The sequence below is a fragment of the Myotis nattereri genome, assembly GCF_964212035.1.
Source record: "Myotis nattereri genome assembly, chromosome: 4".
NCBI lineage: Eukaryota > Metazoa > Chordata > Mammalia > Chiroptera > Vespertilionidae > Myotis > Myotis nattereri.
In genome coordinates, this window is record NC_138079.1 from 20,727,733 (window position 1) to 21,016,090 (window position 288,358).

The window sequence follows — 288,358 nt, forward strand, 5'->3', positions numbered from 1 at the left end:
CCATGTAATCCTTCAAAGAGGGAGAAATGATTGTTTTAAATATAATTATTATTGATATCACATTAAATTAAGTAATAAAGATCACACAAGTTTCTTGAAAGTTATCTCCTATTTAAGAAAATATAGATATAATATATTCTTATAGGAAAATTTAAATAACATCAAGACAAATGAAAGAAAACAGGAGCAGAGAGTATGGACATATTTTCCATTTATTCTTTGGAGGCTACTGAGTTTAGTTAGATTTAAGGACACTGTCTCAGAAGTAAAATGTAGAAATGAGCTCTGGTTCTTGTCTCAGCTATGTCATTGATCACTTATGTGACCATGGGCAGGCAACTTATTCTTCTGAATCCTTGTGTTTCATCCATTACAATGGAGAATATCAATTATATAAATATATATCAATTTTAGTTCTACTTATGTCATTACTTATTTTATTCTTCTTATAGGAAGTAATTGAAATACCTAATTTTATTTTGCTTGAAAAATTTATACTATTTCATCACTATATAAAAATGTTCTCTGAAATGAGTTAATATTTGTATGCATGCATGCATCATCAGGGCTTTCATTGGTGTTTGTAGCCAGTGATTTAGGTATGAAAATCTACCTAGTGTCTATGTCCTAAACATGCAATGGCTCTCTATATTGTGGCAGGCATAAACATTTGTTAGAATCCCAAGGATGCCCATGTCTTAAACCCAGGAATTTGTGAACAGGCTACCTTATAGGTCAAAAGAGATTTTGCAGATGTGACTAGCTTAAGGATCAATATATACGTATAAAATATATTGATTTCAGAGAGGGAAGGAGAGGGAAAGAGATTGAAACATTAATGATGAAAGATAATTATCAATTGGCTGCTTCCTGCAAGTCCCAAACTGGGGACCAAGCCTACAATCCAGGCATGTGCCTTGACCTGGAATTGAACCATGACCTCCTGGTCCATAGGTCAATGCTCAACCACTGACCCCCGCAGCAGGCTGGGTGGATTAACTTAAGGATCTTGAGATGGGATATATCCTGAATTATCCAGGTGGAACCAATAGAAGCACAAGGGTTCTTATAAGAGAAAGGGGGAAGCCAGATGATCAAAGAGAAATATGGGACAATGAATGGAGAGTTCAAAATGAAGTGGTTGTTGGCTTCCAAGATAAGATGGAGCCACTGGTCAAAGATTATGAACAACTTCTAGAAACTTAAAAATTCAAGAGGATGGATCCTTCCTTTAAGCTTCCAGAAGAAACCTGGAGGGTCAAATACCAATTGACACACTGACTTTAGCCACTTGAGATCCATTTGAGCTTCTTACTCTCCAGAACCTAAGACATTTCATTTGTACAGCTGTCAGCCTGTACTATGGTTATGGTAATTCTATGTAGTAACAGGAATTGGAGGTTAACAGATATATTTTGATCTCCACATCTTTTTCTTTTTTTCTTTCCTCACTGGGAAGCAATAAAATAAAAGCTATTCTGAAACTTGTATCAAGTTTCACCATGTGATTGCCTAGTTTTCAAAAACAGTGCTTAATTGTTTCAAGGCCCCCATAATTCATATGTCCCTTCATGAGTGCTCAAGGTCAAGTCTGTGAAATTTTCTGGTTTAAATTGTGAAAAATCAAACATCAATCTGAGTTTTGTTTTTGTTTTTTGGCCTTATCTATTGTAATAAAAAAATTATCGGGTTTGATGGCATTAAAAGAAGAGAATATTTAGAGGGAAAAGTCCTGAGTTCAGTTATGTGAATTGTAAGTCTAAAATGTTGAGTAGACACCCACATGAAAATGTTTTTTAAGTGGTTAGATTTCAGAGGACGAACACACAAACCGGGAGTCATAAGGATACAGGTAGGATTTGAAGCTATGATCACCAAGGGAGCAATTGCAGTATGACAGGCAGAAAAGAGTTTTCTTGGGCATACCAAGGTTGTTAGCCTGGGAATATGAAGAAGAAATGGAAAGAGAGTTTGAGAATAAGTAGATGGTGAAGCAGGGGATATACTTAGTGTGGACTAAAGGGGCCATATACTAACCTGACAAGCCCAGGGAAGGCTTTCATGGCAGTCTTCCAAACTCAAAGACCTAAAGTAACCACAAAGGACGGTCTGAAATTAAAACTTTAACTACAAGCAGTTATGGTGGGTAGTCATGTTCTAAGCCAGTATCTTCCCTGACAAGGTCCATCTATACCTTAACTGAGCCTATGGTCTTTTTTGCAGCTAAGATAACATACCTATGAAATGTCTGGGTAACTTGTAATTTCCCTTTTTCTGGCCCCCTGGGTCACAACCAAATGCACCAGGACAGAGACCAAAAATTTCTTCATTGTTATTGTTATCTTTTTAATTGTTGACTGTTAACTATCCTGCACTCACTTAAGTAAAAGAAGTATGTGTCAGAGAAACTAAGATGGCAGCATAGGGAAACACCGAAATTGCTGCTTCCTACAACAACTTCAAAACACAATAAAAAGATAAAACGGACATCATCCAGAACTTACAGGAAGGCTGGCGGAGTGGAAATTCTACAACTAGAAGGAAAGAGAAAAGCACATTGAGGGTCAGGAGCTGCGGAAGTAAAGTGCAAAGGTACGGAGGCTCGAGAGTGCGCGGAAAGGGGCTGGTACCTGAGGACGCAGCTGTCTTTTTGAATTGGGAGGGAGTCACAAGCTCCCAATTGCTCTGAACTCCGGTTCTGGGAAGTCTCTGGGGACCCAGGACTCATACGGGGAAAAACTGGACTGTCTGGCAGTGGGCAGAACTCGGAACTCGAAGGCGGCTTTCCCTCAGAGGTGCTTGCAGCAATTAAATTATCAGGACACTGAGACACACGCGGCCCCTTAGGGCAGGGCTGAGAATCCGCCATAGTTCCTTGCTCTGCCCTTTGATTCCCTGAGACCCCGCCCCACCCAAGCTGCAGCAGAGGCTTTTGCATATGAATGCCCTGGCCCTTTGCGACCTGAAAATTACCTAACAAACTGCAGCTGGGCCACAGACCCAGAACTTCCAAGAGAAGGCCCAAGGCCCCACAGCAGCTTGCATTGCTACACAGCTGGGCCTCATCAGGGCACCTCCAAACTCCAAAAAAGGAAGGGGAATCTGCAGTTCTCTTCATAGCTCCTGCTGGGTAACCTCCAAGAGCCAGTGTACCCAGTGGTCAGAGGGGGACCATCTGGATTACAACTCCTCAGATCCATAAGGGACACACCCAGGGGGCAGACTCAGGGAGCACCAAAGCCCCACTGAAGCAAGTCTTGCCCCAGAAGGGTGTCTTCAGCACAGAAGTTCTCCCACTGCAGACACAGCCGATTCCCACTGCCAATTGGCCTGGAGGTCAATTCCTCCCAGTGATCCTACAACAATCAAGGCATAACTACAACAAGACTGTGCACAAAGCCCACAAGGGGGTGCACCAAGAGTGTCCACCTCAGGTAATGGGGGAGGCTGAGCCACTGGGACCTACAGGACACCTAGCACACAAAACCACTCTTCCAACACTGGGAAGCACAAAAAAATGCGGAGACAAAGAAACAGTTCACAAATGACAGAAATGGAGGAAAGCAAACGACTGGATATAGAGTTTAAAACCACGTTCATAAGGTTTTTCAAGAATTTTATGGAAACCGCCAATAAATTTAGTGAGACCCTCAAGAAATCTAGTGAGACCCTCGAGGATATGAAAAAGGACCAACTAGAAATAAAGCATACACTGACTGAAATAAAGAATAATATACAGAGATCCAACAGCAGACAAGAGGACCCCAAGAATCAAGTCAAAGATTTGAAATACAAAGAAAAAAAAATACCCAACAGAAAGAAAAAAGAAAAAAGATTCCAAAAATATGAAGATAGTGTAAGGAGCCTCTGGGACAACTTCAAGCGTACCAACATCAGAATTATAGGGATACCAGAAGAAGAGAGAGGGCAAGATATTGAAAACCTATTTGAAGAAATAATGACAGAAAACTTCCCCTACCTGGTGAAAGAAATAGACTTACAAGTCCAGGAAGCACAGAGAACCCCAAACAAAAGGAACCCAAAGAGGACCACACCAAAACACATCATAATTAAAATGCCAAGAGCAAAAGACAAAGAGAGAATCTTAAAAGCAGCAAGAGAAAGAAACTCAGTTACCTACAAGGGAGTACCCATACGACTGTCAGCTGATTTCTCAACAGAAACCATGCAGGCCAGAAGAGAGTGGCAAGAAATATTCAAAGTGATGAATAGCAAGAACCTACAACCAAGATTACTTTATCCAGCAAAGCTATCATTCAGAATAGAAGGTCAGATAAAGAGCTTCACAGATAAGAAAAAGCTAAAGGAGTTCATTACCACCAAACCAGCATTATATGAAATGCTGAAAGGTATTCTTTAAGAAGAGGAAGAAGAAAAAGGAACTCTTACCATTTGCCACAGCATGGATGGAACTGGAGAGCGAATAAATACCACATGATCTCACTCATTTGTGGAATATAATGAACAACATAAACTGATGAACAAGGACTGATCCAGAGACGGAGAGGCATTGATTGGACTGTCGGGCCTTGGAGGGAAGGTAGGGGAGGGTGGGGATAAGGGGGAAAGATCAACCAAAGGACTTATATGCAAGCATATAGGCCTAACCAATGGACACGGACAATGGGGGGGAGGGGGGGGAGGTCATGAGCGGGGGCGGGGGGGGGTAGGGGGTAATGTGGGGATAAGGACACATATGTAATATCTTAATCAATAAAAAATATATTTAAAAATTTAAAAAAAAGAAGTATGTGTCTATCATTTTGCTTTTTAACCAATCCCAGAGGTTTCCCAGCTTTGCTTTCTCCCACTTCCCTAATCTATCATCAATGGATTTCATGTGACCCACTTATGTTTTCTCTTTTGATTGTAATGTATAAAACAAGGTGAAAAAACCCCCATTCTCCGGACCATTATCTCAATCCTTTGAGATTCTGCTTCCTGGCAAATGTCCATAGTTTGGCTCAAATAAACTCACAAAAATTCTTTACAGGTTTGAATATTTTTACTTTAATATTAGTGAATGAACTCTTTGAAAGATAATGTAGTAATTAACTGTGCCAAATGTTGATGAGCTAGATGAGAACTAAAACTTGATCATTTAATTTAGAAATGTGAAAATTATTGGTTACCTTGGCAACAATGGCACTGGGGACAAAACCAATGTTTGTTTTTTTTCTTTTAGAATATGGGGTTTTATTTATTATTATATTTTAAATATATTTTTATTGATTTCAGATAGGAAGAGAGAGGGAGAGAAAGAGAGAAACATCACTGATGAGAGAGAATCATTGATTAGCTGACTCCTATGTGCCCCCTACTGTGGATCAAGTCCACAACCTGGGCATGTGCCCTGACTGGGAATCGAACTATGACTCCTAGTCCATAGGTGGACACTCAACCACCAAGCCATACTAGCCTGGCTTTTGTTGTATTTTTTTTATGTAAAACATTATTTAAAACAAAGTTGATCTAAGAAATGAATTAATCAACTTTATTTAACTGAGAATATTTATATTTATGTGACTTAGCTTATCACATATTTTATTCTATTCATATGACCATGAAAAATATGGTGTAAATAGAATTAGTGAAGTGATGCATATATATATATATATATATATATATATATATATATATATATATATAAAAGTTGAAAGTCTTCATTTAATCAAAATTACAAAATTAAAATATAAATAGATTTATCTGATGTCATACACTTCAGTGACTTTACTGGGGACTGAAAATAGTGCCTGAAGCAGAATAACAGACTGTCTTACATCTGTGAATTTTCATGTTTTGACCAATATCTCTGTGGCTTGAGGCTGTTGGGCATCTGGTAAGTTTCACTCCTGTATTTTGGCATATATTTCTTTGCTATGTTTGAGAAAAAAAATAAGTGCTTGCAAAATGTGATTGAAATATTTGTGAGAAATTTTTATTTGCACATTTTATTTTAGCTCTTTTTATAATTTACTAATTCTCATTTTTCTTTTTACATTGACGAAAATACAGGTAAAATTAAATTATTGAATTATTGTAACCAATACTCAAATATCAATAAAGAAATTTTGTAAACAGGCAATTCAGAGATTTTTACAAATAATTAGCAAACTATGTGATTTAAGCTGGTATTTTTTTTTTTTCTGTAGTTTTGACATTTTACTCTTACACCATGCTTCCTTTTTTATGACCACAAGATGGAAAAGTAAAAGAAAGATTTAAGATTTAACTTCAACTTCAAAATTGAGTAATCTTTGTTTCCCCTTGTTCTGATTTTACCTTTAATATATGGATTTCTATGTCATATATACAGCACTAAGCACAATCTCTTCTCACAAGAAATTCATAATCTTCTTAAAGCGAAGACCTATGGAGATGAAAGTAGGAAGACAATTCAGTATGATTGAATACTGGGGAAGCAGCTATCCCCCACAGCTTTGGCAGTGCTCAAGGTCCAAATGACTCAGAACTCTGGTCTTAATTGAAAAGATTACCTGTGCCCTCCCATGTCACGGAACTTTCCAGCTGATACATGCAAAAATTTCCCTAATAATAGTGTGCCCAAACATCCCAATTTACACCCACTGTCCAATTATTAATAGCATCTCTCTTCACTCCCAAAATAACTAGTTTAAAGGAGTTGGTCGTCTTATTTAATATTCTCATGAATTCAAGGGCAAAAGTAGGTTGAATTCCTCTTGCGTCCTCCCTTTTGCACCACTCCATGGAATGCACACAATTATTCTCCTCTCCAACTCCTTTTGCTACCACACCTAGCTTAACTCAAGGTTCCAACTGTCATAGAATGACTTCTCTTCATTTCAGGAATTTACTCTCTATGCATTGAGGGAAGCCTTCCCTTACAGAAGATCAGGACCCAACCTTGCAACTTAAAAAATATACATATTTTAATTTATTTTTACAGAGAAAGAGAAACATCAATATCAGCTACCTCCTGCATGCCCCCTGCCTAGAATTGAGCCTGCAACCTGGGCATATGCCCTGACTGGGAATCGAGCCGGCAACCATTTGCTGGATGGGGTGACACCCAACCAACTGAGCCACACTGGCCAGGGCAAACCTTGAAATTTGATCTTTTATATAAATCTTACCTTTGAAAGCAATTTTTAATGCTATATTACAGAGCCCGAAATGATTCCTTTGAGCTAAAACTCTGGGCATCCTGGTGACACATGCAATTGAAACCCCAGCACAATCATTATCTTTATGCCTGGCCTTGTTGGACATCCTTGTGATGACTCCTGATCTTTCTGATACATGCCACCTTCTAAACTCAGTTCCTGTGTGTGAGTGCTGTGAGCCATGTCCTAACACATCATACATGCTTCTGCTTCTCAACTACGACCATAGCTCTTCTAAAAGAACTTTGGCTCTCTCCACCGTTGTCTGGCTTTAAATGTAAGTAGTTCAACCAGCCGCTGGGAACTCCTACCGTCCTATTCTATCTAGTTTTCTCTGAAGTGCTGAGTACAAATCAGATGCACTAACAAGTTCTTCTTTGACTGAGCAGAAGTTTCTCAAATGTATTGCCCCTTCTCTTTCCCCCCCAAATAAAAAAAAAACAAAAAACTAATGAGTTAGGGAAAATCTAAAACTCCTTTAAAATTAAAGGGTCGGGAGATACAGGACCAGAGATGTTGTTCACAAAACTTTTGGATCCATCCCCAAATATCTAAATGCAAATATCCATTACCAGTCTGTTTAACTATCAAATTAAATATTTATCTATCTAAATATGTGGCTTCATCGTGGTTTCCATGACAATTAATCTATGTTTCTGGGCATCATGGAGGACAGGAGGAAGGACTCGGATGCCGGCATTTTGAAAAGAAGTGTTGAGGAGCTGGGCACTGCCTACATCAGCACTAAGCAACAACCACAGACGCTGCAAGAAGAGTTGCCACTTTTGTATGGCCCCCGGGCAAAAGCTAGTTCATTCTATGTGATTTCCATTAAAAACCCTCATCTAGCCTGTCTTCATGGCCTCTACCATGGACCAAACTCCTTTGCTCCATTGCTCGATAATCTCCCTGTTAGCCTTTTCTATGCTGAAGAGTGATTTTTCTCAGGAAGCCATCATAACTACAAATTCCACTGGAGCAGCCCAGCTTCTCAGGTGTCCTGAGGCTCCACTGATGGTCACCAACTTGTAACTCACACTCACAATTCGCAAAGGCTCCTGCTCCATCCAAAGATTTCCTTTCAAACAAAACCTATGTCCCTAACTCTTATTTCCCTTCTCTTATCTCTTTTCCAGTTCTATCTAGGTGCCCACATATGTGTATGTGTACCAAAACAAAGGGGTCACATGCTGAAAAATAAGGTTGTGTCTGGTTAATAGTGTTATAATGGACTTTTCAAGTTTATTTACATTTTTAATTTAATTACAATCAAAAATCTAAATTTTTCATAAGTGAATTTGAGTCCAATTAAAAAATAAATGTTTTCACTCATTTACTTATTTTCTTTCTTCCCTCTTTCATCTGCCTTGAATGAAGAGAACCTTTATCTATATAGCATTACTTGATTGGTAATATATGTTCAATATATGTTTTTTTTTTCCTTTATTGATATTGACTTGTAATTACAAAAGTGTCACAAACTTGTAATAAGACCCAGGCTAAGAAACAGAATCTGACCTTCCCTTCCATAAGGGTAACCAATTTTCTGACTTTTAACCATAGATTCACTTAGAATATTCCCATTTTACAAATATAGGCATTGCAAAACTAGCTCTTCTGACCACATCTCCATGTCTGGGTGGAATCTCATCTCTTTTTACAGTATAGCAAGACTAAATGAATAGTTATTGTCTTAGGCCTGTGACATCATCAGGAGGAAATAGGCAGGGGGCAGAAAGATAAATATTTTTTATTTCATCATATTATTGTGAAATAGCTAAATTGGGAGGGTGTTATGCCGGGAGCCGGTCCATGCTTGCTGTTTCAAGGGACCTGGCATATATGGCATACTGTTCTTAATATGTTTGCTCACCTTCTAGGCACTATGTGTTTTAAGCAAGGTCTCTGAGAAAGGTTGTTTCCCCAGGTAGGGATTTTCCCCTGAAGTTAGGGAGGGAATAAAACCTCTTAACTAAGTGCCAGGTGGGTAATTAATCACTTATAACTACGAACAATCATGCTTAAGCTACATAATCTTTAATCCCTGGAATGGAGATTAGAAACGCCCTCACCTTTGTAATAGAGATTGATAGGATTGAATCAACTGGTATAAATACAGATGTAACAAGACAGCAAGAGACACGAAGAGAGACAGAACCTAGGCACAGAACCTACACAGAACGTTCTCTAGGGACAGAAGAACTTCGCTGGAGAGAACATGGCAAAAGATCCTGGACAGAAACTGGCCTCAGAACCTAGAGACAGAACCTAGCGAGAGAACATGGCAAAAGATCCTGGACTGAACCTGACTGCAGAAATTGGCAAGAGAACCTGACTAGAACCTGGTGACTGAACCTGGCTGGAGAACCTGGACAGAACCTGGCTGGAGAACCTAGCGAGGGAATATGGCTACAGAACCTGGCTGGAGAACCTGGAGAACCTGGAGAACCTAGCAAGAGAACATGGACACAGAACCTGGCTGGAGATCCTAAGCAGAACCTCTCTGGAGATCGAGACCAGAACTTGGCTGGAGATCCTGGCTAGGCTGCTGATCAACTGAACACTGTCTCCGTGTCACTCCTTCTTTGCCGACTCCATCTACGCCTTTGGGAACCCCTGGACCTGCTGGGGCAGGACCCCGGCAGTGTTAGACTCAGATACAAAGATCCTTGCATTGTTTTCAGATTTCACAGAGACCTTTTATCTATCCTGCCAATTGGGCTGCCCTAATTTCACTGTAATTCTCCAAATCTCATTGGCCCTAACCCTTACCTTTGTCCAAGCCAAAGCTCTAAAAGTTTGATACCATATCCTGTTAATATTGGGATGTTTGGAAAGGTACATTCCAGAAAGAGAGTGAAGCATCTTAAAAATGTCTCTAGTGCTTGTGTGCAATTTTGATCTTCTAAAAAGTCAAGCTAGCTCATAATTCATATGTAAAAATTTCCAGTACATAGATTCCTAGTTACCCCATATTAAATCACAGTCTTATTTTTCTATGCGATTCATGCTTTTAAAGCAAAAATATAAATAAGTAAACTTTTCATGATAAAGCATGAGTTAAAATCTGTTTGTTTAAATTAAGTAAATAACTATCCAAAATAAAATAACATCATCATCAATCCATTGCCCTTAGCTACTTTTTCTCGTTTGAAATCCAGGTCTTGGACCCGAGGCAAAGACGGAGGCTGGAGCAGCTGTTTAGGCAAGTTGTTGTCCAGCTGGGAGAAAATTGAAACTGTTTAGCCTCAATACTATCCATGAAGTTGTTTATATCACAAGAGTTAGATAGTAACCTGGAAGCTATTACAGCAGTCAATTTTAATGTTAAGGAAATGCAAATATCTTCTACTAGTCTACATTTTTAAATGTTAACAGGATTATACACACAATCCTAAAATTTAAGAAAATATGTAGTTATTCTTTGCAGTAGAAGCATGCTAATTTGTAAAAATTTCAGGTAAATACTATTTATTTTATTTTATTATATTTATTTATTTATTTTGTATTTATTGGGGTGGCATTGGTTCACAAAACCATGCAGGTTTCAAGTGCACAACGCAATGCAACATCAACTGCCCGTGGCATTGTGTACTCATTGCCCCAAGCAAAGTCTTTCCATCCCCAACTCCCCAAATCTTAACAACCCTCCCCCACTTTGCCCACCTTTACCTACCCTTCCCTTTCTCTCTGACGCCACTCTGTTTGTGTCAGTGTGATAGGTATAGATGGCTAATCTCTTCACCTTCTTTCATCATGTTCCCCAAACCCCTCCCCACTGACAACTGTCTGTTTGTTCCAAGTATCCATGCTTCTTTTTCTATTTTGTTGTTTTAAAGATATGACATTTGATTTTTCTATCAGACTCAACCGGATTTAGAAAACAGCAAAAAGACTGAAGTGCATTTTCAGTCATGAAAAATAAAATGTTTAACATTTTCTCCTAAATTAGAGTTTAGATAAGCAATTTTAAGTTTGCCTTCTCTCTGAGATAGACTGCATTTCTTTGCCTTCCAAAGGTCATTTAGAAATCTACTTAATATATGTAATATATGTATTACATATTGGTTTAATATGATTGAAATCCATTTGCTTATGTCTTAAGTAAATTGTTTTAATCCCGTTGTTTACAACAAAGACAAAAACAATGTGCTTTGATATAAGAATGAAGTCAAGTGTGCCTGGATGTCATCAGTCCACATCTATTGTCCTTGACAAGAAGTCAGCGGCCCAGCTGCTGAGGGGCCCTGCTGGGGGCTTATCCAGACATGTGGAGAAGCAACTGGGACAAGGAGGACATTGAGACTATAAATACTGACAGTCTGTGGACTATTTGAGAGATTCGGTTTGGGAAAGAAGATTCTTCGCTAACTAAAAGCTCTATGAAAGACTTTTGGGGCATTTAGCTCCTGCATGGCCAAGGTGACTGTGGTTGGCATTGGCAAAAAGCTGCAGAGTGCCGTGTGAGGAGATCGCCCTGCCCACCAACACCAGCATCTTCATTCCCTAGCAACGATGTTCTAGCAACCAGGGACGTTTTGCTGGCAGCTGGGAATCATTCCTCAAATTTGGGCTTCATTCCTCTATCTCCCCTTGCCTGGAACAATGATGTGATTAATCTGTCACTTGTTTAGAGTGATTTCTTTACTTAGTTTATTAAGATATTACTATGCTAAATGCTATTGGCCTGTGAAATAAGTATAATTCCCATAGGGAATCTGTGCTAAATAAATCGGCAGCAAATACAAACTCAGTTGCTGAGGAAATTTTGCTTCCTTCCCAAAACAAAACCAATATCTTAACTAAAATTTATTTTAAAATTTTACCTACTATTTTAAAATGCAATACCTGTAAAAAAATTGTAAAGCACAAAAAACATAAGGGTTCTTTTAAGTAGATATTCAACTTGCCCCTCAATTACTCTTCACTGGGAATTAATCTACCAAAAAAAACAAAACAAAACAAAAACTATTGAAAGTTTTCAAAATAATATAGTGACCAAAATATTTGAGATTCTTATATTACCTGTAGTATATAAGAGTAAAAGTCACCTTTTCTCTTCAAACATAATTCTTTCATAAAATTCTTCACAGACACTCCTTATGAAAATATCTGTTGATAATATATGTATATTTTCTGATATATATTATTTATATATGTACTAATTTTTAATGGATCTCATAAAATATTTCTTTCCCCAAACTAACAAAGTATTAGTTAGCATTTTGGGTATTTTTTAGAATAATATATATTCTGTTGGAGAACAATATACAAATACATGCATTTCCAAAAATAAGTACTATGATATATTTATTCTAGAATGCCTGGTAATTTAAAAGTCATCCTGGCAAACATTGCACATTATTCATTTCAAACATAATTGGAAAGACTGTTCAGTAGCTCTGTGTAGTTTATAGCAGCAGTTCTCAAGGTGGCACCAGACTTGTAGGATTTGATTCTTATCCACAAGAAAAAAAAAAAAAGAAAAAAAAAAAAACATTGAATGGAGCACCCTATAGTTTAGTTCAATATCACATATTTACCAAAATCAAAAGACTGAAATGACAGGTAGTTTGGCATTAATAAAATTATAGACAAGTTAATTGTGATTTAAAGAAAAAATAAATTCTACAATTGATAGGGAGTGTGGACTCTAATGATAGGATTCATGAGCAATAATTATAAATTGGAATTAAAAAATCCAGTGCCTTTCAGAAACATTTCAGCCAGAGGCCCAAATCAATAATTAAATTTATAATTAGTAGCAATCAGTGTCTTCCCATAGGCATTTGTCACATGATCAGATGGTACCAAGGTTCCTGTTCAGTAATTGCTGTAGAAAGTACAATTTAGAATTATGTGTTTGTAGGGCTGATGTGTGTGTGAGAGCTGATGATGGAGAACAAAGCCAAGCACAGTGTTAGAACAAAGCCAAGCCAATGTTAGCACTCTTTAATTTTTCTTTAAAATGTGCTAGTTTACTCAACTATGGCAAACTGACCTACAACCTGGCATTAAAGCATTTGAGATTAGTTTTATTGACTGAAATTTCAAGTCATAAATAAAAGTATTGCTGGTACAGTAGTTATATATATATACTCCCAGCTTCTTATTAAATTTTTCCTTGAACACATATAAACATGTATCTAGAATTAACATAGTTAGCCTTAATATTTAGGGTATTCTGTGGATAACTAAATTGATTGTTTATTAGAATAATGAACATGGGCTTGATTTGTCAAAAATATAAACTATTTTTTATAGCTGGTGAAATTATTTCTTGTAATTCTTATTCATATACAAGAAAAATTATAGTTATGTAACCTTAAAATTAAAATTTTCCTTTTTTATGTTTTAATATAGAAACTAGGTAGAACTTTATTCCTATTATTGAAGAAAGATATAATAACAAGAAACTAAAAAATCTAATAGGGCCATTCAATTTTTTATCCCGAGTTGCTTCTTCTCTTCTGACATCGATTCTTCTTTTATATACAAATTGGCTGATAATTTTTAAAGTACATGTTCCATTAAAGAAATGTAGATTAATAGCCCAGTAACCAGTAAACTTTTAAAATATGCAAGTTGCACCAACAGTAAATAAATGTTATAAGCAATACTCCAAGAAAAAACATGCCTTGCTCAAAAACAGGTTTTTATTAATTGTAAGGAAGTGATTATTTTTTTAATGTGACAAGGTTACATCTTCCATAATCATCAAAAAAGAGAATGTTTACTGTTTTATTTATATATTTTATGATTTGTAAAATAATTATATTTTCACCAATATCTTCAATGATCATATGTTTTGAAATGCCAGAAAGAGCAACATCCACGAGATGTTCCTGTTTTTACAGAAATAGATAATGCAGGTTTACTTACTTTAATTAGAGGCACAGTGTTAGAAGCAATTTTTTGATCATTATGCCTTTCCTAAAATTACTTCAGTGTTTTTTTCACCTTATTGAAAGATTACCCCAAATTAATTATTTCTCTTTTGTTGTTATAAAAGTGTTGCAATGGTTTATCAGATACCAGAAAGGAACCTCCACTAACCCATTCAAAAAACCCATTGAAGATCCCTCAATTCCACAAGACAGAGAATAAAATCCTCTCAGAGGCTCCTCTCTGCTTCCCCTGAACTGGGTGTCTTCCCTCCTCAAACAGATGGTGTCACTCAGGACCATGGGGTGAGTGGCAGAGACTGAGAAAACTCTGCTGGCAGGAAAAAGCTTGCGTGGAAGCCTGCTCTCCATTCATATTTTATGCTTTATGTTCTGACAAGAGTTCTAATATGAAGTACCTTCCTGTCACTCCATTTTGCAGGCTAGTTATTATGCAAGTCAGGTTCCAGTGAGTTTCAAAGCCTCAGAAAAAGTCTAAAAGATTATATTGGCTGGGCAAAATATGACTTTAGTGTAGCACTGCGAACTAACCCTTGTCTTCCCTGAGGAACAGGTCACCAGGTATCGACTTCACCAGAGTATTATCTGTAAATAGTTTATAGGATAAGGAGTGAATGGCTTAGAAGGAAGTTATTGATAAGTCATGAGGCCAGGTTTGTGCTCTGGGGCACGGCAATGAGGTTCAGATGGGGAAACCTCTGAGAATGCAATTTTCTCCGGATTCTCCCAAAGGCCAGATTTGGCTGCAGCTTTGAGTTTCTGGACACTTTTATGTATGTAGCCTCAGTCCAGCTAATTTTTAAGGCATGAATAAAATATTTCAAATTTCAACTTTTGTGGATTATCAGAATCAATCTTAGAACGGATTTGCCATTACTTAGGGGTAACATAAAGTTTAATTTTGTGCTATTTAATATGTTTAATAACTCAGGAGAAGAAGGGAGAGACTCAGTCAAGAAAAAAGGTATTAAACATTTATAACACAGGAGAAATTTATAGGTTTTCACTGAAGAGTCATTTCATGCCTTAATGTGGCCTAAGTACCTTCCTTGTATATTTCTTCTAATGAAAGAAAGTATATTTCTCAAGAAATTAATATTGTTCACATTATGCCTATTTCTTATTTTTATTATAAAACTTTTCATCCATACAAGAGAAAGTGTGAAATCTAAATGTAAGTTATGCTAGAATTATGTGTAAAAAGTAAATATACTGACCTAATAACATAAATTTGAATATAAAACATTCTATTTCTCACCTAATGTAGTCACTACTCTTATTTTTTACCCTTTCCTTGATTTTTATAATTGTTTCACATATTCATTTGTCCCTATACGATATATTATCATGGTTGTTGTACGTCTTGTTAAAATGCTTTTGGCAGAATTTCTACCCCTTACAATTAAATAAGCGTAACTGCACATTCAGATAAGGAATTTGAATTCTAAAAAGGTTCAAACAGTATCACATGTTTGCTGTTAGTTCAGCTGCGTACAGATTGCCAGTCTTCAGATACCCCGATAACTGCTCTTTCATCCATAGAAAGACAAGATGAAAAATATCAGCCTATCACAAATGCCAGAGAACTTGCTTTTGTAAGATGTTAGAGTGATCCTTATGTTTTCTAATATTGCTGTTTCACCAAAACAGAAATCAGATAACTTAAAAGTAAAATTTGGCATCAGCATTGGAGAAAAGAGGCAAGTTGAAGAGTGGTTGATTTAAAAAACAAAATTATCTATGGGGAAGCCTTCAGTGTTCAGTAAAGTGATACAGACTCTATTATTTCTAAAACTCTTATGTTTGAAATAAATGTGAGTTCACAGAAGAGTTATTAAGAATTGGCAGAGTTCATGTGCATGCTTCATCCTGCTTCCCCTATACTTAGCTTTTTGCTGCTCCGTGGCACACTTGTCAAAACTAAGGAATTAACTTTGATAGGGTAGGATTTACTAAACTAGAAAGTTTGTTCATATTTCACCAGTTTTAAACTAATGTCCTTTTCTTCTGTTGCAGGATGAGGTCCAGAATATCATGGTACATATCTCCTTAGAAACCTTATATCTGTAGCATTCCTCTATCTTTCCCCCTTTTTTTTTCTTTCATCCTTTTGAAACTTTTTAAAGTATCATCAGGTATTTCCTAGAATGTCTTTCAATTTGGATGTGTCTTATATTTTCTCATGATGAGACTGATGCTATGGATTTCAGAGACCATGGCATTTAGGTGTAGTTCACTTCTCATTGCATCCTGTCAGGAGGCAGATGATATTCACATTTTTATCACTGGTGTTATTAACTTGGTCACTTGGTTACAGTGGTGTCTGCCAGATTCATCTACTGTAAAATTACATTTAAAAGTGTTTCCCTACTCTGTTCATTAGAAGGGATTTACTAAATCCAATTTTCACTCAAAGGGGGGACACTTAAGCCTACTTCCTGGAGGAAAGAGTAGCAAAGAATTTTTGAAAATATGTTAAAACCACCACTGTAATTAAGAAATGTTTTTGGTGGAATATTTTAGGGCACCTTTTATTGGCATCTTGTACTCTTCACCTTGAAATATATTTCTGTGACTGAAACCTTTGTAGCCCAATTTTTCTAATGGCAAGTGATGATTGTAATTGTTGAAATTATTTTTGTTTCTTCAAGTTTTCATTGTTAATAAATAGGCAAAAATAAAGTAATAAATAAAATACCCACACATTTTCAGGATAAAATTTGTTCCAAAACCTGTGAGAAAACTTGGAATTCTGTGGATACATTGAAAGGGCTAGGGCTACGCCCTCCATCTTGCCCGAGGGTAAGGGCTATGCCCTCCATCTTACCCTGGATCCTCCATTTTTGAGCAGCCATGTGCTCAGCAAGGAGCTTCTTCCTGGAAGCCCAAGCCTCTGCTAGCCACACCCAGGATTTCTTTAAACTAACCAATGACAATCAAGGGAAGTGCACGCCATAGATATGACCACATCCTGTGTAACAAGACACCGACTTACGCCTGGCCAATCGGCAGGACCCACAGTCCTTTCTCCTCCCCTTACTCCAACCCCCCTATAAAACCCCTCTCCCCACAGAGCTCAGCCTCTCTCTGCCTCCTGCCGCTGCATCGGTGAGTTTGGTCGGGGAGCTGAGCTAGCTTGAATAAAGACTCTTTGCTTTTGCATCGGACTTGGCTGGCTCCCTGGTGGTCTTTCGGGGATCTTGAAATCTGGGCATAACAATATGAAAAGTTTTGTGTTTGTTTTTTAATGTCTTTAGACAAACCACTTACATTCTCTGTTTCTCAGATTCTTGGTCTATAAAGTGATCATTAAAATGGAGGCACATTTTTCTGATGATTGGAATTTTCAGAGCACCTCAGGTTAAGCCATTGTAGTCTCTCTGCCTAGATAATCAAGCCATCCCTTTTCAGAAAACATTGATAGTTAAAGAATAAGCCTTCTATTAACATTCTTGGATTCTTGGCGAAACAAACCTTAATCTAGAATACCAGAAGCTAAATTTAAAACAAGTAATTTTTTTCTAATTTATTATTTACTAGAATTTAAACCTGGAAATAACTGAAACAATGATTCTCAAAACAGATTAGGATGAAGGTGTACTCCTAAAACTCTATACACCTTTGAGAGTTTTGCTACAGGCAGCCACATGTGTGTAGTAACTACCTAATATGAGACAATATAAACAAGTGGGCCATGGCAAGACCATATGTGACAATAGAACTTTGACCCACAACCTCTGCCCTGAACAGCCCAGGAAGCCAAACCACACCTCTAAAGCACTCAGTCCATCCAGAATCGTCAGTACACATTCAGACTGCCAGCTCCTCCCCCCACTTTCTCATGCTTGATTCATTCTCAAGTCATGATCAATAAGAGAAATTCAAACTTGTTATGAAGGATGCCCTGCTTCTAGTTAATCCTTGTGACAACATCTTTCACTCAGTACATGGTAGAACTCTTCCCCTTTTTCCCTGTAAAGTTTTCCCATGCCCCTGCCTGCCTTTGAATCTCTCCCAAACTCAAACGCGGCTCTAGCAAGCTCTGTCAGTAGCTCTGCTCTCATTGAGGTGGACTTCATTTCTTTCAACACGAAGGTGTACTGGAGTAGAATAAAAAAAACAAAAAAAATTATAGATTAAGGGAAATATAATAGAACATTGTAGTGAGGCCATTTTCAACTTATTTTAACTTGGTTTGAAAAATTGATCATGAATGATATGGTTCGATTGACTCGCCTATTATTTGTACACACTGCTCAAGCATAAAGATTAGACTTAGAACATCACTTGTATAAGCATAAGTAGAGATTATATTTAGAACGATGGCTCTTGCACAGCTCCCACAGCAGTTTTCAGCCAAGCAGGCAAGTGACCGAGGGAAATAGCCCTGTCCTCTAATGTGAAGCCTTCTAATTCAGTTAGCCAAAGGCTGCCTCTATCTATTTCTAACAAGAAAAAGTATATACTGCAAGTGCCCCCACAAGACTGCTTTACCACCAGAAGAAAAATTAGAAGTTAATCAGAAACTCGTGTTTTAAGAGAAAACTTATAAAAATAAAATATTAAAAAAGATTTTAAAATGTGAAAAATTATTTGTGTGTACGTGTGTGGAGTAGGTAATGCTATGGTGATGATATTAAAGTGTCCGATAGCATCAAATGCCTGTACACTTGAGATTATATTACTTGGGAAACTTTGTAATACTACCTGTGCCCTCATCTCCATAAAATAGCAATGAGCATTTGGGAAACACAGTAAAAGCTGATGTTCCATATTGTTCTCCCTATGCTCAAGTCCTCCCCTGGGGGCTAAATAGATTTGCTAAACCACATGTTGTTTACCTAATTTTTGTGCCAAAGCATTAATGAGACTCCTATGGGTAATGATGCTTTGCCAAAATATTGGTTCTTCATTTCAATATCACCTTTATTCTTGGCAATACATTTATTTTTTTTTCAACCCATGTTTAAAAAAACAGGATATAATTTGGCATAAGACAAAATACTCAGGTCTTGTTGAACTGCATTACTTTACATAAAATTTAAGTACAAATTTGTTTCAGATACACTATACTGTAAAAGAAAACAATAAACAATAGTAAAATTTGACTTATTACAATCAGTGAGGATGAGTAAAATAACCTGACACCTTTGTCTAGATTCTAATTTTTTAATGTATAACACAAAAGTATAAAGGAATTTAAATTGGCTATATAATTGGATTACGAAGAATGCTTGTTTGATTAACCAAATACCATTTTAAATAATAAGAAAAGAGGGAATTTAATAAAGCTTATATCTTCTTTTTAATAATACATTTCTCAAAATCATAATAGCAATTCCAAAACCCTAAAAGCTTTAAAAACCAAGAGGTTTTTATCGATGTTGTTGCTGTTACTATTTTTTTAAACATATTTTAATTGATTTCAGAGAATAAGGGAGAGGGAGAGATATAGAAACATCAATGATGAGAAAAAATCTGTTACCTCCTACACAACCCCCACTGGGGATGAGCCTGCAACCCAGGCATGTGCCCTGACCGGGAATCAAACCATGACCTCCTGGTTCATAGTTCAATGCTCAACCACTGAGCCAAACTGGCCAAGCAGTTGCTATGACTATTGTTGAACATTTTGTTCAAGTTCATTTGGAAGCAAAACAATTCCTACATGAACAGGAAACTCCTTCTAGTTATTATTTAGCCCACATGGTATAATTATTTATATGTTATAAGCAATAAAATAAATTTGATTTCAGAGTGCAGCCATTCCTGGATCTTAACATGCTTATGGTGTATAAGATACTTATTAATATGTTAAAATCCAAAAGCAATCTGTGTTCTGATACATTTGTGGCCCCAAGAGTTTGCACAAGGGACTGTTAAGGAATTCTTAAAATGGGCTAGTGAAGTAATTAGAAAAAGAAATTAAACAAACAAAAACAAAAACAAGCATTCAAAAAGTAGTTATCTCCAAGGACTTTCTTAGAGCTACATAAAATTAATTTTAAAATGTTACCTTTGAATGAAGAGACATCAAGAGGAAAGTAGTCTTGCCTAAGAATATCATCTTGTTGACTGTGTTGGGCCATCCCGTAAACTCCTTTAATAACTGTCAAACCCTCTTCATTTGAAAGCTAGCCTTACTGGAGGTGATTTAGAAAATATATATCTATAAATTATCAGGGATAGTAGAAGAATATTATTATCTATATATATATAAAAGGCTAATATGCAAAGTGTCCCTGGGGAGTTCAACCTGGAGACCAGGAGTTGATCACTTCCAATGACGTGCACTGACCACCAGGGGGTGATGCAGAACAAAGGAAGGCCCCAGCCAGCAGCCGGCAGCCAGGGAAGGAAGGCCCTGGCTGGCAGCTGGAAGGCCCCAATCCGCCCTGATCGCCAGCCAGGCCTAGGGACCCTAACCATGCACGAACTTTGTGCACCGAGCCTCTAGCCCAGGGGTGGGCAAACTTTTTGACTTGAGGGCCACAATGGGTTCTTAAACTGGACCGGGGGGCCGGAACAAAAGCATGGATGGAGTGTTTGTGTGAACTAATATAAATTCAAAGTAAACATCATTACATAAAAGGGTACGGTCTTTTTTTTTTTTTTTTTTTAGTTTTATTCATTTCAAACGGGCCGGATCCGGCCCGCGGGCCGTAGTTTGCCCACGGCTGCTCTAGTATCTATATAACAAAGCAAAGAAAAAAACATATAAGGAGCCTCCCCCCAAATATTTCAAATGTTGCTTTAGCTTTGACAGAGAAAGGGAGTCACTTAACAAGACATTTATTCTTTAAAAGAGGTGGGGGGAACCTTGAAACTCACAGTGATAAGTAGAATTGATCTAATCTTGATTAATTAAGAGGGCTGTGTAGAATAGTACAGGGACTATTCTGATGTCATATTCAGACTCAACAGAAAGGAAAGTGTCTGTTAGAACAGAGTGGAGTGTGATGGTGCCTACAGATGTATTTACTGACATACTTATTGTGTGACTACATTTTTTTTCTAATTCTTTTCACTTTCTTTATGGATTTTTCTTTTTAATCACTGGTTCCCTTACTAGGTAGAAAGTAGAATGCAGCAGAAGAGCAAAGACGTCACCATGCCTTTGTTAACTATTTTTACAAAGGCAAGCTTTTGTGGTATCCCAGCGCATACATCTAAAGGCTACTCAATGTTGACCTACTCCACCGCCCCTAGAAAGTGAGCTTTATCTCTTCAGGATTTTTAAGACTACCCAGAATTGTTTCCTTTGTCTACAAATTCTTCAGAAAGTTTTAAACAGTAGTTCTATTTGACATACTTGATATGCATACACAGAAGGCCAAATATCAATTCTGTGTCTCTTTGATTGCTTACATAATAAATAAAATGCATTATCTTTTGTTTTCTGTATCCTGCAAATATGAAAAATTGATATGTGATTCTATCCATGTCACTAAAAATAATATTGTTCTTCCCTTTAGTTCTATCACAGAAAAAAACATTCAAAAAGTGTAGAGTTAAAAAGACATTGTATTTCTTTTAGATAGCGAAACATGTTGTAACAATATAAAATTGGTTTATATGATTCTGATGCAAAACTAGAGCCAGAATTTTGCTGTTTCTAAGAAATGATTACAAGTTACTGTATATATATATATGCATTTTAAGAACTATTTATTGAGATCACTAAGATACTATGAATGGAATTAGCATACCCTAGTGCTTGAGAGCCCTGCCATAGATGTTGCACAGACCAGTTTCTACTGTTCAGAGTCTTACATTGTTCATTCTCTGGGTTTTCTCTGTGACATTATTCTTTTTTTAATTTTTTTTATTGATTTCTGAGAGGAAGGAAGAGGGAGAGAGAGAGATAGAAACATCAATGATGACAGAAAATCATAATCAGCTGCCTCCTGCATGCCCCTATTGGGGACCAAGCCCATAACCCAGTCATGTGCCCTTGACCAGAATCAACCTAGGACCCTTTAGTCCACACGCCAACGCTCTACTCAGTGAGCCAAACCACTAAGGGCTGTGACATTATTCTTGACAATTAGCAAATCTAATAATAAAGGTTAACATCATGAATTGTATTTGAGTTACTATTCTTGGAATATTTTATTTGGCAGCTAACCCAGAGACTTCATAGACAACTAGATTTATAAATGAAAATCTGTGAAAAATGGTTTACTATTTTCTAAGAATAAATCCTATCTAATAAAAGAGTAATATGCAAATTGACCGTCATTCCAACACAAAAGATGGCCACCCCCATGTGAACACAAGATGGCCGCCACAAGATGGCAAGCAGGGGAGGGCAGTTGGGGGCGACCAGGACTGCAGAGGAGGGGAGTTAGGGGTGAGTGGGCCAGCAGGGGTGGGCAGCTCAGGGAGACCAGGCTGGCAGGGGAAGGCAGTTGGGGTGGACAAGTTCTACAGGGGAGGGCAGTTGGGGGTGAATAGGCCGGCAGGGGAGTGCAGTTAAGGGCAATCAGGCCAGCAGGGGAGCAGTTAGGTGTCAATTAGGCTGGCAGGGGAGTGGTTAGGGGCAATCAGGCAGGCAGGCAAGTGGTTGGGAGCCAGAAGTCCTGGATTGTGAGAGGGATGTCCTACTTCCCAGTGGGATCAGGCCTAAACGGGCAGTCGGACATCCCTCGAGGGGTCCTAGATTGGAGAGGGTGCAGGCTGGGCCGAGGGACAACCCCCCTGCCCCCCGCCCCATGCAAGAATTTCGTGCATCGGGCCTCTAGTATTTTATAAAAGCCCTTAAATATCAAAGATGTAAAAGGAAAAGCTTACAATATTCAAGCAAATAACATCAATGTGTGATTTGGGTCAGGTGCACAATAATATATGACTGATTCTTCACTTAATTGAAAGATGCATGATTTTCTAAGGACATTCACTCAAATGACATCTTTGAAAAAATTATGCTGCTCAAATAACAATAAACAAAATTATTGTAAACGTCCGTATCAGTTACCTACTAGTACAATCAATCTATGTAGAAATGATCTCAAGAATCTCAGTGACATGTATCTTTAAACATGTATTTAACTCACAAATCTGGGGAATCTCATTAATTCAATTGGACTAACACATGTATCTTTGGCATGCTGATTTGAGTAGGGTAACTCACATGTTTATGGATTAGATGGCTTGCTCTAGGAGGCAAGTGTGTATCTTTATGTCATTTAAAGAGAAACAAGAGAGAAGATGAAAGCACATGAGCACTTTTTATTTTTTTTTGATTCTCTGCATGTATCTCATATCCATCCCATTGGCCTTAGTGAGTTACATGACTGAACTCAGAATTCAAGACTAAGGAAATAGACTCAGCCTCTTCATGAGATAAACTGCAAAGTCATGTGGAAGGAAACACGGATATGAGAAGGCCCTGATCCCAATACATCTCCTTTACCTTGCATGATATTGCTAATAATAAAGGGCGTCCATCCCTGGCCTCTATTGCAGACTATAATTTCATACATTGAATAATCATCTCTATCTGTGATCAGTGCTGTGTAGTCAAGGCCACTTGAAAAGCTACTACTACCACATAAGCTGTTGCTGATCAAATTATAAAGATTGTAAAGACATGAGTTACACTGGAGTCTGTTCCCTTTACTTATGACCCATATTCTATATATAATGATTCATGTTCCCAATTTTTTAAATCTTTGGCATTAGTACATAGAGTTCTCATGAGGCATTTTATCCTTAAAAATAAATCTCATTTCATCTTAGGGCTGGGAGAAAACAGGAAAATTAGCCAAATTTTTTTCTTTTTCATAGGTGAATGATTATGAATACCTAGCTCTGCTGCTGATAAAAGTAAACCAGCAAACAAACAATCAAAAATTGTGAAGGTAGTTTGACCATCTAATCTTAATTTTTAGAGCACCCACAATGGATTTCTAGATAAGATGTCTCACTGCCTTACCTTCCGTGAACAAGAATTGCATTTTTATACTTCTATGCTCCTTAACACAGAGCAGAATCCATTAGTTTTTCAATGTGTTTGCTGAACTGAATTGGATGAAATTATGAGAACATAGTCAGTAATTTTCTGGTGCTTTATAATTTTCTAAAGCATTAGCTGAGGGGAGAGGACAGCATGCCTAATCCTTTTCATTTATTCTGCTATGATTCAATTGGGCAAATTTCTTCCCAGATTTTATCAAAGATGATAGTGAAGATAAAATAGGATTAAGAGACAAAATTAAGATGATAATTTCTTTCTGGCTTCCAATGAGAAAGATAATTGACTAGGTCTGGGTTTCAGGGGTTCAAGTGCACGATCCTACAGGCAGGCTGGCTATTGCTCGTGTGGGTGTGTACAATTTTTTAAAATCAGAATTTTGACTGCCATCTGAGGGTTCTGTGTAAATCTGAGGGTAGGCAATTCTACTCTCAGGCTAGTCTAGCCTTCTCTTAAATATACCAGGTATATTCAACCCCAAAGATATATTTCCTCTTATTCAGAATGACTATTAAGATTATATTATTTTTATGAATTTAATATTCTATTTACCATAATATTGTCATCTGTAAGAAATATGTAGGATAAATTTTAAATAGATAATGTGACAAAATGTGCAACACTAATAAGGTATTTGTCATTTGAAAGATATTCAGATGTGTCCTGGACGGTTTGGCTCAGTGGATAGAGCGTCGGCCTGCGGACTGAAGGGTCCCAGGTTCGATTCCAGTCAGGGGCATGTACCTTGGGTTGCAGGCGCGTCCCCAGTGGGGAGTGTGCAAGAGGCAGCTGATCGATGTTTCTCTCTCATTGATGTTTCTAACTCTCTATCCCTCTCCCTTCCTCTCTGTAAAAATTCAATAAAATATATTTAAAAAAATATTCAGACATTAAAATTCCTTAAGATCCATCATAAAAATTCTATGTTAATAAGGCATAATAAACTAAGCAAGTCTATGTTCCAAATGTCATATGTGTTGTTAAATGCCTGTCAAGATGAACCACTATTATCCTATTTTTAATAAAAATATTATTATCACATTAAGATTTGAAATATGACATTCACAAAAGAAAAAAAAAACACAAAAATATATCTTTGTACTAATTGTATATTTAAGAATAATATTCTTATTAATAATTCAGTACATAAAATTATTTGGTTGGTTTTAAAATATGTTTAAATGCTGAGTAATTTTTCATTTTATATAGGGTTCCAGATCCAGCAAGCTCAAATCTATAACCATCTCTACATATGAAAAAAATGCTTTGCTTAAATAAATAATTTATACTGGGGAGAAAAGGATTAAGAGCGTGGCTAAATTCACTCTCTGCTGAGATACTTGACTTGTTACTATTACTAATTCTGATCACCCATTGCACACTTGACCTTCAACACATTGACACTTTGTCACTGAGAGTGCTGATATCTATACAACAGGTGAATGCAGGTGTTAGTTTATTGAATCATATTTTCTTGTTATATTTATGTTCTTGCAAAATGATAGATGCAGGATAAGTAATTTTACCTGTTTCTGAAAACACTGCAAAATTTAAACAAATCACCAACCAGATAATGCACTAGCATTACATCCCCACTAGATTGTACAAGTGGAATCCCTGACCTCCTGATGGACTTTCTCCCAGCATACCCACTGGCGAGTCATCTTTCCAAAATATGTGACTAAACTTAAAAAGTTTTTCAAGGACCTGTCTGCTTGCTGACCCTGACTGTTTTTATACTTAAGACGGTTTGCTTTTGTGATGACCACAAGTAACATTGAGATATTGGGGTTGGTTAAGTTTTTCAAAAGAAAGGTGTCTCTGTGGCATCCATTCAAATTCATTGTTTCACAGGGGATGTATTTTGAGAAAGGGCAGATGGTAGCATTTCCCAGAACATCTGTTACCCATCATTCTTTCACAGAGCAACCCAGATGCTGTTGACAACTTGTATGTAAATCATGCTGACAATTTGTTCAGTGTCTTTCCTGCTGAGACTGAGGTTGCCCTGGTCATACCATTTATCAGATATGGGAGATACTATGATCCCACATGAACAGCTCCAACTGTGTTTTGGCCAGGGAATAGTAACAGTCATTAAATCAATGGAACGATTTATCTACCTTGTAGTTATCTTCATATTACAGCCAGGATTCCCTACCTTACCTTTTCCTGCTCTTATCTAAACGTGTACATTAGACATTAAATGCTCTACAGAATAGGAACATGCCGAATTGCTTTCTCATACCTGTCCCTAACTTCTCTTATTATTTGTGTGAGGTAATCATTTCTTTGACCTTGCATTTTAAAATTACCTTCATCTCAGAGAAATGACATAGAGGAAAATTATGCATGCATTTCCACATAAATGTCAGATTTTTAGTTTGTAAATGCCTGCTATAAAATATTCACAGTACAGAAGTTACAGAAGTTGATTTACAATCCATTTCAGCCTGAAATCTATTTTATTCTAATTATGTACCTTGCATTAGAATACATTTTTCACATTGTTAGAAAGAAAACAAAAGGAAAAAGAACCACTTCTTTAATTAACCTACCTATGCAAAGGATAAACTGAAGTCATTGGCATTTAGCCTGGCCAGTGCTGCTCAGTGGTTGAGCATGGAACTTTGAACCAGAAAGTCAAGGTTCGATGCCTCTTGGGTTTGTGGGCTCCCCAGTGTGGGGCTTACAGGAGGCAGCCTATCAATGATTTTCTGTCATCATTGATGCTTCTATATCTCTTTCCATCTCCCTTCCTTTCTGAAATCAATAAAAATATATTTAAAACAATTGGCACTTATTAAATGAGTATAGATTTTATAAATAGACTTAATTAGACCATAATAGGAGGGTAAATAGGGAAAATGCTTAATTAAATTTTGAAATACCTAACTTTCTAAAGGCATGATAACATACGTCTTCCTGTTAAAATAATGAAGATAAAAATTGAACATGTGGTGAAGTAATTTTAATACAAACTTACACATCAAAAAACCCACATAGCCTTGGTTGGTTTGGCTCAGTGGATAGAGTGTCGGCCTGTGGCCTGAAGGGTCTTGGGTTTGATTCCGGTCAAGGGCATGTACCTTAGTTGCAGGCACATCCCCAGTGGGGGGGGTGCAGGAAGCAGTTGATCGATGTTTCTCTCTCATCGATGTTTCTAGCTCTCTATCCCTCTCCCTTCCTCTCTGTAAAAAATAAAAAAACAAACAAACACATAATTTGTAAAGTAAAATGTTAGCTTGCAATGTCGGTTAATTTGCATCTGATAGTAATTTATCTCATCTCAGGCATTTTTGTTACATAATTATAGGTTAACTGAGGTAACTGAAAAAATATGTTGGGTTAAAAATATTGTAAATACTTTATATATTTACCTTTTAAAATAATAATATGTATAATATATAATATAATACATATATATTTACAAAATAAAACAGTAACTGTTAGCTTCCCCCTCTACCTTATTAAAATAGGCTCTGAACAAGAACAGTAATTTTTGCACTATAAAAGGAAATAAAGATGATTTCATGTGGGTTATTTTTCAGCCAGCCAGCCTATTAAATTATAATTGCTTTAGACTAAAAGCAATGTTAGATCTTAATTGTACCTAAAATCAAGCCTCCTGGCTCCATAATTCAGGGATACCTATTCTATGTAAAATGTCATACAATTTTAACCAACTTCTTGGGTGGGACAATTTTTTCTTTTAATAAAAGCTTTTAATAATGTGTCGTAGGAGTAAAAGATTTATCTATAACTTACATTTAATATTGTTCTACAAAACATCACAAATCACTGAGGTTGTTCATAAACTAATGTAAGCTTATATTCTCAAAATTTTGGATACATTTTCTAATGAAATAAAGATCAACATGATCTAACATTCATAGTTCCCTCAAAATGTGTTGAATCATTTCAGTTGCCTGACGTGACATTGGAAATCTGTCAATATCTGTAGGACCTATATACCCAACCACTGACAAATTAGCAACAGAACCTTAGATGTACCTGGCTTTTCCAGAGCTCCATTCATATATAACCCAAATTAACACGATCATACCACTATGGGCACTACTTTAATACTTCTGGGAAAACTATTTATGATCATACTTATAGATCAAACTTAGAGATAAATTTCCTTACATTTCCAATCTAAAGATGATGCTATCATTGACTTAACATTTGGTGTGTCCCAGCCTGTAAGCATTCTTGACATGAAAACACTAGAATGATTTAATGATAAGCACTGTTTGTCTCTCCTAGCATATTTGTTTGTATAAATGCATGGCAAAATCAGAGGCAAGCCAAAATTATCTATACATTCTGATCAATAATCTTTCACCAAAAAGCCTTTTATGTGAATCTTTCCCTTCTGTACTTTATAAAAGCAAACCTATTGAGCAGAATTTCATTATGACTTATTATTGTTATTCTTTGTTTTACCCCTATTCATATTTTAATTAAGTCTTATATTAAACACAAATTTAACAAAGGCCTAATTGCTAACACAATTTTATTTTAAAAAAATCAAGAAATAAACTACATTGAACTAATACTGGTCATTGATAACAGAGATAACTTATAGGTAGACAGACCATTTCAGATATGACAAATTCATCTGCTCTTTGTATCGGTCTAAGATTAGGTGTAGGAGAAACAGCTTTTTGACAAAGTAAGTAACAATCTAAAATATTTTAAAGAGGGTTGTGTTTTGTTTTTGTTTTTGTAATTTCATGTAAGACCATGAATTTGGGCATTTAAAATACTGTTTAAACATAAAACATCATAGAAAAAGGGAGACAGGCATCCTATATTCTACATATGTGAGTTTATTATGAAACAGAAGCCAATAACAAAAACATTTTTTCTAGGAATGTAACTCATAAAATAATGTAGTTTGATATTGATTTCAATGAAGTGAAACTTTGCCTAGCCAGGTATATTAGTTTCCTAAGGATTCCATAACAAAGCACCTCAAACTTAGTGGCTTAAAACAAGCAAATTTATTGCCTCACATTTTTGGAGGCTGGAAGCCTGAAATGAAGAGTGGGCAGGGCCATGCTGCTTCTGAAATCTTTCAGCTACTTCTTTGCCGCTCTGGGCTCCTTGTGGTTTGTTAGTACTAATATCTGGTGATCCTTGGCTTGATGCTTTGTAACTCCTGTCTCTGTGTTTATCATCACAAGGCATCCTCCCAGCGTTTGTCTGTCTTCACATGGCCAACATTTTATAAGATGCTGGGCATATTTATTAAGAGACCATTCGACTCTAGTATGACCTCATCTTAACCAAGTACATCAGTAACTACAACATTTCAAAATAAGACCATGTTCTAAGAAGTACTTGAGTTTAGGACTTCAATATTTCTTTTTTGAGGAAATAAAGTCCAACCCATAACACCTGATATTTTTATTATTTCCAAAGCCGACATAACCCCACTCAGTTTATCAAGGAAATTTGGATGTGTTTGCCTGCATACTTTTTTTTTGCCGGGGAATCGACTGAGCATCTCTGCCACCCATGGATATTACTGAATTGTTATAAGGGCAGAGAGATGAATGCTTTGAACATTTTGTAAATTAAAACATGTTGCCATGGGCAATGACTTGCAATTGTGGTATCTCAATCAAAAGTTATCCCAACTTTTAAGGTACGCATAAGCTACAGTTTGGAAACACACACACACACACACACACACACACACACACAACAAACAAACAAACAAAAAACACAGGTGAGCTCTATTAGTGCTAGGACTTTTCTTTGGAGGTTCAACTGGAAGAAAGTACTGCTTTCTCATTCTAAACTTCAAAATAGACAGCTTTTACTCATTTCTTCTTGTAAACATGAGATAAACAGTGGCTTCCATGTATTTTCTAGGTTTGTATTTATACACCACTGCTGTGCTGAAGTGTTTAGCTCTATTCTAGAGGAACTGGGAGCATTACAGACTTCCTAAACCGTGCCACACAATGGTGTGTCCTCAACGTTTAGACATGGTCAGTACATGCATTTCTACTTTAATCCACTGCAGCAGGGAAGACAAATGTGATTTATGTAAATATTTAGAGGATAAAGAGTTACTGAATAATCCCTATGGGAGTGTTTGGCCATGTTTCTGCTCTGGTTGCTGCTGGTACTGCTTTTACTCCCAATTTAGGCCCTTTAAAATGAGCTGTAGCCAGGTCACAGGGGGTGCTTGGGTCTTTCTGCTCAAGGTTAGACATCCTAGCTCCTATCTTCCTTCCTTTATCTCTGAGAGAGTCATGACAATAGAGATAGATTTACAAGAGAGCATGAGATATGTTTCTATATGATTTTATAAAAATATGTTGGCATATGTTAATGTGTTTAAAAACTTCCTGGCTAATACAAATTGATTCCTCTAAATATTTTTTGGGTTTTTTTTTTTTTTTTTGGTTTGTTTGTTTTTCGATTCATCAGACCAATCACTTAAGTTGTTTGTTCAAAAACAAAATAAAACAACTTTTAAAGGCCATGAGGAATATTCTTTTGTTTACAAAAGACAACTCAATGTATTTTTAGCATGTTGTTTCAAGGTGATAATTAGCAGGATTGATATTTCACTTAAGGCAATTATTAATTCCTCAATGACTTAAGAAGCTCAGCACTTACCGCCCCCAGGAACTTGCCCCGGGGGGTCCCAATGTCATCAAAGTGCTAAGACTGACATTATTTTAGAAAAAAATTCCCTCTGCCTCTCTGCCACCTGCCTTCATGTCTTGTTATCCACTTTACCATTCTACCATCTGTCACACCACTGAAGTGACCTACAATTAAGAATTTTGAAGAAAATTCAATCTAAATTATGATTGGACACAGTTTTTAGTGTTTTTTTTTTTTTTATGGCTCTCAAAATCATTCCCTTGCATGGTGGTCTGGAGAGGACTGGCCTGTGCATGGAATAACCTTCCTGTCTTAATGACCATTAATTATGCATTTGATTTTCAAAAGGGACAGTTAGATGACAACCACACAGTTGCTTTTCCAAAAAAAGAAGAAAAAAATTTTCTAATTATCTTTATATTTTCTTCCTGGACATATAATACTTTTTCTTTTAATTTTCATCAAATAATTTCCATATACCATGAAGTTACTTTTCATTTTCTTTATAAGCACATAATATAGTAACTATCTTGTTAGTATGTTTTTAATACAATATAAAATGTATTGGTCATATAAAATATGTGTTTTAAAGGGAAAACAAGAATGGCTAATTTGAAGAAAAAACTGCTAAAAAGATCAATCATACATTCTGAATAGTAATGTAAAATGGCATGAATTTTATTCTAATATCTGTATTCCAAATGCCAGATGGTCCCACAATGATAAATCCTATGAGAGGAGGAACACTTCTCACTTTATTTTTAATGATTTCAAAATTTATTCAACTCACAGATTTGTTAAACACACTGCAGATATCTTCTTGATTTCCATATTTTCTAATTCTTAAAGACAACACATTGCCATTTGGATTAAGTTTTAGGGCAAATTAAGCTGTATCATTTGGAAGTATATTGCCAAACATCACTAAGTAAAAGGGAGATGGAAATAAAGTGGTTAGGTTATTAAAAGAAAATTAAGTGTGAACTCTCACTCATAAAATCTTCTCCTCTTTAGGAACAACATACTAACTTGTTTTTAATAGATTGTCATCTAAACACTTTCAGCCACTTGGCTGCTGCTTAAAGCTGCAACACAACCACCAGCCCTGCCCGTGAGTATCTCTAGAGCCTATGTCCCAAAACCTCCAATCTGTTTTTGATAAGTTATCTTTGCTAGAATGATCTGACTTGATAGTGAATCAAGAGGTCTTACCCAACTCCCATTCTCTATTTTGAAGTGATAACCTCTTGAGGGACACATCCCAAAGCAAGCCCTCCTTCACCTCCCTGGCATGTGCCCTTGACCAGAATTGAACCCGGGAGCCTTCAATCCGTAGGCAGATGCTCTATCCACTGAGCCAAACTGGCTAGGACATGACAAGAAAGTTTTAAACTCTTTAACATTCTGGTGATTGTTACTTTTTATTTTAATATGTTGAATAATTGTCACACTGTATGAAATAAATAGATCTTTACCCACTACAAGCCATTTCTGCTGACCATCTGAGTGAATGAAGAATCTTATAATGAATAAGGCATACAGGGTATGGAGAAATAACCCTAATGGAAGCATTTAATTCTTCAGGACCTTTCAAAAAAACACATAGGGTATTAAAACCACATTGACAGCCAGCTATCATAGTTATATATCAGCATCTGAGCATTTAGTTAAACTATATGCTCTTCATATATATTCAAAAGGGGCTGTAAGTTATGCATTTAATACTATATCTCTAATTTCCACACTAATTATAAATATATATATATAAATATATAAATATATAAATATAAATATATATATATATAAATATATATATAAATTTACTTACATTTCCAAACTAAAGATGATGCTATCATCTTTACATGTAGCCTGTTTTCTGAGAACATTTCTGAGATATGGTTCAAAATATTCACTATCATGTTTAAGCTGATCCTTCAATGACAAAAACAATTAAATTTGTTGACTCCACTACTGTGAAAACAACATAAAGATACTTGTGTCCTCTTTTTCTTATTATTTACTCTTCTCACTCATTTTAGATAAGTCAATGAGCAGAAATGAAATGAGCATGTGAGACTTTTAAAGGCCAGCTGCTGCTGTTGGCATGCAGTTGAAACTAATGGCTAATCTTCAAACACAGTGCCAGTTTTGCTAAAACCCGAATCCTCTTTCATCCTGACAGTCTATGTTTCTGAGCCAAAATCAGGGGACAGTTCTTGGATTCCTGAATCTTTTATTTGAGACAAATGTAGGGTAAACAGATGCTGTGTAAAAGAGAAGAAAAATGTTGTTTATCCTCATTTAATTCTGAATGATGCTCTCTTTAGTTTGTGTTATTATTTTGAAAGAAAAATATGGAAAACATTTTCTATAAATTATCAAAGATATGCTCTATACTTATATACTATATGTTTTTACTTTCATTATTTTATACATGAACCAGAAATATTTAAAATTAAATATATTGACATCACTCTAAACCATTTCACTGATACATATACAGTTTTCACTTGTTGATATGATTTAGCATTCTTGTAATTTGATTCTTAGTGTTGTGTTATTTTTTTAATAATTTCCAGCCCTGGCCAGTTTGGCTCAATGGATAGAGTGTAGGCCTGCAGACTGAAGGGTCCCAGGTTCAATTATGGTCAAGGGTACATGCTTGGGTTGAGGGCTCTATCCCTAATATGGGGCTTGCAGGAGGCAGCCAATCAATGATCCTTTCTCATCATTGATGTTTCTATCTTTCTCTCCCTTCCTCTCAGAAATCAATAAACATATTTTTAAAATAATAATTTACAAATGGAATAATTTAGAATTTATAATATAGTGCCTTATTTTAGGATAGTGCAAAAAATATTTGTCTAGTTACAAAACTAATGTCTTATAGTAGTGATGGCGAACCTATGACACGCGTGTCAGAGGTGACATGCGAACTCATTTTTTTGGTTGATTTTTCTTTGTTAAATGGCATTTAAATATATAAAATAAATATCAAAAATATAAATATTTGTTTTACTATGGTTTCAAATATCAAAAAATTTCTATATGTGACATGGCACCAGAGTTAAGTTAGGGTTTTTCAAAATGCTGACACGCCGAGCTCAAAAGGTTCGCCATCACTGTCTTATAGTTATCATAATGGTAATTCAACCTTGGCTTCTAATTTTTCTGTATTTTAGAAAACATTCATCTAGCTATTCAAGTGAGCACATTGAATAAACAAATTAGACAATTTAGTGAAATAAAGTGCTCAAAGTATGGCTCTTTTAATTGAGCAGCAATCAATTTGGTGAATTTTGATATTATGTTAGAGACTGTTTCATAACTGACCTGTCATCTTACTTGAGAATTAACATTAGTTGCCAAAACAGATTAAGAAACATAGGTTTGTATTAATTATCCTATATAATAAAGAGCTAATATGCTAATTAGACTGAACAGCAGTATGACCATCCGGACGACCTTCCAGATGAAGCTGGGGCTGTGAGGGCCGAGGCAGCTGGGTCTACAAGGGCCGAGCCTGCATCATTATATATATATTTATATATATAATGTATCTCACATATGTGTACATATGCATATTTATGTCCTCAAGTGTTTATATATGTACTTATAAACATATATATTAATATAATTTTGCCATAAATAACACAAACAAGCAGAACAGAAACAGACTCATAGTTACAGAGAATATTTTGACAGGTGCCAGATGGGAGGAGTATTGGGGTGATGCGTGGAAAAGGTAAAGAGATTAAGAAGTAAAAAAAATAGTAGTTACAGAATAATCATGGGGATGTAAAGTACTTCCTAGGGGACATAGTCAATAATAATATTCTAATAACTATTTATGGTGTCAGATGGTTTCAAGATTTATTGGCATGATCACCTAATAAGTTATATATAAGGTCTAATCACTGGGGTGTACACCTGAAACTAATCTAATATTGTATTAAAACTGTAATTGAAATATAAAAATCATTTAAAAAAATAAAGTGCTAGTGATATATTAGGAACAGAGAGAGGCAGTTTGAGGAAAGTAGGATCATGGGAAGTGAAGAGATGTTCACTTGTATGGTTGGCAACCTTTTTCTTAAAGGACTATGTAGTAAATATTTTAGCTTTGCCAGCTATAAAGCCTTTGTTTTCTTGAATCTACTGTTATAGTGGAAAAGTAATCATAGAAAACAAATAATGAATGGAGAAGGTGTTCCAATAAAACTTTATTTACAAAAAAAAGAACATTGGAGTAGAGGAGGACCTAATGAATAGGTTAGAATAGAAGTATTTTTATTAAGAACTCCAACTATATAATTATGATAATGACGATGATGATTTTTCAATACAATTAGCCCTAAGAAATACAGATTTTATGTAAATAGAATGATGCAGAAATATAATAAGATTTAATTTGATGTCTGTGAAACAGACATATTTTGAGAATGATTAGAAACTTCCCATGAAACAGCCTTCTTCTCTGCCCCCAACCCTGCTATCATGCTTAGTAACTTCTCCATCCAAAGGGATGAATCTACCAAACTCCTAGACAATCAGTTCCCTAACCAAAGAGCCCCATCATATATTGATTATAAGAAAGCCATTTGTATTCCTATATCTAAGCAATACACACTTACAATGTGTGTTGAAAAAATACTACTTCACATACTATATAGAAATACTTCTAACATATGCATATTCATGAGATAACCTGGGAACTAGGTGTTAACAAGTTGTATAATCTGATTAAAAGCAGGGAGGACTTTTTTTTATGTATAAGGCAGACAAGGCCAATTTAGTAGAAGAGATAATATGTAACTAGGGTTTGTGTAGAGAGAGTAAATCAAATTTATTCAAAAAGGGAAAAAATACAGGGTTGGAAAGTGGAAACTTAGATGAGAGTCAGGTCATGAATGGCTTATTGTATCAGATTACAGAACTTGCTCTTTATTCTCCTGTCAATGCTGAAGGAAATGGAACTAATGAAACTGGGAAAACTGATTTAATACAATCAAAGATGTATTTGAGAAAACAGAGGATTCTAGTATATGGACGAAAGCAGGGAGAGTCTGAAGACAAGGACATCATTTAAGCATATCATCTCTTTAAGCATATCATTTTAACTTTACATTTAACAAACATTAAAACTTTCCAGTGAAATTACTTTTGTAATACATAACCATTCAAGCAGTGCTACTCTTAGAATATGCATTATGACAGTGTTTTCCTTCAGCGTATTTTTTTTGGAGCCAATAAACCTCTTCATACATCTTCTTAAAGTGGCAATCACCACTACATAATTCTCTTCATGTCTTATTAATATTGCAATAACCATTAAGACTATACAACATATATCATAGTAATATAGCAATAACCATTAGTTTATTTTAATGCTAATAACATATGTAAACATGTCACTGTAATACATACTGCTAAGTTCATACTCATTCATTGGTTGTTGACTTTAATAGTATAATGGAAAAGGAGATAAGTCCTAGAGAGGGAAGGCATGGCCTTTGGAGTCAGATAGGCCTGAACTTCATTCTTGGCTCAACAATTTTCTCATTAGGAACCTGAAGGAGTTTTTTTTTTTCCTCAGATTAAATTTTTAATCTCTTTACAAACATGGATGGTAATGCCAATCACACAGTGTGTTGAGAATATTAAATGATATATGTGAGATTTCTAGCCCAGTTACAAGCATATTATAGCCCCAAATAATATGAGTTTCTTTCAAGATTCCCTTAACTCTACATAATACAATAAGAGGAAAAAGAAAGTATAATAGAAATGGCTCTGCTGCTGTGTGTGTGTGTGTGGGGGGGGGGGGGGGGCGGGTGGAGATGGAGAACTTCTGCAGGCTGAATAATGAAAAATATTAAAATGAGAACTGAAAATTAATTTTTTATGCCCCATATATTCAAATAATTGAAAGTGTGCCAATGATTGACTAAAAATTTTAGCAATTATTATAAGTCATCATTAATATCATGGTGGGTTAAATGAAGTTCCTAAAAATAAAGTCTGCAAAATGATACAAATGGTGAGAGAAGTTATCATTTGTCATGCCTATATTACTCACATGGTAACATATAATCAATAAAGTACATATCCAATCTTTCCTAACATCTGCTTTTTATGGTAAATAACATTTATCTTTAGACTCACCTTCATTTAAATACCACAAAAATGTTAAGGGAATTCACACTGTGATTCTTAAATGAGGATGTCTGAGTCCATTTGTGTATGTGTTTGTGTGTGTGTGAGTGTATTTGTGTGGTGTGTGTGTGTGCATGCACATGCACATGTTTCCATTCAGAAGATAAGAAGAATAAAGCTGGAAGACAAGAAGACCACTATAATTGACAAAGAAAGATAGAAGTATGGAACAGTGGCAATAAGGATAACAATAGCCAAAACTGACTTTTGTTCGAGCCGGGATCCAAGATGGGTGGCCCGTGGGAACTGAATCCAGTACCCTGTGTTCACCAAGCTCATAACTTGCTCAGAACAGTAACTGCATCAATCAGGATCGAGTTTTTATTTGAGCAAGGTATTTATGTGCCAACAAGCTCGCCGATACTTTCAGGTACTGCATGGCAAACCACATCTTAAGTGAACTATGTGGTTTATTCGTAAAGTAGATGCCTATAATATTGTGTTGTGTTAGTTTTTGTCCTCTGAGAAGAAGAGAAAATGAAGAGGAAGAGAGATGTACATGCAAGGTATTTGCTGATGGGGAGAAGGTAAGGCGTGGAGCAATGAAGGGGAGAAGGGTCCTGGGAGGTGACCAGGGTAGCCTAAACATTAGACAGTTTACTTCCTGCCTTTATCTCTGATGAATCCTGGCCTTTACTGAATCCAAATGGCCTAACCTTAGAGGCCCCTCCCTTCCTGTTTCTTAGAGCATTCACTTTAGAAAACATGGCATTCTGATGTCTTTGCTTTTTTGAGGTGTCAATCTTTTAAATAAGTTTTTTTTTTTTTTGCCAATTTTACAAACCAGGACTGTTTTTCTTAAGGGCTGAGGAGGCCCCCCTTTGAAATGTAGTCACAAAAGAAGGTAGTGCCTCTATTTTCTCAGGCTCTGGGGGAGGATAGGACCTCACTCCCATGGGCACCTTGCCCCAAGTTGTAAAACTCCCTGCTCTCATGGAGATAGAAGAACGTTTACTGTCTTTGGGTAAGACCAACTGGCAAATGCAGATGGACTTCTAATTCCCCAACCAAGGTTGCCATGAGAGGTATCCTGCTTCTTTTCATAATAGACTGATCCCAGTGCCCTTGCCATTCATGGTCATGGCAGTTAACAGGGTGTGGCAATTGCACAAACATAGTTGTGGAGACAGGAAGTCAGCAGTCATTTAGGATCCCACAGCAGGAGAGCTAAAAAGTGCATTTCCATGTCCTCTCTTGTCCAAATTGCATTCTTTTCTCTACAGGTTCAGGGAGCAGCTCCTTCATAGTTCCGGTGGGCCTTTCTTCAGGGAGGGGTGTTTGGAATGCGAGGGAACTTCCTATAGTTGGCCTCAGTACTGTAACCAATTCTTACCCTTACCTCTTCTACTATTCATTCAAATCCCCATGTCTGCAGCTAACACCTCCTCTGGTTTTAATGGCTTACCTGATGGAATAACCCAAGTTTCCACTCCTGACGGACATGAACCCTCAGCAATCATACCCTCGTCAGGCCAGGGCTGCTGCACAAGTCCCTTCCTGATTACAGCAGGACAAAGAGCTACTGGAGGCTCCACTGGATTCTAAACATATTGTCTCAAGAATCTTCATTTCTTTAGGGCTGTTGCAAGTACGGTAACTGAAGGTGAAGAAGCAGAGTACCCCCCCTCCCCCCGCCAATGTTTTTATTGATTTCTGAGAGGAATAGAGAGGGAGAGAGAGAGAGAGAAACATCAATGATGACAGAGAATCATTGATTGCTGACTCCTGCAGGCCCCACATTGGATGTTCCCCTGACTGGGAACTGAAGTGTGACTTCCTGGTTCATAAGTGTATGCTCAACCACTGAGCAACATCATCTGGAAGAAGCAGAGTCTTCACACAACAACTGACAGAATAACTTCTCTGCATTTTGCTGATGAAAACACTGTATAGTTGGAAGAAAGAAGCAGAGAAGCAAGTTCACTGCTATGAATGAAGCTGCCCCATACAACTCTGAGGGGTGCTTGCGGCTCCACCATAACCCCAAATGCAGCTAAAGACTTGTACATGATGGGCCTTTCCCAAACTCAAGGAGCTGGGTGCAGGACAGGCGACAAGGTGCTCCCTCAGAAAGGGAGGTTTCTTGACCTTTCCTGGGAGCACAAGGCAGAATAGCTCCTAAGCCCACAGAGGCCTGCCCCGGTCTCACTGCAGGTGGGTCTTGATCTCCTTACCTTGAGGGTAAGAAATGTTATTTTACCTAAGACACCGGTGCCAGGATATGGCTTAATGGTAGTGTGTTAATAGATGATGTTTGGAAATAGTTCAACATGTAACATCACAGTAAATGCCACCTTACTTGGAACTGATTTACAGGAAGACTTAGTGACATCTGTTTACACCTAAGTAACTCATAAAAATAATTTTCAAGGATAAAACTTATGAGAAATTAATTAGTATTTGGTTTGCCGTAAAAATATTAAGCTAATCCAATTCTTATTAAAAACAACAAATAATGATATTCTATAAGCACAACAACATTTTGGATAGTCTTTACAGACTTTTGGGAAACCTTTTCATAGCAGAGTACTGGAATGTATTGAAAAAAAAATAGACAATTTGAAAAGTAATTCATTTCACTTCTATCTATTTTGAACCAGAATCTATGATTATTTCACAGACCACTGAGAGAGTGTTACATGGTGAAAGAGCCTGTGCCTAGGGAGGAATTTGACATATTTAAATTTGCTATGATTACCTTGTCAAAAACATGACCAGACTACTGTGACAATATCAACCCATAATATTGTTAAGGTAAAAACTATTGTTGACATTCATATTTACATTTCATATATATACATTGATTCATTATTCTAGGAGAATTTTGATCATTACTTATTTTGTTCATTCTCTGTCTTATATTCTCATATATAAAAATTAACCATATAAATTATCTTGGGTCAGCTGCACTTGACCAGGAAAGTTGATTAGTGGACAAGAAAAACATTTTGGTACTTAAGGGAATAAAGTCTACTCAAGCATCTTTTCTTCAGAAGTATGTATTAGCTTTCATTTGTATAACAAATACTCAGTATGTCATTATTCTTTTCCCAACTCTTCAATTTTTGACACTTGACTGTAATTTCTTTATTCAATCTTGTGAGGGAAAGGCAGCAGGGTTAGGTTAATACAGTAATTCAAGACAAATGCCAAGAGTATGTCTTATGAGACTTATATTCTCCATAGAGAAAATCGCAGAGGCAGGGAGCAAGGTGATATATATGAGTGTGGCACCAAAGTTCTACAGATGGATGTAGATATATTGAGTTAGGCACTTAAAGCAATTGCTTTCAGTCATCTCAATGATAAGCAGCCACCGATGAGATGTGTGCATTTGAGATGAAAGAGCTTGGTGTAAATTTAAATCGAATCCAAAGTCTGACATTTACCTCATTTTGGTTGGAGAGGAAAGGAATATATTTAAAGTTGAGAAACAAATTTAAATGCTCAGGATGAGTTAAAGAGAGTTGGAAATTCTGTAATAGAATCTTCACTTAGATTCACTGCAGAAAAATTAGTTGAAGACTACCTCATATATTTGTATTTACATAAATAGAAGACTTCTTTGATTATGTACTGAAATAAGATTAATGTGTGATGACAAATTAGAGGGCAATCATTTGATTGTTTAATTATAAGAGAAAATCAAGAAAAAAGACCAGGATCATTAAAAATATATGTAATATTCTAGGTTCATTCAATGAATTATATCACACACAGAGCAGACAGAATGCTGTGATCCATAAAATAGTCACAGAAGCCCACTGACTATATTAAACAACAAAATATAAGCTGCTTTTCATCATAAATCACTGTGAGTTTATATTTTCAAAAGAATTTATATTTTTTAATTATGGTATGGCCCTTTCAGTATAAAATGTCCCCAATGTATTTTAATAGGTAAATCAGAAAAACATAGGTCGACGAGACAGAAGAAATCAGAAATATTGGTGAAATGTTTTTAGTTGGCCATTGAATAATCCTGAGGACTCTCATCAACCCCCATTTTTGGGCACATGAATATGTGCAGTGACTAAGGAAGGAATTACAGGTGACAACCAACTAACTGGTCAACAGGTTCTTAGGAAGCTCTCACAATCTGAACATTCACCTTCATGATGAATGTAGCTGGGGACACAAGAGATGACAATGACCAATACTCAGATAGTGGTTTTTTTTTAATGTTATTATTGACTTTTAAAGATAGAGGAAGGGAGAGGGATAGAGAGATAGAAATATCGATGAGATGAGAAACATCATCAATTGGCTGCCTCCAACTGGGATCGAGCCCGCAACCTGGACATGTGTCCTGACCAGGAATTGAACCTGGGATCTCTTGGTTCCTGGGTCGACATTCAACCACTGAGCTACACCGGCTGGGCTATTCAGATAGTTTTGACCAAGAAAGGGAATCCTTCCTAGTTGTTTGTTCAAAATGTGGAAATAATGGAAATTTTTAATTTTATTTTAATGTTATCTAAAAAAAAAACAAGTTCTACAGGATGATCACAGTTTAATCTTAGCTTAGGTTTCCTAAGAACACCCCTCACCTTCTTACAAAAATAGAGGACTATTCATCTTTGTCCATTGACACTCATTGTCCCAGCACAAAGTAGATACATTTACTAACTTGTATATCCAAAATAACTACTATTTTTCATTTTTTTGGATATTATCAAAATATTATTTTTTAATTTTATCTTTATTGTTGAAAGTATCTCAAATGTCCTCTTTTGTGTGTGTTTTTTTAAACAAAGACTTTTCTTACTCAAAGAGGACTTTCTTGATATATTTAAAATAAACCTATTCTTTTAATTACATTCAAAAGGCTATTACTTCTGCTATTTATCATCAGGTTTTCAGGACATACATATATTCCATATGTGTTCTCCTTGTGTCATTCCTCAAAATAGAAGAATTTGCCATTACAAATGTGTAAAGAACTATAATCTGCCACAGTTGCAGATTCTGGCAGAGGACATGAGATTCCTGGACCACAAATAAGGGAGTTTATTATTCACTGAATGGTAGGCAGCATGAATTTATATTTACATTGGCTTCCACTTGGCCCTCCAAGCTCTACTGTGGGACAATCTGGAAGTAAGCTCGACTACAGAGTGCACTGACAGGGGATCTGTGCAACAGGTGAGGAGCTCTAAGTCTATAAAAAACAACATTTTATGAGATGGTTACTAACAAACCTGATCAACTTTTCCCCAGATGGAGACATTATCCTTCTCAGACTCATCATCTGTCCTCTGTCCCCAAAGGGGAACACTATTTCTATCCTCTAAGGATCTTTGCTATACAAACATCCTTGAAAATAGAATTGGGAACAAAAGTTATCACAAGACATGTAAAAACACTGTAGAGGGTTACTTTAAAAAAACATAAAACAAACTATTTGAGAGTCAGGTAGGAGAAAGAAAGCAGAACGGTACATTTCAAAGAAAAACACGGAATCAAATGAAATAGGAAAACGAATCCCACTTTAGCATTACGTGATCCAATTAAAACATAATGGTAATCAATATCTTCTCTGAGGTAGATTTCTTCCTGTTACATGCCTTTAAAAAATGTGCTCTTGCTTTTTCTCTATTGCTGAAATATCTGGGGAAGTTTCTTCTGCCCAGTTGACCTTCTGTTTACTTTATTAATAATATTTTTTAACAGACACTATTACAATTGAAATATTTTGTGACTCCTACATGCAAGGATATGATGTAGATGTTGTAAGCCAAGGGAATACCAAGCTCAATCACTTTTTAAGAACTTTATTAAAAAAAAAACACACAGTTACAGGTAGTTATACATAAGCATAAAAACACACACAGAATAAAACACATTCAGATACAATAAATGCCACAGAAAGTAAGTTCTCATTAAGTCACAGACTTAATCACTTTTTAAAAAGATTTTATCATCTGCAATAATCCTAAACAGGCTTTTTTTTCATTCCCTTTCAATCAGAGACATAGCTTGTTTTTATTGGCTTGAACTTGCTATAGATTTGTAGTGTCATCTAAAAGATATGGTCTGTTTAACCTTCATCAGCCTTATTGTAACTTTCCCCATGGTGCCCCAGAATAGATTTTTTTCTGAAATTTACAGCCGCTCTGCTCTTGGTGAATTGGAATTGGCACAGAGTACATATCTCAAATAGTAATTTCCCATTTCTAACAGTACAGACCTAAAGTGAAACAAATCCATTGTCCCAATCAAGCAAAACCTCTCAGGCAACTCATGACTAATTGAATGTTTCTCTTGCTTCAATGTTTCTCCCCACCATAATCAACAAACTTTTTCTAACTGACTATACAATCAGAAAAAAATAAAATAGTTGTTTTGCATTTCTTAATAGGTTCTCAGGGAAAATTTATGGTACTTCATTTATTTTAACATTTGGCACAATTATTTTTGCCCTTACATAACAATCTATCACATTCACTGACTTCCACTCACCACTCATTACTCTAAGTGTGCTCACTTGGTGTGTATTTTTCTATTAGTAGTTCATTGATCCTCTTGTTTCTTATTTGGAGAGCTGAATAATGCCTAACTGGTGTGGCTCAGTGGTTGAATGTGAATCTATGAAACAGGAAGTCATGGTTCCATTCTATTTCAGGCACATGCCTGTGCTGTGGGCTCAATCCCTAGTGTGGGTTGTATAGGAGGCAGCCCATCAGTGATTCTCTCTTATTATTGACTAGAGGCCCAGTGCATGAAATTTGTGCACTGAGGGGGTGGAGGGTGTCCCTCAGCCCAGCCTGCACCCTCTCCAACCTGGGACCCCTCAGGGGATGTCTGACAGCCAGTATAGGCCCGATTACCACCCCCCAACACGCCAGCCTGGTAGCCCCCAACTGCCCTCACCTGAAGGTCTGGTTACCCCCCACTGTCCTCCCCTGCCAGCCATCCTGTGGTGGTCATCTTGTGATCACATGGAGGTGGCCATCTTGTGCAAGGGTGTGACAGTCAATTTGCATATTGCCTCTTTATTAAATAGGATATTATCAACCATCTTGATTTTTTTCTTTTTCTCTTATCCCCCAGCCTAACCCACTCCACTTTTGCTTGATTGCTCATTCTTCCTCAGTAATTAATTTTAAAATCTTGATTAATTACTTCCAGTGTGTCAGACCATGTGTTGCATCATGAGCATGCAACCTGGGCCATCAAGAAGGAGCATTTGCTTCATCCAGCTAAAACTGCAATGGGGAAAATAGGAAATGAAAGAAATGAATACAGTGCAGTGAAACATGTGCTAGTGGGTATATAGTAGCATGTACCAAATGTGTAAAAGATCAGGGAAGAGAAGTCTAGGCTGAGTCCTGAAGACTGGAGTTCACTTTCATCCTCATCCCCTTTTTCTTCTTTATCATCATACTAGAAGCCCGTTGCACGAAGATTCGTGCAATAGGCCTTCCTTCCCATGGCTGCCGGCACCGGTTTTCCTCTGGCACCTGGGACCCAGGCTTTTGGTCCGACCACAGCGGAGAAGCCAAGCCTCTTCAATCTTTAATCTTCACTCCTGCCAGAGCCTTTAGCTTTCACTCTATGCCTCTGTATGCAAATTAACCTCCATCTTTGTTGGGTTAATTTGCATAGTTGCTCTGATTGGCTGATGGGCATAGTGGAGTGACACCAATTTGCATGTTTCTCTTTTATTAGTGTAGATAATCTTCTCTTCTTAATATTTATTACTATTAACATAATGTGTACATCTGAGCCTCTATAATACAGTTCAGAGCTTAGTCTTATTTTGAATTATATTTAAATCCTATATCTGTTCATGTATCACTTTATAATCATTAAACTCCTGAGATTTTTGGCAAAATATATATTATAAAATTATTAAAATAATTTTTCATTGAATTTATTAGGTTGACACTGGTTAACAAAATTATACAGTGCACAATTTTACAACACATTATCAGTACACCTTATAATGTATTCACCACCCCAAGTAAGTCTCCATCTATCACCATTTATTTCCCTATACCTTCCTTCATATCACCCAACCTCTCTATCCCCTCAAACATCACACTACTATAAAATTCTTAAATGTGATTTGTTTTAAAATTAGTAATAAAAATAACTTAATTTTTACTATAGGGACATTTGTTAAGAATACTACAACATAATTTCATCTAAATGCATATACTAAATACATATAACTACATACGAGCAATGTATAGTGTTTCAAAATTTATGTAATGGAGAAATTCTTTGCCATAAACATCGAGAGAAACTGGCTTTCCTTTTGATAATACCTCATTGTCATATAGTGCCTCTCTCCACATAAATTCAATTATAAGAATAACTTTTTAATTAGGCAAGTGCTAGTGCTTATTGCAAAGATATTGAAATCAGAGGGAGTTTGCCCTAGTTGGTCTGGCTTAGTGATAGAGGGTTAGCCTGTGGACTGAAGGGTCCTGGATTTGTTTCCTGTCAAGGGCATATGCTCAGGTTGTGGGCTCGATCCCCTATGTGGGACATGCAGGAGGCAGCCGATCAATGATTCTCTCATCATTGATACCTCTCTCTCTCTCTCTCTCTCTCTCTCTCTCTCTCTCTCTCTCTCTCTCTCCTTCTCCCTCTCCCTTCTTTTCTGAAATTAATTAAAATACTAGAGGACCAGTGCATGGGGGCGTGGGTCCCTCAGCCCAACCTGCACCCTCTCCAATCTGGGAGCCCTCAGGGGTTGTCCTACTGATGGCTTAGGCCCGCTCCTCGTGGTCCTCTGCTCTCTGTGGACCTGCCTGTTTGATGCCACCACAGGCCCTGGTATCTGCTTTCTGGAGGGGCCTGCTTGTCCCTCACTGTTGTGGCCAGGGGCAAGCAGGGCCCTGCTGTCTGATCTTTGCAGGGGCCTGCCTGCCCCTCGGCACCATGAAAAGGTGCAAGCAGCGCCCTGCTATCTGTTTGCCTCAGGGGACTGGGTTTCTGCTTGACCCTTGCCCCTGCAGTGAGGGCTTAAAAGACTGGGGGACTTTGGTGGTGCTGAGGGGACTGGGTGCCGCCATCTTGTGGCTATGGGCACTGCCATCTTTGTTGAAAAGTAATGGTCAATTTGCTTATTACATCTTTATTAGATAGGATATTCTAGCCCTAGCCAGTTTGGCTCAGTGGATAGAGTGTCGGCCCATGGACTGAAGGGCCCCAGATTAGATTCCAGTCAAGGACACATACTTTGGTTGCAGGTTTCCCGGCCCCGGTCAAGGTGTGTGTAGGAGGCAACCAATCGATGTGTCTCCCTCACATCAATGTTTCTCTCTATCTCTCCCTCTCTCTTTCACTCTCTCTTTAAAAAAACAATCAATAGAAAAATATTATTGAGTGAGGATTAACAAAAAAAACTAAAAAAATTTATATATATATATATATATATATATATATATATATATATATATATACTGGAGGCCCAGTGCATGAAATTCATGCACAAGGATGGGGGTCCCTCAGCCCGGCCTGCACCCTCTTACAATCTGGGACCCCTCAGGGGATGTCTGACTGCCAGGGGGATCGGGCCTAAACCGGCAGCTGGACATCCCTCTTGCAATCCAGGACTGCTGTTTCCTAACTGCTTTCCTGCCGGCCTAATTGCCCCTAACCAATCTGCCTGCCTGCCTGATCTACCCTAACCTCTCGCCTGCCTGTTTCATTGCCCCTAACCACTCGCCTGCCTGCCTGATCACCCCTAACCACCTCTGTCTCACCCCCACCACCACAGCTTAGTCCAGAAGAACATCCAAACTGATGTCTGGAAGGTCGTTTAGCTGTCTGATCTAATTAACATATTATGAGATATATATATATATATATATATATATATATATATATATATATATAATTTTTTAAATAATCAAGTCTCTACTTTAAGAGCCAGAATGAAAAGATTCCCTCTTCAGCTCTATTCAAGAATCATCTGAGACAACTTAACTCAATGCCACCTCTTGTCTCTGAAGTTGATAGAAAGACTCCGTTGAGACCTTGTCTTTCTCCAACACAAATGGTTTGCACACTCTGAGTCTTGTTACTTGATCAGGACTCCTTTAAAATGTACTGCTTCAGCCTCAGCCTTCTGCCAAGTCTTCGATATTTGGATTGAAGCAGCCAATTTGAGGAATGTATAACTTGTCTCCTTCCAAAAAAGTCTTTCCTCGAAGCATGTATTTCACACTACTGTTCTAAAAATCTAGCATAGTATGAACTTCTAAACCAGAGTTTAAAAAAAAGCAACCCACATTTCCCAGAAACATTCGAACATTCATTAAATGTTTTTTCTTCATGATTTTTCCATTCTTATCCTTCACTTTGTGTTCTGAAGTAATCTTCCATTTTTGTCAAAAAAATTATAGAATTAATAATATTATATTAGCAATATAAATGTAATGTTTTATTATTTTTAAAACTCATAAGGATTATTATATTTGACATTTCTGTCAACCTTGTGCGATTTGAAAAAAATAAATTATTCTCATCCTCATATTACCTATTTTAAAACAGGGGTATATTAAGGACGTAGTGTGTCTTTAAGCCCAGAAATACTAAAAAAAGGTCAGAGACTAACCCTGGGATTTTTAAAATTACAACTTTTTTAAAAAGCATATTATTGATAATGCCCCATAGGACTTTCTTTTATTGTTAGCTGTTCTATGGACTTGTGCTTTGACTAATGAATTGGAGTTAAAAGGAAATTTAAATTTATTTGTCTGCAGAATCTCAAATTACTATGCACATTCATAATAAAAAAGAAATCCTGTTTTTCACATGCAAGATTGTTTTAATTTGTATCACATGAAGAAATAAGCAAAATCATCATACTTTATAGTCTGATGTTCTATTTGATAACCTGTGTTTCACACTTTCTTTTATAACTTCTCACGAGTCCTTGCATTTGCATAAAGCCATTTACATTTTTTACAATAATTAGGCATACATAAAGTAGTTCATTAGTAGCAGAATTTTATGCTTATATAATATAAATGACTCCTAGCAATTAGTGGGATGCTTAGTTTTGCCTGAAGTTAGAAAGTTTTATTTTTCTTTCTTTTTGACACTTGGGTCAGAGATATAAAGCTATATCTCTGAAATTTGTATAATTATCTTCTGGATTTCAAAAGTTCTAGAGTGTCTAATCAATTTAAGTCATGAGTTAGCTAGCTTCTTTCTCTTTTTTTTCAAAATCTGTAAATTCAAGAAATACGTAATTTAATCAAGAGCATATATTTTATCTCACTTTAACCTAGTTCTTATTATCAACATTCTTAGCCAATATGCTAAAAATCAATTAATAATTTATAAATCACTATATTGCTGGAATTTTAAAAACAAAAACTTTTTTTTAAAAGATTTTGTACCCAAACTCACTTCATTCATGCATTCATTTCTCAAATATTCATTCCATGTGTCAGCTAGATAACTGAATAGAAAGAAAAATAGGGCATGCCCTTCTTTTGACTTTATATATTATAGATTCCTAAGAAGCAGGCAAAATAGCCAAGGCAGAATATAACAACTGCTATAATAGAGGTGAGTGTGTGTGTGTGCGCGTGTTGCTTCCCTGACACAGGAGCAGGAAGCACGCTGTCTCCAGGTCGATTGGTTGGCAGGGGAGCTTTCCAGAGAAAGCTGCTTTTACAGGATCCTAAAGTGTTTGAAACAGTTTGCCAGATGTACCAGGTAGGAAATAGGGGAAAGATACAAACAATCTTAAAGTGCACGGATTTTTCAGGCAGAATGAACAAAGTGTTACTGAGGAAAAGGAAGGTGAAAGATGTGAGCCAGATGCCTTAGCTGGAGAAAAACTTTTAAATGTTAACCTTGTGACAAAAGAACTTGGCTTGAATCCACCTTCTACAGTAATGACTGTTTCACCTTGGACAAATTACTTGACCTCTATAAATCTTGATTTTCATATTTGAAATATAGGGATACATAAATATATTTTTGATGGGTTTGTCAAGTTTAAGTAAAATAATAAAAATTAGGTAGTAAACAAAGTGCCTCATTCTAATCAAATTTCAGTTATCAATGTTTTTACTGTTATTATTATTATTATTATTATTATTAGGGCTTTATTCCATTGGAAGATCATTCCAAAATCTGGGTGGAGGACTCATTGGCAGAGGAAGACACTGCTGGCTGGGGAATCTTTCCCTAGCATATTACATCTATTCAGTGTATAGAACATAAAAACAAGAACATTATCTAAATTTATTTAGTGCCTCAGAAAGAGAGAGAAAGCGATTTTAAGGAATTGGCTCCCATGATTGTGGGGGCTAGGATGTCTGAAATCTGTAGGGTAGCTGGCAGGCAAGAAACACAGGCAGAATTTCTACATTAGTCTTCTGGAAGAATTCCTTTTCCCTCAGGAAATTATATATATATATACACACTAGAGGCCCAGTACATGAAATTCATGCACGGAGTGGGAGGTTCCCTCAGCCCAGCCTGCACCCACTCCAACACTCCAATCAGAGACCCCTCAGGGGATATCTGACTGCCTGTTTAGGCCTGATCCTATAGGGATCGGGCCTAAACTGGCGGTCGGAACCCCTTTCACAATCTGGGACCTCTGGCTCCTAACCACTCACCTGCCTGCCTGCCTGATTGCCCCTAACCCAGGAGTGGGCGAACTTTTTGACTTGAGGGCCACAATGGGTTCTTAAACTGGACCGGAGGGCCAGAACAAAAGCATGGATGGAGTGTTTGAGTGAACTAATACATGTTAACACTGCTGCTGGTGAAGGAGCGGAGGGGAGAGCAAGAGAACCCTCCGCTCTTTTGGCTCCACAGGCCGGATAGAACAGCCGAATGGGCCGGCCCATGGGCCGTAGTTTGCCCACAGCTGCCCTAACCCCTCAGCCTGCCTGCCTGATCTCCCCTAACTGCCCTCCCCTGCTGGCCTGATTGATCACCCCTAACTGCCTCTGCCTGCCTCATGGCCCCTAACTGCCCTCCCCTGCTGGCCTGATTGATCACCCCTAACTGCCTCTGCCTGCCTCATGTCCCCAACTGCCCTCCTCTGCTGGCCAATTTGGTTCTGATTGGTCAGTATCTATGCCAGTCAGCATCAAAAGCTCCGCCTCCTAGGCAGCCATTGGCTCCTCACAATTGACCCAGATTTGGTTCTGATTGGTCAGTTTCCATGCCTATCAGCGGGGCCTGATCAGAAAGGTGAGGCTGATCAGCAGCACCAGTGGAGGCCTGGAGAGAAATGGAGGTGTGGCAGGCTGGGAGAGAAAGAGAGGCAAGTTCTGATCAACGGCTGCCACAGAGGCTACAGATCAGCCCCTGCCTCTCTCTCTGCAGGCATCTCTCCAGGCCTGATCAGCAGCCCCCTAGGCAGGCAGGCAGTGCTGGGTTGGGGCTCCGCAGTGGCCCCAGTCAGTGCTGGGTCTCCATGGTAACCCAGCACTGACTTCCGGTCTGGTCTAGACTTTGGTCCTTATGACCCTGGCTTATACACACACACACACACACACACACACACAGATACTAGAGGCCCGGTGCATGAAAATTCGTGCACTTGGGGTGGCGGGGGTCTCTCAGCTCGGCCTGTGCCCTCTCGCAGTCAGGGAGACTTCGGGGGATGTCCGACTGATAGCTTAGGCAGGGAGCGGGCTTAAGCCACAGTCTGGCCTCTGTGTATGGGAGGCGACTGGCAGGCCGATTGGGGGCCAGTTCCACCAGGGAGCGACCAGCCCCACCCTCCATTGCCCCACCGCCACCACTGCCAGTTGCCACTGCCCCTTCTGATCTCCGTCCCCTCCCTCTGCTTGCTGGCACCTGCCTTGGCTGGCCTGGTGCCGCCTGCTCTCCAGCCCTGTCCCCTGCCAACCAGTTGTTCTGCCATTTAGTCAATTTGCATATTAAGCTTTTATTATATAGGAGAATATGAATATATATATATATATATATATATATATATATATATATATATTCCTATCTAATAAAAGAGAAACATGGTAATTAGCCATACATCTGCTACCCTTCCCATTGGCTAATCAGGTCGATATGCAAATTAACTGCCAGCCAAGATGGCAGCCGGCAGCTAAGCAGCTGAGAACAGGAGGCTTGGTTGCCCCAGCTATGGAGGAAGCCAAGGTTCCCAGCCTGGGGCTGCGAGGCTCTGAGCTCCTGAAGCAACAGCTCCAAAAGATACAATGTTTCAATTATAGAAGCTATAAGATGGTGGTTAATTTGCATACTCAGGCTCCAAGCGGTAGAGCGAAGTCAAACAGCCCTGAGGCCACAGAGTAGAGAGGCCCCGGTCCCGGGATCAGCGGAGCCCAGAGGCCTCCCGGCCCCGGGATCAGCAGTGCCTGATGGAAGCCCTGTGTGTTTATGCACCCTGGGACTGCAGAGGTCCTGTCCTAGGCAGAGGCCAATGGCGAAACTTCCGACTCTGAGAAGCGTCCTGGGGGCTGGAAGGCGGCTCCTCTGACTTCAGTGCTGGAGTCCCACCGCTCCACCAGGAGAGGAGCAGAGAAAGGCCAGGGCCTCCCTCAAGGTGACCCAAAATCCCCACCCACACCAAGCAGGCTGCTGGGACTTTTCGTGGAGAACTCACTTGCAAGCCCAGCCGGTGGCCCTGCCGCAGCCCCCGCACGCCTGGGTGCAGGCCCCAGCGGGACACGGGGTGGCGGCGGGGGCTCCTTGAGTCCTGGGCTCCTTGCCTGCCTTCCAAGGCTTCCTTCTGCTTTAGGGCCTTGCCCTCCGCCAGCCTCCTCCTCCCCAGCTCCCAGACCCACCCAGGGCGCTCCCTCCTGGACGAGGGGGTGAATGGAGTGGTGGGTACTCTCGGGTGAAGGGTCACCCTGGGGAGGAGTCCGGACACCTCCATGCCCCGCTACTGTTCAGCAACATCCCCAAGATCGGGCGTCTGCACCGTGGGCTGTGGGGCAGCGTGATGGCGCCGATGGTGGAGAAGGCGCTGGGCACGCGGGGGCTGCTGCAGCCCGGGACCTCCTCAAAGGCTTCAAGATGTTCGGCTCCCTCTTCAAGCCCTACATCCGGTACTGCATGGAGGAGGAGGGCTGCATGGAGTACATGCGCAGCCTGCTGCGGGACAACCTCTTCCCGGCCTAGGTGACGTGGGCCGAGAAGCACCAGCAGTGCCAGCGGCTGAAGCTGAGCGACATGCTCGCCAAGCCCCATGGCGGCTTACCAAGTACCGCTGCTGCTCAAGGCGGTGCTGAGGAAGAGGGTCGAGCCGCGTGCCCAGGAGGCCGTCATCACCATGATCAGCTCCGTGGAGCGCTTCATCCACCACGTGACCGCGTGCATGCGGCGGCGACAGGAGCGGCAGCAGCTGGCCGCCGTGGTGAGCCGCATGGACGCCTAGGAGGTGGTGGAGGGTAGCAACGACGAGGTGGACAAGCTCCTGAAGGAATTTCTGCACCTGGACCTGACCGCGCCCATCCCAGGTGCCTCCCCAGAGGAGACGCGTCAGCTGCTGTTGGAGGGCAGCCTGAGGATGAAGGAGGGAAAGGACAGCAAGATGGATGCGTACTGCTTCCTCTTCATGGACCTGCTCTTGGTGACCAAGGCAGTGAAGAAGGCTGAGGGGACCAGGGTCTCAGGCCACCACTGCTGGTGGACAAGATCGTGTGCCGGGAGCTGCGGGACCCTGGCTCCTTCCTCCTCATCTACCTGAACGAGTTCCACAGCGCGTGGGGTCCTACACGTTCCAGGCCAGCGGGCAGGCTCTGTGCCAGGGCTGGGGGGACTCCATTTACAATGCCCAGAACCAGTTGCAGCAGCTGCATGCGTAGGAGCACGCGGGCAGCCAGCAGCACCTACAGAGTCTGGAGGAGGAGGAGGAGCAGCAGCAGGAGGATGAGGAGGAAGATGAGGAGGAAGAGGCGGGTGGGGAGAGTAGTACTTCCGCCTCCAGCTTCCCCACCATCCTGCGCCAAAGCAGCAACAGCCTGGACTCCCAGCACTGCGCCTCTGACAGCTCCATGGAGACCCCGGCCGTGGTGGTGCTGGAGTCCAGGGAGACGCTCTTTACCGAGTTCCAGGGCGGCCCCTTCAGCTCCCAATCGGACAAGATGTCCCTCGGTACCACCGCCTCATCTGTCACACTGACCAGCGAGCTGCTGGCCCTGGGCCCCGGGGAGGGCAGCTCCTGCTCCATGGACTCCGCCTACGGCACCCTCTCCTCCACCTCCTTGCAAGACTTTGCGACCCCAGCCCCTGTGGTGGAGCCAGCGCCCCCGCCGGCCCCTAGATTTACCACAGGCCCCTTCACCCCCGCCCTTGCCCCTCCTCCGCCGCCGCCCCCCTGTCCAGCTGCTGCCCTCCTGCCCCACCTGCTCAAGTCCAAATCTGAGGCCAGCCTCCTGCAGCTGCTGGCAGGGGCCGCCACCCAGGGGGCGTCCCAGCCCCCAGCCGCAGCCTGTCGGAGCTCTGCTTGGCTGCCACAGCCACAGGCGCATCAGGACCACCCTGCTGCTTAACTCCCAGGCCCTGAGCGCAGTGTGGAGCCGCCATGCCTGGATGGCGCGGTCCGGGGCGGGCGCACGTGTGCCTGGTGCAGCGGGACTTGCTGGGGAGCCTCAGGCCCGGCGCCCAACGTGGAAGGGCCGCAGTGCGGCTACCAGGCCCTGAAGGCTGCCCTGAAAGTCACACAAAGACAACCTTCTACTGGAGGGCAGGCATGTGGTGCTCCGGGAAGATTCCGGAGGTAGGGAAGGAAGGTCATGGAAGGGAACAATTGCAAGAGGAGATCCCGAAGGTTCTGAAAGCAGAAGACCAGCTCCTTGCAGACCTGAACTCTGTGGGGGCCTCTTTATCGGCGCTGGCGGTGGGAGACACAGGAGGTGATGGACCGGGGCTGCGACCAAGGAAGACTCGGAGGAAGCAACCTGTGGCCAGGGCCAGGTGGAGCAGGCAGGCCCGTGCGGAGCCCGCTGGAGCGCAGCCAGACCCCAAGGCAACCACCAAGCCAGGCCCCAGGGAGAAGCGAGCAGATGCCACTCCACTCTCTGGAGAAGACCATTAAGCAGAAAACTAAAGAAACCGATTTTACATCATTTCCCAGGTGGAGAACAGTTGGCATGTAAGCCCCTGACCAGTGCCCAGCCGCTCCTCTGTCTATCTCACTCTTAGGTACTATGTTCTTTGTTCTCTCTTAACTGCAACTCATTTTTAAACTAGATTGCTTTTAAAAGAAGACTAAATAAAGTTTCCCTTAAGTTATTTAGGCGGTGCTGGGGCTGCTGGGGCTGCTGGGCGCCTGATAGAAGACACAAACATGCAGCGGGGCCCTGTACCCAGAAGCCCCAAGGCCCACCACCTTGGTGCTGGGGCTGCTGGGGCCCTGATCAAAGACCCGCAGCCCCAAGCCCCGCCATCAAGGTGTTGGGGCTGCTGGGGGTATCAGAGACACAAACCCGCAGGCCTGGCACCCAGCAGACCCAAGGCCTTCGCGGCTGCGCTAAGGAGCAGCAAGCCGAGCGGTAGGAAGCAGCAAGCAGGTGGGCAGTAAGGAGGGAGGGGGTCTCGGACTGCGAGAGGGCACATGCTGGGCCAAGGGACCCCCCACCCATCCCCAGTGCACGAATTTCGTGCACCGGGCCTCTAGTGTATATATATATATATTTTTTTTTTTTCAGAGAGGAAGGGAAAAACATCAATGATAAGAAAGAATCATTGATTGGCTGCCTCTTGCATGCTCCCACACTGGGGGATGGAGCCTGCAACCTGGGCATGTGCCCCGATGGGGAATCAAACCTTGACCCCCTGGTTCATAGGTCAAAGCTCAATCACTGAACCACCCAGGCTCAGTTTCTCCTCTTAAAGCCTTTAACTGATTGGCCTTCACATGAAAGAGGATAGTCTGCTTTACTCAAACTTTACTGATTGTAAATGTTAATCACATTTAGAACAAAAGGGCTTTGCAGCCACATCTAGACTGGTATTTGAGCAAGCAGCTGGGCACCATAGCCTAGGCAAGTTGACACTATAATTACCATCACAATAGGGCCCATGCAATCTAGATTTAGTTTGGGTCAATGATAATCTGTGAAATGTCCTAGAGCCAGTAGAAGGTGAGGTTGGCATTCTAGCCCCTGGATATCTGACTCCATACTCACCCATACGCCACACCATCTCCTAATAGAAGTAGATATGGAGAAGAGAGGGCCCCTGTGAGAGCTATGTCTATTGGTGGTGAATGAGAAAGAAGAGTGTAAGTGAACATGTTCCCTATAGTCTATTTTGAAAGAATGAGTGGCTGGTAGAGAAATTCTAAAAAAGAATGATTATGGAGGATGAATAAACGGTATATTTTGGATCAGGTAAGTTTAATCCTGCAAGACATTAAGCAAAGATCAACATGCTACCTACCCCCTGAGTGAAAATCTTTGATGAAATAATAATCATTGTTTCCTGCCTCCTTCCTTTTCAAATGTCACCCCTGCAGTGTGAAAAGTCTGTCCACATTTATCCACTCATAACACTCAACTTCTCCCTCAAGTTGAGATGGTATTGTGCAGGGGTGGGCAAACTTTTTGACTCAAGGGCCACAATGGGTTCTTAAACTGGACTGGAGGGCCGGAACAAAAGCATGGATGGAGTGTTTGTGTGAACTAATATAAATTCAAAGTAAACATCATTACATAAAAGGGTAGGGTCTTTTTTTTCAATAGTTGTATTCATTTCAAACAGGCCGGATCCGGCCCGCGGGCCATAGTTTGCCCATGGCTGGTATAGTGTCTTGCTTTTGAAGCCTCTGTGAGTTTCCAGGACACACTTTTTTAAAGCTGTCACACTCCACAATGATCTCCTTGAGATGAGGGCATAGCTAACCAAGTGCCTGGTTCCCAGCACTGGGCAGTATATTTTTGCTGAGTAAATGAAGATCAGTCTCCCTCATTTTATTAATGTAAATATACACATGGGTGGTCAGGAGTATAAATTATTATGAAAGATTTATGGATCTTTTTAACTAGCCAGCTTAAGTATGAAACGATAGGTGGACTACTTTGTAAAACAGAGCTGACTTTGTAAAATGTTGTCCCTGGACTCATCGACTCCAAATTACATAGCATTCTTAAGCCTATATATTCATATGGTTAGATAGGCTAGAAAAATGCTATTAATACATGCCAATGCTGATTATTATGTAACTTGAACTAAGTCTAAAAATAATTAAAGGGGGGAAAGAATCAGTATGTATTACATTACTAAATTACCTTATATTGAAATAGAAAAACAAATTAGCCTTTGGTATTTTCCTTTATGGGGGACATCTAACCCATGTGTGTTTTTTTTCATTTGATTTATTTAATTCGGAAAAATCAGGTGACTCTAATATTTTCATATAGTTATATAATATTGTTTTATAATTCAAAATTTTATGATCAAACTAGAGGCTCGGTGCATGAAATTTGTGCAGGGGGGGGGGGGGACATGCCTCTCAGCCCAGGCTGCACCCTCTCACAATCCAGGATCCCTTGGGTCCTGGATAAACCAGCAGTTGGACATCCCTCTCCTAATCCTGGACTGCTGGCTCCTAACTGCTCACCTGCCTGCTTTCCTGATCGCCCCTAACCAGTTGTCTACCTGAATCATCACCCCTAACCACTCTGCCTGCCTGCCGGATGCCCCTAACTGCTCCCCTACCAGCCTGATTGCCCCTAACTGATCCCCTGCTGGCCTGATTGCCTCTAACTGTCTCTGCCTCGCCCCACACCCAGGACCCAGGATTCCCTCCTCTGGCCAGTTGCAGGGACCTGGGCTTCCTTCCCTCTGGCCAGCTGCAGGCACTCAGGACCTGGTGCGGCTTCGCCTGGGCCGCAACCACTGGCGCCTGGGACCGTGGGGTGTGTGGCTTGTCTCTCTTCTGGGCTGCAGCCTGACTGGTCCCCATTCCTCTCTCATGAGCTCATTTGTGCCTGACTGGTCCCCATTCCTCTCTCCCCAGTGTTGGGTGTCTGAGCCATTACAGCATGATGGCATGAGGGCATGACGGCTATTTGCATATTAGCTCTTTATTATATAGGATATGGTTTCAGGCCAAAAATGAATGGATAAGCAGTGCTTTTGAGCAATGAAGATACATTGGATAGGATTATCCTGTGCATAGGATTATCTCCTATGGAGGCCTTAAATTTGAACAATGTTGGCATATAAAAATGCAAAAGAGAGCCCAACCAGGTGTGGCTCAGCAGTTGAGCTTTGACCCAAGAACAAAGAGTCAATGGTTTGATTCCCCATCCGGGAACATGCCCAGGTTGTGGGCTCAATCCCCGGTAGGGGGTGTGCAGGAGGCAGTGGATCAATGATTCTCTCTCATCATTGATGTTTCTATCTCTCTCTCCATCTCCCTTATTCTCTCTGAAATTAATAAAAACATACTTTAAAAAATAAAAAAAATCTAAGAAAGAGTAATAGAATGCTCACTAACTTTCATAAAAAATTGAATTGTAAATAATAACAATGCACAGACATGCATTTCTTAAACTAGTTACATTTGACCTAATCTGTTGTTCTAGGTAAAATGTTTCGTTATTCTCCTATTCTTTCACTGATCCATTGTGTAGCATGAGTATTATTGATTTTAAGCCTTTAAGTAAGCACAGAATTGCTAATCCAATAACAGTCTGTGAAATACCAATTATAATCTATTCAGACCACAACTCACATTTTCTCTATTACAGCAAGTTGCCTGGATAAATTACAATTTAAAATTTATTTTACCCACTTAATCCTAAACATGTTTCTTTTATTAATTTATCTTATTTTTTTAATATGCATGTGGGTATTTGGATTAGCATGACATATTCTGAATCCCCTGTTAGTTTTAAAACATCAGGAGATTAGTATGAGCATCTAGGTAGGAGAATGATCTCAAAAAGTGTTTCCCAGGAGTGTCCCAGATGCAGCCCCTTCTCCCTATCTCAGCTCCAGTCTTGGGCATTTTAACATGCTTTACATACTTTGTTGACAATGCTTTCTTTCTCTCTTGTATTTGCGTAACATCATTCAACAAGCATTTAGTGAGTGCCCACTAGATGTCAGACAATCTCCTAATAATTTCAAAAGAACATTCTTCCCTGATAATGTCATATATGTGGAAGAACTGAGGCAAGAAAGAACACAGGGACAAAAAAAAGAAGTAATTTTCTCTTTGCTCTTTGAAAATCATGTTGAAATAGTCTACTTCTTGAACACTTCCCAATTGAAGCAGATTTTATAATTGATTTTATTTTAACACTTTTTTTCCCTAGTAGTTTGAGAAACAAATTAGCACAGTAAGGTAATTGCTCTCTTTAAAGATTCCTTTTTCAAAGTTGCATTGTTCCCACAGAATAAACTATTTTAAAGAAGTTTGTAAATAATATTTTTTATTCACTTATTCATAAAACATTGTTGAAATATATACTACATGGTGGATCTCATGCACAATTTCTGTGAAGAAAACACAAATGAAAATCGTGCCTATCTTCAAGGAATCTACACTTAGCAAGAGGTAAATTAATATCAAAATCATATTCAGAAATGCAAGTTGGGATATGAATTCCACATACTCAATAGGCACAGACAGAATTTAGGTGACAATATAAAACTTAATACTCTATTGTACTTTGGGTTAATTTTCACATAAAAAATCAATGGCATGAACAAGATTTTATTAATTTTAATTAAGCATATGTGGTCTTAAAATGAAAGCTCAGTTTCAAGAAAATTTTGTTGAGTGAGTTAATATTGTATTGCAAAGAAAGTCCATTTCTTTCTCTTATTCAATCAGAATTATTTTGACACTATTTAGGCATGCTCCTAACTGAAAAGACGCCTCAAGAAACTAAAAGGTGCCTGGCTGATGTGGGTAAATGGTTGAACATCCTCCTATGAATCAGGAGGTTGCGGTTTGATTCCAGGTCAGGAAACATGCGTGGGTTGCGCCAATATCAAATGTGAAGAAACCACTTCTGGAACACAGACAGCAGATAATTGCTGCAAAAGCGGGCAGGAGAGTGAGCCTGCCAGGTCGAGTCCATGCACGCAAGAGGCACCATTGGGCTTGGAAACATTTGTTGTCAAGGAGACTAATGGGGAGCATAGATTTGAAACAGTTAGACCACTTGAGTTCCTCCAATTTCTGCTCAGAATCAGCACTCCTGGCACTTATTCTTGAGCTGGAGCAGGGAGTGTCAGCCTGAGAATGAAGACAGAGAAATGTTCTTGGGAGCTAATTATAACCAGGAGCGAGGGAACAGCTCATATCCCCAAGAAACGACCCTGTTATGTACCTCTCAGTACCGGCGGCACATTCTGTCCATTTTATACCACATCGGGGAACAGGCCACAGGAAATTAGAACTGGAATAGGATTTAATAGTAATGATGATGATGATAATAATAGTTTAAACAAGTCACCCAATATTGGAAAACACTTTTACATCGAGACAAAAGCAACAAACTAAACCAGGAGAATCAAACAGAACGAAGATAGTGTTATGCCCAGATTTCAAGATCCCCAACAGACCACGCCAGGGAGCCAGCAGTGTCCGATGCAAAAGCAAAGAGTCCTTTATTACCACAGACCCAGGTCTGGCTCCCAGCCTCGCACGGCGAGACGAGAGACCGCCCGTGGGAAAAAAATGGGGTTTTAATAGGGGGGGTGGAGTGAGGGGAGGGGAGATGACTGTGGGCCCTGCCGATTGGCTAGGTGCAAGTCGGGTCTTGTTACACAGGATGTGGTCATCTCCATGGCGCGCACGTCCCCCGATTGTCATTGGTTAGTTTAAAAAGATTCCGGGTGTGGCCAGCAGAGGCCTGGGCTTCCGGGAAGAAGGTACTTTCCTGAGCACATGGCTGCTGCCCCAACATGGAGGATCCAGGGTAAGATGGAGGGCATAGCCCTTGCCCTTTCAATAGAAAATAGGAGATATTAGAATAAATATAATTTAAAAATCTTCAGAAAGATGTCTCTAGAATTGCATGCATTAAAAGAATCAACCAACAACATTGGAGATTGAAATTTTATTTTCAAAATAATCTAAATATCCATTATGTGTAGCATATTGTACCAGTTAAAATAATGGTCTGCTTTTAAAGGAGAAAATATATATGTTCTTTTATAAACTAGTTGTCTTTATCTTAGTTTCTTTCTTTTTTTAAGATTTCTGCATTGATTTATTTTAGAGAGAGAGGAAGGGAGAACATTATCTATTGAGAGAGGACATAAATTGGCTGCCTCCTGCACCCCCGCCCCCCACCCCCATGGAGATTGGATGCCTCAATTCCCCAAATACCCAGACTTAGAGGTGATTTTAGAAAGAGTTTGGCCTTTGTTATGTTGTTGTATATATGAAAATTTCAAAGCACTTACATAACTTAATTTGTAATATAGATGTTGTGTGCTTATGACTGACAAAGAAAAATTGTTAAGTACAGGAGTGGTTAAGAGCATAGATTCGGGTGTTAAATCTACAGTGTCAAATCTTATGGTACAATTATCTGTCTGGCCTTGGGTACTTCCCTCACTGAGATGTTATGGGAATTAAATGAGTTCACATATATAAATGATTTAGATAATGTGTTCAAAATTCAAAATCAATGGTGTAATTTACTGCATTAACAGAACAAAGAATAAAATCAATATTATCATCTTAATGAAGGTGGGAAAAGCATTTGCCAAATTCAAAACCTAGTCACGATAAACACCTTCAGTGACCTAGGTCTACAAGGCAACACCTTTAGTATGATAAATGATATCCATGAAAAACCACTAGCCCACATAATACTTAGTGGATGCAACGAAATTGAGGAACAGGGCAGCAATGAAAATGCACTATAGGTTAATCAGTGTGGGGGTTAAACTTGCATATGTCAGCAATGGTGAGGGCGGTCTCTGCGGAGAGAACCTCTGGCCAGAGACAGCACTCTGCGCCCCCATGCAGAGTGAATGAATTCAAGCAAGAGACTACAAATGGCAGCAAAAGCAGGCAAGGATTTATTTGTAGGAAAGAGATACACGCAGAGAGGACCTGAGCAGGCCCGTCCAAACCGAACCGAGTGCCCTGAGCTGGCAGCTCAGATTTCTGAGACCAAACCGAGTGCCTCAATATTTGGGGGCGGAGAGGATGTATACCCCTGGGCTGTAGCGCCTCTAGGCAAGGAGCAAGTCAATCCCCTCTTCATGTCTCAAAAAATATATACCTTTGTTATAAGGCTCCTTCATCTAGATCTTATGCCATGGGGTGGACCACGTCCTGGAGAGACCTCTGACTCTGTCCTGCTCACCTAGGGGCCTGCCACCTCCATTGTCTGTTTTCAGTTTGTCGTGTCTCACACTCACTTCCTCCAGGCCCCAGCTGCCTCTCCTGACCTCTCCCAGATCATGATTTTTTAAATCTGCTTACACATATATTTGATAAAACCCAAAATATGGGAGTGGACAAGAAGCCACCCAATAACGATAGAGGACAGGCTCTGGGATATTATATTATTTGTGTCTTTGTTCCTTTGCAAATTGACCAAGAGTAAACTTAGCCTATTTGTTGGCTCACTGAAAACAAGAAAGCATAGCCAATGCCATGTAACAAAGAATAGGACATCTCTGGAGCCCGTTTGGATTAGTAGGTACAAGCAATGAGTAAAGTAAGTATGTCTGTGTTCCCTACAGTTACTCCCAATTTGCCTCCCAGCGTGCACCATTTTCACACAGCTTGTCAATTACAACAGACAATTGCAGTAAATGGGTTATGTAGTACCTGAAATAGCAGTGGCGATAAATTATCATCCCTCACTGAAAGGGTGTTTTCCAGTCTGTTAGACATCTTATTTGTAGTTCACAAAACCATTTAGTGGGCCACAATGAGTGTGCTTAAGTAAAATGAAAGTGAACTGAAACAGCAAGTGTATCACATGAGTGACCATGAGTATTTTTTTTTCATGAAATAGCTATGTTTTACTTTTCAAATGTGTGTGTGTGTGTGTGTGTGTGTATGCTAATTTGACTTGTGTAAAATGCTTACCCCCTAAGACCACAGATGTTGGTCTGTTTTGCTCAATCTTGAGACCTAGAAAGTCAGATTGCATCAATACCTGGTATTTTATAGGCACTCAATAAACATTTTTTTAGTAAATACAAGTATTGCTACTTTATTAAAATATTTTATGAAAATATGTTTTCCATGGGGTATTGCAATAAAACAAGAGTTTCAAAAGAGTGCTGTAATTTTAATTAAAAGAACAGAAGACAGGGCTTACACTTATATCCGTCTTCTAGCTCATTAGGTATGATTAGCTAAAGAAAAACCCATGAACATTAGAAATGAATAGGAAAGACAGTCACAGTGAAAGATGCTGAAGAAAGTAAGCCAGCAATAAAAACAAACAAACAAACACGAAGTAACGTGTGTGCTTGTCTACGTGTGCGGGTGTGTGCATGTCTTTGTGTGTATAATATTAGAAAAAGGAAAAAGAGAATATTCAAAACATGAAACAAGAAGCAATTTAGAAATAAAAAGCAATTAAAGGTATTAAGCCTAAAAGTACAGTTGTTGAGTGATCATCTAGTTCAAAGCCCTCTTGTTCAAAGAGGAAATTGCGACTGGAACTGAGAGAGGAAATAATTGTGGCATGATCTTTTGATTAACATATGAAAATAGAAATTTGCATATGGCATTTTGTTTTGCCTTTTGCTACTCCTGATATATTTTAACGATAGCAATTCTATTTAGTTCTAAAGAAACATATTTGCTCTCCTAAATCATTTTAGTTTTACTTTAGCCAGTCTCAAAAGTACTTAGAAGTTAATTAAATAAAAGGTGACAGAAACCCAGCCAGTATAGCTCATTGGTTAAGCATCAACCCAGAAACCAGGAGGCCACCAGTTTGATTCCTGGTTAGGGCATATGCCACATGACCGGGTTGTGGGCTCAGTTCCCACTAGGGGGTGTGTAGGAGGTAGCCTATTGATGATGTTTCTCTCTCATTGATCTTTCTATCTCTCTATCCCTCTCCCTTCCGTTCTCTCTAAAAAAGCAATAAAAAAATTATATAGCCCTAGCCAGTTTGGCTCAGTGCATAGAGCACCAGCCTGTGGACTCAAGGGTCCCAGGTTCGATTCCGGTCAAGGGCATGTATCTTGATTACAGGCACATCCCCAGTGGGGAGTGTGCAGTAGGCAGCTGATCCATGTTTCTCTTTCGTCGATGTTTCTAACTCTCTATCCCTCTCCCTTCCTCTCTATAAAAAAATCAATAAAATATATTAAAAAAAAAACTTTTAAAGTGACAGTACAGTAGGTTTTATCACATTAAAGCCCCTGCTAAAATCCATCTTTACTAGCACTGTGCATTACTGAGCAATAGGAAAATGTTAGCCCTTTAGTGGTAAAGAATGATACACAAGAGAACTTTGGCTCTGAAGGAAATAGTGTTTGCTTGCATCTGATTCTCTCCCCAAATTTTCCTCCCAAAAGTATAAGAGCAATGAGTAATGAAACACACACACACACATATCCATTCCTTCTAGTGTTCTAAGAAACAGAATGCTACAAAAATGTTATTACCTGTAATTAGAGATATAGTTGGAGTTCTTAAAGAAAACAAAACAAACAGAATGAATATATATATAGCTATAATGCAAAAAAAAATGTTTTAGAAATTATTTTTAAAACCTTAAATAAATCTATTGAAATTGTCCACCGTGGACCAGAATGGGTTGAGTCTTGCTTGTAGTGGACCACAAGGGAATGGCCTTAAGCTGGAAATTGCTTACTCATTCTCTCCCAGGTGGGAACTCTACCTCCTAGAGATGACATACCTACTAGCAGAATGGGCCCATATTGCATCATACCTTAGGGGAGTGACAGCACTCACTGATTGGGAATACAGGCATGGGGACACCACAGCTCTAGTCAAAGTGGTGGCAAATAGTTGCCCTCTTTGCTTCCAAACAAGGTCCCTGGAAGGCTCCCAGGTAGGAACATCCAGGTAGGTCTGCCCTGGATGACAGACCCTATTCAGAAGGCAAATTGGTTTTATTGGACCGCTGCTGCCCTCTGCTGGAGCTGGTAGGTACACAACCACCATCAGTGATACTTTCTCTGGAGTCCTGTTGACTGCTCCCTCCAGAAATGCTGGATGCTACCTTGTAGCTTCCTTCTTAACCAAGTGTGTGCTCCGACCAGATTTAAATATTTAAATCAAGCTACCCATTTCACCTCCCAAACTTTTCATTCATGGGCTCCAGAACATGGAAGCTTGTGAAATTTACTCCTTGATTATCGGCTCCAAGCAGCCAGACACAATGGTCTACTCAAAGATACTGTCCTCAAACTTTTAAACAATAAGTTGTCACCACAAATGGATAGATATTTTACCCCAAGCTTTAATATTGCTTAATTGCTGGTCCTTGGGTCTTCAAATCCCCCACACCAACTACCAGTCTCCTCCAAGGACACCCTTGCTAGGATACCCAAATGCACCCAAAAGGGAGCCCGCACTCCTTTGACATTAGAGAGAACAGAATTCACATCCTCTCCCCAGTAAATGCTTCCTTTACCATTTTGATATTTTTTAAATCATCTTGCCATCTTCCACACTCACAACCAGATAGAGGGTGGATTATGCAATGTGACCCACGTACGTTAGAGAGTTCAAGGAGACAAGCCCCTACCAAATTGCTTAGAGATAAGAATTATACAGATTGTATTGGCCCAGACAATGGCCCATACCAGTTGTAAAGCTAAGGACAAATTAAAAGGTCCATTCTACATAGTAACTCTGTTAGTAGAAATCTCCTCACTGTCATTACTCCCAAAGATATCAAGATTTCTTCTTTTATCTTTATCAATAGTAGGTTCGGCTTTAAGAGCACTAACCTTAGAGCTCTGTCCTTTATGTCAAAAGAAGAGAAACTTGGGCAATTGTATGTAATTCTTAGTGGTATTTTATTAATATGTAATATGGAGATAATAAAAGTACTCTCCTCACAGAGTTTTTGTGACAATTAAATGTGTTAGTATCTGTAAGACACTGAACAATCCCTGGCATAAAATGGGCACATACATTTCATTTTATTTTATTTTTTAAAATATATTTCTTTATTGATTTCAGAGAGGAAGGGAGAAGGAGAGAGATGGAAACATCAATGATGAGAGAGAATCACTGATCGGCTGCCTCCTGCACGCCTCCCACTGGGGATCAAGTCCGCAACCCAGGCATGTGTCCTTGGCCAGAATTGAACCCGGGATTCCTCAGTCCACTGAGCCAAGTCGGCTAGGGTGGGCACATTCATTTTAATTACTATCATCATCATCATCATCATCATCGTCTCTATCATATTAATCATTACTACTATCATAAATTAGCTGCAACCTTACAATTCCATGTGTAAGTTTTCCAAGAACTCATATTAAAGATATTGTTAATTATGACATTTTCTGTCCTTATGTTTACCATTTAAAAGATGCATTATTCTTTTCTGAATAACTTGGAGAATAACCTTTGTGTCTGTTTTATTCTTACTTTTCAATATCATCGAAATATTTATACCAATGAATTATCAAACACAACATTAATTGTGTGCAATATTCTACATTTGAAATGCACTGAGATTTTAGCTTCACAGATAGAAAAATTGAGATAATATGGCTATCTTTAAGTAACTTAAAGTATTCACTTTGACAATAAATAAACCAGAAACTGGATTTTACTTTTTCTATTTTTGGCTTAAAAATAAGGTTTATAAAAGAGTGCATCAATGTGTATTTCCTTCTGTCACCTCAATGCTGTCTGCTCAGGCTATCACTTTTGGGAAGATGATGTAAGAAAATTTCAATATATAGCTGGCATAATTGCGCATAGCTGCTGTCAAGAATTCCTAGGCAGACACCGTCATCTTAAAAGGTTAGTGTGACATTTCTAGAATATGCTTTTTCAAATATGAATGAAACATGTTGCCTTTTTGGTTGAGGGTAGGGAAAATTCTGACATTTTCCACAGTGCCAAAATTAGAAAACAAAGTATTAGAATGCCAAGATTAATCAATCACTCAACAAGTATTTATGTAATACCTACTTAGGTGTCCAATATGTTGTTTAGAACTAGAATTTTATTAGGTATAAGTGTTTAACCAAATGTAACCTAAAATTCAAAGAGTTGCTTTAATATAAATTGCACAAATCTGCCAAGAGAATGTTCCACATGCTGGAACTACTAAAGTACATATGCCCTTTTGAATGAATATTACCTAGACTCAGTTATCACAAATGTAGACTCATATTCTGCTTATAATAAAATTTAACTCTTTAAAGAAACAGAAACTTACTAGTTATATAATTAAGACATACATATATCAAATCATTATGTCGTATATTTTAAGCTTGTGCAATGTTTTAGGTCAGATATCTTAATAAAATTATAAAAATATATAAATATATTTTCAAACAAATAATAACTTTCTAATGCTAGCATCATCTCTGGAAAAAAAAAAAAAAGAGTATGCCAGAGTCCATCACTGTTCGGCTGTTTAACAAAGATACCTTAACATGAGTAAAATCATTTAGGAAAAATTTATTTTAAGCTATATTCTTAGTGGAGATAATGGAAATAAACATAAACTGTAGAACAGTGGCATGGATTTTATACATTGATAAAAAGAAATTCATTTAAAATCCTTTTGAATGTAAAAGAAGGGAGGGAAAGATGATGGCAAGAGTCTTAGAAATGCTGCTAAATATTTCACACTGTGTTGGAGGTTTGTTCAGATAAATCTGGGAATGAAGCTGTGCTATCCTTCCTGTGGCGTTGAAAATGTCATGTTCCAAATTCAGGAAAATTTCACAGCTGGAAAAGACTTTTCACATGCTGACTACTAGTTTTCTATTATGCTCTTGTTGATCATTAATCCTTCCTTATAGACATCCTTCAATAAAGAATGTCCATTGTGCTACTTTATACATATGCTACAATAATCCCATTTATAGTGGTAGTAGGTAATAAGATTGTACAAGGGTATCTTTATTTTGCTTTTTTGTTTTGTTTTTGCTCTTACTAATGAAAATTGTGAAAAGACGCCTCTCCCCTCTTCTTGTGCTTAGTTCATTTCCACATCTAAAATTGAAATAAAGGGTTAACATGGAGGTAAATACTGTTTTTAAAACCTTAAAGAAATAATGAGAACATCAGGAAAATTGAATACAAATTGTAATATGTACAATAAATGTTTCAGTGAACTAAATAATATATGTAGTTTTGCTGGCTTTTTTTTTTTTTGAGAAAAATACTATATTTGTAGCCTTAAAGAAATAATGAAAGTGCTTTGATATATCATATATATGTAATTTTTAATTTTTTAACCATAAAAATTTACCTTTGGCTCTAGTACATACCTTAGCTCATTCACATCAATTCTCTCAGCTCCTTTTATTGGTTTTGATGTGGGTTCTTGGTTCAAGATTTTTTTTTTAAAAAAAAAAATATATTTTTATTGATTTCAGAGAGGAAGGAAGAGGGAGAGAGAGATATAAACATCATGAGAGAGAATGATGAGAGAGAATCATTGACTGGCTGCCTCCTGGATGCCTCCCGTGGGGATCGAGCCCGCAACCTGAGCGTGTGCCCTGAAATGGAATTGAACCTGGGACCCTTCCGTCCACAGGGCAACACTCTATCCACCAAGCCAAACCAGGTAGGGCTTGGTTCAAAAGTTGTCTAGAGTCCATTCTTAGGTAAATTTGAAGGCTGCCCTCTTTGCAAATCCTGTATAATAAAAGGCTAAAATGCAAATTGTCCCCTCAACCCGGAGTTTGACTGGGAGTTTGACCAGGGGGTGGGGCAGGCCAGCCAACCACCCACAGCCCCTCCCTCCGGCTGGCCCCACCCCTGGTTGCCCCCCCTCATTGGTGGTGAGGCCGGTCCGCCAACAGCCACTGTCTCCTCCCCCCAGCTGGCCCAGCCTGGGCAGGCCGGAGTCCACCCATGCATAAATTTGTGCACTGGGCCTCTAGTTAATAATGATCTCAACAAATGAGATTCCTTTAAGGTAATCAGTAAAATACAAATCTAACTCTTTATACACAGTAATTATGGCATGTAGAAAACAAACAAAAATAATATAAGAAATAAATAAATTGAAAAACTGAACACCAGAGTTTTCCTTGGGGCTCTATGTTCTTCTCTTCCACTTCAACATTCCCTTTCATCATAATCTTCCTCAAAACTTTCCCTGATCAACACTCCCTTTATCTGACACCTTTATAGCATTATTGAGGTCCCAAAATCATGATCCAGAGCTCAACCACACCAGAACAGAACCCAAAAAGGTAATCATTCTCTGCCTACCTCATTTATTTTATTTTATGTCAATTTCAACTATCATAATCTCTGGCACATTGCAAATAACTCAAACACACTTTCAATATAACTTCATTTAAAATAATGTTTTGACTTTCTCAGATTTGTTTTTTAAGATTTATCTCTACTCTTCTAAAACGATTGACAAAAATAATTGTTAGCTAAATAACAACTAGATAAATTTTCATTTATCCTGTACCAGCCCCGAAGAAAAAGGTTTCCCAGAAATTGAACCAAAAAAAAAATCACTAAGATATATCCTATAATTTTGAGTAGTTTACCATCAAAAGGAAGTAAAAATATCATATGCATATAATATGTATATATACATATATATTTAAAATTAAGCATAATATATGATAAATACAAAGATATAATATTAATTGAAGTTTCTAACAAATGTCTGTTGAGTACTAAACAGATAGACATAATTCTGTTTATTGGGCATTACAATGAACAAAATTGACAAAATATATGCTCTCATGAAATTTACAGCCTATTTGATAGAGACAGAAAATAATAATTGTAAGTCAAAAACATGTTGAAAAGTGGCACTATTAGGGAGCAAAATGCAGTCTAAGAGAATGGGGAAGTCTAGGGAAATACTATAAGTAGGGTGGACAGGGTAGACTTCTATTAAAAATAGCATTTGATAAAGAACTTGAAGGAAGTAAGGACACAAGTTGGAGAAAGGGATCAGTGTAAACAAATGAGGGCAGAAAGGAACAGTAATGAGCGAGTCTGGAGCCCAGTAAATAACTCACAGAAGAGGTCAAATGAGTATGGAAAGACTTTAAGGACATTCTAAGGATTTTGTCTTCTATCTTGAGGAAAAAGAGGAAGGAATAGCATTTAAAAACAGGGGACAATCAAATGGGAAATTCATTTTGAAAATATTTATTTGATCTCAATGCTGATAGTGGAGGGTAAGTGGGGCAAGGCGACAGGAGAGAGACCAGTTAAGGAAGTTAATTGCTCCTAATTACGGAGAAAAGAAGTACTGTATCAGTGTCTTGGGCCAGGGAATGAAAATGGTGAGAAGTACTGAGATTCTGTGTATAATTTTTAAATGAAATAAATCTAACTTCTTGGATGTAGGATTTGCTTGAAGACGTAGGATCCAGAACAACCACAAAGTCTTGGACTTGAACATAGCTTTGGAAGAAAAGGGGAAATACTGGGTTCTCTAGTGTGCTTTGATCAGAATAAACGAGATGCTACTCTTCTATACTATTGACAAGCTGCAGGCTGACCTGGTGACTAAAGTGGAAGTCTGAACCCTTTCTGTGGGCCAATACTGCACTCTTTCAAAGCACTGAACGGTCCAGCAGACTGGCCAGGAGGTAAAAGGAGATCAAGGGTCTACTTTATTTCAAGCTTAGGGACAGGCTGCAATTCTAGCAGATCTGGAGACGTGAGTCAGGGAGGTTCTCTTTATGGCCACCAATAGCTGCAGCGCCGCCCAGTGGTGCCCTTGCAAGTCCACATGCAAGCCAGCAGGTGAAGCTGTGCCAGGCAACAAACAGATGGGCATCAGGGTGTGTTGTAGCTGGTGAAGGCATTACATATAGACACAGGTAAATGTATTGATAAGTGAACCCAGATGGTAGATATACCCAATTCTCAATCCTAAATCCTAAGTTTATTTTAGACTATTCTATATATCTAATTACTCATAGTGTATATGTTGAAGTCTAACAAAAAATGTCTGGAACTCTTGCATTTGTGTGACAGTATCCACTTGACATATATAGAGAAATCTCAGCCTAAAAGGACAAATTTATAATTACATTAAATTTCCTTAATATTATGTTGAAACTAGAACCATTGAAGATTGAGTAACTTAATCACCATTTCTACTGACCAACGGTTTATAAACATTTTATTCACTTATCTGAATATTTAAAACATACAAAAGGATGAGAATAATTTTTCTGTTTAAAAAGTAATAATAATAAAAGTTAGATGAATTGTTATAAATTCTGAGTGTTTTGATAACAATTTTGCCTTTTTTCATTTTTACTAATAGAGGAATTACATACTTACATATAATTTATTATTTATCTCTGGGGCTTAGAAAGCCCTTTGATTTTTATGATAGATGTTCAAAATATCTGATGAAAGGAATAAACAGATGAATACCTAAAAAGGCCCATAGTGGTCTAATGAATCAATAACATGACACTGAGAGATATTTTCCCCACTTCCCATATGAAAGAAATTTGGACATAGAATAATCTACATATTGGACATTTCTTTGGGAGAGCATCATGCAAGAAAGACTATTGGGGAAGTTAGAGCAGGTCATGCATTATAGGCATACATTTTTTTTTTTAATTTCAGGGTCTCTACAAAATTAATATCACCTCCATTAAAAATATATTAGGTATTTGTTACCAAGGAAAGTTTTAATGATTTCTATACAATATAATTGTTATACTATGAAATAAGTCTGCTAACCAATCTTCGTAAAGAGAATTTTTGGAAACATGGTTTGGACGATGACAGAGATAACTGCTATAATTCTTGAAATTTCTAAAAATGGATGACAAATGAAATAAATAACAGAGTAAGCTAATGTCAGTGTGAATTATATATGATAATTAAAATATTCAAATAAGAACTTTATTTACTAACATCTAATATCAATAAAAATAGCTAATGCTGGAAACTTATAAACTAATTTTCAATCAAATGAGTATGATATTTTGAATTATAACTAATGTGAAATGCTCATAATATATACCCTCGTTTATCTTTTTTTTTTTTTTTCTGACTCTATTTCAATGCATAATCCTACTAGGATAATGAGGGTTTATCTTCCTTCAGTTCAGTATATATGATCAAACCTTTATTTTTCCTTAAACTTTGAACTTTTTATAGCTAGCCTTCTGGGTACATAAACAGGTTCTTGGAATATAGGAAATAAACCAACTTAGGCTTTACTATGATCTTAAGTGCCGCTTAGACTTAAAGTGTGACTGTAGCCGAAACCGGTTTGGCTCAGTGGATAGAGCGTCAGCCTGCGGACTGAGAGGTCCCGGGTTCGATTCCGGTCAAGGGCATGTACCTGGGTTGTGGGCACATCCCCAGTGAGGGATGTGCAAGAGGCAGCTGATCGATGTTTCTCTCTCATCGATGTTTCTAACTCTCTCTATCTCTCTCCCTTCCTCTCTGTGAAAAATCAATAAAATATATTTAAAAAAAAATAAAAATAAAGTGTGACTGTAATTTTAACTAAGACCACATAGGTTTTCTTTCATAATTAGATTACTATGCACACTCACATGTCTGTAGTCAGAGGGATGTGTATCTTTTCAGCCGGGAAGTTAGGAGAAAGAAAATCATTCAAGGAGATGGAAATAATTAATTCTGCATTAAGGATATGTCAATATCGCACTCTGACTCACTCCAGAAGCATAGCAGTCTCACTAATTAGAGAGAACACGATTCCTTGGTGTTGTTTACGATAAACTTATCAGGGAATGAGACTTCTTCATGCGACTTCTTAGTGTCGGTCCAGCAAAGTGTTCCCAAATGATTTATAAATGAACACGTTTGGAGCTTGTGAAAGAAGGGATAAGTTAGAATCAGTTGGCCTTAAGATCTCAGGATCTCTGAATAATCAACTGCCAGTTTGACTTTTGTTGTTGTTATTGTTTGCTTTGTATTAAATCATTCATTGACACAAAAATGGACTTTTTTTCAAATAAATAAATATGCCATGTATTTTTGAAAATTTGATATAATTACAATGCTCTCTGTTACTAGAATATTCAGCATTACTACTCTCATTAGTAGGCATTTTCCAAGTCACCCTGGGAGGTGAATATATTTTCCATTAAAGGATTATTTCAGCCTGAAATCCATCTGAACTCTATTGCCTATGAACCTCAACAGCAAAAATGTCTTACAAAAATAAATGTTTTAATCTTTCAGACATTATTTTAGTGGATATGTACAAAACGAAGTAAGTGCATTGCTGGCATTTTGGAATATTCAGCATAAGGATGTCCATGTTCTAAATTTGCTTCCATGGGAATTTTTTAAATGGTCTAAAAATGATTATTACTTTTAATTCACATATCTCGGCATAACAAAACTCAATGGAAAAAGGATCCTTCCCTACATCATATTAATTTGGTCAGAGCTCTAAACAGCAATGATAAAGACTTTGTATTCTTACCTGTGTTCCATGTAATTTTGTACCAAGATATTTAGCCCATGGGAAACCTTTTCTTCCTAGGAAAAAAAGAAGCTGGAGACAATGTAGTTGTAAAAACTGGTTTATTTTTTAAAAATAAATACAAAAATATAAATATAAAACATTAGCAGATAGAATTTGATGAAATGAAATTGCACAAACGTTTTGTATACCAGGTTGCATATCACACCTACTAACACCACATGTACATTTAATTTAATGTACAGAACAGGATATACCTTAACATTTGTCTTCACCTTTTTTAAAAGCTTCATTTGCAAGGGCAGGGCATGTATCTAACAGAAGCGGCTTGTTTGTGAGGTTGCTTAAGGGAGAACTATTCCTGTTCACGGTTCTGAAATTATCTTTTATTTCTAAAATGGACACCACTGAATTTCCATAGCTTTGGCTCTTGGAAGTGATTAAATAAAATGCCGTATATATTCCATGAGACATCCTACAGGAAAGAATTAATGTGATTAACGAACAAATTTAAAAAGCAAATGGGGAAAAAATTGTGCTGAGTGGCAGGAAAATTCTCCTGGATGTCGAATACTGTGAAGTGGAGACGGTGTTGGCCAAGTGCCTTCCTCTTGTTTGAACAGAATATATACCCGAGGTTAGGAGTCTTTGTCGCTTTCCCCGCCACCATACATCTCCGCCAGCTTGTTGAACCGAGGGCCCCATTCCCGGAGGAAATCATAGTTCTGGTCTCCATCAGTGGTACCTGATTCCAAGGAACTCAGAGATTCCGCCACGGAGTCGTTCCCTTCGTAGGCATAGGTTGCCAGCGAGTCGTAGGGAGGCGCGGTGGGGTCGAGATCATGCTCCTTCAGCCGTTCATTGATGAAATCGCGCACATCCGTGTTGTCTGGCGCCGTGGGAGTCCTTCGGGGTATGAATAAAGTCTCCGGAATGATATCTCGCCGCAGCTTCTTCTCCTCGATGGCTGCGGGGTTCCTCAGGGTGCCGATATCAAAGGCCTGGGTGTCCTCCTCTCCGCCCCCCTCGTCGTTGTAGCTCACGATGTTGTCTCTGATGTCTTCTTTAGACAAGATCAGAGGTTCTTTTTTCCGCTGTCTTTTCAGAGCTGCAAACAGTACTACTATCACTTGGAGAGAGAGAGAGAAAAAAAAAAGATACATCAAAGATCCAGCTACGACACCATATACAGAACGAGTGGAGTGGTAGGGATACAAAGGAGTTTAAGTGATGGGTTTTCCAGGACAGGTTAGAATTTAAGATTAATTTTGTACTTTTTGATCAATTTTTTTTTTGGGGGGGGGGGGTGGGGGGGTGGGGGGAGGGTATTAACGGATTTAGCTAGGATGGGTAGAGTTTAAGTGTCTAACTTATTTTTAAAACAATTTCCCAAATCCAGTGGCTTATTTTATCTTGCTAAGAAGTGTTTAAAGATAGTTGTTGATTGTAGAGACATTATTTATACTTTGCATTAAAAAGTGACATAGGTGCTATATTTTTAAAATTGACACATTAAATTCAGCTTAAATTGAAACAATTAAGAAGGGCAAAAATATGTCTACGTTTTTCACATACTTATACATTATTATAAAAAGGCAGCATTGCCCGGCCAGTGTGGCTCAGTAGTTGAACATCAATCCATGAACCAGAAGTTTGAATCCCAGTCAGGGCACATGTGAGGGGCTTGTGGGCTTGATCCCCAGTAGGGGGCATGCAGGGGGCAGTCAATTGATGATTCTCCCTCATCATTGATGTTTCTCTCTCTCCCTCTCTTTCCTCTCTCTGAAACCAATAAAAGAATTTTTTTTTAAAAGGCAGCATTTTTCACAAGATATGGAATACTGGTTTCTGTTAAATAGCTTTACTGGTGGATTTGCACAGATTTTTTTTCCTTACATTGTAAAAAAAGACCTTAATTGCTATGGGGAGAAAAATGGCCACATTACTTAGACATCATTAGTTTAGAAATCATGAAGTTTTCCATGGAACTATATATCACACATGAGATCAAAAATAATTGTTGGATCACATGATGGCAAAGAAAGAATTAATACATTGAATTAACTACAAAAACCTTGGCTAGATGCATCTTAAGTGTAGTCCATAAGTAGAAATGTGTATCACTCAATGTGTATCCCTAGTTCCAGAACAAGGTATGAGTAATAATAATTTAAATCATACTAGTAATAATGGCATAAAAGTAGAATATAGGTAATATCAAATTCTGTCTGGTTGTATTAGTTTCCCATCCTCAATTTGGTCATGATCCTTTAAAATGAAGATTTGAAGAAACAGAGGCAAATTCAATTAGATGAGGAAAGGGAGGATAAATATGTTACCAGGCATATGTTTGAAGAAATATCTTTGTATTTAGCTTCTTATAACAAAGATTTAAAGAATATGGAATTTATTAGTTATGAACTGAATGTGTCCTCTCCAAATGCATTTTAAAACCTAAATCCCCAATGTGATGAGATTTGGAGATCAGGTGTTTGGGAGGTAACTGAGTCACAGGAGTGAAGCGCCCATGAGTGGGATTAGACACAGGTGAGATCATTGCTTTCTCCACGTGAAGACACAAAAGATAGTCATCTGCAAAGTAGGAAGTATGCCCTCAACCAAGCACAGAACCTGCCAGTGCCTTGAACTTGGATTTCAGCCTTCAGAACTGTGAGGATTAAATTTCTGTGATTTAAGCTACCAGTCACGGTGTTTTGTTATAGCAGTCCAAACTGACAAAGACAATTATAGTATTAAGTTATGTTTCCCCTTATTGACATAGAATGTCAGACTACTTGCCTTTAAGCTTGTGTAAGAGAGCAAACAGGAGACTTTTTTTAATGCAACAAAAAAGAAAAACTTAATCCATTGGTAAACATTTTTGACCTTCAAAGTTATTAAAAAATTAGGATACTTCCTAGAGAACAAATATATTTATTCTTCAAGTTTGGGAGAAAATATGACATCTGTTTTGCCCAAATTTATGTATTCATACACACATATGAATTTTGACTTAAAAAATTTAAACTTCAGGTTGTTTATCAACCAAATAATCTTACCCAGCAAAAAAAAAAAAGGGGGGGTGTCTAATAATGAGGATAATGAAACTTACTAAGATTGGCTCCAAAATCCAACTTCATTTCACTGCTTCTTAAAATATCAGGCACAGTGTTTTTGATTAGGGACACAGAAATACTCACATAGTTTTAAGATAATGCAATTACAGAGTAATTTAAACCTGATTCTTAATTCAAAAGCAGTTAAAAATCAATTTGCTCTAGGTTATAAAATCCAGTATTTATTTATTTTTTATGAACAAGTGAACCAGGTAAAAAAAACTATTTGAACATTATTTCAGTGAAGAGGTAAGATAGTGAGACCTCCATCCAGCCATAAAAAGGGTGGAAATAAACTTTAGACGTACTGAAAAATTATACATACAGTGACTAACCCATAGCCTTGCCTTGGTTCAGCCACTCAGAAACGGTGCAACCTTAGAAAACGTTTTGAACATTTCTGATTTTCAGTTTCATTATTAAAACAAAAACAAAGGACGCTAATAACTCTGATCAGGTAAAATATATTAATATAAGCAATATTCCCTGGATAACTCATATCTAAAACATTGGGGTTGGTTTGGGGAATGTATTTTAATAGCAACATTTCTTGCTTGCAGGTATATTAAAGTAAGCAATCGAATTTCTCCGCAGCCTCTTTCTTACCCAGCAGGATGATGATGCAGAGGAGGATGGCGATCAGGGCGCCGGTGCTGAGGCCGGCGGGGAGCAGCAGGGCCTCGGCGCTGCAGGACTGCATGTTGCCCTGGCCGTCGCATGCGCACACGCGGATGGTCAGCGTGCCCGTGCTGCTCTGGATTGGGTAATCATTGTCTGATATCACCACCGGCAAGAGATAGGTGCTTATTTCATGTCTATTGAATCCATTTTTTCTGGTTAGAATTCTGGCAGTATTATCTAAAGTAAATGTTAAAATATTACAAAAGACTTGGAACAGTAAAAACAGATCATCCTGATCAGCATGGTTTTAACATATAAATAAACCAATGTTTATGGGAAATATAAAACTTAACATCAATTTTCCTATAAATTGTATGCAATGCAATTAAAATAAAAATATAAGATAAAATAGTTTGAGGAATCCAATAATATGATTGTTTATATATTAGATTTTCAAATAATTCTTAGATGTTTTCAAAACAGTGAATTTTTGTAAGTGAATCATTTATCAAGACTACATAGATGATAGCATAGTTTTCAGAAACAAATACGCATACCAAGCAAAAAAAAATCTTAGTAAAGGTTTCTTATTTACAAATGAGCATGTGTGTCTACGCACACACACACAATACATTAATTCAATATTCATGCAGAAATAAGATTGGATAAAATTTCAGAACAGTTGCACTTTTAAAATCAACAATGTAGTCAATAAGTTTATGAGTCCCAATCAATATTTTTGAATTTTGATTTCCACCCATTAAAATGAATATACTGCATAACTCAAAGTATTGGTGTAGCTCAAAGACAATGTCTAGTGTCTAATAGACATAGCAGGTAGTGGGATGCTGACCTTTCTTAAACCCCTCCCTTTTCCTATAATTAGTTTAACAGATTTATGAAGGAAAGAAAAGTTCTAACTACATACTTGTATTTAGACTAGACTAATTACCATACATATTCTCAAAAAAAGCTGTATACCTTTTTTGTAAATATAGTACCACAGTATTTTTGACCACAGAGACATTATAAAATTCATGTGTTATGCAGGAGAACAGTATATCTTGCCCTTGCAATTACTCTTTTGCATTCAATCCCTTCACAATGCCAGGCTGGTGTGGCTCAGTGGTTGAGCATCGTCCTATAAACCAGGTCATGGTTCAATTCCTGTTTAGGGCTCTATTCCCATATGATGTGTGCAGGAGGAAGCTGATCAATGACAAGTTAAGGTTATTTCTCTTTCTTCTCACTCCTTTTGTTGTGTCCTGTCCTTTTTATTAGGGGAACTGATTATTTCCAGTCTTGCTATTGTTTTCAAGATTCAATTTTTTAATTAAGACTCATATAGAGACTTTTTCACATATTTCATTATTATAAAATTTAAGAGAGTAAAGAAATTACCATAGTATTTCATTAAATATTTGATAAAAACAAAATTTTGTAAAACAGATCAAATAAGCTAATACATTATGTATATGGTTACTGGTACTTTGGGTGAAATTTTTTGTTAATGTCACCCAAAATCACAATGAATAGATTCTACAGTTTACCTTCATTGTCCTGTACTGTGAAGTTTGGATTGACAGCAGCTAAACTGAAGAAAAATTTTTGTCCACCTAAAGGGTCGTCTTTGTCTACTGCACTAATAGTCTGTATGAGCTGCAAAAAAGAGAGAAAAATGCATATTTCTCAAACTTCCATGGGTATTATACGCCTTATACTACATAACTTTTTGACATCCAGTTTTGTCTAAAATGTTTTAAAGACAATTGACTTTCTTTCTCATGCATTTATCTTTATTTGAATTATTTCATCATTTTTATTATTACTTTTATTTTTAACAAAGTCTCTATCTTTTTTTCTCTCTCCCTCTCAAATTTTCTTAAATATTATCCATTCCTTAAAAATAACACATGGTAATATTACATTCTTGGCAATGTTATCATTTAGACATAGGATTTGAAGTAAGTAGGTTATTTCATATATATTTAAACATTGATCTGGAAAGATATATCTAATGTAGGAAAATATTTTTTAATTTATTTTGATTATGACTTTCCTCCTCAACAAAGTAAATCAAAAGCTATTAAAAATGTAGAGATTTTATAGACAAAATGATACATACTTTTTAAAAAAGGAAGCACAAATATTTTATTAACTACTTTAATAGTAACAGTTCACTACATTTGTACTGTCTATAAAATTGTATGTTTTTAAAATTCAACATATTCATACTATGGGGAATGGTTATATTAAAAGGGCCAACTCTGGTTTTTCTGCAATAAGAGACAACAGAAGAATCTACCTGCTAACAAAGTAGAAAAATTTCCACCTTAAATTATAATCATGTCATTGCTTTGAACATGATTTATACTAAAAATTAGGTTAGGAAAAATTGACATAAATGAAATAACATATCAAGAAATATGGACTAATAAAAATTCACTAAGATTAATAGGTTAACACACAGAGAATGTGAAAGTAGAGCTAATGATCTTTTAAATAAAAACTATGATCTCTCACATTTATGGACCAAAAGAATATATTTCAGAGAAAAAAAAAAGACACATTTTTACATGTATCTGTAAGAAATGATAAACATTTACTTAAGAATTCTACATTAAAATGTATTATTGTAATAAAATATAGTAGCATTGTAGATTTTAAAATCAGTGGTTCACTGGTACATCTTCATTAAATGCTATGAAGGAAATAAGTGAAGCTAATATTAACAACACAAATAAGATAGAATCACATGTCAGAAATCTATATCAAATTACAATATATCTTTATGACCCCAATACTCTATTGCAGATGGAAGCATGTACTTCCTTTTCACATTTGTTTTTCTTTGAAACACAACTTGGCTTCTAGTGTCCAACTTCTCCTTATCCAGCATTTACTTTTAAATCTAGTCTTCCTTTACTTTTCCAGTCATACATTAAACAATCACAATATTTTGTTTTGGTATATTACCATAAAGTATTTTGATAGAAATCAGAAGTTGGCAACAAGAAGCAGATAAAACTATTTTCTCTTTCTCTATCTAACACTCACTATTTTATTTCTACTGATGATAAATTCATTTTGACCCACTTTCAAAAAACGAGGTTGCCACAATTAGGGGAAATATTCTAATGATGTCTAGTATTCATTTTAAGCACTTGAAAAACAGACACAGATACGTCACTTATATTTTATCTCCTTACCAGTTATATAACTTGTTTACATTTTCACTGGGCTATTCTAAAATAACCTTAAATCAACTTGCAAGGTATTGTAGTGATCAAACTATAATGGAGTGTAGGATGATGAATGGATCTTAAGATGTTTAAAGTTAGAAAACTGGTCACTACATTTTAATTTTGGAAAGACTGATAGTTTTGTTGTCTGTGGAACTGGGGTCCTTGGGGTGCCAGTGGAATGAGAAGCTCTTGAGGCCCCCATGGAGGATGAGATATTGTAGAAAGTTTTATTTCTGAGGAGTTACACCCTGAGTTTCCAAAGTTTCATTTCCCTCAGTTCACCATAGAAGTATAGCACAGGTCTAGTCCAGCATCAGACTAGGTTAGTTTGTGTTGCCTACTGCAGCCCATCAGCCCATTGCTTGTGGGGTCTGCATAGCCGTGGGTCATGGGCAAGTGCAAGAGAGCCATAAGAGCACCAATGGCCAAGAGCCACACAGAGACTAGGGGATTATTTGGGGGGCTTTCATTGGCCCTGCCCCTCTAGCCAAGGACCTCTGTCCCCAGGTATGACTGACAGGCATCATCTTCCCTCCATCCCCAACTTTACTGTACATGCATCTATCTTCTGCTTTGTCCAGTCCCTTCCCCCAGTGATCTGCAGGGAATGGGCAGGTGATTCCCGGAGGAGTGAAACAGCAGCTTCCTGGTGAAGCTGCCCAAATGGCCACACTTATAATGACTGGCCTCCTTTTGCCCCTTTGTTATTATTAATAACAAGCTAATTACAATGGTATCAATTTCTGTTGATGAAAAAACTCCCTTTGTTCTAGTATACGGATACTTTCTCAGTTGTTAGGGAAGGAACTAAACATTGTTTAAACTATACATGTATGATATTTTGGGTTTGAGAGGGCCTGGAGTTTAGATACTATTGATGGGTAATGTAAGCAGCATTCCTCCCTGGGGAGACTCCCTGGGAATTCTCCTATGAGATTGAAATGCTATTTCCTTCCCATAGAGATTAAAAATTGTTAAAATATGTTAATTGACTGAAAGTGTGAGGAAAAAATATATAAAAAGAAAAATAGCATGTCCTCTCTTCTCCTCTCTCCTAAGGTTCCTACCCTGTTTTGGAAATGGAAAAAAAAAAAAGGGAAAATCAAGTGGCCTAGTTCAGAAAAAAGAAGGGAATATTAAATATTAATACTACATCAATTCTAAGCTATATCATTTCCCAGGCTGGAGGGCGGGGGATAGGTTTCTACCCTTACAGCAAGGAATAGGCAAGAAAGTGGTTGCAGGTGGCAGTCAGCTTTATTTTTGTCTTCTCATTTTGTCCAAACACCAAATGAATGAAATTATTTCCCATGTTGTTGTTCTAAATGCTCCTCTTAAGGAACACTTACTTCAGAGGAGTATTAAGTGGATTGAAATACTCCATAAATACAGAAGTCCTAACATAGCTCTTACTTCTTTGGAAGATAAAAGACAAAGTTAACAAATGAATTTCAAGGAAGGATCAGTGAAGAAGGACTTTACCAAATAACCTTTTGATTTTTTCCTGCTGGGATGTCATAACCTAGAATTCCATTATAGAATATCTAACAGTTTAGTTCAAGCGACAATGTTTAAGTCTATGAGACCAAAATGACATCTACTAAACTGATCTTATTAAAAATAACTGCCATGAGCCCTGGTCGGTGTGGCTCAGTTGGTTGGGTGTCATTCCATGCACCAACAGGCTGCCAGTTCAATTTCTGGTTGTGGCACATATCAGGGTTGTGGGTTCGATCCCCAGTAGGGCGTGTGTAGGAGGCAGTTGACTGATGTTTCACTCTCACATTGATGTTTCTCTCTTTGTGTCCCTTTCTATCTATCTCTCTAAAGATCAATTGTAAAAAATCTTAAAAATAAAAAAATATAAATAACTGCCATGACAGACTATTACACATGCAGCCAATTAGACAAAATTTATTAATCATGTTGTTCCTATCATGTTCATAAAAATTGGCTAACTTACTTTTTATTAAAATCATCTTTGATTTGATTATATTTTCCTTCTGTATACCAATTGCTATTTAAAGTCCAAAAATATAAGGTCACTGAGCTAGATAAAGTCAAAAAATGGAAAAAGAAAGCAATTGGGCCCTAACCGGTTTGGCTCAGTGGATAGAGCGTCAGCCTGCGGACTCAAGGGTTCCACATTCAATTCTGATCAAGGGCATGTACCTTGGTTGCGGGCACATCCCCAGTAGGGGGTGTGCAGGAGGCAGCTGATCAATGTTTCTAACTTTCTATCCCTCGCCCTTCCTCTCTGTAAAAAATCAATAAAATATATTTTTAAAAAAAGAAAGAAAGCAATTGGTATACAGTTGGTCTGTATACTTTGAATACATTTGTAAATAAGTATTTATAATGACTCAAATATTCTGAAAAGATATCTCTTGCAAATCAAATAAAAGAACCATAGAGGAAGCAATGTCTGCAGCAACTGCTAAGTGGGTATTTTATCTATTAGAGAAAAAGCTTCAGCTTATATCATGCTGAGCCTGGCAAGCAGAGGACTATTGGGGATGGTATTTTTAGGGCACACACTGTTTCATTAAGAAGTAGGTCGGAAGTAGCTAAGTCACTTAAACATTTCAAATTACACATTTCCATAATACTTTCAAATTAAAAAAAGAAATCATATTGAACAATTTACCATTTCAAACAATACACAGGCTATTGAATCCCTATTACAATCTTCAGAAGGAAGTATCTCAGTTATTCCACAAAATAATTTACATAAAAAGATAACCATGGCATTGATGTCTATAAAGAGCATCAAATGATGTCAAAACACCATATAGTTCTATGATGGTTCCTCTTTCTTTAGTGAAACAAATTTGATGCCCAATTATTATTTATAACATGCAGCTTCCTTCTGTGAAGATAGCACTTAAACCAATTAAGAGCATTTCTTCCAGCCATATATGCTGGAGCTTTGCAGAGAACAAAATGAGTCCACTGAGGACAAGGCATAAAGAGTTATAAACAAAGCTGATGCAGGAAGAATGTTTTAAAGGGTGAAAACCAAGTCATTAAGCAGTTTATGTGTTGTTATCATGATGAAATGCAAGTGCAAAGGTAAGGAGAAAATTCTGCAGCCCCACTTCAAAACCGTGTTTGCAGACATTGAAAAGTTGATGAAATGTTTTGCCAATCCCATGCATTTGTCTGTGTTTTTCCCAACTTTTATTTCCCATCTCTCTATCAGTTTCCAATATTTATCTAATGGAATATCAGAGGTTTTCCTTTGTTTGCTTTTTAATCTGTTTTTGTTATTGAACTTTTAAGAATCTAAAGTTATTTACTCTTACAATTTAACTTTTGTGGCAATGATAACATCCTGTATACATTAGAAATTTACTGTTACTTATAACATCTTCAACCTTAAAAACATCAGCATTTTTGTTTGTTTTTAATTATATTACTGGCACTTTAAATGAGTGTGTGTTTTGTTTTTGTTTTTATCTCCACTTTCTCATTCCTCTCAAGATTGGGAAAAGAAAACATTTAATCATGCCGTTAAAAATCTTCCTATGCTTAATCCCTAGGAGTACTCACCTGTCCTGGTCTGGCATTTTCACACACAAAAGTGTCATAGAAGACAGCAAATTGTGGGGCATTGTCATTAACATCCAAGATTCTCACAAAAACAGCCACACGGGTCATCTCTTTGGGATTATCTAGAAAAGGGAAAGAAACATTTGTTTAGAAAGACACAGTTTGCACTATATTTATTTATATAAGCATCTGTGGATTAAGTGCTCACGCACAAATAAGCATCGGGGCAATTCTACTAACATAATGAGCAAATGCAATAAAGACAATTACTAAGAGCCTAATTATATAGTCATGAATTCAGTTATTATTGGACTCAAGTGTACTATTATTTTGGAAAATATTTTTTAAAAGCACAATGCAGTGTAATTGAGTTCATTATATATATATATATATATATATATATATATATATATATATAGTTTGCCATCAAAATATATATGTATAAAACAAATATTTAATAAAGCTTTATTAGACATCATTATATTACTTAATCTTTCCTGATTTTTTTAGTTGAAGAAGTAGTTTTTTAATAAATTAGTAATGCCCCCAAAGTTATTAGCTCCTAAGTGGTAGCTATTATATTACAACTTACCTGTCTACTTTTATTACTAAGATGTATTCCAATAGCTACTCTCAACTCTTTTTTTGGAAATTTTGATCTATAGCTACTAATTTTACAAATTAGATAGAAAGTTACAATGAAATTTATTTTATCAGTATAATTATTACTAGAACTGTTTCAACAATCTAGGCACAATTCTGTGTAACAAAATTAGCTCAGTAGTAACATACAGTATTGTAATTATTATTATTTTGTTACAAATGCTAAAATCAAGAGCATCAACATTTTCATATAAAAAACATGCATTTGAAAATTGTTCCAAAAAATGGAATTTTACAATAGAAATGTTTATTAAGCTTAGCCTTGGTTAATAACCTAATATCAATCATAATTACATTATCTTCACTATAGATTTATTCTAGGTACTGATATCTGAGAGCATTTTGACATTTTAAATTCAGGTTATATTCATCAACCTTTGTGATATCAAAACCTCAGTCTTTGGATATGGTTCAAATTCTGTGTGAACTTTGGTGAACTCAAGCTGAAGATCAATATAAAAGGAGAAAGAGATAATTAGCTAAAAACAAAGCAAAACAAACATACAAAGAGCAGATGAGCTGAGGGACAGCAGCAATCTTATTTAATGGCCTCTATCAACATGTGTTATGAGTGAAATTAGATTATGTGACTTTCTAATTTTATCTAAATAATTTTTTAGATACAAGGGTAAATATATTGTCATGGGCAAATAGGGAGTGTGTCACTATTCAAAAGAATGTATTTCTTCTCCCTTCTCTCCATGTAATTATAATGTTGCTAAAATAAAGAGATTAGCACTTTTTAAAAATATTGGGTAAGAACTGATTACTCAGCAGGGACATTTACAAGGCTGAAATAGTATGAAGGCAGGCAGGCTGAATGCTAAATCCATGTTGAAGTTTATTTACCTTTCCTTCTTATTTCAAGAGAACTTTTCAAAGGCCTGCCCTCTTTAACACTCAGTCTTACCTCAGTCTTTTTAACCCACATGTGTTCAGTTCTCAGAATCTAGTTTCATCTAATCTATTGCTACATATTTTACTTCTCACTGTGTCGGGTGATGAAAGAGTTCAGATCCTGGGGCCCAACAGAGGGTTGCTTTGATTCCCATGTCCACCACCATGTCCTGTGTGACTCTGGTCAATTTATTCCATCTCTCTAATGCCTCAGTTTACTCAACAGGAATCAAAATAGAACTTCTTATAGAGCTTTTTGAAAAATTAGATGTGTTAATGCACAAAACTTCTGAGCAGAGTTTCAGTTTGTTGGTATTGACTATTAGTATTAAGATTGTCACAGTCACATCTTCTTCATTTCCTTACATTACTTAAGAGCTTATGTTCTTTCTCCATACAAAGCATCCACACAATAAAACCTTTTAACTAGCTTTCCTACAATTCATGTGGGTCTGAAGAGGGCACCTGTGGGGAAAAGTGAAGAGAGGAGAAAAACGTTTTTCAACTACTCTCCACCTCTCCTGCTTCTAGACCATTTGTTAACACCCAGAGTACAGTGCTCGCCTGCATATGAACCCTCAACTCTCTAAAGTTACTTGGAGAAGAGCAGGAAGGGGCGATTCTTCCATGTCTTCTAGAACATGCTCATTAAACTACTTACATAGTTAGTGGACATAGCAATATTTTTCTTTCAAAGTCTTGACCTAAAAATAAATCTTTTGTGAGTAGCAATTCACTTTCTAACTATGCCACAGGGTCAAGAGAAAGAGACAGTCTCATATCTAAAAAAACTGCACTATTATGCCAGTTTCCTCTCTAACAATGCAGGTGTGGACAAAGGTACCTTTACAGTTGCAATACAAATAAGTCACACAAGAATTAATTAATAAAAAAAATACAAGAATAAGCTTGGTAAACTCCGTGCTCACAGCTGTGAGCCGACTTTTCCCACCCCCTGTAGGTAGAGACTCTCTGGGCTCTTTACAAATAACTCAAGGCTCTTCCAATGAAAAGCTAAATCCACAGGGGAAATGTGCTTTGTAAAGCATCAAGCCTGGAGTCGCCTATTCTAAAAAGTGCTGGCACTGATCCTTTTTACTGGCGTATGCTGCAGCCTCTGTATAAGTAAAAGCGTTAAGCGTTCCGAGGAAGCAGCCCACTGAAGAACAGCGGCATGCATTTACCACCTGAGTCTCTCTCAGTCATCAAGGCAGTCTGTTGTAGAAAGAATGTATCAGCAGTCAAGAATCTTAAAATACTGTCCAAAGATGAATCTGTGCCTATGTATCCACAGGCTTTTCCACATCTCTCAGAAGAGGAAATCAAATCATTATCATTATTGAGCAATCTCAGGCTTTAGAGAGATGCATCTTTTCTATCTGCTTAGGGCAAGACTTTACACTAATAAGGAACTAGGTATAGGTAAGAAGTCAGTCCTTCAGCATAAACTTTACTCCACTGTCCTCAGAACGAGTTGCAATGATTATAGTTAAAATTTCAGATGTGGTGGAGGAACTCGTGGGTCTCTACAGTGATGTGTCCTACGATCCCTGATTGTGACCTTAATTTTAGGATTTTTATTCTTCACGTGGTATCTAAAATGAGTTTCTAAAGAAGAAGCAGATAAGTTATTCATGGTATACTGCACTAAATAATTACCTGAAGTAGCACTTGCCATATGATGGGATATACTGCTGTGGACTGTAGAATTAAACGGTTAGAGGAAGGGCCTGGAAACACATCGGTAAGAAGTACATTTATGTCATTCTGCTCTGCTTAGGGCTTGGTGTATGGCATGGTTATCATAAACCCAGTGTTTAAAATCTAGTGAAAACAATTTCCTGTGTGCTGTTTCCCTCTTACCCTCGTTCCCATTAATAACCGGAACAGCATAATGGGCCTTTGACTACTTGTGGTTTGGCAGGTAGACATTCCCAGCAGTTTCTCCATAGATTGATTCATTTAAGGGAAAGAAATAAGTTTAGTTTTTTAAAAAAGAATGTAATTGGCTTAGCCTTTTACAGAGTCATAATTACTTCAACTAGCTTTGGAAGTTAAATTTCTCACAGTATCTGAAATGGAAAATGCAATTTCTAGCTCACTGGCTTGAAGAAGGATCTTGAAGCAACAGAGAGACAAACAAACATGGATCTGGAATGACCAGATTGGATCCTATCAGGTGCTTCTAACCATGGTGACATGGAGACAAATATAGAAATAAAAGCTTTCTTTAGAGAAATACTAAAAAAAAACACCCAAAACTTCTGTTAGCCTTAAAAGGAACAGCCATTTATAACTCACTGTATGGAAACAATGGATCATTGCGTTAACCTATATATCTGAGCCAGATTCAAGGAGGGAGCTGAATCTATTATCTTGATGCTTTGCACTCATGGCTGATGATCTATCTGGCCTAGTTCCACATTTCTGAGACACTTGGTATTCAGCCCCAAGGTTCTGCCTTCCAAATCCTGGAATGGATATTTAAAATACCTTGACCTTGGTATATGTTTGTGGATTCAGCGTGGTATTTCAGACATGGAATTTATAGGCTCATTTTTTTACAATGATTAGGACCCTGATTAGTGTGGCTTCTAAAGAAGTTAAGGTGTTGCTCTACTTCATGTACATCATAGGACAGGAATCAGAAACCATGAGCAGGTTTACATATGTGGACAGAGCTGGTTTCATGGGCATGCACAATTGTTCAGTGTCTCCCACTCAGAGGGCCACAAACTTATTTTAATGCTTTGCTGTTTCCATGTCTAGTTAACACTGTGGAGGCCCCCGCACACTTCTGGCATTAGGCAAGTCCCTAAAACCCTTGGAAACGTATTTCCTTCTCTGTTGAATAAGGTCAATAAAAATATTAAGAGACAATTAACTTAAAATTCTTAGACTAATACCTGGCACAGAGTGTTTGTTAGTATTATTGCAATTACTTTGGTGTCCTTATTTTTAAAAAGAAAGTATCTACCTGCATGTTTGTTGTTAAAATTAAATGATATACATCCAATAGCTAGCACAGATTCTAATTCATAGTGTCCATGAAACACATCTAATACATATTATTTCCCTAACAGAGACTATCTTTAATTCCCAATTATAGATTTTTATTTAATTAATATAAAATGTCAATTTATCTAGACCCACAGCTATTACTTAGTACATATAAAAACGACTGATGAAATTATAGGCATTCAGAAACTTTTTAAAAACTTAGATTAAAATGTAAATCATGTTTGTAACAAAAATAAACTATGTTCAATATGAAATTAAAACAAAAAATATATATTAAATATTGTACTCATAAAATTTATCTTACTGATTTCAGCAGCTATAACGGTAAGATTGTGCCATTGAGATAGTTCACGGTCAAGTGGCTTTGATATATAAAGGGATCCATTTCCAGAATGTATATTGAAGATCCTGTCAAGGTCAGTATGACGATCCAAGGAAAATCTGAACATAGAGGGCCAAGAAAAATAGGTGGCAGTGTCACTGATGGTTTGTAGGGTAAAACGGTAAAATGCAAAGACACAGATGTAGGGATATATAATAATTTCAGGAATAGTATTGATCTAGAACACAGATTATTTTATCAATTTATCTCTCTCTCTCTCTCTCTCTCTCTCTCTCTCTCTCTCTCTCTCTCACACACACACACACACACACACACACCTCTTCTCAATGCATGCATTGGCAAATTGTTCTGCATACTAATTCTATTCTTCTAAATTTTGTTATTATCATTATCTATTTCCATATTCAACTGACCTTGATGTATTTCCTGACAAAACAGCTGCTGGTATTGCATATGGTAACATTATCAACTGACTTTACCTAGCTATTGAGAATTCTATTGAGGAATTATCATAAGGAGCCAATGCAACAGACCTTTCCCAGAAGCAAAATCATTTTCTTAGTCAGAAAATTGGAGACAATATTAGTTTCCTCACAGTAGTAGTTCAACAATTTATGATTTTATCTTCTAGTTCATGGACTGATTACCTATGTAGCTTCAGTTTCTTTACCGAACGTATCATTGAAAGATGTATACATATTAACCAGAGATGTTTTAAAAACAGAAAAGTTTGGGATAGAAGTTTTATACATTTATATCAAATGAAACCTTAGTATATGTATTCTGCAAATTGATTAAAGGCGTTGTGTTGGATATCATTCTAGAGCCAAACAGCAGGTTTATCAATCAGGTTGATGTACTTTGGGTAATTGCATTATTTTTTTTGGTTTGTAGGTCAAGGTTTAAAACAGCTTTACCCCTCATTGGTTGCTGCCACTTCACAAATGTAGGGGCTTACAAATGTTTCACAGTTCTTAAATTAACAAGCATGATCCCCCAGTTATATTTAATACTGTATATTTAAAAAAGGCAAAACAAAACAAATATGACAAGATGAGGAGTAATATTGAGTTATGGCATATCTTTTCCTAAGCCAAAACTCATTTATTTTAAGGAAAAATTAATGAAATATTGTTTTAAAGTGTGTTCTGTAAGTAATAATACAAATAATTAAATGGTGCCATAAAACTCTTCCCTTGTAGTGTCCCAAAATTGTATAATATTTTCCAAAATCAATGAAAATTTATTTAAATCGGTTCTAAATAGAACATACCAGTAATTTATAAATCTCCTTAGTAAATTCTAGCATTTTTTTCTATTAACATAATATGAATTCAGTTTCATATTCAAACTAAACATCTTACCACTTACAAATAAAGCAAAGCACTGTATCATTTTATCTGGAATAATTCACAAATTCTATCCCAAGTTGACAAAATTCTTTTACTTCTGAAAGACAACATACATTACTTCCTCCTTGGAGAGTTCCATTATTACCTGAAGTAGAATCTACTTGCCCCCACCTATCATAAAGTACCGTTCACCACTCATCTCTGTCATTTAACACACTGCAGTAGGAATTCATTTCATCTCACATGTCATACAGGAAGTCAAACATGAAAACACCAACCATCTTACTTGGTGTCTAGTAGGCACTCAGTGAATATTATTTCTCATACTGAATCATCTTCCTTAACAGACTAAGAACTCCTTGAGAAAGACATTAATATATGATATGGTGATCCACAAATATTCGTTGCATTCTTTGGCATAAATGGCAAATTATAGGGTTCCTTATTTCTATAGAAATATGACATGAAGTTGAAATATGTAAATCAATATAAAACACCATTTTGTTCACCAAATCTATGAATGCATATTTTGTTTTAATTATTTGTTGTAGTTTAGTTTAAAGGAATAATGACAAAATTTAGAGGGCTATGTAAAATTATCTTGAAGATACAGAGACCCTGGTTCATGTTCAAACTTGATATAATTATATTTTTCAATTATCTATTGGCAAATTGTGTGTTAATTTTCCTTTTCCTCTTTAAAATCATTTTCAAAACACATTTTAACTAAATCCCTTTGATTATTACTTCAAGATCCATAATATATGACAATTTATAATCCTATCTAATAATAGACAAACATGGTAATTGACCATACCTTCGCTATGCTTCCCATTGGCTAATCAGGGCGATATGCAAATTAACTGCCAACAAAGATGGCGGCCTGCAGCCACGCAGCTGAAGCGAGCAGGAGGTTTGTTTGCTCCAGTGATGGAGGAAGCCAAGGTTCCCCGCTTGCTGCGGTCTGGCTCTGAGCTCCTGAAGCAACAATGTTTCAATCATAGGAGCTAAACAAACCCAGATACCTGCTTTCAGCCAGCCTTGGCCTCAGAGCTGGAGCCAGCTCTCAGCTCCACTGACAGCTATAGAAGGTAAATAAATCCCAGAATAAAAAAAAAAGAAAATAAAAGAGGCTGGGAGCTTCAGTCACCCGCCAGCCTGAAAACGGCCCTCAGCCCCTCACCCAGACTGGCCAGGCACCCCAGTGGGGACCCCCACCCTGAAGGGGGTGTGACCAGCTGCAAACAGCCATCAGCCCCTCACCCAGGATGGCCAGGCACCCAAGCAGGACCCACACCCTGATCCGGATCACCCTTCAGGGCAAACCAGTTGGCCCCCACCCGTGCACCAGGCCTCTATCCTATATAGTAAAAGGTTAATATGCAAACTGACCCTAACAGCAGAAAGACTGGGAATGACTGGTCACTATGACACACACTGACCACCAGGGGGCAGACGCTCAATGCAGGAGCTGCCCTCTGGTGGTCAGTGAGCTCCCACATCGGGGAACTCTGCTCAGCCACAAGACAGGCTGATTGCTGCCAGTACAGCAGTGGTGGTGGGAGCCTCTCCCGCCTCCTCAGGACCGCTAAGGATGTCTGACTGCAGCTTAGGTCTGCTCCCCACTGGCAAATGGACATCCCCCGAGGGCTGCCGGGCTGCCAGAGGGATGTCTGATTGCCATCTTAGGCCCAATCCCCCGGGGAGCAGGCCTAAGCCAGCAAGTGGTCACCCCGAAGTGTCCCAGACTGCGAGAGGGCACAGGCCGGACTGAGGGACCCCTTACCCCTGAGTGCACAAATTTTTGTGCACTGGGCCTCTAGTATATCCATATTATCCATCCTGTAATTACATTGCATTCATAAAGCTACTTTATTTCTTTAAAAATAATTTTAACCTCAATGGTCTTTCAAGAATGTTTACTTGCATTTTCTAAATCATGGTGGCATAAATTCAAGTACACAACAACCTTCATGGTACAGACTCTGTCAATAATCCATGCAGTTATTAATTCTATTGCACATAGGATACATAAATGGATTCTTTTCTCCTGGTCCTAATACTTGCATCCAGGTTAAATATTTTATTTTTTGTTTCAAAAATCCACAGCCATATTTTGACATAAAATAATTATCAATCAACAAGAGGATGATAAATTCATTTCATTGTGTGGAGAAATATCTTTATGTTTGCCAGTTAATGCAACTAGATTTAAATTGAACTCTTTTAAAATATTATATTTCTTTTCTTTTTAAAGGTCATTTTAAAATCAGGAACATAAAGCACAGCCTGTTAATGTCAGTTGGGAGCTATGCCAAGAAAATGCTGGGTAAGTATTTAAAGAGGAAGATTAAATGTGTATATTGGTTATTTAAAAGCTTCAAAGGGAAAAAAAATTAAAAAATGCAGCAATTTCAATGAAGATAAATGGATTGGAGAAGAGGCATTTATGGGAAGGTGATGCTGGCAGATGGGAGTTCTACGTGATTACTATGTACACATTTCTTCTGACAATATGTAACCTGTGATGCTGTATGTGAATAGAAGAAAATATTAGGGTAAATTATATAAATCAAATAGTAATGTTAATATATAAAGTATGACTTCACTGAAGATTTGCAGAGTCAGAGGGCACATCAAATCAGAGGCTCTCTCGATTCCACTGCTGCAAATGTAGAAGGCAGAGGACAGGGCACGTGGAAACCACCAGCCATGTGAACTCCTGCGTGATGGGTCCACATGGAACAAGGGGCAAGCAAAATCTGCCTGCTGGGAATTAGGGAAGCACAGGAAGTTCAAAACACATGACAGATTAACAGTTTACAGTGAGCAGTAATTTTGATGCTGAGTGTTCTATATAGACATCTGTACTTTTTTAAAATGATACAAGACATAGTGAAAACTTTGAGTCTTTCATATTTTTTTGCATTTATCACATCTCATATGTTTTCCGGCTGCCATTTATTCTTTTATTATTTATTTATTTTTATTCTTTATTGTTTAAAGTATTATAAATAGTAGTACATATGTCTCCTTTTTCCCCCTGTACCAACAATGAGATACCACCTCACACCTGTCAGAATGGCTATCATCAACAAATCAACAAATGACAAGTGCTGGAGAGGATGTGGAGAAAAAGGAACTCTCCTTCACTGCTGGTGGGAATGCAGACTGGTGCAGCCACTGTGGAAAATAGTATGGCGTTTCCTAAAAAACCTAAAACTGGAACTGCCATTTGACCCAGAAATACCACTTCTAGGAATATATCCCAAGAAAACAGAAACACCAATCAGAAATGATATATGCACCCCTATGTTCATAACAGCACAATTCACCATAGCTAAGGTTTGGAAACAGCCTAAGTGCCCATCAGCAGATGAGTGGATTAGAAAACTGTGCCATTTACTCTTGTCTTCCTGGAATGTTCTAATATTTGTCGATCAAGCCAAACAACAACCAAAAAACACTTCTGCTTTGATGGCAGGAGTATGGGGGAATTTCTAACACCACAATGTAACTGTATTGAAACATTGCTATAATTATATTTTAACTGTTACCGCTCCTCTCAATTTCACATATTCTTTAAGAACTTGAAAGCACAAATAATGTGATTTAGTTGCATTGTAAATGTACAGATGTAATCGTAAAATTGTGCCCTTTATCTATACCAAGGATCAGAGCAACAAATGCCTTACAGAGACAAGCAGACAATACAAGATACGTTTTGGTCTCAGGAGCATGATTAGAACTGAAGGGAACTATGAAACTTGTGTACGACCTGCCCCAAAACATAGACAACGTATGTACAACTTATTGAGAGGCCCTCTTATCTTTCAGTGCATTAAATGCTTTCAATAGAATTTCATGACCTCTATATTTACTTCAATTCTGTTTTTGTTCATCTTAAACCTATGCATAATTACCTAATGGTGCTAGAAGTCGAATCGGGGTCCCTTGCCATTACAGTCCCAATGATTGTTCCCACTTCAATATCTTCATGAACCTCAAACAGATAGGAGGATCTGCTAAAAACGGGAGGCTCGTCCACATCTTCTATAGAGATTTTGACAATCGTTGTATCTTTAAATGGTCCTAGGTAATAAAATCGTGGATCCACGTGGGTATTTTCTGCTTCCACCTTCAGAGTGTAAAGTCTTCGGCTCTCATAGTCAAGTGGCTGTTTAATAAAAAATAAACCATGAAATTCGGGTGAGGGAAAATGGAGTAGATGCTCCTTCCAAGTTACAGTATGATTTTAAAAGCATGATTGAGTTCTAAGCTGTCCATTAACTGTAAATAAATAAAAGTAATTTAAAATATGTTAACATATCAATAGGATTCAAATTTACTTTTTAATATATTCAATGTGTGATACTTTAGTAGTGGTTCTCAACCTTCTGGCCCTTTAAATACAGTTCCTCATGTTGTGACCCAACCATAAAATTATTTTCATTGCTACTTCATAACTGTAATGTTGCTACTGTTATGAATCATAATGTAAATATCTGATATGCAGGATGGTCTTTGGCGACCCCTGTGGAAGGGTCGTTCGACGCCAAAGGGGTCGCGACCCACAGGCTGAGAACCGATGCTTTAGAGCATAGGAAAATGAAATTTTAAATCTTGGAAAAATTAGAAAGGATTAAAACCTAAGGTGGTGACAAAATTAGGCTGATAGATTGTGTGTGTGTGGGGGGGGCGGCGAGGGAGGTAGGGGTTGAGGTGTTGGCCATTGCCAATTTTTTCTAAGAAAAAATTCAGTTATCTTTTTAAATTTATGTTTTGATATTTCTATTCAGTTTAATGGGCTCCTCGTACTTTAAGAAATTGTGAAGACTAATATAAAACTTTCAACAGCTATATGAGATTCCACCTGCATGACTATTACTTCCCAGTCATGAAAAGTAACGAGAAAGCTGCTTTCCCCTTTGCTGTTACTGTCCATTTAAAAGCGCTTGTGTACCTTGGGCTGTGCAATAGAATGTCAGGGTAGTTTGTGATTAACCAGTGCTAAGTGGTCACTTTACGCATAGAGAGCTTAGGATATTTCATTGGATCTAAATTTTATTGTGTCTTATTTTTTCTTATAATGATGGTACTGACTCTGTAATAAAAAAACAAATAGTTACATTTAAACCATATTAATAAACATATCTTGGCAGAAAAGTTTAATTTATGTAGCAGAAGGGAAAATGTGAACAACTAAATTATCCCCCAATCCATGCTATTTATTTTTATCAGCAGCTTAATTGTTATTTCATACATCTGGATAGAAGGTATGCTACTTTTTGTGCCTCCAACTGTGATAATATATTGACATTACTAGCTATTAACTGTTTATTTAAGCAAATATTATTATGGAAGGCTTTTATTAATGTGGCTCAGAAATATAATCACACATACAGGATGGGGCAGAAATAAGATTACAGTTGTGAGTATGTGAAACTCAGAGTTTATTCTTGTATTATTATGTATTAATTATTGTGTTATTTCCCCATATGAATAACTGTAAACCTACTTTTGCCCCACCTTGTATATTAACTTGCCTTGTAAATTTTGTGAAATCTCAGGTTTCTTGTTTCATTAAAGAAAACATTTGGTCAAAATGTCCAAGATCTTTGGCTTTATGTTTCTCAGACTATGCACAGTATAAATTACATTTGAACACGATGGTGAGATTTCTGAATGGATAATGCATGAGTGGAGACTACATATTGAAATCTCTCTTTTCTAGGGTCGGGTGTTTACGTATGCTGATGGTGTGCACCTTTTTCACAGTTACGATGCCTTCCTGTGTGTCCTTCGCAGTTATGATGTCAAACATGTCAGTCCCATCACCATCAATAATTCGATATTCAACTTCAGCATTTTTCCCAGTGTCAGCATCAGTTGCTTTTACACTTCCAACAGCTGTGCCAACTGGGGAGGATTCAAGTACTCGAAGATGGATGGTGTCTGCAAAGAATGAAGAAAAGAGAGAGAGAGAGAGAGAGAGAGAGAGAGAGAGAGAGAGATTTCTCAATAGAATATTCAAAGGTAAATGTGTTATGAGAGAACATTATAAATCTTAAACACGGCATGATGATAGCTGATTAATAAGTTGAATACACATAATAAAATCATATTAAATTAAAGGCTAAGGAGAGAAAAGTAGAACTTTGGGGTATTTGTTCATATTATGAATAGCGAGTACCAACCTCAAATCATATTAGCAATTTGTCTTTTTTTTGCATTTGCACAAATAACTAGACATCAGCTTTGAGTGAAGATATGTACATATGTGTGTTTATGTAGTTATAACAAACTACAGAATAAGGAGTGAATGCTTGTTAATTGCTGTTCCTATGTTGTATTTAGTTACATACTACTTAGCTTGCTGGCCGCAGAACATTACAAAATTTCAAGAAATAAGCCATAATCAAGAAGAATCCTGGTTCTTTATTATTTCTATTTGTGACAGAAGAAACAAAAGGTTAGTCTGTGGGAGAAATACAAAGTGCCCTTCACAGTATCAATATAAAAACACTAAATTGTGACAAACTCCCCTATATTCCAGAGCAAAACAAGAATTTATCCAATCCCCTCTTGCATATAGATATGTTTCCAGCTTGAACAACCTCTACTGCTAATGAGATTTATGTCTTAGCTTTTGATCTTGAACTAGGCTACTGACAGATTAATAGACCTGAAGCACCTCTGATTATCACAGCTTCTTGCTCATAAGCCTTAAGCAATTCTCCTTAATATACATAATGAAGTCCAGAATGCTTAAACACTTGCCTGAGTATATCTTTCCTAATGTATTTTTCCTTCAATCACATCCATGAAAGCTTTTCTTCAAACTGGACTTTTCTAAGTGTTCTTGTCAAAACTTGATTTCCTACATCCCCCTTTACATTTTTTTACATTTACTTCCTTCATGTAAAATCACCCTCCCCCCATTATCTGCATAATGCAATTAAACAAACCTGATAAAATGGCACCGTTATTGGCTGAGTGTTTGGGGGGCTGTGCCCCTCAAAATTTATATATTGAACCTTTATTCCCTAGATTGTGGATGCAGGGTTTTTATACACATCATTCACAACTTCTGTATTATGTTTATTTATTTTGCTACACTTTCCCTTTATTTATGATGTATTTGGTGTGGTTTGTGGTTGATCATTTCTTGGAAAATAAAACATTGGTGTGGCTGTATTTCACATATACTCTAGATTTGAGACTAGAGAATCATGGTACTGCAGATTTTAACAGAAACCAGATTTTACTAGATACTGATGCCAAAATTTCTGGTCAGGTCTCAATTTGTTGTCTTACAAAATCGAAGAATTTTTGAACAGTGATTATATGAAAAAATTGTAGTAAAGGGAGTAAATCTTGTTTCATATATGCAAATATGTCAAAAAGCCAAGAAGGAAGGTAACTATTTGTATTAGAAATAAGAAATCTAATTATGCCTTTGATATAAAAAGTAAATAACAGTAAGTTATTTTCTATTAATATGTTAATTGATCTTTGGTTTAGAATTAAAATATCGGTATCATTCAAAAGGAATTTAGAGTGCTATGATTTACAATAATAGCATTTAAACCTTTTCAGCATAAGAGAAAATCTTATACTGTAATAAAAGTACTTCAGTAGGAAGACTATGATACTAGAACCGATTACAACCTGTTCTTGTAAATCAGCTGTACATTTTGTTTTAATTGTTGTCACTCAGAAAGGCTTAGAATCCCATTTCAATAGCATGAATCAAAACCCTGATGCCCAAACACTTGTAATTATTACAGTGTTTTTCTATAACATAAACCAAGCCTTCTTAGAGATTTGTTCTTTCTAAATTTGAGGAATGGAAAGGAAATTGAGATCAGGATTTTTTGAGAGAGAAATTAGGTGCTCTACCAGGGATTAATTGGATCATAGGAAAGTACAAAGAAACCAATTTTCTTGCCTCTACTGGTCAGCAGTTTGAAATCTGATCATTTATAAGATCATTTAGTTGATTAGAATACATTAAGTTAGACTTGGTTTCTGGTGGTGCAAGCTAGATAATTCAGTTCAACTTTGTAGCTTGAAAACAGTTTTTGGATCATAGATAGAGACAGAAATACAAGGTATTAAAAATAAGTACAAACTCCAAATTAAAAAGGAAGGAGAACCCAGAGACACAGACAGAAGAGAGAGAACAAAAGAAAAAAGGAAACATTTCATCGTTTAATTAACTTTATTGTCACTTAGATTTCACTCTATTGTCTCTGAGAATTTGTTCTCCCACTTTTTATTTTTAGCTTGGACTTTTTTTTGGAAACCGCTTGTATTTTTAGGCACATGCTTAAATTCTAAAATCTGCCTGCTTATTATAGTTTTGGTCAAGGATCCAAACTTATTTATCACTTCAGACTTCCTTCATCCCAGGTTTATTTCATTTTCCTTGGAGTAAGTTTTATCCATGTTAATTTTCAGTACCTTCTGAGACTTAACCAGGGAAGTGATTATGCTGCATTGGTTCATATGTACTTTATAAGCCTAAAGTTTAGGACAGTTCTCTTCCTCAGTAATTTGTTGGAAGGGACACACACACATACAACCACACACACACACACACACACACACACAGCAGTTGAGCTGTGTGTGTTAATATATGTACATTCATATATTTAATTTCCCCAGAAACATTATAAAATGTGTTTTCAAAGTATCCATAATTTCCAGAAAAGCCATGATCGATCCATTCATCAAAATAGTATAGATTTAGTTCTTTTGTTAAGTATTTCAAAAAGCTGTATTATAAATATATATGTCGCATACACACATGCAATAGACACATTCATGATTGTTTTGATTGTATGGTAACTTTAGTAATTAATCTATTCAACACATATTTACTCAGTGCCCAAGATAAATAATTCAAGAATGCTTTCTCTGGAATTACGTTTATGCTCATCGACCAATTTGGTGACAAGATTTATTGGGTCTATCTATTTGAAAGTTAAAAAGTACATTTCTATATTTTAAATGGATGAAAGAGCTACTTTTATTTATTTCCAAGACTAGTCTGTTGAAGACAACCATCCTAGTTTGTCAAGCAAAATGCAATTACTTTAATTAAGAGCCTGCAAGGGTGTTTACCATGTAGGGCAAGCAGCAGGGGGGTATCCAGAAAGGAGACGGATTGCTATGCACACACTGACAAAGGGAAAGTAGTGCCTGTCACCCACCTTAGTTTTTATCTTACACTTGATGGAGCTTTAATTATGTGGTGTGCTTCCGTTTTCCTATCCACTCCAATTTACAGTTATTTTAAATTCATTCCCAGGTGTCAGAATGAATCATCTGCTTCTCTTGTAATGCTTAGGGCAGATAAATATTTCTTCCTGATGACTATGTCTTTAGTTTGGTTATCAACATAAGTACAAAGGCATAAATATGAGGAGGAGAGAGGTAACTGACGTTTCTGTGAAATGTGGTGAAAGTTACATTTAGAAGTAAACGTCTAAAAAAAAAGTAATATTGCAACAGCTTCTAGGGCCTGGACAAAATGCATGGCTCTTTAGATAAGTGCACTTGGAGACCGCTGCTGACAACCTCACGCATCGGGCTTTCCATTATGAAAATTTTTATTTTTGAATAAAAAATTTCAAACAATGTTGCTATCTTTTAGGCCTTTTGGGAATCAAGACTAAGTATTCCAGATCACCTGTTCTAGCCAAAATTTTATCCATAGGACCTTTGCACATGAATGTTCAAAGCACTGCAGATTTAGTACCAGACCTAGAAGTAATGGATTGCTCAATGTAAGAGGCTTCGGAGGAAAAACATGACAGGCTTAGTGAGAGATGGGAGAGGGTGAGTTCCTCAGGAAAGACAACAGAGATGCCAGGAAACATCAGAGAGGGCAACAGGGCAAAGCCAGGTTTTGAGGTTGGCTACAGATAACTGCTGTTTTGTTTTACTGATAAAAAACAACAACAGTGAGGTTCAAAGGGAGATCATTTGTCTTTTTCCTTTGTTCCGGCCCTTGTTTCTGCCCACATTTGCATAAGAAGTCTGCTTTTCCAGAGTTGAGTTTTTTAAAAAAAAAATAACCAAACAAAAAACCCACACATATATGAATCAACACAATAATTTAACATTAGTTTAATTTTTTAATTTGTTTTATGTGTAATCTTATTGTAACATCGCTATGCTGCATAATAATCTCAAACAACACTTGCTTTAAGAAAAATGACACAATTATGCACGTTTATAAACCATTCCATTGTATCATGTTTAAAATATGTTTTTTAATGAGCTTAACAGGAAGACATTAAAAACAAGATAAAGCTCCTTGGAGGGAACTGCGGGTAGTTAAGGAAATTATGCAACACTAAATGGGCATTTAGGAGAAAGGAGAGGAGAGCTCAAAGTCACGCCGGAGACTGACAGTGGAGGAGGCTCTGGAACTGAAGACTCTCACCGGAGAAGACAGAAACCTCAATTTGTGAGCACTGGAGACGTGATCACCAACTTAGCTTTGGGCGTTTAATTTAAATTAGAGCAAACTGAGATGTCTCAGTTTCCTGTTCATGCCACTGAGGAAAGTGACACACCAAAGCTTTGAGAGAAGCTACCATTGATCCCCAGAGCCTAGGGGAAACATCCCAGTATATTTCTTTGAAATTGTCTCCACGTTGATTGGCATCGATAGATAGACACAATTGCAATGTGTAGAAACATAACAAGCGCATAGACTTGGGGGAGGTTAACATAACCTTAAATTAGTCCTTCATAAACATATTACGATGTATCAGGTGCTCAATCTGTTTGCAATGTGTCTCCAAGCAGGCATAGTGAAGACTGTAAAAGCAGTCTAATTGAGTCTAAACATATTTGCACAGCTAGCTTTTATATCTATATATCTCTATCTGCCCAGGGTTTGTTTATTTCCAAAGTTTGTTCCAGAGGAAACCATATACATAGAAACTTTGAATCCTATTATGGAAAATGCCCAGTAGTCCAGTCTAAGGCAGCTTCCCACTAGACTAACTGGACAGTCCCAAGTGGATTTTTGTATAATTTCCATGCAACTCTATTTCTCTTAGGGAATTTTACAAGGTGGGGAATAAAGTAGGTCAACAGTTGTGAGTATGCCAAACAGAGCTTATCATTTTATTTTAGTTTATTGATTATTGGATTATTCTCCATACAAACAACTGTAAACCTACTTTGCCCCACCCTGTATATGTCATCACCCTGGTGAGATCCTATATTTCCCCAGTTGCATCACTCTAAGCATTTAGCATGATATCGTGCACGTCTGTTTTCACCTACATGTCATGTGTGCACCTCATTTCACGATCTACTGGACATCTAAGCCCCGCTACCTTTCCGCAGGCGTCTCCATTCAAAATGTTCAAGTCAAACTGAAATCCTGGCTCTCTCTCGATACAAGCATTCCTGGTAGAAAGCTAGAAAGTATCTTTTGCTCTCCTCTCTCCCTCAAACCTTTTGTTGACCTAATTACAATGCCTTGTGTTTCACCCACTTACATATTTCTCAAATCTCTGCTCTCCTCAGCGTTAGTGCAGACTCTGAACTCCTGCTCTCCCGATCCAAGCAGGGTGCCGGTCAGAATAATTAGCTGCTGCCAGAATACTCGGTCAAAACAAAGAACCGTGCCTCGTCTCCCTTAAAAATGGTTCCTCAGATAATATATGTGGCACTTTATGTTTGTATCCCATGCACGTCATGATGCCAGCACTGCCTACATTTCCATCCTCATCACTCCCAACCCCTGCTTCAAACCCTGGGGACCAGCCATACCAAGTTGCACACATTTCCCCGAATGCCACCTTTGTTCATCCTCTCCTCCCAACAAGAATGCTCTCCCTCCATGCCCCTTGCTGTCCTCCCTGGAAAACTCTCAAATAATTTTCTTTTTGTCTTAATCTCCCTGACCTGAAAAGCTTATCATTTTATGGTTTGGGTTTTAATTGATAATTTTAGCACATAATGTTATTGCATCAGTCTCCATTTATATGTGTGTACATACGTTTGTATACATGCTAGTGGCCCGGTGCATGAAATTCGTGCACAGGGTGTGTGGGGCGGTGTCCCTCAGCCCGGCCTGCACCCTCTCCAATCTGTGACCCCTTGAGCGATGCCATAGGGATCGGGCCTAAACCGGCAATCGGACATCGCTCTTGCAATCTGGGACTGCTGGCTCCTAACCACCACTTACCTGTCTGCCTGCCTGATTGCACCTAACCACTCTGCCTGCCAGCCTTCTCACCCCCAACTGCCCCCCCCCCCTTGCTGGCCTGCTTGCCCCCAACTGCCTTCCCTGCTGGCCCGATTGCCCCCAATTGCCCACCCCCTCCACCCCCCCGCTGGCCTGATCTCTCCCAACTGCTCCCACCCTGCAGCCTGCTCGCCCCCAACTTCCTCCCCTGCCGACCTGATCAACCCCAACTGCTCCCCACCAGCCTGTTCACCCCCCAAATGCCCCTCCTGCCGGCCTGATCGCCCCCAACTGCCCCCCACTCCTGGCCTTCTCACCCCTAACTGGCACCACTGCCGGCTTGTTCACCCCCAACTACTCCCTGCCCTGCCAGCCTGATCACTCCCGACTGCCCTCCCCTCCTGGCCTGATCACCCCTAACTGCCTCTGCCTCGGCCCCACCACCATGGCTTTGTCCGTAAGTCTCCCGGAAGGTCTCCCGGGTTAATTAGAATATTACCCTTTTATTAGTATAGATAACCACAAATATGTACACATATACTTATATTTATGCATAATATACATACAACCTACATCTAAATATAAAAAAACACACACAAATAAAATGAGAGACAATGTATGTGAGAGAAACTAACAGCTACAATGTAACAAATTAAAGGTGTGTGTGTGTGTGTGTTTGGGAGAGAGAGAGAGAGAGAGAGAGAGAGAGAGAGAGAGAGAGAGAGAGAGAGAAAGATAGAGGTTGTGTCTGCATAACCTTTCAAAATCCAAACCATTTATGGGTGTATCCTGTATCTTATTTCTCACTTTACTATTATTAGTTTACTATTATTTCCTAGCATAGTTCCTGTCATGTATTAGGGCTTCAGTCAATGTTTAATGTATCAGGGAATGCTTTAATAACATTATTTATTGCTAATTCTTACAAATTATAGGCACTGAAACCATGGCAAAGAAATCCTCCTGATATTTGAGGGTATTTTGATGGTTACAGTAAAAATCATAGTTATATGAAACAATATGAATTATAGAACAGTACTTTTGAATACATTGATTTTTTTTCCTAGATAATAAAAAAGGGAAAAGGAGACATTTTTAATTTAAGTTCCTGCTTTCTCATGCTAAAGCATCTTCCTTGGGAAATACCTGACTGCTGCCCTAGCTGAAATGTGCTTGATGATTTTGAAATATGCAGATAAGCCTGGGGCTCACATTACCTCGGAATCCCCAGGTGAAGAGAGGTTGACTCTATTTACAGAGTGAAAATCGGGACTTATTAAATCAAATCTCTCTTGTACCAGGTAGGGATTAAGGTAGTCTCACAACCCACTGAATGAACGTGTCTTAAATCCCTATGTATATCATATAGATTTTTCTTGAAAAACATTTTCTCATGCAAACTTGTTTATTTATCTGACCAAACTGGTTTACTTAAATGATCCCAGCAAAGAAGGTAGTTGTGTTTGGTAAAAGCACCAACCAGCCAAGGTATGATTTTCCTGTGTTAGTATCAAAATGCACAGACAGCCCTGGCCAGCGTGCATCCCATGAGGGGTCCCAGATTCTGAGAGGGCACAGGCCAGGCCGAGGGATCCCACTGGTGCACAATCAGGGCCGGGGAGGGATGTGGGAGGTTGGTCAGCCAGGGAGGGACCACGGGAGGGCCCTGGGGCGTGTCCGGCCCATCTCGCTCAGTCCTGATGGGCTGGACCCCAGCAGCAAGCTAACCTACCAGTCAGAGCATCTGCACCCTGGTGGTCAGTGCACGTCATGGCGACGGGTCAAACAGTTAACTGTCTGCCCCCTGGTGGTCGGTGCATGTCATAGACAGTGGTTGAGCAGCTTTAGCATATCATTAGCATATTACACTTTGATTGGTTGAATGGCCGACTAGTCAACCAGACACTTAGCATATTAGGCTTTTATTATATAGGATATAAATTCTTATAAATTTGATATTTCCTAACAAAATATATCCTAGAACATATTTTGAGATGGCCAAAGATAAATAAATACAAATATGATTGTCAATCAATCATATATTTTGTCTGCAATTCATATATTTTCCCCCCTCATAAAGGCTCAGCTCAGCTGACATTATGTAAGTGTACTTGTTACTTGATCCTGACTACCACTTGTCCACCTAAGCTGGATGTGAACATGTCTGTGATGATGTTAATAGATCAGGGACATGATTCTGAGAGCTCTGTTTCTCAGGAGCCCATACCATCTGTTAAAAAGAATGAGAAAATTAATCGAGTCTCTTTGTCATTTGTCTCTGTGATAGGATGTGTTGGAAAGCAGCTAAATGTAAATGAAGAGCTGTGATCTCCTTGAACAATGTTCTAGAATTGTCTCATTTGTGGGTTGGGACTTTTGGCCTGGGTGTAAGCTGCTAATTCTTCTTCCTTCTTCTTCAGTCCTGGTAAAATATTGCCCTATCCAAGAACTAGAGCCAAATCCTAGGCACCAGCTGGCTGGCTGGGACCCTGACCATCTGCTCAAGTACTTTTGTAAACTCTTTTTCTCTAGACCTGGACTTCCTTTCTGACATCTATTGTTTGTTTGTATGTGGGTTTGTTTGTTTAATAGATTTGAGAGTCTTATCACAGCATTATCTGGTCCATTAAGGCAAAGATGCTTGGACTAGCCTGCTAGCCTGGCTTCTGCAGATCAAATGACCTTAATCACTGCATCTGATCTGGATGAAAATCAGTACCTTACTTTTTTCCAGAAACGCTTAATAAAAGCCATTTGGGCACAAATCCTGTTATCCAATTGATTTTGCCAAACCCTACAATGATTAGGTTCCAGTAATTTACATTTTATAGACTTCTGTCACGGAGATTATTTTTGTTTCTCTGATTTTAGAGAAAGAAGGAATGAAGTGAAAATGAGGTGAATGAGACAAATATACAAGAAGGAGTACCATGTGGTTAGATTTAAGGTAAGGGACTAGAAAGTTTTTCTATCTTAGGACAATGAAATACATCAAAATTCAAGGACCATTGGATGTTCGACTGGTTGGAGAGCAGGGAAATTTGCCTTGGACTCCTCATGCATAGAAGCACTCATTTGTTCAAACATGGTAAGTGCATTCATTTTTTTGGCTTCCAAGTTTATAGGTCTCTCCAGACTTATGGCACTTTTATTTAATCTTTGGTTGGCCATACAAGAATAACAGCATGGTATCATAGCAAGGGAAAGAATAACCTTGGAAACATGACACACATTCCTTCAAAAGGAAAGGGGAAGGGGAGGAAATCCATGTATGGAGAACCTATGATATATTATAATTGCTAATGAATACATTTTATTATTATGTTTAAATATATTTTTATTGATTACAGAGAGGAAGTAAGAGGGAGAGAGAGAGAGAGAGAGAGAGAGAGAGAGAGAGAGAGAGAGAGAAACCCCAATGATGAGAGAGAATAATTGATCTGCTGCCTTCTGCATGCTCCCTACTGGGGATTGAACCCACAACCCAGGCATGTGGCCTGACCAGAAATAGAATCTGTGACCTCCTGGTTCATAGGTCGACACTCAACCACTGAGCCATGCTGGATGAGCTGAATACATTTTATACATGAAATCATGTCTCTTATTTGTAACCCTATGAGATAAGAACTGCATATGTAGCAACTGAGGTCTAGAGAAGATAAATTTCCTAGTTTTACGCATTTTCAGTTTCTGTAATTATTCAGGCTTCCTTAGAGTATTCTTCTCTATTAATTCTTTTTAAAATAACACCCCTGCCATTCTTTAGTCATGTTCCCTGCTTTATGTTCTTCACAGCACTTACCACCCTGCTAGACCTCATAAATACAATGTGGTTATCACTTTTTGTCTACGCCTTCAATGGGTAGCTCAGGTCCTTGCTGGCCACTGTAGCCTAATTCCTGCTTAGAGCCTGGGATATAGGAGACTCTCAAAATTATCCAGATGAGTGGATTAGAAAATGCTGGGGTCCAACCCCAGCAGGTCCAGGGGTCCCCAAAGGTGTGGACGGAGTCAGCGAAGAAGGAATGACACGGAGCGGGCGTTCAGATGATCAACATAGCGAGGTTCTCTAGCCAAGTTCTGGTCAGGATCTCCAGTGAAGTTCTGGTTAGGATCTCCAGCCAGGTTCTGTGTCCATGTTCTCTTGCTTGGTTCGCCAACCAGGTTCTCCAGCCAGGTTCTGTAGCCATGTTCCCTCGCTAGGTTCTCCAGCCAGGTTCTGTCCAGGTTCTCTAGCCAGGTTCAGTCACCAGGTTCTAGTCAGGTTCTCTTGCCAATTTCTGTAGTCAGGTTCAGTCCAGGATCTTTTGCCATGTTCTCTCGCTAGGTTCTGTCTCTAGGTTCTGAGGCCAGTTTCTGTCCAGGATCTTTTGCCATGTTCTCTCCAGCGAAGTTCTTCTGTCTCTAGAGAACGTTCTGTGTAGGTTCTGTGCCTAGGTTCTGTCTCTCTTGGTTCTGTCTTCTTTGTTCTGTGTTCTAAGTTCTGTGTTGTTACATCTGTATTTATACCAGTTGATTCCAATCCTATCAATCTCTATTCCAAAGGTTAGGGCGTTTCTTATCTCCATTCCAGGGAGTAAAGATTATGTAGCTTAAGCATGATTGTTCGTAGTTAAAGTTATTAATTACCCGCCTGGCACTTAGTTGAGGGGTTTTATTCCCTCCCTAACTTCAGGGGAAAATCCCTACCTGGGGAAACCACCTTTCTCAGAGACCTTGGTTAAAACACATAGTGCCAAGAAGGTGAGCAAACATTAAGAACAGTATGCCATATATGCCAGGTCCCTTGAAACAGCAAGCATGGACCGGCTCCCGGCAAGAAAACTGTGGTACATATACACAATGGAATATTATGCTGCTCGAAAAAAGAAGGAATTCTTACCATTTGCAACAGCATGGATGGAACTAGAGAGCATTATGCTAAGCGAAATAAGCCAGTCAGAGAAAGATAAATATCACATGATCTCACTCATTTGTGGAATATAATGAACAACATAAACTGATGAATAAAAATAGAACTAGAGACATAGAAGCATCAAACAGACTGTCCAACCTATGAGGGAAGGCGGTGGGTGAAGGGGTAAGAGATCAACCAAAGGACTTGTATGCATGCATATGAGTATAACCAATAGACACAGACAGTAGGGGGGTAAGGGCATGTGCTGGGGGGTGGGAGTGGCTGGGGAGAGGTTAAGGGGGGAAAAAGGAGACTCATGTAATACTTTAAGTGATAAAGAATTTAAATTTAAAACAATTATCTAGTGACCCATCTCTAATTCAGAACTTCCTCTACTTTTCTATTTTATTTTCGTGTACTTAACGGGTAGAGATTATTTGTTCAGTCCTCTTTGTGACTTTCTTTTATTCCTCAACTTGTTATCCTCCAGCTTCTTCCAAAATGATTTCAACTAAAACTAACTGGGAAAGATCATCCACAATGCCTGCATTATGTCAATTCCAATGGCTGCTTTCCAGTGCTCATTTTAGTGTCTCTTTTGTCCTTTCCATTCCGTTACTCTCTTTTCGTTAGAATTATCAAATTATGAAAATATATAAAAGTAGAAACTACAGAAAAACAATCATTAAAGTCATTTACTATTTCATCACCAAAGGTGATCATTATGGCCAGTTTGAAGCATGTTCCACTTTTTCCTGTGCAGAACATGCCCACTCATAAATAGGTAACTGCTAATTTCCAACTTGATGACCTCTCCTTCTCTCCCTATTCTTATGGCTTATAGTAGGTATAAACACAGTTTTAAGAAAGGATTTAGGGCAGGTAATAGGTTCTCCAAAAATAGCTTCCACTATAAAAGGCACTGAGTCCCACAACCCCCACCCCAATATTTGGACCAGTGCTGCTCCTCTGTACGCCCATTACACTGTGCATTGTTCCTTTATCACGCTTGTCATTTCATATTAAAACATCATGCTAGACCAGTGGTTCTCAACCTTCTGGCCCTTTAAATACAGTTCTTCATGTTGTGACCCAACCATAAAATTATTTTCGTTGCTACTTCATAACTGTAATGTTGCTCCTGTTATGAATCGTCATGAAAATATCTGATGTGCAGGATGGTCTTAGGTGACCCCTGTGAAAGGGCCGTTCGACCGCCAAAGGGGTCGCGACCCACAGGTTGAGAACCGCTGTGCTAGACAGTGGCCCACCCGTAATCAGAAATCAAGACTTATTTATCTTCATATGATTAATTGGAAATAAAGTGCCTGCTCCTGGAAGGAAAGCAATAGATTTTTTTCCCTTTACTTATTGTTTTTAAAATTAAATTATAGCACTAGAAATAACTCATGATTCTGAAATAATTTCAACAGAGAGATCGTTTTTTGAGAGTGAAAAATTTATACCTAGCGAGAAGCAGAAAACACTTTTGGAACTCAGTTTTCAGATGCACCCCTAACTTTGAATCCATTGCCTTTATTTTAGAACCATACTATGGTGCACGTGTCATATTAACGTTCACCTCTAAAACCACAAAATCCTAATGATAAATTAGATCGGGCACACAGTTATGTTTGTTAACACTAATGAAATTTTACTATTGTCAATGTTACTGTGAGTTTCTCCCATACTAGTCCCTCCGCTTGGAGAAAGTTCCCATCTCTTTGTATAGCTAGATCTATTTTATCTTAAAGTATTTTGATGAAATAGTTCCTATTAAATAAGACATTTCCTTATCTTACCCTCCTACTATCACACACATATTCTTCCTTTATCCAGAACTGAGCCAATACCTTGTATGTATACAATGTCTCTATTTATGTATGACCTGCCTCCCATACTTTAATGAAATATATAGGGACAAAAAACAACAACATGGTTTTTAAGCAAAATTCATACATCTAACTTCTAAAATAGCATTCTCAATAAGTATTTTTAGGTAAAAGTTGATTTCACTTGAACAGCTCCTCATATAACATATCAAAGTTTCTCCCTCTTGGCACTGTTGACATTTGAGGCCCAGTAATTCTTTGTTTTGTGAATCCTAAGGACATCTGCAGTATTTCTGGCTTACCCCCACCAGATGCCAGTAGTACCCACCAATTCAGAGAAGCAAAAATGTCTCAAGACATGGTGAAATGTTCTCTGGAAGGCAAACAAGAGAAGGATTGTTATAGATCCATGCAATAAAATTAGCTAAACAATGAAGGAGGAAACACAGTGTTTGCTCCTGGATGGTAAGCAGTAGATTTTCTGAGTTTTCTTCTGCCCCTTTGCCTTCCAAATGACAGATTTTTATCCACCACAGATGTGGCATATTGGGAAATGTTGAATTTGGATCAAACAATGTACGTGGAAGTTTAAGTTCTGACACCACTTTTATAACATTGGATAATAATAGTAATAGATCAGTACTTGCACAAATCAACATTATTGAGCAAATGAATACACTAGTGGCAGTCACTGAGTCCAGGGCTTCAGAGACACTCAATTATTTCATTTTATACCACTTCGTGGAATATGCATTGCTATTTCATTTTCCTTAACTGACCAAGGTGAAGAAGGTACTGGGTGGAGAAGACAGCATTGGGACTCATATAGGATGACTCCACAGTCTGCTCCTAAGCTGTCCCAGTTCACAGCCACTAGCGAAGCCAATAGCCCTCAGGCAGCAATTGGCTGGAAATATGCTAAGTCTGAATTGAGACTTGATGTAACTAGAAAATACTCATTATAAGGGTTTCAAAGAAACATGAGAGGAAATAATGTAAAATATCTAAATAGGTTTTACCTGGTACATCGATGATACGTTTAAAGGATAACATTGGGTTAATAAAATATATCCTATATAATAAAAGGGTAATATGCAAATTGACCCTAATGATGGAATGACCGGGAATGATCAGTCGCTATGATGAGCATTGACCACCAGGGGGCAGATGCTCAATGCAGGAGCTGCCCCCTGGTGGTCAGTGTATTCCCAAAGAGGGAGCTCCTCTCATCCACAAGCCAGGCAGATGGCTGTGAGCGCAGCGGCAGTGGCGGGAGCCTCTCCCACCTCCTCAGCAGCGCTAAGGATGTCCGACTGTGGCTTAGGCCCGCTCTCCCAGGGTGTAGGCCTAAGCCGGCAGATGGACAGCCCCAAGGGCTCCTGGGCTGCCAGAGGGATGTCTGATTGCCAGCTTAGGCCCAATCCCCCAGGGAGTGGGCCAAGCCAGCAGGCAGACATCCCCCAAGGGGTCCCGGACTGTGAGAAGGTACAGGACAGGCTAGGGGCCCCCCTCCCCTCCCCAAGTGCACAAATTTTTGTGCACCAGACCTCTAGTGATTAAATAAATGTCCTCTCCTTTCATTTTTAAAATATGGCTGACAGAAAATGTAAAATGACATATGTAGCACACATAATTGGTTTGCAATATATTTCTATGAAGCAACACCGATTTGTTTTCTTTATCATCTCCACTAGGAACCTCCTTTACTTCTTCTGTATATTGGGTATAAGAAAAATATCAATGGGTCTATACAAGTTAGTTGTGAGATTTTAGTGATGTCCCATTTGCAAGGCTTCATAAACTGTAGAAGCCTCTCCAAACTTTGGCTATTTAATGTAATGACGTTAGAAATTACAAACTAGCCCTAGCTGGTGGATTGAGTGTCAGCCTACAGACTGAAGGGTCCCCAGTTCAGTTCCAGTCAAAGGCACATGCCCTGGTTATGGGCTCGATCCCCAGTAGGAGGTGGGCAAGAGGCAGCCAATCAATGATTCTTTCTCATCATTGATATTTCTATCTCTCTCTCCCTCTCCCTTCTTCTCTGAATTCAATAAAAATATTTTTTTAAAAAGAAGTTAAAAACTAATGTTTTGGGTGTTAGATGACGTAAATTATCAAGTAACATTCTGATTGCCATTACTCAGTGTCCCCAGTAGTAAGATATTCATTGAAGAAAAGACAATTGAGAAAATAAAAGTTCAAAAATTATGTTTCGCCGGAACCGGTTTGGCTCAGTGGATAGAGCGTCGGCCTGCGGACTGAGGGGTCCCAGGTTCGATTCCAGTCAAGGGCATGTTACCTGGGTTGCGGGCACATCCCCAGTGGGAGATGTGCAGGAGGCAGCTGATCGATGTTTCTCTCTCATCGATGTTTCTAATTCTCTATCTCGCTCCCTTCCTCTCTGTAAAAAATCAATAAAATATATTAAAAAAAATTATGTTTCCATCTATGATTACAAAATAATGAGACAAGATATAGTATACTCTAAAATTTCTCTAAATGAATTGGTTTGTACATCTGGAGTTGCACATGGATGTCTACCCACCTCTGCCATTAGCTGCAATGTGGCTCTTATTGTCTCGTTTGTAAAATGGAGGTCATAATACTCACTTGGATGATTACATAAAGTAGACCAGTAAGTAACTTGGTATGGGATCCAATAAAAATGGTATTGAGAAAATATGTTATGCTTTATTATTATTAACATTATTATTATTATTTCAGGGCTTGTATGATATGCCTACCAGATACCAATTACAAATTCTGACTTAAAATAAAACAATTATTGAATTAATAAATATGTTATAACAGATAAAAATATTTTCTTCAGGCATTATTAACTTTCAAATGTCCATTTTTATTTAATTAGAATCTTAATTTGCTTATCGAATGCACCCTTTTTTAATGGACTGCCATAAAGACACATGTGTATACATGTTCTTCTTCACTTAAAATATAGTACTCCTTTTAATGGTTAGTTATTATTGTTTTTAAATATTTTTCAATTGATTTTAGAGAGAAAAAGGAAAGGAGAGAGATAAAAATATCGATGAGAGTCAACTGCCTCTTGCACGCCCCCTACTGGGGATCGAGCTTGCAACCCTGGCGTATTCCCTGACCTGGAATTGAACTGGTGAACTCTTGGTTCATGGGTTTATACTAAATCACTGAAGAACACTGGCCAGGCTGTTCAGTTATTATTAAGAAAATATTTTTCAGAAATATTTTTGATCATTGCAGAATACACAATTTGACAATTTTTTTTTCCTCCTGAACTTGTCTGGCCATTCATTATTCTGGTGACAGGCTTGCACTAAAGGACAATCAGAAATAAATATAAAATGTGAAATTTAAGTTTTATGTAAAGAGGCACCTCTTTAGACCTGTTCTGAAAGAACTATACAGGATTATAATTGGTTTCCTATTCCCTGCCAATGTTAAATGTAACTTGGAGCTGAAACGTGATTATTTAAAAACAGTATAAGTAAACACCCTCCTCCCTGTATTTTGGGCCAGACACCACAATAGCAGACATGACTGTCATGTACCTGAAATATCTAACAAAAGAATTGTCACAAATACATAAGCATATGATTAGTCTACTCAACACAATTCTACTTGAATTTCATATTTCCACAAACGTGATTTAAAAAAAACTCAATTCCAATCATGCACTTTCAATTATCAACATTAGACAAAAATAGCACAGAAAAGAGGAAAAATGCTTTTAAAGAGCCAAAATAATACAGTGAATCCTTAGACCATAATTCTTTCTGTGCAATGGACTTTACTATAAAAATATAAATATCACAAGAAGCTGTACTTTAAAACTTTATCACAAAGGTTCACTTAAAATTAGGGGATCAATTCAGAAGTTAATACACAGTAAATGCTAAAAATTAAGTACATAGACCTCACTAAAGCCTCCATTTTTATGCCACATTCGTATCAATGTAGAATCTCATCTTGAGCATAGGATCTTTTAGACTGGCAGGAAATTGGCTAAGTCTTGGAGTGTCCATTGAGGCCTAATAAACATCCTCTCTACTTGCAGGTCTACTAAATATGTATAAGAAAAGAGAATAAAACCTGTGTTATAATGTCAGAAGCTAATGATTCCTAAGCCATTCATGACCTAGTTTGAGAATTCGAAGGTTAATTCTATAACACGAAATAGACCTATAAATAGATAGGAATACAAAATGTTTTATTTATGATTGCCATTCCAAAGGCAGAGAGATTAAATGCAAATCTGACACTGATATCCAGATGCAAATCTGATTAGTGCTCCCTATGGTAGCTCTTTCTAATCTGTCCAATTAGATTTTTTTATTGAAAAAAAAAATGTACCCTCAAGTTAGTATCCTCCTTATTAAATTCTAAGTGGAAATAAACAGACTTGTTGTAGAATTAGCTCTTACTTTGTTGTCCAATAAAACATTATTTTCTTCTGCTAACTGGAAGAAATAGTTTTAGATTACAATTATAGATGAAGAGTGTGTGTATGTATGTGTGTGTGTGTGTGTGTGTGTATGGAGAATATTTTTTTCTGATATTTTTTTACTCTAAAGCTTCTACCCTGCAGAAAGACCATTAAAGGCAGCTTACTCTGGGGGAAGCGAGGTGGATTGTCATTGACATCTGTCAGCGTGATGTTGACGGTGGTAGTCCCCGATAAGCCTCCCATCTGGCCGCCCATGTCCTTGGCCTGGATAACCACTTGATATTGCTCTCTGTTTTCTCTGTTCATGTTTGGCAAAGCAGTCCTGATGATACCTTGAAGAAAATATAAAAGCATTTGTTATCTTCACTGAAATCTCAATTATCTGTTGATTAAGCTCACAAAGTATATGTCCAAACTAGAGACTTTTAAAAGACAAGATATGTTTTTTGCTATTAATGTTTATTGTCTAAAAATTGTAAAAATGATCCAATGCAGATATTTTACAATTTGGGCCGTTTTCCTAATTCTTAAAGAATACCATGGGTACTGGATAATGACCTAAACCCATGTGACGCAAACCCATACGTAAAAATGGACATCTTTTCTTTTTTAAAAAATTTTGTTTTATTGCCTAAAGTATTACAAAGAGTATTACATATGTCTCCTTCCCCCCCCCCCCTTGACATTCCCCTGGCCTCCCCTACACCCCAGTGTCTTGTGACCATTGGTAATGCTTATATGCATGCATACAAGTCCTTGGGTTGAACTTTTATCCCCCACCCCGACCCCCACCCCAACTCTACCTGGCCTTTATCTTCCTCAATCATTCAACTTGGAGTCTGTAAATCTCTACATGTGGCGTCACCACTCTGCTGGGAGTCTTATTTTCACACCTTTTTTCTACTTGTAAAGATCGTAAAGAATATTAAATTAACAAACCAATTCATGGTTCCTGACCTGTTTCAGGCTCCACAGAGAAATATGGCTGCCCTTGGAGAATGCTGTAAATGACTCTGGCGCTGTTTCCATAGGAAGGGTCATCTGCATCGGTAGCTGTGACTTGCACCACAGAAGTACCTGAAGTATCCAAATTCAGCTTAGTTCTGCACAGTACCAGAAGGAGGAGCAAAAGCACTGGTTTTCATGGAAGACTTGAATGATTTTTGGCTTTAATCATGACCTCTTAAAAAAACATGTATTGATAATTTAGATGAAAATCATACCGAGAGTTAACTCTGAGTTCAAATACATATTTATGTAGCCAACAAGTTTATTTTTATGCATACAAATAGATACTGATAGAGTGTATCAGATTTTTAAAAAATGCAGTCACTTTACAAATGCTCAGGTTTGATACTTAAATTAATTTTCTCATAATAGATTTGTTTGATGTAAAGGGCATATCTAATCACAAAGGAGTAAGTATGCTCCTTTCCCCCTCTCCACTAATTAACTATAAAAATAATTAACATCTGCTCTAGAATACAATTTTATGAATAGATTAAAATTTAAATTTAGAAGCAATCCAAGATGATCCCAAGTTCCACAAATTATGAAAAGCTATCTCATAAAGTTCAAGGTATTTAAAAGGGCTTTATAATAAGGCAATGGGCACAAGTCCTTGGGATTTAGTGAAGTAAATATTAAATAGTAATCCCAGAACAATGCTTTTGAGAAATGAAGAGTTCAAAGTTTGCTATAACAACTTTTACAATTTTTTTTCCAATTGTGTTATCAGTTTATATAACTTGTCCTACACTTGAGAAATGAATCTATTTTACTAAATCCAAACATATATCTCTAAAACTGTTTTCATATGTTGAATTTTTTATAATCCTCTATTCATAAAAAATGAATGTGGTCTATGTAAAATAATTGGATGATCTCATTAACACCATCATTTACATTGTCAAGATAATCCAGACAAACTCAAGGCAAATGAATAGACTATATATGCAGAGACTCTTTTTATACCTATGTTCTAAATGTACTTATATTTGGTGTCAAAATATTACACAGCTATTATCCAAATTCATGTGAGAAAAATTTATATTTTCATAGTTTTCTAAGTTAAATGGTATTTTCTTGGATTTTTGAGGAAAGTGTCCCCTTATTTTTATTGTAAGATTTACAAATACAAAAACTCCTGTCCTAAGTGAGGATATTATGTATGATTTTTGTAGGAGTAAATGGTGATTTCAATTAAGTGGTCATAATATTTTGAGAATTTCTTGATTTTTTAATACTTTTTGAAAAACACCATAAATGTTTTAAATAAACTTACCTACGACAGACATTTCAGGAACACTAGCTGTATAAATTTCCTCCGGGAATGTTGGCTCATTGTCATTGATATCATGGATTTTGATCACAAACTCAGACTCCGGTTCTACTGGCCTCAGAGTTCTTCTGTTAATAGCTTGTGCACGTAGAGTATAAAAGGCCTTTTCTTCTCGATCAATTCTTCTTGTGGCATGAATGTCACCTGTTTTTTCGTCAATAATAAAAAGAGTACCAGCTCCATCTCCAGATAAAATATATTTGAGTGATCCATCTCCTTTATCTTGGTCTGAATGAAGCTAGGAAGAATAAAAAAAGAGTATACTGTCTAAAGGCACGTAATGTTGAAAGAATTCAAAGAGTTTCTTATATCCCATCATGGAATAATGGGGTCAGTTATTTTAGTTTTTTAAATGAGAGTTGAGCCCAGCTAGTGTGGCTCCTTCGTTGAGCGTCAACCTAAGAACCAAGAGGTCACTGGTTGTTTCCTGGTCAGGGCACATGCCCTGGGTTAGAGTGAATATAACAGTGGGTGAATCTGGCCTTAAGGTGGCAGACCTGGAAAAGAGACCCTCCTTGGACCAAGAAGCAAGTGCAGGGATGTTTGAGTAGGGAAAATGGGTCCCAAGAATCTCAAGTACAGTCTAAAAAGGACATACAGGTTCCAGTTGAAAATATCCATTTGCTCCCATGGAATTCTTACCCCGAGGGGAGGGGTTCGCCATGGAAGGAACAGAGCATGGCTTTTTAAAACACGAGAATTATAAATATCTCTTTAATTGTACCATCCAATCAATAAACATTTTCTATGCTAAGATCACAGTTTGATTATTTGCAATAAACGAGTATGCTTTTAAAATTTATTTTTATTTTTTATCAGATAAAAACTATAAAGCATTTGTAATAATTTAGATATTGTGAAAGTGTTTTTTAATATTCATATAAAATGTAGTAATAATTCAGTATAGGCACACTGACATGTAGCTTAGAGAATTAAAAATTGGAGACTATATTTTTCAATTATGCAAAAAAATTATTGATTCAAATTTACCTAAATAGGTTTGATTTTTGCTCTTTAGATGACATATCAACACATTTTGATCTAATTACATGTGAAAATATAAACTGATTATTTTCTCTTTAAAATAGAATTTTGTTTCTTTATTTGAAAGTTTCATTAATGGGAGCTTGTAAATGAACGTAACTGTGAAAACATTTTATATGAATATCAAAACTGTTTACCTTAAATAAATATTTTGAGACACAAATATGCCTAATATATTGTATTACTAGTATTGTTGGGTCTACAAAAGCAGTCTTCTTTTTGCCTAATAGTTTGCAGTAATTAGCACTTAGCCATCATATTTGGATCAGACTCCATTTTTTTTATTTCTGGAAAATTAGTCATTATTACAGGCCTAATGGATAAAGTAAACCCCAAATTGATATATACTTTGGAGGAAAAGACGTCAGGTGACAATTTTTATGGCATATTTTACTATTCATAAACAACAAAGCAAGGTTGAGAAAACTCAAGAAACAAACACCTGCTTTTAAATAAAAAGCTCTTAGAAGTAACTAATGACTGCATTGTCCAGAGAAACACTCTCAAAAAGTCAAAAGATTGATGCTTTTTAGTAACTGAAATTGCACGTAGTTGCTGGGCAACTTTCCAATTGTATGGATGTGAAACACTGGGTAATTTTCCAAATGGCAGGCATAAGCATTGCATATTTCTTACTCTGTCTGAGAATCAACATAATTCAAGAAAAGATTATTGATATTATCAATGATTTGATCAGATAAATTTGTGGTTTGTAGTAGACAGTTATAATGTTTACTGTCTAATCTTTCAACATTTTTAATCTTTCAACATTTTTAATTGAGAAATGTTTATTTACTCTCAGAAGAATCAGGTACTTCTAAATGTAAAGCAGCAATTCCATATTAGTTCTATGGAAGATTCAAACACTGTATGTAATGGAAATTCACTGAACAACCCATAAACTAGCCCACAGAAATGAGGGAGTGTTTCCTTAAGTATATAACACATAAGTTACTTGATAAAGCATGAGAAGAGGTTTAAACTTGGAAATTTTCTTGGATTTTACACCTCCTAGGGAAATACCGGATGAATATAGAACATAGATTTGGAGTAGAGAGGGTATAAGGCAAGATGGGAATCATTAATACCAGTTCTATTTTATTCAGTTAGTCATGAAAAAAAGTTGCTAGTATTGGTGAGATTTTAATTTTAATAATGCTCCATTTTGGACTATGAATCACAGCAGGATTTTTGCTTTCACTTATATACTACAGAGAGTGGAAATTAAATTTCACATCCTGGGAGTTCCTTTTGGATTAGAAAATTGAACATGGTATTAGGGAATCAAAAAGATGAGGATTGGAAGTTGGACTGTGGTTTTGAGAAATAAGAGGATTTCAACCTCCTCATAATTAAGAGAAATAAATTAAACCTGTGAATTTATACCTTTTGGCCTAAAGATCTAGGCTTACAGTAAAATTTTCTTGAACCATTAGAGCGTACATAAAAGTGAATTTTCTTTTTTGTAAATATATTTTTATTGATTTCAGAAGGAAGGGAGGAGGAGAGATAGAAACATCAATGATGAGAGAGAATCATTGATTGGCTGCCTCATGCACATCCCACACTGGGGATCTAGCCCGCAAACAAGGGCATATGGCCTAACCAGGTGTCTAACCATGACCTTCTAGTACATAGGTTACTGCTCAACCACTGAACCACGCCAGCCGGCTAAAAAGTAAATTTTCTTAAAAAGGGAAACAGCTGATCACTAACACTAGATTAAAGGGCCAAAGTAACCATATTTGGGGGCTTGCCATTAGCATATGTTTATCAGAATCTTCGTTAAATAAACATATTTGAGAACTGGACAGTAAAGAAGCAACAGATACTATTATAATGCCAAGAGTTGCATTTCTAGACCTGAGATTTGGGGAGTTGCTCCCTCCTGTAGGTGAACAGTGGGAGACAAGAACTAACAGTAACATTGATGTTGATATTGATGATTTCCTAACAGTTAAAGGAAAAGAGCAATGCAGAAAGTTCTTTAATCACAGTCCCCTGCCTAAGCCCCCCTCTTCTTTTTAACTTGTTTTTTATTACTTTAATTACTTCTTCCCTGGTATTGTCTCTCTCCCTCATGTGTGTTTATTTTACATTACAACTCATTTACTAAGTCCATGGTTGGCAAACTGCGGCTCATGAGCCACATGCGGCTCTTTGGCCCCTTGAGTGTGGCTCTTCCTAAGCCTTAGGAGTACCCTAATTAAGTTAATAACAATGTATCTACCTATATAGTTTAAGTTTAAAAAATTTGGCTCTCAAAAGAAATTTCAATCATTGTACTGTTGATATTTGGCTCTGTTGACTAATGAGTGTGCCGACCACTGTACTAAGTAATATCAGATGAATGTTAATACTAAAAACTGTAGCTTTCTTGTTGCTCTTCACTTTTATATTTGAACTAGAGGCCTGGTGCACGAGATTCGTGTACTGGGCGGTGGGGTCCCTCAGCCTGGCCTGCACCCTCTTGCAGTCCAGGAACCCTTGGGGATGTCCACCTGCCGACTTAAGCCCACAGTCATACATCCCTCTTGCAGTCCAGGGCTCTTGCAGTCTGGGACCCCTCGCTCCTTACCGCCCACCTGCAGCAGAGGCGGGAGAGGCTTCTGCCACTGCCATTGCACTCGCCAGCTATGAGCCTGGCTTTTGGCTGAGCGGTGCTCCCCCTGTGGAAGCACATTGACCACCAGGGGGCATCTCTTCCATTGAGCGTCTTCTCCCCGGTGGTCAGTGTGCATCATAGCAACCGGTCATTCCGCCATTCAGTTTATTTGCATACTAGCCTTTTATTATATAAGATGTTAGTTATCAATACTTGAATTTATTAAACATTTAACTGAATAAAATCAGTTGTTTCTATTACTGAGAGGTAGGATTATGAATTATGTGTCAAATACCTTACAGCATCTACTTTGAAATAACTTTTATATTGATTTGACCTTGTGCTATTTTATTATGTGAGACATTAAGTTTTCTTTAAATGGAGAAAAAATGTCAGATTATTGAGGCTTTAGTTCCTCAGTAACACCTGTTCTTCAGTGTGAAACATTTGTGCCGCAAATCTTTAAGAAGAATTTTATGTTAATGCTGACCTTTTCTTTCCTTGAGGAAAACCTATTAAAAATTCACAACCTGCTATGTTCCTTGTAAATTCACAAGCAGATAAAGGACATGGCAAGATACATGACAATTAATGAAAATAGAACAACTGGTGCTGGGCTGCACATTTAAAAGTCATTTTCCTGATTTAACTTTTTTATTTAGATGTGGTTAATTATAACTCACTGCTTATACTGAGCAGTTTCATAATTAAAGCTGAACAATCCATTGAATTTAAAGTCATATTTTAAGTGCAGATCATTTAATGAAATCTGATCATTTAAAATGTGGCATGTTTCTGATAATTTTACATTTCGTGCATAACATTCATCTTAAGATAATTTGTCTACAATTTTATAAGGTAAAAGTGGTCTTGTGGCAATATATAGTTTAAGGCTGTCTTTATTTTATTTTTTATTAGAGGTCCGTTGCACAAAATTCATGCAAGGGTATGGTCCCTAGGCCTGGCCCACGATCAGAGCCGATCAGGTTCCCCACCTCCCCACCTCCCCGCCTCCCCGCCTCCTCCTTCCCTAGCTCCCTCAGCACCCCGCTGCCACTGCTGGTCACCCGTCATGTTCTGCGCCAACCCCTGGCAGTCAGCACACATCATAGGAAGTGAGCGAACTCCCATTCTCCCAGTCGAACTCCCAAAGGGGACACTTTGTATATTAGCCTTTTATATATATAGATTTTTAGACTAAAAGAAGAAACCGAGATCAAACTGATTTTCTATCTCACAGAATTAAGTAAGATTACATTTCAGGATAGGTACTATGTTGATGGAAACTTTACCACTTAATATCAGTTCACTTTTATTTTTCAGTTCCTCACATTAAATGAGAAATTACAATGATATACTTAGGAAGTACAGGAAAAATATGTAATTTGTTACCAAAAGGATAATCTATAAAAAATGTGATATTTTCACTCTTCATTTAAAGAAAAATGAAGAGCAAGTCTTAAAAAGTGAATAAATATCTATCAATTCCGTCTGTAAAAGTTTGAGTACTAGTTCAGAAAAACATATTGTGCGAGATTCTTTCTCACTCAGAAATATTGATGCCTTTTGGATATTGGTAATTGCTGGTATTTGGTTATATTTCAAAAATGGATGGACCTGGAGATTACTATGCTGAGTGATAAGCCAGTCAGAGAAAAACAAATATCATATGATCTGCCTTATATGTGAAAGCTAATGAACAAAATAAACTGACAAACAAAATAGAAACCGGCATTGATACATGGAACAGATGACAGCTGTCAGAGGGGAGGGGATAGCAGAGGACTGGATAAAAGAAGCTGACATGATTGGTCAAAGAACATATATGCAAAGCCCTTTGGCACAGACAACAGTGCGATGGTGGCCAGAGGGATGAGGGGCATGATGCTGGGTGGAGGTGGGCAAAGAATAGGAAAATGGGGACATCTGTAATAGTGTCAACAATAATAACAAAATGAGAAAAACTGGGAAAATTTTGAAAAATTAGAATTATATTAGTAAGATTACATTGCTATTAAATGGTTGGGCTAGCTCTTTGAAGGATAAATTTTGATGAATGCATCACAATGACTGTAACATCCATTCTCCAATTTAACAACTTCTATTTTTGTGTGTGTTCATTAACTTTAAAAAATCTAGAAATTGTTAAATAGATTTGCTATTGCACAGTTATAATTTTATGCCTGCTGTTCTTCCAAATAACCAATAAATTCTATATTTGTTTTTTAAAAAAATCCAGATTGTGGCAAATATGCTATGCTATTCTGGTAGCATGCTCATTAGCATTTTGCTCTTTCTGCTCTAGTGAGTAAGATAATATCAGATGTAAAAGAAGGAATGCAATGAAATAACTTTAAATTTACAACCAATAAGACATTTTAGAGAAGATGGCCCAGTATCAGGAAGCAGCTGAAAACATGTTAAGGCACGTAAACACAGTCTGGTCAGAAATAAATAAGTGGTTACTCATTTTGTTGAGCCTGGAGGGAAAAGGGAAAAAAGGTGGGAACTCTTGAAATGGAGTATATGAAAGTTACAGAGAAGACTGAACATTATTTTAATACTAGAGGCCCGGTGCATAAAATTCATGCATGGGTAGGGTCCCTACACCTGGTGCACGATCATCACCAATCTGTGACCCACCAATGGGAGGGGTGATTGGGGGGCCCCCACTGTCATCCGCCTTGGCTGGCCTGGGGCCTGTGGCGGGGGCAGCTCCTGTGTTGAGCGTCTGCCCCCTGGTGGTCAGTGCACATCATAGTGACCCATCATTGCACCACTGGTTCCACAGTTCGGTCAATGTGCATATTAGCCTTTTATTATATAGGATTGATAATACAGAAAAATATAAATGAAGTATTATGAATCCAAATGAAACCATTACTTTCCATCAAAAATAGAAATGGAATGGATTGTAGAAATATTTATGGTCATTTAAAAATAACCCATATATATAATTTATTATTTTTATTTTTAACTGTATTTTTATTTTTGACACTATTATAGATGTCTCCATTTCCCCTCCTTTGCCCACCTCCACCCAGTCCCTGTCCTCCTTCCCTCTGGCCATCAACAAATATATAATTTAGATTGATAAATACTTTCCTGAACACTTTCTTTCTGGGGCCGGAGAAAAGCACAGAGGTGAAACAATGGATGGACAATGATGTCTATATGGCTTGGTGTCTGGCATAAAAAGTAAGTGATTTATTTTCCACATTTGAGAGGGTTCTCTAAAGATCTCCTCCAAGAGAAAAAAAGAACCTTCGTGAGGTCTGTGTTCAATAACTGGAGATTCCTCTTCCCATCTGGTCTCCCAAGAGTGCAACCAGTTGAAAATTGGCCTTGTTTCATGGGCCACCCTGACTGGTGAGTCTAATCTGGGCTGGTCCTAAAGTACTGGGGGCTCTCCTTAAAGAAATGAGGGATTACTCAGGACCCTACAACAGGTCAGATTTCTTTTCTTTGTCTATAAAATTCAAGACATCTCCTGCTAAACTACTGCTGACTTATACCTTAAAGTGTCTTAAGAAGGGTACATTTCTTTGGTAGCACTGTAAAGATATTGAGATTACATTGAAGACATTTATTTAAGTTTTGCATAGACATATATTTTACAGGACATCATCTGCCTCAAGACCTTAACTGTCATGTATAGTATACAGTAAAAACATTCTTTCTAATAATCAATTTATCTTTTTTAGAGAGAGTTATTGGAAAATATTTTAGATAAGGTTTATATTCTCCTAGCATTTTCCTTCTTACAGTTTTGAAAATCACTGAATTAAAAAAAAAAAAATCTTGAGGTGTGCAAATGACATTGAATATTGTTTACCTATTTTCCCTCACAACTTCAAGGAGTCTTCTTAACCATTTTGGATTTAAAATATAGGAATATATCTATCAATACATGTTTAAAAATGTAAGTAAATGCAAAATACTTAAAACCATGAGATTTATTTTGATTAATAAGATAAAAGAAATTAGAGAAAAAATAACAAATGATCACCCCTTTCCTCTGGGCTACAGTGGCAGCTGAGAATATTTCCTCCTTCCTTTTGCCTATAAAGGTGCAGTGATAAATAATGTAAGAGGGGAGAAGGCTAGGGATAGGATTTATTGAAGGAGCTTACTTAAATAAGTATTTCTTGAACTAGATTGAACTAAGATAAACTAAATTGAAGATAAACTAAATTGTGCTATTTTAGGAGGTAGAGGTTTTAAAGACTTTGGCTAGAGACAAAATCTCTTGGGTTTCTAAGGCTTGTAAATGTGCTTTTATCTTGAAATCTAGAGAGTAACAAGTACCTAATTGGATGTCCAAAAGAGAAGGACCAGGCAGCTGCATGTTCTTTCTAGGGGTTATGGTCAAGGAGGAGAAAAATTAAAACAAGTTTGGAACTTTACATTTATTGTTATTTTTAAGGCACTGAATGAAATGATAATCTAAAAAGGGATAGGAACCCCTACCCTAGGAAAAAATTTGCACGTTTGTGTGTCTGTGTGTAAAATACAATGTTTATGTGATATCAGGGGGCTCAATTATCCTCTAAAATATAGCCATAGACCACTAAATTTAAAAAAGAATGCTTAGTCTAGTTCGACTTTCTATGTTTTACAGTCTGGTCAGAAATAAATAACTAGATAAATCAAGTAAATGTCCTAGTCAAGAGAGGAGATTGTTGAGGTTGTTGCCTTAGATGGTTGGGCTTGGTGTATAGAATGTCAGCCTGAGGACAGCAGGGTCCCCTGTTCAATTCTGGTTAAGGGCACATGCTCAGGTTGTGGGCTCAATCCCCAGTAGGGGGTGTGCAGGAGGCAGCCAATCAACGATTCTCTCTCATCATTGATGTTTCTCTCTCTCTCTCTCTCTCTCTCTCTCTCTCTCTCTCTCTCTCTCTTTCTCTTTCTTTTCTGAAATCAATAAAAATGTATTAACAAAAAAGGAGATTGTTCTTTTGGCTGAGACACTCATATCTTCATCAAATTATAAAACCTATTCCACAAACTTACCAGAAAATATCATGCCTCTATAACTTGTATCCTTCCACATTAAGTTGATGTACCCACCCTATAAATTCTTACTCTTCTATCAAGTTCCTATTTATGCCTTATATCCTACATGAAGCCCATTTTCAAGCTCTTTTGAAAGGCTAACTTGACCTCACTTCCCTTCCTAATTTGTATTTAAAAACAGAATTCTAACTTGTGTGTTTGTATGCATATGCATAAATGCACCTAATTTTATAACACCTAGACAAATTTTAAACTATTATTTTTATGTCTTTATGGAGCTACAAATATATTTATTTTGCGGATAATAAATATTCTATTCGTTTGGACTCTGAACATTTCACTGTATACACACACAGAATTATTTATTTGTAGGAGGGATGGACATAAAAAAGTCAAATGCCACAGACATGAGAACTAACGAGTTCATTTTGTGCTACTGATTTGAAAAGGCTGAACATTCTGGATGGAGTAAAATTGAATTAGAAGCCCATAATAAAAAAGTGGGGATTGATCACCCTATATTATAAGTATAAATGTACATAAAATCATTCTTCATATTGAAAAAGACTGTGCTGCAAGTTAGATAGGAATTTCAGTTAACTTTAAGATTGAATCAGTGAAATATGACATCTACATGAATTACTGGGATACAAATTTAATTTTTTTTTAGTAATAGCTAGGGATAGAAATGTGAATCTAAATTTGTCTCTGAAACTATATGATAAGTCATTATAGACATCTGCATTTTATCATAGTTAATAATAAACAGGACAACATTCCCACTGACAACATATGGAACAGCCAAATAGATTACCAAACAAACAAACAAACAAACAAACAAAAAAACCACACATATTGTCAAGACCAATCAGTATGCAAACCAGGAGAATGGAATGGACTAAAACCTGAGAGGAGAGAATTGTATAGAGGAGAACTGTGGATTGCCAGCTGTTTTTTTCCTCAGGGGAATTTGCCTTTCTGGGCCTGGACTTGGAGCTAATGATCTGTGATTGTCCCAAGAAGAAGATGGTTGTGGCATAAGAAGAAATGGAGGTGGTTGGAGGTAGGCAAAGGGCGGGCGGGGGGGGGGTGGGGGGGGTGGGGGGGGGAGAGCTCACCTGCAATTTTGCCAATAGGTTTTCTATTAGAAGTGTATTAGGCCTTCTGGATTTATCCTTCACTGTTTCATTCATATCACCCCCTTTTAACATTGGCTTTGACTATTTATCATGTGAAATAAAATACATGTTTCAAGTGATTCTTTTTATAAAAATGTCCTACATTTTTCCACTTCCTTAGAAATTTTAATTTAATTATTCTAAAGTTCTTTACTCTCTGTGACTTATTTCTTGGTACCCCAGAGAGGGATGCTCTATTTATTAAATGAGGTTCTTCTTTTTTAGTGCTGTGGGATTTTCTAAAGTGTTAGTGACATTTTTCAATTCTTTTACATTTGCGTAAAAGGTTCATTAGAGGCTTACATGACTTTTCTCCTTCCTTACAAGCCTGACCAATAAGTGAGCATGAGGACTGCATGCTTTTCAAAGAGGATTGTCAAAGAGACCCAAAGTAGTGCGTTATGGCAGCTGCTAGGTGGGCTTGCCCCATTTCATAGATTTGGCCACTAAAGACACAATAAACACAAATATGAAGCAGAGAAGACGTCCACAGCTTCAGGTTTGTATCAGTTTCCCTTGCTCCCAAGTCCCAAGGGGAGTGATGCAGCCTCACAGATCAACTGTGCATGTGAGTTGGTGTCACAGCTGAGAGACACTGAGCTCAGGAAACCACATGGGAATTCCTAGCTTTACCTTTATTCTCTGGAATCTAAGGAAACCTGCATGGGGATTCTGCCATCCTGGAATGCCCCTGGGTAGCCGGCTAGTTTCTATTTGTACTATCCTGGAATGTAAATTAATCTAAGCAAATTGGGTGTGTTAATACCTAGAAGTGAAAAAAAAAATGTGAGAAATTTATGAAAAGTTGTCATCCAGCAAGAATAGACTATTGGAATCGAGAACTTCAAAATAAGTTGTACACACGTGGGAAATGGGAAGGTAATGTGGTCCCATGTCCACTATAATGCACAGATACTGGTATTACTAATACTCAATTTGAGAGCCATAATCTTTTCCAGGAAGATATGTGATTGAATGTTTTGCTTGTGCTATTAATAGAGATGTAAGTGGGGAGGTAGGTAAGAGAAGCCAATCTACACAGCTGATTGTGGAGGAGAAATCGAACAAAATAACCAATGAGTGCAAAATGAAGTTGAAATCAACACTAACTTCCATCTCAGCTTTCTCCTATACTACGCTCATTGTCTACTGCAGGTCTGGTGCTGGTTGTAGCTATCACAGAGACCCATTCCACTTTAGGTTGCCCATAAAGTCTTCATAATTTTTGTTTATCTGAATTCTCATCAGCTTGTTCACAAAAATATTTTAAATATACTCTGACATATTGAAAATGATTTAAAATTTAATTTTAATCTCAAGATTTTTCATATTTCCTTTTAAATATCATAACTCTAAACTATATTTAAAGTTACTGCTTTCAAGTATGCCTAGGCCACCTCATTTCCTTTGTCTAAATTCTATGAAAAAATATTGCTGTGGATAACTGGTGGTGATATGACAAGGGGGAGAGATGGTTTACAGTGTTGTTAGTACTATATTCTACAATTTGAAAACATATAAAAGTGGGGTTATTAAAATCAATTAATTTTGTATTTACTTTTTACACTTCAATTTAGATACTTCCTCTTTACCACTGTTATCACCTTGAGAAATTCCTAAATTGTAATTTTCTGGAGTTTTCTGCATTGTTTGTACTTTGACTTTATTGCTAAGTACAAAAGGCTTGATATGTTTATTCTCTTTTAATCCCCTTAAAATTATTCTCATTGTCCTTTTTTCTCATTTTCAAATTATATTCATTCTGTTTTTAATAAAATAAAACCAATTGCTAGTTGAAAAAAGTAGTTCAATATATTTCCATATAATTTCACACTTAATTTCATTCATGATCCTCTTAACATAAAAATAAAGACAGCACACCATTAAAATTCAATAGCTTAATTTCATTTTTCAGCTAAGTTGTTTCTTGCATTCTTTAGTCATTAGTCAAGGGAGAAGAAAATGAGATGAATTTTCATTCAGTTAAAACAAGAAAAAAAGTGAGGTTGTCAATAACTTTCTCTGTGTATAAGAATAAATAACTACTTCAGCTTCTGCAGCCACTTATGATAGTCCAACTAAACCCTCCCTGCTGAATTTAACAATTACTTAAAATGTGTTATAATCCCTAAACAAAATGAGATGAATAAAATGGACTGAAGATACGACTAATGATACATATCAGTTTTCTCAGGCAAAAATTGAATGTAATTGTTAACTCCTTTGAGAAATCATTACAGAAATTGTATATATTTGCTTAAAACTTCTAACCATTCCCCAAATTCAAGGTTTTTTTTTAAAAAGGCACAACATATAAAAGTAAATTACTTTGAGTCTATTATAATTTTATGTGATATTAAGCAAAATAAGCATAGGAAAAAAAAGATAATTTTTTTTTTTTTAAATACAGAGTTATGCTATAAACCAAATATCACTTAAGTATTGAAAATCTGTAAGACTATCAAAAAGTAATGTTGAAAATTACTTAAGATTTTAGGCAAATTTCTGTAACTGAAGATGTTTAATACAAAGCTCTTACATTTTATCATTTCAGAATATTTGGCTATACAGAAATTACATATATAAATTACATCACTAAATTTATTTAGCTGTTCATTATTATAAGTTATTATTTGGATTCTGAATTTTACAGAACATTTAGAATTTCAAATATTCTTATAAACTATTATTTATATTTAGCAAGCAATGACACTATGACAAAATGATTATAAGAAATTAAGTAAAGTAATAATCTATTGGAAAGGAAGTGTTTAAAACCATAATTAGTCTGGAAAACTATATTTTTATTTTAGGTGACCACAAGATTTTTTGCCGGGAGCCGGTCCATCCTTGCTGTTTCAAGGGACCTGGCATATATGGCATACTGTTCTTGATATGTTTGCTCACCTTCTTGGCACTATGTGTTTTAACCAAGGTCACCTCTCTGAGAAAGGTTGTTTCCCCAGGTAGGGATTTTCCCCTGAAGTTAGGGAGGGAATAAAACCTCTTAACTAAGTGCCAGGCGGGTAATTAATCACTTTAACTATGAACAATCATGCTTAAGCTACATAATCTTTACTCCCTGGAATGGAGATAAACGCCCTAACCTTCATAATAGAGATTGATAGGATTGGAATCAACTGGTATAAATACAGATGTAAGAAGACAGAACCGAGAGAGACAGAACCTAGGCACAGAACCTACACAGAACGTTCTCTAGAGACAGAAGAACTTCGCTGGAGAGAACATGGCAAAAGATCCTGGACAGAAACTGGCCTCAGAACCTAGAGACAGAACCTAGCAAGAGAACATAGCAAAAGATCCTGGACTGAACCTGACTACAGAAATGGGCAAGAGAACCTGACTAGAACCTGGTGACTGAACCTGGCTGGAGAACCTAGCGAGGGAACTTGGCTACAGAACCTGGCTGGAGAACCTGGAGAACCTGGCTGGAGAACCTAGCAAGACAACATGGACACAGAACCTGGCTGGAGATCCTAAGCAGAACCTCTCTGGAGATCGAGACCAGAACTTGGCTGGAGATCCTGGCTAGGCTGCTGATCAACTGAACACTGTCTCCGTGTCATTCCTTCTTCGCCAACTCCGTCCACACCTTTGGGGACCCCTGGACCCGCTGGGGTTGGACCCCGGCAATTTTTCATATTTAAAATCTTGAGTTTATATGGAAAACTCTATGGAATCCCTAAAAGGATTAAATAATCTACATTTTATAGGCCAGATTTCAGTTAGCATACAGCTTTGGGCCAGAGATGAATTAAATGTATAGCATACTTTCCATGTTTTAAAGTGTGACTTTTTACTATTTTGGTATTTTCATGTCATTGTTGATTTATTTTTATCTTTAAATTTGTGAACATCTGCTATTTACCTTTTGCCTTTAACTTAACATTTTTTGGATGATTTTACTTAGGTAATACATGATCCCAGCTGCTTACCCTTTTAAAAGGCAGATGTTCTTACTTTCTGTTGATTAAATTAAAAAAAAAGGATATGATGTTTCATTTGGAAATATTTTAAATTCTATGTGTGTTATGTGAGTGTAAGTGTGTGTGTGTGTTTCAATATTCTATGCATTTCCATTGGCTTACACGTTTTGGCATAAGAAACAGGCCAGAAGGAAAATAGGTTGAGAAAGAAGTCCAACCACCAACATAAGCATATAATCAACATGTAATTATTATCTATGCGGCCACTTCCATTTCTGAGTGTTTCCTTTAGATTCCTCTTTGCATTTATATAGTTAAAACTGCATTGAAATAAATGAGCTTTTTGTTAGAACCTATTGTGTTTTTCAATTGATATGCACCCTAAATTGTAACAATGCTGTGCATTTAGATGGGGCTTGATAAGAGTTTTAAAATTTTGCCCATTCATCATCTACTTTTGATTTCTGAAATTACAACTTTCATGAATAGATGCCATTATTTCCTTTAAAAATAGGGAAACTAAGACTGATATATTAGATCAGTGGTCGGCAAACCGCGGCTCGTGAGCCACATGCTGCTCTTTGGCCCCTTGAGTGTGGCTCTTCCACAAAATACCACGTGCAGGCGCGCACATACAGTGCGATTGAAACTTCATGGCCCATGCACAGAAGGTGGTTTTCTGAAAGGAGATAGACAAAATAAGTATACAAGACGAGTGTGGATGGGAGAGTTGGAAGCGGTCAACCTCAGTGAACGTACCTCAATCAGATTGAGGATATTTTTAGCAAAGGACAGCTTAGGAGTACCCTAATTAAGTTAATAATAATGTACCTACCTATATAGTTTAGGTTTAAAAAATCTGGCTCTCAAAAGAAATTTCAATAGTTGTACTGTTGATATTTGGCTCTGTTGACTAATGAGTTTGCCGACCACTGGATTAGGTCATAGTTTCAAAGAATTTGGCTGCTAAGTTGAAACTTCAGGGTTCTTTATAAACGATTGTCAGCATCTTAAGAGTAAAGGAATTTCAGGTTGAAATGTATTGCTGGTAGATTTATGCATTCAATAAGAGTACTACCGACAAAAACAAAATGTAATAAAGAAAAGTTGTGCCTTCTCTGTGATGTTTTACATCTATTTACTAATATGCTAGAATACTATAGTGAAATAATTCAAGTTTTCTGATAATATAGTACTAAGTTTGAATCTTAGCTGTATAATAATTTAAGAGCTATGTAACTCGATATAATAGCTAGCTTCTCTAAGCTTCAGTTTTCTTTTGGTAAAGTAGGAATAGCAATCTTTGTATTGCAATATTGTTGTGTAAATTACAGCATCTATATTGCTTAGCAATAACTGGCATACACTATACCCTCAACTAATTTACTTTTATTACTTAACATTTAAAAGGATTATGTATATTCCACTTTTATTTAGTGCTAATATTATGCTTACATATATTAGTAGCAAAAATAATATAAATGACATAAGACTTATGGAATTTGAAAATAGACATTTCAGGGGGTTAACATACATTTCTTACTATACATTAATTACTTCAGAAATATGTGCGTGGTACAGATTTGCATTTGATCAAAATGGATCACAGACCTAAATATAAAATGCAAAACTAAAACCTCATGGAAGATAGCATAGGAAATAACCTAGAGTAAACCTTGGGTATGCAAATTGTATTTTAGGTACAAAAGCACAGGCATAATCCATGAAAGAAAGAATTGATAAACTAGACTTCATTAAAATCACAAAAACAATATGTAATTATATATGTGTTTTCCGATGGTCTTAGGCGACCCCTGTGAAAGGGTTGTTCGACCCCCAAAGGGGTCGCGACCCACAGGTTGAGAACCACCGCTCTACATCATTCCTCATCAGGAAAATTCAAATTAAAATAACTATGAGTTACCACCACACACCTATTCAAATTCCCCAAATCCAGAACATGGACAACACTCTTGCTGACAAAAATGTGGAACAATAAGAACTCTCATTCACTGCTAGTGGGAATGCAAACAGTGCAGTCACTTGAAAGACATTTGGGGGATTTCTTACAAAACTAAACATCCTTTTGCCAATACTGCTCCTTGGAATTTACCCAAAGGAGTTGAAAGCACCTACACTTGGGTGTTTCTAGCAGCTGGATCACAGAGGTGGGCAAATGAGCTTTACAGGTGTGTGTGTGTGAAACAGTTTGTTCTTGTATTATTGTTTATTAATTATTGTATTATTTATCTGTATTACAATTATAAAGCTATTTTTGCCCACCCCTGTATAATTGTTAAAGCTTGGAAGCAACTAAGATGTCCTTCCATAGGTGAATGTATAAATAAATGGTGCACTCGGACAATAAAATATTATTTTTTTGTTAAGAAAAATGAACCAGGGAGCCATGAAATAGTCTTAAATACATATCACCAAGTGAAAGAAGCTAATCTGAAAAAGGCTACAACATATTCGATTCTAACTATGTAACACTTTGGAAAAGGCAAAGCTATTGGGAAAAGTAAAAAGACTGATTGACAGGGATTGGGGGTTGGAGGGAAGAGATTAATAGGTGGACCACAGAGGATTTCAGGGCAGTGAAAACACACTGTAGATAACATAATGATGGATACCTATCAGTATACCTTTGTTTGAAACTATAGACTATATAATACCAATGTTAACCCTAATGTAAGCATGGACTCTGGGTGATTATAATGTGTCAATGTAGGCTCATGAATTCTAACAATTTTACCATGTTATTCAGTGGTGTTGATAATATACATGCCCCAGAGTAGGGAGTATGCAGAAAATACCTTTACCTTTCCTTCAATATTACTGTGAAACTAAAACTGCTTTAAAAAATAAAGTCTTAAATCAAATAAGTAAATAAATAAGCAATAAATAATTCTATGAGAAAATTATGAAGATAAAGTTCAGTGGGAAGAGATAAAAAAGATAATACTATATATTGTCTAGCAGTGTTACAGAGAGTTTACTCTGAACTTAATTTAAGGTTAATTGGTGACCACATTCAAACAATCCATCAGTACTAACCTTATTGCATTCTTCTTTTCCTTTATCTCACTCGGTGTAATTTATATTATAAAGAAGCCAAGGGACAATGACTATAGTAATTAATTAAAAACCAGGATTCAGAACTTTAGGGAAGGCCAGGGTCATAAATCTGTTCCTACTATGCACCATGTATAGGAATTTAAAATGCACCAACCAAAATAAACAAGCAAAATGTTGGCTCTTATTGTTGACCAATAGAATCAAAGTCTTTTTGAGTAGGGCAGCTAAATGGTTGTTATTTTTGTTTCTAATTTGGTAGATGCATATAATGAAATACTGTGTAACAGTTAAATTCAACACTATAGTGTAGAAATAATATTATAAATCTTCAAACTGCATATGGTATTAAGAAAAAAAGATAAATGGAATTACTTTAGCAAAATACCATTCATGAGTTTAAGTATATATACTATCTAATAAAGAGGAAATATGCTAATTGACCCTCACGCTATAGCAAAGATGGCAGCACCCACAGCCAATAAGGAAGGAATATGCTAATTGACTGCCATGCCCTCAAAGATGGCGGTGCCCACAGACACAAGATGGTGGCGCCCAGTCCCCCCAGCCCCACTGGGGTGGCAGGCATGCAGCAAGGCTCTGCGTGCCTGCCTCCAGAGACCCCCAGTCCCCTCAGCCACCCAGCCGCCCAGAGCCACCTGAGGCACAGGTAAACAGGGCCGGGCAAGGCTTGTGCTGCTGGCAGTGGCAGCAGCAGAGGTGTGATGGGGCATCGCCTTCCCCTGATCACTAGGTCGCCTTCTGCCCCTGGGGGCTCCTGGACTGTGAGAGAGGGCAGGTCGGGCTGAAGAGCCCCCCTCCAGTGCATGAATTTTCATGCACCGGGCCTGTAGTAATTACATAACTATATTCAAAATTTTATAAGAAAACACACTTTATGTAAATAATACCTCAATAATTTAAAAATACTTTTCTTGAAGAGATTTATAGAGAAAAATTAAATAAGTCAAGTGAAATCTTCCTTTTTTTCTGTGTAGTGTTTTTTGTTTATCTTTTTATTTTATTAGCTATGTCAGTACAGAAGTATTAAATGTAAAGAATGTAAAGGTGTTGCAAATTTAATCTCACCTGCTGCTATGCTTATAGGTGTGTTGAAACCAGAAACCCAAGAGATTAAGTGATTTGCCCATAATCATAATGATGATTATGGCAGATCATGGGATTCAACACATCTCGTAACATATTGTTCAGTGAAAAAATCTACAAGAGTCTTAGCATTAATTTTTATTTTTATTATAAACTACTGCAAATATTATTTGTCACTTTGTCTACACTAGAGGCCCGGTGCATGAAATTCATGCACAGATAGTGTCCCTAGGCCTGGCCGGGGATCAGGGACAATAGGGGCCTTCTGGCTGCCAGATGGGGCTATATATATATATATATATATATATATATATATATATATATTTATTTATTTATTTATATTTACATATATATATTTATATTTACATATATATGTATACATAATTTGTGGTTAATATCATATATGGTGTAGAAAGACATAATGATTTCTCTGTAAGGTCAAAACAAAAGTTCCCATTCTCATTATTTCCATTTAAAATAATACTGAAGATTCTAATTGTTGCAATTATTAAATGAAAATACAATCACAGGTATACTAATTTAAAGGGCAAAATAAGCTCTTTTAAACAATGTAAACACAAACTTACAAAAAATTGAAACAACTTAACCATTTGAGAGTAAGTTGTCACCTTGATGAACTACCATTCCTGAGTTCATTAGCCTGTATTTCCTACCAACAAGTGGATTGTTTTACATAATCTCAAATCATCTATCAAAATTATTAATGTATTATTGATTATTGATATGATGATATAATTCTTAGGCTCCATTTAAATTTCACCAATTTTTCCAATAATAGCCTATGTAGTAAAAGTACCCAGACAAATCATATGTTGCATTTAGGTATTAGTTCATTTGAGTATCTTTGTGGTTATAACAGTTAGTCTTTCCTTAACCTGATGTTTTAAATAAATTCAATAATTACAGATGAGTAGTTTTGTGCTATGTTTGCCTTCATGGTGCATTTCTAGTTTTAGTTTTTATTATAAGCAAATTTAAAATACTTGTTTTAAAATTAGGCTTGTTATAAAATAAAAATATGTAAAATAGAAATCGTACAGAAAAACATTCATGTATTGAATGTGTTACCTCCATAAAGCAATATTGGACATAGAGAATGTAATCTTAATTTGCATTTCAAAATCATTCAAAATAAAATAATTTAAAACAAACATTCTAATTTAAAAAATGTGGCTCTGCGATTGAGCGTTGACCTATAAACAAGGAGGTCACAGTTCGATTCCAGTCAGAGCATATGCCCTGGTTGCGGGCTCCATCACCATTAGGATGTCTAGTATCAACAAAACAAAACCAAAAAAAAAAAAAAAAAAAGTATTGGCAAGGATGTGGAGAACTCAGAACCTTTTTGTATTGCTGGTGAAATGTAAAATGGTTCAGCCACTCTGAAAAAGAGTATGGTGGTACCTCAAAAGAATAAATATGCAATTATTATAACACAGAAATTCCATATGTGGATATACACACAAGAGAATTGAAAGCTAGGACTTGAACATACATTTGTACAACAATGGCCACAGCACCATTATTTATAATAGCCAAAAAGTAATCATAAAACAAATGTCCATTGACAGATGAATGCATAAACAAAATACTAGTAATAGCATACATGTATGATACAGTATTATTCAGCCTTAAATGGGAATAGATTTCTGATATATACTGCAACATGAATGAACTTTTAAAAGATTATGTTAAGTTAAATAAGCCAGAGCAAAAAAAAACCAAGTATTATGTGTTTTCACCAATATAAAATACCTAGAATGGGCAAATTCTTAGAAGCAGAAAATAGAATGGTAATTTCTAGGAGATCAGGGGAGGGAGTAAAGGGAAGTTTTTGCTCTGTGGGTACAGTTTCAGTTTGGGATGAAAATGCTCTAGAGATGGTGATACTGGTTGCACCATAAAATCCATGTACTTAATGCCATTGAGTATATACTGAAAAATAGTTAAATTGGTAAATTCTATGTTTTATATATATAATTACAATAATGAAAAAATAATTTTAGGAACTTCATTAGAATACTAATTTACACATATAAGATGTGAAAGCCTTTTATGCGTATGCTAAAATAAATGCAATAAATGCATGCCTCTAGAGACCCAATGAGATATTTTAAAAATAATTTCTATTGTCAACAGATTTCCCTCAGAACCATTAATGTAATTTCTAAAATAATTTGTGCAAATTTATGTTATTTCAAATATTTTCATATGTTTTCTTAATTTAAATAGTTCAATTTTTACAAACTTTTAGTAGACTTGGTAAATTTATTTCAAATATATATCTATTTTTTTGAATTGTTACATTTTTCTGGTGAGATACTATTGTCTATGTGTGTGTCTGTTTGAACAAGTGTGTTTTCCTTGAGATTTATTTTTTCTAAAAATGTTATAATTTTTCTATTCAATTGGTAATTATTATTTTCTTAGAGATATTATTTTTGTAAGAACTTTTTCAGATGACTTTAAAAGTGATAAAATATTTCTATTCATTCTTGTTTGAAATGAAGACAATCAGGTTAACATAATTATCTGTGGTTTGTGTATAGAATTACCAGCTCCAGTTTGGCCTGGAATGTTGCTCCAGTGGAGTGAAATCCCCTCCATGGATTGCCTCAACTTCCAGAGATGCCTCACACCAGGTCAGCAATTCTGAGGGAAACCCATATCAGAAATCTGATGGAGCTAAAGGTGTAAGGGTCTAGTCCAGTGGTTGGCAAACGCGGCTCGCGAGCCACATGCGGCTTTTTGGCCCCTTGAGTGTGGCTCTTCCACAAAATACCACAAGCAGGCGCACACGTACAGTGCGATTGAAACTTCGTGGCCCATGTGCAGAAGTCAGTATTTTGTGGAAGAGCCACACTCAAGGGGCCAAAGAGCCACATGTGGTTTGCGAGCTGCAGTTTGCCGACCACTGGTATAGAAAATGGGAAAAGTTTTAAGCTAGCTTTTTAACAGGAGGTAAGATGTAAAAGAAAGAGCTTCAATTAAATTAAGAAGAGATTGATTAATATTAAAAAGCCACAGAGATCAGCCATCATAAAATGCCTCAAAGGAAAAATATAAATGAGAAAACTGTGACAGGAAAATAAATTAATTTAATTCTCAGGTCAAAAAACATTTTTATTCAGTACTGAGTCAGTATAAGAATAATAAAATAGTTAAAAAATTCCATGAGAACTGTAGTTAAGATAGAAGGGGGATAGATTACAAAATTTTATTGAGTATTTACATACAATATGCCAGAAAACATACTTATGCATCCATAAAATATTATATTAAATTTCAGCAATATATTCATCAAAGAAATGCTAATTTACAGTGGTAAGTTGGCAACTTATTAACAACTAGCTGTCCAGAGGCAGGATTCCTAATTTGTGTGTCTGCCAATTCCTGTGGTGTAACTATTACACCATACTCAATTTTAAAACTGTCACCATGGAATCAACTGGAATGAAAACATCATGAACTTTATAACAATGAACTTTATAAGCCCAGCAGGCTACAGTATACCAATACTGCCATATCTAGTTTAAAAATAAAGACTAGCCGAAACCGGTTTGGCTCAGTGGATAGAGTGTCGGCCTGTGGACTGAAACGTCCCAGGTTCGATTCCGGTCAAGGGCATGTACCTGGGTTGCGGGCACATCCCCAGTAGGAGATGTGCAGGAGGCAGCTGATCAATGTTTCTAACTCTCTATCTCTCTCCCTTCCTCTCTGTTAAAAATCAATAAAATATATTAAAAAAATAAAATAAAATAAAGACTAATAAAAATGCTAAATACAGCCGAAACCGGTTTGGCTCAGTGGATAGAGCGTCGGCCTGTGGACTGAAGGGTCCCGGGTTCGATTCCGGTCAAGGGCATGTGCCTGGGTTGCGGGCACATCCCCAGTGGGAGATGTGCAGGAGGCAGCTGATCGATGTTTCTCTCTCATCGATGTTTCTAACTCTCTATCTCTCTCCCTTCCTCTCTGTAAAAAATCAATAAAATATATTTAAAAAAAAAAAATGCTAAATACAGGAAAGGGTAGACTCAAATTTATGTTTTTCAAAAACTCAGACTTTTACTAAGCCAGGTCTGAAAACAAAACAAAAAGTTGTCTGCATGGCTATTGCAAATGTTATGCTAGAGCTCTGGCCAGCTGACAACATTTATTTGGAGCTTAAAAGGATCTAAGAAACCCAATGGCAGAGCTAGAGGAATGAAGGCCACCATACTGTGGACATCCAGAAAAGAGCCTTACAACTTTGAAACTTGTCTTTCAACTCTCAGTTTAAAAATAACAGCATACCTACAGAGAAGATATCCTTCTTCCTATTTTTTAAAACAAAGGATTTTAGGAGATTAAGAAAGAAAAACAAAAGCCCAGTTTTAGAAAAAAAAAACAAGTGATGACTTAAGGCTACCTATATGCAGTGAATTTTAAAAGAGCAGGAGGAAAATACACTAAGAGAGGACATCTGGAGTTGAGGATCTAAAAAAAAAGTTGGCCAAGTTCAATGTGACAAAATACTTGGTATTACATAGAAAGAAAAAATCAACACCATCTTATTTAGAAAAAAGGAAATGGTTACATGGGTAACCATTTTAGTACACACATGGCAGGGTAAAATGAGTCACACAGAAGAGTCGTATTTGCAGGAAGCTATGTTGGCATAAGACTACAAGAGATGAGAAATCTACATTTTGAACTGTCCTAGAGCTTCTAATTTGAGTCAGCCGCAAAGAATTAAAATCAAAGCTCTTGCCTGTATTCACACAATATTCACATCTAGATCATAACACATTCACACACAGAGTGGGTTCTTGTCTTCCACTCTTCTCTCTCCTTTACGTATTGCCTGGATGGGACAAAAATGGACTCAGACAAAACTTGTATTCAAGGAGCGGATAAATAGGTGCAATCATACACTCAACATATTCACATTAAAAATATATATGAAAACAGTTTGATTTAATAGATGAGAAATGAAGGCAAGGAGAAGATACTTGATTTAACCACTGACAGAAAATTATTGGCAGAAATAAGGTCTTCTGATTAGTAGTTATATTATTTTTCTAACTTTCCCTCTGCTTTAACCGAATGAGAAGTAAGGTGTTTTAATTTTCCTTTGCTTTAACATCTTAAGTAGAAATTGTTTTTTATCTGATAAACTAGAGGCCTGGTGCACAAAAATTTGTGCACTCAGGGGGGTCACTCAGCCAGACCTGTGACCTCTCGCAGTCTGGGACCACTTGGCAGATGTCCACATGCTGGCTTAGGCATGCTCCCCAGGGGATTGGACCTAAGCTGGCAATCAGACATCTCTCTGGCAGCCTGGGAGCCCTCAGGAGGTGTCCACTTGCCAGTGGGGAGCAGGCCTAAACTGCAGTCGGACATCCTTAGCCCTGCTGAGGAGGCGGGAGAGGCTCCCGCCACCACCACTGTGCTGGCAGCCGTCAGACTGGCTTGTGGCTGAGCAGAGCTCCCCTTGTGGGAGCTCACTGACCACAAGGGGGAAGCTCCTGCATTGAGCATCTGCCCCACGGTGGTGAGTGTGTGTCATAGTGACAAGTCATTTCCAGTCTTTCTGCTATTAGGGTCAATTTGCATATTACCCTTTTATTATATAGAACTAGGGGCCCGGTGCACGAAATTCGTGCACTGGGTGTGTGTGTGGGGGGGGGGGAGAGTGTCCCTGAGCCCAGCCTGCCCCCTCTCACATACTGGGAACCCTCAGGCGTTGACCCCCATCACCCTCCGATCGCTTGATCGGCCCCTTGCCCAGGCCTGACGCCTCCGCCAGAGGTGTCAGGCTTGGACAGGGGACCCCCATCTCCCCCCGATCACTGGTTCTGGCCCCTGCCCAGGCCTGAGGCCTCTGGCCCAGGAATCATGCCTGGGCAGGGGATCCCCATCTCCCTCTGATCGCTTGCTCCACCCCCTGCCCAAGCCTGATGCCTCTGACCCAGGCTTCAGGCCTGGGCAAGGGGACCATCATATCCCCCCAACCCCCGGCTTCACCCCCCGCCCAGGCCTGATGCCTCGGCCAGAGGAGTTGACCCTCATCACCCTCCGATCACCAATCACCGGATTGGCCCCTTGACCAGGCCTGAGGCCTCCGGCAGAGGTGTCAGGCCTGGGCAGGGGACCCCCAGCTCCCAGCGGTTGCAGGCTCCGCCCCTGCCCAGGCCTAATGCCTCTGGCCTAGGCATCTGGCCCGGGCAGCGGGGACCTGCAGTGGCAGTGGGAGGCGCCGCAATCGTGGGCTTCGCTTTAGGCCCAGGCAAGGGACCCCTAGCTCCTGGGACTGCCAGCTTCGACCGTGCCCAGCTCCCATCGCTGGCTCCACCCCTACTTCCTGCTATCACTGGCCAGGGCGGCAAAGGCGCCTGATTCTCCCATCATGGCTGGGGGGCAGGGCAAAGGCGGCCCCAGGGCCGCCTTTGCCCTGCCCCCCAGCTCTTAGCTCCCCCCTGGATTTCTGATCACTGTCAGTGGCAGGGGGCTTCTTCCTGCTTTCCCTTTCGCCTCCCTGCATTGTGCCTACATATGCAAATTAGCCGCCATCTTGTTGGCAGTTAACTGCCAATCTTAGTTGGCAGTTAATTTGCATATAGCCCTGATTAGCCAATGAAAAGGGTATCGCCGTACGCCAATTACCATTTTTCTCTTTTATTAGTGTAGATAGAGGCCTGGTGCATGGGTGGGGTCTGGCTGGTTTGTCCTGAAGGGTGTCCTGGATCAGGGTGGGGGTCCCGCTAGGGTGCCTGGCTAGCCTGGGTGAGGGGATGATGGCTGTTTTCAGTCTGGCCAAGCCCCCCAGCAGGGACCCTCACCCCATGGGGGTGTGGCCAGCCTGGGTGAGGGGCTGAGGGCCGTTTTCAGGCTGCCCACAGCCCCCTTGGAGTGGGGGAGTCCCGCTGGGGTGCCTGGCCAGCCTCAGTAAGGGGCTGATGGCTGTTTTCAGGCTTGCCACCCCTTTCAGGGTGGAGGGTCCTGCTGGGGTTCCTGGCCAGTCTGGGTGAGGGGCTCATGGCTGTTTGCAGGCTGGCCATGGCCCTCAGCCACCCAAGCTCCCAGTGGAGGCTGGCTGGAAGCAGGTATCTGGGATTTATTTAGCTTCTATAATTGAAACTTTGTTGCCTTGAGCGGCGGCTACAGCTGGCCAGGGCAGGCGGTAAGCTTGGCTTCCTCCATCTCTGGGGCAACCAAGCCTCCTGCTTGCTACAGCTCCATGGCTGCCAGCCGCCATCCTGGTTGGGTTAATTTGCATATAATTGCTCTGATTGGCTGGAGGGCATGGCTTGGGGCATAGCGAAGGTATGGTCAATATGCATGTTTCTCTTTTTATTAGATTAGATTATATGCCATTCATTCTTTATAGTAGTGGTTCTCAACCTTCTGGCCCTTTAAATACAGTTCCTCATGTTGTGACCCAACCATAAAATTATTGTTGTTGCTACTTCATAACTGTAATGTTGCTACTGTTATGAATCATAATGTAAATATCTGATATGCAGGATGGTCTTAGGCTACCCTTGTGAAATGGCCGTTCGACTGCCAAAAGGGGTGCGACCCACAGGTTGAGGAACCCCTGCTTTATAGGATTAGATTGGCTAAGTTTTTGGCTAATTCTTATTTTTTCCTCTCTTCATGCATATGCTTTTTAGTATTGTTCTTACTCCACCAGTGTAATTCTCTCCACTGTCCCTATTCTGAACTCAATATACATTTCTCACTACAATGTGTGTCTATCACCATCTTCCTATGTCTAGTAATTGGGGCACATATTACTCCTATGTCTAAACTAATCTGAAAGGATGATGAATGTAATAAGTTCATTAGAAGTGATGTTGGAAAGTATATCTGGGGAACTTTTAATTTTTTATACTTCATGAAGAAAATATGTCTTAGCTTCAACTTATAATCATTATGACATGTTTATTGAAATAAACTACATTGCACATTGCCTTTTTGGCTTATATAAATTTATGTTTACATCTAAAATAAAATTTTAATTGTGTAAGTTATTAATGCTATATAAATAATTAACAAGTAGTTAATATACATATATATTATAGTATAGATAAGAAAATTTTTAAATAGCTATTTCAAAGGTCATGACATAAAAGACAAAAGGGATTAAATATGACACTATGTACATTAGAGGCAAACTCAGAGCTACAACATCTAATATTTCTGTTAATCTAGTAGTTCTGCATATACTGTATAGAAAAGAACTGGAAAACACATTTTATGAATTCCTTAGCTCTATTGTCATTAAAGAGTTTTCTGATTTGCTTTTATAAAGCAGAGTACAGAAGACATTAAAATGGAAAAATCTGAAGTATACACCAGCTTTAATTGCACATAGTGATGTAAAATTCTAGATTAGTTTTCCCTACCAAGAGCCAAGTGGTATCAGATGACTCTGGGAATTTAATTCAATAGAAATCAGGTCAATTCAATCAATTAATAATAAGCTCTACTATAACAGCAGGAAACAAAGAGCAATAGAAAGTTCTTCATTTCATTGTGTTCATATTCTTTGGGGAGAGAATAAATAAAACTACATATGAAGTAGCTTGAATATCATGAGAGTGCATAAGATAAGGATAATTCAATTTATCAAGATTTATTAATCCTCATTAAGGACTAGATGAAGAAAAATAGATGTGAATAAACAAATAACTGCTATGCCTAGAAAGAATCAAAGAAAATTATTTATAGTTTATATGGTTCAGGTTTCTATTATATTTTAATGTGGTTAGTTTCATAAACTAAAACTTGCCTATACCAGCAATCCTACACTTTACCTTAGCCCTATGATCTTGGGCATTCAACCAGATGAAGACTGTGACAAGTCACTTCTATATGATTTCTGGTAATATTGCTTAGGTTGCTGTTTCTTTTATTCCTCCTAATACTCAGTTTGCCACTTAACCTTTAATATCATCATTCCCATATTGCCTGACACTTAAAAAAAGACTAAATTAATTGAAACATGAAATAAATGTATCAAAATGTTTTAAAATCAATGAACATGTATTCTCTAAAAACAGTTTTTCTTACTATAAAAACTTTTAACACACTTTTAATTATTTGAATGAAACTATTAATGTTTGGGTTAATGCAAAAGTCACCAACACATGTATCTATCATAATTTTATAGTGTTCACTTGTGATGTATTAACATGTGATTATATCTGTTTTACTTTTGTTGGTGTGTTTAACTGCTTATTTTTCTTAGACATATTTTCATAGACTGTCCATAAAAATAATAACCCTAACTATTAAAGTGAATTTTTTCTGAAGACATTATCTAACTTTGATTAGATTTAGATAGTTCCAAGAAAAAGATGGGAAATTAATACAATCTAGTGTATAAAAGCAGTTATTATTGCAGTGCTTGTATGTCACATTTCTCATTCCATTCCCAACCACATCTAATTTTCCTTGCTAACTTTTTTAATTAAACAGAATGACAATTCGTTTTTGTCTACAACATATTGCAATAACTAAACTAGTATTGCCCCTTCTTATTTATTTTCATTTATAGAATTGTATCTATTTTGAGACTTAAGGAAAATAAATAGCACATATCTGAAATAAGTTTTCTTATAAATATGAAATTTTCTGGCCTTAGGTTATATTTTTAATGACAGTTGCTTTCTCATTCTGTAGAATGTTAATCAACTTTTAAACGTGTCCTTTCTTCCTTACTGAATTCAACAGGAATACAAGCTATATATGTTTTATATTATTTATATGCACTGTCACTTTAATGACTATACTGACACAGTTTTGTCACTATTATTGATTTCTAGCTACGAATTCTAAAATTGCAAATTTTAGTACTGCTTTAATCCATAAGTTAGTGGACAGATTTCTAGGAAATAAATTCCTTTATCATGTTATATTCATTCTTTCCATAGTATTTTAAATTACAATTTATATCCTATAAACGAATTTTGCTTTACAAATATTTAGAGAATCAAATTTATAAGAATGATGCTCTTGATGACCTTCTTCAAATTTTCTTTAATAAGACACATAAGGAAAGAATGTCAATATTTGAGATTTCAATAAAAACTTACCTTTCCCACATATTGATAATCAGATCCTGTATATTCTTCCAGTAAGAAAAACTGATTCCACATCCAACCACGTTTTTGACGATGCAGAATTTTGCCATCACTTCTGGGTATGCGTGTACCTAAAATTCGTTGCTGAGGCACAGGAGTCCTTCTGAACATTATCTCTGGAGAGCAGAAGTGTGGCAAGCATACCCAGAGGAGAAACAGTAGCAAAAATCGATCTATTGTCATAGTTCACTTCTTGAAAATTCCCAGCGTGGATGACGAAAAAGCAGTCTTACTTTATTGGGTTGAATTTTACTGTGTTTCAACTGGTTTCCAACATTTCATCAATATTTTGTACATGTTTCCAAAAGCTTCAAATAAACAAACAAACAAAAAAGTCAGTTGACAATATTATGAATGTTACCTGTCAGTTTAAACATAATGTGACAAAGATTAATGCATAATAGCAACCAAAATATTTATTTCCCTTTTTTGCATAAAAGAATGATTAATTTGAGAAACATTACTTGTCTAGTAACATGTCTACAATTTAAGAAAATAAAATAGTAAGTGATTTCTTTCAAACACATCCTAAAGATGGGACACATTAAGCTTTTATGGCTTTTTCTGTTTTGGCACTTTAACTGTTTTCAGGAATTATAATCTCTATATAGAGTAGAGATGTAGTTAATTTTGCAGGTCAATATTTCCAGAGTAATTTAACATAAATTAAAGTATTAAAAACAAAATGGTGATATAAATAAACTACAGAAAACATGCAACTGTTCTGTTATGCAATGGTATGTAAATGGTTTTTAAACAGCGTCACCCTTTCTTCTAATTTAATCCTGCTCAAATGTTAAAGTAAGGTTAAAAACCAAAACAAAAACAAAGCAGGAGTGCCTTCGGCTGAAGACCTCTCCTCTGCTCCCCATAGACTGGTCTGTGGAACGCCTAGCGTTAACTAAAATAGAAAAAGAAATCACTACTACAGCAAATCAGTTTGTAGCATAATGAACACTATTGTCTGGAAGAATTTAATCATGTTGCTATGTTTGGAAAGCTTGTCCACTTCCAACCTCACCCACTGCCACTCTGCAGGTCTCCAACTCCATGATGCCCCTGACTGCTCTCCACCTCCCTTCCTGCATTTATTTTCTCAACTAAAAATCCCAGTACTCCTGTTACAATGTCAGTCCAGCCATGTCACATCTCTGCACAAAATACTCCAATGGCTTTTCATCTGACTTTGATTAAAACCCAACATCTGACAAGGACCTACAATTCTGTACTTTATTTCATGACATCTGGTCACTTCTCTGACCTCATGTTCTACTCTAATCCCCTGCACTAGCTCCCCAAATTTGGCCTTTCCAGCCACAATGTTCTTTTCACTTCACCTTGCAACTCCTATCATATGCTGCTCTCCTTAACCAGGACCTTTCCTCTGGTTCCCTCTTCCTAGAATGCTTTTTTTCTGTAGAACAATTGTTTTGTGAAGAAATTTCTCAAACCACCACTAACATGTCATATATACCAATATATTACATGTGCTTTATTTACTCATAATTTGTGCACTGGCAGGGAGGTGGGGTCCCTCAGCCCAACCTGTGCCCTCTCACAGTCTGGGACCCCTCAGGAGATAACCACCTGCTGGCTTAGGCCCGCTCCCCTGGTGGCAGATGGCACGCCCAGTCCCGTGGTGCCTGCCCCATCTCCCCCGGTTGCACGGCAGCTTGGATCATGCTGCCATCCGCCCCGCCCACGCCGCCCCACACACAGCAGGCCCAGATCCCGTGCTGGGGTGAATGGTGGCTGGGGATTGCACTGCCGCCTGCTCCACACCCCCCCTCCACCCCCCCGCCCCTGGCTGCACACGGCAGGCCTGGATACCATGCTGGGGCAGGCGGCGGCTTGGGATCTCACTGCTGTCCTCCCCACCCCACGCTGGGGCAGGCAGTGGCTGGGGATTGCGCTGCTGCCCACCCCCCGCCCTGGGCTGCACACTGCAGGCCAGGATCCCGAGCTGGGGCAGGCGGCGGCTCAAGATAACGCTGCTGCCAGCCCCAGGCAGGGCAGTGCAGCGGGATCTGCCTGCAGTATGGAAATTTAACGGCCATCTTTGTTGCGTTAATTTGCACACATTTTCTGATTGGCTGATGAGCATAGCAAAGGTATGGTCAATTAGCATCTTTGTCTTTTATTAGTATAGATACTGTCTTCCTGCTATAACCAAAGGGAGGAAGGGAATTGACTCTTTCCTTTGCTACTCTTTCCACTGTGCCTAGAACAGAATATTGTGCCTAGTACATTATCAATAAATTGAATGAATGAATGAATGAATTATAAGTTGATTCAAACATCCAAGTACTATACTTCCTCTATATAGTAATGTCTCAACATTTATGACTTGAAATACATATTTTAAAATTCTAATTATTTAATTTTATTCTTCATTTATATTATTATTTGAATATTACTTTTTATTTTAAAATTTTCAATTTGTTGTTTTGTTTTCTGTTTTTCATGAATTCTATTTCAGGATAGAATAAAATATGCTATATAAAGTGGTTTGGGGACCAAAAGGATTGCATTCTACTTCTCTAATATAACAATGTGTTCTCAGTGGTCCAGCATTGACATTTACGCTTTGATCCACAATAATTTGTAAGCAATCTGTTTACTTCTATTGTTTTATTATTAAGAAGATTTAGAGGTTAATGCAAACATGCTTAGAAATAAGATTCATGGTAAAGCAGTATTTCTCTTGAGTGCATTAAAAGGCAGTGAAGCTCTCCACAGCATGTGGAGATTACAACATGACAGATGTAAACTGTATTAAAACACATCCTGTAATGCCCTACTTGGGGCATAGAAATTTTCTGATGCATAAAACAGTTTTATATCACAAAGCACTGACTCTACAGAAATTCAAATTGATTGGATTCTAAGTAATAGGAACATTTAACAAAATGATGTTTGTCTTTTAACATGCCTTTTCAGGACATGTTAGATCTTATTTTCTATAAACGTATACTGTTCCCTAAGAGTTAGAGGAGAGTTTGCATAATTTACGGTAACTTCTCCTTTGTAAACTTTAAAAGTTGTGGAAGCAAAAGTCATCTTTATTTCATCTCTTATTTTATATTTTAAAATATTTGCTAGAAACTATTATACCTGTGATCATTTCCAGTATAATTATAACATTTCCTATAATTTTAGAAGCTTAAGCCCTATATTTTGGGAATTAGTAGTTGGGAATTGTATTAATAAAAGTTGTTAGTAAATAATTGGCACTCCACATATGCATGGGATCTCTTCTCCATTATTGTTCTTGTTTCTATTATTTATAATCAAGTTCCTGAAGGCTCTATAGTGAAATACATTCTTAATACTTATTTAAGATAATCAAAATATCCTTAAAATATATTTGAAATAAATATTATTTGATAACATAATTTCAAACAATGGCAAGATTAAATAAATGTGAAAAAAGTAAAATGTTTTTAGTTTTGATTAAATTGATTTATGAAGTGTATATATATATATATATATATATATATATATATATATATATATACATATATTGGGCCTAACAAGGTCAATAAGATTTTCTCATAGGTTTCCGTTTAGAAATGTTTTTGATAAGTTATTTTTTAAATTGTTGACGCTATTACAGATGTCCCCCATTTTCTACCCCTTTGCCCACCTCTACCCTGTCCACTCTAGCTTCACCACACTGTTGTCTATGTCTGTGGGCTATGCCTATATGTCCTTTGGCTAATCTCACCTTCTTTCATCCAGCTCCCACAACCCTTCTCCTGTGCCATCTGTCAGTCTGTTCCATGTATCCATGCCTCTGGTTCTATTTTGTTAGTTTATTTTGTTCATTAGAATCCACATATGAGTGAGATCTACATTTAGGTTTAAGGTCCTTTGTGAATCAAGTTCGGCATATGTTACTATGTATGAACAGAAAGCTCTTGTCTTACTTATGAATAACCAATTGTTCCAGCACCATTTGTTGAAAGCCTATCTTTTCTTCACTGAATTGTCTTTGTGCCTTTGTTAAAAACCAGTTGTCTACCATATGCATGGGTCTATTTTTGGACTTTCTTATATCCATCTATTTGTCTATACCAGTGGTCGGCAAACCATGGCTCGCGAGCCACATGCTGCTCTTTGGCCCCTTGAGTGTGGCTCTTCCACAAAATACCACATGCAGGCACACACGTACAGTGTGATTGAAACTTTGTGGTCCATGTGCAGAAGTTAGTTTTCGGCCTGGACAAGTCTATTTTGAAGAAGTGGTGTTAGAAGAAGTGGGGGGTGTTGGTCAGTTAGGCAGGGAGACGTGGTGCAGGTGGGCCACGGGATACACAGCGTGGGGGAGGTACATTGTTTTGAGGTACATTCACTGAGGTCGACCCCTTCCAACTCTCCCATCCACACTCGTCTATCTGAAACAAGTATACAAGATGAGTGTGGACAGGAGAGTTGGAAGGGGTCGACCTCAGTGAATGTACCTCAATCAGATTGAGGACGTTTTTAGCAAAGGCCAGTTTAGGAGTACCCTAGTTAAGTTAATAACAATGTACCTACCTATATAGTTTAAATTTAAAAAATTTGGCTCTCAAAAGAAATTTCAATCGTTGTACTGTTGATATTTGGCTCTGTTGACTAATGCGTTTGCCGACCACTGGTCAACACTATATCAATAGCCCACTGTTTTGATTATTATAATTTAAAATTTTTTAAATCAGTGTAAGGCCTCCAAATTTGGTCTTTCTATATATTTTTTTTGTTTATTTTAGTTCTTTTGCATTTTCAATTTAATTTTTATAATCACCTTGCAATTTATATATAAAGGCCTGTGGGGATTTTGATTGGGAATGTATGCATTATTGAGTTCACCGTAATGGTGTATAGATTTTAGTATACAGGTCTTGTTGAACTATTTTGGAACCAGAAGAGATGGGAAGACTCAGGACAAACTACTGCTCCCAAGATCGGGGTGGGGCTCAATATTGTGTGATTTACCTGCAGGAGCTTGACCTGGTTTCCACAGCAAATATCTGAGAAAAATCCCCTTGTGCTTCTTTCAACAAGGGGAGAGGAAAAGAAAACATTTTTAAACACTTCAGATCACTCTGATCTTAACCGACCTGCCTCAGAAGAAACCAGTTAACCAGAGCCTAACATGCTGGAGTATTCCCATAGCCCACCTGACCTGGGAGAAAGGAGATAGCCACTTCAGCCAGCCCCCTCTGGCCAGCCAGTCCCTAGTAAGGAGGGGAAAGACTGAGAAGCACTTGTTAGTTTCACAGTCCAGAGACAAAGGATCGTTAAAAGATAGTTGTATTAACCATAGGTTGTCACGCTTCCCCTGCCCCACACCTAAGCCTCACATTACTAAGGACTATGACAGCAGTTCCATTTCCCAGTACATCGTGTCTGGAGATTAAAAAAAATTATAAGGCATATCAAAAGGCAAAATGCACAACTGAGGAGGCGGAGTAAGCATCAGAACCAGACATAATAGGGATGTGGGAATTATCACACTGGGAATTTAAAGAAACCAATATGCTAAAGATTCTAATGAATAAAGTAGACAGCATGCAAGAACAGATGGGCACTGTAAGCAGAGAAATGGAAATGCCGAACTAAAAAGAAATGCCAGTGAGAAAACAATATAAAGGAAGTGAGAAATGCCTGTGATAGGCTCATTAGCAAGTGAGTGGACATGGCTGAGGAAGGAATCTCTGGGTGAGAGGATATATCAGTAGAACCCTCAAAAGCCTATACATTCATCCTCATACATGAGTCCAAACCCATAGAATGTACAACTTCGAGAGTGAACCCTAAGGTTAACTATGGACTTTGGGTGTCGATGTAGGTTCATCTTGTTGTGGTTTTTGTTTGTTTGTTTGTATTTTTTTTCAGTATCATTCTGATACGTGATGTTGGTGAAGAGACTATGCATGTGTAGGCAGTGGGTGTACAGGAGAGCTCTGTACTTTCTCATTTTCTTAGGAACCTAAAAGTGCTCTAAATAAGGAACAATTGATCAACACACACAAAATGAAGAAATAAAAATAAGAAATTATGTGAAACAAACCAATAATTAATTTTCCCTATGTGACTGCTTCTCTCTGGTAATGGTTTGTAGCTAGACTATAAATTAGCCTTTTCTAAACATGGCTCCTATATTATAAATACCACAAATAATAACTCTTCCAGTAACCTGACTCGAAATACAAATCATCGTTGATGCTTCCATTTAACCAAGTACCTCTTACATTGTCAGTCAATATATTCCCTTGCTTATTTTTTTTTTTCCTTCTTGGCTCTCAGCTCTTTTTTTCTTAGTACATGTGTCACCACAATCTTTTAAATCATCATCGTTTCATGCAAAAGAGTGTAAAGTATCTACCAACAGGTTTTTGTAACCTTAATCTTTCTTATTTAAAATATATTCTACAGGGTATTAGCTAAATTAATTTTCTAAAACCCACTTCATTAAAATCCAAATCAATTAAAAATTTTAAACATGTCTACTACTGGGAAGATAACATCAGAACTTTTATTTTATTCCAGCATCTAAAACCAGATATTTTTTTAAATTATTCTATATTATTTCCAACTTTTAATTTAATTTCAAGCCTGGCATATCATTTCTTATGTGTATAAACTACTTTCTCATTAATATCTCCAAATCATGTCTAGGTGATGATACTTTATTGAATTTCCCTCAGTAGTGGATAGCACATTGTTATGTACATATAGCTGTGAGTAAACATTTCTTTAAGTAATTAGTATATTTACAAAAAAATCCTTATGAATAGGTTTGCTTACTTAGAGTGAAAAATCAAACCTAAATTTTACTGGTAGAGTATGACAAATATTATTTAAGGGAGATTAGTTGTTTGAAATTGTAAACAGAGTTATAATGAGAATGAATCAAGTGAGTTGAGATTACAATTAAAACATTCCTGGAATAAAAATACAAAAAGTTAATAATATTCTACAATGTTATTTCCAGTTAATAAATTTCATTTTCAAGAAATCCTTTCAAAGCCACATTTTCTTATTTTAGGCTCAAAAGTAATTTAGCACGAATACTACATAAAGTTTAAGAATTATTAAACCATCCCTCAACATTCTACATTCCTGTATTCTCTTTAAACCAGTGCTTTTGAACTTTATTATATATTCACATCTCCTGGGGCTCTTGTTAAATATCTATATTCTCATTCTCTAAGCCTGGGGTGGGGTCCAAAATTCTGCATTTCTAACTAGCTCTCCTATAAATTCCCATGAGGCTGGAACCATATACTTTGAATAGCAACGCTGTAAACCTCTCTAATCCTAAAACATCTTCAGAATATGTTTACAACATTGTCCTGTTTAGTGCCTCACAGCTCAGGTATGTAGCTTATTACACTGATGGGAAAATATGATATAAGTTGACTACTGTGGAAAAACAAAACATTTAATTTTTGAATAATCAGGCTTTTTCCAGAATTTTGTTTTTAACTAGAAGGATCTTTCTAAGTCAAGTCAGCCCACATTATATCAATTATTCCACTGCTTATACTATAAACTGTATTTTCCTTTATATGCACAATTTAAAGCATTTGTCTCATTTAATCTTATTTTATTTTTACAGTCATAGAGATTTCATTGTTCTTCTGAAATACTTATCACAACAATTGCCTTTTTCCATAACATACTAATTTTATTATATAGGAACCTAAGGAAAGTAAATCACAGAATATAAAATAATAGGCATGTTGACATATCTCAATTATTAATTAAGTCTCCACACATCACAGGTGATCAATTAAGCTACAATCCATCCTTGGCTAATAAAAGGAATTAGTCATTCTTTAGTCAGTTGATTATGTTGATTAAGATCTTAATGTACCTGCTTTTTTTCTTTAATTTTATCATTTATAATCATAATAGAAAATACTAATGATTATTGCAACCCAATCCAAGCCTCTATGGACGAACAATTTTAATCCTTTTAGAGTTTCATAGCACCAATACAGTCTAATGAAATTTCAACAGTGAGAAATAAAGGTACATTTTTCAGGTGTGTTTATACAATTAAAATGAGCCAGTGCATACTAAATACTTTCTTTTATGCGCTGATAGCATTTTATGCATCTTGTATAAAGCACTATGTGACATAATTGAATCAAAGCATTCCACTAAGGACTCAGATAATGTGAGTCCATATGCTTGATTATATTTTCCAAGAGTTCATTACACACTACCTACTGTGCTCTAATCTCATAGAAAATATATAATTCCACACTTAATATTTATCACTCTATGTTAAGTATGCATTTGCATATGAATTACTATTTAGACTCTAAACTTGAATAAGGGTCTTACATATGGCATCCAAAGTTACTAATATTGGGATTTGCTCATTGTGTTCAGTGAATATATTTTAAACTGGATTGAATATTGTTATTTCTTCTAAATATTTCACTTGGAAGGATGTTTGATTCCTTTCCCTAGGAAAGCACAACAAACATGCCAAGGACCATTTACCCCATTAGATGCTTATATCCTATTTATATATAACATCACAGAACTCACACAAGGCATTAGTCAAACTGGCAATCTATAAAGCATTGTTGACTAAAATACAAAAAAATAGAGGTTTGCTAGTTATAGATATAAGTTATTACATATTATTGCTAAGGTCATTACCAATGTAGAGAGAACTGCAAGAAGAATCTGATCCTGGCTATTCGTCTCAGATTAAAATTCCCCTTCAAGCAAAATCATTTGAAATTAATTTTATTCTCCAGGACTGTGACCTGTACAGCAAGCAGTAATGTATTCTGCAGATATACCACGTGCTAACATCTTAACGAGATAATTTGCAAAAACCAAATATAACCCATATAAATGTGGGGTGGTGGGTGGATAAAGCATATGGCAGAGTGAAAGCAAAGCATTAGTGAGAGAGACACATAGCTTGGTGTTACCATTTTCTGTAAGATTCTGCTAATGGGCTCAGGAATGGCACCCGAGTGTTCTTCTGACTCTCTCAGCAGCCTTTTTCCAACATCAGCAGTGAGTGTGACAGTCCCAGATGTAACTTGATCCACAATCAAGTTAGCAGTGCTAATATAGCTGTGACATTATACCTGCTGTTCTTGGAAGACTCATTCTACTCTAGCTCAGATTTATTTCATTACGTGGAAATTGGTAGAAAGAATACTCTCAATGAGAATGCTCTCCTAACTTAAAGATGCTAGAATGAAAGCCATCTAGGGTACTACCCTATTTCCTTTAATCCAGGAATTGAACTACTTCTGAAAAAATCAGTGAATGAAAAGATGGGGAGAGAGTGCTTTGGAGTTTATTACTTATTCCTACCAAGGTTGGGGTGTCAGTTCTCATTTAATGTATTATTAGTATACAGAGTTACTTCTAGAAAGACATTCTGGGTATATAGTAATAAATGGTGTGTTAACAATACACTCTAGAGAGTGTCCACCATGTGAATGTGTAGAAAATGGACTAAACTGGAATTAATTGTATTGCAAAATGTATTGTTGCTATTATACCTGAAAGGGCAAATATATACATACACAACACTCAATTGTGAAAAATACCAAAGGTACAAACATGAATATATTATTGACCACTAAAAACCTACTTAAAAGTATAAATATACTTATTACATGAGTATAAGCACAGTAATCATTAAACATCTTTGTCACATGCATTTATGAGATGGTCAGACTTAAATAAAAAAATATTTATCAGCAGTAATTTTTATTCTAATTATGCTTCAATATTTGCACAATTCTGAGAAGCTCATTTTTAGATAGCCTGTATTATCTCTATGTGAAACCCATCACCTAAAAAAGGATTAACTCCTAAACTATGTATCTGCAGCTGAGATAGAAAATTGGAATAGCTTTGTGTTAGTTAAATTTCATTTTTTTAAAGGGCAGAAAGGGACTAGACTTAGCTTATTTTCCCATAATGCTTGGCTCAATGCTAAATAGCACCTTCATCAGTTTTCACCAGCACTAAAAACACAATACAAGGTTTATTTCTTTATTTCTCTAATATTTATTTTTTTAAATTCTTAAAGGTTATCAATAGCTAAGTATAGATTCTAGACTCTAAACATACTTTTATTGTAAATACTAGGAGGATAGGCTATATTATAATATGAACTACTTGTACATTGTGTGAGATTTTCTCAGTGGAGTGAATTTAGAGTTTCCATCTATAAACGGGGTCACTGGGGCTCAGCACTGTTCTCTCAGCAATGAGTGTGGAACAGTCTCATGCCACACATTTTGCCCTATAAAATCTTTCAAATGTGAACAAAACTGAAATTATTATTGATATCTAGCAATTAAACAGTGTGGATGAAAACATGGGTGGCCTGCAAAATCTTTTTGGTGGAAACCACGCCCTAGATAACATGCAGGTGAGAGAAAGCAGGCTGCAAATACATGAAGGAGGCAAAGTGAGGTATGGCAGTAGGATGGGATTGTGGTCCACGAATTGGAATAATAGATCATGCGTATGTAACGGGCCATAAACAGGAGAAAAATGTGCAAAGCTCAAGGGGACTACAAGGAGCAAATGTTTTCACAAATGGAAATAATTTCACTTGATAAACGCAATAGAAAATGTATCTTGTAACTGCATTTATATAACGACACATATTAATATTATATATTAAAGCATTGTCTTTTACCTCAAAGCTCATTTATTTCCTCTGATTTTTAAAAAAAATAAAACATTTTCATGGGCCCCTCCCTTAAAGCATCGAGGGCCCTAAGCTTGGTGCCTACTCTGCCTAATGGAGAAATTAGCCCTGACCTTAGCAGCAAACACATGTTCAAGTACTTTTGAATTGAGCTTCAGAAATAAACATTTTATCCTATAACTTAATCCAACCATTAAGAAAACAGTGTCAAGAGTAATTTAGGTGATGTTCTTAGTCTCAAACTGTGTCATAACCAGAAATATAACCCAGGTCACTGTTCTGAAATGTCTTGCATAATTTAATAATGAATCAATGTTATAATGGTTAAAACTTACACGTTAATGCTCTTATCTAGAAGGCTTTCTGGCTAACTTCCAGTTTTCTGAGCACAGAGAAGAACCACTGGAAGCAGGAGATTTCTCACATGCAGGAAGTGTCGGACTGGAGGCCAAGCGTGTTTGGACACCTATAGTAAGGTTTTGAATATATATATTCAAACGAAAATGTGTTTCTATATAAAACATTAATGAAAATGTGTTTAGACATGTAAATGGCACAGATAGCTTTGGACTTGAAACATATTGAATTTTAAGTATAAATTTGTTATTCAAATCCTATTGAGAACAAAGATCTTGTAGCTAATTTTTCTGTTTTAAAAATTGTGTCATTGGAGGCAAAGTCTGAAGTGTTTAAGGTTGTAAATTAGTTAATAAAAAATGGATTTAAACAATCCTCTTAGAAGATGTGACTACATTTACTGGTTTCTGCCCCCTAGCTTCACTAACTTCATACCCAATCCTCTCCCTTTGTCAATCTCTCACTACGCCTCCTGGAATTCAAATACAGCTTTCACATTACCAAGTTTTGGGAAGGATGAGAGCTAATGAATCTTCTACACCTTGCTGGTGCGAATGCAAAATAGTATTGCCACTTTAGAAATCAAACTGCAATTACTTAAAATGTTAAGCATGCCCTTATTTGATATTACATTCCCATCTTGGATATTTGTCCAGGAGAAATAAAAATATTTATTCACATAAAACCATATGTACATGGTTATACCCACATTATTCATTATCATCAAAAATTGGAAATGACCCAAATGTCCTCAACTGAGTAAATGGACCAAGAAGCTTTGATACATTCATACAGTGGCATGCCCCTTATCTATAAAAACTAAGAACTATTCTATTGATATATGCAACAACATGGATGAATCGCAAGTGCATTATGTTCAGTAGAAGGAACCCTACTCAACAATCATAAATCGTGTATGTATCCATTTATACGACATTCTTAAAAAGGTAAAAATCTAGGGATACAAAACATAACAGATTAGTGGTTACCAGGGCTTATTCACCACAAAATGATGTGAGGGAACCCTTGGGGGAGAGGGAAATGTTTTCTACTTTATATGTTATTGTGGTTAGGAGACTATACACTTGTCAAAATTCATAGAATTTTACACTAGAAAAGACGAACTTACTCTATGTAAATTATACCGTCATACAAATGGCCAACAGGTACATGAAAATATACGTATCACTAATCATAAAAGAAATGCAAAACAAAACCACAATGAGATATCCCCTCACACCTGTCAGGCTACCTATTATAGAAGGATGAATGACATTTTTAAAAAAGGATATTTACCTTCCTTGCACTTTCCTTTATCAAATATTAAATATTTGAATAATTAAAAGCATTTTAAAGTGTGCTTTTATAAATTATTGAGTAACTAAAGACTAAAAATGTGTATTTCTATAAATTATTAAGGAATAAATCTACCACATACTATTCATAAATCTAAATATACCATATCCAGAAAAGGTTTATCATTTTGAAATTTTATGCACACCAATGATCCTTTATTCTACTCTGAGACAATGGTGTTCCAAAGGAAAACATGCCCTAAGTTATATGCCCAGTATTGTTTCCTGTTATTCTGTTATTTTAGCTCCTTCTAGTTGTCAAAACAACAGACTAAACCTAACACCTAACAGTGTGCCAAATACCTTATTCGAAAAAACAAATACAAACTCTCATCAGAACTTTATATCCTCAGCTTGGCCTGGACACTTGCAGTGCACAAAACAGGGCCTCAGTGGAATGGGGCCCAGAAATGTTCGGGCCCAGAATGCCCGTGCCTGCTTGGGGGAGTGTGCAATTCAATCAAGTGTTCATTGATGTCAGCACGCTGGCTCATCACACTCCTGTTGATGTGGAAGCCTGAAGCGCAGAGACTCTGCTAATTAGATGACGGAAGGAAGATTACATTTTCCCTTAGAGAGACACAAAGGTGTGAAAGATATTCTCAAAGGGGTTTAGACATCTAATCATCTGATGGAAGAGAACAAAAATAGGGAAGGGTACACTTTAGGGAAAGCCAACCTGGGAAACAAACTCAACAGAGTTCTATTGTTTCTAAGAACAAGAGCTATGAAAGGCACCAGCAGGCTTCTCTTGTCCCCACTCTGGTAACACAGATTTTGAACACAAAATGTAAAAAGAAGAAATAATATTTTTCTGACTTATCTGCTAAGCTCTCTAATAGGCCTTTGCAGAATCACTGAGAAATTAGAGCTATGAGTTAATTCCAAATATTGTATTTTACATTTTAGTGTCTAGGAATGTCCATTAGTTACACTTTTTAAAATGATATCTAAAAAGTCAAATGAATGATTTTGCAAAAGGAGTTGAATTATGTATCATTCACAGAGCTATGAAGAATTTTTCATGAGATCATACAAAATGAAAGTTTTGTTCATATTTAAGTGAAAGCAAATATTCTGTGATTTTCACTGAAGTGTTTTATTAAAACTTTAAATATTTTATCACCTTGCCTGACTTAAATATGATTATCTGGTGATAATATATTAACGGAATATTGTCCTAAAGGAGTTTTATATTCTAAAGCAAGCTTTCTGTTTTTACTGTTATTGTTTTTTTGGGGGGTGGGGGTGGGGGTGTAAAATCAACTTGGACATTTTAGCTACCTGACAATGGTTTGAATCCTTAGTTTCCTACTGAAATATCCTTGACAAGAACACATATGTACTACCTTAATCAATAAATAAAATTTTAAAAAAATTTAAAAAGAGAAAGGACACTAAACAGTGTACCTGAGACAAGGTTTTGTATTTTTGAAATATAACATAGTTATACTCCTACAAAATTAAACAGGCTGAAAACAGAACAGTCACACTTTAAACCAGTGGTAATGAGAAAAGGTATGGAGCAGTAATACATTCTGTCAAAACTGAGTCATCTCTCTTGACTTTTCTTTCTCTACATGTCAACACAATAAGTGTTACTCTTTAATTGCTTGATTTACAATTACGTGCTCCACAATAACATTTTGGACAATGACAGACCTTATATATGACAATGTCCCATAAGATTAGAATGGAGCTGAAAAATTCCTATCATTTGGTGATGTCAGAGCCATTATGATGTCATAGAGCAATGTATTACTCACATGTTTATGGTGATGGTGGTGTAAACAAACCTATTGTGCAAGTAGTTGTATAAAAATAGAGCACATATAAGTATGTTCAGAACATAATACTCGATGATAATAAGTGACTATGTCACTGGTTTATGTATTTACTATACTATATTTTTTGTTAGTTTATTTATTTTTTATTTTTTAATTTATTATTTTAGAATGCACTCTTTCTAACTATTGAAATATGTTTACTGTACACAGTAAGCCTTGTTATACCAGCAGCAAGTTCATACATCTGGTGTTACTGCATCTTTTGAATGCACCATTTTCTCTTAAGCTTGATTTTAATCTCAAGTTGTTCTGCATAGCAAATGCTGCACAGGCTTATAGTTTAAGAACAACAGGCTATCCCCGACAGCACAGGTGTGTAGCAGGCTATACAGGGAATCACCTAAGGACACATTTTTCAGAAAGTATCCCTGTGGTTAAGAGGAGCATGACTGCACTTAAGTTTTGAATATTTAGCAAAATATTTCCTAATAGAACATAATGATGCAAATTGCATTGTCACAATATTTCAGTGAAAATAAACCATTAAAATGTTTACCATCTCACCTGGCCAGCATTGCTCAGTGGTTGAGCATCGGCCTATGCACCAGGCATTCACAGTTCAGTTGCCAGTTATGTCACATGCCTGGGTTGTGAGCTTGATCCCCAGTGTGTGGTATGCAGGAGGCAGCCAATAATTCTTTCATCATTGATGTTTCTATTTCACTCTCCCTCTCCCTTCCTCTCTGAAAGCAATAAAAATCTATTTAAAAAAATAACATAGCCCTAACTGGTTTGGCTCAGTGGATAGAGCATAGGCCTCCAGACCGAAGGGTCCCAGGTTCAATTCCAGTCAAGGGCATGTACCTTGGTTGAGGGCATATCCCCAGTAGGGGGTGTGCAGGAGGCAGCTGATCAATGTTTCTCTCTCATTGATGTTTCTAACTCTCTATCCCTCTCACTTCCTTTCTGTAAAAAATCAATAAAATATATTAAAAAATAAACAAAAATAAAATTAAAAGTTTACTATCTCATCACTTAATCCATTCAATGAACAACTATTTAATACCTAGTAAAAAGCAGCTACTATAGTATATAATTCAAAATTTAAAGGTACAACAACACTTCTAAATAAGCTTAAAAATTCAACAGGGAGAAATATTAACATTATAAACTGAAGAAGTAGAATTTTTAAAGGTATTAAAATCTGTGTATTTAAAAAAACTTCCCTTGATACATTTTGCTCATTGTTATACCTCGATTGATTTTACATCATTGTTTGGGTTGGAAGATTTGGGTGTTAGGATCCAAGAGTGTAGATAGAATAAAGTTGTGATAACTTGGCACTGAGTTTCCAATTGCATTTTATTTAATACTAGAGGCCCTATGCATGAAATTTGTACACGAGTAGGCCTTCCTTCTCCTGGCTGCCAGCACCAGTTTCCCTCTGGCACCTGGGACCTGGGCTTCCTTCTGGCTGCTGGCAGGCACCCGGGACCCGGGCTTCCCTCACAGCCCTAGCTTTGTCCAAAAGGTTGTCTGGAAGGACATCCAGAAAGATGTCTGGCCCAATTAGCATATTACACTTTTATTATTATAGATATTTGTAGAATAAATGCCTTAAGCATCAGTGACTGTTGAGTTTGTAAAGTTTTAATAAGAATTTCAGTATAAAGAGAACTAAGAATAAAATGTGGAATTCCAACCCCACTGGAAAGGTGGAAACTGCTGTGAGTTCTGAAAAAGGGCTCTCAGAGGAAAAAAAATAGAATGAAAATGTCTTCTGGCACTTTTTTTCTCTTCTATGTCTCTAGTCAACATCCTTGAGGCTTGGCTGAAGGGTGGGGATGAAAAGTTAGAGGCACAAACGGAATGGTGGACAGAAATGGCTGATGAATGTGTCTCAGTGAATGACTTGTTGAGGATAGCCTCACATGGTCCCATCCATTTGAGCGTGTCTGAGAAAGCCACTCATGAACCAGAACAAACATTAGAAGAAAGAAAAAGATAAGAAAGAGGGTCACAGACTTCAGCAGCAGATTACCACAGGCCACTTCTAGAAAATGTAACTGATGCCATTGTAAGCAGCTAGTTATAATAATAGGAAAGGAGCAAAAAGGGAAGGCCAGCCATTATAGGCATGTTATTTTGTCAGCTTCACCAGGAAGCTGCAACTTTGCATACCTCAGGGATCCAACAAGGGAAGATAGACACATGCCCAGTAAAGCTGAGGTGACTAGGGAAGGTTCCTGCCAATCATACCTGGGGACAGAGGTCATTAACCAGAACGAGTGTGGCCACTGCAAAGGATCAAAGATTTGGAAATACATAATTCCCTAAGCAAAGGAATTTTTTCTCTTGTTGCTCAAGTGGCTCTTGGTTCTTGGCTCTCGGCTCTCTTGAGTCTGTCCATATGACCCATGGCCAGGCAGACCCCATAGGCGGTGGACTGATGGACTGCAGCAGGGAAACACAAGCTAAGGTAGCCTGATGCTGGACCAGACCCAGCTCCAACATGGAAATAAAACTCTAGACATTGGCTCTGATTTTAGCTCTGCTGAAGCTATAGCAACATTTCTTCTATGACTAGACTAAAGAAAGGGGCCTTCTTCAGAAACCTAGGGGTGTAATTCCACATAAATAAATATTTCTACTATATCTCATCCTCCTATGGAGGCCTCCGGAAATTCTTATTGCAGCAGTACCACAAGAATCCTACTCCCATTAGCAAACAGGGGAGATGAACCCCTCACCTATCCTATAACATAAACACACAGAAACTCCAATTCTTTACCATGAACCTTCCTTCTTACTGTTCATCCAGTCCCTACCTTAACCATCAAGCCCTTAGGACATCAGATTCTGGTCAGTATAAAAATGTCTTAAGAACAAAGCCTCAGATCTGTTAACCACAGAAACAGAGTTTTGGTCAAACCAAAGATAAAATCTTGACTACAGCTGTGTTTCAACACCAGGCCTATGAAAGCTGAAGGACTCTATACACCACACCCTCAAGAAACCAGACAGAACAAAGACATGGCTGTTATCAGGACCTGATACAATGATTAACTACACCCTACCCTCACCCCAACCAATCAGCCCACAACCCCAACTCCTTTAATTAAATGATTAATGATTTCCCCTCTATATAACCCATCCCCTGGAAGCCATTGGGAAGCCAGGTCTTGGACACTAGCTTACCTGGGAACTCTAGGCTTGGTGCCATTTCCTTAAATTATAAACCTTATTTCCTTGGCTTCCTACTCCTGTTCCCTTTTGATTGGACTTCAATGTGTGCAGGCAAACAGACCTCTTTAGTCCAGTTCTGAAAGTCTTAAGCACAACATCAGAGGCTAGCACAACTTTGAGGGTATCTACCGAAATCATCACGCCTCAAAAACACATGATGTAGGTTTTTAGGTACTAGAGACTTGCAACAGAGACCAACAGGAATCTAAGAGACCAGGTGCCACCACCACTAAGACGTGTGAGCTTCCCTGCAATGTTTTGGTCTCTCCTTTTCCCTACTGGATCTCTCCCTGTAAACACATTCTCCAACTTGGCTTGAGTCATCCTCACTACTGCTGACTACCTACTAATTTCTCAGGTCAGTCTGCTTTGCCTCCATGGTCAGGTGCCCATCAGATCAAGCTATTCCCTGCCTCTCAGATATCTGTTCACTTCTTACTATATAAGTCCCAGAATTCAAAAAATAACATCTGGTAATGATTATAATGCAACACAGGAGTGCCGAGCAGAGGAGTATGGAGGGGGACACAGAAAACGTTTTCAGCATACTTTATGGGGTTCTGGATCTAGAAATATGCCAGATTAACACACACACACTTGACATTTTTAGCTAGTTAATCCTTGCCTGTAGAGCCTAATTTTATCTTGAGACAGTTCTGAAAAATTAACTTTCATATATGACTAGTTATAATATGCCAAACACTGAGCAAGGTACTTTCACAAATGCTAATTCTTCTAATACTGTGAATTAGATTTCTAATTATATAAATGGAAAAATCAGGCAGAGAATCCTTAAGATGCATGCATTAGCTATAGAATATAATATCATGTTAAATTGGTTCTTAAATATAAATTGAATTCTTTAATCTTAATTTCAATAAACAGTAGTTTTATAGCCCATTTAAAATTTGTATTGAGTAGGGTCATCTGTATTTTTACTTCCATTATGCTAATTGTATTTGATTAAATTTAGAGATAGATGTTTAAATATTAATGTGTTTTTCATATTATAAATATGAATGTTTGGCATCTATTTAAAAAAAACACCTATGAATAAAACATTACATTTCCTCTGAATGGCAATGTTAAGTAGCTCTACCAAATGGAATTATGATCCCTGAATATGGAGATTATATAGTGATTTAATTTATTTCTGGTGAAATTTTCATACTAACATTAATAAATATTTCCTGCAATATTCTCATCCTTAGCATTTTATTTTCCTCAGTTCAAATCCTCAAGAAGATTTTAAGTGCCTTGTTCTTCTTCACTTTCGGAGAGGGAGGGTGGTGATGGGAAATGATGAAGAGGTAAAGAAATGCGAACTAACAGGTGAGAGTGCTAAAAATAAAAGGGATGATGCCCTTTAATTGATCTTCTAAGAGTATAACAATTGTTCCTTTGTTGTCACTGAAGGATGAACAATCAATATGTAGTAAAAGAAAATAGAAACAAAAAGACCTCTAGAGGCAGGGCCAACATTAGCTGAGTACCTATAAGCCAGATATATTTCTATGTAGCTTAAATACTGTTTCTCATCTTAGATTAGTTACTGTTCTGGGAAAGGATTATTTATTGCTTAGTTTTTTTATCCCTAGGAACTAGAATGGATTCTGGTATGTGTTGTCATTCAATAAATTCTTGGAAAGTAACACATTTTTCCCTCACTAGATACCCACAAGTAGATGATATTAAGTATTAATCCCATTTATTTGATAAACCATTAAAGGCTGAGAAGTTAAGTAATATTTTCAATGCAATATAGCTCTAGTAAGTGATTAAACTAGAATTCTAGGTCTTTCTCTTTCCTCTTTAGCATATGCTCTTCTAACAATAGACTCTTCATACTTAATAAAACAGCAAAAACACATAGTTATAGGGAAGAAAATAAAACAAGATCACTAGAAATTATTTTTTTTAAATTCCTGTCCCCTATTTTTCAGAGTAGACTTTTATTAATAATTGTGGTAGGTATACATCTAAATGGTCCCCAATGATCCCTTTTTCCAGGCAATTACTCCCACATTAATCCATTCCTCTTGATTGTGGGCTGGACTAGTGACACGTTTCTAACCAACAGAATATAGAAAAGGTTAAGGGTAAGATTTATTAATTATCTAGAGGTCCAGTGCATGAAAATTCATGCACTGGAGTGGGGGTCCCTCAGCCCAACCTGCCGCCCCTCACAGTCTGGGAGTCCTCAGGGGCGGGAGGCAACCCAGCAATCAAGGGAAGGCGATGCCCCATTACACCTCTGCTCCAGCCACTGCTGGCAGCGCAAGCCTCGGCCGGACCTGGTTACCTGTGCCTTGGGCCGGCCCTGGGTGGCTGGGGGGGCTGAGGGGACTGAGGGACTCTGGAGGCAGGCGTGCAGAGCAGCTGGGCCCACCTGGGTTCGGGCCCGGCCTTGCCACACCTGCCACCCTGGAGGGGCTGAGGGGACTAGGTGCTGCCATCTTGTGGCTGTGGGCACCGCCATATTTGAGGGTGGAGCAGTCAATTAGCATATTCCCTCCTTATTGGCTGTGGGTGCTGCCATTTTGTGACAGCATGAGGATCAATTAGCATATTTCCTCTTTATTAGATAGGAGGATTAGAAAGATTGTGAATGACATCTTACTAGAGATGCTTGTCTTCTCTGTTTGAAGAATTACCTGAACAAGTTGCCATGCTGAAAAGGATCATGTGGAAAGGGACTGACCCTGGCCCATGGCCAAGAGCAATCAAGAAATTGAGGCTCTCAGTCCAATAACCCACAAGAAACTGAATTCTGCCAACAAACATCTGTTCAGTTCCACTTATGATATCTTGATTGTAACCTGTGAAAGATTCTAAAGTAGTGGGGCCCAGATAAGTCATGTCTGGATTCATAACCCACAGCCACTGTATGAGAATAAATACATATGTTTTTGTTTGTTTTTATTGATTTCAGAGAGAAGAAGGGAGAGGGAGAGAGAGATAGAAACATCAATGATGAGAGAAAATCATTGATTGGCTGCCTCCTGCATTGGGGATCGAGCCTGCAACCCAGGCATATGCCCTTGACCAGAATTGAATCTAGGACCCTTCAGTCCGCAGAGCAACACTCTATCCACTGAGCCAAACCAGCTAGGGCTACACATTTTAAGCAGCTAAATTTTGTAATAACTTTAAACATTAATATATAACTAATACAATAATATGCAAACAAGTTAATTTTATTAAAAGGATAGTCTAGGAAAAAAACTATCAGTTTCTTATGAGCATATGAGTGTATATAGAAAAGGAACAAAGTGTCTTAGAGGTCCACTGGAAGAACAGCTCCTTGAATTATAATAAATGCCATAATTAATGTGGTTCCAATTGCAATAAGGTTTTCCGAAAGGAAAACTTTTAAAAAGTTTTAACTTTTTTTGTTGTAAACCCCTTTTCTTTTAATCTCATCTCATCAATTCAAAAAATGCATTTTTTTTACATTTTGCCATCTTTTATGTAGAAAATGTTTTTCAATTAATGACAGTTGAATAAAATAAAGCTTGTTATTTTATTAACACAAAGTAGTGCTCATACAACTTATGAACCACAATAATTTATAATTGTGTTAATGATATACATTTTTTTATGTTTTTTGTTCTATGATATTGGAATAAAAAACAGGTTTCTGAACATAGTGGTCCTTAGGAATTCTGAAGTCAACGAAGAAAATATATAGCTCGTAAATTTACACACATATTTCTTACAGCAATTTCAAAAGTTATTTTTTCACTTGTTCAAATTTATTGGTGTGGCCTTAGGTAATCAATATAGTGAAATTGATATGACACAAATTGAACTCTGGGAATGTAGGGTTGTTTTTTAATCCATCAAGCAATGTATGTGATAATGACAGCCTCTGATGGAATGTTGCTATTATGCTTTTGAATCTTTTTTAAAGGATAATTGGATTTCTTTATCAGGAGTGTGCAGTACCCTATTTGTAAAGCATGAGGACTTGCCCCTTCAAGAGATGTAACTCACATTTTCTGTTCCTGAGACAAACTGCAAATAACTGGTTGTGGGTATCAGTCATCATCTAGGATAATCCTAGAGCACTTCCATACAGAAAAAAATGTTAAAACAGTGCAGTGTAATGGTTTCTATTCTACCCTTACTGGAGATATTTGTTTCTTAAAACTGAAAGGTAATTGAAATGCAAATCAGCAGGAGACAATAGAGATGAAGAGCGATATTATCATTGAACTGTTATTATTTCATGTTTTGTTTGACTACAGCTGGAGTTAGTAAAATACCTTAAAAAACAAACTCAGGAGAAAATGTGTTTGTACTTTCCGCTGGTAATATGTCTGTAAGCAAGTATAAATAACTGGGTGGTCAAATAAGACTCATTTTCACAGCAGTATGATTCACTTTTTATAGGCTTCCTGGCAAAAAAAGATTAAATCATCTTTATTTTCTATGTGTTCTCTTTCTTTTCTGTATAGTAGCTTCCAAAATTTTGTTCATCATTTTCATTTTGTTCTTTCCTCCATTGTTTGGCTTGCAAGCATTCTCTTTACTGACAACAAAAAAACCAGAAATTAAAAAAAAATTATATTTTTTTACTTACAATAAAAATAAAAGAATGTCCTTGGCAGCTGGTGAAGACATTCTCACTATGACTGAAACAGTGTGGCTACATAGAACATCCTGTGTATTATCTTAAGCTTTAGATAAACTATTAATGGTCCAATAACTTATTGGACCATTAAAGAACTAGTTTCTTATGATGATGATACAGTACACAGTAGACTTGACATGTTTTCACTGTGTTTTGAGTAGAAAAACTTCTAGCAGAAAGACGTGTTGAACTGGTTTTCTGTTGTTCTCCCACCTCTACTGAAAACACCTGGACTAAAGTATTCAGTAAATGGATGTTTGTTGAGTAAAGCATTTGTGTAATAGAAAAATGGCAAATACAACTTTGAATCTGAGAAATTATCTGTTTGGAGAGATACATAAATAGCAAAGCTAACATTGTATTGTAAGTAAAAATACGGAATCAAGAAGATATGACTAAAGTCAGATCAGACAGCTAAGATAGTCTTATAATACTTTTAAAAAGGGTGTTTTCTGGTTCTATTGTAAGGCCAGTGTTGCTATACATCTACAACACAAATATGGTGGATCCAAAAGTGTTAAAAAATAATTTGTTGCTATTGGTAGAACAAATTCTGTGAGTACTAAGGATAGAGCACATCACTGCAATAAAAATGCAAGATGGAATAGGAAAATGTAAGTAACTATAGATGAAATGCATGTTTAAATAATTGTACCTTGCACAACACAACATGCAATATATTCCCTTTCTAAAACCATAGAGAAATAGAAAAATACAGCATATATATATATATATATATATATATACATATATATATATGTATATATATATATATATACATATATATACATATATATGTATACATATATATGTATACATATATATGTATATATATATATATATATATATATATATATATATATATATATAGCTAATATGCTAAGAGTCCATCTGACCAGTCACTATGATGTGCTCTGACCACCAGGGAGAAGATGCTCAAAGCAGGAGCTGCCATGATGTACACTGGTCACTTACAGAGAAAGGGCACTGTGGACCTGGCACCCACAAAGCAACACTTGGCTTCCCCCAAGTGGGACACAAGCTCCACCACCACCCCAGAGCGACACCCCACCAAACCACAGCCGACACTGCCAAGAGCCCATGATGCAAAATGCGGCCCACAGCCCAGCCCAGCCCAGAGATGGTGGCTGTGGGCACTCGGAAATGACATCACATAGCAACGCCCGGCTTCCTCTCCCTAAGGACTAGCCTCCTTGGAGTTTCTACAGCCCAGGAACACAACTTTCTTTATAGCCAGGTGCAAACATTTTACACTTTAACAAAATGTCGGTGAAGTGTTTTTTTGTGCCTTATCTCATTTGATTGTCACAGAAGTCCTGGAGTAGGTAGATAGGAGACTCAGTGAAATCCTATTTTCTTTTCATTAGCCAGAAAACAGAGATTTAGAAAGTTTAGAAACTTGACCTGACTGAAAATAAGCAAGAAATGGGGTACTTAAAAATGACTTCAGGTTTTCTCACTGTGCAGAATATAGTCAAATATTGCTGCAATTAAATATTTTACCCTTTGTTCTCCCTGCATGATTTACAATAATAATCTGCTTCATGTTTTTGTTTTCTGCTGTGTTACTGACAATTACCTGAAAGAGAAGTTGGGGTACTTCACTGGGCTGGAAAAAGTTTAGCTAAATCAGAAAGCAGGTCTAATTAAGCAAGTTTATTCTATATATATATATATAAAAGGTTAAGTTGACTTGTGCATACACAATACATAGAAAGCTCTTGCTGGTGCCAATTACACGCATGTGTGTCAATCTGTCATTGTTGATCATGAATTTGGTTGACACTTCTATTATAGAGAAAAGTCAAATAGTGATATTAAAATATTTCTTCTAGGAGAAAACCAAGATGGTGGCATAGGTTAACGCCAGAGTTTGCTGCCTTGAACAACTACTTCAAAAGTGAAACTAAAAGAGGGAACGGACATCACCCAGAACCACAGGAACGCTGGCTGAGTGGAAGTCTTACAACTAGGAGGAAAGCGAAACGCATACGGACACTCAGAGGAGGCGCAGTGCTGAAGTCAAATTCTGAGGTGCGGAGTACGCGGAGCGGGCTGGCAGCGGAGCGCACGGTTGGCGTTTTCAATCGGGAGGGAGTCGCAGACTCTGAGCTCCAGATACGGGCGAGTCTTTAGGGACCCAGACTCAAACAGGAGAAGCGGGACTGTCTGGCTTTGGTCAGAGCAAGTGCAGCTTTCTCTCCGAGGTTTGCAGTGGGTGCTGGGACTCAGAGAGGCAGAGCCCCTGGGGACAGAACTGAGAGCCGCCATAACTGCTCTCACCAGCCCACCCTGTTGATCCTGTGCGACCTGCCCCGCCCAAGCCCTGCACAGAGGCATTTGCCGGATAGCCTCAGGCAAAGGCTAGATTAGCACCTCCCTAGAGGACAGAAGTTCTCTCACTGCAGACACAGCTGATTCTCACAGCCACTTGGCCTGGAGGTCAAACCCTCCCTGGTATTAGTTACAACAATCAAGGCTTAACTACAAGACTGCGCACAAAGACCACTAGGGGGTGCACCAAGAAAGGATAACAAAATGTGGAGACAAAGAAACAGGACAAAATTGTCAATGGAAGATATAGAGTTCAGAACCACACTTTTAAGGTCTCTCAAGAACTGTTTAGAAGCCACCGATAAACTTAATGAGATCTACAAGAAAACTAATGAGACCCTCGATGTTATGATGGGGAACCAACTAGAAATTAAGCATACACGGACTGAAATAACGAATACTATACAGACTCCCAACAGCAGACCAGAGGAGCGCAAGAATCAAGTCAATGATTTGAAATGCGAGGAAGCAAAAAACACCCAACCGGAGGGGCGGAATGAAAAAAGAATCCAAAAATGCGAGGATAGTGTAAGGAGCCTCTGGTACAGCTTCAAGCGTACCAACATCAGAATTATAGGGGTGCCAGAAGATAAGAGAGAGCAAGATATTGAAAACCTATTTGAAGAAATAATGACAGAAAACTTCCCCCACCTGGTGAAAGAAATGGACTTACAGGTCCAAGAAGCGCAGAGAACCCCAAACAAAAGGAATCCAAAGAGGACCACACCAAGACACATCATAATTAAAATGCCAAGAGCAAAAGATAAAGAGAGAATCTTAAAAACAGCAAGAGAAAGAAACTCAGTTACCTACAAGGGAATACCCATACGACTGTCAGCTGATTTCTCAACAGAAACTTTGCAGGCCAGAAAGGAGTGGCAAGAAATATTCAAAGTGATGAATACCAAGAACCTACAACCAAGATTACTTTATCCAGCAAAGCTATCATTCAGAATTGAAGGTCAGATGAAGAACTTCACAGATAAGGAAAAGCTAAAGGAGTTCATCACCACCAAACCAGGAATATATGAAATGCTGAAAGGTATTCTTTAAGAAGAGGAAGAGGAAGAAAAAGGTAAATATACAAATTATGAACAACAAATATGCATCTATCAACAAGTGAATCTAAGAATCAAGTGAATAAATAATCTGATGAACAGAATGAACTGGTGATTATAATAGAATCAGGGACATAGAAAGGGAATGGACTGACTATTCTTGCGGGGGAAAGGGGTGTGGGAGATGCGGGAAGAGACTGGACAAAAATCGTGCACCTATGGATGAGGACAGTGGGTGGGGAGTGAGGGCGGAGGATGGGGTAGGAACTGGGAGGAGGGGAGTTATGGGGGGAAAAAAAGAGGAACAAATGTAATAATCTGAACAATAAAGATTTAATTAAAAAAATATTTCTTCTAATTAATTTCCTTTCAATGTGCACGAATCCCTTTCACCGGGCCACTAGTTGTCAAATAAAAATTAGAGCTTGAACCCTTTAAATGGTAACCACACTTCCTCCTGTTCATATGGTAACAAAATGTAGACAATATTAATTTGGAACAGAAAAGTAAGAATCATCAAACTGTATTTCCTGGTCTGATTTTAGTTGAAGATGTGCCTATCCTGATTTTAAATTTAAAATAATAAATGATTGACAAGTATTTGGCAAAAACCCCAATATGACATGTTAGAGACTATTAAATGGGACAGCGGTCAATCCCACCATACTTTCTTTCTTTCTTTCTTTTTTTAAATATATTTTATTGATTTTTCACAGAGAAGAAGGGAGAGAGATAGAGAGTCAGAAACATCGATGAGAGAGAAACATGGATCACCCGCCTCCTGCACATCCCCCACTGGGGACATGCCTGCAACCCAGGTACATGCCCTTGACCGGAATCAAACCTGGGACCCTTCAGTCCGCAGGCCGACGCTCCATCCACTGAGCCAAACTGGTTTTGGCTCCCACCATACTTTCTTTGCCACTGTCTTTCAGAACCTTCTCATTGTCAGGGACACCATTCATTTTATTTTCCAGATAAGGTAAACAGAGAACTAGACACAACTATTAGGCCAATGGTCTCTACAATAATTTTCTCTCCTAACTAGTCTAAAATGTGATATATATATATATATATATATATATATATATATATATATATATATATATATCAGAGAGGAAGGGAGAGGGATGAGAGTTAAAAACATAAATGAGAGAGAAACATCGATCAGCTGCAAGTCCACTACTAGGAACCGAGCCCACAACCAATACATGCCCCTAACTGGAATTGAACTAGGGACCCTTCAGTCCATGGCCCAACACTGTACAGATTCAAACCAGTTAGGGCTGAGAATAGAGATTTTTTTTTTAATGTAGTCCCCCTCTGCTTTCCTAATGCCTAGAGCAGTAGCTGTTGAAGATGTGCAGGCTTTGACTTCAAACATCATGCCATTTCAAGTGCAGAAGTCAAGCGGAGGCATTCATATGTTCTGATGAGGGTGGCCACATTCCCAATCCATTAACATTCACTTACAATGATGCTTTCTTTCATTTTTAATTGACTTGATTGATATATACTAAATATATTTTTGAAAATGCGCATGTTGAAAGTATATATTTTGATGAGTTTGGACATATGCAAATACTCATGATATGATCACAACAAAAAAGATGATAACATATATATCATGTCCAAAAGATTTCTGCCTTCCCCTTGCTTTCGTGTGTGTATGGGGGGGGGGGTACAAAAGTACTTCCTGCATAGAAATCTCTGCTCACTTTTCACATATTTCACATTTCACATTGTCAACTCTCAACTCAGAAATTTCTGACTGTCCTACCTAAAACTAGCCCTCAAAGACATTCTCGTTCATTTTACATCATTCATTTATTTCACACAGATTTTGCTATTTTTATCTATTGTTTAACTGTTCATAACTATCCCTGAATATTCTACACAAATCCAAGATACAAATGTTTATTGCTCTTTGTTGCAGTCACGATAACAGAAAAATGTTTAGCACATTGGAGAACAATGTTCTGTTAGCAACAAATCAAATGAAACAAAACTTTCTAAGACTAGGGAGCTTCCTTAAAACCTTTTATATTTATCATGGACGGTGCTTCTTCTGGTGAATATAATGTTCCATTTCTTGGCTGGTGTTGTTCAGTGGTTGTGTCAATCTATGAACCAATAGTGTCGAGCCATGAACCAGGGCCAGGGCTCAATCCCCAGTAGGCAGTGTACAGGAGGAAGCCAATCAATGGTCCTCTCTCATCGATGTTTCTATCTCTCTATCCTTCTCCCTTCCCCTTTCTCTCAAATCAATAAAAACATTTTTAAAAAGAATCACCTTTTATAAGAAACAGTAATGTCATATATAATTTTTATAGTATTTATCCTGAGTCTCCCTAAGCATCTATTGTTATTTTCACCTTGGGTTTTAATGGAATGCACTACAAAGTATTTTTTGAAAAAATGTCTTCATTTGGTTTGAAGACAATAATGAAAATAAATTATTATTTCTGGTATTTTTGATGCTTTAGTAATCTTGGCTTATGTGATCTTTTTCTCAATACTTATAGTTCTTCCCCAAATTAAAAAAACAGTCAATATAATTTAAAACATGGAAAAATGAATATATTTAGCCAAATTTGCTTATGAAATGAGTTGAGTATTTGAGATAAAATTATATCCTCATAGTCTAGGGATGTCAATATAAATTCCAAATGACTAATAGAGTCAACGTAAAAGAGAAATTATTGTTTAACTAGTGGGTGCACAGATTTGTGCATATTAAAAGGAAATTAATTAGAATAAATATTTTAATATCGCTATTTGCCCTTTCTCTATAATACAAGTGTCAACCAAATTCATGATCAATAATGACAGATCAAAACACACATGTGTGATTGGTGCCAGTGAGAGCTTTCTACATATCGTGCATGCGTGAGTCAACTTAGCCTTTTATATATATATAGAATAAAATTGCTTAATTAGACCTGCTTTCTGATTTAGCTAAACTTTTTCCAGCCCAGTGAAGTACCCCAACTTCTCTTTCAGGTAATTGTCAGCAACACAGCAATAAAAATCAACACGAAGCAGATTCTTATTATAGATCACGCAGGGAGAACAAAGGGGAAAATATTTAACTGCAGCAGTATTTGACTATATTCTGCACAGTGAGAAAACCTGAAGTCATTTTCAAGGTCCACCATTGCTTACTTCTTTTCAGTAGGGTCAAGTTTCTAAGCTTTCTAAATCTCCATTTTCCAGCTAATGAAAAGAAAATAGGATTCTACTGAGTCTCCTATCTACCTACTCCAGAACTTCTGTGAGGATCAAATGAGATGAGACACAGGAAAATGCTTCACAGACATTTGGTTAAAGTGTAAAATGTTTGCACCTGGCTCTAAAGAAAATTGTGTTCCTGGGCTGAAGAAACTCCAAGGAAGGTAGTCCTTAGGGTGAGGAAGCTAGGCGTTGCTATGCGATGTCATTACCCAGTGCTCACAGCTACCTTTTGTGGGCTGGGCTGGGCTGTGGGTCGCATTTGGGGCCATGAGGTCTTGGCAGCGTTGGCTGCGATATGGTGGGGTGTCACTCTAGGGTGGTGGTGGGGCCTATGTCCCACTTGGGGGAAGCCAAGTGTTGCTTTGTTGGCTCCAGGTCCGAGGTTCAGATGGCCACTGCATGTCATAGCAGCTCCTACATTGAACGTCTGCCACCCCCCCCCCCCCCAGGCAGTCAGTGTGCGTCATAGTGACTGGTAGGAGGGACACTTAGCATATTAATTAGCCTTTTATATATAGAGAGAGATTTTCAGATCCTAAAATGAAAACAGACAAAAGAATAAAAAATAGCTAATCATAAATTAATGGAAGAGATTTCAAACAATTAAATAACCATTTTTAAGTCATCATTTGCTTTTTCTGTTAGAATCACATGTCAGTACTCTACCAGGTACCTCTAAGGAGAAAATCCTCCTGGTGGAAGTAATGACACCCCCACATCATCACCCATTAACATTCATCTTGGTCACATAACTTGTTTAGGCCACAGACTGGGAGACTCTGGAGCAAGAGAATTACTAAGATTTTGTTTTGTTTACACAAAAACATTAAAAAATAGTTAATAAGTATAAGCTTCAACTTCATTTCCAAATATACATTAATTTCATACCAGAAAAAGATGATTTTGGTACTATTAGAGCTACATTTGGAGAAAACAAAATACAGCAACTTAGGATTCTAATGAAATATAAATCAAAATAAATCTAAAAGTAATTATAAAAATCTCATACCACAATGATAGATAATGACATTTTCAAAAGTCTATAAAGACTTTTAAAGGTTACTTTAAAATATATGCAACATATATAATAAAGGATTTAAAACCTCTAAGGGACAGAGTACTTTCACAAATTAATAAGAAAAAAAAACATGCAATGAGAACCAAAAGAATAAAAAAAAAAAAAATGAATGCCCAAAAGAAAGATAAGAATCACTGAATTGCATATTTGTCATTATTTTTGCTAACATGTTTTGTTTTAAATATCTTTCCAATTTATTGAATGACCTACTTTATAATTCCTGAATCCCAAGGAATAATTCCAAAGTACAGATTTCTTAGCCTTCTTTGCAGTTAGGAAACCCACTAGTGAATTTGGCCTCACACACCTGATGCATCAAAATCTGAAATGATAGAAATTGGTAGAAGTGGTTGTAGGCAAGCACTGGAATCCTTAGGACAATAGAAGAAATGTTGACTTCATTATCAGTCCTGGTAGAGCTGATGGCTCACAAAAATCCAACTGAAATTAAAAATAAAATTTTATCATAACATGGTTTGTAGTAGCAAAACAGCTCATTAAATGATGACGTATGGTAACCTAGAGTAAAATGCCCACTGAGCACAAAGCGTTGTGGGGTCAGGGGGTTGTTCTGAGAGAACAATCTAGATGGCATGACGAATGTGTGAACTGTGAAGGTAAATTGGTTGTATCAAACTGTACTGACAGCTTGAAGAAAATGAGTAAAAAGCTCAAAGCCTTAAATTCTGGCTCAAGGCCCAGAGAGGAAACCACGAGGGTTTTATGGCTGATGAAATAATTTTGTATCATCTACAACGGTAGACCTGAGGCAGAGGACTAAACTTAAAAGTTTGATCCTGACAATTATAAAATGTAAAAGTTGGTTGTATACCCGGGCTCATTACTACCACAGCATGAAAGCTAGTGAACTCATTGAGAACAAGTAAGATTCTGAACCTTGGTGCTGGGAAATGAGAGAGGATCCAGATGGATGAGTGCCCCACCAGCTCCCAGACATCTCTATTGTTTGCAAAAGCCCCCCTTCCTTCCAAGTCCAAGAAGGCCCTTCTTGCTTTTGTTTAAAATCCAATAACAAATTCATCTGAGGCTCACCTTATAAGGGAAAACTATTCTTATTATGCCCATCCTCCAGCACTTCTAATTATCTCCTGATCTAAATTAGAAGCAGAGCTCAACATGCCCCAGGGAGACAATTACAAACTCAAATTCTAGAAGAGATGATTAAGCAGGAAAAGAGTGCAACGATTTTGGGATTTCTATCAGCAAAATCAGAAAATATACGTGAAAATAAATTTTGAAAGTATGAAACTAAGGATAGCAGAACATAATTTTATAATACAACATGTATTAACATGATCATTCTTCTCATAAAGTTTAGAATTGCTGTATGAACCTCTGCGCATGATAATGGGTTTGCTTTGTTGCTTGGTTACTTAATTAAAATCTGGACTTAATGAAGACTCTGAGATGCCTAAAACTCTTTAATATTTTGTCTATAAAAATATTCATTTAATTAAGGAAATTAAAGTGGTTTTATCAGTAATTCATTCAAACTATCCCTAATATGGCTAAGAGATGGGAAAAAAATGCTTTCTAACCTGGGTATTGTGAAATACATGGATAATGGCACAGCAGTATCTTTCAAAAATATTGTAGAGATTGTTCTCTGTTACCTAGGAATTTTGCTACTAAGAGATTTTGCAGTTAAAATAGGGTCTCTTATTTCCATGGGCACAATGAGATCCTTGGGTGTTAAGACCAAATAATATTAATGAACCATCAGATGCAAGATGCAATTTCTGTAATTAATAGTGGTGGTGCAAGAGAGTGTTTTTCAGTCCCTACTTGATCATAGAGTATCTAGGACTTACATAGATGTACAGCACCCTAAGGTCTACAATAATTATGTAAATGAAAAACCTTTTGGTTGGTCTGGAAGAAAAAAATGATGCTCCAACAACAGAGAGATCTGGCTCTTCAGCCAAAGTTAGTTGAATTACTCAGATCTCAGTTACTTCAGAGACTCAGTAGTCCAGTTCATAATTAAATATTTGGGTACATCTGAGTGATAACCATGATAATGGGACAAATATCTTCTCTCTAGTATTTCTAAATAAGAGTTTGGATATTTTCTGGGGTAACTGTTAACTAGGAGGACAGAAATAACTACATATTTTGAGAACTTGGATAAATTTCAAGCTAAGGAAAATACCTAGGAAGACCCAAAATATTTTCTGATTCACTGATTAGATGGTGATTAATGAATATTAAAATAGGTGCCTAATCTAATTTTGTAACTGAACCCAGGTTTGGCTACCTGCTACAACAAAAGCCAAACTTGTGAGACAGGTGATGATGAAAAAAAAAGACATTTATTCAGATGCGAGCATATTGACAAGATGGGGGACTTTTCCCAGACCTCAAAAACCCATCTTTTTTTTCTTAAATGTTTAAATTGATTTTAGAGAGAGGAAGGGAGAGGGAGAGAGAGAGACACACACACAACCCAGGCATGTGCCCTGACCAGGAATTGAACCCGTGATGTCATGTTTCATGGGTCAACACTCAACCACTGAACCACAACAGCCAGGCCAGTTATGAAGACTTTTAATGGTCACTTCAATATAATTTATACTTTCTAGAAATTTGCTATTTGAATCCCTAAAGGTGTGTTTTCGTACAAGTCAGATTTTGCACACTGGAACCACTAGGACATTTGCGAGGGTTTTTAAATTTACTAATGGGCTTATGTAATAATATTAGTGTCATAGTTTTTATCTGTTACTTGAAGATTTTAAAAATCATTTTTAATAGGCATAAATAAGGATTTAAACCTTTGACTATTTGACTCTTAAGTCTAAACCACTAATTTAATCCAGTGAATAGTTTAAAATCTGTAACGTCATTAATATAGTTCATGTGTCTGGTATATAATGCTAGATATTTTAAGTTAAATAATTTATGACTACATTTTTTTTCCAAAATTTAGGATGCTCACAGATAATTTATATTCTTTCAGAGAAGAGGTCTAATTTACATCTTGCTAAAGTGTGCAAGAAGGTGCTTAGAGTTGCCCTTTCTGTGCTTCTGCCTTTTCAAATTAAAAATAACAACATGTATAAATATTTAAATATTAGGAAATTCATATCATTATTGTATACTAGGGGCCTAGTGCATGGATTGGTGCACCAGTGGGGCCCCCAGCCTGGCCTGCAGGGATCAGGTTGAAATGGGCTCTCTGACATCCCCCAAGGGTTCCCAGATTGCAAGAGTGCACAGGCCAAACCGAGGGGCCTCTAGTATGCATATAAGACTTTTGGTTAATCTCTTCCTGCCCTCCTCCCTTTCCTCTGAGATTCATCAGTCTGTTCCATGTTTCCATGCCTGTGGTTTCCACTCCTGCATTGAGCGTCTGTCGCTGGTGATCAGTGCATGTCATAGCTACTGGTTGGATGGTCAAATGGTTGGCCAGTCACTTAGACTTTTATATATATAGATAAACTTACCAATTTTCATATTTTGAGTTATTTTTAAATTTGACTGTTTTAATATATTATTGAACAATCTGATAGAACACACTAAAACAATAACTGATAATCATCTAACTTATTAAACAAATGATCCATTAACTAGTACTGGCCATTTTATTGAATCATAGAGGAGATAAAAAGGTTATACTACACTAGAGAGGCCTGGTGCATGACATTCATGCACTTGGGAGGATGGGGGGAGTCCCTCAGCCCGCAGGGAGCGGGCCTAAGCTGGCAGTCGAACATCCTTAGTGCTACTGTGGAGGCAGGAGAGGATCCCGCCATCATCACTGCACTTGCCAGCCATGAGCCCGGCTCAGGGCTTCTGGCTGAGCAGCACTCCCACTGTGGGAGCGCATGGACCACCAGGGGGCAGGTCCTGCATTGAGCATCTGCCCCCTGGTGGTCAGTGCTCATCATAGCAACCGGTTGTTCTGCCATTTGGTCAATTTGCATAGTAGCCTTTTTTTATATAGGATAATTATCTAAGTAATGCCTGAACACTACAACAGTTTAATCCAGCCGTGGGCAAACTATGGCCTGCGGGCCAGATCCAGCCCGTTTGAAATGAATAAAACTAAAAAAAAAAAAAGACTGTACCCTTTTATGTAATGATGTTTACTTTGAATTTATATTAGTTCACACAAACACTCCATCCATGCTTTTGTTCCGGCCCTCCGGTCCAGTTTAAGAACCCATTGTGGCCCTCGAGTCAAAAAGTTTGCCCACCCCTGGTTTAATAAAATGTTTATTCATAATCACAAAATTCAATATCTGCAGAAACACTTCATTTCATTTAACTGGACTTTCCTTTGTAGAGGTTATTTTATACTAAAATTAAATAACATATTAAGTATATAGAAGCATTTCATAGTGTCAGTAACAAATGTCTTTTTTTTTCTTAATTATCCTCAATATGTTTTTTAAAAGAATAATTACTTGGTTACTTAATTTTGAATTAATTGCAAACTTCAAAGTCCTCTGTCCGTAAGACAGACCTAGTACTTCCTTGCAATCACTATAAATCAATATAATCAGAATAAAATCAAGGCCAGAATTTAAAAGATACAGCTAGTATAAATTTATAACTTTAATAAAAATATAAAGTTTAACAAAGAAAAAGGTTTCATGCTTGCTCACTGATCATTTGTGCATAAAAGTACTATACTCATTGTAATTCTATGTTTTTATCCACCTCTACATCCCACCCCACGTCTAAGACAAAATATAAACTCAGTAAATGATTAGGGATTGATTGACTCCTCACTGAACATTAGAAAATACTATCTTAAAAAAAAAAAAGAAAACAAACATATTGCAGCATGTTGCAACGTGGGACAGTTTTCACATATCCTGATGGCAACTTCAATACAGCATTAAAAATCAAAATTTTCATTTTTGTCTAAAATGGACAAGCCTTATTTATGAATCAATTAAGATAAGAAAAAAAAAAAACTTTGCATAAGACATAAAATGTGATCATGAGCTTTTCTTCTCAAAATCTGCCCTTTGAATAAGGAAGTTTTCTAACAATGAAAAAGCACATTAACACTGCGTTTGATTTAATGGTCATATAAATCCAACTATTACTCTAGGTGCATGGTAAGGACAGGACATATTCTTGTCAAAGTTGTACTTTTCTGACCTTTATGTATTGTTTAGGGTTTCTTGAAGCAACCAACTCTGAATATGCCAGTTATAAATTACCACATTTATGAGGAAAAGCAGGTTTTTTTGTGTGTTTTTTTCTCCTTTCATTGCCAATTTTGTAAGTGGGGCCTGTGCCAGTCAGTATTCATATCAGACATAAAGAATGTTGACAGAAAAGGCCCAGGCAAATATACAAATCCTATAAAGCAGCAATCAATTTAGCTAAGTGACTAGCTCTGGACAGTTTGTTTCAACTTTTGAAGGTTTATGGAAAACTCTTTTTAGGTTCATCTTATCATCAAGGTCTAGCTGCCAGCAAATATACAAGACATTTGGAACTATCAGCATTTGACTTAATATTTTGAGGTTGAAAGTGGATATGTCAGCCAGCATGCAGCAAAGTAGTTTAATTCAGGAAGGAGCCTCCTTCATCAGCTGTCTACTCAAGGACAGGCAGAACTGCAATTCAGGGGAACTGCTCCTAGAGTGTGTCTGTAAGTGGTCTTGCCCCTCATCCCTGGCCCACAATACTGAGGGGGAAAGAAAAACAAAAAAGTGATCAAGTCACCTTGAAATCTCCAGGACTGGTCACCATCTAGAAACTAACAGAATCCCCACATTTATTCAAGTATTCAACCAATACATATGAATTGAGAGGACAAAAAGCTAAACAAATCAGTGTTCTCACCGGCACAGAGCTTACATTGGATGGTTCAAACAATATATATATATAAACCTAATATGCAAAATTTCCCCCCAGGAGTTCGACCCGGAGTTTGATCGCCTTTTTATGATGTGCGCTGACCACCAGGGCTTGGCGTGGAATGAAGGAAGGCCTTGATTAGCAGCTGGCAGCTGGCAGCTGGCAGCTGGGGAAGGAGGCCCTGGCCAGCTGCCAGCAGCTGCTGGGGACCCTACCTGTGCACAATTTTGTGCACTGGGCCTCTAGTAAACCCAATAAAAAAGTAACACAGCAGAAACAAAACAAGAAAATTCAGTATTCAAGAAGCTTGATTTCCTTGGGAGGATACCAATAATAAACAGATGGAATAAGTAAAATATCTAGAGAAGTGTTTAGGAAACACCAAAACTGGAAAATGGCAAAGGGAATGTTAAAGAATTTTCATTTTAAAGAGGGATGTCAGGAAAAGTCTTCCAGAAGGGGTCATGTTTGAGTAAAAACCTGAAGAAAACGAGGGTGATCCTGCCCTTGCAGATATATATGTACAATATATATATATGAAAATAAATCTATCCATGCAGAAGGGACATTAAAATGCAAAGGCCTCACCCAAAGCAGGGGTATGGCAGGATGTTATATGATCAGTTAGAAACCAGAATGGCTGAAGGGTTGTGAGTCCTGGGAAAGAGATGAGTTTACAGAGGGAATGGGGAACAGACAATAAAGAGGTCTTGTCAGTTCTTGCAAAGACTTTGGCTTTGACACCAAGTGAGATGTGTGCACAGCAGAGAGACTTAATCTCACTTACTTGGTGAGAATAGGTTGAGGTAGGGCAGGCAGGAAAACAAGGAGACCCATTTGAAGCTTCAGCCAGCATGAAGACTCTGGAAACTGTCAGTACACACTCAATCTCATGAGTTTCAGCTGACCTTTGCCAAAAGATATGCATTTGATGTGGTGAATGATTGATAACCAAAATTTCTTAGCTTCTGAGTGCACGTGGCTGATCAAAACTATATCCAAGACTTTGCCAGGAGGGAGAAGACATGAGCATGAGGGAAGAAGGGGCATTCTCATAGCTAGCCATGTAAGGTGCTAGAGCTCTGTTGATGCTAAAGACTCTGTAGTAGAAGGCTGCAGAATTTGAAATGCAACAGGATGGATGAGAATGTGCAGGATCAGAGATGTGCTTTAGCCAAAGCACTCCAGCTTCTGAGTAGAGAACGGGACACTGTTCTAAACCACTTTTAGTTTTGACATTATTTGATATTGAATCTGCTAATATAAACTTCGGATACAGACTCTAGATGACTCCTTTTCAGGTACCCAGCACTTAAAATTCTAACAGGACAGGAAGAGGCATTTATTGGTGGTGGTAGTATGGCAGCTCTCAGAATTCATGAAACACCAGACATTGCTTCATATATTTTAATCGCAAAGATATACATACAGTTCATTAGGGAAAAAAACAATGCTCTGATGTCAGATTTATATTGTACCCACATATTTAAAATAAAACCAAAATCAAACTAAATTAAAATTAAATAAAACCTATTCTTTAGAATCATTCTATTTTGTAAAACTCAGGAATGATAGGAATCCTCCAGCTCAATTCTTCATTTCATAGAGAGGATTCTGAGACAAAATAAAGTTATGTGACTTGTCCTAGCCCGTTTGGCTCAGTAGATCGTCAGACTGCAGACCAAAGGGTCCCAGGTTGGGTTCTGGTCAAGGGCACGTACCTCAGCTGCAGGCTTCTCCCTGGCCCGGGCCCTGGTCAGGGCTAGTGCAGGGGCAATCGGTGTGTTTCTCTCACATCGATATTTCTGTCTGTCTTTCCCTCTCCCTTCCACTCTCTCTAAAAATCAATGAAAAAATATCCTCGGGTGAGGATTAAAAAATTAATAATAATAAAATAAAGTTATGTGACTTGCAAATTCGACCTGAGTGCTGGCACTTTCTAAGACATAAAAATGTAAGACAGCTTCAAAGAGTGCTGTGCTTATCATGCTGAGTGTATGGAAAGAAGTAGCAAGAAAGGGATGCCTCCACCAGAAGCGTGTATTCTCTCACCTTTCCTGTGTGCCATTCAGGAAAAAGATACAGGCCACGTAAACAGAGCTACTGGATCAGGCAGCCTCATGGTGCTCATTGGCAGGCAATTCTAAGCCAGCGGTTCCTGAAGATGCAGGCAGCCAGGCAGGCGCACTCCCAATGGGCATACTGGTTTTATTTAACAGTCCTGAACAGCTGCAGAGCACACAGCTAACGACCACTTGAGCATGAAAGTGTCTGATGATTGCAGATAAAATACGACACCCAACGAGGATAAAGGTGATAACAATATACAACAGAACACATGTGCAGTGACAGTCCCCAACGTGTAAGTTCCATAACAGATTTTAAAGGAGAACTGTCATTGTCATGTGCATTCTTGTAGAGTATTTCTTTCTAATCACGAATAATTTAAACAATAAGAAAAATGATCTCCTTTCAATCATCTCAAAGCTCCATGAAGGAAAAATGATACAAAGTTCGCCATAGAGACTAGGAAAACTTCAAACACTGATTTTCAGATGGGGCGGGAGCTTTTCAATAGCATCTAAGGATTATCTGAACAAAAATATTTATGAAATGAAACGATCCTCTGGTCAGAGTATCTCTTATGTTGCAGAAAAGGAAAGCTATCAGAAACAAAGCAAGCAAGAGCAATGCTGAATTTCAAATGCAATTGCAGGATGAGCTGTGCTTTGAAATAGATGCATATGTGTTTTTAGGGATTTGTCTCACCGCATGTGTCTTTTTGTCTTTTTTTTTTTTTTTTACATAACTGTCAACTATATCAGTGAAGAAAATGAAAAACGTTTCACTCAAAGCTAGTTTTTTTTTTTTCACTTTCTGAACTGCACCTTATCTAGTGAGAAATGAAAGTTCTCTCTCTCTTTTTTCCCTAAGAAATACATTTCTGTAACGTCTCTCCACTATCAAAGTGTAACAAACAGCAAGTTGAAGGGAAAAACCAGACACAACCAGATACACAGAAGGCACCCAATTTTTTGAGAACTCACTAGGTGCTCCAAGGTATAGCAGGGGACAAAAGCCTGGCCATCAGGAAGGAGTCTCCTGTTTTGAGAAAGGAACCACTTTTAGACTAAAAACACTCTCTCCTCTGCATTGTTTCCTCTACAGCAGTGTTACAATCAGCCATAGTCAATATTTTTGTTATTTATATTTGTGTTGTCTGATCCCTACTCTGGAATGTAAATCCATGAGGTCATACATGTCAGTCTATTTTATATGTGGATTTTCCCCACTACCTCAATCAATACTTAAATGCATCAATAAAACAATTACCAAATATCGCTGAAAATTGTTTAATCAAATTGTGAGTAAACAACATAAACAAAGAGGAAGGAAAACTTAACTCTCTCTGAGGCATTTAAAGAAAGCTATAATGAGGTGACACCGACAGGGTTTGGTGGTCAATAAGGTATGAGAAAGTTTCTATGTTAGTATATAAACTGAGTGGCTATTTCCATATTAATCACCATACAAAGTTTTTATTTTTCTAAATCGTTTCATTATATTTCTTATCTCATTAACCACACCAAAAAGTACTTTTTTTTTAATAATAATTTTGTAATTTCATTCCTGAGATCCTAGATTCAGAAAGGAACTTGAAATTCAACCCTCTTAAATGTCTATTTTTTTTATGAAAAAAATAATAAACTCAAGATGCATTAGGCATGTATTAAAGATCCCTTGGTTGGACCCATATTCCGAAATGCTCAGTCTTTCTATTATGAAAGTCTATGAAGCATGCGCTCAATGTTCTCACACAATGCAGACTGCATTACCTCAAAGAAACACAATACAGCTAGACACTGTTCACAGAAAGACAACTAAACTCTCATTAATGAAACAGAAGAGCTTTGTATAGGAAGACCTTAAAGATTAGAATCTTCAATCTGGAAACTCTGACACCTATTAAATCATGAAGAAGGTGGATAGTGTGAAAGCCAAGCTATCCACAGACTTCAATTATACAAGGTTTAAGGGCATCCTTTGAAGTTTAAAAGAGATAAATTTAGGATAAATAATGGTAAATGCCATACTACTTGATTTATTAGGTAGAGTGCTCATAGAAGTAACACCAGTGGGAAATATAATAGGTTCATAAAAGATTTAGATTAAAAAAAACATAAAATAAATCAATTCTAGACTATTAAAAAAAGTGGCTCAATATACCATTAATACTGCTTTTATCTCTTTCAAAGTACAGGACTCCCTTTACTCTTTAGTTATATTTGAAATCATCAAGCTTGAACATTTTCACACTAAAATTAAAGAACCAGGTGTCTTAGTAACATCGGCTCAATAGCAAGAGCTGATGTGGTGCAGTACTCGAACACAGCAAGTACCCAATAACTGCTGAATGAATGAATTTCCTGTAACCAAGATAAGTCTTCCATTTATGAAAGTGTGATTCAATTTACTTAACTCTCTCTGAGGGTGCATTCTTTTCAAGTGTTTTCATGAAATCTTTACATTTAACTGTAATATCTATAAGATTCTGGAAGATTACACACACACACATAATATATATATATATTTGTGTGTTCACAAAAATTAAAATTCACAAAAATTAAAAAATACCAAAGGCTAAGGCTAAGGCTATTTTTCTACTACATATGTACTCTAGGTTTTGGTACATGGAGAGTTTTATTTTTGAAGGCCCTACTCTCTTGATGTTAGGAATCTATAGAGTTTTCTCATATCATAAGGTCCATCACATTTTAAAATGTTAACCTTAGCTGGAAAATATCACTATCTATTATTCACATCCAATAATTATGGTTTGCAATATTTTTTTACTAAATATTGAGGTCACTTCAGATTCATCATGGGTGTTTATGTTGAATTATGCTCTCGTATCATGATACTTTCTGCTACATTGATGTGAATCATTTGCATAATAATAGTACTAAAAACATATGAAATAAGCATATGGGCTTGTACACATTTTTTTCTAAAATAATAAACATTTGTGCTTACAATTAAACACAAAAAGTAATAAGTGCAAACAAAAATCACAAAACTAATAGCACTCAAATTAATACTAATTTTATATACAGATTTTTTTGGGTCACAAAAACCAAGTAGTGGATGAATGTGAACATGGCCCGAGAGTTAATTAAAATGGAAATGCTTGAGATTAATACATCCGAAGCAAAGCAAACTCTCTTCTCTATGTGTCAAAACTTTCAAATAATTCACATACTTCATTGTGACATTATTTGAAGCTCACTTAGCAAACACCCATAAGTGATATAATTCCATCTTCTGTTCTTTTTCCAAAACCTTGTGGAAGCATGAAAGTGACAATGATCACAATGAAAAAGTGGGTCCTAAAATACTGAGATTAATTGTTTCAGGATATATTTATTCACCTTAAATATATTAAATATATTAATATTATCATATGAAAGCTCATGTATTTCAAAATTAATATAACCTGAATCAGGTTTCAGAAACCCAAGTTTATGACATAACCTCAATAAGGCTTTCTAATAGTGAATTTTTAGGGAAATATAAAATCCCATGTTGGTTAGAGCCACATAGGAAGAAATGTTATTGAATGTTTTCCGGGTCATAACTAGTAGTGTATTTGTGTGTTCATGCACTTGACATATGAGTCGGTTAACTTACATTATACAGATGAGTATAAGATTTTAGAATCTTCTATGTGGCATATGGTCAATAGGCTTTATAATAATTATGAAGCCTTTTATTTCATTTTTTAAGCTAATCCATATTTATAACATTTTCTAACAAAATTATGTATATACAATGAAAATGGTTCTCTAACTGTAGACACAAGAACTCCTTAGCCCTGTAACCAGAGGCAACTATTGTGACTATTTTCCTATGTGTACTTTAAAAATATTCTACATACTTTCAAAAAAATCATATATGCCTTATTTCCCCAAATAGGATCATTAAAAATAATGTTAGTAAATAATGCTGAAAGAATGACATAGTCTACTGAAGAATTTATGGCAACTTTTTATGTTAGCTGTTTTAGTGATTTTTTTTCCAACCCACAATGCAAATCTTCCCTTCACCATGTATATATTTTGATAACTTAACAGTAAATATTATTAAAGCAGTGCTTAAAATATGGCACTGTTGTACTTTTACATGATAAACCCTACTTATTTTTAGGACAATTTTCTCATTGAAAAAAAAATTAAAAAAATAAAAATCAGACAATGATAAACAGAAATCAAATAAAACAGAAAATAAGAATAGAAAAAAAATAAATTGTACATTTTTTTTCTATCAGCAATGCATATATATCATTATTTTACCTTGACTACAGAAAATTCATCAACTCAACAGTTATTGAGTACTTGCTATGCAGTGCAGAATAGAAAGCAGATACCATATTATGAATTTGCATTCTGGCTCTCTCACTTTCTAGCTTTATGATGTGTGCAAATCATCTAACCTTTCTGTGCCTCAGTTCTCTCATTTGTAAAAGGAAGATAATAATATCACCCATTTCCTTTAACATGATGATTAAAAGAAATACCAGATGTAAATCACTCCGTACAGTGTAGTACTTAGGAAATTCTCCATAAACGAGTTATCTTTATTATAGGTATTATCAACGTTTAATAATTGGCTTTAAAGTGTTTTAATAACAAGATTAACACATATAAATAATCACTATTAGTGAGAGCACAATGATAACTTCAGCTATAATATTAGAGTATGTACTATACACCAGATAATATTAGTATATTATATGTATTATCCTATCTAATAAAAGAGTAATATGCAAATTGACCATCACTCCAACACACAAGATGGCCGCACCCATGTGGTCAAAGATGGCCACCCCCAAGTGGACACAAGATGGCTGGCAGAGGAGGGCAGTTGTGGGCAATCAGGCCAGCAGGGGAGAGCAGTTGGGAGGGACCAGGCCTGAAAGGGAGGGCAGTTGTGGGCGATCAGGCTGGCAGGGGAGGGCAGTTAGGGGTGACCAGGCCAGCCGGGGAGCAGTTAGGCATCAATTAGGCTGGCAGGGGAGTGGTTAGGGGATGATCAGGCTGGCAAGGGAGTGGTTAGGGGCAATCAGACAGGCAGACAGGCGAGCGGTTGGGAGCCAGCAGTCCTGGATTGTGAGAGGGATCCCAGATTAGAGAGGGTGCAGGCTGGGCTGAGGGACACACCACCCCCTTGCACAAATTTCATGAACTGGGCCTCTAGTTAATTATAAAAATAAATGAACTCATGAAGCTGATAATTGAGTTTTCATTTTACAGTGAAAAAAATTTGACTACTCTATAGCATAGTAGTAATAACACAGGAATGGGGGTGTTAAGACATAAGTTCTACCTTGTATTTTGCCAATAACTGGTTATGAGACAAAGGACAAATTGTTTTCTCTGGAAAAATAATACAAGAGTTTCAAATAACTAACCCCTGGTTACACAAATTAGCTGAAACTGAAGTAAAATTTAAATATAATTATCTGACACATCAAACATGCTACTCATTAGTGTGACCACCATTAGCTTTAATAGTTTTGAACACCAGAACCCATCAACAAACATAGACTAGATAAAATTACACTTCCATCAGTGGAAGAAGATGCTGGAAGCAAACAAATCATGATGAAACACATAGAAAGGAGGAAAATCAGACATCAAATGAAAACTCAGAGCACATGAGAAAATTGCTAGGTCTCTGGCCAGGTGGCTCAGTTGGTTGGAGTGTCATTCTGTACAGCAAAAGGTTGTAGGTGCAGTTCAAATCCCAGTCAGGGCACATATCCAGGATGCGAGTTCAATGCTCAGTGGGTCGCTTACAGGAGGCAACCAGTCAATGTTTCTCTCTCACATCGGTCTTTCCCTTTCTGTCTCCTCATTTATCTCTATCTAAAATCAAGAAACATATCTTCTGGTAAAGATTATAAAAAGAAAATTCCCAGAGATGGAGAATGGGCAGAATTAGACAAATTACTTATTAGCATAATTCCACTGACACTTACGTTGAATTACCTTGGGGAAACAATAGTTTTTGGTTGACTGAAGCATTTGGATTTCCATGCCTCTGAGGCATATAAAATGCAAAGAGTAATGCTTGATTCTTTTTTAACTTCATTTGTTCAAACATGTTTAGGATAAAGTAACATATACCCTATCTAATAAAAGAGTAATATGCAAATTAACCATCACTCTGCGGCAAAGATGGTGGTGCCCAGTCCCATCAGCCCCGCCGCTGGAGTGTCCAGTCCTGTCAGCCCTGCTGCGGGGAACGGAAACCAGGAACGAGGACTTGGTAGCTCCACTGACTCTGGAGCTCCTGGCAAGTGTCTACTCTAAACAATAGGATGGATGCGGCAGTCCCGTCTCCTTCGGCTCCGGGAAGGTGGATTGCTGTTGTGACTGGAGCTGTGCACTTGGGCTGCCTGGCGCTGAGCACAGCTGAACAAAAACCCAGCCAGTGCCTCCAGAGTGGCTGTGGGTCCTAGATGCTCCCCTTCCGCTCAGCACTCCTGCTGCGCCCCAAAAACTCTGCAGCTCCAGCCTGCGCTCGGGAGCCATGATGATCCCATCACTCACTGCTGCCTTTTTTTAAAAATCACCGTCTGTGGCAGCCTCTGTGGCCACCACCACCACCACCACCACCTCCACCAGCCTGTGCGGTTTGTGCACTCCCCAAATAAATAACCCCAAGTCAGAAGTTAAACCAGCTCGACTGGCCTTATATACCCAGCCGAGCCCCCACCCTCAGCCCTGCCCCATACTGCTGGCCTGAGCTTGCACCTTGCCCAGAGAGGTAGGGCCACAGCCAAGCACCAGGAGAGGCCGCGGGCTGGTGGTGTGTTCCCATGCACCAGGACTAGATCCCTCGCTCCCATGTGCAGCAAAGTTTTCTGGAGGAACCAGGTTCCCGGGCCCCGCCCTCAGTTCCAGGTCCCCAGAGGTGACCCAGGCTCTGAGATGTGCTGGGGTCCAACCCCAGCAGGTCCAGGGGTCCCCAAAGGTGTGGATGGAGTCGGCGAAGAAGGAATGACACAGAGGCAGCGTTCAGTTGATCAGCAGCCTAGCCAGGATCTCCAGCCAGGTTCTGGTCAGGATCTCCAGTGAAGTTCTGGTTAGGATCTCCAGCCAGGTTCAGTCACCAGGTTCTAGTCAGGTTCTCTTGCCAATTTCTGTAGTCAGGTTCAGTCCAGGATCTTTTGCCATGTTCTCTCACTAGGTTCTGTCTCTAGGTTCTGTCCAGGATCTTTTGCCATGTTCTCTCCAGCGAAGTTCTTCTGTCTCTAGGTTCTGTGTAGGTTCTGTGTGTAGGTTCTGTGTGTAGGTTCTGTGTGTAGGTTCTGTCTCTCTTGGTTCTGTCTTCTAAGTTCTGTCTTGTTACATCTGTATTTATACCAGTTGATTCCAATCCTATCAATCTCTATTCCAAAGGTTAGGGCGTTTCTTATCTCCATTCCAGGGAGTAAAGATTATGTAGCTTAAGCATGATTGTTCGTAGTTAAAGTGATTAATTACCCGCCTGGCACTTAACTAACTTCAGGGGAAAATCCCTACCTGGGAAACAACCTTTCTCAGAGACCTTGGTTAAAACACATAGTGCCAAGAAGGTGAGCAAACATATTAAGAACAGTATGCCATATATGCCAGGTCCCTTGAAACAGCAAGCATGGACCGGCTCCTACAGGACTTGTTTCCCATTTCTACCTTGGACCATGGGGAAAGGGTCAGCTGAAGGAAAGGGCTGTCAGGATGCTGCCTTCTTCCCTTTCTTCTCCCTCTTTTTTCTAAACACTTCCATGCCTTGTAGTTCTTTTGCTTTCTCTTCTTTTTCTCTCTACTACCCTCCATCTTCCATATCAGCTGACCCAGAGGGCACAGCTTACTCCTCCTCGGACACCGACACCACCATCAACCACGGCCCTGATGGACCCTTTGATGCAGCCCTTCAACTCGCTGACGCTTCGGGAAGCCCGTCGCCAGTGATGCCGCCCGCTAGCCAGACCAACAAAGACAATCAAACCAAGGACTTGAGGACAGCTGAAATCCCTTGACTGAAGAGGCCGGCAACCTTTTACAGGAATGGGGCTCCTTGTGCACTCCATCCACTGTGTTTATAGTTATGCTCACTGTCATTGCTTGCCAGTCTTCTTCCGAGTTTTAAACGGCCCAATCTGAGAGGTGGCCACTGATTTGCATGCGCTATCATTTAAAAAATAAAAAAGGGGGAATTTGCTGGAAGCTGGTCCATCCTTGCTGCTTGACACAGTCGCTGCAGGAAAGAAACATCTGCACAGCATATGTTTCAAGGGACCTGGCGTATATAGCATACTGTTCTTAATATGTTTGCTCCCCTTAGCGCTGTGTGTTTTAACCAAGGTCACCTCTCCGAGAAAGGTTGTTTCCCCAGGTAGGGATTTTTCCCTGAAGTTAGGGAGGGGATGAAACTCCTTAACTAAGTGCCAGGCGGGTAGTTAATCACTTTAACTACAAACAATCATGCTTAAGCTACATAATCTTTACTCCCTGGAATGGAGATAAGAAACGCCCTAACCTTTGCAATAGAAATTGACAGGATTAAAATCAACTGGTATAAATACGGATGTAACAAGACAATAAACAGCAGAACCTCTCTGGAGATCCAGACCAGAACTTGGCTGGAGATCCTGGCTGGAGATCCTGGCTAGGCTGCTGATCAACTGAACACTGTCTCCGTGTCCTTCCTTCTTCGCCGACTCCGTCTACGCCTTTGGGAACCCCTGGACCTGCTGGGGTTGGACCCCGGCAGAGATGGTGGCTCCCAGTGGGGCAATGGGGAGAGGGCGGCTTGGAAAGCAGTGTAAACAGTGCTGCCAGTCGATGCTTCTGCTGCAGCTTTGCCACACGATCCTAAGGGGGCTGCTCCGTGTTTGCAACACAGCAATAGAGAGAGAGCATGATTTTAAAAAAATGTTTTTGAATCCTACCGGAATAGATCTGCCTGCGCTCACAGACACACACACGTGTATTTTGCAGAGCTTAAAAGTTCAGAGTTTTTACAAGTAGGAAAATGGTGTTTTTCAACCTTCTATTCAGCCTTCCCATGTCTGAAACACCCCCTTCCGTTTAACCCTTTCCTTATAATCACACACTTGGCAATACCATGCTCAGTTGATGTCTTGAATATATAATATGCTCACAAAACTCTAAGGGCTTGAGGATGTTTGTGATTTTAATGACGAGGGAAAAAATAAATTCCTAGAAAGCACGTTGTACCAGAAGGAAGTTATGGATATTTTTCCCCACTATGTCTTGGAAGAGAATTTCCTGGTTAATTTTTGTCTTTCTAATGTGATGCATGTCTGGCAATTGCTGCCACCCTCCAGCTCCCTGCCACCCCCCCTGCCCCCGTCCCCAGGTGCTATTGGTTTGTTGACATATAAATCCGTCAATAACTTTGCATGAATTTAAGTGCCTCACCTGACCCTTCTTTGTCCCATTTCCATAAGGGCTGTCAGGGGAATTTGTGCAAGCCCCCAACCTAATGCCAATTTCACAGTGTGATAATTATTTATATAATCATCTGTCACCCATTTGAAAGAAATAGAGAATCTGTCCAATTTTCCTTTTTATGTACAACATTTAACAATAGGCTGGACAGATAGTAGGAACTCTGAAACTGACTGATTTCTTTAACACAATAATATACTCAATCTGAAGTTTCTCCATTATCCCCATTAACATTTTTCCTACTTACGTTTTTCAAAATGTCTTCCCCCCTTAGCCCTTCTCTACTCCACTCCATGCCCCTCCTCAGGCATTCATTGAATATAGTCTGTGTCCATGCAAAATGTCTTTTCATAATGGCTACCTCTACCTATGACATTTTGCCTGCCCTTGAAAACTTTTAGGGCATTTTGAGGACATTTCCAAAGACAAGGTACTCTTAGGATACTCATTTTAATGCCATTGATTTACATTGCTTGGTTCTTTTAAAGAATTCCAGACATTTATTATGTGACGGGCCGGCACAGCTATAGCATACTCAGCCCCACATTGGGTGCCTTATGTGCCGTGCCAGCTCAGCCAGGTTTGGTGAGCCCAAGTGGGGCCGGTGAAGGATTGAGAAAAGACAGACAAGAGAATGAAAGCTGGGTCTCGGCGGGACACTGCCCTCTCTGATGGAGAGAGACAGTGCCACAGACTACAAGCCGTGTATTTTATAGCCAGATTCAATGAGGCAAAGTAAGGGCGTGGTCAAGATGTTTACAACATCCTCATGGGTTTTGATTCCTACTCAGTTACATACACCTGAACTCTATCAAGCCCATACTACTCAGACACGTGGGGCCATGTGTTTGGACCACACGTTCAAGCTTACAACTATAGCTGTTGGCCTTAATTGTGCTGGAAGGGCTCTACCCTCCAAGCTAGGACTTGCATGTGGCCACGAGAGGACTGTGCCCTCTCATTAGTCCAACGTTTGAACCTGTCCAAACACTGTAGCTGCTCTCCACATATTAAATCTCATTTATCCTTCTAAATTTTAGCTTAAAGTTCTTAAGAAGGAGAAGGTGGAAGCCATATTCACATTTTCTTTAAAGGAACATGAGATAAAGAACAAGTACCTATCACTGATGAAGAATTTTCCCATCCCTCTCTGTCCCCTTCTATTACCAGTGAATTTTTGTTAGTCTGTACCAGTGAATCATATGGTTGAAATATGTTTACTACCACACTAAATTCACTAATTTCACCATTTTTATACCTTCTTAGCAACAAGATGATATATGTTCAACTTTATCCACCACATAGAATCATTTCTGTATATTTTATTTGCAAAAACACCCCCTCACATCCTGTATTCCAATATCCTATATAATAAAAGGTTAACATGCAAATCGACCAAACTGCAGAATGACCGGTCACTATGACATGCACTGACCACCAGAGATGACGCGCACTGAACACCAGAGGGCAGATGCTCAATGCAAGATCTGCCTCCTGGTGGTCAGTGTGCTCCCACAGGGGGAGTGCTGCTCAGCCAGAAGCACTGAGCTGGGCTCATGGCTGGCAAGTGCAGCCACAGTGGCAGGAGCCTCTCCTGCCTCCATGGCAGCACTAAGGAAGCCTGACTGCCTACTTAGCCTGCTCCCCATATCAGATATCCCCTGGGAGCTCCTGGATTGCAAGAGGGCACAGGCCAGGCTAAGGGATCCTCCCCACTCCCCCACCCCCAGTGCATGAAATTCATGCACCGGGCCTCTAGTTTTTAATAAGTTTTCAAAATAGTACATTTTTTTAAAAAAAACTTTTTAATCATATCTGAACCCCCTAAGCCAGTATGTAAGTTTCTTCATAAATAAAGTTTCCTCAGCGTGGTTTCTAAGTGACCGACTAAAACTCAGTGTCCATTCCTGTCTTTGCTCAGAGATACAAATTCCAGAATACCTGCCCTTACATATATTCTCTACATCCTCCAAACCAAAGTCAAGTAAGAATTTCATCTGCCCCCCATTACCTCAGCTTTCTGCTTTACATTAATGGACACCAGTACGTACCTGTTTAGAGACATGTTAGCACTTAATTACATACTGCCAAGGACTTCCTATGCTATTTTGTTTCTCAGTATTATAATGTGTCTCTTACTTTTTCTATTGTATTCTTCTCAGTGTATAACACAAAGATTTGTATATAATATGTGTATAAAACAATAAATGGCTATAAAGCAAGAGTCAATTAAAAAAGAATAAAATAAGAATTTGTGTATTTCAAAATGAGTACTATCCCCTTAAATGCTCCCACTTTCAAAAATAAATACTTGTTATTTTTACTAGTAATGTATTTATTTCCCTTTTAAAATTGATTTAGAATTAGTTTATGGGCTCAGACATAAAAACATCATAGTATTTTTTAGTTACAATTATATATCTGGTGTGCACATTCAAGTTCCCAGCAAGAATTTTAAAAAACATGTAGCTATACCATAACTCCAAAACTTGCAGTAGGCCTACGTTAGGGCCAGTTATGCATAGTAAATAAGTAAGATAATCAATCAAACAGGTTGAAATAAAAACCTATGGAATTGTACACCAGAAACCTATACAATTTTATTATACGTGTCACCCAAATAATTTCAATACAAAATCAAATTCAATTGAATTAAAAACTACAATTACAAAATGCAGTGCTTTTTGAGCAAGCACAAATAAATGCACAGAAATCTGATTTTAATTTAAAATTCAACACAATGGTAAAATTTTTGCTGGAGAAGATATGGAATTTAACTCTGGTATTTCAATTAAATACCTCTATCAATAAAAACAAACAAAAAAATGCTTTAGAGTTTGTACATCTAAAAGATAAAAATACTGCTGAAACTGGTTTGGCTCAGTGGATAGAGCGTTGGCCTGTGGACTGAAGGGTCCTGGGTTCGATTCCGGTCAAGGGCATGTACCTGGGTTGCGGACACATCCCCAGTAGGAGATGTGCAGGAGGCAGCTGATTGATGTTTCTCTCTCATCGATGTTTCTAACTATCTCTCTCCCTTCCTCTCTCTGTAAAAAATCAATAAAATATATTTAAAAAAATAAATAAGTAAAATAAAAGATAAAAATACTTTAAGGACAGATAGAAAATGTTGTCTGATGGAGAAAAACACTTTCTAATGAGTTATTTAATCTTTTAATATAGTATATTTATCTGTAAAATGTAAACTATAAAATATATTCTATTTATCTAATGCATAGATTTCTTTAATATACATCTGCTACAATGCAGGGGTTACTGACATAAGTGTTGTGGTTGTAGATAAAAATCAAAATTATCCTGGTTTTAAGAAAATAATTGCATAAAATTATATACATAAAAGGCATATACAAAAAAATAGCTTAAGCCCTAGCTGTTTTGCTCAGTGGATAGAGTGTCAGCTTGCAGACTGAAGGATCCCTGGTTTGATTCCGGTCAAGGGCACATGTCAAGGTTGTGGGCTAGATCCCCAGTAGGAGGCATGCAGGAGGCGGCCAATCAATGATTCTCTCACATCATTGATTTTCTATCTTTTTCTCCCTCTCCCTTCCTCTCTAAAATCAATAAAAATCTATATATTTTTTAAAAAGTTATAAATTAAAAGTTAAGAGCTTTTCAAAGGTAGAGAGCCCTCTGGCAGAACTCAAAAAACATCTTAAGAAAAAAGTAACACATGAAGCCTGTCTGAATGGTTATGAGTTTAAGCAGTTGGAGCTTCAGAGCAGTAGCCAATATAAACAAAGCTAAGTTAGCCCAACCTGTGTGGCTCAGCGATTGAGCGTCCATCTATGAACCAGGAGGTCATGATTCAATATCCCTAGTTTGCAGGCTCAATCCCAGTGTGGGGCGTGCAGGAGGCAGCTGATCAATGATTCTCCTTTATCATTGATGTTTCTCTCTCTCCCTTTCTTTCTGAAGTCAATAAAAAGATATTTTTTTTAAAGCTAGATTTAAAATTTTGTATTTTACCTAGTAAGTAGTAATAATGCCGGTAATATTTACTAGGAATTTTTCAATTATAGAATTTTTTAAAAATATATTTTATTGATTTTTTACAGAGAGGAAGGGAGAGGGATAGAGAGTTAGATACATCTATGAGAGAGAAACATCTATCAGCTGCCTCCTGCACACTCCCCACTGGGAATGTGCCCGCAACCCAGGTATATTCCCTTGACCAGAATCAAACCTGGGAACCTTCAGTCCACAGGCCGATGCTCTATCCATTGAGCCAACCCAGTCAGGGCTATAGATTTTTAATCAGATCCAAGGATTTTACACTTACAGCTTCACTTAATCCTTTCAGCAGGATTAGGAAGTAGTCACATTACCCCATCTTCTAGACAAGGAAGCTCCTTAGTGGCAGAGGTAATAATGTTCTATGTACATATGCCAACTCCAGAGTGACAACAATTTACCATGTAGAAGTATCTCTCAAAACGGAGTTGTGCAGGAAAATCTTTGAGCTAGTGAGTGAAAGAACAGGAGTCACAGCTTTAAGGGTTTAGCTTTAATCTCATCCCTGAAGGAAATCTGTCTTAGTCTTTAACATTGGCTTATGCCCTTATCTTTAACCTCAAAGTACCCCGTCCTTTTCTGTAGTATTGAGTTGTACTGAAGAATCAATTTTATAGTGTTCATTGAGTTAGAATTTAAAGGATTTGTCAAATAATCATATGTGAGGGGGAAAGTGTTAAGATTTATAGACAATGTGTTTTTAGTCCTAGGTCCTTTAAAAAATAGTAAAAAGTTTAAAAATGTTTAGAGGATGATAGTTAATGATGGAAATGTCCTATATCATCTGAGGCTAAATTACCTTGGGTAAACAGGCATGCTATGTTTTAGATTAAAATTCAGACGTAACTAGAAATGTCTAGCTAAGTGTCTTGGGTTGTTGTTTTTCTCACCAAAGGTGGTGGTTTCATATGTGTCTTTCTATATTTATGATTATCCATTTACTATTCAATTTGCAAAATAACTTTGCCCTAAGCAATAGTGCTAAATGTGAATATGACATCATCAAAAGGTTTCATCTATATTTTAAACATGTCTAAATATACCATTTTAATTTGTCTCCCTTTTGGAGTTGAATTAAATAATATATATAAAACAGTGTGCAGCATTTTATAGAAAAAATCTTAGCAGTCTTTTGAGCATAAAAGCAAATCAATAGTAATATCTCTTAGAATAGGAGCACTTTTGTTGACAGAGGGAAAATGGTTTAATGGGGAGCAAAGTAATCTTTGTTTTTGTCAGGCTCTGGGCTGTGTATGAGAAATGACATGCTCTGACCACTTGTTTTATATTAAGAGACAGCCTGATATGTAAAAGCAGACAAGGACACATATGTAATACCTTAATCAATAAATAAAAAATTAATTTAAAAAAGCAAGAAAAAAACCAGATGGATAAAATTATTTGCTTTATAAAGATGGACAACTTCTTGCTTTAATATGTAACAAACATAGAGATAAACATCATAAGAGTATTTGTGATTTTATAAATTTATTTACAGTTCCCAGTTACCTCTATTCTTTTAATATAAAGTTAATCACCCAGTGCCCAAAAGAGGTAGTACAGGAGCTGTTCACACTGTGGCCTATACATGTGACTAAGTGATCCCATGTACAAACTTGGAATGAAAGTATTAGTCAGATTTTCATGATGATGATGATGATGCTGGTGATGATGATGATGAAGAAAAAGAAGAATAGTAATACTTTAGGATGTTAGCATGATTTGTCTAGATTGCTAGACAGATACATAAATAGATAAGAGATAGTTATTGATATAGCTATACATACAGAAATAAATTAGAGAAAATATGTTTTGCTCATCTTTTGCTATGGGCAATGTATTACCTTCAGATAATAAAGTGAACAATGAGAGCTAAGACCATATAAGCAATCAATGACGGTTTCAGCTTTAAAAATGGACCAGTGCTTATTTCTGGTTCCTTAGAAATAATTGTATTTCTTGTTTAAATTTACTTCCTTGTAAATTATTAGAGAAGCAGTATCTACGGGTCCTGCTCTCATCCAAGTTTGTCATTAGTACACAAAAAACCTAGTAAGAGAGGTTTGATGTTGGGTAAATATGTGCATGACACCATGTGAATTATACATTTTCTAGTGTTCATGGAAAAATGAGAGCAACCAAATTTGTCTCTCTGAGTTTCCACTGCAAACCACATGCAATTATCCAGGGTTGCTGGAAACAGTCCTTTGTTTTTCATGCAGGCTGCATATTTATGTTGGAGTTTTAAAAAATGCAAAAGTAACAAGGAAGCCCCTGGTTTCTTTGTCCTGCACCCCAGAGGATGCTGAAGAGAATTATGCCTTCAGAAAGTTAAACATTTAAGGGGTAATTACAGTGGATTTGCACTTGCACAGTAAAATTATATTTTAGCTTAAAACATATCTTATCTCAGTTCTGTTTAATTATTTTGCTTATACTTTTGCAAACAAATATTTTTTTTATAATTCATATAAACATGTAAAATATAATTAATAGGAATTTAATATTTTAATGCCATTTTATAACTTTGATGTAAGTTTACATTGGTTTCAATGCTTCCAAGTGCAATGTTCAGTTGGAAAATAAACTGAAGCCAGAGAACATTCTCTAATATACTGTGTTATGGCCACAGGGTGGCTCCAAACACCTAAGTATGTTATTTTACCTCTTGATAACTGAATAGAATTTTACCAGAAATATTAACAACAATTTACTCTATAAGTGGGTCCATACTACAAAATATATAGACGTATTTTAACCATCTGATTAAGCTTTGAGAATAATTTATATTATTTAAAAATTCAAACATTTAAAACAATAGCAAATGCTTGAATGTCTTGATAATTTGATGGATTTTACATAGTCTGCATAATTAATTAGTCAATATTTCTTTTGTAGGTTTTTAAAATTAATTTCTTCTTTTTGCACAATACCATTCTCACTTGATTTCCGACTAATGAAAAGAAAATGCCTGCAAGTTAATAAAATTATTTCTCACATAATTAAAGAATTTTAAAACTAAAGAAAAAACATGAATAAATTTTAACCCTTGGAAGATCTAATTCTAAAATTACATACTTTTAGAAAGTCAAGCAAACTAAGGTATGTAATATTAATAGAACATTTTATTTACTTATTTTTAAAATATATTGTTATTAATTTCAGAGAGGAAGGGAGAGGGAGAGAGAGAGAGATAATCATCAATGATGAGAGAGAATCATTGATCTGCTGCCTCCTGCAGGCCTCCTACTGGAGATGGAGCCTGCAACCTGGGAATGTGGCCTTGACCAGAAGTGAACCAGGGACCCTTCAGTCTATAGGCCAACACTCTATCCACTGGGCCAAACTGGCAAGGGTTAATAGAACATTTTAAGTTAGCCATCCTAATCAACCAGCTCTAGTTAACTCATTTAACAAAAATTATAGTGAAGCCATGAAAACAAAATAAATGTTTTTAAATGTTTGCAGCATTTAATAAAGATGATATGAAGAATGCTGTTACTTTGATTAAATTAATAACAGACAAATGCATTACAAATATAAATATACAGCAATAAGAAAATGAGAATTATTGTTACTATGTTCAAAAATTATATCTGTGATCTCTAGATCTGTCTCTATTATTACTTACCACACTTTTACATGTGAGTGGAAAAGAAAAAGTACTAAGTATATTCTTTAAATATGTGAACTTCTAAAGTAAATATATTAATTAGTTCTGAACTATAAATAAAACTAAAAACTTAAAAATGTGATATAATTTTAAATTTTAAAAATAAAATTTTAAAAAGAAAGGTATTATGGACTCACAGAAATGTCTATTTGATTATCTTAATGTTTTGGTTTGTTTTTTTATGTAATCCATAGAATATACCCCAGATCCTTTTTAAATTACTATATAAATAGCACCAGAGAGAGAGAGAGAAAGAGAGAGAGAGAGAGAGAGAGAGAGAGAGAGAGAGAGAGAGAGAGAGAAAAGAAACAGTGATTTTAAATTGATCTTCATATCACCTTGAATGTGAAGAATAAAAAGAATGAACTATCTAAATAAAACCTTTTAAAATGTTCACATTTTGCAGCAGATAATATGTCTTCATCAGACAGTTTCCGGGAACTAGTCTAAGAAAGTGGTATCCCACTGACCTTTTAGCTTGCAATAGACTGCAGAATTATTCCTGAGATTTATAGGTATCCACACTTTAATGAGATTATTTCTGTAATGCATTGCCTCTCTTCATCATTCTTGTTCTAATTCTCATTACTCTGACCTCAAGAAGGAGAATCTGTGAAAGGAACCATTACTGCAGTATATTCAGATGGCTCATGTTTCACCTGAATGAGTTTATGTGGCTCATGGAACTCACAACAGTTAGTCTCCATCTTTCTAACATTTTCTCAGTCCTTTACCTCTTTTTTGGGTCCTTCACATCATTTTCAAAATTCATATCTCCTAATTCCCTAGCTCATGCAATTACTATGTGTAAATCTGAGAATATAATTTAAGTTTTCAAGTTACATTCTCTCTTTTCCCACTGACATTTTCACACCATCAGGGAATGAATATCCTATATAGTAAAAGCCTAATATTGCTCCCTCTGAGGGGGCAACCCATCAAGGAGCCCCGGACAGGTGGGCAAGGTCTACCTCTTTGGGGCAGTTGATTGCAGGGCTCCCGGACTGTGAGAGGGCACAGACCAGGCTGAAGGAACCTCCCCCCCTCTCCCCACCCCAGTGCACAAATTTCGTGCACCAGGCCTCTAGTATCATATAATATTTTATTGTCATTATCTCACATTAGAACAAGCTCTTCTCAAATACAAAATTTGTATTGGATTCAATGTTATATCTCTGAGTGTAGCACTAAGAGAATGGTTCATATAAACTTTTCCCAAAATAAATGAAAGAAATTAGAGGCTGAGAAAAAAATGAACAAGTTACTATTTAGATTTTAGGAAATCATTTAAATTTATAAAGAAAAGTGCAAAAGAAAAATATGACACATGCAAAAGAATAAATAGCTACACATGATAGCAAAAAATCATAAGATAGTTAAATTAATAATTGCAAATTTTGGCTAATCATTGTAGTTAGCCTATTAGCATTATTAAAACTTGAAATTGTCCATAAGGATGTTCTGAGGATAGTGGTTTATATGCAGCATCTTAGTTTGCTTCTAGAAAGATTAAGACTCTTCTCATCTTGGATTTACTTAGAAATGAATTTGATCCAGCCCCTACTAATAAAGTAACGTAAATTAATGCCTTTACTCTGAAGTCAAGATTATAGTTGTCATTTCTTTAACTTCAAATCTTCACGAGGCTGGATACTAACTAGAAGTTGTACACCTAATACTGACATGTATTTGGGCTAAAAAAGAAAACATGTTTTTCCCTCAATTTGTTCAGATTTAATACATAGTGATGGAGAATCCTACCCCAAGAAAAAAGTTGAGTAGAGAAATTATTTCTCTTAACTTAGATTTTAGGGATATTTAATTTACCCAGTATTTTTTACTGCTGAAAATAAATACTTATATCTATTTCCTAGATAGTGATGTTTTATAAATTAATTAAAAATATGTAGAATAACACTGGGGGGTGGGGGAAGCTGGGGGAATGTCAAGGGGGAGGGAAAAAAGGAGACATGGGTAATACTCTTTGTAACACTTTATGAAATAAAATTTAAAAAAAAGAAAGGTTAGAGTTACTATACACCCAAGAGAAAAAAAAAATATGTAGAATAACCTAGTTATTAAATGTTGAAAAACTAGTTCACGTATTTTTTTAAAAGATATAGTAGCTAAAAGAGATTTTTAGAAAAATGTAGAGTTCTCATTTTCTTTTTATTGCATGAATCCAAAAAGTCTATGTCATAAGGAAAAACAAACAAAAAGACCCTTATTTATTTAGTATAAAAATTCTATGGAAAATCACCACTCTTCATTTCAGCAAGAGGGAGAAGAAAGAAGGAGAAGAGAAGGAGAAAGAGGAGAAGGAGAAGGAGAAGGAGAAGGAGAAGGAGAAGGAGGAGGAGGAGGAGGAGGAGGAGGAGGAGGAGGAGGAGGAGGAGGAGAAGGAGGAGGAGGAGGAGGAGGAGGAGGAGGAGGAGGAGGAGGAGGAGGAGAAGGAGAAGGAGAAGGGAGGAGGAGAAGGAGAAGGAGAAGGAGAAGGAGAAGGAGAAGGAGAAGGAGAAGGAGGGAGAGGAGGAGGAGGAGGAGGAGGAGGAGAACCACAACAACAAGGAGAAGGAGGAGGAGAGGGAGGAGGGGGAGGAGGGGAGGAGAGGGAGGATGGGGAGCAGGAGGAGGGGAGGAGGAGGAGGGGCATAAAGAGGGACAAGTGCTTCCAAGTACATGTCTGTATTTAGCATTCAATTTTGAATAAATCTCCATAATAGTAACTGAAACCTTGGTGAAGGGAGTAGAGAAAGACAGAAAGACTCTCCATAGGTTCCTATTCAAGAGGAAAGACTTTTATTCAAGTTAAGGAAGCTAGATGCAGACAGAATAAATGTTCATGTTGGTGTTCATGTTGGTCTACAGACTACATATATAAAAGTCATTCTCGTGCCAAAATATAGACAAGACTACAGAGCAGGAATGACCCCTAACTTATAATTCTTTATGAAGAACTCAAAAATAAAAAAAAAAGAAAGGAAAGAAGGGGGGAAGAAGGAAAGAAGAGGAAAAGGAAGAGGAGGAGGAGGCGGAAGAGAGGAAGAAGAAGAAGTAGAAGAAGAAGGAGGAGGAAGAAGAGCAGGAGGAGGAGGAAGAGGAGGAGGAGATGAAGAAAAAGAAGAAGAAGAGGAAGGAGGAGAAGGAGGAGACAAAAAAACACCACATTGTTGTTAAAAGAATACACAATTCATATTCTTTATTTTATAATTAATATATTTAAACCAATGAATTAGAGGCAGTAAAATTTTATTTTTAGTGTATAGATAGTGAATATTTTAAATAAAATGATTAATGAATATACTTATATGTGGAAGCTTTGCATGGTACACCATTAAATTCCCTCAGTTCAAATATGTTCAAATCTACCTAAATATGATGTTATTAATTTAAAGCTGTTCTTGAGAGGTGAGATAATCCAGGAACATTATGGAACTTCACCTAAATTTTAAGTCTGATTCAAGAATTATAGAAATATTCATGGCTTTTTAAAATTCCCAGAAGTTATCATAGTTTTCAAATGGAGTTGGTTTACCTTGATTTTATTGGGAGTAGAGTCATATGAAAAAAAAAAAAGGTATCAGTCCCATTTAAAAAATGGATGACATTAGCATATGTGAAAAATGTACTTAACAATCAGGAAAATATGTTGATTGCCTTTGATCTTTTTTATATCACTACTAGAGGCCTGGTGCATGAAAATTCATTCACTCAGGGGGTCCCTAAACCCAGCCTGCACCTGGGATTCCTTGGGGGATGTCCAACTGATGGCTTAGGCCCACTCCTTGGGGGATCAGGCCTAAGCTGTCAGTCAGACATCCCTCTGGCAGTCCAGGAGCCCTCAGAGGATGAGGAGCATGCCTAAGCCAGCAGTCAAACATCTTAGCACTGCCACGAAGGTGGGAGAAGACCCTGCTACTGCCACTGTACTGGCCAGCCATGAGCCAGCTTCTGGCTGAGCAGCGCTTCCCCTGTGGAAGCACACTGACCATCAGGGGGCAGCTCTTGCATCGAGCATCTGCCCCCTGGTTGTCAGTGCGTGTCATAGCGACTGGTCGTTCCACCTAGGGTTAATTTGCATGTTACCCTTTCATTATATAGGATGACAAATTTTTGTATTTATTAGTACTATGTGAACATTGCAGAGATTACCAGAATAGCTCAAGTTAAAACATTAACATTATTCAGTTTATTTTAATTTTCCACACATTATGCTTAACTTGATTACAGTTACAGTATATGTTTCCCAATTTTTCAACTTGAAATGAGAGAGAAATGCTAGACTTTTTACTCTACAATATCTAAAATAGACATTTGCTCATTATATATCAATTTATATTTTTAGATTATAAACTAGTAATATTTATATCTTTCAACAAAGAAGAATCACTGGGTCTTATTTTTGGGAACATACAACTTATGATCAATTCACTTTTAAAATCAAAGTTGTGTCAAACTATTTAAATATTCTGTTACAGTAAATCAACAAAGATTCCCAATCAACAACTGATGTGCTAAGTTTAATAACTTATATCTATGCATTCTACATCCTGATACTTTGGAGAAGTCATTTCATTGCAAATGCTGAATTTCCCATTATTGTTTGGTAGTGCAATAAATTACATTGGTGCCAATTTCAAATCTTTAGAAGCCTAGGTGTTATAATAGCTACAAGAATTGCTTTCATTTTAAAGGACATGCACTAGCCAACTGAACGATCATATACTTTATGCTATAATGCAAAGGATAATGTGATGAGTCTAGTATATAGCATAGCAGATGGTAAAATACTGGCCATAAAAATCACAAGATTTACAGAAATATTATTTTACATAGGGTAATACAAAAAAGTGCATGAAAAACTCATTCAAGCGCCTTTGTAATTGTCATAAATGAGAGGGGGTAGAGAATGGGAGATGGGTAGAAAAAGAGAGCGGGGGGGGGGGAAGAGAGAGGGGGAGGACAGGGAGGAAGCCGGGGGGGGCGGGGGGGGGGGCGGAGATCAGCAGGGCCTTGAAGTATTTAGACATGTTATTTAATGATGAATATCCTAGTGTGAAGCAATGTTGTAATATACCTTATGCTTAATTCTGTCTAAAATTCGAAATCTGATTTTACTTTAATTTATATTTCTGACTCATGCAGAATATTTAGAATCAAGTCTGCTTTCTAAAAAGGGGGCAGGGGATTTGAAATTGAGATCACATGGTTTGGTAACTTGCTTTATAATGTTACTGACAAACTTTCTAAGAACATGGTTCCCTCTACTACAGGGGATTGCTTATTCAGCGGTTCTCAACCTGTGGGTCGTGACCTCTTTGGGGGTCAAACGACCCTTTCACAGGGGTCGCCTAAGACCATCAGAAAACACATATATAATTACATATTGTTTTTGTGATTAATCACTATGCTTTAATCATGTTCAATTTGTAACAATGAAAATACATCCTGCATATCAGATATTTACATTACGATTCATAATAGTAGCAAAATTACAGTTATGAAGTAGCAACAAAAATAATTTTATGGTTGGGGGTCAGCACGCATGAGGAACTGTATTAATGGGTTGCAGCATTAGGAAGGTTGAGAACCACTGGCTTATATGAAGGCATTTCAACCTACCACAGGCTGTCCTTATTTTCAAAGAAAGCTACCTTTATTTCCTAAAATGAGGTGAAATGTAATTTTATTTCATTCATTCTTAATTTTCAGCTTTCCCTGTCTTTAAGCTCACCACCAATATGGTAATTTTTATATGGAGAGCATCATACACATTTCAAGAGAGTATAGAAATATAATGACTTTGGTGAAAACAAAGCACATTTATTCTTTTAAAAAAAATCAGGTTATAGCCCTAACCGGTTTGGCTCAGTGGATAGAGCATCGGCCTGTGGACTGAAGGGTCCCAGGTTCGATTCCAGTCAGGGGCATGTACCTTGGTTGCAGGCACATCCCCAGTGGGGAGTGTGCAGGAGGCAGCTGATCGATGATGTTTCTAACTCTCTATCCCTCTCCCTTCCTCTCTGTAAAAAATCAATAAAATATATTTTTTAAAAAATCAGGTTACATTTTTGTGAGAAGTTCCATTGATAATAAAGAGTTAAGCAAAAGTTATATCAAAACATTTATTTTAAAACTATCTGGTTATTGTAGTGGATCAATGTTAACAATACATTAAGGATGATGCATTCCCAGAAATCTACAACTTTAATGTGACTGATGTGATTTTTTTTTTTTTTTTTTTTTTTACAATGTTTGCCTCTTGCGTGGATTGGATTGAGTAGTGACAAAGAAGGTATGGCTAAGGCAAAAATGGCCTCATGTGCTTTAGATACCCTTACACAAGACAACACAAATAGATCTTAAAAGGGCTCAAGGTCTCCCACTAAAATGCCAAGTGAGGTGAGGTTGCTGTTTGTAGGGCAGGCAGGAAGAAAAGGACAGAGGTGACTCTGAGCGGATATTGTTATCTCAGAAAACAGGCACTCCTTGTTGACTGTCTGAAATTTTCTCGTTTTTATGCATAAAAAATGTCTGCAATTTTGGGTTTTGAACTTATTGGAGGTGAAAGCAGGAAATGTTATATCAGTGCTCTGTGAACCTAATCTAAATGCTTTAGAAAAAAAAAAAAAGAGAAGACACCTTTTTAAATAAATGTTTATGTATAGGACATTTTTTCTATATGCATATTTCAGGTTATTATAATTATGGCAAAATAAAAATTTCTCCATGAACTCATTGGTCTGAATAAAGTGTCAAAAAAAAACACACACAGGTTTTCCTATGTTAACTTTCATTTCTCAAATATGTGTTTATAATGCTATTCATTTGATTCTTTTTTCAAAATATTCATAACGGGGACCATATACACAGCCCAGTGCTTCACCAGTGTCACCATGGCTCAGTGTATACCTAACAAGGATGACAGCACCTTTCTTGCTACTTGATTTTTAGCTCTAGTCTATTCCAGACATAACTGTTCAATAGAATATGGTTAGCAAAGTGACTTTTCTGAAACCCTATCCAGATAATGTTTTAGTTTAATCAAAAGCAGAGTTTTCAAATACAGACCTGATATTTGGAGGACAACTGTGTGCATAAAATTACTTATGATTGGCATAAATGCTTTTTATTTCTCTGCTTAAACCGTGTTACTTTGTTTCATTGTTTTACAAGCACTTCTAACGTGCAACAGTATTAGAATGGAATCTGCATAGTAAAAATAAGAATATATTGTGGCTAATGCTCTTGCAACCCCAAGGGCTAGACCAGAGGTAGGTGGGTTTACATTGTGATTTGTACTAATTGCTTACTATGCAGCACTATTACTGATCATAACACTTAAGAAAAAGGGCTCACTTTGCTGCTGAATCAGCATCCTCGGAGCTAATGCAGCTCCTGTGCTGCAGCCTAGCGGAGAGATGTGGCATAAAAATGACATATTCCAGGACGCGGTGTTATCACTTGCTGCAAAGTAGGTTAAGAAACAGAGGAAATAAGTCATATGTTCAGAAATCCCACAGACACTATATACTCTGCCCCAGTTACTTGTTTATATGGAAACTTAAATGAAGATCGAGAAATGCCCCTAGCCTCTGAACAGGGATCACATATTTTAGATTGAACCTTTTCAGTTGCAAATATTCTTTTTCAACAACAACAAAAAAATCATACCTCCTTCAGATGACACTAACTTTCTTAATAATGTGCCAGAAATGTATATCTCTGCAGACAGAAAATCATTGTTCTATTCTTTTTTCTTTCTTTTTTAAAGAAATCTTAATGTAGGAAAAGATTTTTTCACTGAAATATTAAATTGAATGCCTATACGTTATTGTCCTTATCAATACACAGCTAATTTTTATGAACATCTAAGGATATCACCTGAAGCATTGATTGGGTGCCAGAGAATTTAACCACAGACCTCACATATACACATATGCATGTGAATGTCATACAGATTATATGCTGCTTTGCTATTTTCCTGGGTTCTTGCCCCCCCCCCCCCCAACACATCTAAGTGTATGGAATTTGACTCTTTCATTGGCGTCAGAGAAAGCATATGCATTCACCAGGGAAGTCAATTTGTTAGCAGAAAGTAGTTGAAATCAAAGAATTATCTGATTTAATGAAAGCAGACATCGACTCATACTTTAAAAAACCCAGCCAGAAATAAATAAATAAAAGCAAATGAAAGAAGCATGTCTTTATGTTTTTATCATCCAGATAGATTTGTATTTGATGCGTTCCTAAACCACAGAGACACTCTGCTTATATTTGTGCAACGCTCCAACCCCTTCACCCTCCCCACACCAATAAGCCACTATTTCCTTCTACATTACACACTGAATACATATGTGCCTCAATACTACATTGCAGAGAAGGGGAGCAAGGCAGATGATCTGCGTAACTTAGCCTTTACCTCTTTCTCTGTGACACAACCTTTTCCTTCATCACTTGAACTAAAAATGAACCAGGAGCTGTTGTCAATGACATAATGTTTTCACGAAAGTTCTACTAATTAAAAATCCTCACCATACCAGCCCTAAAAAATGAACACACTCTTGCCAAGTGTTATTCACCACAGAGACGCTCTTGTAGCTACATTTTAAGGAAGGAGAGAGGGGGATGGTGTAGAGGGGGAAAAAAAGTCTACTAACATATGCATTGAAGTATAACAGTCATTGGCATCGGAGGGACAGATTATTTTTAATATAGGCCCTTGAAGAAAAAAAGAAAGGGACAAAAAATAATGCAGCTCCAAACAGCTGAGAGTAATGGATGTGCAGTTTGGGATAACAGAAGCTTTTACTGGAATGAAGAGCCACAATTAAAGGAAATAGATCTGTTTTTTTGGAAGCCAAAGATGAAAGGTCAGTGTTTAAAGGATGCTTGTCTTTGACTGCACCTGTAGACCCCCCTTTTTTGATGCTAAGGAGACGATAGGTTTTCATTGCAGGGGCATAAAACCACTTTCAGACTGGTGCTTTTGCCCATACTTACAGTGCTATCAATAGTTACTTGTTGGGAACATACATTTGGACTTGCAATGTGCTGCATTAATTTAACACCACATAAAATATGGATTTTATTGCAGCAGAGACAATAAATGCTGCAACTGCTGACTACATGCCTTTAATCTCCCCTCTTCATCTCGCCCCCCTCATACTTCTGGCTCAGACATAAAAATGTGAATATGCGAATGATGCCCATTCCATTTCTGATAAATGCCAATCTATTTTATTTATGTAGATGCTTAGTGGCCATTGACTGTTTCAAGGAATCTGTCTTCTGCCTGTCATTTCTCTTTATATGAAACGCACAATGAACTATGATTATGAATAAGTGCAGAGTGAATCCATTCATATGGAATGTAAAGTCATGTTAGAAGATGCTAGAGTTCACAGCAACGATGTTAGCTCTTCAACTGATTTTCAAAATAAAGACCAAGTATGATGAGCATGCCAAATTTCACTCCAGAATATATTTTTAGCACTGGTTCAGAGTGAATAAAGTCACAAACCCTAATATCATGACCCACCGTTGAGCAGAATATATAATGCGTCCAGTTTCACATTACCTCTACAGATATTCAGAGCAGTAGTTTCCAGAATCCAATATAGGTATACTGTCCATATTAATTTATGTATATGCTAAAGATGATCATTTGAAAATAATTACCTGATGCAACTTGAAAACAAACATTTGCCCCCAGGGAAAGGAAATGAAAGACCTTAAGGGAGTTTAAAAAAAAAAAAAATAGAAGAGAGATGAAGTCTTCCTACCTTTTTCATCAGCTTCTGGATAACGGAAGTTGGTTCCAGCCAAAATAACCCTGGAGAAATGGTCCCTCTGTCCCCTTTTTGCCTGTTTTCGGCCGTTATTTCCTATCCCTGACGCTACTTCAATCTAACTCAAGCTTTCTCTCAGCATCACTTTTAACTCTGGCCGGCTGGGAAGCGAGGACAACGGGGTGGGGAGGGGGCGAGCTGGCGCTGATTGGCTTTCATTCAGGGCTCCTGATTAAGGAAGGGAAAATGGGAAGGGGTGGGGGAAGCCCTTCCTCCGCGGAGAGGGGAGAGGTTCTGCTGCGGGAGCTGCGGCGCTCGCCGGCTCGCAGGGGAGGCAGGAGCCCGGGAAGTGCTGGCTTTTGCGAGCACAAGGCGATTTGCAAGTGAATGCGAGGGGAGGGCGCATCCGAGTGGAGGGCTCGGGTGAAAGGCGTCCCCTCCCCCGCGGGGCAGAAAGCCTCTCTGTTCCAGGCGAAGGTAATCAGCCCATCTAATCCGGCTGTGCCCGTCACGCAGTCTCAGGAACCGGACTGCTTCTTGCGATTCTTTTTTAAATAGATGCTTCTTCTTCTTCTGACACATATATTCCTGCACCAACCTAACGCCAGGCGACGGAGATACAAGTACTCACGGGGCGCCAAGCCAAATTGCAAGCAGCCCTCAGACGCTACCAAAGTGATTTTTGTGTCGCTTTAACATTTGTATGTCTGCTTTCAGTGAACTTTCCTTTCTTGATGCTCCAAATGCCTTATTTTTGTTGTCGCTTATTGTCATACGAGAACATGCTACCTTGATTCTGGAAGCCCTGTGAGCCGGTCTTGTCTGCTTTGCATTTTTATATTGCATAGATAAAATAGTTTATTCATAATTTGAATATGCAATTAATGCTATTGACATATTTAGACTTTCAACTTGACACAATCACCCTCTTTTTTTTTCTTTTAAATTTTTTTTCTAAAAAAATTGAGTGTCATGCCCAAATGCGTGTGTGCTTCTATTTACTTATCAGCCATCTAACTGTCCATCTCTATTTCTCTATCTCTACATCAAGTGGGAACCAACCAAAACCTTACCAAAGGATGTCAGTATAGCTCCACGAAATAATACATACCTTTATATTTTTCTGGCTACATGTAGATACCCTTTTTAAGTAAATAAATTATATAAACATGTCACAAAAACATATAATTTTAAAGCTGGGCCATGAATTATGAAGATGATCTTGTTCAGCTATAACTTAAAAAAATAGATAGAATCAAATAACTTGCTTAAACAATGGAGCTAGTGACAGAGTTAAAACTATAATGACATAACATATATTTATAATTACAATTTAGTACTGTTCCTGAGATGCATACTACCCCCTAGTTACATATTTGATTATTTTAACATCAGTAGGCCCCTTAGACAGTCAGCATAATGGGAAAGGGAAGAATCTCAATACTTAGAGAGTGAGAACTCATTTAGATAATCCAAGAGAGACCACCCTTACATCTGCTTTCTAGGAAGAGGAGCAAAATGCAGAAGGAAATAATACTCGCTTCCACTGAAACCTGCTAAGATTTCATTGGCTGGAAATGAGACAGTTGGCCACAAATTGTTGAAAGTGAGGCTTGGAAATGTAGGACTTAGTCTGGAAATCTATTTGCCAAGCTAAACTCATTGGTACTGTTAGAGAAGGAGATGACAGAATTGGATACAAAGAGCGGCAGTGCTGTCATAGCTATAGTATATTTTAAGTCTTTTTAGAGAAAAAAACACACAAAACAAAAACGTGTTCTTATCTAAAATTAAAATTTTGTCATTATTTTAGAGAATGGTGTCCATGCAAATAATTTTGATAATATGTTAAAACTTTGAAGTATGAAACAATGGTATTGCCAGTTATTGCATTTTCTGTTTTGATCACATAATATAATTATTAAATGGTAAAATATATATGTTTTCATGTATTCCAAAGTTCAAGAGCTGTACATATAGATATAAGGAGAGAGAGAGAGAAAGGATGTACATGTGTGCTTTAAAACATCCCATTTTCCTTAATGTGCTCCTTGTAAAAGAGACTCATCTGTTTTCTTACTGAATATAATCTTTAGTAACAAAAATTAAAATAAAGAACAAACAGAACATTGGCTAAAAATTAAAACCTCATGATGAGTTTTGTTTAATTAAAAAATATCATTTTTCAATTTCTTCCTCATTTTACTCTATAAATGGGCAAACTTGGGATTCTGCAAAGTTCTCTGTTTCTTTCGGGTTTTCTCTGGAAATTTCATGTTGTCTTGTGAATTAGATAAAGCTTCCCCGTTGTCACCAATGTTAGGAAATCATCACCATGAAAAGTCAGAAAAAGGGACTGTATGCTCTGTAGGCCTGGGATGGGTGGGTTGAGTGCCTCACAAAAGTTTCTCTCAGTGTAAGGCGAGGCTATGTGTACATTATATGCCAATAAAATGGATGAAAACTTGAAAAATTTCTAGACTTTTGAAAGGAAATGTGACATTACACAGAAAATGCCTTACTATAATCATAAAACCCTCAAGAAACCAAAGAGCATTCTATCAGTATTAACAATGGGGCCCTCTAAAGGATGATGCCCTTCATTGATAATGTAAAAGACCCAATTTGGTGAAAACCAATTAAATAAAACAACCTTCCATTCCAGTGGAATTATATGCCTAAAAACAGCATGCTGTTGCTAAACAGCACACATCAAGCCTTAAGGTGTCACTTGCTAAATCTCTATATACTTGTTTTTTAAAACAATAGCTTCCTAGCCACCCTTTCCTGGGTTTTTTAATATTAGAGGCCCTATCAATTTCCACTATAATAACAAGGTAAACCCAGTTCTTGCTCTATGGTTATAGAAGGAGAGTAGAGGAAATCTACAATGCTTCACTCTCCACAAATACATTGGTAGAAAAATAATTTGACACAGTTTGTTCAATGCAACGTTTGTTCTAATCTTCCTCCAGTCTGCCTTTCTGGACTGTAGAGACTAGAAAATTAAAAATTACATTCCCCAGGCAGTGAGTGTTCAGGGTGGGGGTGGGAGGGATTCATATTCCATTTTTTTAAAAATACATATTTTTATTGATTTCAGAGAGGAAGGGAGAGAGAGAGAGAGAGAGAGAGAGAGAGAGAGAGAGAGATCAATGATGAGAGAGAATCATTGATCAGATGCTTCCTGCACACCCCCATTGGAGATGGAGCCTGCAACCCAGGTATGTGCCCCCACCAGGAATTGAACTGGAACCTCCTGGGTCGACACTCAACCACTGAGCTACACAGCCAGGCCATATTCCAATTTTTATGATGTTCTCATCATTCTTGAATTAGAAACTGGATAAAATAAGGAGGAAGGTAGGTGGAACACACTGACTTGGCCACCATAGCTGAGGAAGCCTGGCTTGCACACAACTTTACCTGGGGCAGTGTGGGCAGCTGTTTGGACCACAGCTTTGGATGTGTGTGTGATTCAGAGGGCTGAAGTGCTGATATTCACCCAGTCAGAGTTAATGAGCGCATAAAGGGGTAAAGGTCAGGGCTGCTTTTCTTAACTTTCTCTGATCAAATCTGAATCAAACTGCTTGATTTTTTTCCCTACAATTTTTAATGTAAAAAAAAGTTTGGTCACATATGAAAAGATTTACAAGTAAATTGAATCCTATCTTCTTAGTGAGGCAGAAAAAAAATAGATTGAATAATTCTCATGTTGATTGAAAAGTAAATTCTCACTCAATCTGACTGCTTCCATCCATATCTGAGTAAGGTTAGTGGCCTATTTTAAATTTTGAAACACTGGTGAAGTGAAAATCATCAAGAATGAATTTTCCATTGTCTGGTGGTTATTTAAGTTTATGCCTGAGAAAGTGAAAGAAAGAAAAATCTTTCAAATATAAATATGGTGGAAAACATTAAATCATGAGTCTAATGTGTTTGCAGTTGTATTTAATGGATGAAAATATAATATTTTGTTTTTATTTTTTAAGTTGTTAATGCAGAAATTAGGTCTAAGTGATAAAAGCCTAATTTTAATTAATATCATCACCAAAAGCCATTCTAAGAATTCTTAGAATCTTTTAAAGAAAAGGCAATAATTTGAAATAAATTAAATACGTTTCAAAAACTAGACAAATCATCATTATTATTCTACTTCTCTCTTATAATATCATTTCATTCTTCCTCCTACTTTCCTTCCTTTATTATTTGTCAACAACTGTTAATTTTATGGTATTTTATCCTACTTGTAAACTATCAAATTAGCTTCTTAGCTTTGTGAATACTGTCAGAATATATATGCCATTTCTAAGCCAGAGACAAAGGCACTGGGCACAGTGTGGTATGACCATCATTTGTGCCCCTCCCCCTCTATTTCATCTGGGCAATGCCTGAGACGGGCTCAAGTGGTTCCTGCACTTGCAGTAGGCTTGCAGCAGAGCTGAGGGACACCAAGCTTAGGGAACCCTGCTTGTTATAAGATGAACTGTGAACAAAACTGCCTGAACTCTACTCCAGAGGGAGACATTATCTTTATTTTATTGTACAGTACGTACATCCTTCTACTCTGGTGAGGACAATAACTCATATTCCAAAGATGTCCCTATACAAACGTCCTTGAAAAGATAGTTTAAGGAAAAGGGAGGTTCGTGCGGAAATGTGAGAGACATATGGATAATTGTCATCCATGATTATTATTTATTGATCCAATGAAATATGTCAGCTGGAAAACTTATCTAAACCCAGCACATGGTCACCCTTAGGAAAAGTCTGCAAATGACTAACTGTTCTACCCATGTGACAAAGACTTTCTTATTGATCCAACTTTACTCAAACTCCCTTGAACTCTTTTTTTTTTTTTTTTCAATCTTCACCCAAGGATATGTTTTGCATTGATTTTCAGAGAGAGAGTAGAAGAGAGAGAGAAAGACAGAGAGAAATATTGATGTGAGAGAAACACATGGATTGGTTGCCTCCTGCACACGCCTTGACCAGGGCTGGGCCGAGGAGGAGCCTGCAACCAAGGTACATGCTCTTGACTGGAATCAAACCCAGGACCCTTCAGTTGACTGGCCGACGCTCTATCCACTGAGTCAAACCAGCTAGAACACCTGAACTGTTTTTCAACTAGGCCTGACTTTTGGACTTCCATATTTGTCCCCGAATTGTCCAATTTTAGCAAGAACCTTGCTAAATCAGTTTAATCAGAATCCCAACTTTCAATATCTGATCACCCTCAATTTTTGACCAGGTTTCTGTGCCCCGAGATGTCCTAGGTGATGTCTGATCATCCTGTCCCACCTTCAGCCAGAATTGTGTTAGGTCAGTTTAACCAGAATCCCCTCTTACTCCTGATGCTTCTTCTTAATAATGTTTCTTTTTTTTGCTTTTTTTAAAAAAAGGGGTGGCATTGGTTAATAAAATTACAGTTTTCATGTATACAATTCTATAGCACATCATCTGTATATTGTGTGTTCATCACCCCAAGTCAAATCTCCTTCCATCACCATTTATAACCCCTTTACCTTCTTCTACCTCCCAAGACCCCTTTTCCTCCAGGAATCACTATACTGTTGTCTGTGTCAATGAGTTGTGGGGTTTTTCTGTTTGTGTTTTTTATTTGTTTGTTTGTGTTTTGCTTAATTCCTTCACCTTTTTTCACCCAGCTCCCAACTACTGATTCCCACCCTGTTCCTTGGCTATAAATTCCCACTTGACCAATCTCTCTTCCCCATTATAAAATGCCATTGCAGGGGTTCCTACACCAGCAGAGTGAACCTTTTGAATAAAGTCTTCTTTACCAAGTGCTTTAGCAGATGTTATTTAGGGGTTTTTTTGTTTGTTTTTCTTTAATGTCTGGAACAGTTCTCAAATTGCAGTCTATGAACAAACAACATTAGCATCACTGAGGGCCTTGTTATAAATGCAGATTCCCAGGTCCTGTTTTAGACCTGCAGAATCAGAAACTATGGGAGCGGTCAGCAGTCTGTGTTTTCAAATGTCTGAAGGTGATTCTGAGAGCTACAATTTGAGAATCACTGGCCTACAGTTGCTTTATAGCAATTTAGAAAAGAAAGAAACCCCAGCTTAAAGCTCATGGTTTACAAATGAGAGATTTGTTTATGCAATCACTTATTATTTTTAGCAGATATAGATTATAAGCAGAATCACTGCAAAACATTATGCTATTTACACGATTGTGGGAGAGAGTCCTAACCGTGGTCCTGGCTAAATAAGGATTTAACCATCTAATGAGAGAGACAGTAATGAAGACAAGTGATACACAAAAGTAAATGAAGGGGAAGAAAGAAGGGAAGTTTGCCAAGTGTGTGATGAATGTAGAAGGAGTTACTCTGGAGGTTTCAAAATAGAGAATTACAACTCTGATGAATGTCAGCTTCGCTTTTTCATTTCAGCAGTCACCCTGCTGGGGGAAGGGAAGTGGAAATGCTGGCCATGACGCTCCATTCCAGCAGCATGCTGATTACACAAAGCTCCACTAGAGAACAGACCAGGAGGGAGTTCTGAACTCCTTTCTTATAATCTCCATTGATGATGGTTCTTTACCTTGCTTACAAATGTCTGTCTTTACCCTAGACCTCCCTGTGTAATTCCTTCGGTGACATTACAGAAGAGAATCAGGAAGAAGACAGGGAAGGAAAGGGGAAAGGAAGAGGAGAAGTTTTATCGAATCAGATTCCAAAGCTAAAGGAAAACAAAGATGTTTTTGTTTTGTTTTTCCTTAATGACAGGCTTGCTTTATGGGTGTGCATCCTGTGTAGTAACATGGGACCCGGTGCTTAGAAATGGCCCATTCTCAGTTTAATGCCCTTTTGAATTGTTAAATGATTTTTGAGCAAGGAGCTCCACACTTCATTTTGCGTTGGGGCACATGACTTGGTAGCTGATCTGCTTAGTAACTGGCTGATAATGCTGATTCAGTATGATGTCACCCATGGACTAGAAAGGTCCTATCATAGGTGAATGTTTGGACAATAATCAATGTTGACATTTAGCAGACAAAGGCATCAATAAATGTATTTGTCATTCATAAACAAGGACAATAAAGTGTACTTGACTTATGTTAAGCTGGGCTTGACACTGTAACGTTTGATCTGTAGTCTCAAGGCACTGGCATAAGGCCTCAATGAACTTATTAGGTATAATTTCATTCATTCATATATTCAGTTATTTATTCTCCAGCTACTTATTGAGCTGCTAATGTACCATACATTTTGCTTTGCACTGGGGATGTGATGGTAATCAATAGCTCATTCAGTTCTTAACTGCCCAGAGCTCACTCTCTAATAGGAGAAAAGAATAATTATTGAATGTTACAAATGATTGTATTCACCATGATAAGTTCTCTGAAGAAAGGAACTTGATTCTGTTGTAGTTATATAAGGGTCTTGACCTAACAACTAGGAGAGGGGCAAGTAGGAACAGGGTTTGGAAGGGCGTCAGAGAAATTTCCTAGATGAGGTAAGGCTTGAGGTGAAATTAGGAAAAAATGATTAAATGCCCTTTACTCCAGTGACTTTTACAGGAAATCATTTTGTGTGTTGTCAGGTGACTTAAATCATGCCCTCCTAGCACCTAATTGGCCAAGCATTTCCATTATTTCTGATATCTGTACTACCACAATAGACCCCTAATATATCAGACATATTGTACATTTATGTATAAATGTATTTTGTTGTACTAAGAACATATTGCTCATGTTCTAGGTCATTGAAATAAAGCAAAACATACTTTGACCACCACAAAATATCAAAGATTACAGCTATCTAGTTCCTGTGAATGTATTTTAATTCTTTTCCTTGCCAGTTTTTTTCTTAAACTTCTCAGCACTAGTAAAACGGCAACTATTATTGAATTACTTGTTAATTTTTTGTTATCAGACCATATTTTAGGAAAATCCTGGGGGGAAAATTTGGAGTAATGAATTCCTTAATATAGTAAGCTATGCCATTGATATATATATATATATATATATATATATATATATATATACACACACACACACACACATACACACCAAGGTCTCTGTATCAAAATACCATTTGGTTTAAAAGTCAACAAGATTTATCAAGTACTTAGAATTTTTAAACATAATTTGATTCAGTAGTCATTTAAACCAAGAATCAAAATAAATGCACTCTGATTAGAAGAGTCTTATTTTTAGATAAAGATTTATATTTCATGAATTTCATTGTTTAATTGATATAGTAACTATTCAACTATATACAAGATCTCAAGCTAAGTATAGTTGCTTAACATTTTTGCATTTCTTATCCTAACTCAACTAAAAGTCTTTGCCAAAAATACACAATCAAAAGCAAATTTAAGTAATTTGTTTAGATAATTAGCAGTTCAATTACTGTCTAGTTTAATATATTAAATGTATATTTAAGAAGCAAAATAAATAAAATCATGAGAATGATCATTTGTGGAATTCTAAGTTGGTTTCTATAAATATGGCTTCAGAAGTAGAAATTTTTTAAGTGTATCCATTATCAACTTTATTTTTAGCATTACCTAGTGTAGTAAAATAATATTTCCCTAACAAAAGAAGTGATCAATATTTAAGAAAACATTATTTAACAAAATAAATAAACTAAATGTAAAATTCCAAACAGTGGGAAAGATTTAAGATGCAGAATTATCAGTGACTGTCAATGTTATCTCATAGCAAATAACATTATAATAATACTAAAACTTTTAAATGTGTTTATATAGACACGATATTTAGAGTATCTTATTCATCCAAGTATGTTTAAACTTTTTTATTACTTTTTAAGAAAGAATTCCCTTTTCTATCTTAAGCCTGAGTTTGCCTTCTCTCTTACATATCCCTTTGTAAATCTTCCAGACCTATTTGACATTTTTTAATAAGTTCATTCTCACTCCAATATGAATCAGTCTAGAATTCAGTGGTTCTCAACCTGTGGGTCGCGACCCCTTTGGGGGTCGAACAACCCTTTCACAGGGTGGCCTAAGACCATCGGAAAACACATATATAATTACATATTGTTTTTGTGATTAATCACTATGCTTTAATTATGTTCAATTTGTAACAATGAAATTGGGGGTCACCACAACATGAGGAACTGTATTAAAGGGTTGCAGCATTAGGAAGGTTGAGAACCACTGGTCTAGATGTTTTCAGCTCCTTATATCTTGCACTGAGGTTTGGAGAAACTAGTATCAAGGAGAGAAGGTCTGAATTGAGGAAGACATGCAGGGGCCTACAAGAAATGGGCACAAAACTGACTTTGAATCAAAGTCACAGGATAGAGAGGTCTCCAACATTGGCCACATCACTGGAGACTTCTGGTCCGGGTTTGGGACAGGTAGTTGTCACCACAACAATGAACCCTTTCCTACCGTAAAACCGAGATGGAGGATAAAGTGGACTAGGTTAAAATATGACTTTATAATTCACTGTTTAACATTTTTCATGAAGTTCTATATTCATTCTGGTGTCTTTGTCTCTCTGATTAGCCTAATATCAATAATTTTCATATATTTTTTAATGGAGAAAATTATACATGAATAGAAGTCATTGAAAACCACATACAGATCAGAAAATATAAAATTTTTAAATTAACAATATTGATGAAGTTATGTGAACCCATATGCATTGTGTGGATGCATTTAAATTAAGCACAGTATACAGTCATAGATAAATGGCTATGAATATCATAAAGAGAGGTATATTAATTACTATAAATTTGAAAATCTTTATCATGATATTATTATCTTTTATTCTTTGTATTCTTATTAGCTTGCAGTCCATAGTGCAGGTATGATTGTGCCCATTACTGAAGCCAATATAAATAAATAATTTTTTATTTACATGCAATCCCTCAAAAATATAATGTTGTTTATATGCAATCCCTCAATAATAAAATAATCAAATTAAATAAAAATAGTCAGGATAAATTTATGACCAATGGCAAAAGAAATGAATTCAGATGATAATTTTTTAATGAGTGTTAATGCTTTCCAATTAGAAGACCTTGATGTACAATGCTCTTGCTGTGAAATATTTGGACTTTATTTTTTCCAGTGACCCCTACCACCCACCCATATGTACTTCAGAATCCTTGAAGGGTGATCTAGTTTAATAGCCAATATGCTGTTGTGTATTTTGGTTTGTTGGGTTTTTTTGTTTGTTTGTTTGTTTTTTTGAGAATAAAAGTTTCATCTAATTACAAGCTTTTTAATACGGTATTTGCTCATTTTTCTTTACTTAACCTACCATTCCTTGCTTGGGCCAAGGAGATGTGATGGTTTGCAAACAAATTGCTATAAGGAAAATATATGATATATTATTTCACTACACCTGTAAATTCTATTCTTATATTCAAATGAATTCAAATTTCTTGAGTAACAGCTCTTCATTTCAATATTGAATCTACTATTCCTAGTCATTCATATTTATTTACTTATTAGGTACACCTGACTTATTTATTTATTGTATAAATATTTCTTTAATGCCTTCTATATTCCAGGGACTATTTCTGGCCTCAGGGATATAGCAGTAAAGAAAATATACAGCCCTGACCAGTGTGGCTCAGTTGGTTAGCCATATACACGGAAAGGTTGGTGGTTCAATTCCCAGGCGGGGCACATGCCCAGGTCACAGTCTCGATGTGGTATTCAGGAGGCAGCTGATCAATGTTTCACATTCACATCAATTCCTCTCTCTCTGTCTCTCCCTTCCTCTCTCTAAAAATCCTTAAAAATATACAAAGTCTTTGTTCTCAAGAAATTTGCATACAGTGAAGGGGGAAAAGATAGAAGTAAATAAGCAAGCAGATGATACTGCAGATGGTGATGAGTGCTATCGGTAAAAATAAAGCAGAGTGAGGAGGTGTGGTGGGCAGAAGAATGGCATCCAAAGATGTCCACACCTCAATCCTTGAAATCTGTGAATATATCACCTTACATAGCAAGAAGCACTTTGCAGATGTGATTAAGTTAAGGATCTTGAGATGAAGAGTTTATCCTGCACAGTCTGGCAGACTCATTATTATCACATGAGTCTTTAAAAGCAGAAAATATTTCAGCTCAAAAAGAAATGTGCAAACAGCACCAGTGAGATGACAGCATAAGAAGGACTCGACCCACGGTTATGACTTTGAACATGGATGAGAAAAAGGGTGCGATCAGTCTCTAAAAGGTAAGAAAACACAAGGGAACGGATTCTCCCTCCCACCCCCCAGAAATGCAGCCTTTCCATCACCTTGATTTTATTCTTGGAAGACCCCAGGGGTGTCCGAATTCTGATCTGCAGAACTGTAAGATAATGAATTTGTGTGGTTTAAGTCACCAAATTTGAAGTAATTTGTTGTAGCAGTGAAAGAAAACTAATACAGGAGATCAAGAGACACTGGTCAGTAAGTGCCTTTCTGCACACACTGTTGGAGAAACACTCTTTTTGAAGATGTGATGCTTGAGTAGAGTTGGATGAAGCTACAAAGCCAGCCATCTGCCTACAAGGGGGAAAAACACGCTCCAGGTAGAGGAAACAGCAAGCAAATGCCCTGAGGCAGAGACATGCTCAATTGTTTGAGGAAAAGCAAGGAAACCATCAGGGCTGAAAAACAGTAAATCAAGAACAGAGGATTATGTAATGTGGTGAGTACTGGCTTCAATCAGCCAGACACACTGGGACTGGTGACATCCTAGCATTTCATTCTGACTGAGATAGGGGGCTCTTGCACATTAGGAATAGAGGAAAAATATCTGATTTTGATTTTAAATGGGTCACTTTGATACCCTATGGAGAACAGACTGTAGGAATGTCAAGAGTAGGAGTGGACAAGCTGGGAGACAAACAAAAAATCTTGTTCAAATAAAAGATGATATTATGTAGGGATTGGAAAGAAACATATTTTTGATATATTTTCAAGATAAATACAATAGTGTTTGCTGATAGATTAAATATTAGTGTTAGGAAAAAGGAAAGGTGGATGATTCCATCAGCAAAATGAGGTTGCCATACTGAGACGAGGAGAAAAACAGGTTTGGGCCAACCAAAATAATGACAAATACTGATTTTGTAATTCTAAAACGTTTCTTACATTTTCACACCTCACATGAGTTGAATGTATCTGTCTTTTAGCCTACCTTCAACAACACCCATTACTATTATTGTTTGCATTAACTAAGAGTTTTAAGAATATTGCTGCAGAAGAGACTATTGGTATTTTCGAGCTTGATGCACCGCTTCTGTGCTGCTCACAGGAAGTTCATATCTTCAGTGTTTTTCTGCTTCCCCATCTTCCTAACCGCCCTGTAAAATATACATTTTTCACTTGAGTAGTTTCTAGTCAATGCTTTTTTAGATAAAACCTAATATGAAAATCTAAATAAGAATGATATTTTGAATGGATATGCAAATTTATTGAGATGAGATTTCAGTATTATAAAAGTTCTGCTCTTGGATTTTCCTAGTGCTGGCAATTGCTTCCTAGGTGTGAGAAGGAGCACTTCTGGCCTATTAGGTGATAGGTATCAAACATTAAACATAATGACTATGGTTTTCATTAATTAGAAAATGTCAGCATTAGATAAGTGAAAAACACTGTACTAGGAATGAGGCCTAAGTTTACACACTTATTAAATTGAAAAGTGAGTTATAATAAAGTAAAAGATAATTTGCATGTAATTAAAACATTTTAAAAAATTGCCATCTTGCTTTTCCTCCCTGGCTGCTTGAAGATCAGCTGCCATCATCGACAACACAGTGACTAGTCAGACCAGGAAGTTCATGATCAACAGACTACTTCAGCAGAAACAAATGGTCATTGAATCCCTTCACCCTGGGAAAGCAACAGTACCCAAGACAGAAATATGGGGAAAACTAGCCAAAATGTGTAAGACCACATCAGGTGTCATCTTTGTATTTGGATTCAGAACTCATTTTGGTGGTGGCCTGACAACTGCTTTTGACAAGATTGATGATTCCTTGGATTGTGCAAAGAAAAATGAACCCAAACATAGACTAGCAAGACATGGCCAGTATGAGAAGAAGACCCCAATACAAGAGCAGAATGAAGAAAGTCAGGGGTACTGCAAAGGCCATTGTTGATGCTGTCCAAAAGAAAGAGTAAAGATTCGTCAGCAACTTTGTCTGTTGTGATTGTGCAGACTTTTCATGAGTGGATTAATAAACTAGAAACTTTCATGTGAAAAAAAACCTGCCATCTTGTTTAAAAGTACATCAGAATCATCAACTCTCTCTAAATCCCATGAAATATATAGATATAAACATATAGATATAAATTTATAAATTGTACATAAAGTAATATCTAGTTTAATGTAACTTAAATGTGTAGATCTTTTACTATAGCAAAATAGTATTTTTTAAAATACATGAGGATATGTTTTCATTGATTTTTAGAGAGAGAGGAAGGGAGAGGAAGAAAGAGAGAGAGAGAGGCATCAATATGAGAGAGAAAGATCTATTGGTTGCCTCCCCTGTGTGCCCCGACTGGGGATCAAACCCACAACCTAGGTATATGCTCTGACCAGGAAAGGAACTCACAAAGGTGTACAGGATGACATTCTAATCAACTGAGCCACCCAGCAGGGCACAAAGTAGTATATTTAAACATGTACTGATCAACATAAACTCAAAATTACTGAGAAAATAATTTTGATGGTGTTAAAGGAAAAAAAAAAACACAACAAAAAACACCCTCAGGCCCAAAATAGTGTCACTCATACTAAAAGCCCCTGATACCAAACCTAATTTAATACCTGATCTAATTGCAGTTTCAACCTCTCCCAGAAACATAATCAGTTTGGGAATTTTCTGGTCAAGCACCAATAAAATAATTTGTCCCATGGGACCTCACCATCCCTCAGAGAAAAAAGAGGCAATCTGCATTGTAAAAACCCTCCTCATATGCTTCACCCCTAAAAAACATGTCTGGATCCAAGAATAATCCTGTCTTTTTTTTTTTGGTAATAGCTCCCTTACCCCGCCCTTCTTTCTATAAAAGCCTTAACCTTCTAGTTGCTAGATGGGATGCTGTCCAATTCATAAATTGTTTAGTAAAGCCAATTAGATATTCAAATTTACTTAGTTGAAATTTGTGTTTTAATAATGGCTATACAATTATGTTGATTAAACATTTAGGAATGACCATCTAGAATCTAAAGTAATTCTGATACCACTGTAATTAGCTAGTTATTAATATTAGGAAAGGAGCAAAGGAAAGGCCAGACATTATAGGCATGTTCCCTGAGGGGGAGGGATCCAACAAAGGGAAAATGGATGCATGCACAGGAAAGTTGGGATGACATAGGAAGGTACCTGCCAATCACACCTGGGCACAGAGGCTCTTGACCAGAGTAGGCATGGCAACGGCAAGTGTGCGGAGATTCGCGAAATATAACTGCCTGAACAAATAGCTTACTCTCGAGGTTTTTCTTGGTCCCTCTTGGCTCGTGGCTCAGGCTTGGCGTCCTAGCATTCTCCTGCGTGGCCCAGGGTCATGTGGACCTCCACGCACAATGGACTAGTGGGGTGCAGCTGCCTGATGCTGGACTGGACCCAGTTCCAACAAGGAACGGAAACTCTGGACACTGGCTCTGATTTTAGCTCTATTGAAACCCCAGCTACACTTCTTCTATGACTAGACCAAGGGAAATGGAACTTCGGAAACCCAGGGGTGTAATTCCACGGAAGGCAAGTTTTCTACCATATCACATCCTCCCTTGTGAGCCTCTGAAAATTCCTTTTCTCAGGATAGCACCAGGACCCCACTCCCACTAGCAATGGGGAAGACAAGGCATATTTTTCTCTGGTAACAATAGTAAGAATTTAGAAATTCTTAAATTTTAAAAAAATATATAGCCTTCTTCTCTGCCTGAGCATGTGAACTTTCTGTGGCTACTTTATTTTCCTGCAAGATTCATTGTGTTAATGCTGACCTTTGATACTGACATGCAGGCATACACATCTGGGTGAAATCTTATAAATACACAGTGTGAAGAGCACAACATAGATATTTTTTTTAAAAAAAGGATATTCTAATAAGTAATAAATAGTTAATAATAAATATTAGTACAAGCTAAGCCATAACCTGGTTACTGAATTCATAATATAATAAAATATGCTGACTAATTTATTGCTAAATATAAAATGTCATTTATGCCAAAATTCCTCATTATGTCTCATAATAAAATGGATATTCTACTAAAATATTCAGAATTTTGAAAATAATAGTGCTAAATTACTATTCTGGTAATTAATTAAAATCATCTAAAATTTATTTATGCAGGATAGCTTCTGTTAACCTCATTATTTTAAAAAATTAATGTAAAATGTGATCAATTCCATGCAGTGTAGACCACAGTTTTATTCCTGTTAAGGTCATCAATAATCAGCATTTTTCCCCCCTGCACAAATAGTTGGGCAATGTCAAAATAAAAATGTTCAGTTTTCTTTCCAAATATTTAATTAATGAAGTTCAGTATAGGTCTTTTTTTTTTCTCCTCTCACCAAATTAAATTACAAAGTTCCTAATTTATTCTGTGCTTTTGTTATAAGGCCTTTAAGTTATAAGTTAAATCACCACTTTTCATATCTTCGTATTTGTTTCTCATTTGAATTCAACAAAATATTATATTTCTGATGTCTCATAGCAAACATTTGAGAAAGGACTAATTGTGATATTTAACAGTGTTCTCTGATTCCTGCATGATTAACTTTTCTTCTATCTTTTAGTTGATGACTACATTATGTGACCTTTGTAGCATATTGGGTGGTAACTAACTCACTTAATCATGAAATCTTAGGTGTGTTGGAAGCTTGTGAGTAAGCCTCTCCAAAATCATTGCTTGACAGTTGAGTAAGCTGAGTCAGAACAATATTAATTCTTGCATGGCCGGTGTGGCTCAGCAGTTGAAGTTAGACTCAGGAACCAAGAGGTTCATTCCTGGTGAGGGGACATGTGAGGTTTGTGGCTTTATTCCCTGTAGGGGGGTGTGCAGGAGGCAGCCGATCAATGATTCTCTCTCATAAACTGATTTTCTCTCTCTCTCTCTCTCTCTCTCTCTCTCTCTCTCTCTCTCTCTCCCTTCTCTCTCTCTAAAATTCAGTAAAAACATATTAAAAAAAGAAAAATATCCATCCTTGCTTGATATTAAAATGCTCATTTTTAGCAAATTTGGGGCCTATCAAATAACTGGATACTTAAGTATTTATTTACTCTTGTGCATCCTGTCACAGTATTAAATTTAAGAAAGTAAATATTCACATTCCAACGTCACTCCCCAAGGTTAGGGTACCAACCTATGGCTGAAGGATGGAATTAATGGGGCAGTGGAAAACAAACCAATGACCTCAGTTGTTTTGTTTTGATATTCTGCATCCTCACCTATTGAAAACGTAGTTTTTAATTCCCTCTGCAGAATTATTGCTGCCTTATAGGCTATAACTTATTTGACAAAGATTAAGGCAAATAGGTCAATATAGCTATAGACTAGGAAGAAGATTTTATCATGATAATTCTTTCCTGAAATAGAGTTTCAAAATGTTATTTTTGGTACAGGGTATGTTTTAGTTCCCCGAAGAAATTTTTATAGCCTTGTCCACAAAAAGTACAGTAGAGCATAGAATAATAAGTCCATAAAGAAACAGAAATAATTATAGCATTTAGCTTAAGGTGATTTCTGAAAAAAATGAACACACAAACAACAATAGCAAATGAAGAGTTTGAGAGGCAAGCGACCTATATTTTTCATGTTAAAGTGAAAAGCAGCTGAGGATTTTAGATTCCAGTTCCTTTGCTTTCATGGCTTCCCCAAAAAATCTCATCCAAATCTAGGTTCTGAAAATGTCTAATTTGTGTTACTGAAAGAGGTCAGAACTATAATGAAGACCTGTGGGAGATGATTAGCTCAAGCGTTAGCGGTTTGGGTATGTTTGTTTGTTTGTTTTCCCTATGTTTCAGTTTTTTAAAAGTCCACACAGAGATAAGAATTAAAAAGACTTACATGAGCCCTAACCGGTTTGGCTCAGTGGATAGAGCGTTGGCCTGCAGACTGAAGAGTCCCAGGTTCGATTCCGGTCAAGGGCATGTACCTTGGTTGTGGGCACATCCCCGGTAGGAGGCGTGCAAGAGGCAGCTGATCAATGTTTCTCTCTCATCAATGTTTCTAACTCTCTATCCCTTTCCCTTCCACTCTGTAAAAAAATCAATAAAATATATTTTTTAAAAAAGACTTACATGAAGCTGTTACTCAGTACCATAGTCTTATAGCAGAACCATTTTCAAGAATAGAGTTATTTCTGATGCTTGTGCACTCAATATCATAATAAAAGTACTACTCATTATACTGAAGGGTTAATATTAATAAAACTTAAATAATTTGTTTTCAATAAAATTTTAATAAAGGCAATTTGGAAAGTGCTCCATATGCATGCCTTCAGGAAAAATTTCTTCTAAGATAATTTCCTCCAAATATTGTTTCAGTTATAGAACATTACAGGAAAAAATTGTGCTATAAATTTATCACCATCTGACATCTTATATTTTTTCCCCTCACTTGCATTTTCATTACTGGTCAATTATAAATGTAAAACTGCCAAACAATCACTCACTCATGTAATGACACTTCTGGGGGACTGAAGAAACTATATAAAATAACACAGTATGTATAAAATGTTGTGTGATATGAAGCCATGTTCTGCTGCTTTAAAATATATTAGCTTTTGCACTTGTGGCTGTATCAAAAAAACAGTACAACTACTTGAAGTTTTTAAAAAATGTAGTCAAATTTTTTTCAACATGTCAAATAATATTTTTGACAGCACTTAGAAAACTCTACTGATTTTTTGTCCTGAGTTAACCTAATTTTTATTTAATGCAGGCATTGACTAGGTCTATCCAGAGGAATAGTCATGGTTTCATTTAGAAAAATCTATTCTAAATGAAGCATTTATGTTTCTTTGTTGCTTAATCGATAATGTCTAAACTGTGATACATTTGTTTGGGAGGTAAGAGATTAATCTCAGTGTATTCATAGAGCTAAGTATGCTATGTAGAGACTTTTATATTATTTTTTCATGTTTCTTGTTTTCTCTCATCTTGGGATGAGTGATAATAATGTAATGGTGGTGGTTAGAATTTATCTTGTCAATGAGAAAACAAGTGAAAAATTTCATCATATTACTTTCCATTCGAATATGTGTGCTTATGTTATGGTTCGATCACTCAGTGGCCATGCGACACTGTGCAACTGACTTAAACTCTCTCTCCACATGTTTCTTCATCTGTAAAATAGAAAAAAGCACTATCTCTTTCTGTATTACTTTTACTATTGTTAATACTCTAAAAATACATTAGATGCTACGGAAAACTGTTTGGTGTTTACTCAGAAACTTAAAATAAGAACTATCGTATGATTCAACAATTCCACTTTGGGGTATATATTCAAAAGAATTAAAATCAGGATATTGAAGTGATATCAGCATTCCCATATTCGTTACAGCAATATACACAGTAGCCAAGATGTCCTAAATGTCCATCACAGATGAATGGATTATAAAAATGGATATACACACAATGGAATAGTATTCTGCCTTAAAAAAAGCAGAAAAGTCTGCAATATACAACACCACAGATGAACCAGGAGGACATTATGGTAAGTGAAATAAGCCAGTCAGAAAAAAAGAAGTACTTCTGTGAGGTGCCTCAGTTAGTCAAATCCAGGGACTCACATGTAGATTGGTGTATGCCAGGGACAGGGGAGGGGAAAATTGGGAGTTTCCAATCAACAAGCATGAAGTTTCAGTAATGCAAGATGGATGAGCTCTATGGATATGCTGTACAATATTGTATATACTGTCAACAACAATCTATTATACACTTAAGAATTTGTTAAGAGGATAAATCTCATGCTAAGTATTTTTTAATTTAAATTCTTTATTGTTTAAAGTATTACATGTCTCCTTTTTTCCCCATTGCCCTCTTCCCAGCTGCTCCCACCCCCTACCACATGCCCTCACCCCCCTACGTGCTAAGTATTTATCCATTTACTTAACTTTATATTTGTCCACAGGTTATAATTCCTCACTGTGAGAGGATTTGTTTGGTACCAGCTGATACTAAACTGTGTTCTATTACTGAATTAGAGCCTCCTATTGACATCATATTTAAAATACTAACAACTATTGAGATTATGATAATAATAATGATGACTCTTTAATTGTAGTGAGTCCTTAAATTTGGAAATTCATTTTAAATTATTAAATTTTTATGCAAATTATACACACAAACTTACATATGTATTCACATATACACACACGTACTCATCTTTAGAAATGAAATTTCATATAACTTCACTTGGAGGAAGTTCTGAAATCATTATATGCCATTTAATTTGCTCTGTTCAAAGTAAGTACAGCTGGTCTTTGCCTAATCATGCATCCTTAAACTATTCAAATTGTTTATTCCTTTAAGATCTAATTCAATTTCTATCTGCCAAATAGAGAATTCTTCAAAGACTGTTAACACTCACTGATATTTAAAACATGATTTAGCACTACTTTGCATACAGACTTGGCTTTCTCACTCTTTTAGTCATTCGTATACATTACTCATGCCACCGCAACTTGAGAGCAAAATTCTTTTGAGACAAGTACAAAGTTAAAGGCTATTTTTTAAATGGTTCATAGTGGTTGAAAGAGTTTACAATCTATACTCAAATAAATGTGAGTTGCAGTTTGACTTCACACTTGGCTGAGTGACTTTGAAATATTTCCTGGCCTCAGTTTCCCCTCTCAAAAATGTACTTGTGTTCTGTAGATTGTATATCAGTCTATGTTACTATTTTTCTAGAACCACATATTAATGTTGGAAACACTTCATTTTCAGTAATCTTTACTGATTGAGTGATGATTCTATTGTCTTTTTTAAAAAATATATTTTTATTATTTTTTTACAGAGAGGAAGGGAGAGGAATAGAGAGTTAGAAACATCGATTGGCTGCCTCCTGCATGCCCCCTATTGGAGATGTGCCCACAACCAAGGTACATGCCCTTGACCGGAATCGAACTTGGGACCCTTCAGTCCGCAGGCTGACGCTTTATCCACTGAGCCAAACAGGTTAGGGCTTGTCTTTTTCTGTGTTCTGAGTACCAAAACTAATTAGTTCTGTGTGCTTCGATTTATTGAAATACTTTCAACAAACAAATTTAACACCTTTTGAATAATATTCCCAAATGTATATCTCTGATATCAACAATAAGGATTATGTAGCTATTTTAAGACTTTCATAGGACACCAAATAGGATACAGCACCATGGCTGAAAAATTTCAACCTGAAATAAGATAGTGAGAAACAGAATTTCTGAAACTTTAAATGTGATTTGAAATGATCCCAGTTTTGTCCATTTTTTTTACTTTGCCTCAGCTCTCTGGATAAAATTCATATCTCTTAGTAATTAGCATTGGAAAATTTAGAAATATTCCTTGGGGGTCAGGAGGAAGGATGAAAAAAAAAGACTATTTTTTTAATAAAAAATAATTAGCCGGCTGGCATGGCTCAGTGGTTGAGCATCAGCCTATGAACCAGGAGGTCACAGTTTGATTTCCAGTTAGGGCATATACCCAGGTTGCAGGCTAGATCCCGAGAAGGGGGCATGTAGGAGCAGCCAATCAATGATTCTCTCTCATCATTGATGTTTCTATCTCTTTCTTCCTCTCCCTTCCTCTCTCTGAAATCAATATATATATATTTTTTTAATTTTAAAAATAATTAATTATTAGGCAAGCCTTTTAAATTGTGAAATCTCTATCATGATTAGATTAAAAACAGAGAAAAATGGGATGGTACTTAATTTAGCTTACCATAATAAGTTTATATATGATATGTTTTATTTCTAGACACTGAGTTACCCAGTATCTGAAAACTGTGAATTACATGGCTCAAACATCATATTACATTTGGCCTATGATTTAGATGAGAAGTTTAAAACATCCATTGATTTAGTCATGTTGTCTTAATATCCTCCTATATTTTACCATAGCTCTCTAGCAGAGGCTCACTGCAGCCAAATATAGAAAAATTTGTTGGCCATATCTTGAAAATTATGGAGCAATAACAGATTTTTATATTCATATTTGTGTTTATTATAATGGGATAATGAAATGTTTTTGAATGATCATGTCTTTAATTCTGTGAAAATATCATTAAACACCAGAAATTTACAAGGATTCAGGACATAACTAAGTGAAAACTTTGAGATAGATCAGGGTTTTGATCAATGAATTTTTAATTGCTGAGAAACATGTAAGGGATAATTGATAGAGTTAGGACATGTTTTAATTTGAAATTGTTAAATATAGAAACTCTGTCTTTATTTTTAAGGAAAAAGTATATTTATTTAACTAAATATAAATAAACAAATACAATTTAGGGAACAAAATTTTTTTAAAAAAGTACTGAAAGGAAAACACTAGAAGGAAAAGAAAATGAAATAGAAATTTAACTAAATGCAATCCTTTTGAAAAAAAAAAAAAGGAAGTATACTAAATTAAATTCTTATAATGCTTTAATCTGATTGAAATCCTGGGTCCATGAAGAATAAGGTAACTAAAACTCAAGCAGAAAGATGCAGTCTTTATTAATTTACGTTGTTAGAAAATAGAGGTCTGAGCTGCCAGATTGGCTGGAAATTGATTAAGGAAATTCTATAAAGAAGGAAGCCACCCAAGAGAGACAACTCCACAATTTGCATTATGGTCCCAATATATACATAAATAAACCCTGACCTAGAAATGTAAAAGGGCGACTTCAAGAAGCCCATCAGAAAGTAACCATTGGAAGGCTATAATTGCTAAGCTATAGCAGAAATCGAGCATGGAGTATAAGCCTCAAAACATTATAAGGAAGATAACAAATACTATAGATTTATTATTTAAGTGTTACAATTGCTATACCTGAAAATTAAGATTGGATTGCAGTATTTAAGGTGTTTCTTAAAAAAAAAAAAGCCAATACCAAACTTCCACAAATTCAAAATGACAGTGATTTAGTTACCTACTACAACACAAACACATTTTTGAAGAAGATAGCAGATTTCAGAGTTACTATACACCATCATACTCACTATCTAGTAAAGAATAACTGGACAGGAAATAAATGTGATTAAAGATCAAGAGAAAAAGCAAGTACAAACTGAGATGACATGGGTGTTAAAATGAACAGATAAGAACTTTAAAATATGTGCTGGGAGAATCCTAAAATCCCCCTCCCACAACCCCCTCCCTCCAACTTTCTGTCTGAATTCCTGGAACTATAGTATAGTGGATATCACAAAATGTAACATGGCAGAAAAAATGAAAGAGATATAAATTAAGATTACTACTTGTGGTGATTAATTTTATGTGTCAACTTGGTGGGTGTGTTTGGATAAAATCAACATTTAAATTCATGAACTCAGTAAAGCAGGTTGTCCTCCATAACGTGGGTGGGCCTCACCCAACCAGGTGAGGGCCTGAATAAAGTTATAAGACATGCCCTAACCGGTTTGGCTCAGTGGATAGAGCGTCAGCCTGCGGACTGAAAGGTCCCAGGTTCGATTCCAGTCAAGGGCATGTACCTTGGTTGCGGGCACATCCCCAGTAGGAGGTGTGCAGGAGGCAGCTGATCAATGTTTCTCTCTCATTGATGTTTCTCTCTATCCCTCTCCCTTCCTCTCTGTAAAAAATCAATAAACTATATTAAAATAAATAATAAAGTGATAAGACAGGCCTCCAGATGAAGGAAGAACTCTCCAGCAAGCGGCCTTCAGACTTCATCTGTACCATAGACTCTCCTGAGTCCCCAGGTACTTACTAGTTTTCAGATGGAAACAGTGTGACTCTACTACCAGCCCACACTACGGAATTGAACCATAATCATGGGAATCACTTTCATCATATATATAGATCTCCTATTGGTTGAACCTATTCTAAGCAAATTCACCCTTTAAACATAAAAAGTCTTCTATCTACTCAATTTGGAGCACTAGAAGTATTTGACACATTAGTGCTGGCTTTTAAGATGGAGGGGTCACAAGGAAAGACTAGGGTAGCTTCTAAGATGTGAGAAAGATCTGCAAGTAGCCTTAGGCCAGGAGCTAGAAAGACAATAGGTATCCTAGTTGTACATCCACAAATAAAATTGTTCATTCAAAAGCAAGAATAAAGTTGAAACTGGATTGCCTCTTAGACCCCGGATAAGAAATCAACCCAGCTGACATCATGATTTCAGCCTTGATAGACCCTATGCATCTAGTAGACACTGATGAAATGCATCCAGATTTATGACCTGCAAAACTGTGAGAAAATGAATTGGTGCTACTTTAAGCAGGTAATTTTGTGGTAATTTTCTACGGAGGAATATGGAAGTCATACAGAGCAGGTATTACAAATATTGCAGTCCATGGTCATAACAAGCAAACAGACCACCTCAGAAAAGAAGTAGATACTATACCAAATAATCAGATGAAAATTCTAGATCTAAAAACTATAATATCTGAAATTTAAACAAACACACATGAATTCAACAGAAGATTTGAGATGGCAAAACATAGGAATATAAACTTGAATGAAGATTCAACATGAAATATAAAGAGAAAATCAAGCTGAAAAATAAAATGGATCAGAACTCAATAAGTTGTGATAACTATAAAATAGACTAACATCTATGTAATTGGAGTAACAGAATAAATAGCGAAAAAGAATAGGAAAGAATTAAAAGTTAAAGGCAAGTGAGGGCATGTGTCAAGGGGTGGGGGATGCTGGGGGGAGGTCAATGGGGGAAAAAGGAGACATATGTACTATTATTTGTAATATTTTAAACAATAAAATAAACTATATATATATATATATATATATATATATATATATATATAATTACGGAGAGTCTTGTAAATTTGGTGAACACATTATATTAGAAATCTAAAAAGCTCAGCAAAACTAACATAGGATGAATAAAGGTACATATGAGCAAACTGCTGAAAACTGCCGGGAGCCGGTCCATGCTTGCTGTTTCAAGGGACCTGGCATATATGGCATACTGTTCTTAATATGTTTGCTCACCTTCTTGGCACTATGTGTTTTAACCAAGGTCACCTCTCCGAGAAAGGTTGTTTCCCCAGGTAGGAATTTTTCCCTGAAGTCAGGGAGGGGACCAAACTCCTTAACTAAGTGCCAGGCGGGTAGTTAATCACTACAAACAATCATGCTTAAGCTACATAATCTTTACTCCCTGGAATGGAGATAAGAAACGCCCTAACCTTTGGAATAGAGATTGATAGGATTGGAATCAACTGGTATAAATACAGTTGAAACAAGACAACAGCACACAGAACTTAGGAGACAGAAAGAAGACAGAACCTACACGGAATCTAGAGACAGAAGAACTTCGCTGGAGAGAACATGGCAAAAGATCCTGGACTGAACCTGACTACAGAAATTGGCAAGAGAACCTGACTAGAACCTGGTGACTGAACCTGGCTGGAGAACTTGGACAGAACCTGGCTGGAGAATCTAGCGACGGAACTTGGCTACAGAACCTGGCTGGAGAATCTGGAGAACCTAGCAAGAGAACATGGACACAGAACCTGGCTGGAGATCCTAACCAGAACTTCCCTGGAGATCCAGACCAGAACTTGGCTGGAGATCCTGGCTAGGCTGCTGATCAACTGAATGCTGTCTCCGTGTCATTCCTTCTTCGCCGACTCCGTCCTCACCTCTGGGGACCCCTGGACCCGCTGGGGTTGGACCCCGGCAGAAAACCAAAGCTAGGAAATTTTTTTAAAAATGACTTTTTTAAAAATTACATTTTATTGAGGAAACAATGATAGGAAAAAGAGTATATTTTTAAAAATCAGTAATAAATCAAAACACAATAGAACAAAACAGGTAACTGTAATTTCAGAATTCAATATCCAAAAAATACATCTTTCAAATGAATATAAAATAAAAACAATTTAGGAAAAACAAAATTTGAGGTAATTCCTGCACTACAAACAGTGATAAAGAAAATTCTCCAGAATAAATGGAAAATTGTCCAAGATAGAACTTTAAATCTATTGGATGAAATGATGAGCACCTATAAAAGTAAATATATGGTGAATTATAGAAGATAATTGTTTTGCTTCTAAATTACTTTTAAAAACAAATGATTGTTTAATGCAAACTAAAAATTTTAAAGATTCAGTAATAGTACACTGTAGTATTGAATGAAGTCTGTATACTTGATCAATGAAGCAGAAGACAGAAACTAGAAATAGCCCACATTTATACAGACATTGATTTTCAACAAAAGTGCCAGAAGTTCAGAATGAAAGAATGTATTTTCAAGAAATGGTGCTGCATCAACTAGGTAAATGTTGAAAAAAGATGATCCTAAATCCTTGCCTAATTCCAGACCACAACTAATTTGACAAAGATGGTAAATCCTAAACATAAATGTTAAAAATATGAAACCCTTGCCAAAAAAAATGTAGAAAAGAATCTTGATGGCCTTAGGATAGAAAAATATTTCTTAGAATTAAAAAGCAAACAAAACAACCAAAGAAAAAATTGAAAAAAAAATTAAGTTAAAATATTTAGACTTTGGGTTTCAGTCTCAATATATAAAGAGCTTGGAGGTTAACATATCTGTATTTACATCAAAAGTAAATTATCAAACTGAAAATGAATCACTTTTCTTGGGCCCATCGGAGAACTGAGGTTGCAGAGTAGACCATCCACCCTGAAATCTGGAAAGACAGGTAAATTCAGAGACTTAGAGCTGAGGTCTGCTTACCTGGAAAACAGTCTCAGGAGCTTTAAACTTAAAGGACACTGAAAGGTCAATGTGATGAGTTTTTGGAGTTTTAAAGTGGAGTAGCTAGCTAGAGAGGGAGGAGCTGCAGGAGCTCTGGCCTTGGTGGTCTCTTTCTGTCTGTGAATTTTCTCTTCAGAAAACTCACCATGTCTCAAAGATCCCCTCTTGACTCTGGCGGTGGGAAAGATTGTTCCCAGTGAAATAAACTTAGGGCATCTTCCTTACAAAGGCCAACTCTCCGGAATACAAAGCTTTTACCAGAGCGTCGCCCCAATGAGAGGAGAGCTTTCCCCAATTCTGTCTCAGATAAGGGGGTGCAGCAGTTATATCACTTAAAAACCACTTGTGAACGTTGACAAACCAGAGACAGAGGCCCACTAAAAGAAAGAGATGCAATCATAATATTTTATAACTAGAGGCCTGATGCACAAAGATTCGTGTAAGAATGGGCCTTCCTTCCCCTGGCTGCTAGCATTACCTTCGCTCTGGCCTGGAGCCACCTTTCTGCCTTCATTCTGGCTTGGAGCTGCCTTCCCATGTTGCCCAGAGGCCTGAAGCAGCTTGGGTCGCGCAGAACACCTGCATCGTCACCATGGTGACGATGCAAGCATCCTGCCCTGCACTGGCCATTCAGCGCCTGCGTATGCAAATTAACCCAACAAAGATGGCAGGTTAATTTGCATACACACTCCTGATTATCTGGTGTGTGTCACAAAGGTATGGTCAATTTGCATCTTTCTCTTGTATTAGTGTAGCTGCTTCCCTTCCCCCACACCTGACCACCATGCCAGCAGGGCTCTAGCACAGCAATTTTCATTCCTTTTCATCTCATGGCACCGATAAACTCATTATTAAAATTCTGTGGCACACTAGAAAAAATATTATAGTTTTTGCCCATCTGAAAAAAATTGGTATAATTTTGATTCATTAATACTGGACTACTATTGTTGTTTTGGCTGTGGTTAATTTTTCATTTGACAATCTAATGAAGGAGAGGTGAGGCCTCTGACTAAATAACCAGGTATTGCACATTTTAAAAATTCTTGGGTCACACTGGTTAAAAACTGTTACACTAGTGTGTAATAACAGTGCCTATCAGCTGAAAAAGGGCAGAGAAGTAGACGTCCTCTGAGGAAGAGTAGTGAGGAAAGCTCTGTGTTAAGAGGGTAATAACAGCATAAGCACACTAGAGGAATGTGAAGCTTTTGGCAAACATTAAGCCATCTAACTACTAGCCAGACTTCACCACAAATCCTAATACTATAGACCTATATATATACCTTGTATTCCAGAACCCATTAAACATGTCTGGCTTTCAACACATATAGGACAAAATTAATGACTAGAAAGAATAGTTATAATATGGCAGCTTTTGCTAGCCCAATTATATCAATAAGCATTTTAAATGTGAACTGTCTAAATAAACAAATTAAAACATTGTCAAAGTACATAAAAATGACACATCAATCATTTGCTGTCCTTATGCAATTCATCCTATATAATAAAAGCTTAGTATGCAAATTGTCCCCTCAATCAGGAGTTCATCTGGGAGTTCGACCAGGGGGCGGGGGCGGCTGGGAGAAGGGAGGGAGGCCCTGGCTGGCAGCCACTCGCTGCTAGGGACCCTACCAGTGCAGAATTTTGTGCACTGGGAGTCTAGTCTTAAATATAAAATAAAAAACAAGTTAAAATAATGGGACAGATAAAAATATGCCATGTTAACTGTGATATATAAAACACTGGACTGGTTATAATTTCAGATAAAGCAGAATTCAGAAGAAAATTATCAATAAAAACATGAAGTATTATACAATGTAGGGGTAATTCCCTACAATGGCGTAATAATCCTAAACATCTACGCAACTAACAACAGAACATCAAAATATACAAGGTTAAAACTGATAGAATTGTGGGAGAAATAAAGAAACCCACTAGTATAATCAGAGACTTCAACTGCCTTCTGAGCATCAATAAAAATATAATTGACCTAAACAGCACCATCAATCAACTGAATTTAATTGGCATTTATAGAATATTCCACCTAACAACAGCAGGATACACATTCTTCCAACAAACTTTAGTATAGTCAAACAATGGACTATTATTTAGCAATAAAAAAAAAATTAGCTATCGAACCACAAAAAGACTGGGGTAAATATTAAATGCTTATCAATAAGTGAAAGAAGTCAGTTTGCAAAGTCACATTGTAGCCTATATGATTCCAATTATCTGACATTTCAGAAATGGCCAAGTTATAGGAAGGAAAAAGAACAGAGATTTCTAGGAGTTTAAAGTGGAAGGTTGAATAAGTGAGCACTGAGGATTTTTTTTTAAAGTAATGAAATGATCTGTAATAATAAAAGCATAATATGCTAATTAAACCGGACAGCCAAACAACTTTCCGGATGTCAATCTGGATGAAGCTGCCGCAGTAGGGGTCAAGGCAGAGGCAGTTAGGGGCAGGCAGCAATTAGGGGTGATCAGGCAGGCAGGCAGGTGAGCAGTTAGGAGCCAGCAGTCCTGGATTGTGAGAGGGATGTTGGAGGGGTCCCAAATTGTGAGAGGGTGCAGTATGGGCTGAGGCCCCCCACCATGCACGAATTTCATGCACCGGGCTTCTAGTTCTATATAAAATCATAATGGAGGGTGCATGACACGATGCATTTGTCAAAACCCACAGAACTTTGCAGCACAAAGTAGAAAATGTTTATGTAGGCAAAATTAAAAATATCATTTAGGAGGTCTGGGCTTCTGAGAAAGTGACATTAAGAATGTGACCAAACAATCTATTTGTATTACAAACATATGAAACAATCTCACTGAAAGGAGTCAGGAGAAAAAGTACTGACTGAGGTAATTTTGGAAAGAGTGGACTCTATAAGAATAAAGGCCCAAACAACTGTATATATCTACTGTACTCGAGCTGACAAAGTTGTTTCACCTGGAGGAAACAGTTAATTCTGATATCCCCATACAGAATACTGTATTTAATAAGTAAGTATATTATCAACAGATTGTGGGAGCCAGGGGTTGTACTCATGAAGTGAGAAGTTAAAGTTGAGCAGGGGCAGGAGGATAGAATGATTCATGTAGGAAGGTACTAGAGTTGGAAACACCAGTATGAACTGACGCTTAGCTTACTGTAGTTGAAAATGGTTGCATATGGAAATAAATATAGTTATGTATATGTATAGAGATTATATTTATACACATATAAATGTCCTTGTTCTGTCAGCTGAGATGGCTTAAGAGCAATGACACCCCGGTAGTAACAAGCATGTAGAAGCACCTATTTTGGTTTCTAATACTATTTTTTCATAGGAAAAAATAGGGTTTCCTAAAGGAAATGACTTATTCTAGAACTGAGGCAGGCAATACATAAGATAAGCCTGAAATATCCTACAGTACCAGAAAGTAAGGGAGTGATCAAAAATACATATACACATATGAAAAGATGTTTAGCATCATACATCATTTACCATTTTCAAATTAAAGCAACAACACAGCTATTAGAATGACTAAAACTCAAAACCCCTCTAATACCAAATGCTAGCAAGGATATGGAACAACAAATTCCCATTCATTGCTGGTCAGAATGCAAAATGCCACAGTCACTTTAGAAGCAGTTTGCAGTTACTTACAAAGCTACACATATAATAAGGGAACCATTCGCAGAAGACATGGGGGGGGGTCACAATGCATACTGCCAAGTGAAAGAAGAGAATTTGAAAAGGCTACATGCTTTATGATTCCAACTGTATAACACATTCTAGAAAAGGAAAAGCTGTACAGACAGAACAACCTGCCAGGTAGGGAGAGGAATAAATAGTTGGGGCACAGGGGATGTGTAGGCACTAAAACTATCCTGTATGAAACTGTAATGGTGAATACAATACATTATGCATTTGCCAAAACCCACAGAATGCACAACTCAAACAGTGAACTCTATGGTACACGATGGGTTTTAGCTAATACCATATCCAGATTGGCTTATCGATTATGACAATGTACCTCACTAATGAAAACGCTCTATGCTTTTTGTCCAATTATTCTGTAACTCTAAAACTGCTCTAAAAATAAAGTATTCATTTAAACAAACAAACAAAGAAACCACAAACACACACATACACAAACACAAAGTGAGGGAGTATTTTTAAGGACACAGAGACCAACTAAAAAAAGGTCACAGTAGCCAAAGCTAGAACATTTTGAGCAGCAAAATATATAAAGTATTGTAACCCAAAGTGTTAAATATATGTCCATGAGTCCATACTGATAAAAATAAATTATTGAATCTATACATAATGGGGGAAAGATACAAATCTCCAATTTCAAAGAATTCCAAATAATCTATGCAGAAACCATTTCCTCAGGGTGGCATATAACTTTTTACCCTTTAAGTTTAGGCTCTGTACAGTGAGTCTCTTCCAAAGTGCATGACAAGGAATGAGTGGGGGAAGTTATGTGGGAACTTTTCTGAGAAACTTGATAAATATTACCTCAGACAAAACATCAAAATCAACACCAACAATAATAACCAGATAGATAGGATGTATCTTATGATGGGATGAAATGGTATTTTATCTTTGTGATCTTTTAATTATGTATAAGTCCAGTCTAGTCATGAGAAAAATATTAGATAATTCCAATGAGGAACATTGCACAATATCCTTGACCGGGACGTCTCAAAACAACCACAGCCATAAAAAATGCTCGAGAAATGGTCCCAACGAAGAGGAACATAAGGAGACATTGCTGTTAAATGTAATATGGGATACTGAATGGGATCCTGAAACAGAAAAAAGGGGTCTTGGGGTGGGAGGAGAGAAGGAAATATGAAAACGTATAAACTTTAGTTAATAACAGTGCATTGGTATTGCTTGATTAATTGTGGCAAATATTCTACACTAACATAAGATGTTCTTAATAGGGGAAAGTAGATGTGGAGTCTACAGGAAATATTGTACTACTTAGCAATTTTACTGTATATATTAAATTGTTCTAAAATAGAAACTTACTTAAAAATATTTTTACTGCCGAAACCTGTTTGGCTCAGTGGATAGAGTGTCGGCCTGAGGACTGAAAGGTCCCAGGTTCGATTCCGGTCAAGGGCATATACCTGGGTTGCAGGCACATCCCCAGTAGGAGATGTGCAGGAGGCAGCTGATCAATGTTTCTCTCTCATTGATGTTTCTGACTCTCTATCTCTCTCCTTTCCTCTCTGTAAAAAATCAATAAAAAAAATATATAAAATAAATCTTAAAAATAAATATTTTTACTGCTTTCAAAACTCTCAAGTAAATGAATAAGCAAGTCAAGGTTATGTATGCCAGATATTTATAGTCAGGTTATATAAAGACTTCTTATAAATTACATTTTATATATATATGTGTATATATATATATATATATATATATATATATATATATATATATCCTATATAATAAAAGGCCAATGTGTAAATAGAGTGAACGGGAGAACAACTGGAACAACCGAACAACCAAACAATCAATCACTATGATGTGTGCTGACCACCAGTGGGCATGCGCAGAACATGGTGGGCATCGGCCGCAGCGGGATGATGGAGCAGGTGAGCAGGGGCACCAGACCAAGGTGGGGAGCCGGTCGTTGTCATCAGGGTGAGTCCCTGTTGGTTACTGAAAATTCTTTGCTCCCATGTGTCACAGTCCCACCCAGTGCTTGCAACTGCTGCCAGTGCAGTCCCACTTGCACCCACTGCCAGTGCCAGAGCCACTGCTCACACCCTCTGCCAGCACCTGGTGCCAGCCCCAATCTCTTGGTGCCATCAGCAGGGACGAGCAGCAGTTTCTAGCCCCAATCGCCCCTCAGGGCTTCTCCACCTAACCCTGCTCCTAAGTGGAATTCAGGGCCAGCAGCCGCCTCTTGCATCCGCTGCCAGAAACAGCCCCAATCACTCCGTGCCTTCAGTGGGTGCAAGCAGGGCCGGTGCTGTCAGCACATGGGAGCAGCGGTGGTGGGAATGGGGCTGCTGGAAGACAGGGAACCAGGGCCACTGCGGGAGGGGCTGGGCTGAGACCCGCCCCTGTACCGATTGCAGCCTCATGGCCCACAGTTCCTTTGAAGGTGCATGAATTCATGCACTGGGCCCCTAGTATATATCTATAATAATAAAAGCATAATATGCTAACTAGACTGGATGTCCTTCCGGATGACCTTCCCGACGAAGTCGAGGCGGCTGGGTGGAGGCAGAGGTGGGTGAGGCGGTGGAGACCAAGCCCCTTGTACGAATTCATGCATTGGGCCTCTAGTATAATAATAAAAGCGTAATATGCTAATTAGACTGGACAACCTTCCTCACAAAGCTGGAGCTGTGAGGGAAGCCCGGGTCCTGGGTGCCAGAGGGAAGCTGGTGCTGGCAACCAGGGGAAGGAAGGCCTACTCTTGCATGAATTTCATGGATCAGGCCTCTAGTATATATATAAAATATAAGGAGATAATATGAAATTCCAAAAGATGATATGACAATCCAATAAGCACCTGAATAAATACTTGACATCAATAGTCATCAGAAAAATGCATATGAAACTATCCTACAACTAATAAAAATGATAAAATTAAAAATACTATAAGCATTATATTTTATAAGAATTGGAGCCACTGAATCGCACATTGATGATGAGAATGTAAAATGCTGCAACAACTTTGGAAAAGGGTTTGGCAATGTCTTATAAAGTTGAAGGTACATCTACCCTATAATGCAGCAACACACTGCAAAGTATTCTACCAAGAGAAATAAACACCTAGGTCCACCACAAAGACTTGTTCATGAGTGTTCATAGCAACTTCATGAATAATGAACAAAACCCTCACTGCTCAAAATCCTGTCAACTGCGTAATGAATGAACTAATTGGGGTACATTTATGATGCATTATTAACACAATGCAATAATCCTCTTCAATGAAAGGAATGGACATTTTGAATACAGAACATATGAATAAATCTCAAAACATTATGATGAATAAAAATTCAGAAACAAAATAAAATATACTCTGATTCAATTTATATGAAGTTCAGAAAAAAAACCAAAATTAATTCTGTGGAGATAGAAATAATATTGGAGTTTACTTATGAGAGGATGGGGATTAATTGGAAATAGGCATAAAAAAAACTTTCTGGAGGAATGAAAACACATTTTATCTTAATTGTGTTGGTCCTGACATAGGTGTTTGCATTTATAGAAACTCATCAATTTAAGTTCTCTAAAATTTATTATATGCAAAATTCATCTTAATATAAATCTTGTCATATTGGATGAAGAGCTATTTAACTATGTGTTGTTAATAGATGTCTAACGTAAATATTGAGAAACAATTTATTTTTGCCATAGTTTATATTTCTTTATTGAGTAAGTTGATGACAGATTTATTTATTTTTTTGAAGTTTGCAAGACATAGCATGCTCACTTATTTTTATAAATCATTCATTTACCAAGGATGGCATTTAAAATACCAATGTATGTATATGTTTTACATTTCACCTTATTAATCTCTAATTATGTAGCAGTGGTACTTAAAATGTGCTGGTTTTTTGTTTTTGTTTTGTTTTTTACCTTAAAAACCCTACTATACATACTGAGCAACTGAAGGCACAAGAAAATAATGAGTGAGATGTTCTAAATTTTTCATTTATAAGACTAGTGGTTGCTGTATTCTAGGGGAAGAGATGTCAAAATATATGCACTAGAAAGAAGGATTAACTATGTACTATAGAACCGAGGGCAGCAAAAGGACAGGAGGTCTGGAATGACAACCACCATTTGTACATTGCAGTACAATTTACACATTAGTAAGAGCTTACCTGGGTGATACGGTTTTGTCCCTCAGGCAAAGAGTGCCTTATGGAGGGCAGATGGCATGCTATTTCTCTGGTGTCAGAATCTAGGAATGTCTGTTTTACTCAGTTTATTTTAAAGAAACATTTCTCTTTCTACTGAAATATTACTGCAGAAAGCAGAAGGGATGATGATGCAGCATAAAAATTTGAAACAGCAATAAGAAGCCAGGGCAGCAGGTGCACTTGGCTAAGGAAGGAGAAAGGCACAGTGTGGCATGGACAGCAGGGAATTAGGAGAAATGCACAGGCATTTATAGAGAGGAAAAGTTGGTAACAAATCGGTTTGAAAACATAGCACAACAATATGATCCTGGATTAGGTGCTGGGAAGGGAAGTGGTATTTATAAAAGTGCACATCTCTGAAACAGAGGTAAAGCAAAAGATAAAAGAGCGCAAGATAGAATCTCATTATCGTTATGCAATTACAGACAGAATCATAACTGCTAGTATACCAATGCAAAGGTGGGCAAACTATGACTCACAGGCTAAATCTGGAATATTATTTATATCTAAACTAGAGGCCTGTTGCATGGAGAGATTTGTGCAATAGGCCTTCCCTTCCCCTGGCTGCCAGCACCGGTTTTCCTCCCGCACCTGGGACCCAGGCTTTCGCTCCGGCCAGAACCTTCAGTCTTCGTGGCTCCAGATGGAGCCTTCAGTCTTCGCTCTGCCGCTTCACCCCTACACATGGAAATTAACCACCATCTTTGTTGGGTTAATTTGCATACTCTCCTGATTGGCTGGTGAGTGTAGCAGAAGGATGGTTAATTTACATGTTTGTCTAGTATTAGATGAGATAATTGTAAAAAAGTAACAAGACCAAAAAAAAAAAAAAAAATCCAAAGAAGAATATGCAACAGAAACTGCAAAGCCTACATTTTTTACTATCTATAGCTTTACTAAAAAAAATGTTCTGGACTAGTCAGTTAGTCTATATTTAATTAATCCAATCACTCCTTTGACTCATTTTCTTTGACTCGATAAGTATTTTTAGTGCCTACCATGTGCTAGACAGAGAGTGTACCACATGCTGGAGCAACACAGAAAGATGATGGGGTAGAAGAATGCTGTCCTCCTGCAGGTAAAGGAATAAAAAGTTAACAAATATGTTGAAAATAAGTTATTACAATAATGACAAGTCCTGAAAAGAAGCATATGTATTTTCTAACAGAGCATGTGTCAAGAGACTTTGCCTAAGCTAGAAAACCGTTCATTGCTTCCATGGGAAAGTAATCATTACATTTAGGACTGCCAAATAATATGAGCTAGTCAGGATGAAGGAAATCGAAGAAGGAAGAATATTCCAGATAGAGCAGCCTGTGTAGAGGCTTTCAGGGGTGAATGCACTTGGATGAATTTAGGAGGTAAACACAAAGTTAATCTATTTGGAACACAGAGAAAGGAACTAGAAAGCAAGATGAGATGTGACCAGAGAAGGAAGAAAGAATGAGATGTTGCAGTGTCGTTTGGGCTATGAGTGGCTGACAATGTTTCTGTGTCTACCTAGCTCCTGGGTGGAGCTCATCTTCCTCCTATTTTCTCCCTTCAGCCAGAGATCAGCTGGAATTCCAGGCTTAGCAGCCCAGTGGTTGACTCAGGGATATATATGTAAACTATGTTTAGTCCATCTTATTTCTCCTTGGACATTGACCAGAGTGAGGTATCAATAAGCATGCTTTCTCTTTCCCTGGGAACTCAAACTGCAATGTCATGCGAGCCTGGAGATGCCACTGACATTTGAATCCATGTGCAGAAGTCTGCCCAAGAATAAAGTCAGTGAAAGGAAAAACATGACTGAGAGGGAAAAAATTGAGTCAGATCCCTGAGAACATAATGGGAACATCTATTCAGTCACGTCTGAAAAATGTATCATTGGGTTTTTGTCAGCTTTGTGAAACAATAATTTAGTTGCTTATTAACTCTTTTGAGTTGGGTTTTTGTTACTGACAGCTGAAAAGAGTCCATAAGCATTCTGGGTTTTATAAACCCATAGTGGTGGTAATTTTATCCCATGTTTCCTAAAGTGTTCTTAATTTTATCATTTTGAGGCAAATGGGAGAAATGAAAGAAAGTGGAAATCTGTGCAAAAAAATTTTCTTCAGAATGTTGTTTGCTGGAGAGCATTATGCTAAGTGAAATAAGCCAGTCAGAGAAAGATAAATACCACATGATCTCACTCATTTGTGGAATATAGAGAACAACATAGACTGATGAACAGGGACAGATCCAGAGACAGAGAAACAGCGATCAGACTATCAATCCCCAGAGGGAAAGTAGAGGAGGGTGGGGGTGAGAGGAAGAGATCAACCAAAGGACTTGTATGCATGCATATAAGCCAAACCAATGGACACAGACAACAGGGGGATGAGAGCATGAGTGGGGCGGGGGGAGGTTGGGGGTTAATGGGGGGATGAGGACACATTTGTAATACCTTAACCAATAAAGAAATTAAAGATAAAAAAAGAATGTTTGTCACAGATGGAGAAAAAGATATTTAGATGTATTTGTTCACTCAACATCAATTTATTAAGTACCTATTATATGTCTGACACTTTCTAGGTACTAAGAATGCAAAAGCAAACCCAATTTAAACACACACACACACAAAAAAAACAAACAAACAAACAAACAAAAAAAAAAACAACACACAACAACATGAAAACAAAAACTCTGCCCTCTCAGGGCCCCTGTTTTAGTGAATTTACATTGAATTATTGAGATACCGTGGTTTAATATGTAAAATAAATCAGGGATAACACAGTATGATTCTACATATATTGTATATAAAACATTATGATTTGCCAAGTTCACCAATATAATTCAATTCCAATTTCTATAATTGGGACTTAGAAGGAAATGAACCAATGCACATGGACTCTGGCTTCTGATATAACCATCTTTTCAAGACAAAGGTGCTAGGTAACGTTTGTTCCGCTTTGATTTTCACAAACTTGGGCTCCTACTATTTATATAACATTGCAAGACCTAAACTAATCACTCTTACTCTCTTTGCACAAAAATAAATGGGAACTTGTATGGCTGAGCCAGTGGTTTCAGAGGGGACAAGAATGAATGTTCTACCGTAAATGACCTCCTTCATCAGGAACAAGCCCTTTCCGGTTCGATAATGAACGAGTACATAGTTGGTATCATTCTTTCCCTACTCATAGGATTGTTCATAGTGGAGAGTTAGAGGTGGATGTGGACACACAGTCCCTGCTAGTGTACCAGTACCCCGTTTGAAGGCACCTGGACTACTTTAAAGGCTGTGGAGAGAAAAGAAGCTACTTTAAAGAGATAGTTAGAAGTTTGACCTGACTATAGTTTGTGGTTTGATTATATGTCGAAATCGAGGGAAGAAAGGTCATTCTAAGCTTTCTAATCCATTTATAGGGTAGATAGATGTTAAAGTAGAATTTCTGTGTGTGCTCATATAAAAATTCATTTTAAATTATGTGCAATAAGGCTTATGAGTTGTGAATTGAGTTAGGAACACGGAAATCACCACACTATTAAAATTTCCTTTGGATTTGTTTGACCCTGCCTTTATTCTCTACCCCTACCACCCCCAATATTTTATAAGGAATTTGTTCACTAGATGATATCTAATGTTGATAATCACAATAACGCCTTACCAGTAATAGGTACATTTTCTACTTCAATGAATTAATGAAGGAACAAGACTACTGACCTAATCAGATTTTAAGGAACCAACAAGTTTGTTTATAATAAACATTCAGCTTTCTTTCTGGAGCTTTGTTCTAGACATATTTTGTGCATAATTGCAATATTTTAGTTGGCAAACAAAACCATTAATCTTTTGTGGGAGTAGAATATACATTCATGAATCCTATCTAATAAAAGAGAAACATGGTAATTAGCGTACATCCGCTACCCTTCCCATTGGCTAATCAGCAAGATATGCAAATTAACTGCCAGCCAAGATGGCGGCCAGCAGCCAGGCAGCTTGAAGTTAACATGAGGCTTGCTTGCTTCAGTGACGGAGGACTCCAACATTCCCCGCCTGCCAATGCCGAACTCTGAGCTTGCAGTTTGAAACATTCTTACAAATATAGAAGAGAAACAAAACCCCAGAAACCTGCTTTCAGCCTGCCGGAATCTCAGAGCTGGATACAATGTTCCGATTATAGAACCCAAACAAACCAGATACCTGCTTTCAGCAGCAGAGGCCTCAGAGCTGGAGCCAGAACTAAAGCTAGCCCAGAATAAAAAAAAAAGAAAAAAAGGAGCAATTGGGAGCTTCAGTCACCCGCCAGCCTGAAAACAGGCCTCAGCCCCTCACCCAGACTGGCCAGGCACCCCAGTGGGGACCCCCACCCTGAAGGGTGTGTGACCAGCTGAAAATAGCCATCATCTCCTCATCCAGGCTGGCCAGGCAACCCAGTGGGGACCCCCACCCTGATCCAGGACACACTTCAGGGCAAACCAGCCGGCCCCCACACGTGCACCAGGCCTCTACCCTATATAGTAAAAGGGTGATATGCCTCCCAGCACTGGGATCAGCGGAGCTGAGAGGCCTCCCGGCACTGGGATCAGTGTGACAGGGGGCAGCACCCAAATCCCCTGATCGCCCTGCTCTGTGCCTGATAGGGGGGAGCTCCCCAACCGCCTGATCGCACTGCGGCTCTGTGTGTGACAGGGTACGGTGCCCCAACCCTCCCCCCCCCCCACGGGCCCTGTTCTGTGTGTGACAGGGTAGAGCCATAACCTCCCCATCAGCCCTGCCCTGAGTGTGAGAGTGGCAGTGCCCCAACCCTCTGATCGGCCCTGCTCTGTGGGTGATAGATGGCGGCACCCCAACCCCCTGATCCGCCTTGCTCTTTGCATGATAGGGGGGAGCTCCCCAAGTCCCTGAGGGGCCCTGCTCTGTGCGTGACAGGGTATGGAGCCCTAAACCCCCTGATGGGCCCTGCTCTGTGAGTTACAGGGGGCAGGGCCCCAACCCCCTGATTGGCCCTGCTCTGTGCATGACAGGGGGTGGCGCTGCAACCTCCCCATCGACCCTGCCTTGAGTGTGACAGGGGGCGGTGCCCCAACCCCCCAATCGGCCCTACCCTGAGCGTGACTAAGGGTGGCATCGCAACCTCCTGATCTGCCCTGCTCTGTGCATGACAGGGGGTGGTGCCCCAACTCCCCAATCGGCCCTGCTCTGAGCCCGACCAGGGGCTGCACCTAGGGATTGGGCCTGCCCTCTGCCACCCTGGAGCAGGCCTAAGCCAGCAGGTCGTTATCTCCGGAGGGGTCCCAGACTGTGAGAGGGCACAGGCCGGGCTGAGGGACTCCCCCTCCCGCCCCCCCCCCCAGTGCACAATTTTTGTGCACCGGGCCTCTAGTATAGTATAATCTGGACTAGAGTGGGAGGAGGTGATAGGAGGATTACAAGGATTAAGGAAACACTTTACACTACCAATGCTTGAATTAATATTTCTACAATTTGTATTGAACAGAAAATGGGGAGGCCTTAGAAGTTTCCCCTAAAATGCACATATATTATCTGTAGAAAAGGAGAATAACAAAGATCAGTGATTGCCATTAACACATCAATGGTCCCTGATATATTGCTACAGTTTCATTTATTAGAAAAGCTCGTCCCTAGCTTAAAATGAGTGAAGTTTGGGCAGAGAAATATGGAAGAACACCGAACAACAACAAAACCAAAAAATTAGCAAATATCCAAATTCATGAAGTGTGAGAAAACATAAGGTTCAGCCAGAAGCCTAATCCTAAACTCTACTCATTTGTCACTCAACTGATATTCAAAAGTGCTAAAGTTAATAATGCATTTAACCCCTAGATAAAGCATAGCTTGAGTATATCAGCTGGGATAATCCTTGACTGCCAGTGACGCTCATATGCTTCCAGGTATAGCAGTAATAACGACAACAGCCTCAGTAGAGACCTGACCTAGATCTTCCTCTGCTGATCCAGTAAATAATCCACAGCACCAAGGAGGAGCAATGTACCAGAAGAACAGATTGACTGGGGGATCTGTTATGGAGGCCTGCGTGGCTTGCTCAGAGGGGGCCAGTCATCCGTCAGGAGCTATTGCAATGGCTTAACGATCTGCCCATTTACTTCACATGAGCTGGGGTAGGGTTTAGTTCAGTGATCTAGACCCCTAGATTCTAGAGTATAGATCTAGGAGATGATAAAAGTCCTGCTTCAGGGTTCGTTGGGGCATGTATTCCACCAGTAAACTAATTCCATCTTGGTGCATGACTTTGCAAAGCAGAATAAATAATACACTCAGCAGATGCTGAATATTATATACAAAATATAAAATGAGATTTGGGTATATGAGACCTTTATGTAAAGGACAAGTTACTCCTGCTCTTGTGTTTCAAAACTACACTTGCTGGAACAACATTGATTGTGGAGTGCCTTTTTCTTTAGAATTTATACTCTGTCCCCACACAATAACAGTTTTAAATCTGTTTTTCAGTTCTAATTGTGCCTCTTTCTGCTCCTTATTTTCCATCTGATTTCATTTGTGGAATTGATCAGTTTACAAGAAAGAGCATTGGCTAACCTCCACAGGTTAGCCAAAAAGGATGGAAACTTATGGATATAAAACAGCACAATTATCATGTAAATGCTCACATAAATGACAATATCCCTCTATTCCAGAGAATAAGTTCAAAAATGGGCAGAGGACCTGAATAGATACTTCTTGAAAGAGGACATACAAATGGCCAAGAGTCATATAAAATAATGCTCAAAGTCAGTAATCATCAAAGAAACACAAATTAAAACCACAATGAGATATCATCTCACACCTGTCAAAGTGGCTGTCATCAATAATTCAGCAAACAACAAGTGCTGGCGAGGATGTGGAGAAAAGGGAACACTAGTTCACGGCTGGTGGGAATGTATTCTGTTGTAGCCACTATGGAAAACAGTATGGAGTTTCATAAAAAAAAAATAATAATAATGGAAAGCAATCCCACTTCTGGGAATATATCTTAAAGACCCAGAAACACCAATCAGAAAGAATATATGCACCCCTATGTTCCAAGCAGCAGTGTTTACAATGGCTAAGATATGAAAATAAAACAAGTGCCTATCAGTAGGTGATTAGATAGAAAAGCTGTGGGACATTTACAAAACGGAATACTACGTGGGTGTAAAAAAGAGGGATATCTTACCCTTTGGGACAGCATGGATGGACCTGGAGACTATCATGCTAAGTGAAATAAGCCAATCTGTGAAAGAAAAATATCACATGATCTCACTTATTTGTGGAATCTAATGAACAAAACAAATTGACCAACATATCAGGCTTAAAAAATGGAGCCTGAAACAGTCTAACTGTTGGAGTGGGAGAGATAAATCAAAGAACTTATATACTTATATGCATAGCTCATGGACATGAACACTAGGGTGGTGAAGACCTGGGAGGGTGGGTAGGGACTAAGCAGAGGGGGATAAAGGGAGGGGAAATGGGCTACATCCGTAATACTGTCAACAATAAAATAAAATAAAAAGTGTACAACTTAAGCGTGAGGTCATCTTTGGATAGTGCAAATAACATATCAGGGAAAATTGCACCTACTTTACATTCTATTTCACTGCTTGTGAGAACAGACCCATGAAAGACAGGGACCAGTAAATATTTTGTGTTATAAGTTAGGTTCAATGATGTGCTTGTGCACAGATTCCTTGTTGTATTAGCTTGGCTGAATTTTATGTTCCCTCCTGACATCCTGTTGGTTTACAGCATATGTGTGTGCAATCACTAGTGTGTGACCTTCTACTGTTTACCACCTAAATATCTGTTCCCTTGACTTTTGCCAGCTGTACTGTGATGTTCCCAGGTATATTTTTGGTCCTGTCAGCACTTTAAATATCAGAAAGAACATAGCTGTGGATTTCTCAAAAACTCTCCTTTCTTTACTCAGTGGGTTATCCATCCCGCATTTTTATATAATTGGATGGAAGTCTAATATGTGCTATTACAATTGTTTACATTTTAAAATTTTTCTTCAATTTAATTTTAGTGTCCAAAGTATATATACTGAAAGGGGATAGATCCAAGCAAAGGAGGGGAAGAGATGAGATGCACATTAAATGTTTGCAACAAATTACTTGAAGATAGTCACTTGGTAATTTCTGTGTTTTGTTTTCTGCTTATTTCTTGCCTTGCCCAAAACAAAATCATCTGAACTAACTGTATTATGAGGCAAATGGTAACATTAATGGGATCTTTGGCCCTCATCAGGATAGAAAGGAAACTCATAAGCTCTTAAACTTAAGTATTTTCTTCTGTGAAGTTAATTTCCTTTGAAGGGTTATATTAACTCCTTCAGGCCCCATGGGCAGTATTTACTCTTTGTTACTGCTCTCTTTATAAATATCCCTCCAGTGGTCCTAAATAGTTATCAGAGCTTTGCCATATGAAATGTGTTTAAATTATTAAAATATAAAAAGAGTAATTTAGATACATGAAGTATGTGGCTTGAAAAATTACAATAAGCATTTCTTTTCTTTCTCATTGGACTTTTTTTCTGTTCCAACTACATTTTCCTCTTCCTTGAACAGGATAAATTTCAACTGGCATGGCCACTAATAGTCTCACTTTCACTATCTAATGATAACTGTATTCAGATGCAATGGTCTTTGACAAATTGAATTTTAATGTTTAATGTATTCAGAACCTCTGTTCTGAATGTGGGAAGATGGAATCCCTGGCTTTAAGCAGACAGCAGAATAGGTTGCAATGCAATACTGATTGTGGTTTTAAAAATATTTTATGATATCTGATCTACTTCTATACTACAGATGAGGATTTAAAGCTTGGAACACTTTTCTGCATCTCGTTATTTTGCTATCTCTAAACTTTTCCCATTGACTCACTCTAGGATTCATAGCACATGAGTGTATTAGAGTGAGCTAGAGTGTGCCTTCAATTTGAGGCCTCATATATTTTCTTAATTGTAAAATGTTGCAGTCATTTCTGCTAAAATATTGCTACACCCACTGTTCAGTCTTTTAAATTCTTGTTACATTTATCTTGGAGGCCTCACTTTTCGTTTATACACACACAGCCACCCCCCCCCCCCCACACACACACACAACATCTCCATGACTTCTGTAATATATATATATATATATATATATATATATATATATATGTCTTTAATTTCTTTGTTTGTGTTTTATAATACAATTTTCATTATAGGTTTTTTTAGTATTATTCACCCACTTCCTTTTGAAGACTGAATTTATACTTTAATAAAAATAAATTTTATGTGGATACTTAATTTAGTTTGGAGTAAATTATGTCAATTAGGTTTTCTTTCATGGCATTGTGTTTGTTTATGAGTTTTTGTGGTTGTGACTCATTCTAGATAGAAATTAATTTTCCCTTTTGTATCTCTATTTCCCTGGATTTTATTTTCTCTGTTTACAGGATTTGGCAGTGACTTAAACCAACTCCAATGCTAAAGCAGCTTGGGAACCTGTCACTTGGTGATAAAGGGTATTGCAGAGTCCATACCAAGCAATTGATTTGTCCCAATCCTTACCACTCCCAAGACCCTCGGATAATTCATAGCCTAGGGCAGCGTTTCTCAACCTGTGGGTCGCGACCCCTTTGGGGGTCGAACGACCCTTTCACAGGGGTCGCCTAAGACCATTGGAAAACACATATATAATTACATATTGTTTTTGTGATTAATCACTATGCTTTAATTATGTTCAATTTGTAACAATGAAATTGGGGGTCACCACAACATGAGGAACTGTATTAAAGGGTCGCGGCATTAGGAAGGTTGAGAACCACTGGCCTAGGGAGTGATAAGCTGCAGTTTTTTCCATTCACGTTTAGGAAGTGTTTCTCACCCATGATGGCTGTGTTAGATTCCTTGTTCTGCTACTGTGTTTTAAGTGAAATTGCTGACTTTTATTACAGAGTAAACCTTCCTTTTGCTCTTTGTTGTCTGCTTGTTGAAGGTCAGGAGACTTGAAACTTCAGCCTCATGATCTGATTTATGGTTAAATTCTGATTATAGATTGTGGAAATGGTTCTGTTATAGTTGAACTCAGTTAATTTTTTTTCCTACATCTTAGGTTATTAATTGAAATTAACATGTTGTGTGTGTGCATGCATGTGTAATTTGGAGTTTTCTTCAATGTGTGGTATTAGAGCCTAAATTTTAAAAAAAAAATGTATTTTATTATTATTATTATCCTTAACTGAGGACATACTTAGAGAGAGGAAGGGAGAGAGAGAAGGGGGAGAGAAAGAGAGAGAGAGAGAGAGAGAGAGAGAGAGAGAGAGAGAGAGAGAAGAGAGAGAAGGGGAGAGAGAGAGAGAGAGAGAGAGAGAGAGAGAGAGAGAGAGAGAAACATCAGTTGTTTGTCTTCCCTTCTGTATGTGCCCTGATGCCCTGACCAGGAATGGAACCCACATCCTAGGTATGTGCCCTGACCAGGAATTGAATCAGCAACCTTTCACTGCACACATCGATTGTCAATCAACTGAGCCACTCAAGCTAGGCCAGAGCCTACTCTTGATTGAAAGTCATGTATACTGCCATTATCCAGTGAAATTTACCATATATATTCAAATTATGCCACTGTATGTGTAAATAAAGCCATTTTTTAAAATAAGAAATACATTCCATCTATAAGAACATTAAATAGCTAATTAAAAACGCCTCTAAACTATCAAATTTATTACCCAGATAAGAAAATTAAAATTTAAAAAAGTGTTGGAGTATGTTCAGGTATGTTTATCTAACATGAAATTTTCAAACTGAGTGATCATTGATTAGCTGAATCTAATTTTATGTACAGGGTTAAATAGGCTTATGTGTGTTTTAAATCTTGAAAAGGTAACATTTGATATTTAAATTTTTCATTTTGTAATCAGAATAATATATATAATTTATTTCTGAAAGGAAATTTACCTTACGTCTACATTAACTTATTTCATTTATAGGCGGTGGCATGCTGATATGCGCAGGACTAGAAAAGGAAGCCAAAGTTCAAATATTGAAGTAACTTTCCAAAGTTGACAGGGCTGCTAAACAATGTATCGGTGCAAAATCCCAAACTCTTGCTGTTTCATGTCCTTTGCCCTTTGGCATATTGTCTTTCCATCTTTCTCTAAAGCAAACTTAAAATATAAACTTCTACTAAAAAATAATAAGAAATGGTGACAGTATTTTTTATTCCTATGTGTACTTGGCAACCATGACTGTAAAAAGATAGAAGCAATTCAAATATTTAACTACTAGAGGCCCAATGCAAGAAATTCATGCGAGGGGCTCAGCCCTTGCAAACTCCGGCTTTATCCAGAAGGACATCCGGAAGGTCATTCAGCTGTCCGGTCTAATGAGCATATTACGCTTTTATTATTATAGCTAGAGATTTATTAAATCTAAATACTGTACTATCTAGAATGTAGCTATTAAAAATCAGGTGTTCAAGGAATATTTAACAATATATAGGCACATTTATTTTCTCCATATATGTGTGCACAGAGAGACAATGATGGAGAGAACTTCACAGGAACTATTAGCAGTGGTTAATGTAACATTTTATGACCTAATTAATTTTTTCTTTGTAATTTTTCTATTTATTCAAGTTCCCATTTCCTGATAATTGGGTCGGTTATGTGACCTGAGAAACAAGCAGCACCACAAACATGACAAGAGTATACCAAAAATGAAAGTTAAATAATTAGGTAAGTGAAAACTTTAAAATGGTTTATTCCTTTTTAAATAACGAACATCTCAAGGCAATTGGGCAGTCCGTTGAGTCTCTATATTAGAGCAGATTTGGATGTTTCTGACAGTGTTCAGATTTTGTTTTCATACTCTGAGATGCTGAGATTCACTAGGGAAACCTTGCATTCCAAATGTGTTAGAAAATACATAATGTGTCAACACATTGTGACATGGGAGTGATACTAGTAAAAGCTGTTTAGGTCTATTAATAACATAAAACCAGTTCATTCTAATATTAGAAAAAATATGAGCACATTCCAGGTTTTATTGTGTCCTTTCTTTTTTTACTTTGTTTTATTTGCATCAGTAGCATTATTCTATAAATTAGGTGAAATCATATATTTTTTTTTTTTACATAGGGTGATTTGTATGAAAATTTCTCTTTCACTTGGAGCTGGTTATTTGTAAATTACATCTAGATCTATTTTTTTCCACACACTGTTTAACCCATTTATATTACCGCCTTCTTTCCTCTCTTTTGGATCATCCTCAATGCTGCCATACAAAAAAACAAATGAAGAATATTTTGCAAAATTCATGATTTGTTTCATTAAAATTGTTGACTCATGTGCTGTTTCTGACTCTACCATTTCAGAAAGTGATAAAGGGAAAAAACAAGAGCAATAGATAAGTGAATTTGACCTTACTAAAATATATCCAAGGTAGGACATGTCTACAGATATATTCATTAAAGTTTCTTTTCTGGTTCATGGGTTAAATAATTGACCTGCCTCTTTCAACTTCACATCCATTACCTAAGAGGAAAGTCTGCACAAAAAATGTGCTTGTGTATTAGTTCCATTATATTAATTATTATTAGTTACTTTTATTGCTATTTCTTAGATTTTTTAGAAGCATCATGTGTATTTTTTGTAACTATTGATTGAACTCTGAAGGTTCTAATCTTGGCTAATACATCGGATTGCTTCCATTAGGTCAGTAAATGTTTTGGAGAGATGACAGTGAAACCTGCCTGGATGTATACTGATTATTGCAGTTTCTTCAGAAATGTGTGTAACTAATGTGCTCTATGACAAGGTGACCCAGTGAAAGTGCTGGTAGTGATAACAAGTCGACTGGAAATCCCAGCACAGTTGTCGCCTCAGTTTAGGGAGGCAAAAGAAAGCTCTGCAAGATGTTTTCCCCCTTGGGTAGCGTGTTTTTCATTTGGTTTGCTCTTTTATTATTATTATAAATTAGAATTAACTTATTTCCTCAATCTCATCTTTAATATGCTAACATATGTCAAGCGTGCCCAATTGCCTTGAACAATTTGAATACACTCTATTTTAATCTTATTGATTATATTGATCTCACTCTACTCCTCAAAGAGCACAGCCAAAAATATGCCATCCATTTCTGCAAATGAAACCTCTAGGTTAAGGTTAATTACAAGGCTGGTAAGTGAAACAACTGAAAAGAGACAATGATCAATTGAAAACAGACCCGAATAGAGTCGGAGCGTTTTCTCTTACAGCATAAGGGTTCAAATTATAAGCCACAGATGCCAGTTCCCCGTTCCCCATGACAGCTGGGGGTGCATTTAAGCCCATTCTTTCCCAATGGATTTGAAAACTGTTTAATTATCTTTGTATTCTAATGACTGTTTGTAAAAGGGAACCGAGATCTAAATCCTTCCTGTGATGTAGAGATAGGTTCAGTTTATCTTTCTAAAGAGAGGATTATTTTCTTCTCATGCAGATCCATATAAGACTTTGATATAGTAAAGAAAAAAGAAACACATTTGCATTCTTCTAATTAAAAAAAAATGCAGTGAAAGTAAATGGTGTGTGTGTGTGTGTGTGTATGTGTGTGTGTGTGTGTGTGTGTAGGAGGTTGGGGAGAGAGAAGCAAACTGGCACTTTTTCAGGGACAGTCTAGCTATTTGCTATTCCACAGTTGTTTCAGGAGTCTGCGGTGGCAGCTGGTAGTGCTTCTCAGATAGCCATGCTTCCAGGAAACAGCAGAGGACTGAGACTTGACCTAAAACAATAAACTCAATCTATTAACAAATGTCTACCCTACCCCCTTTATACTGATCCCTTTCCAGAAAACATCTGTCTTCCTGGTCTGCCATTTGCATGCATAAAGTCACTTCTAAAGGTCACAGCTTCCTGAGCATTTTTCTCTTCTCTGTTTAAGCATGTGTTTTTCCCACCATCATCTGACAACTTTTCAGCAGCAGAAGTTGTGGGTACTACTTAGTTTTATTGTCTCTGTCAAGAATACTCTGCTCTCATACTAAGCAATGAAGGACATGCATAGCCAATGAGGAGAAAAAATCGGGGGCAATGCTATGAAATAAGATAATGCCTTTAGAGAAAGTCAGTTTTAACAATCTCATCCATCTTCCTCCACTATTTTATTTTGTGAGAGGATATTTTATTTTTGTTCCAGGGTATTTACTTAGCTTATCTTCTTTTATGTGTGTGTGTGTATGTTTTCATTAAAAGAATTCTGCTTCCACTTACATTGCACATACATTCATTTCCAGTTAACTATACATTTCAAGACTCATTGATGCCCACCTCTGCTTCCCCTCCCCTTTATCTTCCCTGTTGCTATTAAGAACATGGTGGAATCCATGTTTTTAATTGAAATATATTTCCATTAATAGTATTTCTTTGAGAATTATCTTAAGATATATACCTATAGGTACATCCTTTTAATTTTTGTTGTTCAAAAATGCCTTTCTTTTGCCTGACGTGTTTGGTATTTTGGTTCAGGACATGGTCGTTGAATCATAGTTTGCATTTCTCACCAGTCTATATTTCATGTTTGTCTTCTATCTTCTATTATTGCATATGAGAATCCAGTAAAAAATCTTGCTCATTTTAGTAATTTGTTATTGCCCTGACGACTTTTTTAATTCATGAAGATAGGGTTTTACCAAGATATTGCCTCTCTCTGTTCATTTGTTGTTGTTATTAATCCTCACTCCAGGATATTTTCCCTTTGATTTTCAGTGAGAGTAGAAGAGAGAGGAAAAGACAGAGAGAAATACCGATGTGAGAGAAACACATCGATTGGTTGCCTCCTGCAGGAATCCTGGCCAAGGCCCAGGCCTGGAGGAGCTGCAACCACAGTATGTGCCCTTGACCGGAATTGAACCAGGGACCCTTTGATCTGCAGGCCGATGCTCTACCCACTGAGCCAAACTGGCTAGGGCTCTTCATTTTCTACTATATGTTGATACGTAGTAGACACATGAGATATATTCAGGATCTTTGAATGAATGCTGTTTACCTGCTAATGCTAGTTACTCTGCTAGATTTAAAAAATAGGCATCTTCACCCTTCTGCTCATTAAGTTTAGAGTACGATAAAGTACTCTAAACTTAAAGTAAGTGGGCAGGTAGACATTTAGTTATAATAAGTACTATACTAATACTAAGTTACAATTGTTTAAGGATTCAATAAAGTTCTCTCTGCGGAAGCAGATAAAATATTTGTTTTAATGGATCATATAAAAGTTGTCTGGGCTTTTCAAACAAACCTTTTCCTCTTTGTTTACTTGAATTTACATAACCACCAAATAAATGTCTGAAGTTCTTTGCTTAGTATGAGGAGAACATTGGATGCTTTTCTCCTACTTTGTAACTTTGTTTCTTTCATCATTTGGACATCTAGTTAGGTAGTGATTGCTAAAACACACACAGCACAATTATGCTGAACCTTAGCCAGCATTCATGTCAATCTCCAATCTAGAACCGAATTGGAGATTTATTCCAGCTCACGTGAGGAGCTAGAAGGTTATCAGTTTTAAGAGTGGGAAGGAGTCAGAGATACTCCTAGAAAGAATAGATGAGAAAGGCTAGGAGCAAGAAAGAGAAGGAACACAAGGTAAGACATCATGAAGTATGTGGAACTATGTTAAAAGTATAAACTTGAACCCGATGAGAAGGCACTGAATGGAAACGGCTTGCTGATGTGCACGGACCTGAAAAAAATCACTCTAGGAGGCTCTACAGACAGGATTGATGCTGGCTGATCTATTAGTTCTATGACAAACAGGCATGGAAAACATATTCCTTATTTTCATGAAATGCTTTCCATGTGGTCCAAAAAATAGCAATAAGAAACTCTGTCTGAAAAACAGTCTAATGGCTATAAAGGAGCCACTAATGTTTTTGGAACAAAGGGAAATGTTCTCGGTTATTTTTGTTCTTGATTCATATGTTGGCTGGCATAAAACTTATTAGTCTTTGTTTAAGGTTTAGTTGCTTTTTCACTTTCGTAAAAATCTCTTTAAAAAGCAGTCATGCGGTGTGAGAGGTTTCCTGAGACTTGCAGGGCATCTGCTCAAGTCATAACTGAGATGTCCTTAAAAATAAAATAAACCATGAGAACACTGGTCTGACCAAAACTCTGTTTTTATTAAGGCACTTTAGCACAGGTGGCTAGGAAGAGGGGCATATAATCAAAATGCATTTTATTTGGCCTGGCTGTTATGGCTCAGTAGTTGAGCATTGACCCATGAACCAGGAGGTCATGGTTGATTCCCAATCATGGCACATGCCTGATGCTTCTATCTCTCTCCCCTTACTTCCACTTTCTGAAATAAATTTTAAAAAATAAATCATTTTATTTGAAGATTTGTGAAACTGAAAAGCTAATACTTTCAGGTTTATTTAGAAATTATCATTTAGAGTAGTAATTTAAATGTCTATATTTAGGTTTTTTAAAATATATTTTTATTGATTTCAGAGATGAAGAGAGAGAGATAGAAACATCAATGATGAGAGAAAATCACTGATTGGCTGTCTCCTCCATGCCCCCCTACTGGGGGTGGAGCCAGCAACCTGGGCATGTGCTCTGATAGGGAATTGAACAGTGACCTCCTGGTACATAGGTTGTTGCTCAATCACTGAACTATGCGGGGCAGGCATATAAGGCTATATTTTTTAAAAAGTCATATTGTTATAGTTTTGACTTTAAATTATGTAAAATGAGGATATTTGTTGGCTTCACTTCTCTTCATCTCTCCTGTTCCCCCTCTGATAGCCAAACTTGTGCTAGCTACATCTTTTAATGTTATCATTTTTTCTAAACCTGTTTGGACTTCTTCTAATCAGAGTTTATGCATTCTCCCTTCCAGAGAACACTATTCTCAAAATCTGGTATGCGTGTGGGGTTGGAGAGCCCTCAATTTTTATTTAATTGTTTTTATCTCTATTATTTCATCTCTGCAATTCAATTATTTTCCTGTCATAGCCACCCACAATTGTGTATAAAATGCATGTTTTTCCAAAATTTATCTGAATGCTTTCCCTTTAATGTTCTTCATTTCATTTGGATATCAAAGTAATGCTGTCCTCCTAAAATTAGTTTCAAAACATTACTTCCTGCTGCCTTTTCTCAAAATATTTGTATAGGACTTGTAGTATTTCTTCTCTAAATGTTTGAAAGAATTCATCAGCAAAGGCATCTGGAGAAAACTACATATTTATTTCCTATAGTAGGAAAGCTGTTTATTATGAATTTAATTTTTAAATAAATACCTGACTATTCTGATCTTTTTTTCTTCTAGAGTTAATTTTGATCATTTGTGTAGACAAGGAATATACCCATTTCTTCTAAGTTTCTAATTTTTTGTCATTAAGATCTTCATAATATTCCCATCATTTTTTAAAATACAGGGTTGGGCAAATTAGGTTTACAATTGTAATACAAATTAAAATTAAATATATGCCTAATATGCAAATTGTCCCCACAGGAGCTTGACCAGGAGGTTGATCGCTCGCTATGATGTGCACTGACCACCAGGGGGCAGTGTGGAATGAAGGGAGGTCCTAGCCGGCAGCTGGCATCTGGGGAAGGGAGGCCCTGGCTGGCAGCCAGAAGGCCTCTATCGGCCTGATCACTGGCCAGGCCTAGGGAGCCTACCTGTGTATGAATTTCGTGCACTGGGTCTCTAGTCCTATATAATAAAAAGCTAATATGCAAATTTTCCCCTTGGGAGTTCAACCCACCAGGAGTTCGACAACTTGCTATGAAGTGCGCTGACCACCAGGGGGTGGCATGGAACAAAGGAAGGCCTTGGCTGGCAGATGGAAGGCCCTGATTGGCCCTGATTTCCAGCCAGGCCTAGGGACCCTACCTGTGCACTGGGCCTCTAGTTAATAATAATGCAAGAATAAACTTTGTTTCGCATACCCTCAACTGTGGGCCTACTATTACCAACTCTGTATTTGGTAGGATTTATAAAGATGTCTCCTCTGATGTTTTAAATTTGCTTTTCTCTTTTATTCTTTTGATCAGTTTACATACAGATTTATTCATTTTATTAATAATTTAAGACATGAGGTCAGAGTTTGGTTAATTTTCTTATTTTATTTTTTTCCTTCTCTTTATTGCCTTTCCCCTACTTATATTTTAATTTAAATTTTTTTTTGTATTTATTCTTGTGAATATTAGTAGGTAAGAAATTCTCTGACCTTCCACTTACCTGAAATATAATCCATTTTAAAGTTACATTTTCTGTGACATATAATTCTGGTAGACTTTTTTTCTTTTTCCACTTTAAAGATGCTATTTTATTGTCTTTTTACCTGTTTTTGATGAATCACTGAAATTGTTCTCATATTAAATACTAGAGGGCTGGTGCACGACATTCATGCACTGTGGTGGGCCAGGGAGGGTCCCTTAGCCTACCCTGCACCCTATCGAAGTCCCGGACCACTCAGGGTATGTCAGCCTGCCGGCTTAAGCCCCTCATGGGAAGCGGGCCTAAGCTGGCAGGCAGACATTCCCTGAGGGGTCCTTAGTGTGCCTTGGAGGTGGGAGAGGCTCCTGCCACCACGCTGCACTCGCCAGCGCTGGGTCTTCTGGCTGAGCGGTGTTCCCCCTGTGGGAGTGCACTGACCACCAGGGGGCAGCTCCTGCATTGACCGTCTGCCCCTGGATGGTCAGTGTGCGTTATAGTGACCAGTCATTCTGCCATTTAGTCGATTTGTATATTAGGGTTTTATTATATAGGATGGCTTAGACATTAGGCTGTCCTCTTTTTTGTTGTGGTTGTTAAAATTGGCTCCCAGCATGTTAACTATTACATTCCTAAGCATCATGTTTTGGATTTATCCTTAGCATTAGTCAAATATTTTGATATGTAGGTTAATGCTTTTTCCAAAAAAAAGTGCCAATGTTTTTTCAAATATATTTTTGCAATTTTATTTCTATAATACCAATTGCAATTATATTTTAATTGCTGATATTTTCCAAAATGAGACATTGTTTATTGTTTTCAAACATTTTATTTTTCTGATATTCTTCAGTTTTATATTTTCTATACATCTATTTAAGTTTACTTATATTTTCTTCTGCAGTCTCCAATTTGCTGTTATGCTCATCCAGAAACTTTCTCATGTTCTTTATTATAATCTTTAATTCTGAAATTTTCAGTTGGCTTATTTATATTCATTCAATTGCTTTGATGAGACTGTCATTCTCTTCAATCATGATGTCAATCATTTTGTTCATGTTATTGAACATATTCACAGTAGCTTTTTAAAGTCCCTGTCTGCTAATTCCAGCTTCTCAGTCATCACATGTTCTTTTTTTGTTTTGGTTTTTTAAATTGATCATCATATTTTTTCTTGTTCTTCATATAAAAAGTTATTTTTCAACTTTGTGCCAGACATTTTTGAGGAGATGTTAGAAGATACCTGGATCATGTCCCTTTAAAGAATGTTTTGTCCTGGCAAAAAGCTAAATAACTGGTAAATTATTTTGTTCTGGCAGACTTGATTTTATTGTTTGAAAATGCTATTTCTGTTTTGACCTTATTCACAGAATACAGCCTTTACCTAGCAGACAATCTTTACTTCTAAGGCATGGAATTACCCTGGTGCAAATTAACTTATCCTTGGCTAGTATTCCAAACTCTCCCAGCACTGTATGACCTTCGGGGTTTTTATTCAGCCAACAGCCGCAGTAGCAGTCCCTCTCTGCTAGCTTTACAAGGTTTTAACCCAGCCCTGGCCAGGTGGCTCAGTTGATTGGAGCACCGGCCTTGTGTGCCAGAAAGTTTCGGGTTCCATTCCTGTTAGGGCACACACCTAGGTTGCAGTTCCATCCCCATATGTGTCACGTACGGGAGGCAACCAATTAATGTTTCTTACATCGATGTTTCTCTCTCTTCTCTCTCTCTCTCTCTCTCTCTCTCTCTCTCTCTCTCTCTCTCTCTCTCTCAAAAAAAATCAATAAACATATCCTCGGGTGAGTATAGAAAGGAAACAACAACAACAAAAAGTTTCACCCCAGAAAATCCCAGATCGGATTTAAGCGATGGCTCATAGAAACCTCCATGCAGACATCCTGCATTCGCTTTTGTGTATCTTTGTGCTCCCTTTTCTCTTCAGTGTTCTGCCCTGAAAATTTCTACCATTTCAACCATGGTAAGTTCTGAGCTCTGTCTCTTCATGTCAGGAAGCACACTTCTTTGCTTTACTTCTTCCCTGAGCCCTATTCTGGGAAGTGTGCCCAAGTAGAAATATGAAGAGCAGGTGGACTTCAACTTGAATTTTCTCTTCTCTGAAGGATCACACTCCTCTTGTTCAACATCTAAAAATACTTTCCTCACTTATTTGGAGCAAGGGTGGCCTCAGTTCCTCCATCACTGCTGGAAGGGGAATTTGAGCTTTCATTAGATATTTTGGTTAATATTAAAGTTTGAGCATTTGATGCCATTCTAATAAAGAAAAACTAATCATAACTGGAACTAATCCTTCAGAGTAAATAATATTGTTTTTTTTTTTTTAATGCTCACTCTTCAAATCTGACAATACTATGACATACCCAAAGACAATTCCTAGTACTTTATTTGCTGGATTTCTCCTAATTTAAAGTATAAATGATTGGTATGTTATATTTTATGAAAAGTAGAAATTAATTAAACATATCATAAAAATACTCATTGCTGTTGCAAATGCAATGAGTATTTTGAGGGGGGTGAGGACCTGAGTGGGGAGTGGGCAATGGGGGATAAAGGACACATATGTAATACCTTCATTAATAAAGAAAAATAAATAAATAAATGAAATAAAACTTTAAATGAGAAAAATACCCATTGCATTTTAACGCTTCTTACATCTACCTATCTACTTCTCTCCATCTTCACTAAAACCACAATGGTACTTTATGCTACCTTTAAGTATGACTTTTTCTTGATTGCAATTTTATTTTCACTGCAATTGATTTTTCATTCACCCTAGCTTTTCTATAATGTATTCTTCACATTATAGTTGTGGTGACTCTTTAAAATGTGCATATAATTTTACCATGTCCCCATTAGAAAATATTCAACAATTATCTACTTTTTCCAAGATAATATTCTAAGGCCCAACATAGCATAAGAAAGTATTATGGAATAATGTTTCTTTATTTCTCTTTTTAATAAAATATCCAACTTCACCTCTCATCATTCCTCTATTCCCTATCAACTCATACTCTATGGAATAGACATACTTAAATATTGACTGTGCTTCTTAAAGTTCCATTCTTTCATACTAACCTATTATTTATTCTGCATTATTTTAACTTAGAGGTATTTTACTGCTTTAAACATGTTTCCTCACATATCCATTGTATTCTAAAATATTTTATAACAAGGATAGAACAGCACTTGGTATTATTAGTCAATAAATTTTGATCAATTAAGATCAAGCAATGTTCTTTAAGCTTATTGAATTCATTCAAAGGTAAACGGGGTAAATAAAAGGTGCATGTTTTTAAATATTTACATTTTTAAATCATTATTAAATAGTGCACAAAAATGTTTAAAATACAAGTTATAGAACAGGAAGTCATTAACATTTAATACTGAATACAATAGTACAATAAAATAAAAATAAAACTAATGTCAACGTCCTGGTGAATTGAGTGAAAAGAAATAAATGTCTGCTTCATAGATAAATGTCTTGTATTTCTTAGTAAACAGATTTTTACCTATAGAAAATATGAGGACAGAACAACCAGAGAACACATGAATATTGCCGCTAAATTACACAGAACTAAAAGAAGAATTGGTGGATTACTGATCTTTACTTGTAGATAAATACCACATTTTTATAAAAGAAAATAATTACAATTACAATAAGATTGAGTTATGTAAAGATAACTGTAAGTATTAAATTATGTTGTTGAGTGAAAAAAGATAATAAATCAGTGCACAAATGTGCTTAAAACAATTCTTCTCCAACATGAATTGCTTGACAAATGGAATGTGAAATACAGATAATGTTCAGTGGCAACTCTTAAGTGCTGTTTTCACCAGGGGCCTGAAAAATATTGTTCACTTTGAGATCCAGGAAGTGTAGATTATGATGAGAGCAATAGGTGAACTTTAATCAACACTATCTTTGTTTTCCAGTCTGTTACTGCCAAAAATGTTTTGAGCAATAAAGGCAGAATGATCACATGGATAGATAAAAAATAGTAAGTTCTTAAAATAAACAACCATATGCTCCAGTTTTTCAGAAAGGAAGTATAGTTTCCAGATGAAATGAAGAAAATCTTTAAGGAAGGAGGCCAAGACAGAAAGAAGTAAAGATGTATGAGGACTTGAAAGCAAGTTTAAGAAGTTTGATAAAAATAAAATTCCAAAATTTAAAAAAAAACAACAGAAAACTATTTATTATTATACAACATAATAAATTTTTTATTTTTTTCTCACACTCTGCGGAGAATAGTACTATCTGAGTCAGCTCAGAATGCCATAATAAAATACCACAGACTGTGTGGCTTAAACAACATAAACTTATTTCCTTAGAGTTCTAAAGGCTACAAGTCCAAGATCAAGGTGCTAATATGATCAGGTTGTGCTGAGATTCCTTTTCTTGGCTTGCAGACAGTAGATTTTTTTACTTTGCGCTCACATGACAGAAGATAGGAAGCAAACTCTCTTGTGTCTCTTTTTATAAGGACACTAACAATCAGTGGATTAAAAATACATCTGAAGTCAGGGTCCTAGAGAAATATTAAGAGCCTGTAGCAGTGAAAACAGAATTCTTGAATGTGAAGAGGTAATGTCAGTTACTACTAACAACAAGGTCTCATAGGGCCATTCATAGTGTGGATAGCAGCAAAGTTTATTTTGATAATTCACTGAAGTAGAGAATATCAAGTCCAGGATATTAGAAAGATAATCTATGGGGATAGTAAAATCATCACAGCTCGGACAGAAGAAATATTGGGAAGTATATAAATAAACTAAGGGTCAAAATATCCAAGAAATAAGTGTAGATATAAATGAGTCCAACAAGATCAGCTAGTGCATGAAATTAACCCTATAACATTAGTTTCAAATATGGTTTTCATATTATGCTTAATCAATTCTATATTTTGTGCTCTGAGTTATCAGAAAGCAATTGTCCAGAGATGTGTAATGAACAGCATAAAACACTAAGGAACACTTTCTTTTGCTTTTTCCCATATCCTGAGGGAAAAGAACTAGTTACAATGGACAGAAGTTATAAGGCAAATGTCAACTCTAAAAAAGTCAACATTTTAAACAATGGTGTAGTTTAGAAATAATGAGCTCCAGTGACTGAATGTTCAAGGAAAGTCTGTATGGCCATCTGTCAAATATTCTGTGGAGATTACTTATTTTGGTGGGAAGTTTTTTTTTTAACACTCCAACGTATTACCCTTGTATGGAAATAGTAGGAAAATACCATGAATTGATCAAATAATTTTCTCTCCCTCCCTCCCTCTCTCCAAGTGCCATGCACTGTGCTAGGTACTGTGATAGAAACTATGGATAAAGATTTAAAGAGATTCAGACATTTTAGGTACTATATTATAGTATAGAAATTTAGGTACTATAATCCTAGGGATAGGAAATTAAAAACCGAGTATGCATATCTTCCAATAGACTTGTGTATGTGGTCAAGAATGGCTTCGAGAGAAGAAAATACTAGAGCTTGCTCTAGTCTATAGGTTAATTTTGATGGTTAAGAAAATGAGAAGCACATTTTAGAAAATAGAACAAAACCCCACATTTGCATAGATGTAAAGGCACGCAAGAGTAGACACTAGAAAAACACCATGCTACCCTAGGTGGGGAAATTGGGGATTGGAGGACTGCAGCTGCTGCGAATAACTGGAAAGAGTTAAGGGGGGACCTTGGTCATGAAGATCCTTGCATTTATACTCTGAAACCAGAGTCTGTATTTTGTTGGTTGGTTGGTTGCTGGCTTATCTCTCTCCCTTTTTTAAAAACGTAAATTCTTTATTGTTTAAAGTATTACTTATTTCTCCATATGCTTCTTTTTCCCCGTATTGACCTCTCTCCGGCCACTCCCACCCCCAGCACATGCCCTCACTCCCTACTGTCTGTGTCCATTGGTTATGCTCATATGCATGCATACAAATCCTTTGGCTGATCTCTTACCGCCCCCTCCCCTGCCTTCCCTCTGAGGTATGACAGTCTGTTCAATGCTTCTGTGTCTCTATATCTATTTTTCTTCATCAGCTTATGTTGTTCATTGTATTCCACAAATGAGTGAGATCATGTGATATTTATCTTTCTCTGACTGGCTTAAGGCACTTAGCATAATGGCTTATCTCTCTTATAATGTGAATGTGTTCATATCACCTCTTTGGTATGACAGTAGCATCCACCAAGCTCTTGTGGCAGTCATCCCCCTGAATTCCATCTATATCCATTCTCCCACATTCTCTTTAGTGAAAGTAAAATCCTTGAGCTCCCCTTCCTTTTACCAGGTTATTCTAAAGTTGTAGATTTGTTTTTTGTTTTCTCCCTCTGAGTCTGGTCAAGCTTTCCCTCTATTAGACAATCTTCTCACCCAACAACCATCATGATATTTGGCTCTTTTCCCCTCATTTTTAACTGGAGATTGATATGAAACTTATAACTTATTGATGATCAGAAGCCTTTGGCTGACTCTGAGGCCTTCACAGGTTATGGACTTCCATTATTGTGATACACAGTCTTCCCCATGGCACTGCTCACTAAACCTAAGTCGTTCATCTTTGACTACAAGCTCCTTGACGGGAAGCTCCATACTCTACTGCTGGGACTCAGGTGAATGGGTGGATGTATGAAGGGTGGGTGGCTGCATGGGGATACACATTAATGCTATGGGAGTATGGATTCTTTTCTGCAGGTGACTAAAATTCAGTGGAGCAAGCAGAGAAGTGACTTGATTAACTGTATGTTTTAAAAATTCTCTTTAGTGAGCCTGAGGAAGAAGCTTGGAAAGAGGTAAGATTAGAGAACAACAATCAGGATATGAGTAGGAGGATATTTTGATGCTTTAAGAAAGAGAATCTTATGGAGGAATATCAGAGAGCATAAAGTGAAATAACTCAATTACAGAGATATTTAGCTGTATACAATAAGTAATTGGATACACAGAATAAAAGAAGGGTGGGGGTGTGGTGATGATGAGGATGATATAATTCGGCTGATTAAGTAGAAGATGTTGCCTTTCTTCAGAATAAATATTTGAAATTAGAATAGCAGATCTTGGGTTGGGGCCCTAGGTCCAGTTTTTTTAGGCTTAAGTGAGTTATGTCAAGAGAAAGTTGGCCTTACAATATATCAACTAATGTCTACATAGGTTTGGATAGGAAATATAAGTTATGGAATCAGTGAATAGGAAGCAATATTTTAAAAATGAAAGAGAATATGGATAAGCTTTCAGAAGGCAGAAAATGTAAAAGGCAATAGGATAGGACATATTTTGTAAAGCCTCACTCTGAAAGGACTCCCCCACCTCACACACACACACACACACACACACACACACACACACACACAAAGGGCTAAGATAGCAAAGTTATAGGACAAAGAGGAGAATCATTTTGCATGGAAACCAAGGGAAAATAAAATTTCCTGGAGCAAGTGATTAAAAATATAGATCAAATAACAGAGCCTGGAAAGTATTCATTAGATTCCATCGCATACAGGTTATTGCTGTCTATTGTCAGAGAGGTTTCAGTCAAGTGCCAGGGCCAGCAACCAGACCACAGAGGCAGAGGAGTCATTGTAAGAAAAACAAGTTACTAAGGGGATTGTCTCCTCCATAGAGAAATGTGCCTGTGTTAGGAAAGAGGAGGAAAGCAGCACAAGGCACCCAGACTAGTGAAAGGGTATTTGTTAAATTGTGTTAGTCTCAATTGCAGTGAGTTTTCAGAGTAAGAACACTTGTTTTGCATAATGAAACATTATCCCTCGGATTTTATTACATTTTCAAAATAAAGAGCTCACTCTAAAAATATCTATGCTTGCCCTGCAAAAAGTCGTAGCATCCATCTTTTTTTTCAGTGTGAGACTACCAGAATTTGTACTCTTAACATTTTTCTCTGAAGATTAAGGTGGTTGGGTAAGTACTTAAAAGTCTTTTGTGACACCCAAGTACCCATATTACTCTTTCAACAACAGCTAGCTTGGGGGTACTAAGTAGATAATGCATGTATGTGCAAGCTTACTTTTAAGCATCTACATAACATCAGGAGATAGGATCTCTGTCCTGGTCCCTCCATAGACAATTTATCATTGACAGTCACTTCTGTAAAAACTGTGGTTTAAGTTTTAAACACTCCTTTCCTCACCTTCAACTAGTTGCAATGTCACTTTGTGTATTGTCATAAATATTTCATGCTGGAAATTTGTCAAGAGGAGAAAAAATGCAATATGTGCATGGCTATTCCCTGAGGTGTATTCTCTAGTAGCTAAGTTGTCCTATAATAAACAAATTATGCAAACGATTGTGCATTAACTTGCTAGCATATTATTTTATCTTTAAAATAACCATGAAAAAATTTGTGACATGTAAACATGTTTATATAATGTTTTATTAAAAAGCAATCCATGATTTGGTCTTTATTATTTCAATCATAAAGTATGCATATCCCTATTGATATTTGAAAGAGAATATGCAAACATAAAAGTAGTTGAGATATGTTTTTGATTTATAGGATGTTTTATTTTCTTCAGAATTCACTTTGTCTTCAATAAAAAGAGGATATATCACAGGCTCTGTTGTTGCTAGTCTCCCAATTTATCCAACTGCATTTAAGAAAGCTAGTAAGTCGCCCTATCTGGTTTGGCTCAGTGGAGAGGGCCTCGGCCTGCGGACTGAAATGTCCCAGGTTTGATTCCAGCACATCCCCAGTAGGAGGTGTGCAGGAAGCAGCTGGTCGATGTTTCTAACTCTCTATCTCTCTCTCTTCCTCTCTGTAAAAAATCAATAAGAAAGCTAGTGAACAACTATCTGTAAATGAAACTATAACACTGTAATAAAGAGGTTTCTTAGATTTTTGTAAATTAGATTAAGGTTACATAGTAATATTATTTTCTTTTAGTACATTCATCAATGAGTAACATTATCTTCATGTAAATGGGCCAACAGACCTCTTTCTCCAGAATCCATAAGTGATCTACATGGTTCATTATCTACCAAAGAAAATTAAAAAAAACATACAGGTTTTCCTGAAGACTGCATTCTGCTCTTGGGTGAAACAATCAGGCACAAAAATCCAACTTCACAGATGGTTATTGGACTGGAGTTGCCCTGAGACAGAATCCTTATGTTGCTCTGTGTTATTCTATAGTATTTGTAACTATTTGTGTTTTCACTCTAACAAAGGGTCCAAACACATGCAATTTAAAACAAAGCACATTTGCTCCCTTTGGTTTAAATAGAACTAAAGCCACGGATTTGTTGTTGTTGTTTGCTTTCAAAAATGTATTGTTTAGTTAATGGGCCTTTGATGGTCCTCAGACTAACGCATATAGTAAAGTGAATTGAGGGAAGACCTAGCCCTTGTCCATCCTGGATGATGGCTTCCATTACATGGACTCCAGAATGCCTGGGGCCTGACCCAGGGAGAAGGTGGACTGAGGCCAGAGGAGCAGGGGGCTGGGACCAGTGGTGGGACAGGGCCAGGGAGACATTGCTCACAGGTCAGCTGCTGGGCCAGGGAAAGACTCAGAGCTTGTTTGTAACAGGTCTTTCTCACAGGCCCACTTCTTTTAACCTTTGATTGCTCTCCTTAGCAGTCTTTGAAGGTGATCCTGGGATGTATACATCATTAAAAATGGGGCCTCTTTTTATTCCAGGATCCCCAAAGGCAATTCAACAGCATATTAGGAACTAGATGTGCTGTCAACCAAAACCCATTTGGGAGGTGGGTACCTTTGCCTCAGCCTTGCAGGGAAACTCTACGAAGACTGCACAACACAGGAAACATGCATGTGATGGCTGCTGGGAGAGCAAATGCATCATAGCCAGTGTGTCAAAGGAGTGAATGGTCTGAGACTATGTTGGTGAAGCTGCAATACATAGCATCGGCCATGCCACTGTTTATATATAAGTATATAAATAAATATATACGTTTTTAGTGGTCTCTTCAATAAATATATTTTCTTATTTAAAATAAAAAGGTCCTTGGAGACTTTTCTTGGAAGAGCTATATACCATGGAGATGCTGATATGGCCTTCCTGTACTTTACAGTTCTTGATGCATCTTATTGAGAAACACATCAGCAGGTCTGATGAATGTTTGAATGTTTTTCAATTTACTAAAATACATCTAACCTAACTCCAGTCACAGAACTGGACAAATGTTTGAATGGATGGATATTTAATGTATCTATCTATCTATCTATCATCTATCTATCTATCTATCTATCTATCTATCTATCTATCTATCATCTATCATCTATCTCTATCTATCTGTCTATCTATCTATCACCTATCTATCTATCATCTATCTATCATCTATCTATCTATTTACTAAGAGTCAAAAGAAAGGACAGCATCAATAACAGAGTCTAGTCATAGTGAAGGGAAACCCAGTGGTTTTATCAGTACTACTTTTCTTCTTGGCTTACTTCATTAAGGTCTGACTCAAGTTACTTAAGAATTAATATGACGCCAATTTTATGATTCTCCTCTAGAATGTAAATTTATATGAAGTCATAGAATCATTTATTCTTAAAGTTAGAAGAAACTACAATGTCACTTAGCTTAGTTCTCTCATTTTACAAATGAAGAAGCCATAGTTGTAGAGATAAAACATCTTCCTAAGATAGTGTAGATTTAAAAATATGAAGCATAATACTTTTGACTCTCAGCTCAATTATTTCATTTCCCTGGCCCTTCTTCCTTCCATTCTATTCAATTTTAATAATGTTCCCCACTGTCACTTTGCAATATGAATATGTTTATTACATGTTAGGCACTTATGACTATTTTAAAAGAAAGCCCAACTTCACATTACAAATGTATGTGCATTATGTTGTAGCTTTTACAGCTTTTAAAAGTACATTTTTAAAAGTCTTTTTTATTCCATAATTAGCTCATGTGGTAGTATAAGATTGATGGTTTGATTTTCTAAGTGTATATAAAACTTTAAACATATATAGTGGTTCTAAGGGAAAGTAGCACCTTTTTTTCCCCCTTGAAAATTGTTCTTCATAGTGATATGTGATCAGGAAGAAAAGAATCTCCATTTTTTAAACTGTGTACTTGCACAAGAGGTCACAGTTAAGGTTACCTTGGGAGTTCTAATTCTGAATTTCCTGAATTTTGTGGGTTTAAATCATAACTTTAATGTTCCATTAATGCAGGGTTTTTTTTTTTTACACTAGCTGTTTTATGTCTTTTATTCTGCACTAATGGACATTGTGTTGATTTCTGTGAATATCAAGGAGAGCTCAATATTCTGGTAAAACTCTTTTAAGTTCATGTTTTATTTTTTAAATGTTTTTATTTGTGTTTGACTAAAACAATTTAAAAGCTTTTCTATCAATAACCATTTATTTTTATTTCATAGAAGGAGACCAAGCAACATTGTTTTCTGTGTTTAAGATGTACCTTCTAAAAACTTTGAAATATTTATTATTTGTTTTTTTTTTATTTTAATAGCTTTTAAAATATTATTAAATCATTAGGCCAATATCTTTGTCATTCAAATAAAAAATACATTAAGCTGTCCATCTTTTTAAAAATTCAAAAACCAAAAAATAAGTAACAAAAAAACTTTAATTGGACATAAATATAATTTATACTTGTACTCACAGTACATTTCTTTAATTCTGAAATAATTTGTGAATTTTTATGGGAGTGGTCATGTTTTAATATATTTTGTATAATCAATAAGAATCCTGGATTAGTTGCTTAACACATATTTATTGAATAAATAGAGTTCTTGAGTTCCTAAATTTACTGTTTCTCTCTTTTCTATCTATTTCAAAATATGTTTTTTTCAATTTAAGTTGGGGTGGCACCCACCACTTCCAATGAGTTTAGTGATAGTTCTAATACCGAGCATCATTCTGTAGCAAATGAAAAGGGAAGAAAGATGTATCTTGGTATTACTGGTAAACCTATTATAAGAGATGGACTCTAAGCTTATTAAAAACAAGGATTGTTTTGTTTGCCACTCTAGCCAGTAGTTATAATGCAATGCTATTTTAAATCGGCTCCCTGAAATGTAAGAGTTGTGTTTATTACTATAACATCACGCTGACATCTTCATAATATGACAAATCTAAGATATTCCCCATACATATTTTACACATGTTTTTTCTTAGAATGAAATACTCTCTGAACATATTAAGTATATACATTTTTGAGACATTAACATTAATAACAACAGACAGAATAGCTGAAATCATTGATGATGTTGAATGAAAAGCAAAGGAGAAAATCCAGGTGGGTAAGCTACTAATGTAGGTCAAATACTTCCAAAGGACCAAATTTAGATGACGCTTAATATGTCACAGTACTTAATTCTCACATTCAAAAGGTTATTCTTTTTACAGATGTGAAACTTAATATTCAGGTAGCTAAAATATCTTGGCAGAGGGAAAAGTGGGAAATCCAGGACATGGTAGCATAAAAAACTAAAATGTTTCTATTAAATTTTAATGCATATTCTGATCCACAATTTTATTCCCAAGTGTGTATTCAACAAAAATGTGTAGTAATATTCACCAAAATTCAAGCTCAAAAATGTCCTGGGCTTCATTTATAATATTTAAACATATATATATATGGATTTTTATTTATATTTATTATATATGCATATGTTTTGTACACATATGTGTATGTGTAAAATACATAAATAAAATATATGCATGTTAAATTGAGTAGGTTCCTACAATGGAATATTACACAGTAATGCTAATAAACAAACTATAACTACATGCAATAAAGGATAACGGTCTTGCAAACACAGTGTTGCACTAAAGAAGGCTGATAATTTTATGCCATATGATTCTATTTAAATGAATTTTAAAAACAGAGAAAACTAGTTTGCGGTTCGGAAGTTAGGGTATTGATTACTTTGGGAGAGTCAGTGACTGGAAATTAAGCTTTTCAGGGGCTGGTGCCTTTCTGTTTCTTGATTTGAGTTTTGGTTACTACACTAATGCGATCTTTTGTAAAATTTTATTTAATTGTACATTTATGCACTGTGAACTTTATTATGTAAGCTGCACTAAGATTTCAATTAACCAAAAGAATGCTAAAATGAAAGTAAAATGTATTTTGAAGTCATATAGATTTATCTCTAAGTGGATCTAGTTTTACTTTAAGTTGATTTTAAATTTCAGGTTGGAAAATTAGGCTGGAACACCTACATTATAACGTTGTTTTAAAAATTATGACCAATGAATAAACTACTCATGGCACAAATTGACTATTTTGGTAATAACTATTAAATTTTTGTTTGTATACAAAAGTTCAAACACATAATAAGCAGAGTTTGAAAAGAAATTTATGTCTAATTCTACAGCCCACAATTTTTTCTTCAATCACGTTGCCTGTCTCCTTCTATGATTTTGAACTTAAGAATTACATGTTACAGCAATTAAAGAAAAAAATCAACTATTATGAACTGCTTTTAGCCTAACCTTTAAAAAAAAATCTATGATGAAGGAGAAACATTTCAAATTTTAATTTGTTTGAACTCTCAATGGCTTCAAAACAACTAGTCATGGTAGTAGCAGATGTTCTCTACAGCGATTTTGATTTTTCAGTTGGTATTTTCTTTCATGAGAGTTCAGGATCTGATGACATGCAACTAAACTAATAACACAAAAAAGAAGAGAGAGAGAGAATGACTGAGGAAAAGAAGGGCCTACATAAACCCCTTCATAACCTGTCATTCTGTCACTGCACTCCGAGAAAGCTGAGTTCTCTCGCATAACAGCTTGTGTATTTTTATGCCTTATGACAAAAGAGAAAGATATTGATGTTTTAAAAGATACTCTTTCTCATTTTTGCAAACTGTCATGGTTTCTTGTTCTACTCATCAGTTCTCTTCAGGTGGCTTTTGAATCATTCAAAGTTTTCCTTTACCAACCAATGTACTGAAATTGAATATAAGTGAGATCCATTTAAGCTAAAATTAAACCCAAAACAGAATATTTGCCTGTCTTATTTTTTTACGTGTAAGTAAATTCCGTTGGCATATTTTAGATACAAGTTAAAACTCACAAATTTGACTTTAAGTCAACAAGAGATGACAGGCCAGGAGATTAACCTAGAATCCGGCATGAGAGTTGCCGACTAGTTTCCAAGCAGGTTCTGAAGGGATGGGTGCAGAGGTAGATGCTAACCAGGTAAGATCATATGTAAGGATGAAGTCTTCTCAAGCATTATGAAGGCTGATACCAAGGGCTGTACAATAAGCTGTCAGAATTATAGCCAGTGAGTGCATTTACAACCCTGGGCAATAAAAGACTATACATTCATGAAGGTGAGCATTTGACATTTAAGAAATGCATGTATAGGAAACAGACTCAGCCCCTTACACTAATTCCACTAGAATTTCTTATATAGTGAAGCGTTGAGCTTGTGATAAGATCAGAAAGAATGAACAGTAATAAAACACCACCAGAATTCAATGAACAATCAATTATAGGAAAAGAGATGCCTAAAAGAGGTTTTAATGCAGGGGTGGGCAAACTTTTTGACTCGAGGGCTACAATGGGTTCTTAAACTGGACCGGAGGGACGGAACAAAAGCATGGATGGAGTGTTTGTGTGAACTAATATAAATTCAAAGTAAACATCATTACATAAAAGGGTAGGGTCTTTTTTTTTTTTTTTAGTTTTATTCATTTCAAACGGGCCGGATCCGGCCCGCGGACTGTAGTTTGTCCACGGCTGTTTTAATGTCACTGAAATCCTTTCTGATAAGCATTGGAGAAGTAAAGATTCCAACTGTGTAACATTATGCTGAAAGTAAGACTGTTCCAGGCAACCACAAACAAGGTTTGGCTCTTGCAACAGCAGAGTTAGCATGTTTGTCAACTTTTTTTTTTTGGGGGGGTGGCAAACATAGAAATGACTACTTCTCATAAAAGCTAGATATTTAGAATGCTGGGCAACAGAATAAGGGATATGAGGTTCAGTTGACACTTGTCTAAAATATTTATTAATATATAACTTTTAGTTTTTGGAATATATTTTTCCCCAGAAAAGATAAAACTATAGAGTAAGATAATAAACAATTGCCTGGGGTTGGGTGTGGAAAGAAGAAATGACTGAAAAAGGGCACAAGAATTTTTTTTTTTTTTTTGAGTGATGTGATTTTTCAAGCCTGGACTCTGGTGATGGTTGTATGATTCTAAATTTTTCTGAAATTATTTCATTGTATAATTAAGTATATTTTTATAGTATATAGATGGTACCTCAATAAACCTGCTTTAAAAAGACTTTAGTATTTTCACTTCTTGGTTAACAGGCTTCACTCTTCACTGTCTTTTCTTTATAATAACTCTCATTTTTCATTAGCTATTCTTTAATTGTGTGTGATTCTTTACAGTTAATAGAGACCCTTAAGGAAAAAATCCCCAAAATGGACCTCAGATTCCTTAACATCACTAAAAAACATTATTATTTTTTTCTCTTCTCACAGAAAGCAGAATAGAAAATAGATTAAAACAGTGTCTATTTGTCTTAAGCAAGATACAAGAGGTTTCTGGGCTCTTATCAAAATATAAGTCTGAGTTCTGTAATGAAAGTGAGACTATGCAATGCCTGCAAATCTTCTTTTATAATCCTTCTGTATGTTAAAATAATACTGGCCTATTTTTTACTATTTCCATTTTTTTTTTATAGGAAGATTATACCTTTTTTTTTTTTCATGTGAGAGAGTTGTGATAAAAGTGTTACTATAGACTAACCTGGAAGGAAAATAAACGAGGGGAAGAGTAAAATTCCCTCCCTTCTGACTCCCACAGTAAAGACCTTGGAATATTATCTATACTAATAAAAGGGTAATATGCTAATTAGGGGAGATGCCTTCTGAATGTCCATCCAGATGTCCATCCGGACAAAACCACAGTGGCTGCGAGGCCTGGGGCTCAGGCAACCATGGGCTCAGGCAGCCTTGAGCCCTGGTGGCTGCGAGGCCCAGGGCTCACGGCAGCAGTGGGCTCAGGCAGCTGTGAGGCTCAGGCTGCCATGGCTGGCAGTGGCAGCCGAAGCAGGGTGATGGGAGCAGTGCCTTCCCCTGATCAGCCCAGTCACCTCCTGCAGAGGGAGGCCAGACTGAGGCTTAGGCCCACTCCCCATGGGCAGTGGGCCTAAGTTGTCAGTAGGACATCCCCAGAGGGCTCCCGGACCGTGAGAGGGGGCAGGCCAGGTTGAGGGACTACCCCTCCAGTGCACCAATTTTTTAGTCTATATGTATGAAACTCTAATATGCAAATAGACCAAACGGCAGAAAAACTGAACAACTGGTCACTATGACATGCGCTAACCACCAGGGGGCAAGTGTGGAAAATGATGGGTGTTGGCAGCAGGCAGCAGAGCGTGGAACATGGTGGGCATTGGCCACGGCAGGATGGTGGAGCAGGTGAGCGGGGAAACCAAACCAAGGTGGCACACTGGTTGCTGTCATCGGGGCGAGCCTCTGGTGGTTACTGAAAATTCTTTGCTCTGGCATACCACAGTCCCGCCAGGCACTCACACCAGATGCCAGCGCTGGCCCCGTTTGCACCTGCTGCTGGTGCCTGGTGCCGGCTCCAATTGCTCGGCACCATAAGCGGGTGTGAGTGGAAGTTGCTGGCTCTGATCTCCCCTCAGGGCCTCTCCACTTCCCCTTGCTCCTGAGGGGCGATCAGGGCTGGCAGCTGCCTCTCGCACATGCTGATGACAATAGCCCCACTCATACCCGCTGCTGGTGCCGGAGTTGCTGCTCGCACCCACTGTTGGCACTGGCACATGCTCACACCTGCTGCCAGTGCTTGGTGCTGGCCCTGATCACTTTGCGCTGTCAGTAGGTGCAAGGGGCAGCTGCCCACCTTTATCGCCCCTGGGGCTTCTCCACCTGCCCCTGCTCCTGAGGGGCAATCGGGGCAGCAGATGCTGCTCACACTCACTGACAGCACTGGCTCTGCTCACACCGGCTGCTGGTGACGGTCCCAATCACTCCACACCATCAGCAGGTACGAGTGGGACTGGTGCCATCAGTGCATGGGAGCCGCAGTGGCTGGAGCAGGGCTACTGGCAGACAGGGCACCAGGAATGGAGGCAGTAGTGGCCAGGCGGGGATGCAGAGGATGGGCTGAGACCTTCCCCTGTGCCCACTGCAGACTTGCGGCCCACAGTTCCTTTTAAGGTGCACAAATTCATGCACTAAGCCCCTAGTTACTTGAAAATAAATTTCATAATACAGAATGGGGCAACAGTAGGTGTACAGTTGTGAGAAACAGTTTATTCTTATATTATTATTGTATTATTTTCCATATGAACTATAAACCTACTTTTACCTACACACACACACACACACACACACATGCGCGCACACACACACTTACTTTGTCCATTCATCCAAAAAGGGACAATTGAGCAGTTTCACTTTTTGTCTATTGTGAATAGTACTATCAACATGGGAGTAGATCTATATCTTAGAGATTCTGATTTCAATTATTTTGGATATATAAGCGGAAATGGCATTGCTGGATTATATGGTAGTTCTAGTTTTAATATATTGAGAGGCACCTCTACACAGTTTTCTATTGTCAGTGTACCATTTTATTACTCTAGCAACAGCACACAGGGATTCCAATGCCTCTACATCCTCACCAACACTTCAACACTTCTCATTTCCTATTACTTTTTTTCATAGTGTAAGTGAAATACTAGTAAGTGTCTTGTGGATTTGGTTTCATTTCTCTGATGATTAGCAAAGTGCATCTTATTTGCTTGTTGGCCATCTGTGTGTGATTTTTTAAAAGTAATGTCTATTCAAGTCCTTAGCCCATTTTTAATTGGGTTATTTGATATTTTTGACGTTGAGTTGTGGTAGTCTTTATCCTGGATATTAACTCTTGATTAGAGTTGTGATTTGCAAATATGTGTTTTATTCCACATGTTACTTTTTCACTGTTGATTGTGGACTATAATGCACTTATGTTTTGAAGTTTAATTCAACCATATTTACCTGTTTTTGCTTTGTTACCTGTACTTTTGTTGTTGTATCTGAGAAATCATTGTCAAATCAATCTCATGAAGATTATTTTCATGTTTCCTTTAGGGGTTTTATACTTTAAGTCTTACATTTAGCTCATTAATCGATTTTGAGTAAATTTTTGCATTTGGTATAAGAGTCCAAAATCTTTCTTTTGCATGTGGATATACAGTTTTTCTAACACCAATTGTTTAAGATACTGCTCTTAAACAATTGATAGTGCTCTTAAACCACTCCATTGAGTGGTTTTGGTTCCCTTATTGAAGATCATTTGACCATATATACAAGGGTCTATTCCTGGGGCCTCTATGGCATTCACTGTTTTATGTAGCCTTTGACTCGCATGATAACTTTACCATTGAATTGGTCACCTGATGAGAGAGGCCTATATCCTAAAAGTAGAGAAAATACTCTGTTGCGGTAGAGAGGTAACCTGAGTCAGCAAGTAGTTCCTCATTTACCACGTGGTCTGTGGTTTGATCTAATGCTTGGCAATCTTCAAGGCACTGCCAGGTATATTTTTCTTAAAATGTTTTCACCAGCCTTAACATTAATACATATTCCTCTAACTAGCTGATATTAATAGCGTTGCATATTTGTATGAATTGACATCTAATTTTGTAGCCCAATAGGCATTAAATCAATAAAAACAGAATTTAAGCAGGGGACTCTTAAAAATTTCCAGTAAAAGTGGTAATTATTTAAAACATATGTAATTAGAAAATTTTAGTGACTAAGAAATGATTTTTTGTAAACTGTAAACATTAGTCTCTATTCAGCTATTATAGTCTTAAGAATTTGAAATTTACATGATTCAGCTATTAGTGATGGAGAACCTTTTGAGCTCGACTTGTCAGCATTTTGAAAAACCCTAACTTAACTCTGGTGCCATGTCACATACAGAATCTTTCTGGTATTTGCAACCATAGTAAAACAAAGATTTATACTTTGGATATTTATTTTATATATTTAAATGCCATTTAAAAAGAAAAGTCAACCAAAAAAATGAGTTCACGTGTCACCTCTGACACACGTGTCATAGGTTCGCCATCACTGAGCTAAGTCCAGATCTAGATCTAGATTGGCATATTAATTCCATCTTTTTGGAAAATATCATGGTTTTATCCTGTGATGGCAAACATCTTTCCAGCATCATCATCTTTCTGATGCTTATAAGATTCTGCTATAACTCATTTTCTCTTTACCTTTTTTTCTACAAGTTACACTTTAATCTCTTCAAGTAACTCTTTATTCCATCTCTTCTAAAACAAACAGATCTTGATACCCTGCTTTTCTTATTACAATGGGTCTTTATCCTTGGGTCTGTGTATTGGAACTACAATTATATGATTATTCTTCAATAATGTTAGTGAATCTCTAATGACCTTGTCGACAGTCAACTGCTTCTTTGACGCTATCAAAACCCTGCCTATCCAAAACAATTTATTATGGCAGTAAGTTCAGTCTTGTCTTCTATATCTACAGACATGAATCCGTTTTTTATTCTAATTTTATATGAGAAATAATATAGATTTTTTGAGTAGGTAATTTCAGATTTCCTTTTATAAAATAATCTATTCTTTAAGGCACATAAAGACACAAATTATATCTCAAATACAAGTAATAAAATTTGTCCAAATTTTCTCTTTCTTTACATTCTTTACCTAAAGCTGCATATAAATGGTTCAGGAACTAACCAACAAAGAAATATAATTTTGTTAGATTTTGCCTCAACTTTTTATGGAAAATGCTTCTTAACTTAATAAAGTTTTTTTTTTTAAAAATATTTTGTTAAAGATGCTAAAAAGTTTCACAATTATTTGATAGTTTTACACAATATAATGCCATGTAGTAGGTGATAGTAATAAAATGTTAACTCATTATGACTTCATTGAGGTTCTAATTTAATCAAAGTAGAAGATAAGTTCATAAAAATATAAGTGAAATGTATGAAAACTGTGAGTTGTAAAATAATAATAAAAGCTAATTATCTATTTTATTTTTGCTTTGAAATAAAATGTGGCCATTTATAGCCCTAACTATAATTAAATAATTTAAGAAATAAATGCTATTTCTGTATCCATTAATCAATAATATTGCATTGTGATTTCAAGTTAATTTAAAAATGTTCGTAGTCTCTGTAGATTACTATAACTCATTACCTTAAAGTGAAGTCTCCTCTTAAAGCATCAAGGTTAAACAATACTATTCAAAAGTATGTCTTTATTCTCATAACTTACTGTTCTTTACAATTTAGGTTTATTTGAATTGCATTTAAGTCAAAAATTAATATTTATAATTTAATGATAGGGCATAGTATGAAAAAATGCAATATGGTTATAAAGTTAGTGAATTTAAATACATATTTAGATTCATAGTTTAAAGAATGGCATTGGAATCTGCATTTTAGTAAGCATCTCAGGGAATTCTTATGTAGATGGTCAAAATCCTCACTTTTCAAAAAGCTGACAAAGCAACTCATGGAAAGAAAATAAAACAAAGGTATAGATTTTAAACCATTTGTCTGATTATTTTTGAGCATCTTATATAATAAAAGCCTAATATGCTAAGTGTCTGGCCATCTGGTCATCCATTCAAGCAATCAAAGTGTAATATGCTAATGATATGATAAGGCCACTCAACTGCTCGCTATGATGTGCACTGACCACACGGTGGCAGACAGCCAACCGCTCTACCAGTTGTTATGATGTGCACTGACCACCAGGGGGCAGATGCTCTGACTAGTAGGTTAACTTGCTGCTGGGGTCCCACCAATCAGGACTGAGTGAGATGGGCAGGACATGCCTTGGAGACCTCCCATGGTCCCTCTCCGGCTGGCCAAACTCCCGCATCCCTCCCCGGCCCCGATGGTGCACTGGTGGGGTCCCTAGGCCTGGCCTGCTCCCTTTCACAATCCAGGACCCCTCAGGGGATGTTGAAGAGCCAGTTTTGGCCCAATTTCACAAGCCAGGCCAAGGGACCCCACTGGTGCACGAATTTGTGCACCGGGCCTCTAGTTTCCAAATAACTGCTAAACAGTTTTAATCTGTGGTAATACTGATCCATGTCTGGAATAGAGTCATTCCTGTCCCAAGCATTCTTTTTTGTCTCTACTTCCTATGTTTTTAGTAACACTTTTATACTCCTTGTACTGCTTTCTTTTTCTTCAATCCTATAGCCAACGTGCCATTTTAACTGTCCTTAAACTCATTGCCATTTCCCTGACGTTTACATTAAACTTCAATAGACTTTTCAACCTTCTCTTCTAATTCACATGGCACAATGGAGTAAGATTATTTTCCTAAAGTCACCGCAATCATGTTACATTTGCATAAAACCTTTAAAAGAGTCTTCATTACATACCAAATGAAATCCACAGTAATTTTTATGTGAAACCCAGAATTATCTGTCCCCAAGCTGACTTTTCCAATCGTAACTAATCATATTTCTTGCCACACAATCTCTCCATTTTATTTTGCTTCAAACTACAAACCAATTAAACTGTTCACTATACACTACTTGAATTACTCCACTCACCCAGTTTGTTTATGAAAGCTGCAGTCAAAACACATCCTGATTTACCCAGTTGGAAGCAGATCTTCTAAAATCACATCACAACTTCTGTTGTTTTCCCAATTATTTAACATATAAGACTAATGACTTACATATAAGTCTAATTTTCTTTCCTAGGGTATATATTCTAAGAGTGTGGCGTCTATTTCAACTTCATGCACCCTCAGAACCTATTTAAAGCTCTCTACAGTATAGCAATTAAGATTCTTCAAAAAATAATATCTGGTTTCCCATTTCAGAATTTATTTCTTTTGAACCACTGTCCATAAACTAGTATATATTATTTCATATTAATATAATGTATAGAAATCCATCCATTGCATTTTATATTTAATAAACACTTGTATGGAATTAACTTTTCCCAGAAAAATATTTGAATCATTAAAGCTATTATATATATTCCGGGTTGTCATACCTCAGATTTTGGAGTCTGAGGTATGACATGAGATTCATGGAAGTTAACTTAGATACTCCAGAGGGCCAGAATCATAATGTTCAGAATATGTGAAGGAGTATCCTTCAAAGAGAGTTCTTTCCAGCTATAGAAAAGAGTGAAATCTTCCCTGCCTAGCCTTAGGTGTTTTTCTTTTTAAACTAGAGACTGTTTTAGTTGAAATGACCCTCAGATGGCTCTAGCACCCATATTACCCTTGGGGTATACAGGGGTGGGCAAAAGTAGGTTTATAGTTCTGAGTAGGTGAAACAAACTTAATAAAGCTATTGTAATAATCATAGCCTGTATATCTTTCTCCATAAAAACAACTGTAAACATACTTCTGTCACCCCTGTATATACCTTGAGCTATCATTTATATTAAGCCATAGCATAAAAAGTATATTTATATGATATTAAGAATTTTAAATAGAAAAATATATAAAAGTCTTACACCACAAGGTTAGTCCGTAAAACTCGAATCTCTCTGTAGTTCAGTCCTAAATGTAATAAATGTACACATAAGGCTCAAATCATTGAAAAGTATGTTATTCTTTTCTAGGATGGCTCATAAAAAGTTTCAGTAAAAAGTAAATAAAACAAGAATAGAAGTGTGCCAGAAGGGACATAGTGCTCCATGCATGTTATATTTCCCTGGAGGTTCTGACTGAATGGATTTCTACTCCACCCCATCCCCCCTAACCAGCTCTGAAGTGAGTGTGGTAGATTGTTAAGTTTCTATATATAGCCGAAAGCTGAGTGAATTTCACTGAAGTGTGAAGCAGTTTTAAATATGTTTGTATAAAAATTTGCAGAATTTTAAAGCACTTTGACATCAGAGTGAATAAAAATTACTCAAAAGACAAATCAGTACAGTTAGATATACTGGCCATGGATGCTGTTTGAAATACTGAATTATGCTATTATTTTTGGTCAACATGGGAAGCAACATTTTTGTTAGAGTCATAGCTAAATAATTTGTATAGAGAAGAAATATTGGGCATAATAATAGAATTGAAAATGAGTTTCATCACCATAACCTTAATAGATTCAACAGAAACATAACCCTGTAACTGTTATATAAATGCTTTTAATTTCCAGATTTTGCAGAAAGCTATGGTGGTCTGCAGTTTACTGAGAGTAAATTGACCCAATTTCTCTGCAAGACTTAGTCTATCATCGGTATTTTTAGCTAAACCAGTTTCTGTGAAAAATATATATCACAATCCATTTTAGGATATTGTTTGGTAAAGATTATAGCAGAAACATGGAGTACATATAGAAGGGGAGAATATTACTGTTGTGATTCAATGATCGTTATTTACCTTTCTTTTTTAGCAATCCACCAACATAAAGATATCAAACAGGCCGTAATGTTAAGACATGTCCAGTACATAAAGGAAATTCTATCTTAAGCAATAAGTATTTAATGGAAATAATAGCCTGCTTTACTTGCGATTGGACTTGTTAATAACTAGCAGTATCCTGGAGGACATTATAGTTTAATCTCACTTAAAATGCTCATACTGATAATTTTTCAGCTTTACTGAAATGTAATATACATACAGGAATTGCATATATTTAAGATATACAACTTGATGTTTTGATATATGCATAGATTTGGAATGATCACTACAACTAAGTGAATTAATATATCCATCACCTCACATAGTTACCACATTTTACTTTTTTTGTGAGGTGAAGAAACTTATAAGATCTATCCTCTCAGTAAATTTCAGGTGTGTATTACAGTATTAAGTGCAGTCACCATACTGTACATTAGATCTCCAGAACCATGGGAGGGCAGACATCTCTTCAATATATCGATTTCATTTCCTTCAGATATATATCCACAAATGGGAACCCTGGATCATCTGATAATTCTATTTTTTATTTTCTTAGAAACCTCTCTGTTTCCCATAATGACTATCAATTTACATTCCCTTCGACAGTGTCTGAGGGTTTCCTTTTCTCCACATTCTTGCCAGCACGTGCTAGCTTCTCAATCCTGTTCAGGTGGTCTATTTTTTTTTTTTTTTATGTCAGTAGCACACTGTTTTTATTCCTGAATCTTTATAATGTATTTTGAAATCATCACATGTTATTCCTCCAGATTTATTCTTATTTCTCAAGAATGTTTGCCTATTTGAAGGGTGTCTTTTGTGGTTGCATATACGTTTTAGAATTTTTTTTTCTATTTCCGTTGTGTAGGCTCTGTGCATGATAAGAGAGCCATTTCTCCCAGTCTCCACAGACCAACCTAGAAAAGGAGGCGACCCTCACCAATCAGAATGACTGGAGATTCTGGGTGCATCGCAGACCTTTTTGTTCATTCAAACCACTGTCTTTGCCGTGAGTGGCCCCCAGCAGACTGGAGTATGCCAAGTCCCATCAGCCTCTGAGGTGAGCTAGCAGCCCATCCCTCAATAGTAGCCAGAAATTTTCAGTTGCTAAATATATGGTCCAATTCCTTTTCTCTTCGGGGAGAAGCTGGGAAGTGGAGTTTATCACCTGCTCACTCTGCACTGATCTGGGAAGAGGAGTTGTGGCAAATGCCTGCAGTCCTGCTCAAACCACATGATCTTCCAAACTACTGCCTTGCTCTGTTACCCCCAGGAGCCTAGTAAATGCTGAACCCCATCAGCTCTCAGAGACAGGGATGGTAGAAGCCAGTTTTTTGGGTAACAGCAAGAAAGTTGGGGAGCTAGAAGTATATAAACGTTTCCTACTTTTTTGATATGGGTTTTGTCTCAGTTAACCTGGTATGCACGAGTCTTTCAACTAGTTTCTGAATTTCTTACAGATGGAATTAATCCAGGTGTAGTTGCTTCTTCAGTGTGTACATATTGATGCATTTAATATAAAAAAATGTATATTTATTTCACATATTTTAAATTATGTCTACTTTCTTTTTTGTCATTTTTTACCATTTTAAAAAATATTTTTTATTGTTGACAGTAGAACAGATGTCTCCCATTTTCCTCCCCCTTTGCACCCCTCTACCTAGCGCCTGCCCCACCCCAGGCCTTTATTATGCTATTGTCTGTGTCCATGAGCTACACATATCTATACATATAAAACCCTAATATGCAAATAGACCAAACAGTGGAACGATCAAACAATTGGATGTGTGCTGACCACCAGAACATGCGTGCAGAACATGGAGGGCATCGGCCGCAGCAGGATGGTGGAGCAGGTGAGCAGGGGCGCCAGACCAAGGTGGGGTGCTGGTTGCTGTGATTGGGGTGAGCCTCTGGTGGTTACTGAAATTCTTTGCTCCCATGTGCCACAGTCCTGCCCAGCGCTTGCACCTGCTGCTGGCGCCCGGTGCTGGCCCCAATCGCCCGGCATCAGCCCTGATCTCTCAGTGCCCTCAGCAGGTGCAAGAAGCAGCTGCCAGTCCCGATTGCCCCTCAGGGCTTCTCCACTTCCCCCTGCTCCTGAGGGGTGATTAGGGCAGCAGCCACTGCTTGCACCTGCTGACAGCACCAGCCCCACTTGCACCTGCTGCTGGCGCCGAACCCAATCTCTCTGCACTGTCAGTGGGTACAAGTGAGGCCGGTGCCATCAGTGCATGGGAGCAACAGCAGTGGGAGCGGGGCTGCCGGCAGACAGGGGACTGGGGCCTGTGGTGGGAGGGTCTGGGTGGGGTCATGGAGGATGGGCCAAGACCTGCCCCGTGCCCACTGCAGCCTCGCAGCCATGGTTCCCTTCAAGGTGCACAAATTCATGCACTGGGTCCCTAGTATGTATAGCAGTTCCCCACCAACCTCTCCTCTGAGATCTGTCAGTCTGTTCCATGTATCCATGCCTCTAGATCTATTTTGTTAGTCAGTTTATTATATTCATTAGATATTACATATAAGTGAGATCATGTGATATTTATTTTTATCTGACTGGCTTATTTCACTCAGCATAATATTCTGTAGGTCCCTCCATGCTGTCAGAAAATGTAAGAGATCCTTCTTTTTTACAGCTGCATAGTATTCTATAGTGTAGATGTACCACAGCACTTTTTTTTTTTAAAAATATATTTTATTGATTTTTTACAGAGAGGAAGGGAGAGAGATAGAGAGTTAGAAACATCGATGAGAGAGAAACATCGATCAGCTGCCTCCTGCACATCTCCCACTGGGGATATGCCCGCAACCCAGGTACATGCCCTTGACCGGAATCGAACCCGGGACCCTTCAGTCCGCAGGCTGACGCTCTATCCACTGAGCCAAACCGGTTTCGGCGTACCACAGCGCTTTTATCTGCTCGTCTACTGATGGGCACTCGGGCTGTTTCCAGATCTTAGCTATCCTATATAATAAAGAGGTAATATGTAAATTAGCCCTCACACCCTCACAAGATGGCTGCCTACGACCAGGCCAGCAGGGAGGTTAGTGAGGGACGACCAAATGACTGAACAAGCAGGCTATGTGGGATGACCAGGCCGGCAGGGGGGTTAGTGAGGGACAACCAAATGACTGAACAAGCAGGCTATGTGGGGTGACCAGGCTGGTGGGGCTGTGAGGGATGACCAGGCCAGCAATTGGGGGGCAGTTGGGGGCGACCAGGTCAGCAGGGGGGCAGTTGGGGGCGACCTAGTCGGCAGCAGGGGGCATTAGGGGCGACCAGGCTTAAGGGGTGGCAGTTAGGGGTGATCAGGCCAGCACGCAAAGTCAGTGGGGGGAGATTAGACTGGCAGGGGGGGCAGTTAGGGGCGACTAGGCAGGCAGGCAGGTGAGCGATTAGTAACCAGCATTCCAGGATTGTGAGAGGATTGTGAGCGGTCCGGGATTGGGCCTATACCGGCACTTGGACATCCCCCAAGGGTTCCTGGATTGGAGAGGGTGCAGGCTGGGCCGAGGGCACCCCCTCCCCCGTGCACAAATTTTGTGCACTAGGCCTCTAGTTGTAAATAATGCTGCTATGAACATAGAGATGCATATATTCTTTCTGATTGGTGTCTCAGGATTCTTAGGATATATTGTTAGAAGTGGGATTGCTGGGTCAAACTGCAGTTCCATTTTTAAGTTTTGAGTAAATTCCACACTGTTTTCCATAGTGGCTACACCAATCTGCATTTTCACCAGCAGTGTACCACAGTCCCTCACGAGTACTTGTCCTTTGTTGATTTATTGATGATTACCATACTGGCATGTGTGAGTTTTAATTTGTATCTTCTCTGATGATTAGTGACATTGAGCACTTTTTTCATATGTCTATTGGTCACAGCATTTTTATTTTCATTTAATATGATGAGAGATATATTCAATTAATGTGTTCACTGAATGAATGGATGAACATGCTTTCCATTTTTATTAACTCTGACTGGGCTTTTTTTCTCTTAATAATAATAAAAAACTACTGAGAAAAGAAAAGAAATAAAAAAAAAATTGGTTGCATATTCTCTAAGATTCTCAAAACAGTTTCCTATTATTTAACTAAATCCTTAGACTCTATATAAACTTCTCGATGGGCATAAATGTAGTTGTATATATTTGAATGTCATATAGGAATCTCATTTTACTCATGTCTTTCTCTTCTAGTATATTTAAAAATGGGAATAGTGCTATGACTGATGACATATAAGGTACTTCTTTCTAATGATTATCTAATTTCTAAAAGAGAAGTCATAAAGCTTCAAAGGTGTGCTCAGTATTTCCTTTCCAATTGAAGATTAACAAATTCTCAGTGGTGTGAAAATGAAGCAGACAGTTCTTTGGCTTGCAAGCAGAGATTTCAAACTCTGCAATTACCTATGAAGCAAAGTCACCAGGTAGGTAGTCTAAGTAAGATATTGTTTAAATTGGAAATTGAATTTCCTTTCCCATACTTTATTTTTATTGAGTAAGAAAAAGGAGGCAAATAAAAAAAAAAGTGTTTGCATCTTAGAGGTTCAATAGAGTTCCATGAAATTAATAAATCTTTAAAATGTTGACAACTACTATATATTTATCTGCTATCTATATTATTTGAAACATTAATTCTATTTGCATTTGCTTTAAGAAAAATACATATGAAAAATAAAAATTTTTGACTGTGCCTATCTTCGATGGAGCAAATGATACAAATACTCTAATTCTAATCTTTTGGAGATCCAACATTTTTGAGAATTATGTGTTATATAATTGGTTTTAAAGATGGATTGATGCTCACTGATATATAGTTATTCTTTGTAGCTCCATTTAAAAATATTTTTATTTACTTCAGAGAGGAAGGGAGAGGGAGAGAGAGAAAGAAACATCAATGATGAGAGAGAATCATTGATGGGCTATCTCCTGCATGCCCCAAACTGGGGATTGAGGCTGCAACCTCAGCATGTGCCCTAAGTGGGAATCAAACCATGACCTCTTGGTTTATAGGTTGAAGCTCAATTACTGAGCCATATCATCTGGGCTATAGCTCCATTTGAAAAATCAAATAGCTTCTGATTGCAATTGTATTGTACATAGACTCTGCAGGTTGAATTTTGTGTTTTGAAATTTCCTTTTGCTCCAAGGTATTAATTTTGTTTTCTACAAGTGAATCATCTCTTTATTTAAAAGCCTAATATGCAAATTGACCCCACGGGAGTTTGACCGGGAGACCGCTTGCTCACTATGACATGTGCTGACCACCAGGTGGTGGTGCAGAACAAGGGAAGGGAGGTCCCAGCCGGCAGCCATAAGGCCCCAATTGGCCCTGATCACTG

At 37.4% G+C, this 288,358-nt stretch overlaps 2 protein-coding genes and 1 pseudogene across 3 annotated transcripts; 2 read left to right on the plus strand and 1 right to left on the minus strand.

Moving 5' to 3' along the window:
• The first annotated feature begins 18,393 nt into the window (after positions 1 to 18,393).
• LOC308518113 (pleckstrin homology domain-containing family G member 5-like) lies at positions 18,394 to 53,379 on the plus strand (annotated as a pseudogene). Its single transcript has 4 exons — positions 18,394 to 18,435; positions 21,144 to 21,283; positions 48,634 to 48,760; positions 51,610 to 53,379. The product of its transcript is annotated as a pleckstrin homology domain-containing family G member 5-like (transcript).
• A 19,114-nt stretch (positions 53,380 to 72,493) lies between these two features.
• On the minus strand, positions 72,494 to 208,062 carry CDH10 (cadherin 10). Its single transcript, XM_081089973.1, has 12 exons — positions 207,732 to 208,062; positions 143,029 to 143,384; positions 114,897 to 115,191; positions 113,570 to 113,689; positions 112,777 to 112,944; positions 94,987 to 95,174; positions 93,143 to 93,396; positions 87,829 to 87,965; positions 82,944 to 83,065; positions 77,697 to 77,805; positions 76,132 to 76,383; positions 72,494 to 73,538 (listed from the first exon to the last, which is right to left on the minus strand). The coding sequence occupies exons 2-12, from the start codon at positions 143,257 to 143,259 to the stop codon at positions 73,048 to 73,050; spliced, it is 2,367 nt and encodes a 788-aa protein (XP_080946099.1). The 5' UTR covers positions 143,260 to 143,384; positions 207,732 to 208,062; the 3' UTR covers positions 72,494 to 73,047.
• A 12,456-nt stretch (positions 208,063 to 220,518) lies between these two features.
• On the plus strand, positions 220,519 to 220,839 carry LOC308518115 (small ribosomal subunit protein eS24-like; the record flags this gene model as incomplete). Its single annotated transcript, XM_081089679.1, has 1 exon — positions 220,519 to 220,839. The coding sequence occupies one exon, from the start codon at positions 220,519 to 220,521 to the stop codon at positions 220,837 to 220,839; it is 321 nt and encodes a 106-aa protein (XP_080945805.1).
• Between the last annotated feature and the right edge of the window lie 67,519 nt (positions 220,840 to 288,358).

What these genes read in the sequence shown, in the direction of transcription:
- CDH10 (XM_081089973.1), bottom strand. Translation starts at nt 143,259, where the DNA reads ATGACAATAGATCGATTTTTGCTACTGTTTCTCCTCTGGGTATGCTTG. An exon ending in CTCTGTGGAGCCTGAAACAG is followed by an intron (nt 112,945 to 113,569) that starts GTCAGGAACCAT and finishes ATTTTCTTCAAG; the next exon opens with GTATCATCAGGACTGCTTTG. An exon ending in CACAGTACAGGACAATGAAG is followed by an intron (nt 76,384 to 77,696) that starts GTAAACTGTAGA and finishes CATTTACTTTAG; the next exon opens with ATAATACTGCCAGAATTCTA.